This window comes from Liolophura sinensis, chromosome 11 (assembly GCF_032854445.1).
Source record: "Liolophura sinensis isolate JHLJ2023 chromosome 11, CUHK_Ljap_v2, whole genome shotgun sequence".
Classification (NCBI taxonomy): domain Eukaryota; kingdom Metazoa; phylum Mollusca; class Polyplacophora; order Chitonida; family Chitonidae; genus Liolophura; species Liolophura sinensis.
The window spans coordinates 11,118,696-11,405,255 of record NC_088305.1 but is presented as its reverse complement, the minus strand read 5'-3'; the positions used below and the strand labels follow the sequence as shown (position 1 = coordinate 11,405,255).

General features: G+C 38.1%; 13 protein-coding genes across 18 annotated transcripts in view; 8 read left to right on the top strand and 5 right to left on the bottom strand.

The window, feature by feature from the left end:
* Nucleotides 1-2,294: 2,294 nt before the first annotated feature.
* LOC135477494 (serine/threonine-protein kinase 17A-like) lies at nucleotides 2,295-57,121 on the top strand. Its single transcript, XM_064757613.1, is given in 8 exon segments — nucleotides 2,295-2,658; nucleotides 49,641-49,853; nucleotides 50,816-50,882; nucleotides 50,884-50,955; nucleotides 51,663-51,789; nucleotides 52,370-52,426; nucleotides 53,278-53,458; nucleotides 54,659-57,121. Coding segments are annotated over 8 exon segments (1,020 nt in total). The 5' UTR covers nucleotides 2,295-2,488; the 3' UTR covers nucleotides 54,792-57,121.
* An 8,417-nt stretch (nucleotides 57,122-65,538) lies between these two features.
* On the bottom strand, nucleotides 65,539-76,474 carry LOC135478003 (protein SPMIP7-like). Its single transcript, XM_064758253.1, has 9 exons — nucleotides 75,853-76,474; nucleotides 75,336-75,394; nucleotides 74,603-74,688; nucleotides 72,687-72,825; nucleotides 71,441-71,508; nucleotides 71,121-71,162; nucleotides 69,965-70,072; nucleotides 66,621-66,734; nucleotides 65,539-65,859 (listed from the first exon to the last, which is right to left on the bottom strand). The coding sequence occupies exons 1-9, from the start codon at nucleotides 76,403-76,405 to the stop codon at nucleotides 65,733-65,735; spliced, it is 1,296 nt and encodes a 431-aa protein (XP_064614323.1). The 5' UTR covers nucleotides 76,406-76,474; the 3' UTR covers nucleotides 65,539-65,732.
* A 363-nt stretch (nucleotides 76,475-76,837) lies between these two features.
* Nucleotides 76,838-99,744, top strand: LOC135478079 (protein C-mannosyl-transferase DPY19L1-like). The gene is made up of 22 exons (XM_064758350.1): nucleotides 76,838-77,003; nucleotides 78,565-78,589; nucleotides 79,036-79,123; nucleotides 81,758-81,895; nucleotides 82,516-82,636; nucleotides 83,646-83,739; nucleotides 84,916-84,973; nucleotides 85,711-85,802; nucleotides 87,173-87,245; nucleotides 88,449-88,553; nucleotides 89,167-89,253; nucleotides 89,993-90,049; nucleotides 90,605-90,685; nucleotides 91,564-91,665; nucleotides 92,462-92,533; nucleotides 92,820-92,911; nucleotides 94,154-94,178; nucleotides 94,685-94,804; nucleotides 96,532-96,706; nucleotides 97,832-97,931; nucleotides 98,165-98,290; nucleotides 98,759-99,744. The coding sequence occupies exons 1-22, from the start codon at nucleotides 76,838-76,840 to the stop codon at nucleotides 98,910-98,912; spliced, it is 2,151 nt and encodes a 716-aa protein (XP_064614420.1). The 3' UTR covers nucleotides 98,913-99,744.
* Nucleotides 99,745-109,542: 9,798 nt separating this feature from the next.
* Nucleotides 109,543-123,361, bottom strand: LOC135477504 (pituitary tumor-transforming gene 1 protein-interacting protein-like). 2 transcript variants are annotated; one of them, XM_064757628.1, is made up of 8 exons: nucleotides 122,898-123,361; nucleotides 121,412-121,461; nucleotides 120,637-120,745; nucleotides 119,798-119,912; nucleotides 118,004-118,069; nucleotides 112,874-112,920; nucleotides 111,821-111,835; nucleotides 109,543-110,032 (listed from the first exon to the last, which is right to left on the bottom strand). In XM_064757628.1, exons 1-8 carry the CDS (start codon nucleotides 123,049-123,051, stop codon nucleotides 109,986-109,988), a joined length of 603 nt encoding a protein of 200 aa, XP_064613698.1. In that variant the 5' UTR covers nucleotides 123,052-123,361; the 3' UTR covers nucleotides 109,543-109,985. The 2 variants fall into 2 exon arrangements, with proteins under 2 accessions (XP_064613698.1, XP_064613699.1); XM_064757629.1 differs by lacking the exon at nucleotides 111,821-111,835 and having other exon boundaries at nucleotides 122,898-123,357.
* Nucleotides 123,362-123,463: 102 nt separating this feature from the next.
* LOC135477499 (cytochrome P450 20A1-like) lies at nucleotides 123,464-149,902 on the top strand. The gene is made up of 11 exons (XM_064757620.1): nucleotides 123,464-123,609; nucleotides 127,932-127,996; nucleotides 136,119-136,288; nucleotides 137,026-137,171; nucleotides 137,940-138,110; nucleotides 139,318-139,396; nucleotides 140,750-140,932; nucleotides 141,654-141,774; nucleotides 144,662-144,773; nucleotides 145,633-145,697; nucleotides 147,234-149,902. Exons 1-11 carry the CDS (start codon nucleotides 123,529-123,531, stop codon nucleotides 147,481-147,483), a joined length of 1,443 nt encoding a protein of 480 aa, XP_064613690.1. The 5' UTR covers nucleotides 123,464-123,528; the 3' UTR covers nucleotides 147,484-149,902.
* Nucleotides 149,903-152,614: 2,712 nt separating this feature from the next.
* Nucleotides 152,615-158,612, bottom strand: LOC135478078 (cytochrome P450 20A1-like). Its single transcript, XM_064758349.1, is given in 8 exon segments — nucleotides 152,615-152,867; nucleotides 153,791-153,855; nucleotides 154,403-154,514; nucleotides 154,863-154,983; nucleotides 155,859-156,032; nucleotides 156,836-156,917; nucleotides 157,371-157,538; nucleotides 158,304-158,612. Coding segments are annotated over 8 exon segments (1,113 nt in total). The 5' UTR covers nucleotides 158,442-158,612.
* Nucleotides 158,613-163,539: 4,927 nt separating this feature from the next.
* LOC135477506 (cytochrome P450 20A1-like) lies at nucleotides 163,540-176,017 on the top strand. The gene is made up of 6 exons (XM_064757631.1): nucleotides 163,540-163,680; nucleotides 166,369-166,433; nucleotides 174,066-174,235; nucleotides 174,969-175,114; nucleotides 175,314-175,508; nucleotides 175,885-176,017. The coding sequence occupies exons 1-5, from the start codon at nucleotides 163,600-163,602 to the stop codon at nucleotides 175,323-175,325; spliced, it is 474 nt and encodes a 157-aa protein (XP_064613701.1). The 5' UTR covers nucleotides 163,540-163,599; the 3' UTR covers nucleotides 175,326-175,508; nucleotides 175,885-176,017.
* LOC135478077 (cytochrome P450 3A19-like) lies at nucleotides 175,691-187,626 on the top strand. Its single transcript, XM_064758348.1, has 8 exons — nucleotides 175,691-175,705; nucleotides 175,885-176,055; nucleotides 177,037-177,238; nucleotides 178,592-178,774; nucleotides 179,496-179,616; nucleotides 182,510-182,621; nucleotides 183,480-183,544; nucleotides 185,073-187,626. The coding sequence occupies exons 1-8, from the start codon at nucleotides 175,691-175,693 to the stop codon at nucleotides 185,320-185,322; spliced, it is 1,119 nt and encodes a 372-aa protein (XP_064614418.1). The 3' UTR covers nucleotides 185,323-187,626.
* Nucleotides 187,627-188,313: 687 nt separating this feature from the next.
* LOC135477442 (cytochrome P450 20A1-like) lies at nucleotides 188,314-201,399 on the bottom strand. Of its 4 annotated transcripts, XM_064757544.1 has the most exons (11): nucleotides 200,913-201,399; nucleotides 199,283-199,332; nucleotides 197,979-198,148; nucleotides 196,016-196,161; nucleotides 195,077-195,244; nucleotides 194,542-194,623; nucleotides 193,545-193,718; nucleotides 192,681-192,801; nucleotides 192,234-192,345; nucleotides 191,626-191,690; nucleotides 188,314-190,706 (listed from the first exon to the last, which is right to left on the bottom strand). In XM_064757544.1, exons 4-11 carry the CDS (start codon nucleotides 196,151-196,153, stop codon nucleotides 190,454-190,456), a joined length of 1,113 nt encoding a protein of 370 aa, XP_064613614.1. In that variant the 5' UTR covers nucleotides 196,154-196,161; nucleotides 197,979-198,148; nucleotides 199,283-199,332; nucleotides 200,913-201,399; the 3' UTR covers nucleotides 188,314-190,453. The 4 variants fall into 4 exon arrangements, with proteins under 4 accessions (XP_064613614.1, XP_064613617.1, XP_064613616.1 ...); XM_064757547.1 differs by lacking the exon at nucleotides 193,545-193,718; XM_064757546.1 differs by lacking the exons at nucleotides 197,979-198,148; nucleotides 199,283-199,332; nucleotides 200,913-201,399 and adding an exon at nucleotides 196,543-196,952.
* A 7,135-nt stretch (nucleotides 201,400-208,534) lies between these two features.
* LOC135477867 (cytochrome P450 20A1-like) lies at nucleotides 208,535-224,571 on the top strand. The gene is made up of 10 exons (XM_064758072.1): nucleotides 208,535-208,589; nucleotides 211,455-211,619; nucleotides 212,317-212,462; nucleotides 213,231-213,401; nucleotides 214,508-214,586; nucleotides 215,941-216,123; nucleotides 216,845-216,965; nucleotides 219,859-219,970; nucleotides 220,828-220,892; nucleotides 222,421-224,571. Exons 1-10 carry the CDS (start codon nucleotides 208,535-208,537, stop codon nucleotides 222,668-222,670), a joined length of 1,347 nt encoding a protein of 448 aa, XP_064614142.1. The 3' UTR covers nucleotides 222,671-224,571.
* Nucleotides 224,572-225,755: 1,184 nt separating this feature from the next.
* LOC135477559 (cytochrome P450 20A1-like) lies at nucleotides 225,756-238,487 on the bottom strand. 2 transcript variants are annotated; one of them, XM_064757701.1, is made up of 11 exons: nucleotides 238,322-238,487; nucleotides 236,555-236,604; nucleotides 235,248-235,417; nucleotides 233,287-233,432; nucleotides 232,347-232,514; nucleotides 231,809-231,890; nucleotides 230,822-230,995; nucleotides 229,958-230,078; nucleotides 229,500-229,611; nucleotides 228,893-228,957; nucleotides 225,756-227,963 (listed from the first exon to the last, which is right to left on the bottom strand). In XM_064757701.1, exons 1-11 carry the CDS (start codon nucleotides 238,391-238,393, stop codon nucleotides 227,711-227,713), a joined length of 1,413 nt encoding a protein of 470 aa, XP_064613771.1. In that variant the 5' UTR covers nucleotides 238,394-238,487; the 3' UTR covers nucleotides 225,756-227,710. The 2 variants fall into 2 exon arrangements, with proteins under 2 accessions (XP_064613771.1, XP_064613772.1); XM_064757702.1 differs by lacking the exon at nucleotides 230,822-230,995.
* A 2,686-nt stretch (nucleotides 238,488-241,173) lies between these two features.
* LOC135477533 (aladin-like) lies at nucleotides 241,174-260,274 on the top strand. Its single transcript, XM_064757673.1, has 15 exons — nucleotides 241,174-241,999; nucleotides 243,069-243,193; nucleotides 243,496-243,551; nucleotides 246,132-246,223; nucleotides 247,719-247,765; nucleotides 248,870-249,028; nucleotides 250,342-250,425; nucleotides 250,808-250,928; nucleotides 252,449-252,573; nucleotides 253,774-253,834; nucleotides 255,572-255,759; nucleotides 256,848-256,915; nucleotides 258,330-258,417; nucleotides 259,507-259,591; nucleotides 260,101-260,274. Exons 1-15 carry the CDS (start codon nucleotides 241,880-241,882, stop codon nucleotides 260,236-260,238), a joined length of 1,557 nt encoding a protein of 518 aa, XP_064613743.1. The 5' UTR covers nucleotides 241,174-241,879; the 3' UTR covers nucleotides 260,239-260,274.
* An 11,884-nt stretch (nucleotides 260,275-272,158) lies between these two features.
* LOC135477866 (calpain-2 catalytic subunit-like) overlaps nucleotides 272,159-286,560 on the top strand; it is a 19,017-nt gene continuing 4,615 nt past the window's right edge. Inside the window, 11 exon segments of the mRNA XM_064758071.1 lie at nucleotides 272,159-272,802; nucleotides 273,336-273,542; nucleotides 279,318-279,449; nucleotides 280,246-280,451; nucleotides 281,372-281,543; nucleotides 282,202-282,267; nucleotides 282,461-282,546; nucleotides 283,310-283,473; nucleotides 284,407-284,508; nucleotides 285,081-285,181; nucleotides 286,426-286,560. The exon segment at nucleotides 286,426-286,560 is cut by the window's right edge and continues 77 nt beyond it. Coding sequence (XP_064614141.1) covers nucleotides 272,221-272,802; nucleotides 273,336-273,542; nucleotides 279,318-279,449; nucleotides 280,246-280,451; nucleotides 281,372-281,543; nucleotides 282,202-282,267; nucleotides 282,461-282,546; nucleotides 283,310-283,473; nucleotides 284,407-284,508; nucleotides 285,081-285,181; nucleotides 286,426-286,560 — 1,953 coding nt within the window. The 5' untranslated portion in view covers nucleotides 272,159-272,220.

The following is a 286,560-nucleotide window of genomic DNA, read 5'->3' as shown; positions in this document are numbered from 1 at the left end:
GCAAGTTTAAGGGCCAGGTGGCCAGTAGTGCTGCAGGTCTCGATAGGAAATAAAAATAAATTCTTTAAGAGTCATTCAGAAGTTAACATAGTAACAGCACAGAGTACTCGCTGGACAATGATGTTAGAATGTACATGAAAACATAGCTGACCAATAAGTCAGAAATTGGTAGGCCTATCCATACTATACACACTCTGTGATGAAAACTAAGAGTAATGAAGAGAACATCATTAGAACAGGTTAAATGAGTTGTTATTGTTCGTGTATGTGTTGCAGTTTGTTTGAGAAGTGTGTTACATGTATTCTTTATATATGCATACATGTACTTACTTACCACTAAGAATACTTATTCTTACTATATGCATGTACAGGTATGAGCTTCAGTTTCTACAGAATTCTTTATGTAATACATATACCGTTTGTGTAACAGTATGTAAAGTGCAGTTGGTCTGGGCCCCGTTTCACAAAGCGCATGTTGTGTTACGTTCACGTAACTACCATGACGACGTAATACCTACAGTACTGGTTGCCATGGAAGATAGGTACATGTAAAGTTACGTGCGCTTTATGAAAAGTGCCACTGGTACATATGTACATGGATGTATCCACATTGTTTGGAATCTGTGACTACGACTTTTGTTTTTATTAGCCTGTTGGATTAGTCAGTGTGTTGATGGTGTATGTGTGTGTGACAGTCACTAACCTCGAGTCTTCACATTCATTCAACTGCTGATATTGACATATATTGTACGTGTAGTTGTAAACGGTGCATCACTACATTTTATATATCAGATGACCCAATGCGCAGATAGACTCACTGTCTATCAGGAAGTGTTCTGTACAGGTAAACTCATCTGGAGACCAAAGAATGCTTTAGGCTTGCATAACATGGAAGCCCTGCAAATCTAACTGATTACAATATCATTAAGTGAAGTCGGAATGTCCAGAGACACAGATTCTATCCCCCCGCCCCTTCCTCCTCACCCCTCTCTCTTGATCCAGATCTGCATGGATCATTATTTACAGGCATGAGATTTGTCCTCTTTTTGGAGGAATTCCTCTTTATTTATACAAAAATACATCAGAAAAATGTTCAGAATTTACTTCAGAAATGCTAAAAATGACAAAATTATTAGTGTGATCTGTAGTTTCCTTTCTCTCATCCCAGTGTCTGTCTCATCCCTGAATTTAAAGTGACACTTTATGGGCCTAAAGCTGAAACTATTTAATGACTCAACTTGCACGCTAGCCTGTCAACGGACTGCATTAATCCTTACCATTCATCAGTGAACCAGTCATATTTTGTGTCATTGATACCATGAAGACCAGAGATCGTGTATTTTCAGAGGCAGTAGAAGCTATAAAGTCTGCACGTTGTTCCTCAAATTGGTAGTAGGGTCAGTAGGTTCAGTTAGTAAATGTTAGTAAAAGTCAAAAATTTCACTTACAAGGAATGACCTGAAATTTTACCCACAACTAAGTTACTGATTGTTTTTGATTCCAAGAGTTCTGATTAATAGCAGAGCAAGTTGATGTTTGTTTGGAAGATAGGGTATCCTTCTGTTCCAAATGTAATAATTTCTGACAGTCTAAAAATGTACTTTTTAGGTGAAATTTTGGGCCTTTTACAGTATAATTTGCTTTTGCGAAGGGGCAAGCTGCTGTTCCATGCTGTGGTTAAACAGAAGTCCAACTGTGTAATTCAGGGGGAATTCATTCATCTATTCAGAATGTCTCTTCTTCTCTTCATTCTGTTTTGTAATTCATACTTTATTTAGTTTTAGTCCTTTTTTTATTCTTAGGGCTTAAAAGGAGTAGATTCTTTTGTTAGAGCCGTAGATCTGTGGTTGCTGCTGTACGTCTCCGTTCATCATAGACTTCGCGACTTTTAAATTTAGTCCGTTTTTACGGTGAGGTATTTAAAGATGTGACTGTGGTATTTTCAACTCATTATTTAGTGATGGCCACTGCAGGTATAGTGCTTAGAAAGGCCGCCAATTTACCTGAGGAATCCAGGCGTTCTTCATTAAGCCGTGTTAAGAAGATAGTTCAATGAAGTGTGAGAGAGCCTTTGTTCATGACTGTTAGCAAGACAATGAGGGAAGAGCTAACGGTTTGGACAGACCTTGTAGAAAGTGAGCTTTTTTGGTGAATGTCATTTATCCACTAACTGTGGTAAAGCTTACGCAGGTATATTTAGATCACCTTTGCATGCCTACCTGTCGTTACAGGCCGAAACACCTGCTCTATTATTAATCGACCCTTTTTCTGTTGTTTCAGAGCACTGTAGAGCTAGGACTCATTACCAACTCACACAACTGAGGGACCAAGTAGTTTTGCAGACACCCCATCATCCCAGACATGCCAATATTTTAGGATTATTATTTTTAATACTATTCATTGCCGAAAGTCTGCATCATTGACATGATGAGCTGTCATGGAATAATGTGAGATTGTAGAATATTTTGTGCGAAAAGAAAAAGTTTTCATGCGAGAACGAATAGCAGAAAGCTGCGAGAAAGGAAAGATGAATGGGGTGACAAAGCTCGGTACAGACACAGTGCATAAGAAGATGGGCAAGGAACTTTGTAGCCCTCTTAGTAACATTTACAACGAACCAATCACGAACAAGTACACAGTTCTGGAAGAAATCGGAAGGTAAGTTAGAATTTATTTCACCTTTTCTCAAAGAAAGAAATTTCTTCACAGGGTTATTAAGTATGGTGAATGCCTACGAAAAGCACAAGCATTTTTTTTTTTCAAATATATACTAGTTCGCATAAACAAATCGATTACATGTACCAGAGCAGTGATTTTTTATATACACATTTACGAGGAGCTTAGTGAGTCGTGCATGTAGTATTGTTGAATTCATCTAGATTTCAACCAGGTAGGAAAAGTCACGAAGGACGTGTACATGGTGCAGACTGCTTCACCGTATTCTATCAGACATTTATGAAGGGGATAGTACAACTACTGGTTGACCTGTATCAGTATAATGGCTCGGGCAGGTCAGCTTACTTGCCTTCGGTAAGACATCTCAGTGAAGCAGCACTAGATAAAAGAGCAGTGAAAATCCATCCTGCAACAAGGAGGCACATTACATGCATTGCATACAAGGATTCCTTCGTCATCATATGAATGAAAAATTGTTAAGTAAGACGTTAAAACCCAATCACTCACTCACTCATCAGACATTTACATTTATAAGGGCCTCATCAGATTTGGCTTTGTTCAAAGTACATACATTACTCTACCATTTCTTTGTTCTACATATAGATACTTTGCTATGGGGACAAACATAAAAATACCGAAATAATTTTATTGAGCAGAAAGGAATTTGTCGCATGCAGTGCCGTGCCTAGAAATATGTGCGTTACTTGTCGTGGTATTTCCACATGTGGTTGTCATCACTGCGAGTGCTTGAAAACCACAAATACTTTCAGGCGTGGAGTAATAATGTAACAGACATATGTTGTACCTGTAATCAACAGGGCTCACACCACAGGTGGCCAAATGACTTACTGAACATTAGGCCATTGTCAGCTAATTGTTCGTTTCGCATGACCCCTCTCGCATATATAATATTTCAGGCAAACTTATTCAGATACATGTACCTGTGAGTTTGGCATTTTAAAACCAATTTTTTATCATTTGGTTTTTCTTTTAAACTCACATTTTAACCCAGTTAATAATGGACACTCGGAATCACTATTTAATTTACAGAAGCAGGGTCATGATGATAAATAAGGTTAATTAACTAATGAGAATTAAGAATAAATTAATAGTGGCCTGAATACTAAGCATATTGGAAATAATGTAGTGTACACATGTGTGTAATTTAGCAAAAATGTGACTTTTGTTTTACTTCTGGAAATGAACCTGAACTCAGTAAATTATGTGATTGGTGTATTGAGTTCAGTACAGTGCACAATATGTCATTAAGCCGTCGTGTGGTTTGGTTAAGTTGTGTTTAGAGTTATGTAGCTATGTTGCCATGGTAACACGGTTAGAAAAATAAAAAGTTTTACTGTTGGTATAGTTTCTGTTATGGGACAACATTTGAGAAGTTAATAACCAGTTGCCCTGCTATGTGAATTAATGTCACTTTTACCAGATCATAGCGGGGTTTCCGTTTTAAATGACTTTGCTAAGTGCACTGTGATGTCAAATAGTGCAAGATATTTTTGGTGCGTTATTTTTCTATTGCCTTATGTTGACGCACAGTAAGATAATGGTACAGAAGCTGCAAAACTGATTGCAAGATTTTGATGCAACGATAAATTTTTTTAAAGGAAAAGACCTGTAAAGATCAACACAGGCATCATTTAATAGACCACCTAAAACAAGGTATAAATATACTTGCATTTATTTTTTTTGATTTTTGTGAAAGGGGTTTAAGGTGCTCAAACGTTTGACTTCTAAGGTATGCTTTATGGACCAAACTATCAGAGTTTAGGAGCGCTGATATCACAGGAAATTTTTCCAACTATAATCGCGACACTGAATGTTGGAATACGTCTTTTTTAGCCATGAATAACAGATTGCTGAAATAATGTTTTCAAAAATCCCTCCCTTCTGGTGAACATCCGATAAAAAAGGTGATGTGACCACAGAGTTCCTAGATACTGTCAGTATGGCTCATAAAGCCCACCATAGAATTCAGATATTTGAATGCCTTTCAACACTCTTCAAGAAAATCTAGAAAAGTAAATGTGAGTATTTTTATGCATATTTTCAGTTGTCTGTCCAATAAAACTTACTTGATATTTTAGCTTTCTTTTACTTTACTACCAGTTACTCAAGTGAGATTAAAAATCTCATTGACTTTTAATCATTGAGGTTTTCTCCTGTTAATAAAAGGCTCTGGAGTAGTCCCTGATGTAGAACAGAGAAGTGTACATTCATGTACAATGTACAACTGTATACAATTCAGAACATGATATCTAAGAATGATTCAGTGTAGCTGATTTTGCTAGTCAATACCATTTTTAAGTTTTTTGCCTAAATGATCTATAATTTCGCCCCTTAAAGTGCGTGTTTAGGGGCAAATAAATGTCACTAAATATTATTCTTGGTCATGAAACTTACACATTCCTAGCAGAATATCATCCCATGTTCCAAGCAAACCTTCAAAATACCTTTTTCTAAAGTCAATAGAACTCTGAGACTCGGGAAAAATGGGCAAGTTAGTCATGGACAAAAATTGATGGTCATTTAGGGTACACATGTTAATATACCACTGTATAAAAGTTTTGAAGGTCACAAGTACAGGATTTCGGGGGGGAATTTTCACACCTTGTTTTGACCACAGTTTCCTGCTCAGATCTGTACACATACAGGGCACCTGTCAACATAGTAGGTCTGCACTTACTGCGTATTTGTATGTACATGTACTTTAGACACTTGAAAAATTTATTCTGAAAATGTTTGTTTGCCTGTCCGTGGAATTCATGATCAAAAAAATTACTGTGTTTCTCCTAAAACCTGATTTGTAAAAATGCACCTTCAGTATGCAAATAAAGGCCTTAAAGTGATACTTTTGATAAAAACAGTTTTTCTGATAAGAAATCACTATTTCAACAAAAATTTGGCTCTAAAAATGCACTTTTACAAGCACAGAAAATGATACATCTGATGCCAACAGTTAAGTTTTTACAAGGAATTAATTTGGTATAACTCGGATTTTTATGAAAGTGATGATATTCACTGTGGAAATTTGCAAACATTCGTTTTGCAACAGTATTAAAAAATGATTGAAATGTAATTGTAGAAAATAGTGGTATCTGACTTACACACTTTTAAGCCACATAGACATGGTGCAAATTTTGTAACATAGATTCACAGAGACAAAAATTGCAGTTTACAAAATTAAACTGAAATTGTCATGTGAAAAGTACTTACTTATGTTCAGCATGTTGCACTGTGTGATCAGAGCTTTAATCATGTCACACCTGTGAACTAGTGACCAACACCAAAAGAAGGTGGGGGGAAAAAATCAGGTAATTAAGTACAACTGAACATATGTGCTGTTAAAAATATAGTAACGGAAAAAAAAAAGGTTAACATGAGCATGTTTGCAATGTAAATGTATATACATCTATACATACAAATGTACTCGTATATATAAATCTATGCATGTTTAGGTCTATTTTTTCAGCAAATACTGTAATTCTTCAGTCTTCTGACGTGTTTGTAAGGTGTTTATTCAAGCATATTCTGAAGGCATTTTTCTGTGTTGACTGATGAAATTGTACTTTTGGTGATGCCCTGAAACTGGCCAATCCAACCAGTGTAGTATTGTTACCCAAAAGCAAAATAAAACCAAAAGTTGCTCTTTCATATGTATATTATTATTATCACATATTATTTCATATGTGAAAAGTTTGAAGAATTAGGGTACGTGTACTTTCACCATTAAGATTTGCACTGTTAGAGGGCCAAAGTTTATTGCATTGTATTTAAAGCTGTACACCTGCATGATGATGACTTATACCGTATCGTTTACTGTGTACATTTTTTTTTTCTGGTCATTTTTACATGCAAAACACTTCACATTATGAGCAGATTCAAAACCAAAAAAAAAAATTCCTCTTGACACTTTTAAATAATGCCAATCTCATGACATAATTTAATGTCTCTGTCAAGAACTATGCACTCGTTAATGTTAATTAAACTGTGTGTAACCATGATTCATAGAAGACTGTCAGATTTAGTCAGGACTGATTGACGGACAGACACTCACCAGCAACTTACACAGCTTTCCACCCACCACAATGCTGGCCGCCTGTCGTATAAGTGAAATATTCTTGAGTACGGCGTAAAACACCAATCAAATAAATAAATAAATAAATAAACTTACACAGCTGCTTGTCATAGCTAAACAACATAATTGTTCAAATAGTGGTGTGGGTGGCGGGAGTTTTTACTTTATTAAGGAACTGACGTACAACATGGCAGAGCAAAGGGCTGAATCATATTTTTAATATCAGCAAATATTAGTCTACTTCACTGCGGTGATACTAAAAGCTTTGTATTAAATTTTCAAAAAAAATGTGGATGAATCCTTCATCTGAAGTTGAATATCTGTTCCTGTTTGCAAGAGATTAATCCACAGGTAATAGAAAATTTCTGTGTTACCATGCCAACTATGTGCTTAGAATTAACCAAAATGACCAATGTGGCCAATAAATTTTAAGGGCTATTTGCAACGCAGTTCTTGAACGAAGGTCACATTTGCATCACATAGGTCAGTTCATGTATGAGTTTGCAGGGTTTTGTTCACTTTTATTTTCCCATAGAAGTTTAATAGCAAAAGCAGATGTATACATGTATATATGTGTATTTCTCCCCAAACAAAGGATGGCTTCACAAGAAAAAAACCCCAGTTTTGTGCTTTTGTTTATGAGTGTTTAGTGAAGCGAGAAAATAAGTTCTGGTATTCAGAACTAACTACAGCACTTAAAAAAAGACAAAAGAAGGCTGCACAGCTTTTGGAGTGTCTGTGATACATGTAGCTGGAGAGATTTGTTTCAGCACATGTTTGATAAACTCATGGAAACAATCTTTTCAGGCTGTAGATTGTGTGGATTATGATACATGCAGCTGATGATACATGCAGCTGATGATACAAGCAGCTGATGATACATGCAGCTGATGATACACACAGCTGACGATACACGCAGCTGATGATACATGCAGCTGATGATACACGCAGCTGATGATACATGCAGCTGATGATACATGCAGCTGATAATGTTTGTTGCAGCCAGGCTTTTATTTTCATCATATTTTTACCAGGATCTAAATAGGTTCCTGTAGATTCACCCTGCAACATAAGTGAGAATTCTCCAGAATCTAGTCCAAATCGATAACCAAAGAGATGTTTTGTCAAGTGAGGGTTTTTAATGCATGTAATAGTAAACAGATTTGATTGCTTCTACGTTAATTGATGTGAAACTCTCAGATGCTGTTATCAGAAAGAGTTAAAGTAATTAGGAAGTGGAAATTGAGAACATTTAGTCATTTTTTTGAAATCGTTTTTGTGGACTATTCCAAGGAGATTCTCATACTTTTTGTTTAGGAGATTTCTGAAGAGAATCAGATTCCGGCTTGGTATTGAAATTAAGGATCTGTCAGCACATTGTTTGAACAAAAGATAAAGCCGTGAAGGGTGTATATGATGGCGTATGAGACCTTTTGGCTTTTTGTCTTCACGACACGAGCAGGTAAACACCTCCAGAAAGCGCCGTAAATTTCACTGCTACCTGGACTCTAGTTGTTATCAAGCTTTGATCTCTACTCCCAGGCAGTTGGACTTTGCTTTGTGTGGACAGCATACCCGTCATTAATACCATGTCATACCACTCATGATAAATCATCACAACACGTTTTTTTTTTATTTTGGGGAAATTTTTCTTTCTTCCTCATGTGAATAAAGTACTGGTAAGATTATGCACGTGATCTTCGGGTCTATATTTAATCTTCTCACCTTTTTGTCAGTCTGTACGTGTCTGCTGTATGTGTATTTATATCAGTGATCTTGTGCCCACAGTTTTAACGTTCTTTGAAACTTATGACCTGCTAGGTAGAGGTTAAAGATGTGGTTACAGAGTGAATCATGCTCGTGTTTGTGGAAATAATTTTTCGTCGGGATTTGTGTTGGCATTCTTTATGGCTAGAATAGACTGTTTAACAGGTTTTAGCGCACCAAACTTAAGTAGATTTATTTATTTATTTTGATTGGTCTTTTACGCCGTACTCAAGGATATTTCACTTATATGACGGCGTACAGCATTATGGTGGGAGGAAACTGGGCAGAGCCTGGAGAAAACCCATGACCATCTGCAGAACTTAAATAGATGTATGTATTATGTTATTTTCGGATGAGTAATACTGACTGTAAGAAAGTAAGTCATGATAAAGTACATAAATACATATGTACGTGTATCTCGTATTCATGGAGTACATAAATATGTATTTACATGTATCTCCTTTGCATGATAAAGTACACAAATACATATGGACATGTATCTCCTTTTCCAGCTCACCAAAAAACATAAAATAAAACGAAAAGAAATTCTGGCAATGTGTAAAACACAGGTTACATGTAGATAAGCAGCTGATACCCAATAAAATATAAATAGTACTCGCAAGCTCTGTCTAACTGAATATTAAAAAGACATACATGTACATGTGAGATGCATTTAGCTGTCTTTTACAGTGTACATGTACATGTGAGATGCATTTAGCTGTCTTTTACAGTGTACATGTACATACCGTATTTCACCCAAAATTTAGTTTGTTTGTTTGATTTGTTTGATTGGTTTTTTACGCCGTACTCAAGAATATTTCACTTATACGACGGCGGCCAGCATTATGGTGGGAGGAAACCGGGCAGACCATCCGCAGGTTGCTGAGAGACCTTCCCACTTACGACCGGAGAGGAAGCCAGCATGAGCTGGACTTGAACTCACAGCGACCGCATTGTTGAGAGACTCCTGGGTCATTACGCTGCGCTAGCGCGCTAACCAACCCAACCAACCCCAAAATTTAGCATTTTTTATGACACATTTTACTTGATGTGACTGATTTAACCACCTTAAAGGACCACACTTTTTTTTTTTTGTGAAATTTACTATCATAAAAACTTTCCAATGTGATGTCATCCAAAGTATTTTTTGTATGGTGTTGATGTGCTTCAAAAAGTGTATAGCTATATATGTACCAAACTTTGGTAAAGTACAGTAATTGACACTTTTAAAATTTACTCATGATCACACCGCTGAGCTACATGTTTAAACATCTGGCCAAGTTTAGAGGTAGTGTTTTAAAGGTTCACAATGTCCACCTACAGTGCATACATGTGGGGAAGATTGTTTTGCAGAATGAAATGATTTTCTTTTAGAGTTGTAAGTTTTAGAGTCTCTTTTCAATCTTACACACTAGGCTTGCATGAAGGACAATTACACTTTTATACAAGTCGTGGCGTTTATTGTGGATGGATAACCGGTTTTTCTTTATCCAGCGGTTCTAACCTATTTAACGTACTCGCCTGGCAGTTTTATACGCAGCTCAATTTCTTCTGGCTTTTTTTTTAAAGACAATTAAAGTTGGCTGAAGACTCATTATCATGGCTACTGATTACGTAATGGCCGGGGTACATGTATTTACTTGACACGTACAATTTACATGGATACAGTGGGTGTTTGTGTATGTTACAAATCACATAAAATATTTGCATAATTAACATACACATTTTGCCTGAATGTGAGAGTTTTAACGATCTTTAACGAACGAGAGGTGTTCTGTTTGCAAGATAGGGTGATATTTTATCGCATTTATTTTCCTCTAAAAGTGCACTTTTTGTGGGGAATTTTTAGGCCATTTTATACTGCATATCTCAGTGTGTCAACAATTCTGCTTTTTTGTCATGGTGTATATTTGGTGTTTTAATTTTCCTAAGAATACTAAAATTGTTCCCCTTTCAGGATTCTTTTCAATACGTGAAAAGTTGTAAATTTTGAGTGCAAGAAAACATACTACATTTACATGTCTGAAATGAAGATTGTTTTGTTTCATATTAAGTTGCATAGTTCTGTTAAAGTTGGCTTGTTCATTTTTGAAGAAAAAAAATTAACAGTTAAAAAGGAGTTGAGGTTAAGTGAGTTTTGGTGTATCTCTTAGAAAGTTATTCCTGCCTGGGTCGAGCTAGGTAAAGGCCTTGGGGGGATGGACTTGTTTGTCTCTCTCTATTTATACCAGTATAGCAGCCAGCAGTAGTTGGTGTCAGGATGGTATCACACCGTGTGTTATGGCCCCCAGACATGCTAGAGCAAGCCTTACCTGGACGAACAACGGACCATGCCACAAACACTGTCGTAGGCTTCCTTTGTGTTCTATTTATACGCAACAGCACAAGTGTGCGATCAGGGATTCTCATTAACAGATCAACAAAAAGCTATTTCTCTTCAATCCGCTTGTCAATCTAGTCAACATTCTTTAGCAGGCCAGGGTATGCTACGTGATTACATGTACATGTAACTCATTTATTAAGTTGTTGGACACATCTCTGTGTTTCCTGAACCCAGTAAAGTAATGTCTAGTAAACTGCAATCCTGGAACCAAGGGTATCCAGTAAACTGCAATCCTGGAACCAAGAGTATTCAATTACTACAATCCTGGAACCAAGAGTATCCAGTAAACTACAATCCTGGAACCAAGAGTATTCAATTACTGCAATCCTGGAATCAAGAGTATCCAGTAACTGCAATCCTGGAACCAAGAGTATCCAGTAACTGAGTATCCAGTAACTGCCATCCTGGAACCAAGAGTATCCAGTAACTGCCATCCTGGAACCAAGAGTATCCAGTAACTGCCATCCTGGAACCAAGAGTATCCAATAACTGCAATCCTGGAACCAAGAGTATCCAGTAACTGCCATCCTGGAACCAAGAGTATCCAGTAACTGCCATCCTGGAACCAAGAGTATCCAGTAACTGCCATCCTGGAACCAAGAGTATCCAGTAACTGCAATCCTGGAACCAAGAGTATCCAGTAACTGCAGTCCCCCAGATTAGCCAGTAACCCCTAGTCCGAAGCCCAAGAATATCCAGTATGCCCCAGTCCTGAGCCCCAGAATGTCTGGTACATCCCAGCCTGCACTTAGTACAAGTAAACTGCAATCATAAGTACTTCATGGAGTTCGGAAGAATATCGAGTATACCCCAAGGCATAGTATTGTCCAGTATGAAAGCCGGAATTCAGGAAACTAATGTCCAGTAGACCCCCATCCTGAGCCAAAGAATATCCAGTGAATCCTGAATCCCAGAGCCAGTAAAACACAAGGTCTGAATCCAGTACACTGTAAGGCCGTTTGGACCCAAACTTAGAGTAACTCGGAGTCAGATAAATCCCATTCCTGAATCTGAGATGTAATGTAATGCTCGGTACTAAAATTGATGACCTTGGCAAGCATCAGAATCCGGCGCAATTTTTTCTGGATTTTGTTTATATTAAAGCAGACATTGAAAAACATTGTAAGTGTTGTGTAGGGTTGGAAGTAATGAATGATAGGATCGGGTGTGTAATAGGCTGACTATCCCACTCAGTACACTGTTAAAAAAAAAAGGAAAAGAAAAAAAGAAAGTACATGCATATGTATGTGTCATTGTGATAAACACTACACATGCACATGTAGATCTAGCTATTTGAAAACTTTACACTGCATGTTTATGTGTATATGAATATATTCATGAATGAAAATTGTCATCATCTGCTCTATTGTGCTGTGCACTTGTCAGAAACTGTCATTTGTTTCCGACTCCACAGAGGTTACATTGGTCTGCCACTCCACGTGCACTCTATATGCATGCCTCTACTGTATACTTGCAGGCCCCTTCACTGCGGGGGTCCCACCTTAATTGGTGGACTGAATCTTTAATCCTGTTTTCTCCTGCTGGCTGTGACCTTGTCGTTAACATGTGGTCTGAGTCATCCTCAGGAATGTGCTGTCTTCATTCTCGCTCAATATTTCATCCTCCCTGGGCTTTGTTCTCTTTAATATCGCATCATAGCACAGCTGACAACACTGCCACCGCTGCTGTTGTCGTCGTTGTCTGGCTCGTGACTCGTGACTGCTCAGGTTAAGAGTGTGCACACACACAACCTGTTACACTAATAGCTGATGATATCACATGTTACTGGTACACCGGTTTGTGGTGTCATTTACACTGACATTGGTGTGTCAAAATAGCATGCATGCTCATATCTGCAGATTATGTGGTGTATAGTCAACTATATTTATGTATGCAAACAATCTCAGAACCAAGATACTCAGTAATTCAGTGAGTGTTTGTAGCATTGCCTTTGCTATAAATACATATATGACACCATTACATCAGCATGATGCCTTTATGAACAGTTGCAATTAAACGCGACTGAGATACTTGTTTAATTGTTATTTGACCTGGAACTCATTCACGGACTACAAATTTGAACTTTGATATGGAATTCATGCCTGGAATATTCACTGTCTGCCCGGCATCATTGAAAACTGATGACCGCTTCTCTCTTGTGTGTTACCGGCTTTATTTCTTATTTGTATAATTTCTTACATACCTTTGGCTTTGGGAGTTAGTGTTAAACGTTGTTTTGGAAATGGATCTTGCGATTATCGTCTTGGAACGCCTTTTGTGGACTACGAATGGTATATGAATGTCGGACTTGACCCTTATACCCTAATTCTTCAACTTTTTTAACTGCCTAAGCAACCAATGTCTTGAAATATTTTGAGAGAACTTATGGGGTGTACAGAACTGATTTGCACAGTTTTACGAAGCTTGCATCTTTAGTGACTCAATTGAATCATTTTGGCATCATTTTGGTACACATAAATTTCTCTGAAAAGAAGCACTTGCTTTAGTGGTTGAAACAGGTTAAAGATTTACCGGATCCTCAACTTTAGAGTTACTGTACTTATTTTGTCTGATTCGGAAAAGTCCTTTTTGACATGGAGAGATGTTTTTTAAGTTTTATTTACAGGGATTAGGGGATCCGGTGATATCCTACTGTGTTTCAAGACTTAAAGTAACATTTTATAATCTTTAATTGCCTTTATATATTGCTTTTTTTTTTTTTTTTCACTTTAAGTGCAAGTACGGAAAACACCTGCCATGCTCATGAGGGTAATATTCATACTTGACCTTTTGATCTCATCTGTACACTAATGTACCATGCATGTGTACAAGGCATCTTTGCATGGTACGTTTAATTATAAATATGTTGAAAGTATATGGAAAGATATCTAGTAATAAGGATCATATCTGATGACAATAGTGGACGAGTATCATGTGCCTCTCCCTGACCATTCAGCTCGTTGTTAGCATTGTCCATTGTGACCAAGACTTCAAGCTTCACTGGCTTTCCCATGCCTCCACCCCACCCCCCCACCCCCACCCCCACCTGACAACTGACGTTCAATTTGCAAAACACTCTTCAAGCCTGCTGGACTGACAAATTAACAGATTACGATTCTCTTCAACCGTTCTTCGCACAAAGCTTTTGGCTCTTACATGTACATGGCCTCTTGCTGCTTAAAAGGCTTTTGCACATATATGTACAGTATGCATACAGCTGAATTTGAACATATTTAGAGGCAAATAAATGTTAAGGATTTGCTTTTTATTGATCTGAGGCAATAGAATTCTATGAATCCAGAAAATAAGTAAGTTAGTCATGAAATGTATGGTTATATACCTCCTGAATGAAAGTATTGTCTGGTTGTTTGGCATGTTTTTCCAGTTTCCTGTAAGCTTGGCTGCCCTTTGCGTCTAATTTCCGTCTGATTGTTTCCGAAAACAATCATTTTCTTCCAAGACGATTGTAGCGTTTAACCAACTACTCAACTGCGGCTTCAAGTCAGAGAGCTCATCCTAGACTTGACAAGACTCTGGGACTGACAAGTTTTACCATGACTGCTATTTTGCCAGTACAACATGTAAAGGCACAAAAAAACAGAGATGAAATAATTAATCTATCTGAATATGAAGAGCTGTTCTCCTGGCCGGAGATATTGCGTGAAAATCATTCAGAAAGCGGCCTTAAAACCACAAGCAAGCAAACACTTATTTTGATCGTGTAAAGATGGAAGTGCATGTTGACAAAATTACATGATAACTTCTTGAAGTATCAGGTCAATGTACATGTACATAGTACTAGGGTTTATTGGTGTAATAGCCTTTGCTGGCAGTGCTATGTACCGTACTTCACCTAAAGTTTGATATGCTCAAAATGAACTTTCGGAGCACAGAAAAGGCCATAAAATGATACTTTTGATGCCAACACTAAAGATTTTTTTTCAAAAGAAATTAATCATCACTAAAATTTCCTAAGTGGCCCTATGAGATGGATGAAACAGTCGGAATCAACGAAAATGTGCCATTTGAAAAATGCTAAGGTTTAGGTAAAATATAGTACTTCTCATAAAGCCCTAGGTCATTACAAATGACCAGATACATGGACATGTTAATGTATAATTATATATGTAAAGAAATAACTTGTACACTTAAAATTATTGCTTGGCCACGACTCAAAGAATACTGTAGTGTTATGTGTATCTGTGTATGCTTGAGTCACGCCCTTCTACATTTGAACTGCATATAAAATCTTCGTTTCTGCTGATATATGTTCTGTACATCCAGTGGCTAAGCAGTCACACTGGGGTGTAATGTGTGTCTGTGTGCCATACAGGCAGGGTCAGTCTACATGGATGTCTGTGGGGCTGCAGTAGGGGTGTGAAGATAACTGCTATACAGTGAGCTGGTTTACTGACCTCCTGTAAATGTCAAAACTATATCTGGCCTAGGGTGGGGAGTAAACTGTGCCAGTGCTCATCCTCCCAGTACCCAATCTGGTTAGATGACTCCCCACTCCCCTGAATCATCCCTATTATCTCTGCATGTACCTGTATCTAAAGGATAAAAGTCAAGCAGTTTTAATTGCCACATTTGGCTTGATTCCGATTGATCCGTTCACCTTATACCTGGGCTGCTTAAGAATTTTTTTTTTTGTGAAGTTTGATTAATTTCTTATCAGAAAAACTTAAATGTTGGGATAAAAGTATTATTGTAGAGCCTTTATGTGCTTCTGAAAGTGCCTTTTTACATGCCATACTCCAGGTAGAATACAGTGCACGGCCAGACTGCTCATGCCAAAGAGGAACGGGTCATGTACATATAGTATGGCCTAATTTGCAGTAGTGGAGGAGAAAGAAAAATTAAGGGATGTCATTAAGAGAACTTAATGTCTTAAAATACAGGTGACAAATTTTGAAGTTACCTGAAGCCAAAGCTATAAAACAGTTCATCTGATATTATACAGATTTCCGTGGGTGGAGGAAAACAAAACCCCTGGTATAATACATGTATATTGATTTCTGCATGTGCTTGTAGTTAGGCAGCATCTGTGTTTTAAACTTCCCAAACTTCCTGACCAAGGTGACAGAAGTTACATTCCTGTGATCCTCCACAAAAGAACACTCCAGTTTATGGACCACAGGGTTATGGTAAACATTTAACCCTAATCAGTGTCAACTTTTTTAACACGGGCATTGTGGGGTATATGTCTTTTCTTACCACATTGTTCTCTTGTGGAGGGCTTTAAATGTTAATAGTCTTATTAGAGGGTGGTGAAGAGGTATGATAAGACTTAAAATTTTGCGGAAAAGAAAAGCGCATTTTTGGAGGCAGATATTAAATGTCATAAAATATTACTTTTAGTGCTGAACCTAACCAGTATTATACTACCCTCTGTGGACCCTCAAAACACCGTTCTAAGATCTATGCAACTCTCAGAATCGGGCTAAATGAGGACCTTAGTCATGAAAGGAAATTTTAGAACATTTACAGTACATGTACCTGTAGTTAATGTTACAAGTGCGACACGTTTTCCCAGGCTCTTCCAAAAAGCCAGCTTTTGATATGCAATTGAGTGGAAACGAGGTGTTGCAATTCTCAATGGTCTGTCGCCGATGGTTGCCCATGGATGTTGTCTTTAAACCGGCCATGGCCAGTGGAGAAATATAAAAACGGGCCGAGCCCAGTCTAGAGCCTAATTTGGACATCTAAATCAGAAACACTATAACCGTCATTTTTGGATGTGACGGCCGTGTATTATTTGCCTTATTGAAGAGAGTGCTTTGAGAGTTCGTCTCTAGTACTATCTTATGTGTGGTGCTCAGTCATGTGTATAACCTCTGTGCTTAGCTACTTTAATGTCTTAGATCTTTGGATCCGCTTTTGTAAGTCGATAACCTCTGTTTAGAGCTTACAGGACATATAGTCACACTGTAACCTCTTCACAATAGCTTAGCACCAAACAGTTAAGCGTGGATATTAGCTGGGGAAGTGTCTACCACTGAGAGGTTGTAATGTGTTATCCCTCTGTGTATTCACTGCCCTAAAATGCCCAGTAGCTGTGCTTAATGCATATCCTACTCTGCATTTATATTTGATCTTGGTAGCAATGAGTAGTTGATGGTGTGGTCTGGCATGAAGTTTACCAGAGACCACTTGCCATCCACCAGTGTAATAAATATGTGACACACATGGGAGAGTTAGCCAATATCTTGTCAACAGTTGGTGGTTTATTCCTGGCTCTAGGGTCTCCTTCACCCATAAAACTGGCTGCCATCGTTTATTAAAGTGAAAAATTATGGAGTATGATGTTAAACAACCAGCCATTCAAACAAAAAAATAATAATAATAATTTGACAGAATACATTTGCAAAGAGTGTAATAGCTACAAGTGGAGCTGTCCAGGCTCTTTGCTACTGTCATACAAAGCATGATATGAATAGAGTGAGGCAGCACTGTGAATAGGAAAGATGCGGGAACTACTTGTAAATTTGGTTGATAATTAGATAGAGTCAAGCCTAAAGTATTGTTCTTAATACAGAGAAATAATCCTTGATTCATTGTACGGTGTATGATTTAAAAAAAGAATACATGAAGAAACTGAAAAAGAAGCATTTCAAAATTACACGTAGTCTACAGCGGTATGTAGGTATCAGTCACATGTTTTGGGCGAGTCATCAAGAAAACGAACATAACAGCAACAAGTTTAAACATGATTAACTGCCACTGGCTGTTTGATCAAGATAGTTATTAAGTTAGCACAATCATCGTAATTAAAAGCGCTTGTTATCTTCAAGTTATTGTTTCTCTGACAAGGTTAGAACCTTTCTACATTTTCGCTGTAATGTAGGTGTGTTTTTATCTCCCTGAGCACTTTGCCTGTGCAGGTGAATAGCCTGCCCTTGTGGGCCACACTGTCCAGTTATGCTCTGTTGTCAACTTTGTATTGTTCTGTTCATGAAGTAGGACAACATGACCTACATACATGTATATAGATGAAATACATAGTTGAAATTCCAGAAAATTTTCCGCTCTAAGGCTGTAGTAGTTGTTCTAAAATTTTGTTTGTCTTGTCTTGTTTGTCTTTTCTGTTTGTTTATTTGTTTATTTGATGTAAAACACACCATAGAGCACTTCCCCTACAGTTATTTTTGTTTGTAGTGAATACTGTTGGCGCGAAATGAAGTGTAATTTTGTGCAGATGGTACTTTTTAATTGTTAAGGCTGCCAGTTAAATACTCTTAACATTTCACACCAGGACATTATAAATATTTAATATCATCTGGCAGAGAACAAAGTTTCATTCAGTATCAGTGGTTTTGGGTAGCGCAGCATTATTCATTTGTGTTTTTTTCCATTACTTTCTTCGCCACAATATGGCTGAAATATTGCCATTGTGGCATTAAGCTATAATCATTCATTCGTTCCATTACTTTCTAGATGTGAACATTGATACATACATAATTTGGGCCTTTACACATGTTTCATGCCATATCAGCGAGTTATTCGTGAATAATAAAGATCATAATGTCAAATTAACACCAATGTATCCGTTACATTGTCCTCAAGCCAAAGTTCGGTAACCTCCATTTTCACTTTGAGCCGGCCACACTAGGCATCGTCCGGAACAAGATATACTGGATATAAAACCTGCCTAATTATTGAAACCAATGAGATGTACATGTACACCATTTGAAGGACGATTGTCAAATTGTTTGGGAGTCTTAGCTTTAAGTTACATGTATGTGTGAAATGATGTATAATTGAATCTCTTATGAAAAAAGATGGTCTTAATGTTGGGAAATCTGTGTTACATTTGGGGTCACATTTGTGTTATTTGTGATGTTATGGCCTTTATTATTCCCACATAATCAGGTGATATTAATTCAGAATTACTTTTAGGTCACAGGACTCCTCTTTTTTGTGGCGTACAGTGTTGTACGTTAACAGATCTCAGAGCTACACTGATGACCTGTAGGTTGTTCATTAGGTCATTTACCTGTAAATTTGGATTGGATGTTGTACAGGTGTGTGTCATTGTTTCAACCATATAGTCATTAAGGTTGCCCTGAGGTTTTATCCAGGTACATGTACCTGCATGTAATTACTCTGTATGTGTTCTTGATACTTGAGGGCTGTGGACTTACAAAGGTCCTGAGATAAACAAGACAATGGTCAAATTTTTAAAAATGTACATTAGGGATAATTTAAGACTTGTTTACTGCTTTATTTTTTATAATATTACAAATTAATATATCAGAAGAATTTACATGTAAATAGTGTCTTTCTGTTTAATATGTGAGACTTGTACATTTATTTATTGTTTTTTTTTTTTTTGCTTGATTGTATCTTAAGGCCATACTCAAGAATTTTTCATTATAATACAAGTATGATGGTAGCTAGTTTTATGGGCGGTAGAACCACTAACCTTTGGCAAGCCACTGATGAACTTTCCCACATGTGATCACAGAAACATCTTTACTCATCATATGTGTACTATCACAGGCTTAATAAAATTGGTCGTGGGGACAGAAGCACCTCCTTATGGATTTTGTATCTGCTATGACCCACCCCAGTATGGTGCACAGAGCTTGGATACAATGCCCTGCTGTATGCAGGTTTGCAGAAGCATGTTGTGGGTGGGAAAACAAAGATAGGAGCTGCTGAGCCTCTGAATGAACTGCCTGGGAAAGAATGCTCAGCATGTCCGTCAGGAGAAGAAAAAAGATCAGGGGCAAAGGAAACATTTGCACAAGTTTCAAGGGCAGGGACAGATTTAGGGGAAGTCCAGAGTTGCTGTTTGACCTAGTTTCTGGATGCAGGATATGGCTGTCTATATGAGCATCTACACACAAGGGTAGATATACATGTATGGTGTAAAGGGCCTAGGTCCAAATACTAATTACTTTTGACGCTAAAACTTTTTTTCAGTATATCATCCTACCATCCAAGTAAATGTGAAAATACAGATTTTCTCAGATGGATATTACATAGTTCTTAGAACGAAACTAAATGAGCAACAAAGTCATGAGAGAAATTTTGAATCATTTACAGTGGCATAATTCTTCATCATTGTTGCAGATAAATTTTAAAGGCAATTTTAAATATAGTTTAATCAAAGAAACATGCATGTGTAACTGTAACCTATGTGTAAATAAAGGAAAGAAAAACATGTTGTGTGGATTTGTGAATTCCTAAGCTTTCTAAAAAAATCGAATATGTGGGTATTGAAGGGATAGTCTTCAAAGATTATGTTAAAGTTTATGGCATATGGTAGTATGAGAAAAGGCTAAGGGTTAGAGTTTACATGTATATACTCTTTTTACATGTAAATATATGTCTACAGGCAAGTCCGTTCAGTCATGTTATATTACACACTAGAAGCAGGGGTCTGTCATTAGCCTGTAGGGATAGGGCAGCGGAAAACCCCATATCCGTTATCACTGCTTACACATAAAGACCATCCGCATTGGTACAACTTTCAAGTGGCACATGTACACATGTATACAGAGTAGTGCATCCGCATTGGTGCAACTGTCAAGTGGCACATGTGTACATATATACAGTAGTACAGTAACCATGTACATTACATGTATGTAATTATGCATGTAGTTTATTCTCTATATGCACACATGTATTCAAGCACAAGATACTAGAATGCACATATGCAGGAACCCTTTCTGTCCAGCGCTTTCAGGTCCAAGCTGTCAAATCTTACTGTCAGTATTAAGTGAAAGTTCCCCCGTTCCTGACACTTTCTTTATAGATCAAGCGATGTGTTGTTGTAATGTACTATGTGTCATGTAAACAAAAGCTGGAAAAAAAAAAGATTTGGTCTGTCATAGAACAAATTAACCTTGGGTTGGGAAACTTTTGTCAAGAAAACATGCATGTACATTACATATACATTTTGGAGAAATGGCAAAACGATTCATCAACTTATGAAGCTAAAAATACTTATTGGTTTGAGTTATACATGTACATGTAATGTCCTGTCAAGGAAACTAGTAACTTCCTGGCAGAACTGGTCATGGTCTGTACGTGGACACTTACTAACAGTTGCATACATGTACACATTCTATTTGCATGATTTTGTTTGAGGTTTCAAGCTTCAGCCACCTGGTGGACACATGTCGTTGTTGTTTTATTTTCTCTGTGTGTATAAATTCTTGTCAAGTTTCTAAAGCCAGCAAACATTTTTGGCTTGGATAACTCAAATACTTACCCTTTTTAACCAGCTGGCATTGATTGTTTGGTTTGCAATTAAATGTGTAGCATTTCTTTATTTCTCTGTTGTTTTTTTTTTGTTTTTTTTTTTTGATAACAACATACATGTACACAAACTTTAACCCTAGAATAAAATGTATAATATTGTTGCTACATTTCTTGTCAGTTGAAGGAGTTTGAGCAATCTACAAGTGTAACTTTGATAAAAGATCATAAGTATCGCAATGTTTGTAAATTGTGCTGTATATTAATGCTGAGCTCAATTTTAATGCAAGCTCATCTCTCTGTTAAAACTGATTGATGCAGACGTGTGCATTTTACAGTTTCGTACGTGTACCCTCAAAAATGCATTATCCATCAATCCTGACAGAAAGGGATGTTGGTGACATGCATTCCAAAAACCTGCGTCTAATATCAGGGCAGTTTTAACTGCATCCTCACCGTGTGACATTAAGACATATAAAGTCTGTCTCTCCATAAACGACATTAGAGTGGCATTGAGAGGGCATTACCTCAGTATCAATCCTCCTGTCACCAATTATGTGGAAAATGCCTGCCTGCCTGCCCTCATATTATGGCCGTGTTCATATTATGGGCAACGTTTTTCTTTTTGTTTGTTTTTTTTGGTTGCAGTGGAAATCCTTTTCTTTTTTCTTTTGGCAATATGGCATGAGTGTGGAAAACCACATCTGCTGCTTCGCTGTTTTAGCTGTGAAGGAAATCATTGCACATAGTTTTGATGGCATGATATAATAGCTGCAGGGAAATAGTCACTTAAGCTAATGTCCAGTAATAATGCACAAATCTGCACCTGTCTGTTGCTTGCCACTGCTCGAGATTGGTCCAGTTACTGTGGCGAGCTCTGGGAGACAGGAGGGAAATGGCTCTAAAATGAAATCAGTGAGTCACTCTCCTTATGGTGTCAAAGATTTACCTGTTTTTGTGACAAGTAGCATGGATTTTATAACGTAAAGTACTGACAGACATCGTGTGAAACATTCCTAACAGGCCTGTAAACCATCAAATTGGCCAGGAGACTTGAATGCCATGGTTTAAATTTTACAGCTACATTTATGATTAATATGGGTAATTTGACTGACAGGGGTGCAATCATTTGAGATTTGCTTTGCTTTGCTTTTAGACTATTTTGTTTACACATATAACACTAGCTTAATGTCCCAAATTACTGCAAATTTCTGGACACCTTCAAAACAGATCTGTGATTCAAGAACATTTATTGGCACCTTGGCTTGATACTCTATAAAGTGCTGTAATTATAGGATTGTAAAGTGGTTTATTTCCTTGTGGAAAATTGTGCCATACTATGGAGGTACATTGTAAATACTTCGCTTCCCAAAGGTGTCAAGTGGCATCTCATGGTTGAATGGCGTAAAAGGTTCAGTACATGTAGTCTGTGTGTTGATGGTTAATTCTGTATTGTACACGCTGGTGGACATAGTAACAAATAGCAGTGATCTTGTACATGTACCATTGCTGCGTCTACTGTGATTCTTCAGCCTTTTCCTGTATTTGCCAGGTGTTTATTCAAGCATACTCTGAAGGCATAATTTTTTTTGCCGAGTGGTGAAATTGCACTTTTTGTGAAGCTCTGAAATTGGCCAATCCAACCTATGTACATGTAGTTCTGTCTCCAAAGTCACTTTAAAAATGTGTATGAATTGGACTTAAAGTTGCTCTTTCATATGCGGAAAGTTGGAGGAAATTCACCAGAATTAATGTACATTTGCATGGATAAGGTGCATTCCATGCCATGCCTTTCCTCCACACTTCCTGCACAATATAAAGGCCACCTGTAAGGCCTTTCAGATGTTGCCATGCTGTGGGGAATGCATGGTTAAAGTGGAGACGTGGAAGCTTTGCCATGATTAAGATGGTACAGTAGGCGTATAATAATGTTGGTGTCTATAACCCTGTCATTTCAGGTAAAGCACACCTTTGAATACACCTGTAGTTGATGAATCATGCCCTTCTGTGGGGGCTTAAGTGTGTCAAATTACATCGGACTTTGTAAACATCTTTGTCTATACAGAGATCAGATTTGAGTTTGTCAGAAAATAGTGGGTTAGACGGAACAAGTGTACATGGACCGATGAAGAAACAACTTACATAATGTTAAAGCCAGTCTCTGACGGGCAGTTTTATGGTGATGAGTTTAAAGATGATTTCCTCTGGTTATGAACTATTGCACTTACATGGTGCTATATTAAAGCCACATGAATAGCTTAAAGTATATTCTGACCTTAAAACCAAATTCAGTTTCATGGAATACGTTTATGCATTTGAAAATATACCCAAATTCCTCAACCTCTTGGCATATGAAAGATCAACTTTCAGTGCAATTTGCACGTATGCACATTTTTAATTTGATTTTGGAGACAGAACTATATTATATTACTATAAAAAGGCAAATTATTACTCTATGCTTTGTCATTTACATTTATGTGTTTGGTGTGGAGTACTACAGTAAGGTTGTAAGTTCATGTTGGGTTTGTTAATGAGTTTTTGTTAATGAGTTTTTGAATGAACTGGGTAGTCACTGGATCGGATGTCATTTGTGACATTTACTTGGTCAGGCTACTTAACTGCAGGCCTGCACTCCTTAGGCCAGGGTTCGGGGGCACAGCACTAATTGAATGTTAACAAATCTGTGGAGGGAAGCCTGGGTGTGAAGTCAGGGTAGACGTGCTTCTGGGGGTAAACAGTCACTCTGCAAAGTCAGGGTGTTGTTTATTCCACCTTTCTACTATTTACTACTCAACGTTTGTTTTAGCTGCTTCATGCATGTACAGAGTACATATATGTAAGTCAGTCAAATTTTGCATATCCTGTTTTTAACATCCATGCTTGGGTTTGGTGGGGGAGGGTTGGGTGTGGGGGACCATGTCTGTGAGTTACCCTATTCTGACAAAATCAACATAGGGGAGGTAGGGAAAACAAGAGAAACCTGGAAACTGGATGCATCCATTTTTGCAGATTTTGTAAATTTGCTGTTCTTGTTTATTTATTTTATTAATGTTTTTTGCGCGGTATATTTCAAGAATATTTCACTCATGTGACGGCAGTCAACGTTATGGTGTGAGGAAAACCCACGACCATCTACATGTTGCTGTCAGACCTTCCCACACACAGCCAGAGAGAAAGCCAGCAGGAGCAGAATTTGAACTCCCTCCGACTGCCTTGGTGTGAGGCTACCATGCTGGCATGCTAACCCCCTCTGCCCCAGAGGCCCCTCATTTCGTATTGTTATACATGTATCTACCCAAGACATACCTCATATGAGAATTTCTGATTTTGAACAGGTACATTGTACTTACTTGGCATGTTTTGGCAAATAAAACTTGGTTTATATCAAGTTTTTGCTCAGTCGGTTAGCGCGCTAGCGCAGCGTAATGACCCAGGAGCCTCTCACCAATGCGGTGGCTGTGAGTTCAAGTCCAGCTCATGCTGGCTTCCTCTCCGGCCGTAAGTGGGTAGGTCTCTGAGCAACCTGCGGATGGTCGTGGGTTTTCCCCGGGCTCTGCCCGGTTTCCACCCACCATAATGCTGGCCGCCGTCGTATCAGTGAAATATTCTTGAGTACGGCGTAAAACACCAATCAGATAAATAAATAAATATATCAAGTTTCAAAGGCAGCCATATACCTTGAAGTGCAAGTAAAATACAATTTACAACATGTTAGTGAATGGCCGTCCTTTGTTTCTGACCTTATCGTCACATGGACTTCAGCATATATTAATATTTGAACACCTGCAATTGCTCATGGCAACTGGGTTAATTACGACTTTGTACTGCAATTCTCTGATCTGAAAGTATTGGTCCAGTTGATGTGTCCAGTTGATTTATGACAATGGTGTGCAAATTGCTGGCTTAAACCCCATTACACTCTAATCCAGTTAACCCTTTGAGCTGCAGTTAAGGCCATGTTCCATTGATTGGGTATTCCTTGACCTGTACAAGTTGTGATTTGTTGATGTATTTTGTTTTATCGCATATGTATACCTTTTATGATTCGTACAGACGTTTCCCAGACACAACACAATCAAAAATACTTTACAAAAAATCAAAATTTACTTACATGTACATGTAAATGCTTAGAACTGCTTATGCCAGCCTTTCACAAAAAAACTGATACAACAGCTTGTTTACATGTACCGCAGTGGTTGATTTCAGATAACCATGAAAACATGCAATAAGATAACCATAATGTGTGTGGGAATTTAAAAGACACTTGAGTTGTATTTTTCGCATGGAAGTTTCCAGAAGGTCAGAATGTTTGGTCATTTACTCATTTTCAAGAACTGAATGTGAAAAAAAAAGATGACCTCAAATTGAGCTCATGTTATCAAGTTGACTTTGTATTGTGTAACTATTCATAATTTCAGAGACATGAATGATTATGTGATGTATTATATCCACCGTCGCGTTGTTTTACAATAATAGGAATGAAGAATACATTTCACATCTTGAAGTCAATCATGTTAGATGACTTCAATTTTTGTTGAAGTCATCACTTGGAAGAGCTCAAAATATTGAACCTTTTGACTCCTGGGTTTATGCCTGCACAGCTGACAAGAAACAAAAAGTCAGCTGAGTATGGGCTAAGGACTGTGACAATCACGGTAGGTTAACTGGCAAGGTTCTGCTATATTGCTAATTAAACTGAAGACATTTAAGTAGGACGCTCTACAGTCTCTGTCAACAAAGCCTGTTTACTTGTACTCCATGTCAACCCTCTACTAAGGCTGCTGATTGTCACAGGAAGCTATAAAACCAGAGGCCAGTTCAAAAGTTTGTCGGGCTCCTTGTACGCCTGTATGCTTGAGACGATCTTGATGGTCATAAACCGTCTGTATTTATGATTAGGCTAAGAGCCCTTTTGGCTCGATCCTTGATGGATAGATTTGAAGTTCAGTCAGGATATGATATGGTACAAGTACATGTACATGGTGTAAGTCTGCATGCATTGCACCCTTGCAAAAACCCTTTGCCTAAGGCTCTTCTGTTTCTTGCATAGAGTGTAAAGTTAAATACATCATTGCAGTTCTCAAATACATGTATATGCTGGCAGTTTTATCCCAGTCAAGAAAATGGTTTTGTTTTCAAGTGTCATCATTGCAGTTTGAAAATACGTGTGGGCATGCATGCAGTACAGGTAGAATGACAGTTAAATAACATGGTGCATGAAGGTAGAAAGTATGACTTGAGCTTTCTGGTAAATAACTTCTCACACCTGTGAATCATTGAGGGTAATACATTAGGAAAGACTGTTGACCTTTGTCCACTTTGATACTTCTTGTCATCCTGATTCCTGTCACTATTTCTTGTCAAGTGTAATGAGTGTGGTGTGGCTTGACCTGGACGTTGTGGATTAAGAAATCACCGCTCAGTGGACAGTCTGAGCTGAGGCTCACGTCTTAGGCTCTGACTGGGCAAGTGTCCATAGAGTCAAGAGCTGGGTGTCTGAATCTGGCCATTGTACAGGGCCTGACTTTCTAAATGGCTGTTCAATGAACCTTACCGATATGGAGTAAGGCCTAACTAAGTCTCCAGTAGACAGGCCCAGTCAAGAGCAGTCTGACCAACAGCAACCACTGTAACTCAGCAAATTGCTATTCAATCTACCATAGGAGACAGAGGATTTGAGCCAAGTGCCAGACAAATGACAGATGTGTGAAGTGCACATAATGGGGGCTGGTGTATTAGGCTATAGTGCCGGTGGCAGGCATGTCACAGACACGGTCAATTTGACAGAATCAGGATTGACAGAGCAGTTGCTCCTGACCATTGTCCACCACTTTAGGGAGATTAGTGTCTCACTGGACTGCTGTCACATTGGACGATACTGATTGACCTCTACAAGCCCTTCTGGAGACTTGTTGTAAACACAGGGTATTTTGTACCAGCGTGACTGAAGAATATGGACACACAGATTTAATCATGTGCATACCGGGAAAAAATGCATTCTGAAAAAGCTTAAATTTTAAGAACTGTGTTTCATTTTCATGTTTCAAAGTGTGTAACAAGGGAAAATCATGTATACTGGGCCAAAATACCATCCAGTAGAGGGTAAATTTTCAGAACAGTGTTTCATTTCCCCCTAAAGTGTGTAACAAGGGAAAACCATTGTATACAGGGCCAAAATGCCATTGAGTAGAGGGTAAATTTTCAGAACTGTGTTTTATTTCCCCCTAAAGTGTGTAACGAGGGAAAATCATGGATACAGGGCCAAAATGCCATCCAGTAGAGGGTAAATTTTCAGAACTGTGTTTCATTTCTCCCTAAAGTGTGTAACGAGGGAAAACCATGCATACAGGGCCAAAATGCCATCCAGTAGAGGGTAAATTTTCAGAACTGTGTTTCATTTCTCCCTAAAGTGTGTAACGAGGGAAAACCATGCATACAGGGCCAAAATGCCATCGAGTAGAGGGTAAATTTTCAGAACTGTGTTTCATTTCCCCCTAAAGTGTGTAACAAGGGAAAACCATGTATACTGGGCCAAAATACCATCCAGTAGAGGGTAAATTTTCAGAACTGTGTTTCATTTTCCCCTAAAGTGTGTAACGAGGGAAAACCATGCATACTGGGCCAAAATACCATCCAGTAGAGGGTAAATTTTCAGAACTGTGTTTCATTTCTCCCTTAAGTGTGTAACAAGGGAAAATCGTGGATACAGGGCAAAAATACAAACTGAAATAGGGTGAATTTGAAGAACTACGTGTTTATATCCACCTTAAAGTGTGTAATGGGGATAAATGTGCGTGTAAGGCAAAAATACAAACTGAAATAAGGTTAAGTCATTTCCTCCTAAATTTAAGAGTAACATTGATCAAGTTTCATGTATATGAATTTTATTTTTGGCACCCATACGTTAGCAGAGATACAAGTACATGTATTTATACTGTAACGGTGATATTCAAGCCCATTCTACTCCCACAGACTTCAAAAGAAACATTTGTCAGTATTGGAAGCAGACCTTGCTCACATTGAAGCAGAGTCAGATTGCACAGGCGCTCTTGTTGATGCAATTATGTGTAAGAAAATTCTGTAAAGGTCAGATGGGGCAATGAGGGGCAGGTGTGATGTCTGGGATAGTACATGATGCATTCTCCATTCTGATTGCACATGCTCAAACAGTGATTATTTTGTGTCGGGGGGTGGGGGAGGGGTATTATTAGTACGTACATGTACATGTATATGCAGATTTTACTAACCCCCCTTAGCATATGCAAGATAAATTAACTGGCTGTCACAGTGTGTGATGAAATATTTCTACTTCAGACGTCAAAATGTATTGGTTTGTTTGCTGGATTTTTAGCACTTCACATTGAAAAAAAATCAGCATTTATAGATCTGTGAAGACTAGGCTGTTGGACCACGTATTTTTTCACATTGTCAGTAACATATACATTCACATGGCAGGGCGATGTAGGAATCATGGTGTATGGATATGGGCAAGACCGGTGTTCACATTAGCGGAACTTGTGTATTGACTTCTAGGGTGCTTGATCCTCAGCTCTGGGTAGCAAGTGAGGTAAAGTAATAAACAGAAAGTACTGACTATACCCCAATTCCTCAACCTTCTCACATATATGTAAAAGCAGCTTTCAGCACAATTTAGGCACGTTTATATTTTGATTTTGGACTCAAAAACTACATTGGTTTTGTCAGTGTACGCGAAATAATGCCTTCAGAATATGCCGGAAAAAAACACCTTGCACGCAAACGAAAAGGTTGAACAATTACAGTACTAGTGGTGCAGCTGTAAAGTACAGGAAATACTTACAACTGCCACATATCCGTGATTGTATGGACAAAGGTATTGATATTCACACAAGTAGCATAAGTAAATGTGCATGGAATTAGCTTCCAATGACCACCATTCATGATACCTATTACAGGCTTTTCCACCATTAACATAAACGATATGTGTATTAAAAGTGAAATATCATACCCAGTGATTTGCATACAGAGATAAAATTCAAATGACGCTGGGTTTACATTGACCTGAAACATTTACATGTCGCAAGTTTAATCTAAATTTACATGTTTGGTATTTTATCTACTTTCTTAGTTCTTTGCTGGTTTGTGTTTTGGGAATTGGCCTTGCCATGGAATGTTCTCATTATTTGAAGGCTGGTATGCAAATGTCTGTTTCAGTGCACAGATTTTAAACTTTTTGGACATGTTGAAATATTTCTGCATATTCCATGTGGCCGATATTGTAAAATGAAAACTTCACTGTTCAAGGAAATATGATGGTATGAATTCATCCACCAATTATTTGGCGAGAAATATCTTGTGAGAAGTATGTACAGCTTCTTCAGTCAATGCTCCTTCATAAGATTAAACCAAAAACTGATTGCTTTTAAGTAGATCTCGCCAGCAGATGTACGTAATTTATTTATGTATTTATTTGATATCGGTGCTTTACGCCGTACTCAAGAATATTTCACTTATACAACGGCGGCCAGCATTATGGTGGGAGGAAATCGGGCAGAGCTCGGGGGGAAACCCACGACCATCCGCAGGTTGCTGACAGACCTTCCCACTTATGGCGGGAGAGGAAGCCAGCATGAGCTGGACTTGAACTCACAGTGACCGCATTGGTCAGATGTACATATTGTACAGTATCTATCTCCACAGAGCTCTATACAAATGCACTGTTCATTTCTTGGACTGTATCCAAAGGAACAATTAACCTAAAGAGAAGTACAAAGTGGGCAAACATGCCAGCAGATGTGTACATGGACTTATAATGACTTTTCCACACTTACACTTGTACATCTTGAGTGAGAAAAAACAGACGATGTTTTCACACCATCCTAATACCTTTTCACTCAAAGATAAAAGGCACCTTGGGCCAGCGTAAAAAATGTGTTTGTTGGATATTACCTGACCGACCCTCTGAAGTGGGCCATATTCTGAAGTTTTTATTTGGCTTTTGATAGGATTTTTTAAGCTTTCCTGTCAATATTACATGTAGTTTCTATAACAGACTTGTACATATACCTATCTTCAAAAGCCACCAGGAAAAAATCTGCATATACAACATTGTATATAACAGTTTATGTGCTTCTTTAATTGGTATTTTATGCCGTACTCAAGAATATTGTTTATGATTGTGGTCGTCTCTGTAGCAGCTTAACCACTGGCTTTGCCTTGAAACAGAATGAAATGGCTGGTTTTGGGTACACACATCTACATGTAGCACAGTGAGTTGAGCACGGATCTATATATCTGTAAATTAAAGCGCATGTAAAATGGCAGTGCAAGTGCCAGACATCCTGCGTTCGTGCATGTAGCGTCACATATCTTGTGCACTTGTCTCTGTTGGAAGGGAACCGGCCTTAGATTACTGCAGCCTTCAGTCAATTCAGCATTGATGTATCCAGCAGATTCTCAATTAAATTTCCTGAAATTGGATTTGAAGACCAGAACTTGCCGATGGATGCCCTCATCTTCCATGCTTGGCCGGCTGTTGGTATTGGTTTATTGGTCTGGTAACGAAGTCCTTAAGGGTCACTGTAATGGTGCCTGGTGCAAGGGCTGAGTGACACAGACTATATTCCTTCTGCTCCCAAAGGGCATCAGAATTAAGCTTCGACCAGCCTTTTCTCCAGGATTTGCCTCTTGGAAAAATGATACAGTATGTCCCGACGAGGTGGCCATTTGAGACGGGTTTAGTCACTAGCAAGCATGAGCAATCCAACAGGCACGAGGCGTCCCCAACACAATCAGCGCCATTGATGGATCTAATCTGACCCGGTTGTCAGTGAGGCTGCCGGTTGGGAATGTCTCTGTAGAAATTGTGTAAATAAATGTGACCGCTTTGTCAGAGTGACTGTTGTGTAATTTGTCAGACACAAGCAGGATTTGTTTAGTGTGCAGTATACATGTTAGTGAGATCATTGTACAACACAAGTTGAATTGGCATACAGCACAAGTTGGATTGGCATAAAACACAAGTCGGATTGGCATAAAACACAAGTCGGATTGGCATAAAACACAAGTTGGATTGGCATAAAACACAAGTCGGATTGGCATACAACACAAGTCAGATTGGCATAAAACACAAGTTGGAATGGCATGCAATACAAGTCAGATTGGCATAAAACACAAGTTGGATTGGTTCGTATATGCAGCACAAGGTGGGTTGATATGCAACACAAGGTGGGTTGATATGCAACACAAGGTGGTTTAGTGGCCATCACAAGTTGGTTTAGTGGGCAACACAAGTTAGATTGGGGCACAGCACATTTTACATGTATAGTTTGCCACACAAGTCCTATTAGTGCAGTGTACAACACAAGGAGCATGCGACATTTAACTGACACTTTTGACTCTCAAAAGTATTGCCTGCCACTATATATACATGTGTGTGTGAGTATATATATATATATATATAATACATATATAGATATACATTTACTGGAAAGAAGTTTATTATTCTGGTGTGGAGAATATGTATAAGAAAAAAACAGGGAAACCTTCTCAAATTTCAACATCGTTGTATTCCAACTGCAGTTTCAAACTTTCATTCTCATCAGGGATATATATATATATATATATAGACATGAAGTTGACTGCCAACCACAGGTACAGTATATATATTTATGTAACCTTTTGATCAGTAGTATTGGTATATTTTGACATTGGTCGATGTGTAGGTATTAATAGAAGTGTTGTTTACAATGTACCTGTACATATGTTTTAAAGGATTAGGATGTGTGTGTGAAATTTGAAAATACACGTGAAATTTGCCGAATGTCTGCTCAGTGATTCGTGATGTTTTCATGTGCACATGTGTGAAGTGGTCATTTCATCTGAGAACCTGTTAATAGGCAGTGTGAAAAAGCTATAAATAGCCGGTCAAAGCATTGTGAAGATTTATTAATTTCCGAGTCTGACCAAATGCCTCAGAATTTAATCAGCTACGTTGTATGGATGCACCCAGCCCAGTACTCCCCAGGGGTGACCTTAAGTGGGCAGCAGCCATAGCATGCAGACAGGCGTACATGTACGTGTAGTTTTATGACTGGACAGGTCTGGCTTAGGTGGGGTTTATTTGTCTAGAGATTAAGACTGATCTCTCTTGTGTCCATCTTTGTCACTGGTCAGTTCTGGTGTTTGACTTGCACTTCATACAATGTGCATTTACAGCAAGGTGCCTCTAGCTCTGACCCTTCGCTGTGCACGAAGATTCTTTTATGTATGACCAGTCATTCACCCAGTTGTCAGGTACATGTGGGAGTTCAAACCTAGATCTTGCCAATTTGTCTGTACTCATACGTATGTTCTGACTTGATTCTTGCACAGTGATCCAAATTTGGACAACTATAGGTGTAATTGGCCTGACATCAGAAATGTTGGTCAGTTGTATTGTCAAGTTGCAAAAGCACTCATAATTGTTTCTGCTTAACCTACAGAAACCCTTGTTATAATTCATATTTCTTGAAATGTTTTTCTCTGAATCTACGAAACAGACATTCATATACCAGCTGTCAACAAAATGGACATGGCCAATTCCCAAAACGACATTTAACAAAATACCACCAAAGAAACAGGCAGCATTTTTCAGTGATGTTGGAAAGATACAGGGAACGCTTTGGATGAATGAGTGAAACAAATATGGAGGAATCTTAATTGAACAAAGTAGGCTAAGCATTTTTTTTTGCAGTTTTGAGGAGAAAACCTAGCTGATACTGTACATGTAGCAAACTGTGGTATGAGTGTGAGAGTCTGATTAAATTCAATATTACAAGTACATGCAAGTTCATCACAGAGGGAGAAAGTGTGCTGGACAAATTGCTCAGAATACCAAGAATCTTTCTGGTTTATAGTTACACCAGTACCCAGTCCAGCATCATGATATGACTGTTTCCGTGACTATGCCACAAAGCCTGCCGGCACTTTAGCAGTGGAAATGGTACTTAAGGTGAATGGGGCTGGCACAAGTACTTCATTGGCCAGATATTTGTGTCTAATGCCAGTTCTGTGAACTCATTTCCTGGCTCCTCATTACCACTGTTTATTAAGGACTTGACTCAATGTAATCGCCATCTGTCCTCCTCAGAACAAACCATGTACACATTTTACACTGTACAGTGTTTCCGGTAGGCTTCGGTGGCAATGAAAGCAAGCTGTCTAGACTTATACATGTATATACCTTAATAGTACCTGCAACTACTGCCCTAATGATCAAGTTTGTGGGAATTGACCTCCGTGGTTCGGCTACATGTGAGCTCTACATGTACATTACATGTATGCATGTCCGGTGGTTTAGCCAGAAATGTGAACCGTTGTGTCCTTTTTAAGGTCATCCTGTTTCAGTTTTCTCTGTTGCACTTGTGCTGAAAAACAGAGAGTACAAATATCATAAATTTTCTGTTTCACATCTCCAGTTGGATACTTTTTACTTGGCTCCAGTCAGCACATTTTTTTCTGCTTTTTCGAAATAAACCTGACCATTATCATAGAAATGAAATATTCTTGAAATTCTTGTCAGGTAAAGAAATAAAGACAATACAATTCATAAATGCAGTATAATGTTAGCAGTCCCTAAACTCCCTAGTGAGTGATGTTTGAAGTTATATGTTTGAAATTATGTTTTATTACCACATGTTTTATTTGCACCTTAATGCTTGTAACTGGACCTACCCCAACTGTTTTGTTTGTGTGAAAGTACACAGTGCCACGTGGAGAAAGAGAACACACACATAAAACATTATTGTGTTTATGGAGATTTGAGTTTCAAATAGTGTCTGTTTTTTTTGTCCGATGTGGAATGCTCTCTGGTGGATTGTGTTTTCATAAATAATGGGTCTTCAATAAAAGAGTTTTGGAAAATGAATTCGGAGCTGATTAGTTTTTGGACACTGAAGGTTTGACACTGACACTGCTTTGTGAAACCAATCATCCAATCAAGGCGGCTTTGAAGAATGAGATACTTAATCTTTGTTTATTTCCCCTCGTAACCTAGAAACTGGGCATTTTTGTGAATATAGGTTTGTTTTATTACTGGAGCAGTGTCTGTAGATAATTAGCCGAAGACATTATTTTGATAAAATGCGGAGGGAAATGAGAAGCCGAGGTGTCTGCAGCAGATTTAGCGAGGCTAAACAAAAGAAAATGTATGTGTCTCATTTCTTTTTATCAGCAAGAGTTTGGTTTTGACCATTCCACTAGAAGACATCTGTTGACTTTATTAATAATGGATTGTTTATGACTCAAGGCTGAGAGCTAGCTAACTTTACAAGAGGAAATGTTTTTGTCATTTGTCAAGTAGAACCACATGCACATTCATTGTACCTTTTCATTCGTACTAAATATACATTTACTATATGTAGATGGCAAAGATGTTGGGGGTTTTTTTGTTGAATTTTTTTCTCACTCTTACTCATTTTTGACTAGAAACAAATCTTTCTACCGGAATTAAAGTACATTTTAACTTACAAGTCTCAAATCATCAGCTACATCTGGCCAGCCAGCCTTCACACACAAATATATTTGTGTCACAGTAGAAAGGGTAAGGTACATGTATTTTCCTGTATATAATTTTGTCGAAATTTTATGCACTGATGCATTTCTTTCTCTCTTTCTTACAATGCAGTTGAAAGATTTGGTTGTACTCTGTACATGTAGTGCATGTAAACTCACCATTTCTGCTGTTTATGGTCAATGGGCTTAATCAGTTTTATTTGCAACTCACACTGTGTGGGCACGACTTTCTTAAAGGCATTAAGAAAAACAAGAACATAAAAATATACATGTATATTTCTGGTTATTTTCTGTCAGTAATGAAGCTTGTACACCTTGGCACCAAAAAAGAATCTACCTGGCCAGTGCATCATTAGCACTGCCACATATTTACTTGCACTCACCTATTTCTAGACACTACTTCCGGTCAACATAATTTTTTTTAGACCTGAAGAGTTTGTGTCCAGTAGATATATGTATCGTTAATTATAGCTTGTCAGAAATAGAAAACGTACTCGCAGTACCTGGCACCTAAAGTAGCGTACATGTATATCTTAACGAATTAGCTTAGCTACGAATTAACCACAAGACAGCCAAAGTGATGCAGGTAAAGGGGATGAGTTCAGATATATGTATATCTATCAGATTCCAGATTTTCCATTGCTGATCTCATGTTAGAAATACTGGCAGGTTGTTCTGCCTAGACATACAGATGACTTGATGTGCATTTTCAAAAATATTTTCCCGGTGAACTGATGTCAAGTTCGTATAAATTCTTAAGAACATGAATATCCTCCCAGAAACTCTGTAAGCTGTTATTTTCTTTTTATTACAGACTGAGAACATAAGGAATAGAATCAAATGCTGTTTCGATAAAGTGTGCTATGTTATGTACATGCACAAGTATTACTTGTCTCCAATCATATGTAAAGTTAAAGTGTGCTATGTTAAATGCACAAGTATTATTTGTCTCCATTCATATATAAAGATAAAGTGTGCTATGTTATTTACGTGCACAAGTATTACTTGTCTCCATTCATATACATGTATAAAGATAAAGTGTGCTATGTTATGTACGTGCACAAGTATTACTTGTCTCCATTCATATATAAAGACAAAGTGTGCTATGTTATGTACGTGCACAAATATTACTTGTCTCCATTCATATATAAAGATAAAGTGTGCTATGTTATGTACGTGCACAAGTATTACTTGTCTCCATTCATATGTAAAGTTAAGATTGATGAACTACATGGAATTACTTTTCCTTGACAATGTGTGCTACTCAAGGGCTGTGTTTTAATTACAGTATTTTAATTACCTGAAATTGATACCAGGCATACTATTTTGTGGAATTTTATTGGCATTTAAAATTTCACATTTGTAATAGGATCCAAGCTAGATTTTTTTTTTAGTCAGTGTCAGAATGTACAACAAGCGTTCTAGACACACTAAATGTACATGTGTATTGAATAATTAGCCTATGAATTTATATGTAGTGCATATGTACTACAGCTTGCAAAATACATTTACTTGTGTAGCCACATAACCGGAAATACCATGTATCAATATACATCTAAAATACTTGTACATACAGTGCTTATTCCAGACCTCCCCCAGACTAGGGCTCTGTCATTAAAACTCTATAAATCATTTTAAAGCCTAGCCAATTTGGGATGGTATTTATGTGGGTTAGTGGCCAGGGTTAGAGGTTAATATGGCCTAGTTATTTCCTAACTTCATTGGCAAAAGAGCTCTTTATAATTCTGTCATTGGAGCCATGTTTCTCTGTTGGAGGGATAGGCTAGTAGGCTAGTGATTCGTCATCATAAACATACAGTATCTCCCTGTCATGACTGTGACTTGAAGTATTTGCAGGTATCACCTCTGTGAAGATATTCCGCTTCATTGAATCCTGGCACGATGTCAGCCTTTAATGACGGAATGATTATGGTTTAACGTCACTTAAGCAATATTACAGTAATACATGTACTGTGGCAAAAACGTGTGTAAACTAAGAGTTGTTTTTGATTACATGGTCTTTTGAAGCGATAATGAAATCACTGAAACACATAGAGAAATATAGATGGACCCTTTCAAAGCCAGCTAAGAAAAAATGCAAGCCTCAGATAGTTAGTTTTAAAAAAATAGTTCCATGAAATACTTTATTTCACTTAAAACTTATCATTTTTCAAACAGCACGTTTTGCTTGATTCTGATTGATTCAGTCACCTAACAAGGTCACTTTAAAGGTTTTTTTTATGAAGATTGATTTTTTTTGTGAACCCAAATTTTAAGAATTGGCATCAAAAACATCGTCGCAAGGCCTTTATGTACTTCTAAAAATGCATTTTTACATACCAAACTTTACATACCAGACTTTACATACCAAACTTTACATACCAAACTTTACATACCAGACTTTACATACCAAACTTTACATACCAGACTTTACATACCAAACTTTACATACCAAACTTTACATGCCAAACTTTACATACCAGATTTTACATGCCAAACTTTACATATCACACTTTACATGCCAAGCTTTACATACCAGACTTTACATATCACACTTTACATATCACACTTTACATGCCAAGCTTTTCATACCAAACTTTACATGCCAGACTTTATGCCAAACTTTACATATCACACTTTACATGCCAAACTTTACATACCAGACTTTACATGCCAAACTTTACATATGACACTTTACATACCAGACTTTACATGCTAAACTTTACATATGACACTTTACATACCAGACTTTACATGCTACACTTTACATATGACACTTTCCATGCCAAGCTTTACATACCAGACTTCACATACCAAACTTTACATGCCAAACTTCAGTTAAAGGCAGTACTTATCCTAAATGACCTAAAATGGGTTCATAACTAAGTTGCTTGTTTTTCCAGATTTTAGACATTCTGTTGATTTTAGAAAAGAGCTTTGTGAGTTGTTTGGAAGGTAAGATGATATCCTACTGTGAAAGTGTAAATTGTAGCAGCAGAATTAATATCTCATGACATTTATTTTCCTCCAAAAATGCTCTTTATCTGGTCGAATTTTTAGGACATGTACAAAGATGAAACCATGATGTCAAGATTTATCAACCAACTTTAGAAAATCACGTTATTATTAGTGTAACTATTATCAGTCGGAACAGAATGTTTATCCTCAGAATATGCTTTAATAAACACCAGATAAATGTATTACAAAGCCTAAGAATGGCGACAGATAAAAAAGATGTCCGTGACTAGCAGGATGAATGTTGGTAATAAATATATATATGTGCATTTATGATCTTGTCTTAGGCATGTTTGTCTTGTATGGTTTGTGTTGAGCCAGGTGTTAAAAAAAGATACAAGCAGCCTTTGATGTTGACTTAATTGGAAATATTTATCATCATACCAGTTGTGCACAGGTAGTCAGTTGGTGATATGTCACTCGTCCAGTGACATCCTGTTGTTGTCTGAGTTGAGTCAGTGAGTGGATTAATTTGCCAGATTTTAGTGTGATTACACCTGTGTTATCAGTCTGATCTCTTGTACACATATATCAGTGTGATTTACAGTCTACAATCTCTGTCCAGTTAACACCTGGCCTTCTGCTGGTACACATGTTAAACTGTCTCATGAATAAACATCAGGCCATGTAACTCACCACAGCATGAATATTAATGAAACCTTAACTCATTTCCTTTAAAGGGGTTGGGATATAGTCTTTAAAACAACACAGTTTTGGCTGAAATTATGGTGATTGATCTTTGTTATTCATGTTAAAAAGATATTGTTACTGGATGAATTATGTATTTGTAATTTTGTGCCTTGATCATTTTGAGGACACTGGGCCAGACTGCTACTCATGAATATTTAAAGAAATGTCATGTGATCTGACAGCAGATTCATGAATAGTTTACTATGAGGTTGATCTTTAAATGTGGGACCTGAACAACTAGGAACATGTCTTCTTTTTTTTTTTTATAATGGAATGATATCCTGTGTTTGAAGACCTCAAGTTATTGACCAGCTAATGACAAGTTATTGGTACCTGTGCTATGTTTAGGTCAACCATACTCACCATGTACATAAAGGCAAGCCTGCAAGATGTTTGATGTAGACTTCTTAATTTGTCTGTGATTGATGTCAAGTCAATTTTTTTATGTCATATACCCATAAGTTTGCTAATCCGAATAGGGTGAATAATAGGTTAGGATATAGCTGAACTAAATGTACGCAAATAAATAAGATCTAAATAAGACAATCACAGACAGTGCCTGCAAGCTTGAAGTCTTCATTATAAAAAAATGTACAGTTTGGATGAAGAAAAATGTGTTTATACCTCTTAATTTATGCAAGTTTCGTCTGTTGGTAATCAGTCTTTGTAGTCCTCCCAACGAGAACACTGAACAGGGTTTGTGATCTACTGGTACATTCACCTACATATATCTTCATGTAAACGTACATAAGTATAAAACTGTGCAGGTGATGTGAAGTATGGCAAACTATTTCAGACTAATTCAGATATGTTGAATTCATTTCCAGATATCTTAAATTCATTTCAAGATACCTTGAATTCATTTTCAGATATCTTAAATGCCAGCCTTTTGTTGATATGTGAACCATGTATTTCCATGTAAGTTAGATATTAAGAATTCAGACATGTAGCAGTTTGTCCCGTGATTTTATACCAGAGAAAAACATTTTACCAGGTTTGTACACAGTGTTGCTTAAGGATGCCATGCTCACCTTCAAACTGTAAGACTTGCACCTGCCTGTACACTTAACACAGGTATAGTGTTGAGAATAAAAATGGCTTTGAACACAGTCTGCATGCAATGCAAGTTACAAGCCAAATTGCCTACCACATACATTTACATGTGTATTGTCATTTTTTTGTTGTTATCATCGTATGAACATTGGTAAGTGGAGCTATCTGTGATAATTACAAGGTTAACAAGAGAGTTAGCGTAAATTCCCTGACTTATCACGCTGGTTTGGACCAAGTAGTATGCAATTACAGGCTACACTACTGCTGATTCAGAAGTGCTTAATAACAGGGTGAAGTAGTGAGCCAGTCCACAGTAATATTTATTTATTTATTTGATTGGTGTTTTACACCGTACTCAAGAATATTTTACTTATACGACAGCAGCCAGCATTATTGTTGGAGAAAAACGGGCAGAACTGTGAGGGAACCCAGGACCATCCACAGGTTGCTGACAGACCTTCCCACTTACTGCCGGAGAGGAAGCCATGAGTTTGAACTCACAGCGACCGCATTGGTTAGAGGCTTCTGGGTCATTATGCTGTCCTAGCGCACTAACCAACTGAGCCAGTCTGCTGTAATAAAATGCGACATTGAACCATGCAGCTACAGACATCCCCCCCCCCCTCCCCCCCCCACACACACACACAAACACACATCCTGTAGCTGTTTATAGTCCTGTATATAACATTAAACATTATCAGATGTTGACAGAAGTGTTTATTTATGGAAAGAATGGTCATGATTTTCTCTTCCCTAATCTTTGATTATATATGTACATATGGTACATTCACAGAGGACACAGTATTCAGTGTGTATATGTATATTATGTAGATATTACACCTGAAGTTTGCTATGTAAAATTGCACTTTCAGAGGCACATAAAGGCCTTTAAACGATACATGCATGTTTGATGCCAACACTTAAGCTCAACATAGCCATTAATATTTATTTATTTGATTGGTGTTTTACACGGTAATCAAGAATATCTCACTTACACAACAGCGGCCAGCATTGTGGTGGGAGGAAACCAGGCAGAACTTACCACCTACGTCCAGAGAGAAATGGCCAATAATAAAGTGCACTCTGTAATTTTTTTTGTCCCAAACCAGATTTAGTGACATGGATAATTTGCAACCAAACCTAAATTACAGATTCCATCATAAAATCAGTTATCAAAATGTCGGGTCATACAGTCATCTTTAAGAGCGCAAATGAAAATGATGATTCCAGATAGTCATCATTTCAGACTCACAAGTGATTGATTGTTTTGTTTTATTCATGTCCATGTTGTTTTGCAATTATATAAGCTTGAAATATCCAGCATTTTGATCCTTGGAAATTGAGTTGTCTTTGGCATTCATGACCCTTAAATGTGGGATTATTACCCTAACCTTATTAACAGCTCTCCTGTATTGCTTAGCTGTAAATTATGTTGTAATAAACAAGTAATAAACAGGTCATACATGTACTTCAATTGCTTTAACGGATGCTTGGTTATGTGATTAAATATGACCATTGAAATGCCTGAATTTCAAGAATACATGTTGACTACATGCGTACAGTATAGTTATTTATTTGATTGGTGTTTCACGCCATACTCAAGAATATTTCATTTATACGACGGCAGCCAGTATTATGGTGGGAGAGGAAGCCAGCATGAGTTGAACTTGAACTCACAGCGACTGCATTGATGAGAGGCTCCTGGGTCATTAGGCTGCCCCAGCGTGCTAACCAGCTAACTCACTTGAGGCCCCTGCATACAGTATATAGGCATATTTGGTAAATGCCGTAAAATTTTGGTCATGACATGCTAATTTTGCTGGTTTCTGGGAGTTCTGTTGACGTCAGAAAGGTGGTGTTTGAGCTTCGTTGGAAAGGTGGGAGAGTATCCTTGAGGGTATATGTAACTTTCAACACCATATTTTATGACATTTATTTGCCACTGAAAAAAAAAAAAACACTTTGGAGGGGGGGGAGCAATTTTAGGCCATTTACTGTAATACGTATACATGTAGTTCTCAGTTTATGAATTATAAACTGTACAATGCATGCATGTAAATAAAATAGAACAGTACATTGTACCTCTGACAAATGACAGTAAAATGTCTTCTTTTTTTTCTTTTTTTTTTCGGGTTTTCTTTTGAGAAAACATTGACACAATGTAACAAAAGAGGTTGATTTTTTAAAGGACCCAGAAGACCTTGGGTGTTATTTTATGTGAAATTCCCCACTGCATGACGAGTTTGTTTAACTAAGACACCTATTGTCTGGTAATAGTTTGAGGCCATTTTCATGTAATGTTATAAATAAATTTATCACCATGCAGCTAAAAAAAACGTGCATATAATAAAAATTCCTGTTTTATGTAAGGTACAATAATACAGTAGCATAAACATAATTTTTTGTTTTTTTATTTCCTTTTTACAGCATGACACAAAATAAATCTACCTGTGTTGTGATGCATGTCTTCAAGTATTACCTTTACACTGTAAATGTGAAACATGGTACCTTGAAAATTAGGTTTTAAGTCATGTTTAACCTGTGAGGTGCGCACCTCACAGGTGTCAAGGAGGACATTTCTGCTGGGTTGTATGTGCACCAGTACCAGTAGCTATGCATGTAACCCTACATGTACGACATCTGACTGAAATGATATGTTTGTTGTCTTCTGGTATGTTTGCTTACGCATTATGTGGGAGTGTGTTTTTGCAATACAGTAGAACTGGTTTTTGTCACTCCTTTCTGCCTTCTTAAGCAACAAACCAAAACTCTTGACCTGTTGTATAGATCTGTGTGTTTACAGTACTGTCTAAGATAGAGTAGACGTCTAGGCTGTGGCCAGAACACCCCCTCCCCACCCTTGTTCTGTTGGCAGATGTCTTAGCAGTGAGTCACCGGTGAGGACACCATGCCTTAATTCACACTCACCTGAATAAGGTTACTAAGGTGTCTCTTGGAGAAGTCTGCTTTTTGTGTGTGTTTTGTGTGCACTGGTACTGAGTTGTAGTCTGACCTAATTAAATACGCTCCAACAGTTGGGGTAGTAGCCATGCATTGTCTTCAAGGAGTTCGATGATAATGGGGATGAACCAAAAATAAGAAAGTTGTAGGATTAATCCGAAATTTAAAATTTAATTTTGTATCTTTTGTTTGTTATAGTGCTTGTTGACAAGACCGGAGAGAAATTTGCATTTCTGACGTGGGTTTACAAACTCTTGTGGGAAAAATATAGTATCATTCCTTATGGATAAATTGGTGGCTTGAAGATCTATATGTCGTTGAAAGGCCTCTGTGGCTTATGAGGTTAGCACGCCAGCACAGACCAATGGCCTAGGAGCCTACCACCAAAGCTGACGCTATGAGTTCAAGTCCAGCTCATACTGGCTTCCTCTCCAGCCATACATGGCAAGGTCTGCCTGCAACCTGCGGATGGTCGTGGGTTTCCCTCCTTCTCTGCTCGGTTTCCACCCACCATAATGTTGGCCTCCCTTGTATAAGTGAAATATTCTTGAGTACGGTGTAAAACACGAATCAAATTCAGACGAGCGTTTTGCCTTTAACTGTTAATGTTAATGTGACTGCCCTCACATGCCTAGTGTCTTATTGATGTGTGATTGTGACAGTCTTGACCTACATGTATATGGTGAAGGTAAAAAATTGGATAAATTGACTGTGTTCATTGTTCATAAGTTCTTTAAACATCATACATACTGTATACCCATTCTGACCAAGTAGAAGCACTCAGAAAATCCAATAATGTACATGTTGGAAGGAATGCTGCTAGAATATTGATAAAGATGACATCTCCATAACTGTATATTCTCAAAAAGCAGTATTGAGTTACAGTCCTGCAAAATGGCTATGTATGGCCTACCTTTACAGAGGGATGAAAAAGATCAAAGGTATGCTGATGTGTCTAATGGTAATATTATCGGTACAATTTTGTATGGCATGAGTCATACAGTCAGTAGATATGGGATGCTAAAATTCGTATTGAGCTATGGATTTCATGTATCAGTAAATATCTGTGGTTATCTGTGTCAATAGGGATTTGAAAGGAAAGTACACCTAGGATATATTTCATTGTACCGATGGTCGTATACATCCTAATTATTCTGCACCCGGTTTCTTTACCCCGTAATGCTGGTCACCGTCGTATAAGTGAAATATTCTCTAGTGCGGTGTTAAACACTTATCAAATATAAAAATCAAATCAAATAATTACTCTGCAATATTATCAGTGTATATAGGACTTTAGGACAGGTCTCAAAGGAAGGCTGGTATATTACCAGTGTTTGCCTGTACTGCATACTCTAATTATTCTCTATTAATCTAAAAGATTGTCAGTGTCTATATACATACACTGTATATAGAGCTTTATACCAGTTCACAAAGGAAGACAGATGTTATATAACCGTTGAAAGTATAAGCTGCTAATTCTACAACGTACATGGTGTTCAGTGGCTGTTACATGAGAACCTAAAGTGGAATTTATACTTCAATCTTCTTTAAATTCTTGTTATTTGATCCTGAACTTATAAATTTTACACTCCTTGAACTTCATTCTGTTTTTGAGATAGAGTAATTAAACCTCTTGCACATATATGTGTAGATTCAGTTTTCCTGGTTTACATTTACTATATATATATATACACCCAAGAAAGGTAGACATTGTTCTCAACCTTCCCATATACGGTACTTATACATGGAGATGTGGTTAAATGAAGTTTTAAATCTAAATGCAGTTTGCACGTAAAAGTGCAAAATGTAGGTTGGCCAACATCAGTAGCATGCAAAATCTAAGATGCATGTACATACGTTCAGAAAAGTGCAAGGTTTTTTATTCACAAATTAGTAGTTATGAAAGTAAACAACTGAATTGAACTTTCGTTGTTATAATGTTCAGTTAATTTACATAATATGGTCAGAGTACCCAAAGCCAAATGTCTACATTTATATTGCAAGCAGTGGGCAGGTTTTTACAGGCCATCCTTAAAAAAATTCTTTGTTAGGGGTAACCAAAACCTATCAGAAAAAGTGGGAACGGTCGGTAGGGAAATTTTTCTTCTTATTCAGGCTATTGAAAGAGATTGAGATTTTAAAGAAGTTAACATTAAGGGAATGATAAAATTGATCAAAAAAATTCATCAAAAGCCCAACTTGGACTACAGTCCATTTCTGGGTGGGTTAGCTGGGTTACCACCAGTGGACATATTTTCAAAGGTGACCCTACATTTTTAGGTGGACTTGTACACAGTGTGACATCATATGAAATATTTGCTCTAGAAATTATAATACGAAGAGACCAGACAGATGAATGGCTCAACATTGTGGCTCTATAATGGTATAATAGCCGCGGTGCACAAAGACTGGTTTGTCAATATATGCAGCCTGACGGGAGCTCATTGATGGAGTTTCCACAGGTTTCACGCCATTTGCCACTGTACATTTGGGATTACCCTATCTGATGACATCTCTATTCACACGGCCGGGGTCGGGGGCACAAGACGCCAACACAGGAGTGTACCACAATAAACCACCAGTTGTCGGCTGTTCTGGAGTATAGGGACTTGATAAATGGATTGAAACCATTTACATGTAAAGCTTTTATTTTGTGAGGATTGACAGTGTGCCAGGCATTTTAATTCTTTGTGAGTTTTGACAAGTGGTCTTTCCAGAAGCTCTCATAACAACAAGTGCGTCACTATTAATCACAACATTAAACAGTTATAGAGCACATGAGATAATCAAAGAACACATCAGGGAGTTCTAGATCATGTATGCAGTTATAGAACAGGTCTACAGTTAAAGAACATGTATACGATTATAGAACATGTATGCAGTTACAGAACATGTATGCAGTTATAGAACATGTACACAATTATAGAACATGGTCTACAGTTACAGAACATGTATACGATTATAGAACATGGTCTACAGTTATAGAACATGTATGCAGTTACAGAACATGTATGCAGTAACAGAACATGTATGCAGTTATAGAACATGTACACTGTTATAGAACATGTATGCAGTTACAGAACATGTCTACAGTTATAGGACGTATTATACAACAGGTGTACAGTTACGGAACACATTGGTCAGTTATAGAACACATACATGATCATACAACACATCAGAGTTAATGTAGAACACATTGATCAGTCATAGAACACATCATGTCAGTTATGGAACACATCAGTCAGTTATAGAACACATGAGTCATCGAACACAGGAGTCATTAAACACATTGTTCATGTAGGAGAGGAACTTGAACAATTATAGAACACCTCCAAGTGTTAATGACGATGTGATGTTGTGTTGCAGTGAAGTGCATGTGATGCATGTACTTATGCAGCATATTAAATTGTTATGGAAAACTGTTATATGTTTTATGTACATGCACATTTACTACTGTATCTAACATAACCATTGGAGTTATCTAAAAACAAGTAAATTTAAATTTAAAGCTCAAATTAGTCACTCCTTATCAAATAAGTGAATTGAAATGCAGGTACAGTTTTGCATACCTACCCAGTGTATACATACCTGTGGCATTTTGTGTGTGTGTGAATTTGAAGTATCTGCAGATATTGTTTCCAAATGCTAGTTGACTAAAGCATCAACCAATAACCAAAAAAGATGTGAACTGATGGAACAAACTTAAGGTTTACATGCACATTCTGTGCGACCAGGTCATTAGCCTAATGGGTAGAGTCGAGAACCCCAGGATCAAACCATTGTCAAGTCATATCAAAGATTTCAAAAATGGTACGTGTTGGTGACTCGCTTGGGGCTCAGCACTCTGAGGGCAGAACAAGGAAGCAGGACTGGTTGGCCCGGTGTCAGTATAATGTGACTGGGAGTGGTGTCATGTCTGGTGTCTTCTGTGTGATACTTCAGTGACGGCAACACTTTGGCGGCATGGACTCGTTCTGTCACAAGAAGGCACAGTATAATGAGTGTATGTACACACACTTAGTGACTCCTGACGTCATCATATGACTGAAAAATGGTTAATTACGACATAAAACTCCACAGACGGGCGTGGTTGACGCATTTGAACATGTTTATTAGATCATCTACATACTACGTAAAGCTTAGCCTACATGTATGACACATGATACCTCACATGAGAATGTAATTCCGTTTTCACAGGAAAAGAATTCATTTGTCATGATACACTGGGTAATTCAGAGCTGATATTCCAGACTTGTGTTCATGTGCATGTCAGTCAATCAGTTCAGGCTAGAACTTAATCAGCGGAGATTTTTTTTCACAGGTGTAGGGTTTCTGTGATTCACACACACTGAATAGCCCCTGTTGATACGTACATCTCCTGTGTTTCACCTTAAGTTTAGCATATTTTAAGTGACACGTTTTGCTTTATTCTGATTGTTTCATCCACATTGAAGGGCCATTTAAGAGTTGTAATTAATTTCCTATCAGTGTTTGCGTCAAAATATCATTTCGAGGTCTTTATGTGCTTCTGAAAGTGTATTTTGACACACCAAACTTCAGGTGAAATTTGTCGTGTCTTCTTGTACGGTATGTGGTAATAATGAAGCCCTGGTACATGCACATCACAATAACGAGGGTTGTAGTAGAACCACCTGGCCCGACAGGTAAACCTGGATTAAATTTAGCCCACTGCGTAACATGCGATCTCAATCATTAATACATGCACTTCATGAACTTGTCAACATCAAGGCTCTAATATCAAGTTCATTTTGCCGAGTTCTAATTAGATCGGATTAAATTTTTTTTTTAATTTTAATTTCAAACTGTGTTAACTTGTTCATCATTCTAACTACAGTAATGCCACCTCGGACATCACAGGTGAGAATTACTGCCACCTTTGTGACTGAGGCATTGGTCTCATGCACAATGCCCGCCTGTTAGTCAAGGCTCATTTTGGTCTCTGGGACATGAGTAACCTTTTGATTGTTAATAGACCTCCCATAATGAAGTCATGTTCAATCAGAAATGCCAAGGAAATTGGAATTATTAATGAGCAATAAAGGACATGGTACAATATCTTTTATAATGTAAGGCTGGAGTTTAGGCAAGTGCAATTTCCTGTTGTTATACTTATTCATATTCTGTTGGCTGTCCACACATCTTGGTGCATGTAGACTGTTCAGACTGGATGTTTATGTGCATGTATCAAAATTAATAACGGTACATTTCTGGGGTCTTGCGTTGCATGCTTTGTATAACATGCTAGAATTGTCCATATCCTGTCATTAGTACACACGGACATGTTTATATATATCTTACAAAACCAAGATCTCTTTATTGACACTTGTGTCTTGTTAAAGTCGGAAGGAACAGATGAATAGAATGAAGACTCCAGCATGTGTATACCCTGATTGTCCCTAAAATGTTGCACACAAAAGGGCATTTTTAGAAGCAAATAAATGTCACAATCTGTTATTTTTGGTGCTGAAACTTTTTCCTGTAGAATATCATCGCATGCAAGAAAAATGGGCAAGTTAGAGGAAAATTCCTGGTTATTTAAGTTTAGTACATATAAAAGTGTAAGTTTGAGCATGGAGCCTGTAGATGTGGCGTTAAAGTTTGAGCATAGAACCTGTAGATATGGCCTTAATGTTTGAGCATAGAACCTGAAGATGTGGCATTAAAGTTGGACCATAGAACCTGTAGATGTGGCATTAAAGTTGGACCATAGAACCTGTAGATGTGGCCTTAATGTTTGAGCATAGAACCTGTAGATGTGGCCTTAATGTTTGAGCATAGAACCTGTAGATGTGGCCTTAATATTTGAGCATAGAACCTGAAGATGTGGCCTTAATGTTTGAGCATAGAACCTGAAGATGTGGCATTAAAGTTTGAGCATAGGACCTGTAGATGTGGCATTAAAGTTTGAGCATAGAACCTGAAGATGTGGCATTAAAGTTTGAGCATAGAACCTGTAGATGTGCATTAAAGTTTGAGCATAGAACCTGAAGATGTGGCGTTAAAGTTTGAGCATAGGACCTGTAGATGTGGCATTAAAGTTTGAGCATAGAACCTGAAGATGTGGCATTAAAGTTTGAGCATAGGACCTGTAGATGAGGCATTAAAGTTTGAGTATAGAACCTGTAGATGTGGCATTAAAGTTTAAGCATGGAACCTGTAGATGAGGCGTTAAAGTTTGAGCATAGAACCTGTAGATGCACTTGTGTACCAGAACTTTTGATTCAGCTACAACCCCGTGTCAGAAAGTTTGCTAAGTAGTTGATGGAGCTAGGATGATGATTTTTGTCCGATTCTGCTTAGTTTCCTCTAGCCATAAACCATTAACAGGAGTAAATAAATAACAGAGATGGCAGCATAAATTAGTGTATAACGGAGTTACATGTATGTTTTTTTTTGCCTGGAACTGCAGTCAAATGTACATTAAAAGCTTATAAGTCATCTCTTATTCTGAAATTGAAAATCTGTAATTAATGTTATATAAACACAGATATTTATACACCGATCGTGTTCACTTCCTGTTGAGAAATTACTATTTGATGTTTGATTTTTACTGAAATTTTAATCTGTATTAACAGTTAAAATAATGTTGTGTCACACTATTGATCATTTTCAAAACCGGGAAGTAGGAAGTTCGTACATGAGTTGTTACAGTTTGATGTTTATGGTGCTGAGTTTGGACATTATCATGTAGTTAAAAAATCTGCTGCCATGGTTCTTCCTGATTTTTAATGATTTTGTTTTTTTGTTATTAATACTTAGTGTGAAAATCCATTTGTACTTCAGTCTCTAGTTTCATACCTACATGTATTAAATGTGGAGAGCAATACTTCAGAAATGACACAAAATGTTTTGTCAACAGGCATCTCTTGTCATTGTAGAAGTTTGTGAAAGGTTTCGTAGTTTTGTTTTTTTTATGAATAAATCCTTTTAATTATGGTTGCAGTGAAAGCCACAATCATTCATTTCAACTTTGTACTTAGTTTATTACATTTCAGTCATTGATGATGCATGTCATTTGTGTTTCTTCTACAAATACGTCTGCCCCTCCCCCACCCCCCCCCCCCCCATTGTATGAGTGAAAACTTCTTGAATGATGTTAGTTACACAACAATCACAGAAATGTGTGTGTATGAAATGGCGGATGTGAGTATGCGTGTACCTCACAAATTGAAACGTACGTTTTTGATGGTGTAAAGAGTTCCCATCATTAAACATCCCCTTCTACATTTCTTGTCTTTCCAGAGGTAAATTTGCTGTCGTACGGAAATGCTCACACAAAGAAACAGGTGGGACCGTGGCCGCCAAATTTATACGAAAACGACGCAAAGGGAAAAGTGCGCGAGACAACATTTTGCAGGAAGTGATGATGCTGGAGGTGGCGTTAAGCCACCCACGCTTGGTCGATTTGTTGGAGGTGTACGAGACACAGTCAGAGGTGGTCGTCGTAACAGAATAGTAAGTCACTCAATAATCCCTTATGGTAAAAAAATGACCTAAAGCTTCCTAGTGTGTGGTTTGGCCGTGCCCTTAAAGTCCAGGGATTTGTCAGGTACGTGAATCTAGTGAAGGTCTGTGGTTTCCTCCGGGCACTCTGGTTTCCTCCGGCACTCTGGTTTCCTCTGGGCACTCTAGTTTCCTTCGGACACTCTGTTTTTTTCCTCCACCCATAATCCTGACCACAATCTTATAAGTGAAAAATTTCTAAGTACCGCATTAAACACGAGATGAATAAATTATTAAATTAAACTTGTGTGTCATTTCATGAGGCCTTGACAACCCTTTATTACATTATTAAATACTAAAATAAAGTTCTTCGAGGATAAAAAGGTTTACCCATCTATAGAAGCGGGTTCTCATCCAACTATTATTGTGCACAGTATGGTTGGAAGCAAACATTAGGTGGAAGCAAAATGACTGTATAAGCAGTTGTAGATATTGCAGGAGGGTCATCATGTCTCACAACTATTACCTCCCTCATTCCTGGGTCGGGTCACACCTAAGACGGTAAAAGAGGAAGTTTTAGCTTCGAGTAGTAGTGACTTATTTTCAGACTAAATGCTCCCTCGACACACTATTTATGTTAGTCTGTAAACTGCATTTTAAAAAATGTTATGTCAGCTAGTTCATTTAAAAAAAAAAACAAAAACATTAAAGTTGGCCGTTCTGCCTATCTTGTCGACTGGGGAGCCGTGGCCTGGTGACGTCATGCCGGTAAGACCTGCCGGGATTATGTATTGACAAGCCCTGCAAAGCATTGCCGAATCCATAATGCTGGCTAAGGCTGCCGTTGTATAAGCGAAATATTCTTGAGAATGGCATAAAACACCAATCAAATAAATGAAATCAAGCCATTGATCCCAGTAATAAGCAGATCACGTCACATGCCACTTACGCTTCTCACGTTGTTGTTGTTTCAGTTGCTCTGGTGGTGAGCTGTTCTATGAGTGTGTCATTGAGGAGTCGTTTCAGGAGTCGGATGTTATAGGCCCTGGTTCGGCAGATAGTGGACGGCCTCATATACCTTCATGACAGAAACATCGTCCATCTAGACCTCAAGGTAAACTGCTTTCAGTTCACTATAGGGAGGGGGTCATGGTATTCAGTCAGTCTCTAGCAAACACCCAGAAGTACTGTAATTCTTGAACCTTTTCACATGTTTGCAAGTTGTTTATTCAAGCATATTCGGAAATCAGTATTAATTGTAGACTGATAATGTTATACTTTTTTTGTTAAGCCCTGAAATTGGGCAATCCAACTAATGTAGTTTTGTCTCCAGAATTAGTTTAAAAATGCGTATAAATTGCACTTAAATTAGCTCTGTCGTATGCAAAAAGGTTGAAGTATTAGGTTATAAAGTGACTGGGTGAGGTCTGGTGTCTTCGGCTTGATATTTAGTGGCGGCATGGACGTGCCTTGTCACAAAAGGACATATTACACATGTACACACAGCTAATGACTAGTGACTGAAAAATTAAGTATGCAGGAAAATGCCAAGAACATGTACACACACTTCAGGAAGTACAAGGTTGTGGGCACAATTCTGATTTTATGCTCAGAATTCCTGCTACTTTCCTACTAACAAAAATCAATAATGCTTTTCAAACTTGTTGTCCATAGCCCTCGTTTATGCTCTGAGTCATTTGCTTGGTCCTACATGTTACTAGTCAGACTAGTTAAAGCTCTAATTGGTTATATTCACATTACCATCATAACACAAGTTAACTTTTTGTATTAATGTTTGATCTCCTTCTGTTTGTTTTTCAGCCACAGAATATTTTATTGACAAAGCCGTTTCCTGAAGGGACTATAAAATTGTGTGACTTTGGCTTTGCTTGTTTGCTCAACTCGGGAGAAGAGATTCGGGAAATTCTGGGCACCCCAGATTATGTTGGTGAGTCAGGGTCAGTCAGAGGAAACTGGGAGGGTCTCAGAGGAAACAGGGAGGGGTCAGACAGTGTACTATGTTCCATTGTCTTGAAAATAAGTTATTTCAGAGTAATTTTGTGATTCGATGTTTTTCTTCATTAGAAATGAAAACTTATGAAGTGAAAACTCTTGGTTAAGTTTTTCTGTGTGAAAAACCTGAATGTTATATAGAATTCCTTTTGGCTAAACTCTTTGTGAAAGAAATATGCTCATTTTTTTACTTGTCCATGTGAATGACAAGTCAGCATGCCTTTCTAATATCCTAGTAAAAATGTGATTGCCGACAGGAGTTTAAGTGAAGACTAGTCTATTCTTAATTTCTTCACTTTTTGTCAATTCTACAGAAACATTTCCATCTTTGTTCATAAAATGTCTGTCTGAGATTTATGATCAAAGGGCAGATAATCCATAATTATCTCCCCTGATCTTTTGACCATCTGCTTTATATTATTTCAACTATCATGTAAAGCCTGTTTTAGTGTACGTGTAATGTCAGCAAAGGTGAAATCTCTCTTTACCTGTATATATGGATCTCTTTGTTTTAGCCCCTGAAGTGCTAAACTACGAACCTATTTCTCTGGCAACAGACATATGGTGAGTTTGTAAATATATTCCCTGGAAGAATTGAATTTCCTTTCAAAATTAGACAACTGTTCTCTTTGTCTCAGTTGTGTCTCATTGACTACAGACTGAACATATTTTAATACTTGATTTATGGAATATTTATAGCTCTTTCAGTATATATACTTTCCTTAAGAATTAATGTATTCAAAAAGGTTTCAGGTATGTTGTGTATGGGCGGTGTGAGAACGATACTGTAATTAAATGATTAATACTGTAATTAAATGATTAATACTGTGTAGAACAGCGCCAAAGAATCTGGGGTCACAAGCATGGGACGCATGCACATTTCAAAAATGCACCATGTTACAGATAAAAAGCATTTCCTTGGCATATAAAAATAAGTTTGTTGGCATTGTCTGCTCTGTTCTGGAACAAATAATATCCATATGGCTTTTCAAATTTTACATCATGTCATTTAACTTCTGTTTAGAACAGTGCAATCATTCAAATGTTTAAGGTTTGCAAACTATGAGGTGTAGAGAAATAATCTGCGCAGTTTGATGAAGCTTTCACCGATACAAACAAATCATTTTTGGTGACATTGTATGAATAAATTCCACTGAAAATAGTGCTGTGGTGATTGATAGGGTTGAGTGGTTACAGTAACGAATGGTGTTGACTTATCAGCAGTAATGATATTCATAGCGTAAGTTGATGGCAAAAAATCCTTACCAAAAATTATCCCCAACAGCAGTAACAAGATCAACAAATAACACCATCCTTGCAGAGCTCCTTATCACAGCCATAAAGGGGAAACGGTAAAAACCTAGATATGTAATTCATTCGCCTTATATCCGGTTCTACTCCAACCGTCTTGTGCTATTCTCAGGAGGCCTGGGTGTACTGACGTACGTGATGCTAACGGCATGTTCGCCGTTCACAGGCAAGTCACAGCAGGAAACCTTCATGAACATCACACTTTGGCAAACTGGACTTCCCTGAGGAACTGTTTGGTCAGACAAGTCTACAGGCCCAGATTTCATCAGGAGTCTCCTAGTTCAAGATCCAAAGTAAGTTAGACTGCAAAAGTCTCGGTTGTAAACTCTTTCGAACAAAATGGAATGGAATGTACTGGATTTGAACCCTAGACTGCCAGGAATCATTTACAATTATCCAAGTACTGAAGACAAGCATAGAACATAGGTGGCTTTGATCTTCGGCTCATAGCCAAGGACAAAAGACAACAAGAACACATTGTTGCAGAGCTGATGCCCTTTCCCAGGGTAAACTGCAGTGAATGATTTCATGCAGTCTAGCACGAAGCTCTTGTGTTATTTAGATAGGATGGTTTGTCAAATTTTTATTGTTTTTTTGGTGATAACATGAAAACAACGCGAGGTAGAGAAATAATTCTTGCAGATCTGATAGTGTGCTTGTTTAATGGTTTTAAGCAGTTTTAAAAATGGACTTACTTTTCAGACAAGTTCATTGGTGAGGTTTGGCCTTATTTTTACCCTCTGAGTAGGGTGACCCACCTAAAAACTATAAATGAAAGTTTATCTCGATAGGTTTAGTCACTTTGGAGAAGAGGATTTTTTTAGCTTATCAATAAAATTCAAAATGATGGCTAAATCCTGTGGCTGGTAAAACAACGAAAATCGTCAAAAGTTGTGTCATATGTTCCTCATCAAGACTGCGAAGTTTGTTTTTTTTGCCTTTGCCATTTTTTGCGATCTTGCAATTTTACGAGTTGACTAAGTATAATAATAATCATAATAATAGGAATTTGAACAAGAGGTGTCCAGCTAGGATACTAGCTTGGACTCCTAATTTTTCTGAAAATTACCAAGTACTGTATACATTGAATACTTTTCCAGTAGAAGCAGCTAAAGTTTAGAGGTTGAAAATGTCTTTTGTATTTGCAGTCTTTCCTAGCTGGAAGGACAGTGTAAATTCTTTTCATCCTTCCAGAAAAAAATAACTCACTTGTCAAATATTATGTATTGTGATTACATTAAATGATGTAAAATGTTGCACAAAAAACTACGTTTTTAGCAGTAAATGATTGTCATAAAATTTTACTTATGATGCTGAAATTTTTCCACTCGGATGTCATCCTGCCTTTATAACTCAGGCTTGAATCGCCTTTGCAAGATCAGTAGAACTCTAAGATTCAGGCAAAATGGACAACTTATTCATGAACAAAATTTACATAGAGTATTCATGGAATTTTACCTAAATTATTAAGTTTTTGCTTATTTGTCATTCAGGAAGCGCCTCACAGCGCGACAGTGCCTGGAACACCCATGGCTTAAGGGAGAGAACTCCGACAACAGGTGCCCCGGCGGAGACGTCAACGTGGCACGCTGGATGTCAAATGTGAGCTGGACCTCGGGGAATTGAGCTGTATAAACAGAGCGGGTCATGTTCACGTACAGCCAGTGCCCAATAAACGACATAAATGTAACGGGACTCTGGCGAATTTACCTCCCCCTTCTCTGCCGGCAGAGGAAGAACAAAACAGTGTAAAGTCACCATTGAATGCGGACATGGATCTTAAAACGCGCACGGTGAACGGCAGCCTCATTGTGGCGCCAACGCATAATACTGAAGGGGACAAAGAAAATCAGCCGTTGGCATTTTGTCGGGGAGCACTGCGGCTGACAAAGTGACAGAGAAACAAACGGCCAGCGCTAACGGAAGTGACCAGTGTGAACCGTCTATAGACCAGTGATGGCCCGTGTAACTGTGTAATCGTGTGTATAATAATACTAGTGTGTGTATAATAGAGAACATTCGCTCCAGCTGTGCTAGGCAGATCGAATCGGGTCAGATCAGCAATTACGCCAGTGGTAATTCCTGCTATTGGGAGAGTTGAACAGCATCTGTGTGTCTCACAGGCAAGCCTGTCAGAAGTATCAAACCCGAGGGTGTTTCACTTGCTCTCCCCTCCCTTCGTCATGAAAATGAAAGTGCCCGTAACCCTTTGACACTACATGCATGTGTTAAGTTATGCTTTGTGACCTGGGTTTAACCATTTCCTCTGCGAGGGGTGGTGGTGTGAAAAATTTCCAGTTTGCATACATATGATCACGTAGGTGCTCTAAAAAAAATCTTGATGTACGAGATGAATTTTATTTATTGACAAAAATTTTTTTTTTTTCTTTAAGAATTTGTTATTGTCCAAATATTACATGTTCATGTAGTAACAACAACAACAACGATGTCCGACGACAACAACGGTCACACAGTGTATTTAGGTGCTTTTCAGGGAGACATACTGCTGTGCAAACCATGATCATCTGCCGAAAACATCTCCCCGAAATGTCCACATTTTTAGCACAGAGAAGCATCATCAGGTAACATAATACGTGCATGTATGACATTATTTAAGTATTTTCCAAGTTTGTGTCTGAAGCAGTTATTGCTTATTTCGGAAACTCACCATCATTTCATGAGAGCTGTTTCTAGTATGAAGAATTAGATGGTGGTCTTGAAAGTTTAAAGAGAATTTTTGGTAAAATGCACATGTAACAGAAAAAAGGCATCTCAAGAACATTTAAATCATAAAAAAATGTATTTTTTATTAGTTCAGAGTACATTACATGTGTATGAAGTCATAAAAAATTCAGTGCTCATGATAAGAAAGCAGTAATTTATGGCAGACTTAGTATATATATATATATATATACATGCGCGATACTGACATCCTCATTCATTGCCTCATGAAAAGTATTTGACTTCATGAACTTAGTACTGCCATTTTAATGTAATTTATGACTCATCACAGTGAAAGTACTAGTTTTATTGAGAACAAATGAGAGGGCGTACATGTTTTGCTGTGTGATATCATACCCAAAAAGATCTGAATATTCGCCAGCAAAAGAGCATTTTTGGGAGGCCAATAAATGTCGTGAGACATTACTTCTGTGCTAAAATTTACATTTTCCAAATAGAATATCATCCTACCTTCCAGATACCTCGGAAAGCACCTTTCTTAGATACAACTCCCAGAATGTGGAAAAATGACCAACTTAGTCATAGGCGAATTTTTAGGGCATTTAGGGTAGATGGCGTGAAAGAATGAACTTGTACAGAGAGAAAAATGCAAGCATTACCAGGTGCAACACTGAAAAAGTAAATATCGGAAAATAATCTCCCAATTTTCTTTTTTGTTTTTTCCAAATTTGAATGTGCTAAATTGTGGTAATAAAATTTTAACTCTGCGATTTACCCATAGCATGTAGATGATAATTGTGTTGGAAGGAAAACTTCATCTCGAGACTTTCTCTACAAAATAAGTTTAGTAACGTTTGACGTGAAGAACCACAGTGCAAGAGATTTAAATAGAAAACTAGAAAAAATTTTGTGCGGCTGGATTTAAGTCTCTCTTAAGTCTCTCTTTAACCATATTTGAGAAGTTTTTAAGAAAAAAAATTTTCTTTGAAAGTAAGGATATTTCAGAGATATAGTTTTGAGTAGTCTGTCTGGTTATGCAGTATTTATTTCTGAGTTTTCTTTGTCTTTTATAATGATACTTACTAGTATATAAAGTATGAGTGCATTCTGTAAGGTGCGTGTGGATAAACATTGTTGGTTATGTTAAACTGAGTACTGTATCACTGTTTAAATGAAGATAGGCCTGAAATAGATTTTATTGACATTTTGTAATACAAATATACTACATGTTGTAGTTGAAGAGTTTAAAAATCATCGGAATATTATCTTTTATTTCGTAATTATAAAGTTTAGTGTAATTCAATCAGTATAGTGCCAGTGCAAATGTACAAATACGTGTATGTGAGAATTAACAGATATTTAAAGGCACCTATTTGTATAGTGTAGCATTTAAACTAAAAAAAAAACAACCGAAAAATACAAAAGCTTAGGTCACTTTCTCTTGAGATAGCCTCTATTATAAATGGTACAAGTATTCTGCAGTAATTTTCTGGTTTGAGCATCTTAAATTCCTGTTTATTCGAACAGAAAGATATTGGCCAGTTTTAGCTTACATGAGTTTAATATTAACTAAAGACCTGAACTAGAAATTCCAACAAATGATACACAGGATTTTGAAGTTTATGTCTTTTGAAGGCATAGTACTGACTCAAATATATATATATCTGTTCCTGCTGATGTGATAAATTTGAATTGGCAATAAAAGAGTCAAAAGTCTATGCTTAAAAGAGCAAAGCAAAACTTTTATACCAGTAGCTAGTTCATCGGCCTTTTCTTCATAATGCTCCAGGTGCATTCAGTTTCTCTGTTTTGAGTTTTCGGAGGGAGGCCACCCTATTTCTTCTAATTTTTGTGACATTGGGTCTGTTCATTTTAGCCAATATGTATGGAATATTAAGTTTCTTTTTTCTGACATGGTTAGACCATCTAATGAACAACATACCCATATCTATATTTTTCCTAAAGGCTGGGAAAAAATGTGATATTCTGCTTTCAGCAGCTCCCAAATGTTAGAAGAATTGGGATACCCGCATGTATGTCCTGCAGTTAAAAGTTCTGCTATGTTGATATAAAGGAGCACATTTCAGGTTTCAATTTTGAAATGGATCAGCACTTGAGATGATGTGAAAAGGTTGTCATTTTGTGGTACATAGAGATGCATTCTTCCATACGAATGTTGCGCCACGTCTGTAGTTTTTCGTGTACATTGTGGTAAACAAAGAGTGCCATATACACATCCTGCTGCATACGTTTTAGTAGCACTGACATTTGTACATGTATGTTTCTCATCCAACATTGTATAACTCTGCCAGCAACCTGCAGATGGTCGTGAGTTTTCCCCCGGGCTGTGCCCAGTTTCCTCCCACCATAATGCTGGCCACCATCGTTTGAGTGAAGTATTGTTGAGTACGGCGTAAAACACCAATCTAATAGATAAATAAATGTTAACTTTGCATTAGCATGTGTACACATACCTGACAGAGCATACCTGAATTTCACTGATGTTTTAGTCATGTCATACAGTCTTCATGTCCAGGTACATGTACAACTTCAATCATGCCAGTCCTGTAGTATTATCCTGCAGGGATGATACAGAGCGGAGTGTGTATTGTATGTATTCATTTGGTAATGTTTGGTAGCGTTCATGTGTCCATGTCATTGTTGTATTGTTTGAATACATCTTTCCATGTACTTTTAAGATAAACATTTGTAACTTAGATGAGAGGCCGAGATAGATCATCTTGCTGGAAAATAAATTGTTAACATCGCTTTACAATGTAGAGTACTCCAGGAACTCTAGCAAATGATGCAAGACGAAACATGATTGAAAACCAAACTATTGAATTGTGTATTGCCTTGCAATTCGCATAATTTTGATTGAGTTGCCATAGTACTAGGCCTACTTGTACGACGCTCTCTTAACGTTACGAGTACCTAACTATCATGGCAACCAGCAATGTAACGTTAAGTGGGCTTCGTACCGTAAGTGGGCCCTGTACTCTGAGAAGCTTGCAAACAATTACTGTGTAAATGTATCTCCTTGGAAATCACTAGAGTGTGTTTGCCTCACCAACCACTAGGTGGCACTGCTGTTCCAGATTGTACTCTCACTTTGGAGCACTGGTACTGGTGCCTCTGTCTAGCTGGTGAAGCTAAAGAGGCCATAAAGATCACTCAGGGGGCATGTAGTATCATGGCACCTTGTACAGCTAGATTGAGCTTTGACAAATACCTGGCCTCATGGATTTGTGGAGAAACAAATATTTCTTAACAAAAACAACCTGGTTTTCTAACCTTTCCTATAATCATGGGGTGTTTGGTTTTGTAATGAATTTTTTTTTTTTTTTTATACATGTATGTCCAACATAGACCAGTGTTTTATGTTCCATGCAAAAATATCACGGTTTTACGACCAGATTATTTTTCCATCCGTGTCATTTCGAGAAACGACCAATTCCCACCATTGTCCATGTCTAATGTCCATTCCATCAAGGACCATTTGTGGTAGAAAACCCAGTCACATGTCAGTGTGACAAGGGAGACCACTCTTTTTTCCTTTTACAATTATGAAGAAAAACTATTTTGTTTGTACCTTTTTGTCCCCTTGTGTTCTACCCATGAGGTCATACTTTACATGACACTTGTTTTAATATTACATGTGTGTGTAGTTTTATGTGGACATAAAACTGACTGGTTTAGAACTAACATATATTGCAGTAATGTACTTTGTTGCCAGTTTGATTTGTTTAAAGGTAATTCATACAGGAATTGTCAAAATTCGCGTTCTGAGTTTTGAAAAATAAACTACCTGTGTGTACTGTTTCCAGCAAAACAGATACTTTTGCTGATAGGGGAATGTCACTTTGTGGCATTCTACCAATAAGATCAATTGTTACTTGTCTGTTTTAGTCCTCCAAACATCAACCAATGAAATGTCCTGTGACAGAAGCTGGCAAGCTTGACCAATGAACTAGTACCTTTTCTTAAAATGTCATTTACAAGAAAAGTTATATGGACCAATAGAAACCCCTCATTCCTGACAGTTTTCCTCCCTTCCATATATAGTGTATTTCAAGTTTACAAAGTAGTGTTATTTTGTCTTTTATTATAGTGTCTGTGTTTGTTTACACTTTTCTTGTATGTTACATGTTTTCATTCTGCACAAACCTGTGTGTTATTTTAGTAAATACACAATTTACGTCTCTGTGCATATTGTACCATGAAGCAATGATTAGTTTTATCAGCATTAATATTCCAGTTTTCTATTTTAAGTGCCGTGACCCAAACTTTTAGTATTTTAAAACTATCGAGCACTGGAACTTATATCTGTGTTTGATAATACCTGCATGAAAATTTCATGACCCCTGTAATCAGTGTTTCACTTCAACTGATGAATTCATTACTGTTGGTGGTAGGAAGATGTCAGCTCAGTGTATAGTGTTTAGCAAAATTTCGCTCTTTTCAAACACGGCAAGCATCTGACTTGTCAGAAAGCATGTACAAGTACTTCTTGCAGAAAAAATAACTGTAAAAGTTTGAATCCTGGTTCCCATGGTAACCTGAGGTTGTGAAAGATGTTGTCTTCTGTGATGTTCATGTTGATATGTGTTTATAAATTAAGTGATAGAAGTAGGAAAGGACCGGTTTGTCTGATGTGTGTGAAATTTCAGAGCATCATTTTGTGTATCATTATGTGTAGTTTTTATAGACGTTTTCACATTTGATCAAGATCTGTAGAAAGCTATGGGAAACCTTGCCCAAAATCGAAAGGTAATGTATTGCAGTATCCCACAATACGCAATGTGTTTTTATATAAATATATATATATATATATATATATATATATATATATATATATATATATATATATTGATACATTGTAGATGTCTCCAGCTTGAGACCAGTACATAAAATGACCTAAAATTTAGACAGTGTAATGCATTTTGATCAGTTTGAGAGTTCCGTTGATCTAACAAAAGTGTTCGGAGGTTCGTTGGGAAAACAGGATGTTTTATCTTAATACAAGAAGACATTAATTTTCTTCACAAAAGTAATATTTACATACAGTTGCTTGCCTCTAAAAATGCACTCGTGGGGCGAAATTTTAGGCCATTTACCTAGTAAAACAGATAATTCCTGGTCGGGAACCATGGGACATGTGTCTGGTGTCATTGACACTCAACTTGGGACTGATCTGTCCTATATGTTCCGTTCTCATCTTCAACAACAACAACGTGACAGATGGTCTGGCAAGAGTGTATTCCAGTATATCAAAAACTGTCTATTAAAGCCAGGGAACACTGTATCTTTGGTGTTTCTGACTTTGGAACAATATATCATAAGGTTTTAATGAACTGGGACTAGATTAGCTACTGCAGAGTGACAGTGTTTGCTCATTTGCGATGTAAAGACAATACTTACTGTTGTGTAGGCAAATTGTTGTTACTTCTCCATACTGAAGTTTTACTGGACACAGGTATCAACCACAGTTTTATCCCTAATTTCAGCATGAGCTTAGCACCTGGATCGCTTTCCTGTCCAGTTTTGCTAAAGCATGTATCTACATGTGTGCGTGTGACGCGGGTAATTAGGAAAGAGATTTCATATGCGTATCTTTCTCAATATTGTTTGTCCAAGTAACTTACTCATAAATATGCGCATGCCAATGAGCTGCTGAGCTGTCAATCCTATGCTTGTGAGAAAATGTGATGGTTAGACTTCAAAAGAACTCTAAGACAGCTTTTGTGCTAAATCCATTTTCTCCTAACGATTTGGGCAGCAGGTGTTCCACAAGACAGTGGAATTATTTGTTAGAGTAATGACAGTAATAATTTTCTGAAACGTTAGCCAGGTGCTAAAGCTATTTGAACAAACGCGTTCTAAGATTTAGACTTGGTGGACAATCCCACAAAGCCATTTCTGACATAAGTGAACATTGGAAATACGACTTAAAAGCTCACTTTGAATCTCTAGAAAGTAAAATTTTGATCAATGTTATTTTGGGACTGATATATCAGAATTTCAGCTTCAAACACCATTAAATGAGCACAAATGAGATTTTAAGTTTCAGGTCACACTCAGAAATGACTTTGTGGCTTTGGGAAAAGCCAGATTGCGAAGTTCTCGCCAACTATGCATTAAATGTTTCGCTGAACTAAAGACGAATGTCTGCACAATTTATTTTCTTTATTTTTTTTAAACCGTTGTTTGAGTTTGCTCACATACAGTGTGTTTTCCGTGAGCTACCAATGAATTTTATGGTTGATGATAAAACAATGCTGTTTTGCTGCTTGCTATTTTGAGGTGCTACTTTTACTCTGGAGATCCTTCTCCTCATGCTGAAGTATATACACTGCTGTTTTGGTGTCTTTGGTTGACCGTATTGTTTTCGTGGAGTTGATAAGTGTTTTGAGTTTTTATTTCAGAACTTCATTGCAATTGTCATGTTTTACTTTTCGAAGAGTCTTTAAGACACTGATATCATCAATATTGATGTGACAATTCAAACAAAACAAAAAATGAATAAAAATTACTCAGTCATAACATATCTGCTGTAGGAGAAGTGAATTTGATTATCGTTTTATGTTTGTCATCTTTGTACTGACTTCGACGAAAATATATTGCCTCGTTATATATTGCCTGAAACAAGTCTCAGGTTGAAGAGTGATGTTCATGTAAGACTCACCACATGATAAACTCTTCTCTTGAGTTTTGGACAACGGTCAGTTTTGAACAACAACTTCATTCTGGACATTTTCCCTGTATTTCCTGTGTATGCATATTAGCTTTAATAAACATAATTTTTGCTGAACTTGATATTAAATTTTGGAATGGTTGAGAAAGGGTAAGCAAAATTGAGGGATGTGTTTTGCTTTGAAATTTTGAACACCTTATTCGCCTGATACAAAGTTGTCTATTATTATTTTTTTGGACAAAATTCTTAGCTGTACTGCCTGAATCAGTATGTATACGTTTGAGGTGTTATTTGTACATAGTGTGATATAAAATTACAGGTATTTGTAGATTTGTTTGTATATTTCAGTTTTGTTTGCTATTTCGTTTTTAATTTGGAATATTTTTTTTAATAATTTGCATATTGTGTAAAAAGTTTTCTTTTTTTTTTTTTTTTTTTTTTTCTTTTTTTTTTCAAATAATAGAGAAAAGAAGTGCAGATAGTTATGAAATAGCTTAATTTTTGACCTGGTAAATATTTTGAAGATAACATTATATTCTAGCTGTTAACATCATAATTTGGATTGGATCATTATTACGATAATCTTCTCCGACGTTTTTGGAAAGGAACCACAATGTTTGATTTCATGTACAGTAAGATGTGAGTATGGAGAAAAATATCAATAAAAAAGCTCGTCAAAAATCTGACATTGATTGGATTTTGTTTTGTTATCCTTAGCGCCAGTATAAACTATACCATGGACGGGATCATGAACAAGCAGTCAAGATGTCTATAATTCAACCTATAGGAAAATACTGTTCACTGGACCAAATGGACAGTTAGTGGCCTTACAGTAAGCACTTGAGTGGCCCTTCGTGCACCAGCCCCTTGTCTTCCAGCAGTGTGATTATGGTTTGCATCACACGTGGGAAAGTTTGTCAGTAACTTGCCTAATGTTGGTGGTTTACCCTGGGCATGGATCCTTCACCCATAAAACTGACTACAATGGTATAAATGAAGAACTCTTGAATATGGTATTATTCAGCATTCCAACAAAACAAAACAAATAAAAGGAAGATTTCATTTCCACTGCTTTGAAGGATAAGGAAAGTTTTTGGAACGTCAAAGTTTTAGGGCAACAAACATTTCAGCACAAAGGGTCTGCTTGCAAATCTACCCAGCATGGTATGAAAATATTACTGACAACAAAAATATAAATTCGCGTCAAATAAAAGATTCTGAAGGGGGGGATAACTCTAGATCTGGTCGGACTCAGGGGAGATAACCCTACATCACAGTTTTTTTCTTATGCTGTTATGAATGAAAGGAGCTCTGCCAGATCAATGAAAAAGAGGATTTCTGGATAGTCATTATGGTTTGAGCGGGGACTAACTTAAAGGCAACACTCTACCAAATATTTTTACGCATCCATGAAGTATCCTACACAGAGTTCAATATGAGTACCCTTTTAGTTCTGTTATATTGTATAATTGAGGTATCTCAATTCAAAGTGAGCAAAAACATCAGCATTGACAAAATCTAAAACACCACCAGGTTTATATCAGCTTTAAACAATCAGGTGCAAATTACTTCTAGAGCATTTTACATTCTTGCCATATGCACAGAAGAGAATGGGTTACTAGTGTGACCTCGTGTTTCCAGTTGCACTAAATTGGCGTTTGTAAGAAGCCCAAGTTAATTCATGGGATTACCAAGCATGTCAGAAAGAAAGGCTGTGGTTGCTAAGGTTTGTTTCCATCTTTCATGCTACATAGCTAAAAAAAATAGGCCGAGTTCCCCCAAAGAAATTCGTTTTGATGATCTCAAAATGAATTTTTGTCAGAATGAATTTTTTCAGAGTTACTTTGCTTATTTATTGTGCTAAGCTGTTAATTGTACAAAATGTGTCATTTGCTTTGTTCTTTTAGAGAAACCACAGCTACAGATTTCTCCAAAATAGTGATGTGCACTATGTAAGGTGTAACAAACGGTATCAGTGAACTGCAAAAGAGCAGTCACAAAACAAACTTCAAATAAATGAGAAACCTTACATGATTTATTAGCAAACAAGACAATGTACATGTATATACAATATAAAAAATCGATTTAAAAACAAACATAATACTTTTGTATGTATACAACAAATGGAATTCCCTGTCAATATAATACTGTTAGCTGGTAATAAAAAGAGGCCCATAAATTCATTAAAATATAATGAACTGCCCCAGTGCTGTGTACACTGTAAATCTATACAGCTGAGCACAAGTCCACTAATACTTTTGCATAATGATATAGGTGCCTGGTGCATAGAAATCCCTACAGTGCAATGTATATGCAATGTATATGCATACACACAAATATCAAAAAATATACATTCTTACTACAACGAATTTGCAAATCTCCACTAAATATCATCAGGGAAGCTAACTGAAGTCCAGTCAAAAATATCTTTGAAAACAATTATACAGTAAAAATTTTTTATGGTACATATACTATATCAAAGCATAAATACACAAAAACAAATTGCATGAAAAATTCTTAATTACCACTGTCTTAACAGGCAAGATCTCGTGTATGTTGTATAAACCACAGTACATGAAAAATATATATATATATATATATATAAATATATATCGAAATGCATAAAAGCCGTATGGATGTACTTAGCATAGCATAGTTACTTCATATGTGATCCATCCGTCACAATAATACTGCATGTCATTGCTACAACTTTGTGACTTAGTCTTATACATTTACATATAATAATCGCAATGCGCAAAATAATACTGCATGAATATGTACCTACTTACAAAATCACTTAACAACTGACAGGGCAAATCTCTTCATCTTCTGAATGCAGAATATAGGCAACATCATATAAAGATACCACTGTCAAAATTTGAAAAAGGGGGGAATAAGCCTAGATCTGGTCGGACTCAGGGGAGATAACCCTACATCACCGTCCATTGGAAATCTGTTCTAAATGCAAGAAGCTTTGTCAAATCAATGAAAAAAAAATCCCATTTCATTCAAATGCTGAAACCAGGTCTAAATCCATGTACATCTACCAAAATATTCTGTATATGATGTTCTATAAACAAATTGCACTTGAAAACACATTGATAAATAAGTATGTGTACTGATATAAAATTTGCTTTTTTGTCTGTTTTTGTTTATGAGAGGTTATTGTGGTGAGGATTTTAAGGCCTTATTCACTGGGCGGGAACTTCATCTGCGCTGATCTGGTTGAAGGGGTTATGAGGGGGAACTGTGGTGATCATCTTAGACATGACGGATTCGCGTTTGAACTCTGAGGAGTTGGGTTTCATCGGGAGAATCCTGCAGAAAGAAATAGGCATACGGTAACAATTATGTCCTGCCCAAATCCTCTGAGTAAATGCATATAAAACATTAGAATATATTATTTATCAGGCTTATATATTTGACTGATTTCTTTTTTTGTTACTTGATGCCATACTCTGTGTCTGGCCAGATCTGGAGTTTGAATGAGCTTTGTTACAGCTTAGCGATCTCCTTAGTTCACAGTTTGAAAACTAAGTGTTGGAGAAATTATCTATCTGTGTTATTGGCGCAGGGCTTTTTACAGCTTAAATATTTATTTATTTATTTGATTGGTGTTTTACGCCATACTCAAGAATATTTCTTATACGACGGCGACCAGCAATATGATGGGAGGAAACCAGGCAGAGCCCAGTGAAAACCCACAACCATACGCAGGTTGCTGACAGACCTTCCCATGTACGCCCGGCGAGGGAGCCAGCCTAAGCTGGACATGAACTCACAGAGATCCCTCCTGAGTCATTACGCTGCTTTAGCGCACTAACCAACTGCAGTTCAAATATGAAAAATTGGCAAAAGCATGAGCGAATATGGTACTGTATACGTTAAATATAACTATATCAACAAAGAATTTTGAACCTGCGGATGGTTGTGGGTTTCCCCCGGGCTCTGCCCTGTTTCCTCCCACGCATAAGTGAAATATTCTTGAGTACAGCGTAAAACACCAATCAAATAAATAAATAAACAAAGAATTTTGATGAGCAAAGAAGAAAGTTCATCTTAAACACAAAACAACCAACCTGTAGGTTTTTGCTGTTGTTGCCTCCGTCATCCCTGGAGAATATCCAGAGTTCATAGGGGCCCACTGACCACGGTAAAGGGTGCAGCCGGTGTAGCCTGGGATATCTGGTCGACTGAAAATAGCAAACATATCCGTGAATAAATGTACAATACATATAGGGGCCCACTGACCACGGTAAAGGGTACAGCCAGTGTAGCCTGGGATATCAGGTCGATTGAAAATAGCAAACATATCCGTGAATAAATGTACAATACATAGGGGCCCACTGACCACGGTAAAGGGTGCAGCCGGTGTAACCTGGGATATCTGGTCGACTGAAAATAGCAAACATATCCGTGAATAAATGTACAATACATAGGGGCCCATTGACCACGGTAAAGGGAACAGGCGGTGTAGCCTGGGATATCAGGTCGACTGAAAATAGCAAACATATCCGTGAATAAATGTACAATACATAGGGGCCCATTGACCACGGTAAAGGGTGCAGCCAGTGTAGCCTGGGATATCAGGTCGACTGAAAATAGCAAACATATCCGTGAATAAATGTACAATACATAGGGGCCCACTGACCACGGTAAAGGGTACAGCCGGTGTAGCCTGGGATATCAGGTCGACTGAAAATAGCAAACATATCCGTGAATAAATGTACAATACATAGGGGCCCACTGACCATGGTAAAGGGTACAGCCAGTGTAGCCTGGGATATCAGGTCGACTGAAAATAGCAAACATATCCGTGAATAAATGTACAATACATAGGGGCCCACTGACCACGGTAAAGGGTACAGCCAGTGTAGCCTGGGATATCAGGTCGACTGAAAATAGCAAACATATCCGTGAATAAATGCACAATACATAGGGGCCCACTGACCACGGTAAAGGGTACAGCCGGTGTAGCCTGGGATATCAGGTCGACTGAAAATAGCAAACATATCCGTGAATAAATGCACAATACATAGGGGCCCACTGACCACGGTAAAGGGTACAGCCGGTGTAGCCTGGGATATCAGGTCGACTGAAAATAGCAAACATATCCGTGAATAAATGTACAATACATAGGGGCCCACTGACCATGGTAAAGGGTACAGCCGGTATAGCCTGGGATATCAGGTCGATTGAAAATAGCAAACATATCCGTGAATAAATGTACAATATATAGGGGCCCACTGACCACGGTAAAGGGTACAGCCGGTGTAGCCTGGGATATCAGGTCGATTGAAAATAGCAAACATATCCGTGAATAAATGTACAATACATAGGGGCCCACTGACCATGGTAAAGGGTACAGTCGGTATAACCTGGGATATTAGGTCGACTGAAAATATCAAACATATCCGTGAATAAATGTACAATACATACAGGTATACGATATATTAAAATAATTCTTATCATTAGCAAAGTGAAAAAATGGTACGACACAAGTTTGTTTTATACAAGTTAAAAACAAATGTAATTGCTGTCTCACTATCCACAAAATTGTTCACATGAAGGACCCTTTTTGTTTTTACATCAAACATGCTTGAAATCACTGCTGGTATCTGAACTTATACTGAATTAAAAGAAAAAACCTCTAAAAATCAAGGTAGTCATCACTGAGTAGACCATTTAAAACTATGCATATACATACTTTCCTTTATTTTTTTTTAGATTTTTGTGAAAACAGTTAACGGCGTTCAAATATTTGACTTCTGTTGTGGGCTTTATGGACCATACTATCCGAGGTTAGGAACTCTGACGTCACAGGAAGTTTATCCAACTTTAAACATGACACTGAATGTTGGAATAACTCTTTTTACCCATGATTACTGAAATAATGTTCCCAAAAAAATTCCTTCCCTATGGTGAACATCACGAAAAAAAGGCGATGTGACATCAGAATTCCCAGATACCGTCAGTATGGCTTATAAAGCCCACCATAATTTTCAAATATTTTAATGCCTTTCAACATTCTCCAAAAAATTCTGAAAGAAATAAACGAAAGTATTTTTCCGCATAGTTTTTAGTTTTCTTAATGATGAACTTTACTTCATATTTTAGCTTTTTTTTGGCTTTAATTACATGAATGAAACATTCTAGTTATGAGACAACAATGAAGACAACTGATATGATAATTACATTTGTTTACGTCCACTGAAAGACTACCCTTCACAGAATCCTAACCCGCCATTAAACATGTTTTTAGATTTTTTTTCAACCCATTAAAAGTTTCGTGAAACTTTGTCTTGACACAGCTCCAGCACGTCTCCATTATCGAGGGCAAGGTTATGCCACGTTTACTTTAGCTTTCTATCGTCGAAGGTATTTTCCGTACAATGGCTTAAGCAGTAGCCTATGGCAGATAAAAGTAGTGGACTGCAGCGATGAAGGCCCAAGTTATAAACACCGTTTTCTAGGAAACTGGACATACTGGAAGAATTTTTCTTCCACTGCCTGAACTGTTGATACAGCAGACCTACTATATCATTTACAAGTAACTCCAGTGACCCTGTTTAAATAGCCTAGCTATGGTTGCATGGCCGGGGTATTTTCTGATTCAGGTCATAGCCTCCGGAGGGTCTATGCTCGTGATTTTGACCCCTATTAAAAGTTTACAAATTACAAATGGATTGTTGAACAACTAGATTCACGCTCAATTCTGGAAAAAAAATGGAAATAAATCTAAACACCTCCAAGGCTGATCTAAGCACTCAACTTTCTCTGGATTTTATCCTTCAATGTTATAGTTATCACGGACATCAGAGAAAGCACCTCGGTTTGAACACGGCGATTCAATAATTTTACTGTATTTTACAAAAGAAAACAGAATCCCTAATGAATTTTGCACTCACTCTGATATTTGTTTAGTGTTTAGAAACTAAACACTTGCTTGTAAATCAACTAATTTTACACCTGTGCTGGTCTGTAAATGATATACACCTATCCCACAACACTGCACAAAATGGCCCTTCAGCTTCAAATGACTAAATCATTGTAAACGATCTCAAACTGATGTCTTATGCAGTAGTTCTGTGTTATCATATGTCACTTCATGGAGTGAGTGGGTAAAGGTTACGCCACAGCTTAAGCCACGCAATTTGATAGCAATGTGTTTGATTGGATAAAATTCTTAACATGTCTACCTCAATTCACACCAGCCATTTGTGCAGTATTGCCATTTTGTTCTACATGTTAATCGTTGAAATCTCATCAAATAATAGAGTATGATACTTTTTAGAAAGCTTGACCATCCTGCTTTCGACTGAAATATGTTTTAGCCCGGTGCTGTCTTGTCCTTTAAATGGATGAGAATTAACTTGCAAAAATTAACTTGAACAATTAACTAGTTCAAGAGCTGTGTACGTACTGTCCAGTCTCCACATATCTGGGAATGTCCACTCGCTTGACCGTGTATGGCTCAAACCCTACCCCAGGATGATCAATCTCCTCCAAGTTGTCTCCCCCTGTGCAGCCACTGGAAGGTGAAGAAGAGCAATCATAAAAGGATTTGATGAGATATGTCTGCTTGACTGAAAACATGATTGCTTGCCTAATTGATGTGATTAGACATCTCTAAGTTATTCCATACTTTTGTATGTGATTTTACGAACAAAAAGCAAGACAGAAAATAATCTCTCATATTTATTACAAGAAAAGACATCAAATAATATAGCTTGAATTATTTCAGAAGAGGGGTAGGAACAGACCTGAATAGTCAATGATATTTTTTCTGACTTGTTTGCCAACTCTATAAATCCACTTTTGATCAAGAATTCTTACAAAGCCATGGGATGCGTCATGTTCCAGCAACTGGAAACACAATGTCATGTCTCTTGAACTACACGCACATGTGATTAAAAGGTAAAACAGGGGCCTCCGTGGCTCAGTTGGTTAGCGCGCTAGTGCAGCATAATGACCCAGAAGTCTCTCACCAATGCGGTCGCTGTGAGTTCAAGTCCAGCTCATGCTGGCTTCCTCTCCAGCCTTACGTGGCAAGGTCTGTGAGCAACTTGCGGATGGTCGTGGGTTTCCCCCACCATAATGCTGGCCACCGTCGTATAAGTGAAATATTCTTGAGTCAGGGTAAAACACCAATCAAAAAAAAAAACAAATCAAAACAAAAAAAAATTAAAAAAAGGTAAAACACACATTTGGGCCACGTGAGTTATAGAAATAACCAGCAACTGATTGGTTAAAACTGAAAGCATGCCTTCATTGTCTCCATGTGCACAATTATGTTTATTTTGAACTGCAATATCTTGGTTGTGCTACATTACAAAAGTATAAATGTATTATCCTTTTTAAATTTTCTGTGAGATATTTTATTAATGCATATATTCATTTGGTCTAGTGATGTTTTTTCTCATATTTTTGAGAGAATTTCCATCAACAAGTGATCCTGCAGTATCTAACTGTATTTTGTATTAAACAATTTTGTATTAAACAAAAATTTTGTTGCATAAATTTGATACAAGTTGCATAAACTTATTGGCAAAGTATCTCCATGCCAAAAACCTACTCACCTGTACAAGGGAATCTGTTGTTTTCTGGGACAAGGGCTACAACTACAAGAAAACAAACCAGTAAAACAATTAGACTTCAGTATACAAAATATACCTGCTAGAGAAATTTCATATATTATACACCTTCAATGTTTATATATCTTTTATTTTTTTATTTTTTTTCGACTGCGCCAAATATATTTCACATTGCACTTTGGCATTAGCAATGTGACATTCCCGAGGATCATTCGATAACAACTGAAGGCAACTGTGCATATTCTTGTGCTGTTCATATAAAAAATTTCTACAATCTTTACCGCTCGGAAATTTTGAGAACTCACAAAGTGACAGGTCTGTTGCCATAGTAAGTTTGCCTTCCTTGAAACCAGTCCCAACTTCTCCCAGTTGCCTAAAAAGAGAGCAGCAGCATAGTTTGACACAAGATGTAGTTTGTGCATTAGTTTAATTTAGGCCACATCAGTGAAAATTTCTGTTTTACTGGCAGAATGAATCTTTTTCCAGTGTGGCCGAGGAGGGTATAAAAATTAAAATCAAACTGAAAAATCATCTAATTTGTGGGAAATGTGGACTGTTTGCAGCAATTTATTCTGTTGCAGCACATTTATACCTGATCGGAAAGCCGTAAAAAAAATCCCCAGAAAAATCACAACAAAGATATTAAGATCTGGCAGAATAAGAAGATGAATTTTCCCATTTATTTTTATTTATATTTTATAATATATATATTTTTATTTATATTTATATTTATTTTTATTTATAACGATAGTTATGCTTGTAAAGTTTTATAGCTCTATTATTTTACTGAAAATATAAAATTAACCGACCAGTGATCACTGCTAAAACTGTGCCAGATGTACATAAAAGAGCCGCCCAGTTTAGAAACGAAAGAAACTGGCACCTTGTCAGAGAGCCTTTTTAACAAATCTCACAAGATGACACCATCAGGTTGAAATCCACAAAGCCATGTTTTTTAGGGAGAAAATTTTTCTCCCAAAGTTTCAAGAAAACAATGGGAAAAGACAGTAGAACGCATCGTTTTCATCTGTAACGTTGCAGTGCGTGTGTACTTGATATATGTTTTATGAGCACACATGCACCGATAATTGTGAAGTAATAAAGGAAATAACAAATGAGTTCACAGCTTTGGATCATCTTGATACAAGCAGGAAGGAGTTTTGCAAGTTCCGCATTTTCAAACCACCTGACACAATGCCACAATTCCGGCCAGCCTGCGGAGGAAATTTTTGAAAATTCCATTGCTAATCCATTGTTCTGGTGGCTTTGATAGCAAGCTGGTTTCACTGTGTGGCACTCTGATTTCCTCATAATATATACAGGTGCCATATTGTATCAGTGACAAAATTCAGGGATACTGAATCCTTTCTGATTGGCTGGTGTGAGATAAGTTGAGATAAGCTGAATCTTATATATGACATATTTATTCAAGCGTGACAAAAGTTGCAGGGTTTAACCCAGGAAATGCTATCTCCACTGCCAGCCAATCAGGGTGTATTCTGTATACATTTAAACCAAATAAAAAAAAAAGGCCAAATGAGGTAAGCTGACCTGCCAGTCCTGTGGCACGGCGTCATATTTCTTGGTAGAGAATCTGTGTGAGATCATGTCTGGCCTCTGCTCCAGGGTGCTTGCAGGCATCCACGTCTTAGCTTGTAACATCTCATCCCACGGTACTTCCCTGTACTGTCTGTAATATAAAAATATCATAACTCTGAATAAGTACACATATTAAAGTGAAAAAGAAAGCTAAAACTAAAAAATGAAGTAACCTAAATGACAATAAATTTTGTCCATGACAAAAGTTTCAGCACCAAAAATAAAATTTTGTGACAGTTATTTACCTCTAAAAATGCCAGTTTGTGGGTAAAATTTTATATCATGTAGGGTGAGGCTCATCAGAAAGGCATCATCTCTAACGTGTAAAAATACTTTCCTTTGATTTTTTGGGGATTTTTTTTACTGAAGTTAAATGCTTTCAAATGTTTGAATTCTATTTAGTGTTTCATGAACCGCATATTGTAATTCTTCAACCTTTTCGCACATTGGCAAGTTGTTTCTTCATGTATAGTCTAAAGGCATTATTCTGTGTAAACTGATAAAATTATGCTTTTTGTGAAGCACTGAAACTGGCCAGTCAAACCAATGTTGTTCTCCAAAATCAAATTAAAAATGTGCATAAATTGCACTGAACTTTGCTCTTTCATATTCCAAAAGGTTGAGGAATTAGGGTAGCTGGTATTCAGGGTTTCTGATGTCAAAATAGTTTTTAATGTAGGAATAGCTCTTAATACCAACAAGTAAAAAATACTTAAACACTGTTCTCAAACACTGTCTGAATATCAATGTGATGTCTGAGTACCTGGCAATTGGCAGTATAGTCCATACCTTACAATTTGAGAGAGTGAGTGAGTGCTTGGGGTTTAACGTCGTACTCAAAAATTTTTCAGTCCTATGACGACGAAGGAATCCTTAGAGTGGATGCAATGTGCCTCCTTGTTGCAGGACGGATTTCCACTGCTCTTTTATCTAGTCCTGCTTCACTGAGATGCCTTACCAAAGGCAAGTAAGTCAACCCGCCCAAGCCATTATACTGATACTGGTCAACCAGTCATTGCACTATCCCCTTCATGCTGAACGCCAAGTGAAGCGAGGAAGTTACAACTTCCTCTTTTAATGCCTTAGGTGTGACTGGACCCAGGATTGACCCTGGATCTACCGCTCTCAAACATCTTACAATATGACCATATTTGCATGTAACTCCATGAACAAAAAGCTAATCATACAAGTAAACATATCTTAAGAGACAATTATCAGTGGCCTCTCCTGATGTTCCCTTCATTTTAACTGATGCAATCTTTTGCTTTTCAGCAAACTGTTTTTGCTTTTACATGTACCAAAGAGACTGCCACCTGAATTAAACACTTCCATTAATTAAATTCTAGTCAGTGTCAGCACTCTTTCAGTATTGATCATAGGCAGTGGAACCAGGGAGTCAGAGGGAACTTTTTCTCTATGGAGCAATCATTTCACAAACACTGGCCCCTAAACAATCACCTAACTTGATGCTCAGCACCAACTGCCTTTCCAACCAAACCACCCTTCAGATTTGGAAATAGTTCCATCAAAAGAGCAGTAGATTAAAAATCTCAAAACACAACATGCCAAGTTACATTTGAACACGAGTATTCAAAACAAACGAGGATTTAGACACAAGTTAAAATTTGTACACACTGAATGCAATGATACATCTCTGCTGAGGCAAAGAAAAGACCCTCTATTTTAAACATGGTAGCTCCTTTTATTTTTCAAATTTGTTGGGGATATCGGCTTTACGATACATTAATTGACTGCTGGAGAAAACCACTGACCATTGGCAAGTAACTGCGGACTTTTTCGAAGTGTGACTTACAGTAGAATTTCACCTGCAAAACAAGCTGAACATGTATGTGACATGAAACACTTACCTCGAAGTAGATGTTGTGTACATGTAATTCAGGGAAAGTTGATCCCTATTCTCCTTGCTCTGTTCTACAACTGGCTTTGGGATTGTCTGGAAACAAAATTGTAGACCAAACTAATTAATGGTGCACTATTAACTTCTCCATGCTTTGTTTCATTCCAGAGTTACAATGTCATGCTATATTGCCATGTGTCACGACTTCATGACTTGTTGGGGTAATTATCGAAGGCATTTTGAAGATGATAAACCATCTGATTTATTTAAATATTTTAATAGCCTACAACCCTGCATATACAAATACTCAAAAAATATTTCAGGTTATGCGATGGTGGTTGGGACCCTGGAGTGCTAAGTTTAAAGAATTACACTTCACCCAGGTACCCAACAAACTTTCTGATCCAAGGCCATGTCTTACTGAAGAAATTAGGGTGCCTTCGTGGCTCAGTTGGTTAGCGTGCTAGGGCAGCGTAATGACTCAGGAGCCTCTCACCAATGCAGTCGCTATGAGTTCAAGTCCAGCTCATGCTGATGGCTTCCTCTCCGGCGGTACGTGGAAAGGTCAACCAGTAACCTGCAGATGACCGTAGGTATTACCTGGGTTCTGTGCGGTTTCCTCCCACCATAATGCTGGCTGCCGTGGTATAAGTGAAATATTCTTGAGTACGTCGTGAAACACTAACCAAATAAATAATTAAATACTGAACGAAGGACAAGAAATTTACTTAGATAATACTTACCAAAGTTCCTCTTAGCTTAGGTTTTTCTGGAAGCCGTGGGTCCTTTGCACTTGTCCACCCTGTAATACAAAGTAGTGATAGCTCAACATTAATATTTTACTCTCACCTCTGTTTTTCAGAATTTCTCGTCACAGTACTAAACTTGAATAAATGAAGGATTCAAAAATTGATACTTTACATCCTTAAAAACAGAACAGATTTTTAAACATATACATAAATATACACACAACATAAACCGTACATAAAAGTGGTAAAAAGATTTACTGGAATTTATCTTAACATGTATTATATTGCATATGTTTTTTTTTGTGGTTCATCTTAAATGCTATATGTCTTTTTCATTTCATGTTTTCCTTCACCTTATATAATGGCGTAATAATGGCGCATGTAAAAAAATTTTCATCCACATGATGAAATTCAATATGCAATGAATTATCATAAATGTGTATGCTGTTATTATTACACAGGGAAATACATCATTAAACAAACCACACCAACTGAAAATTACAACATTTACCCCCTAAATCGGCACGGAGTCTGGCATCAGGTATTTTCCTGCTGTTCCACAAAGTTGGCATCCCAGGTTCATATTGCAGACTTTTGTTGGTCTCTGTTGGTACGAGTGCACTGTGTGACCTAACCGAATGTATTTTAGAAGGTTCGGTAGAATTAGGTGTATTCTGTAACTGTACCAAAGATTTAATTTTAGAATGCCCAGTGTTACGGTCCACATCCCCGCCAGCACTCACAAAACCTGACACTGGGTCCACGATATTGTCATAGTCTCTGCATGGTACACTGGGTCTAAAATCTCCTTCTTCGTTCCAGCGTTTGAAGCCAGGATATTTACGAATGTCTTTCTGAAAAGAATCAAAGTCAAATCTTCCACTCAGCGTGGGGAATTTCATGAGTCTGAACCTCCTCTTATCTTCAATTTCCTTTGCTTTTTCTTCACTCAGTTTACACTGAGGGTCTGACCTCAAAAAGGCAGGTATTTCTGACTTTGGGCGATAATTGCGCCTCGTGTGACCCTCGTCCATCGATTTGCTGACAACGTCCATCCCCGTCATTTCGTCTGAATAATGCGTCAGTAGTTATTTTCTTCTCAATGTACGACGTACACCATGTACCATGTACTTTTAGAGTCAGAGAGCAAAGCGCTTGCATTCATATAGCACCCTGTTAAGAAAGCTACATGTAAACGATTTACTAGACTGTAGCACGTTGCCTCCTTAGCTGTCAACTACCTGGTTGTCCTGGGCAACGCGCGAGGCGTTCCAAATATAGAAATTTTCGGAACGGGCACCTGTCCATTTAAACGATCAACTTTTCATTTATTTCTCGAATGAAATAAACTAATCTTTTAATAGTGAATTACTTTGACACTTTTCGGGAAAACAAAGACATTAGAAGTAAATGATAAGGGTTTAAACAAATAATGTTGACAGGTACGGAAAATGTCGGAAAATACCGACTAACGAAAGAGATGGCTTTTCGTAAACATGGCGGCAAAGAGGAGGAACCAAAATCAAAACGTGGATACATCATCGAAATCTAACAATTCTGGAAGAAGTAGACTGACCCGACGAAATGGTGGGAGAGAGACAGAGAAAGACAATATAAAGCATGAAAGGAATCACTCTTATCTAGCTCTAGTTCTGGTTTTGGGTAAGTATCATGTTACAGAAAGATATAGATTTTTACCGGCGTTGTTGTTGTATCACACGTATTACATTCCAAGTAGGGATACGGTCCGGCTTCTAAATTTCTCACAGCAAATCTGATCATTTTTGCGTTATATTCCAAGAAATATGGGCAGATATTTTCCAAAGTTTTTAGTTAAATTAAATTGAAATTTTAATGATGTTTAAATTTTTATTTGTATCATCTGATGCCATGACGTCAAAATATAAGTATCTTGTTTCATGATGTTCCAATCCGAACTCAGCAGGATTACGTCATAATACACGTTTACTAAACTTAAATCTGTGTGTGAAGGCCTGCAGCGAAAACATTCAGTATAAAAACATTCAAATACACAAAAGTCATCATGTTATCCAAATATTAATAATAAGTAGACTATTGCACTGTGAAGGTTGAATAATTATGCCCAAAAATATTCTTCTTGTGAATGGTGGAAATGATAACCCATTTCATCCTCTATTTAATATGCAAATGAAGCATTCAGCAGCATCGGTTGTATTTGAAATGGCAGTTACGTGTCATTTATTAATAGCCCTGGAGACAAGACATTTAATTCTTTTAACCACAGGTAAAATTTCTTAACACAGTGTTCAGAGATTCTGCTGCCCTTAATGGTGGCTCAAGACAGTGAATACATACTGGGATAAATCCAAATAGCCAAGACAACGATCCCAGTAAGACTTTCCCTCCATTGCAGCAAACCTGATCGCACACCAGGCTGGATGTCCAATTGGTTAACTTCTATCCAAAATCATACTATCAAGTTTTAACACTAAGCAAGGTGAAGTTATTAGAGAGCTTCTGAAAATATTGCTGATGGGCACATTAACCTTTCAGAAAAAAATATTATCTTCTTTTATGCTGGGTAATGTAAAAGATATGGTTTTTAAAAACTTGTGCATTTATTCCCTGAGAATGAGCTGAACATTCCTTTTGATTTATTTATTTATTTGATTGGTGTTTATACAATGACAAATTCTCATGGTTTCAAGCATTGTCTGTCATGTACACTGAATCCTGTTTGGCCTGTAAAAATATGCTATCAGAACCACATAAAGGTCTTAAAATGATGTTTGGGTGCCTTCAGTTTTTGTGGCCCTATAAAGTGGACGAATCTGTCAAAATCAGGTGAAATGTGTCAGTTCAAAAATGCTGAATTTTAGGTGAAATACAGTAATTTAACATTTTAAATTATGCCAGTTTTGTTACTTTATCTTGTTTCTCTCAAGCCTAGCCTTATACAGGTAATATGTAGATTTTCCGATTCGCTCTATTTGTTGGGTGTTTGCCAGGTCTGATGTTTGCTTAAGACCCATGTGTTCCACTACGATAGTATCTTTATGTCCCAGTTCGTTCGCTCAGAAAGTTCGTTAGTATCTTGCCAAAAGTCTGTGGTTTACCACAAGCATTCCAGTCTCCTTCACTAATAAAACAGACGAACAGGGTATAAGTGAAAAATTCATGAGTATGGCACCAATGAAATAAAGTAAATGAGTGAATAAATCCAGCATTTCTTTGTTTTCAGCTGTTGTCTGTGGAGTCCTTCATAGGTATGTGCCTAACTGTACCATGTTATTCTCCTAAATTGACACACATGATTTATACCGCCCTGTTTCATATATTTTAACATTTAAAGGTTTCGCCAGTGATTTTTTATTGCTGAATGAAAATAGAACTACATGTGTTTCCACATTTTTGCATTCACAAAATAAACCATTTCGTTCATATTTTGGCCGCAGTGCAACATCTGTATTTTGATCAAAGATTCTAACACGAATTGTCCAATAAGTTACAATGCAACATATATTTAGAAATTTTTAAAAATTTTTCTCAGAGTTGATTTTATTCAAAATCCCTATTTTCATATTCATTAAGCAGAATAAAATAAAAAGGAGAAAATTCCCTACTGAACTACCATATTTTCCTGATAAACTGGGGTTATGCCCGGCAAAGAATTGTTAAAGGGTAGCTTTAAGCTTTGTAATTTTGATTTTAGGAACCACCTGAGTCACATGTTTGAGAGTGACCGTCACTTTTCACACCTGTCAACACTGGAGAGAGAACTGGCCTTCAGGACAGAGATGGTGAGTGTTACCATCGTGCTCCTGACCTGAGTGGATGATTTTCCTCCCACCATAATTCTGCTCGCCTGCGAATAAGTGAAATTTTTTTTTGAGTACGGCGTAAAACTCAGAAATAAATCTAAAGGGCCTTGACTGGCCCAGATACATGTAGTTATAACGCAGACTCATTACTGATTTCATCCTCTAGATCAGTGTGGTTGTTTGTTTGAACATCTTGGATAACAGCTTAAGTTATAAAGTTGCACGATCTGGGGATTTGCCAGCAAGTACCAGATAGAAAGAATCTCAAAACTTCAAAAAAGAGCAGTTAGACTAATATTAAATGCCCCTTATTTAACAACAACTTCCAAACTTTTCAAGCAACTCAACTGGCTCTGTATCCAAGACAAAGTTTCCCAGCAAACAGGAATCTGCATGTATAAGATACTAAACGGAAAGTGCCCAACATACCTGAATGCACTATTTAAACCTGTCAACTCTGCAACTACAAAACATCTCGGATCAACCACAAATGGTAATCTCCAAGTGCCATCCTCTTCCTTAAAGTGAGTCAAACAAAGCCTTTCATACAATGGTTCAAAACTATGGAACCCATTAGAAAGGGACTTAAAAGAGTCAAAATCTCCAAAAGCCTTCTGTGAAAAGTTTAATTTGACCATGCTTGAAAAACTAAATGTAAATCCTTAAAAACCCATTTTCAATTTATACACAGTTAATATCTTGATTGTAATCTGTCCTTTGCTGATTGTGTTCTTTTTGTATTGCTTTGTATAGCATAATAACTGAATGTATGGCTACTTTTGATACCGTTATGTGTGCAATTTGTTTGTCTGGTCACTGTTAATATTTATTTGAAGTTGTAAATGTCGTGTTTGTTTTGTCACCCTCTAATAGGGCCTCTGGGAAGAACAGTTTTTGTAACTGACAGAGTAAATGTTCAGTTTGAAGGACTTTTCATGTGGTTTGTCAGGTACCTGGCGAAAAGGTGTTTTTCTTAAGCCGTAAACTTGTCTTCGGTTATTCACATGTACAAATATTGAGTACAGTGATATTTATATCTGACGTCTTTATATTATTATGTATGATTATATCCTTCAAGGGGGCCTCCATGGCCAAGGGAGCCTCCCATCAATATGGTCGCTGTGAGTTCAAGTCCAGCTCATGCTGGCTTCCTCTCAAATTGTACATGGGAAGGTCTGCATGCAACCTGTGTATCGTCGTGGGTTTCCCCCAGGCTCTGCTTGGTTTCCTGACTATAATGCTGGCCACTTGTATAAGTAAAATATTCTTGAGTACAGCATAACACACCAATCAAATAACTATATCCTTCAAATTATGAAATAAAAATGACACAAACAGGTCTGGATTGTGGAATGATTTTACAGGTAAGTGCTGATGTTTCTCTCAGACATCAGTTGCTATACCTTATGCGTTGTGCAGCTCTCACTGCCATGTTATCAAGTAGACACCATTTTACAGAGAGCATTTGTTTGGCTTATGACTGGTGCCACTATGTTTGTGAAATTAATGGCCAATACTGTGGAGCTCTCCTCTGTTGGAGGGCTCAAACATGATAAGAATGACACAGCTAAAGTGTATTGTAAACATAGGCCTCTTGCTGCAGGCGATTTGTCTGACGGCCATGACCAGTAATCCGTCCAGTAGAAATGCAGTAGTGATGAGTAGGCTCCTATGATTCAAGTAGGTGGCCATTGATTGTTGTCATGGTAACTGTGCCAAGCAATACTCTATTGCAGGCAGCATGTTGCTCCTTGTCATTTGTATCACAGTCGTTGAGATATAGTTATGGGGAAAGAACTGTGAAGGCCGAAGGATAAAATTGGATTAATTTTAAGAATAAATATTCACACGAATGCACCAAAAGCGACAGTTATATATGTTACAAACATTGATCCATAACCTGTGTATTGTAACGGATGTGCAAGATTGACAGGAGTATGGGCAAGAAAAAATTAAAAACAAAATTAAAATGAAAAGAAATACTGATAAATAGTATGCACACCTGTTGACAAACATTAAGCTTCCTCCAAACAATGTAGAAAAAGAATTGCCCTTAGTAAATCAGAATTAAAAGGAACTTGAATGACTTGCTGGACAGTGATGTAAGAATCACCTGACATGTACTGTTTTGATTTTGAGTGAGTATGATATTCCATTAAACCCTCTCCACCCTTTTTTATAATATTTCAAACTTTTTTCATGTTTTCAAGGTGTATATTCAGGCATATTCTGAAGGCATTATTCTATGTGAACCACAATAAACCACATTTCATTCGGCACAGGACAAAGTAAAAGTACTACATGTGCTAACTTAATATGTTTGCATCTAAAATATTGTACTAGTAATCACTGGAAAGAACAGCCGTTTCACCAGTCAGAGTTTTGGGTTCAAATCCTGCTTCTGCAAATTTGGGTGAACTTTTAATGCTGCATGAGGTTATCTCCTTGTTGGTTTGGCATTAACAGCGGCCAGATAAAGGAAAGTGAACGAATAATATTTTTATATTTGCATTTCTGTTACTGTACAATTATGATAGAGCCCTCTTCATTTTCTGAAGAACTTTACAAAGTGATGAAAAAAAAAAGTCAACAAATAAAATTTTGTTTTTACAGGGCCTGTATTTCTCTTACTACAAGACGATGATCGAGTCATCATCGTTTTCGGAAGGACTTCACAAAGTTATGAATGACAACATCACGGAATACCCCCTGACGATTAACACTCTGAAGCGGTTCAACCTCTACCCGGAGGTAAGTCAAGCTGTAATCATCCCTGAGCCCCCTCACGTTTACACCTGTAATCAATTATGTTTAATTTATTTAGGAAAAATTAATAACAATTGCAGAGAAAGGCGAATTACTTGAATATGTATAGTAGACATGATACATGACATAGTTTATTGTAAATCTTCAACCTTTTCAACCACTGAAGCAGTTTTTTTCAGTGGAATTTAGGCATACAGTTATTATCAAAATGATGCTAAAATGATTTGTTTGTGTCACTAAACATGCAAGCTTTCAAAAATTGTAAATTATTTCTCTACATGTGGACTAGAATGATATTAGACTATGCCTCACAAAATATCACATTGTGCCTCACAAATTCAGTCAGTCCACTTTTTCATGTACTTAGGGAACATACCTGAGTATATTTTTCTCTGCATTCTTTGATTGTTACTTAAGGCTAAATTCAGGAATTTTCCCCTTGTGCATTACTGGTCCATTTTATGGGTGGGGAAACATTTGTTTTAACGGTAAGTTAAAATATATTACCATATAAGGCAAAAAAAGACCTGTATCGATTAGTGTGTCTCGAGGAAAAAGGCTGCATTGTACTGCGTACTAATGTTCTCATGTTTCTGTATTTATAGGTGGTGCTGGCAGCGGGTTATCGGTTTTACGAGGCTGCCAATGCATACTTTGGTAGGCGCACCAAGATTTGCTGGACAGTGAACAGGGGTGAGGGCTTGGAGCCAGTCCAGAGCTGTGAAGGTACTACATCTTTGGTTCCAAAATCATTCAGTTTTTTTTATTTCTTGAATTAAAGAATTTTTAGAAAACTGACAATTTGTTTGTTTAATTATTGTTTTACAGTTAAACGTTGAGTTAGACAGTTATTGTTTGCAGTCTAACCCGAAATCGCTGAACCTTGTTTCGTACAGAGCATAATCAGCATTCTCCGGATTTGACTCGGTAAGAAGCAAGGTTCAGCAGCGTCGTGTTACACAACAGATGCCAAGACAAAGGTGTTAAAGTCCATTCTACCCCCCAAAAATGAAGAAAATGTTGCAAAAACGGCATATTTCATGCTGCCATTTTTTCATCACTCGCTCTGCAGAGGTTTTAAAAAATGCATGTTAGACCAATCAGCAGCAAACTTAAGCAGGTAAGCAGTTGACCTAGATATTTGACAGATGTGTATGTATGGCATCCTGTCTTATTTTTGTTTAATGTAGAAATGTATAAGTTTTGTGCACATGTACTACCGACCTCATACCGCTGAGCTCAGAATGGAAGGTCATGAAAGAAATGTTTCCTTTCCACATCATGGCAACTGGTTTTAAAATATCAAGAATGTAAAAACAAGTGATGTCTATAAACTGTGAAAAATAACACTTTTGTCGCAAAGGGAAAATCTGATAGTTCACCTTTATAGGAATCAACAAAGCAAATCTAACACGTAAACAATCTAAAATTCTTTTATTTATAGAAATAAACAGCATGAAATTATTTTATTCAAGGAGGTTAAGTATCAGTTTGTGTTTGTGACACTTGTTTGAAAGGTCATTTTTAATTAATAGGTTTATTTACATGGGGCTCGCAGCTAACAGCGGGTTAGAATGTAACACATTAGAGGACTGTTTTCATTGGGCTATGTTATATTATTAACCGATGGATTTTAACGTTCAAAATGTGATCAGTTTTCATCTCAATTTATAGTTCAATGGTTTTGTTGAAAACTTAGGCTAATCAAATAATTTGGTGGTTGTTGTTATTCTAGGCCTTGGAGAGCCATCTTACTTCTACGTGGAATCCGTGTTCCTGCTCAACGGCTGTATGATGGCGATCTTCTTCCTCTTTGCTACTTACCTCAGGTGTGTATTCGTTAACCTTTAATGTATTGTAGGTATACCATTGAGCCAGAGTTGCAAAGTGATTGCATATAAAATCTGTTTGCATAAACAGAATATTGCAATTGAGGAGTAGGACTAGATCTGAGGATTGTTTCATTCTTCCAAGCTTAGCTTTCAGAAATTCAGCTCTTTTACTGCTCCATTCACAGACATGATTTTTTTCCGCTTTTTAGCGGAATTCCGCTTTTTCTTTGTTCAGTTTCGATTAATTTACCTGTTTTCCGCAGATTTTTCTAGCTTCCGGGCCTAGGCGGCCCCTGGACCCCGGCCTTTTTGGGCTATGATAGTAAATTTCAGCTATTTTCTTGGTTCACCACAATCATGTCTGCATTCACTAACCTGGATGTCTTTCATTTCAAGTGTGCTGTCCTCACAACTCTCAAGGTGTCAGCAATTGGCAATGTTTTCTGTTTTGCAAGTGATGTGATACAAAAAAAAATAATCTCAACTTTTTTCTTCGAGCATAAACGATGGCTTTAAATTATAGTTTTCCTATGGGCTTAATGGTCCATGCTGTAGTGATGTCAACGGCGATAACTGTCAACTCTGTTAAGGGAAAAAGCCCAAATTGGTCGGGCATTCCCAGTATGTTCATGGATGATGTCATTTCCAAATATTTCTGACCATTGACGGAAAATATACTTAAAATAGAGGGCTTATTAAGAAATATAAAGTATGCCTCGAAAATGCAAAAAAAAAAAAACCCCAAAAAACTGTTTGGGCATATCTGCCTTCATTTCCATTTAAATGTGTCCTTTGAAATATTGAAAACAGATTCATTATTTTGATGTTGAGTTTTAACCAGATTTGTGCCCACTAAAAGTCATTCTACTGTAATATTGAGTAATGTGTTGCTGAGAGAAGAGTTAAATCAGGCTTGCATTTTAGAACATATGTTTGCTTGCATTTTAGAACATATGTTTTGCTTGCATTTTAGAACATATGTTTGCCTGCATTTTAGAACATATGTTTCAAGCATTACATTTGTTTCTTTCCTCTGTATGAAGAGTTTCAAAATTTGAATATCACTGTCTCCGCAGTATTACTGGAATGTTTATAGGGAACATTTCACCCGAACTTCTGTCATGTTTTAAATGTTGCTGCTGGCAGTGAGCACACCTCCTCTCTTGTTTACAGTGGCTCTTTGTTTGGGGGCCTCCTTACTGTGGCGGCATTCTTTTACAACCATGGAGAGGTAGGTTTTGAAATGCTAAATCTCAAGGATTGGAGTCAACTTCAAAAAGTCATTTTTGGGGCACATTTCATCACTCAAAATTTTGATGTAAATCTTATATATCATTTCAGAACTTCAAATTGTGACAGGTTCATCCTAAAAAAAACTCCTTTTTTAGCATTTGGATGTAAAATTTCAGTCATGCTTCAAATTTTGACCGTAAGTCAATTTAATTCAGTTCATGGATTTATGTACTCAAGAGTTTCTTCGGCCATATGTGGGAAGGTCTGTGCATGGTCATGGGTTTCCACTGGCCTCTGCCTGGTTTCCTCCCACCATAATACTGGCTGCTGTCTTGTAACGGCGTAAAACACAAGTCAAATAAATAAATAAATTCTCAAGAATATAGCACTGAAATGACAAGTGCACCAACCGGATGACTTCAGTGCTTCTAAGTCGCAGCCTACATGTAGCATTTTGTGAAAGAAATACAGGTTCAGAATAGCAAATTGCTGACAAGACTAACCGCATTTATATTCTCGTTCTTATTCAGCACGGTGCTATGACCAAAGAACCTCCCACCCAATGCGGTTGCTGTGAGTTCAAGTCCAGCTCATGCTGGCTTCCTCTCCAGCCATGTATGAGAAGGTTTTGCAGCAACTTGCAGATGGTCATGGTCGTATGTATAAGTGAAATTTTCTTGAGTACATCGTAAAACACCAATGGAGTAAGTAAATGTATAAATGTTGTGATTTCAGTGTACAAGAGTTCAGTGGACGCCTCCTCTACGAGAGAGCTTTGCTTATCCTTTCTTCGTCGTGCAAATGTTCATTGTAACTTATATTATCAGGTAAGATTACATGAAATCCTTTTTAGATAGCTTTGAAAAAATTACCTCAGGGATAGATCCTACCTTAATTCTTCTAGTTTTTACGACAGATATTAGTACAGCTGAAGGCAAAGAATTACATTTCTCTCCTGTTTTTTTGGGGGGAAGGAAAATTAAAGATATGAATATGGTGTTCCTTTGATGGGCTAACCACGAGAAGAAAAAAATAGGAACTGAATATTCCGGCTACAATTACGTACATGTTGGCTCAAAAGAGGAGACCAGGTGTCCCAAAAATTAGAAGAATTACGGTATTCATTACCTTCATCGTGAAAGTTTTATCGTGTGTCTCTGGCGGCTTTCGTTTGTGTGTGTGAGTCTGTGCAGAACCTTATGGAAAAGGGTATACATATACATGGATTTGCAAACATTGCACCAATGCATAGCCATTACATTTCTAGGTGTAGATCTAGCTGTGAAACCCAAAATGTTGGCCTGGTCCTACACAACAGTGGTTTGGCTTTTAGTGACATGATATTGAATACCCAAAATGTTGATCTGGTCCTACACAACAGTGGTATGGCTTTTAGTGACGTGATATTCAATACCCAAAATGTTGATCTGGTCCTACACAACAGTGGTGTGGCTTTTAGTGACATGATATTCAAAATCCAAAATGTTGATCTGGTCCTACACAACAGTGGTTTGGCTTTTAGTGACATGATATTGAATACCCAAAATGTTGATCTGGTCCTACACAACAGTGGTTTGGCTTTTAGTGACATGATATTGAATACCCAAAATGTTGACCTGATCCTACACAACAGTGGTTTGGCTTTTAGTGACATGATATTGAATACCCAAAATGTTGATCTGGTCCTACACAACAGTGGTATGGCTTTTAGTGACGTGATATTCAAAATCCAAAATGTTGACCTGGTCGTACACAACAGTGGTGTGGCTTTTAGTGACATGATATTCAAAACCCAAAATGTTGACCTGATCCTACACAACAGTGGTTTGGCTTTTAGTAACATGATATTCAAAGCCTAAAATATTGATCTAATCCATGGGTCATACACGAACAGTAGAAAATGAAGCAAATGATGTCTAGCTATTTATGTGTATTTCTAGGTGAAAATCCTTTTTTATTTTTCATTTTAGCTGCTGCCATTCATAATCTTAGCCTTGTCGCACGCAAGTACACCAAACACTTTTTGGGGGGTTGGACAAGATTTTGGTAGTGTTATATCCCCGATAAAGTTATGCCCTATATCGAGGCGTCTTATAGTGAGACTATACTGTACTGTTAACTAGGGTGTTATTATTATGCTACCAATCCATTAATTAAATATGTAAATAAATGGCGTACCTTTGTAATCTGTGCGCAGGTGTAGAGAGCCTGGTTACAAGTCCAGTCTGTCCCTGGCCCTGGCTATCATCTGCTTCATGTTACCCTGGCAGGTGAGTTAACTAATTAAGGCTTGGACACAACTGCTTAAGTGCAATTTCCGAAGGTTCAGTTAGCAAAATCTGTTTTTGTTTGTATTGTGGATTCTTTGCTATCTGTGTATTCTTCATTAAAGGCAAAGAAAGCACTAAAATGAAGTATATATCAGATGAAAGACCATTAAACACTGTCCAGGAGAATAGATCTAATTATTTTTTTTGAAATTTTTCCAACCAAGTAAAATGGTTTTAAAACCATTTTGCTTGAAATAGTCTGTTTCAGAGGGTCCATTTGGCAAATGCATTCTCAGATCTTATATAAAATATAAGTACGTATATAAGACCTGATGTGACGTCAGTGGTGCCAATATGGTTAGAAATGGTCATTGTACAACCCAATTGTTTTTGTGGACAGTTTTTTTAAGTGCTTTCATCAGACATATACTTCAGGTTAGTGTTTTCATTGCCTTTAAGAAGAAGCCCAATGGGTATGATGAAAGTACACTTCGGCATCTTTCCTCTGGCCTGCACAGTGCCAGCATCAGCGATGCCCCTGAATGCTTCAGGTGACTTTTTGTACCAGCAGACATAACCAGGCAGTGTACCAGGCTTTTATGTGGTGACTCCCTGACTTTTGCATTGGGGAGCCTCTGTGGCTCAGTTGTTTAGTGCGCTAGCGCAGCTTAATGACCCAGGAGCTGCTCATCAGTGCGGTCACTGTGAGTTCAAGTCCAGCTCATGCTGGCCTCCCTCTCCGGCCGTACGTGGGTAGGACTGTCAGGAACCTGCGGATGGTCAAGGGTTTCCCCCGGGCTTTGCCTGGTTTCCTCCCACCATAATGCTGGCCGTCGTCGTATAAGTGAAATATTCTTGAGTATGGCATTAAACACCAATCAAATAAATAAATACTTTTTTCAGTGATATTGGAAATAGGATGGGAAAAAATTGACAAACTTTGCAGTAATGTCATGAAAACATGAAATTGGTTTTTTCATGCTTTTTCAAAACAACAATAACAACATTTCCAATAGCTACACATATTTTGTTTCATCTAATCCCATTTAAAATTGATCAACTCAGATTGGAATGGTTGGTTGAAATGCTAGCATAAAGAGAAAATCGTCTCACAACTTCAACTTTTCATTTGTTCCAAAACAGTGAACAGGGTTTGACCAAAGACCTGAATAAAAAGAATTTTTTTTTTTATCTTTTGCCCAGTTTGCACAGTTTGCTTTGCTCATCCAGACTCTGGCTGTGTTTGGAACGTATGTCATTGGATACCTGTCAGCAAAGAAAACACTGGTCATTCTGACAGGTCAACTGGTGAGTTTGTGCTGCCTTACTTGTTTCTCTCAGTCATGGCTTTCACCTGTGAGTGAGTGAGTTCAAAGCCACCCTGCGCCAAACTGCCTGAGCGGTGGGAAATACAATCGAGCATAAAAATGAAACAAATCATTAGAGACTCAAGAAGGTTAGCTTCTTTAGAAATTTATCTGTCCTTTTACAAATGATAAATCCTTTTTGATATGGTTTTTTGGGGTCATTTAGGTATGAATCTGTCCAACCTGAAAAACTAAGTAAAAGACCATGTTCATTACCTTAAAAAGTTATTGCATGTATACTATATGGTTGTATTATATATAGCACTTATAGGTTGGTTTACTCTAGAATAAAAGTTCACTCATTAGTAAACTAAATATCCACTAATTGTACATACTCACCTGTTAATCTTTCATTCGCCAGTTAGTCCTTTGCTCACCTGTTAATCCTTTGCTCACCTATTAATCCTTCTCACCTGTTAATACTTAGCTCACCTGTTAATCCTTTGCTCACCTATTAATCCTTCTCACCTGTTAATCCTTTGCTTACCTGGTAATCCTTCGCTCACATGTTAGTCCTTCTCACTTGTTAATCCTTTGCTCACCTTTTCATACAGATTGGTTTGGCTGTGAGTTTCATCCTCCTGTTCGGTAACGAGATGTTACTCACCTCATTCTATGCCTCCTGCCTTTTCACAGTTCTGGTAAGTCTGAATAACGAAAGTGAAAGCATAGATATATCAGTGGGTGTCGTATAAGCCAGCTGTCTGTCAACCTACCTACAAGATTCCCTTACAACTGCAACACACCTTTCTTTACAGGTACAGAATGTTTAGATTTTGGGACATGAGGCAAGTTTGTTTTAATCTGGCACCTATTGGGGCATCTGTGAGATGGTCCGTACCTAAATAGTCTTTCATTGATGAAACATAACACCACAAGCTCTTCATATTGACGTTCATATTAGTGCAAACAAAACACAGGTAAAACTGAGTTTACTAATTCATAATGTTAAACTCCATAAACAAGTTTATGGAGACGGAGTTAACACTTCATAGCCTTTGGTAACATCATGATTATGAGACGGTATGTTGGCATTGAGACTAAACTGCTGAGAAAATACTGTCATGGTCTGACCAAAATACTGTCATGGTCTGACCAAAATAATAATGAAAGTAATGTTAAAACGCTACATGTAGATACCAAACAGGTTAAGAAACAAGCAAGTTAGTGTTACCGTACCCATATCAGTGTTACGCCTATCATGTTCAAGGCTGTTGTCTAGATTAAAAGGGACTTTCAGAGTATTTAGAGTAGGATGCATATTGTTTGGTGCATTGACAATACTTATCTTGCTCCTGCATGAGTCTCACCAAGGCAACATTTCTGAACATATCTGCTTAGATAGAAATGCAGTGACAACTGCCCTGTGTTTGTTTACAGGCCATTGTTCTGCTGGAGCCAGTCATACACAGAGCAGGCTTCCGTCTCATCATTTGGGTAAGCTACAAACATGTCTTCTGGATTATTTCAAGATTTGTAAATCTAAATCTGAGATAAGTAGTGAAGAAATCAGTGGTCAACATTAACATGCTTGTATGTGTAATTTCATGCCTTTAGTATCTCGTGTGAAGGTTAATTCTGATTTTTGTGTGAAGAAACATGAGACTCGCATAAAGATAACAAAAAAATCCTGCCAATTTCCGGGCTGTGTATGTCATGTACATATACTGTAAATCTTCAACCTTTTCAACCACTAAAGCACTTTTTTCAGTGGAATTTATGCGGACAGTTATTATGAAAATGGCACCCAAAATGATTTGTGCATGTCTCTAAAGGTGCAGACTTCATAAAACTGTGCAGATTGTTTCTCTACACCCCATAGTTCACTTGGTTTCAACCATCACATGTGGTGATTTTTTTCATTCAACCAGTAATCCCAACAAACTTCACCACGATCATGAAAATGAAAAAGCTTGTAAAAGCATCATAAAGCACAAGTAAATAAAATATTCAAGAAAAACCATAACATCAAGTTTTTTATTTGTCTCACAGGTTGTTCAGGGAGTTCTATTGGTCGGTGGAACACTGGGTCTCAAATTCTCTCTCTCCAGGCTCCTTGGTGTGGCTGATGATGTAAGTACACCTCTCCAGATATGGAGGTAAGAATGGTCATCTATTCAAACTGTCTATATGTAAATGTACATGTATAAAAAGCATGAAGGATTATAATGTGGATTAAATAAAGACACACATATTATATTAATTCAACATAAACATTCCATCAGACTAAGATGATATTATATTGAATATGACAGAATGTTGTATTATAATAACAATTTGGTATCACTCCGACAAAAGACTTTCTATTAAAATTAACAGGGGCCTCTGTGGCTCAGTTGGTCAGCGCGCTAGCCCAGCGTAATGACCCAGGAGTCTGTCACCAATGTGGTCGCTGTGAGTTCAAGTCCAGCTCATGCTGGCTTCCTCTCCAGCTGTAAGTGGGAAGGTCTTCCAGCAACCTGCGGATGGTCGTGGGTTTCCCCTGGACTCTGCCCGGTTTCCTCCCACCATAATGTTAGCCGCTGTCGTATGAATGAAATATTCTTGAGTACAGCGTAAAACACCAACCAAATAAATAAATAACTTAAAGACACGTTACTGATTTGAGAATAGTATTCAAAAGGATTTTATGGAAAAAAAAGAAAAATGCCCCCTATAACTTAATCATCATAACTGTTTTAATATTTTGAGAACGATCCCTCCCTCCCAAAATTTCAGTCAAACTTTTGTTTTCATTATTGATTTTAGGACTAGTTCTTGGTGCAGCTGGGCAATTTGTTTGTGAATTATTCTGACTGCTGAAGACCTTTATGCAGTGTATATCTGACTTCTTCCAATGGCATTCCGTGAGTTTACTGAACAAATAGAAGTTGTGATCCATGTGTTACCCTGTGCTAGTGTATTTCTGCCCTGCCTCATTTTTATTTTGGGTGTTTTTGTCTCCCAAACAGGCTCATATTTCTGACATTTTCCGCAGCAAGTTTAGTAACTTCCAGAATTTCCACACCATGCTGTACACCTGTGCTGCTGAGTTTGACTTCATGGATCCTTCAGTAAGTAATACACGGATCCCTCAGTAAGTAACTCGCGGATCTGTCATGGAGTAAATGTGGATCCTTCAGTCAGTAACACATGGATCCATCAGTAGGTAATACGTGGATCATGGATGCTTCAATAAGTAATACACATATCCTTCAATATTAAGGTAATACACATATCCTTCAGCAAGTGATGCACAAATCCGTCCGTAAGTAATACACGGATCCTTCAGTAAGTAATTTATGGATCCTTCATTAAGTGACACACAGATCCTTCAGTAAGTAATACACTGATCCTTCAGTAAGTAATTTATGGATCCTTAAGTAAGTGACACACAGATCCTTTAGTACGTAATACCTGGATCCTTCGGTGAGTAACAGCTGATCCATCAGTAAAAATCCAGCAGTAAGTAATAGGCAAATCTGTCAGTCAATATACATGTAATACATGTATCCAGCAGTAAGTAATAGGCAAATCTGTCAGTCAATATACATGTAATACATGTATCCAGCAGTAAGTAATAGGCAAATCTGTCAGTCAATATACATGTAATACATGTATCCAGCAGTAAGTAATAGGCAAATCTGTCAGTCAATATACATGTAATACATGTATCCAGCAGTAATAGACAGATCTGTCAGTAAAAATACACCAAATACATGTATACAACTGTAAGTAAAAATTATGAGATGTATTATATGGATCTGTCAATTCAGCAGCAGTTGTTTTGATGCGGCAGTAAGTAATATTTTGTATACATCAGGAAGTACTTACAGGTAGATAAGAGAGTTAATGATTGTGTGTTTTCAGACCCTGGTAAAGCTCACCACAACCCTGCTTCTGCCTGCTGCTGTTGTGGTTGTTCTGACTGTTATGGTGAAGGTAAGCACACGTTCAGTGGAAAACCTTTTGCATTAACGAAGATAATATTTGTTTGATAAAAGAAGCCAGCATGCTTCTTTTCAAAATCATGCTTGTTTTTGTTGAAAATAAGCAAATTTCTTAAAATGGGAAATTTGGGAAAGTAGAATTTAGAATTTTTAGTTTACTTTTTGTAAACCTAGACCTGTTTAAACTTTTAGAAATGTCCCAATTGTATTTCAGTGCATCTACCAGCATCTGAAATCAGTATTTTAGCTGACATATTTTCCTTCTGCATTTTGTTTAGGTCCTCCTGCAGGAATACAGGCTTATGAAGCAAGGGGAGGAAACTGAGACTGTCAAACTCAATGGATCTGGGGACTGTCCAGATTACTCCTTGTGAGATAATTCAAAATCCATACACTTTTCTCTTGATGAAACTGTACTAGAGAATTTCGGTCTGCCAGCAACCTACGGATGGTTGTGGGTTCCCCCCGGGCTCTTCCCGGTTTCCTCCCACCATAATGCTGGCCACCGTCGTATAAGTGAAATATTCTTGAGTACGGTGTAAAACACCAATCAAATAAATAAATAAATAAATACAATATTGTATCTGTCGTAGTGGTTTAGCATGCTAGTGCAGCATAGTGACCCAGTAAATAAATAAATACTAGAGAATTTCTGTGTCCTTATTTCTCTATATCAAATTAATAAATTGTGGTGCATACCATAGGATTAAATATAAGTAGCACAATGACTTTGGGGTCTAGCTCCAATGAGATGGCTATGAATTCAACTCCAGCTCAGGCTGGCTTTCCTGAGATATGCATGACAGTAATGTGATGAAACTAGGATTCATGAATATTCATGAATATACTTGGAGCATGTATGCTGCACACCAAGGAGTCGTATTTTTACGATATGTGAATCCTGTTCTTTGAACCTCATAACTCGCAATTATCACTCGTGAACTTGAAAGTTATCTGCTGGATCAATTTTTGTGACCTTCACCTGGAGAAGTTTAGCAAAGATGGCAAACGAGGAACAGGCCAGTGAAAAGGATACTAAGATGCCGGCTAACAATTTATTAACCTTGGCATCGTCTGTCTAGGCATGTTCTCAATGTCGTTGTGGTAGAACAGCAGCCACATGCTACTCGCTGCCAGCAGGCCAGAAGCACGAACTGCCCACGTAGTCGCCAACTTGTTTCGTAGGCAAGGTGAAACTGTCTGAACAATTCTGCCTAGTTCCTTCGACCAAATTTCCAACCAGAATGGTGTTTTCGAGGGTAACCGAGTATTTCTGTGAAGGATCTCTTTCACATTTGTTTACATCGTGTGCATTAAATATGAAGAAATCCCTCCTAATTGGTTGATAGTGCTCTTGTCCATCTCACACAACAGCCAATCAGTGACAGTTCTGTATCCCTGTAACACATACTATATTACAGAATGTTGTATTATTACCACAAAATATGTCCTAGAAAACACAATTTGCACATATGTATGTGATCTGTCATACAAGACAACATTACTTTGTCATATTGGTCACAGCAGTGTTCCATAGATTTACACCTGTTTTTACCTGGATTAATTTCTGCACTACGCGGTTGTCTATAAAATTTCCCTTCATTCTTTCCAGAAATCATTCAAGACAGTATGCTGAGGTAAGAATCAGTTTTAAAAGAAAAGACAACACCATACCATATATATATGCCAACATTACGTTTAAAAAAACATCCCTTTCTATTTTTGTGATATTTTGCTTTACAGAGATATCGCAGTTCAAAGTAAGCAAAGTCATGTATATTGAGAACATTGAAGGTGCTGCCAAGTTATCAGGTTTAATCAATGAGGAGTGAGTTATTTCTATAGCCCAAGAAATAGCTGTTTCCTCTGACGTGACCCAGACCCTGTTGCGGACATTTTAATTTTTAACTTTTAACTTTTTTTAACTTTAACTTTTAATTTTTTATCAGTCTACACAGAATATTGCCTTCAGAATATGCTTGAATAAACACCTTGCAAAAGTACGAAAAGGTTGAGTTACAGTAAGTGAAATATTCTTGAGTGAGATATACAACACCAGTCAAATCAATAAAATGAACAAATCTTGCAGTACGTGTTGGAATTCATAATACCTGAGTTAAACGATGCATGGATGTTGTCACAGGTTGTCTACCATCTGCTGATGACTGTAGCCTTCACGGCCATGGCTCTGATCATTATGAGACTTAAGCTGTTCTGGACACCTCAGCTGACTTTGATCACATCTCTCCTCGCCTCTCCACAAGTAAGAAGATTTCCTCTGTATATTTAGCTCACCTGTACTTTGTGTCATTACGCCGAGCATTGGTACCCTGTAAGAGCTAAAGTAATGTTAAGGTAAATTTCAAGGGTGGTGTCTTGATGTAATGATGTATGTATTGAGCTCAGGTTTTCCATACATGTGAAGTACAATAACACAAGTGGGATTTTCATAGTTGATGTTCTGTGTGCGTAGCTCAGTTGGTTAGAAAGTTAGAGCAGCGTAATGACCCAGGAGTCTCTCACCAATGTGGTTGCTGTGAGTTGCTGTGAGTCCAGCTCATGCTGGCTTCCTCTCCGGCCGTAAGCGGGAAAGTCTGACAGCAACCTGCGGATCGTCATGGGTTTCCCCCAGATTCCTCCTACCGTAATGTTGGCCGCTGTCATAAGAGTGAAATATTCTTGAGTATGGCGTGAAACACATATCAAATAAATCAAATATTATGTGCATATTAATTATTGCAAATAACAAAATTCCTGACTTTGTTCTCTTTTGTTTAATAGAATCCATGTTAAGTAAATATTTAAGCACTTCATGAAGTCTTGCATTTGTGTCTCCTACAGTCAATCTCTTTCGTGACCTTGCTAGCAAATCTATTTTTTGCATCCCTGGCTACAGCAAAAGAGAATTTTTTTATCTGTCCATCTCTCAGTCAAAATTTGCCAGCGTTACAACAAAAGGGAAAGTTTAACTGTCGACATTGTAAAGTATCCTTAAGATCCTGCATATGGCATGTACATATCCTGCCTTGTAGCACTTGTTAGATCCTGTGTATTATCTGACGATTTCAACCAATGTCCCAAGTTATTACTGCAAAAACTGGTGTGTCAAGTTTATTCCATCATAACCTGGTATATGAAAGAGCAGCTTTCTCAACAATTAATGCACATTTTCAGTTTGATTTAGTGTCTGGCAGCATCCCGCACATCGTTATGGGTTTACCCTGGGCTCTGCTCAGTTTCCTCCTGCCATAATGCTTGCTGCTGTCAAATGTGAAAGATTCTTAAATATGGTATGAAACACCAATCAGGTAAATAAATTTGATTTTGGAGATAGAACTATATTGGTGGAATTGGCCAATTTCAGGGTTTCACAAAAGGTTGCACACAAAAGATTCCACACAAAATAATACCCTCAGAATATAATTGCATAAACGCCTTGCAAACAAGTGGAAATGTTGAAGAATTACACTTGTCTGATTTTGTTAAAATATTGTGTGCAGATTCACTTTGTTCAACCTTAGATTAACTTTTATCAGTCATCAGTCAAATCTGTACTTTGGTAGTGCAGTGTAATGACCCAGGAGCCTCTCATCAAAGCAGTCACTGTGAGTTCAAGCCTAGCTCATGCTGGCTTCCTCTCCAGTCGTACATGGGAAGGCCTTCGAGCAACCTGTGAATGATCATAGGTTCCCTTCGGGGCTCTGCCAGATTTCATGTTACCATAATGCTGGTCATCATCAAATAGTGAAATATTGAGTTCTGCATAAAAACATCACTCAGATAAATAAATCCTATGCATTTATACCAGTTTTTACTTGTTTGTTTGGTCTGCCAGCAACCTGCGGATGGTCATGGGTTTCCTCCAACCATAATGCTGGGCGCTGTTGTATATTCTTGAGTATATATGGAAATGTTGAAATACTCTTGAGTACTGCGTAAAACACCAATCAAATAAATAAATAAATCAAACTTGTGTGTTTGCGCCCTCAGGTGTTTGGCTGGGTAGGGGGACGAGAACGACACTTTGCCCTAGTGTCTCTGATCCTGGCGGGAATGTCTGTGCAGGGGGTGAACCACCTGAGTTACCAGTGGGGCATCTTGGGAGAGTTCAGTAACTACCCCATGGAGGAGATGGTGGAGTGGGTGAAAGCCAACACCCCGCAGAGTGAGTACTCTTATCTCAAAACTGCCTCTTACCCACACGGATAACATTTACAATATTGTATCGCTGTGAGTTCAAGTCCAGCTCATGCTGACTTCCTCTCCGGCAGTAAGTGGGAAGGTCTGCCAGCAGCCTGCGGATGGTGATGGGTTTCCCCCGGGCTGTGCCCGGTTTCAATCCACCATAATGCTGGCCGCCGTCGTATAAGTGAAATATTCTTGAGTACGGCGTAAAACACCAATCAAATAAATAAATAAATAAATACAATATTGTATCTGTCATAGTGGTTTAGCATGCTAGTGCAGCACAGTGACCCAGGAGACTGTGAGATAAGTCCACTTCTTGCAGGCTTCCTCTCTGGCGGCAAGTTCTGCCAGCAACCTGCAGATGGTGTGGGTTTCCTTCCGCTATAATGCTGGTCGCCGTCGTCTAAGTGAAATATTAGACTTAGATTTTACGATACTGCGTAAAACACTAATCAAATAAATGAGTCAATACTGTATGCACCTAAAGTTTAGCATTTTTCAAGTGGCTTGATTCAGATAGATTCATCCTACCACGTTGTAGGGCCACTTAATAGTTTTTTGTAAAGTTTGATTAATTTTTTTAATCAGAAATCACAAATATCGTTTTAAGGCTTTTATATGCCTGTGAAAGTAAATGTTTACATACCATCTTTTGGGTGATAGGCAGTGTCTGCGAAACTGCTGGCACAAGCAAGACATTTAACTGAGCTCCAACAAGCGAGTCATCCTGTGTTAAAGAAGACATCAGTGTTGCAATGCAAAACAAACAGTGTCTAATTAAGGAATAATGTTCGCGTCAGGGTAGTCTAACGGTAGTTTTACTTCAAATCGATGTGGAAGAGTTTATATTTTAGGTCGAAGGCGAAGCAAGGCGTTGTATGTTAGAATGTTCAACAGTGAAAATTCCATTTCATTTGAGTCAACAAAATTTTGCTGATTTTGCTGTTCTTTTCATGACAAAGGTATGACAATACTCATACATGAATATAGAACGCTGCATAATGTATGTTTACCAACTAGGAACACTTTTAAGCAACGATTGGAGAAATCAGGAAAATCTGTATTAAAAAACAAAGCTGTACAGATCATGTTTGTGTCACAGATGCTGTATTTGCTGGCCCCATGCCAACCATGGCAACCATCAAACTGTCAACCAATCGACCAATCGTAAACCACCCACATTACGAAGACGCCGGACTCCGGTAAGTTTCTATGAGTTAATGTTTGTTTTGCCACAGTATGAAAAATATGATTTCAACCAGCCTAAAGTTGTAATGGGTATCTATTTTTTATATTATTTTTTTAAATTTTCTTCCATTAAAGCAACTATTTCACACCATTTCTTCCTTCAGTTTTGAAGATTGCGCAAAGGGAGGCTAGCATGAAATGTCTGAATTTAATGGACCGTATAACATGAAGCTGTTTTATTTTACAGAGAGAGAACAAAGAAGGTGTACTCTATGTACAGCCGTAAGCCTGTAGAGGAAGTGAAGCAGAACCTTATAGACTTACAAGTGGACTATGCTATTCTGGAGGATTCGTGGTGCTTACGGAAAACCAGGTTAGGGTCTTGTTTCACAAACTGCATGCAGGGCTGCATGCACGTAGTTACCATGGCGACGTTATACCTACAGTACTGGTTACCATAGAAGTTACGTGGTTGCAGCGCTGCGTGCGCTTTGTGAAACGGGCCTCAGTTCATTAAGCTGCGTGAGAAAAAGACTTCATTTCACCCAAAAAAGAAAAAGTTTTAAGTAGTCTTCGTTCGGTTTATATTTTAGCGTGTGCAGACAGTTTTGGAGTAAGGAGATCAGGAATATTTGTAACTGTAAAAGAATGAAGTATTTAACTCCGATAAAGGTTACATTTTGCAGCTGTAACCAACTGCAAACAACCAGTTGAGTTAAGTCGCATCTTAAGCTCTCGTGTAAGCCAAGCTTTGTTTTTCATGTTGTGTTAATTTTTTTTAAATATATTGACATTACAAGGGTTAAATACATAAATGACTTAAGTGTGTTTTGTTTTTCAGACCAGGGTGTGGCATGCCTGAGATCTGGGACATAGAGGACAAGGTTAACAGAGGAGGCACGCCTACCTGCGTCCAGTTAAAAAAGGACCCAAAGCCACATTTTAGGAGAGTTTTCAAGAACAACGTTTATCAGATTTTACAAGTACTCAAATAAATATTACACATTTTTTTTATTTTTCAGGTTTTAACTTTCCATCATTTTTTTTTTTTTTTGAATTGCAAGCTTGCATTCCTTTCTGATCTGCTTATTGACCATTTGTACAATTCCATACTTGGATTCCATCTTAAGCAAGTGCTCAATTCTTGATTTTCAGGTTGTACTTGTATAAAAAAAAAACAAAAAAAAAACATCAGTATAATATTGTAGAGGACTAGTGTTTAGTACATTTACTGTTATCCCTCGTATTTACCTGAATGAATGAACAAATTATTATGAGATTTATTTGAAATACCCTAAATGACCTAAAAGTATGTCCAGGAAAGAGCGTTTTTGGAGGCAAATAATGAGATGGGATACTACCTCTGGTGCTAAAATTTACATTTTCCCAGTAGGATATCACCCTCCATTCCAGACACCTCTGAAAAGCGCCTTTCTAAAATAAATAGAACTCTCAGAATCTGGAAAAATGGGCAACTTTGTCATGGATGAAATTTTAGGTCATTGAGGGTAATATTATTCTTAACCTATTTCTCATTGCTGCAAACGTTTCAAATTACAAATAAATGAAAGTCAGCTTCAGGTCTAGTTGTTCAAAACTGTTTTAAGACTTATTACCAGGTTTAACTTTAAGCCGAGTCCTCAATTTTGTACTTGGCCCCAAAATAATTGCATAACAGTATTTTAAATATGAACTATATCTTCTGCTGTGATATGCTCTGACTTTGGACAGCTGCAATGGCTGCTGAATTTAGCTAAAATTGTAAGAATAAAATACGGCTTAATACTAGCATTAGTTAATACAGTTTTGAACAACTGGCTCCAGTCTTTTGAACATATATACTGTATTTGATCTAAAATTTTGTCTGTGTCTGTCACTCATTTTTTTTATGATGCTGAGAATTGTGTTGAATGTGTAAAAGTGTTTTGAAGGTTATATAGATTGTACATGTAGGACGATACCCTGCTGGAAAAAGATAAATTCCAGCACCCCAAATTTTCTAGTTTTATGATTTTTTGTGCCTGTAAATATCCACCGTATTGGATGAATTCTTTGGTGAAACACAGTATGCATATGCACGAACTAAGATTGTATGTCATTTTGTGCGTCCTTAAAATTTTTAAAAGCAAATGAAATACTAAAATGAATTTTACATCAGATTAAAGATCATTAAACGCTGTTCAATGTAGTAATGTAATGTAATGTAGTTCAATTTATTTTTGTAGTATTTTTCCAACCGAGTAAAATGGTTTAAAAACACTATATCAGGCAAAAAAGATCAGATAAAAAGATCAGGCAGTCTGTAATGACCCAAAGGGTATCACTGACGTCACAGGCATATTTATGACTTGAAATAGTTCATTTCAAAGTTCGTTCCGAAAATTCATTCATCAACCCATGTACGTACGCATTTTGAAAGGTGAATTCCAGCAGTCTGTATGTTAAGAAACCCGATATGACATCACTGGTCCCAACGAGGTTAGGAAAGGCCACTGAAGGATCCTAAGTTTCAAATGCATTTTACCATGTCGAAAAAAAATTCTAAGAAAAAAATTGAACTGTCTTTATGGACAGTGCTTACTAGGATTTCATCTGACATATAATTCCTGTTAGCGTTTTCTTTGCCTTTAAATAAAAAATAGGCAATGGAAATTGGAGGTTCTATTTTCTACTGCATACATGAAAACATGTAAAAATTGCAAAATGACTGTTGTAAACTAATTCCTGTTAGCGTTTTCTTTGCCTTTAAATAAAAAATAGGCAGTGGAAATTGGAGGTTCTACTTTCTACTGCAAACATGAATACGTGTAAAAATTGCAAAATGACTGTTGTAAACTAATGCCTTATGAATGTGTTGTTATGTGTGGGCTCGCCAGTCTCCACCTTTTATTAACTGCTGAATGCTACTGTTCGATTTGTCATTTTTGGAAATCTCTTATTTTTATCCACCACCATATCAGGTGCAAATGCCATGATATTTACAGAAGTTTATTAATTTTACAAGTATTCCCCACAACCAGGGATCACATTTTATTTGTGGAAAAATATGGGGCATTTAATAAAAAAAAAAAGAGCCAAATTATGGGTATCGTTGTTATCCTTTTTTTGGGGGGGGGGGTCACTTTTTCTCAGAGCTGCATAGAAAGTGACGAGAAAAAAATTATAGTTAAGCAAAAACATGAGAGTATAATCTAGTAATGCAGGTGACATTAGAAACTTCCTTGTGCGTGTATTTGTTGAAGCTATGGGAAAATTCAGCCACTTCTGGTTGGATGATGAAGAACTTTCTTCTCAGCCTTAGATATCCAATTCGAGAGTTAAAATGTGACATTTTTCTTTCTACCTGTTGTATGTAAAAGGTAATTTTTCATCCTCTTGTGCACATTTGTGAATACATCTATATCAGGGGATAAACATCTTGCTGCTTTCAAAGAAATACAAAACTCTGAAAAAAATGCTACTTTTGATTTTACTCAATTTTGAACCAAAAATATTCAGTAATTTCCTCAAATAGTTTCCTAAAATTAACCTGTCATGTTCGGCAGGTAACTTTTCTTTTCACCGGTTACTCGGAGAAAATTACCTGTCTGTATTATTTTGACCCCCACAAATGCGGATTCTTTTCTTTGTACGTTGATAGTGCCCTAATTCCTTAACCTTTTTTGATAATAATCAGTGCAAACTATGCATGTTTTAATTTGATTTTGGAGACAAAACTATGCTGGTTTGATTGGCCGAATTCAGGGCTTCACAAAAAGTATAATTTTATCAATCTGCAGAGAATAATGCTCTCAGAATTTGCTTGAATAAACACCTTGCAATCATGAGAGAAGGTTGAAATATTACAGTAAATAGGATAGTAGGAACAAACATTTTATTTCATGATCATATTATGCAAATTATTTTAACGGGAGATTAAATGGTGCAGAATACTTCTGCTGATGTTTTCCATCATTTTTAAAAATTTTGCTCTATTTTTTATTTCAGTAAAGAAACCTGATATTTTAATGGGTTTTACTTGTTGTGCATTATTGTATTGTTTTTGTTTGTGGAAAGTGTACATACATTATGCAGCTGTTTAAGACCATACTGGACTTGGAACAAATGAGACCGATTCAAAGAGGTGTGATTTGCAAAAAGATGTTCATGTATATACATATATTGATGTTACAGCATTTTCTCACAAGCAGAGGCAGTTTTATTTGATTGATTTAAATGACTGTTTTAAGATTCAGAAATAAAATGTTTTTTTTTTTGTTTTTTTTTGGAAAATGTTTTGAAAAAATGCAGTTTTAAATGTGAAGAGATTGTTTAAATATGGGTATTAAAAATACATTGTTAATTTTATTTCTTTTTCTTTGAGTATTCTATGTAAAAAAAAAAATTAATATGACGCGTTTCTCATAAAAAGCGTTTCCTGTTCATAGAATCGCGTGTTTTTTTGCACGCATTTGTAATTCAGATTGTGTTTTATTTTGAGTCAATTTTAACATGTATGTATGTATATATATTTGGCATGATGTTCACACATTTTATTTCCATTTATTCAGAATCCACGAGGAAAATAATCTCATTCTGTGTATTGAACAAAATTGTAGTTCGCTCTGTTAAAGCTGGTACTAATCACCTTATATTAGTCCCAGGTTGAAGACATAACTTACGTTTTGTAGGCCTGTTGTAGAAACTAAACTTTGGGTAGAGGCTATTTTCTTAGTTGATCAAAAAAGGTACAGGTTAATTGCATAGTTGATACGGGATTTTTTTTTTTAAATTGACTTCTTAATAATAATAATAATAATGTAGTCATAAACTTTTTAATATTGTAATGAATATAGTATTGTAGAAATATTTAATGCAGAATTTGTTGAAGTACCCTCATTCTTCAACCTCTGCAACCAATATTTGAAACATTATTAGAAAACTATAGTGTGTAGAGAAATAATTTGCACAGTTTTATGAAGGTTGCATCTATAATAACACAAACGGATCGTTTTTGTAGTAATTGGACATAAATTGCCCTGGAAGAATGTGCTTGAGTGGTTAAAATGTTGAAGATGTACAGTTACTGACTGCTGAACCAGTGCAGTGACCGAACTAGCATTGTGTTGACTACAGCAGGAGGTGAAATGACTGCAGTGTATTTTTGTATAGTGCAGTTGTTTCACTAATTTGTTATGCATAAGTCGTAATGCAAGTCTTTTGGGCTTAATTTACAAGTAGTGTTGTTGTGTTGTATGGAAGCGGTGTGGTCACATTTTCTCTCTATCAGGTTTTTATTATACCAGCAATTTAATTCCAAGTAAAATCTCTATACATACATCTTACAATTTGTACATGTAGATCTCTTCCACCGATTTTCATTCTTCACATCGCGCTGTTGTACTTGATCTGTTATTGGCAGAAGCTGTGACACTTAAGGATTTGTGAAATGGCACTGGTAAAGAGAACCACACTTTGTGTGCTCAACAACACCTGCTACACCCTCAAGGTGGGAGGTGCTTGTTTATGGTTTCTAGGTTTCACACCTAGAGGTGCTTATATATGCCAAGGTGGAGTCGTTTCACTCTGGTTGGGTGCAGTAGTGTATCATAGTCACATTTGTGTTTTTTGTTAACTTATCTGGTATTATGTTCTTCCCTATTTTGTCCTATATGTTGTAGGATATGACCGCTGAAAATATTTCGTCTAGGCAAATGATTTTACCCAGGTTTTTGTGGCATTGAATTTAAACTAAGCTGCAACACACTGCGGGTGTGTCAAGCATTACAGTACGTGTACCTTGTTGAATGTGTATATGTATATCTGTGTTCATGTTGGCATAATTCAGCTGTTATTGTTCTCTGTTGTCGCAATAATAAAGTTGTTACTATCGGGAAGTGTACGTTTGTTTTATCAGATTTCTGCTACTACCCTATAATTCTTCAACCTTTGCGCATATGAAAGATCCAACTTTCGATGCAATTCATACACACTTTTAATTTGATTTTGGATATAAAATTACATTGGTTGGATTGGCCAGTTTCAGGGCTTCGTAGAAAGTATAACTTTATCAGTCTACACAGAATAATGCCTTCAGAACATGTTTAAGATTATTCTGTGTAGATTGATAAAAATTTTACTTTCTACGAAGCCCTGAATCTGGTCAATCCAACCAATGTAGTTTTATCTCCAAAATCAAATTGAAAGTGTGTGAACTGCACCGAAAGTTGATCTTTCATATGCGCAAAGGTTGAAGAATAAACATCTTGATAACGTGCGAAAAGGTGGAAGCATTATAGTAGACTATCGTACTGGAATTGCGCTCAATATCTCTACCAGTGGGAGTCGCATATTCAAATTTATAGGCCCTTTCATTATTCCTGTTTTGACTGAGTGGTGGGTAATGACATGCTTGTTGTGGGAAAGCGGTATGTCTTGCAGTGATTAGCTGTGCTTGAATTTTTTCAGTCACTAAAACATCTAAGGAGCAGGTTCAAAACTGGCCTTGGACAGGGATTTTGTAGATTCCCCCTCTCTCACAGGTATTGGGATCTTGGTGACAATGAGTGGTCAACAATTACACTCGTATGGCTATTTGCACACTCTGGTCATTGAATGAACGAATGATTGAGGTTTAACGCCACAGCGGCAATATTTCAGCCATATTGTGGTGAGGTGGTCATTGAGTGAGTGCGAGTGCTTGGGGTTTAACGTCGTACTCAACAATTTTTCAGTCATATGACGAAGAAGGAATCCTTAGGGTGCATGCATGTGTAATGTGCCTCCTTGTTGCAGGACGGATTTCCACCGCTCTTTTATTTAGTGCTGCTTCACTGAGACGACTTACCGAAGGCAAGTAAGCCGCCCCGCCCGAGCCATTATACTGATACGGGTCAACCAGAGTCGTTGCACTATCCCCTTCATGCTGAACGCCAAACGAGGAAGTTACAACTTCCTCTTTTAAAGTCTTAGGTGCGACTCGATCAAGGATTGATCCTGGATCTACCGGTCCTGAAACGGACGCTCTACCAACTGTGCTATCCGGGCCGGTCGGTGGTCATTGAAGACCAGTTGTCCACTAATATGGTTTGCATATCTATGTCATCCTCTCAGTTTTCATATTCCTTAATATTTCATTAAACAACAATCAAATAAGATAAATAATGTATAGATGGTTATATCATTTGTCTGACATTGAGCGCATAACATCTTCTTGATGGCGCCTGTACTTTAAGGTCCGAGTTCAAATCCAGTTCTCGCTAGTTTGACTGTGGCGTTAAAGCTGGAGATTTGATTGTTACCTGGCAAAGGGTAATGGTTTTATCCAGGCTCTCCAGTTTCCGCCTCCCTTAAATCTAACTGCACAATTCAAATGGAATGAAATAGCTCACATCCTCTAACACAAACCAAAGGACCAAAAAAAAAAAATAAACAAAATAAAAACCCTGGTCTTGGTTGAACGTGGCCCTGTCAGACAGAAGGTAATTGAGTGAGTGAGTGCTTGAGGTTTAACGTCGTACTCAATTGAATTCCAAGTTCATTTTAACTACACGACCAGCACGATATGCATACCAGTGGTGGTCAGCTGGTCAAAAAAAATTTAACCAGACCTTACGGTCTTGATATGCAAAGTGGTGAAAAATGGACACAGGTATGATCACTGTATCATAAAGCACACTGTGTAATTGTATATCCCAGAATAGAGGAAACCATGCACTGCGAAATCCTGATACTCAATGTGAATTTTCATCAAGATGGCAAGACTGGTATGTGAACACAAGTCTATCTGATAATATGCAAATCTCATTCTAAAGTGTGACTTCAAATTACAAATTTCACATCAAAACCAGCTTGCAATTATTCTTCTTTCTCTTTCTTTTTAGATACCTGAAAAATTTACTACAGAGTTTTTCATTTAACAGTGGTCAGATCTAAAGGGGTGGGGGAAGAGGAGTGCGCAGAGTAAACCAACATCGTATGCTGGATACCTGGTTATTTGACTCGTGTTGAACACTGCACTAAGAACAGTTCACTTATGCATGTATGGCTGCAGTCAGGTTTATGGTTGGCAAAACACGCCAGGTGCGAACTCCTGCCTGCCCTTCAACTATACCTGACAGACTTTCTGACTCGAGTTTCAATCGAAACAGTGCAAGATGGGTTTGAACATGCGACTTTATTGTGCTCATGGTCCTCGAATAGCCAGCCCGAGCTTTAAAATTATGGGGCCGGTTTGTTCGAAAGCGGATTAAAATTAAGCCAGGCTTAAATCTTAACACCAGTCTCATCCTCATACAAAATACATGACACTTTAGTCTGGACTAAAGTTAATATCGGGCTTAAGACTTAATACACTTTTGAACAACTGGGCCTTGAGCCAGCGATTTACCTGATCCACCTTCATTGCAAGGACGATTAGACTAAGCGGATAAGAATAGTTCTTTATTAATGTTCTCCAGCAACAATCATAGATGTACAATATAATCAGTGGTAGAAATTATGTTACATACTGTACAATATTTATGCAAATTTGACAGAATCACAGATGCTGATTGGACAGTTTAAATGTTTTGGTTGCTTGGATAACAACTGCAACCTTAATCTCTGACCAGACCACAAAGGCCCCCAGATCTTACAAAATATGAAGTACAACACTTGCAAATTAGTCTTTTAAATTCTACTTGTGTGGGTAAGAAATGAGTTGACCATTTGTACAGGATACTGTGAATGACATTTGGCATGTTTTCAAGATAATCAATAATTTCAAACACTGGTCAACATCAAATTGCTGAAACCCATGAATAAAGCACAAGAGTTTAAAATTTTAAAATATGACAAACTAATTTTAACGACCAGAAATATAAGCTAGTCAAACAATGAAGACGGAATGTACATTTTAATTAATACACCACCATTAATCGCACAAAAACGGGTTCAGCGAAGTTGTGGGGGATTATCTGTACACAAGTAGGTGTGAAGGCTCCACAATATTACAATGTTGACATAGTTTGTTACATCGAAGAATATTCCACAAAATATATATATATATATACACTGATCAAGAAAAAGTGTAGCCAAATTTGCGTATCTCTGTCCCTGTTAGCAAAAATTAGCACTACAACTGTCAAACAATTCTCCACAGGAATAATGTATGTACAAACAAAATAAAAAAGGAAAAAAAGAAAGGAATATATCAGTGTTACAGTGGTAAAGTCTCATAAAATGGAGACTAGCTGGCCTAGTTTGTAGTCGAAGCTTGAATCTCTCTAGGCACATCCTAAATGAGGTGCAAGCTGTCGTCAAACAGATTATCTATAAAACCACGAAAGAGAATTTATCATGTTCATAAACATAATTAAAAAATATTTGACACTTGACAGTAAAGTTGTCTTAAATTGTAATGTACTGCCGCTTAGAACCTCATCAGCATTTGCTGAATTTTTTTTTTACTACAACTGTAACACCATATATTCAGATAAACTATTGTGAATGACCCAAACTTTCACTCCAAAAAGACGCTTTTTTTTTTTTAGAAACAAATTACTCTTGGTGCTGAAACATATATTTTCAAGGTGGTTATCTTACGTGTGCCTTCCAAACAAACATCAAAACACATTTTCGTCTTATTGATGTCTAGGCAGCATTTGATGTCAGACAGTGTCATGTGTGTCTTATCTGGAAATTTCTTAAGATTTTTGCTCAAAATGCTCAAAAAAAAAAAAAAACAACTGAAAAGAAACTGACTGAATATCAAGGCTGGGCAACAAATAATGTAGATATAATTATTTTGCTCTAAAGACTTCTCTGACAAGAAAAACAAATATATTTTTATCCCCTGCACAAGCAAAAGCTTTGAAGAATTGTTTTGTACAAGTGTTTATATGAACTAGTCCTACCGTAAGCACCGACCTCCAGTTATTACCAATGGTATTGTCTGTCTGTGACAAATGTACACATATATGGCTAATTAACAGTTAGCACAGCAAATACCAAAATATATCAAATCACAAAAAACAAAAAAATATTAGGTATAATATAAGAATATTTTACATCTGCTTTCCAACATCGGTCACCTTGAATCAAATTTAACGAACTATGCCGCTGTCTTCACCAAAATATGGGATTCATATACAATGCTTGGCCCGACATTTTTTGGCCAGAAAAAGAGCTATTAGAGTCCGTTTAGAATTCCATCTTTCAATATAAAGAGGCTTAATTTGAATCATGTTTAGAAGCATGATTTACTGTACAAGTTGAACGATTTACTCTGTGGGTCACACCTGGGTTTTGAACTCTGAGCTCCTCAGCCCAAACTTCATCACTATACCAACTGAGCTAAAGGGAAATCCCACTAACTACTGCTTGTATAAGCACTGGATAGCTGCTCCTGTTACAAACACATACATAAACATACTTATGAAACAGAGCCTAAAGTTAATGTTATGTCAATTTGTAGTCCTATAATAGAGGCAATATTCATCCATTAATTTTAGACCACTCCCAAATAGTTCTAGACATCAACACCACAAAACTGAATCTCAAATGAGACATTAGTTGACACAAATTAGTTTCACAAACAATGGTATTAAATATGTTGTTGTTCAGAAGTAGATTTTTGCAACAACCCCTCACATATCAAAGACAAATACTTAGCCAATCAGAGCTGATTCTGTATACAATTAACTCTTGCGTTAAGAGTCTTGTTTGACTCTTGTTTGCCAGTGCTGGACTCAGCCAGTTGCATCATGCATAAGACGTCTAGAGTAGCTGACACATGTGGCAAACAGTGGAAAACAATAAGGTTCAAAAGCCTTAAATTCTGTTCACTCACGCCATGCCAAACGGGTTCAATGTGCTCACGACATTTCTTATGAACTAGCTTAACGTCCCCCGTACGAGTGAGAAACAGGACATAATCAAAGCGTTTCGTTCAGAGAAATATTACATCAAACATATCTATATACATATATATATATATATATATATGCTCTGTCAATATATACAAAATATTCTTTACGTATACATACATGCAAACACATGACAACATTTGAGCCACAGGGACTCAAAATACCACACATGTATTGTTCTAACTCTCCGTTTTAATACAGGATGGTATAAACCCTCAACCAAACGTATAGTGATCTAAATACTTTTTCAGGATGTAAATCTCGTCACAAAATTGGCAACTCAGAAATTCAAAACTGAAGCAATTCTGGAGGCTGTGGTACGAGCAACTTTAACAAATGCTAAATTCTGAACATTTTTCTTGGACAGTTTCGATGATGAATGCAAGCCCGGGTTAAGCAGTAGGACAAGTGCAATCTCCTGCAACAACAACATAACAGTGTAACCTTTTTAATATTGTGAGCAGCTGAAGATAAATTTCTCAGTATACCCTGCACCAACTGGAAAACTATTTCCAGGCCTGTGAATGCAGTGCGCATGTTACTTAACTCTATTAATTAATTCCTACGACTGAATTTCATTGAGTGATCTTAATGCAAATCTGTGATATGTCAAGAATGTGTATGAAGATTCAATGAGTGTGTTCCACTCCTTCATCTGATCCCATGACTGAACTGCTATAGTCCATGACAAACTGTATTTATGTTATTTATTAAGTGCCCGCCCACACCCCACCCCTGCCTCCAGCCCTCTTAAATTAAGACTAGCATTCCACAATTTAAATCCAATCTACCCGGCCTGCACAAACCTCGCTTCAGGGAAGTCCCTCTTGAAATCATTATGAACTTGCACTGATTCAGTCTTCTGTAGTGACTTTAAGGAACATTTGAAAGAAACCCTACGTGGATATGGATGAAGATTACCCACACGAAGGGACACAACTCTATCCCAGCATGTTTGATTCCCCCAACATACATTTCACACAGAGCTAACAATATGAGCGACTGTATTTATCAATATCTCATTGTCCATAAAGCCCAATAAAGCGACAATATTAATGAAAAAAAAAATCAAAAACTTGACAAAAAAAAGAAAATTTCTTCAAGCGCAAGCCAACGACGTGACAGAACTGGATGCGGTAAAGATGATCACTGCTTCATGTCTGTCTCCTCGCTTCACACAGCTTACGCGTCGGCATCAAACCTGGAGTAGGGGTTATCCTTCACCAATCCTAAAAACAACAACAACAACAATATACAATTCACCACCACATGTATGAACACTGGTACTTAACACTTAAACTTGTGTTATTTGGGGAACCTCAAGAGCATATCATTGCTTTGCTTAATAACAGAAAGGTGTGCGTCTGAAAGGACTTGCTCTAATTCCTGGAGTTCTTCCCATATGAAAGTGCAACTTTCAGTGCAATTTATTCCCATTTATGATATGTTTTTGGTGACAAAACCACATTGTTTGGATTGATTAAATTTCAGGACTTCACAGAGAGTATAATTTTTATCATTCTACACGGAATAATGCCTGTAGAATATGACTGAAAAAGCATCTTGCAAACATGCGAAAAGGTTGAAGAATTACAGTAATATACATAAAATGAAAGAGGTGGGGGGGGGGGGGGGGGGGAAGAGCTACAACAGTTACACTTTTACAAGGTGTGAATCAATGTCTTATCATTAAATATCAAATCTTACTGTTTGGGTATTTTTGAAACCTGATATTGCTTTTCTCCTTCAGAACTCATTTTGGACATATACATCACAGTTTTCCTCTTTGAAAAATGATTATAATGTTTTCTACGGAGCTCACTTCCTTTTTTTTTTTTTTTTTTTGTTTATGTTGTGCACATAACCCAGTATATATAACACTATACCCAGTAAAGCCACTGGTTAAGTACTCTGAAAGCTACCTGCATGTGTTAAGCCATGGCGCAAACTGACAACAGAAAGGACAACTGGAACACTGCTAGCCCATATTGCTCTATTGAGAGAACACTATGCAGCCATGGGGCTCTTTCTGTAAGCAAGAAGAGGTCAGGGCCCACTTGCACGAAGCCCTCGTAACGTTAAGAGCCCATAACTACCAGCACTGTAGGCATTACGTCATCATAGTAGTTACGTGGTCATAACGTTAAGGGGGCTTTGTGCAGAGTGGGCTATGGGCTACATGTATTAAGTCACACGTCGTCATGGCAACTAGTACTGCTCCTTTTGAGGTAAACGTAGTTTGCGATTCCATGAATAACATTACATGCAGATGTTTTAGATGCGCAAACTTAGCCAGTGATGCAGAAAAGAGAGCATCTCCATGAAACCAGAACAAATGCCATCACAATAAACAGAAATAAAATGAATCGAAATGAAACTGTGCAAAAATACAATACTCTTCACAGCAAAATACTGTATTCCACAACAAAAAGTTCTGATACAAAACCCAACACTAGTAATACATAATATGATCACAGAATGACTACAAAAAAGTCTGTTGTCAAAAAAGTAAACTGTTAAACCACACAACTCTTACCAAATACAGTAAACGAACCAGCATTTTGCCCGAGAAAAAGAGGATTTTTGCCTTTCTAAGATCAATATTACTCTCAAAATCACACACACACACACACACATATATACACACACACACACACACATATATATACACACACACATACACACACACACACACATATACATACACACACACATACACACACACACAAAACTTGTATTGGTCATGGGCAAAATTTTGAGTAATTTCACCATACACACAAGTAACAATTTGAGAACTTGGTGTTGATAAAAGTTTATAGGATTCAGCTTTGCTGTGATGACAACACCTTACATCCTTGAACAAAAAGTAACGGTGGAAGCTGTGTTTTTAGATGCAGGTATAGCCACACCGTGAACTATGACCAGTGGTACAAGAAAAATACGTGGACAGTGAATAGCTAATCAACCAAAGTCTACTATAGTGTATACATCTAGATCCTTAGGACAGATAAACTTACCCTTGATCTCAATCCCTGGTGAGGTAAGAGGAAATATGGGTGAAAAAAACAAACAACAGAAACAATCAATTCCCTGGGGAGTTACGCATTCACTGTGACCAGCATTACATTCCTATATATGGGTCTATAGTGCTACAGGTATACCTGTGTCTGGTTCATAGACTTAGCAGAACTTAACAATCATCTTGTAAAGCACATTAACCGATGAGAACAGTTTTATAGATGTTACTTGAAATTTCGCACTTCTGTGAAAGGTTTACTGACACATCCAATTTGTTTTTATGGACCATAAAAATGAATAGAGGTAAAAAAAAGGTACATGACCAAATGAAATCAGGGACAAACTGTTCAAATACACATATTTGAGAAGCACAACATGCCTACAAATGTACATGTAGCTTTGAATATTTGAGTTGCGAGACGGAATGTCCAGTCAGGTACGGACGCTGCAATCCACCTGTGCCCTCTGCGCAAGCAACGTGAACATTCTTAACCCCCCAACAGTCAATGGCCTCTCTCCTTTGGTCAGGTAATCTTTTTATCATTCAAATTCATATTTTTAACAATCCAAGTGTCAATCAATGACAGTGCCCTTTTTTACTTAACCTATCAACAAGGAGCTCACAATGGTGACTGTGTGTTTTAGGATGACAGCCATGCTGTGAAACCATGATATCACTGGGTGGGAGAGCCTGGGATAATAATTAGCTGAGGTCAAAGGTCAAGATCAGACAACAGGAGAAATTGGATGATGGCATCACAGTTTGGGGTTCGTAACAAAACAAAGGAATTCAGTCCATGTAGCAATGTTATTAGTAATACACCCCTACATGTAGGTTTTCATGTCAGCTTGCACCAAGACCCATAATTGAGTGAATGGCCCAGGTTAACAAATAGAGGCCAAAAATTTGACAGCAAAAACAGACAGAACAACTGAATTATTGAGCTGCTTACTCACAGTTAACAATCACAATTGTTACTAAAACTAAACTGCACAAAAAAGCCGAAATCCTGGCTTTTTTTGGAAGTTTATTAAAAACATGCAATTCTTACCGTATTTCCTTCTGATTTCATCAGTCTTGGCTTTCCTCTCTGAACGTCTGTTGAATGGGAAAAAAAAAACATCAAGTGTTTAAAAACTGCATGCACCACATCTGTTCACAACTGTTACTTTTTGTTAATGTTAATAATATTTTTTTGGACATTTTTATAGTTTTATTTATTTTATTAAAATGTGGTGGAAACAGGAATTGATGTGGGAACTCACAAATCACGAAAGTGTGACACGCATCAAATTGGTGAGATGCAATTTTCGTGCGAACTTCATGTATCACTACATCAACCATTTCTTGCCACAATGGCCTCTAAAACCATGACAGCAGAGTTATCTTGAAAATTCCCTGTTGGAGGTTGAGGATGAACCCGGGTCTCGGGTGACCTGGCAATTAAAAGGCACTTCAACCAAGCAGCCATGACTCATTTCTCGTTCAAAAATTGTGCATTTAGTGTTGGTAGTATATTTGTGCATATTTGCAAGGTACATTGAACAACATACTCATATCTTTAATTTTCCCAAAAGCTGGGAAAGAAATATAATATTCTGCTTTCAGCACTACTAATATCTGTCTCAAAAAATCAGAAAAATGAGGGTAATTCTTTGAAATGAATGGTAATAATGTTAGTTGTCAAAACACAGAATTTCATATCTTCCTACATGTAATGCCATAACTTTTCAAAGACTTAAAATCCTCTTTAAAATCCTGTAGTGCCACTGATGAGATCAACATAATACACGAGTCGTGACTTCATTGTGACTCAATACTTTGGCATTTTATTTAGCCACCATCAGAACTCTCCAGATCATGGCTAAATAAAATGCTGTTTACACGAGCAGTGTAACTCCGAAAAAAGACTTTTTGTGACTCAATACTTTGGCATTTTATTTAGCCACCATCAGAACTCTCCAGATCATGGCTAAATAAAATGCTGTTTACACGAGTAGTGTAACTCTGAAAAAAGACTTCATTGTGACTCAATACTTTGGCATTTTATTTAGCCACCATCAGAACTCTCCAGATCATGGCTAAATAAAATGCTGTTTACACGAGTAGTGTAACTCTGAAAAAAGACTTCATTGTGACTCAATACTTTGGCATTTTATTTAGCCACCATCAGAACTCTCCTGATCATGGCTAAATAAAATGCTGTTTACACGAGTAGTGTAACTCCGAAAAAAGACTTCATTGTGAATCAATACTTTGGCATTTTATTTAGCCACCATCAGAACTCTCCTGATCATGGCTAAATAAAATGCTGTTTACACGAGTAGTGTAACTCCGAAAAAAGACTTCATTGTGACTCAATACTTTGGCATTTTATTTAGCCACCATCAGAACTCTCCAGATCATGGCTAAATAAAACGCCGTTTACATAAGTAGTGTAACTCCGAAAAAAGACTTCATTGTGAATCAATACTTTGGCATTTTATTTAGCCACCATCAGAACTCTCCAGATCATGGCTAAATAAAATGCTGTTTACACGAGTAGTGTAACTCCGAAAAAAGACTTCATTGTGACTCAATACTTTGGCATTTTATTTAGCCACCATCAGAACTCTCCAGATCATGGCTAAATAAAACGCCGTTTACATAAGTAGTGTAACTCCGAAAAAAGACTTCATTGTGACTCAATACTTTGGCATTTTATTTAGCCACCATCAGAACTCTCCTGATCATGGCTAAATAAAACGCCGTTTTCATAAGTAGTGTAACTCCGAAAAAAGACTTCATTGTGAATCAATACTTTGGCATTTTATTTAGCCACCATCAGAACTCTCCAGGTCATGGCTAAATAAAACGCCGTTTACATAAGTAGTGTAACTCTGAAAAAAGACTTCATTGTGACTCAATACTTTGGCATTTTATTTAGCCACCATCAGAACTCTCCTGATCATGGCTAAATAAAACGCCGTTTACATAAGTAGTGTAACTCCGAAAAAAGACTTCATTGTGACTCAATCCTTTGGCATTTTATTTAGCCACCATCAGAACTCTCCTGATCATGGCTAAATAAAACGCCGTTTACATAAGTAGTGTAACTCCGAAAAAAGACTTCATTGTGACTCAATACTTTGGCATTTTATTTAGCCACCATCAGAACTCTCCAGATCATGGCTAAATAAAACGCCGTTTACATAAGTAGTGTAACTCCGAAAAAATACTTCATTGTGACTCAATACTTTGGCATTTTATTTAGCCACCATCAGAACTCTCCTGATCATGGCTAAATAAAACGCTGTTTACATAAGTAGTGTAACTCCGAAAAAAGACTTCATTGTGACTCAATACTTTGGCATTTTATTTAGCCACCATCAGAACTCTCCAGATCATGGCTAAATAAAACGCCGTTTACATAAGTAGTGTAACTCCGAAAAAAGACTTCATTGTGACTCAATACTTTGGCATTTTATTTAGCCACCATCAGAACTCTCCTGATCATGGCTAAATAAAACGCCGTTTACATAAGTAGTGTAACTCCAAAAAAAGACTTCATTGTGAATCAATACTTTGGCATTTTATTTAGCCATCATCAGAACTCTCCAGATCATGGCTAAATAAAATGCTGTTTACACGAGTAGTGTAACTCCGAAAAAAGACTTCATTGTGACTCAATACTTTGGCATTTTATTTAGCCACCATCAGAACTCTCCTGATCATGGCTAAATAAAACGCCGTTTACATAAGTAGTGTAACTCCGAAAAAAGACTTCATTGTGAATCAATACTTTGGCATTTTATTTAGCCACCATCAGAACTCTCCAGATCATGGCTAAATAAAATGCTGTTTACACGAGTAGTGTAACTCCGAAAAAAGACTTCATTGTGACTCAATACTTTGGCATTTTATTTAGCCACCATCAGAACTCTCCAGATCATGGCTAAATAAAATGCTGTTTACACGAGTAGTGTAACTCTGAAAAAAGACTTCATTGTGAATCAATACTTTGGCATTTTATTTAGCCACCATCAGAACTCTCCAGATCATGGCTAAATAAAACGCCGTTTACATAAGTAGTGTAACTCCGAAAAAAGACTTCATTGTGACTCAATACTTTGGCATTTTATTTAGCCACCATCAGAACTCTCCAGATCATGGCTAAATAAAACACCGTTTACACGAGTAGTGTAACTCCGAAAAAGACTTCATTGTGAATCAATACTTTGGCATTTTATTTGGCCACCATCAGAACTCTCCAGGTCATGGCTAAATAAAATGCTGTTTACACGAGTAGTGTAACTCCGAAAAAAGACTTCATTGTGACTCAATACTTTGGCATTTTATTTAGCCACCATCAGAACTCTCCAGGTCATGGCTAAATAAAATGCTGTTTACACGAGTAGTGTAACTCTGAACAAAGACTTCATTGTGACTCAATACTTTGGCATTTTATTTAGCCACCATCAGAACTCTCCAGATCATGGCTAAATAAAATGCCGTTTACACGAGTAGTGTAACTCTGAAAAAAGACTTCATTATGACTCAATACTTTGGCATTTTATTTAGCCACCATCAGAACTCTCCAGATCATGGCTAAATAAAACACCGTTTACAAGAGTAGTGTAACTCCGAAAAAAGACTTCATTGTGACTCAATACTTTGGCATTTTATTTAGCCACCATCAGAACTCTCCAGATCATGGCTAAATAAAATGCTGTTTACACGAGTAGTGTAACTCTGAAAAAAGACTTCATTGTGACTCAATACTTTGGCATTTTATTTAGCCATCATCAGAACTCTCCTGATCATGGCTAAAAAAAATGCTGTTTACATGAGTAGTGTAACTCCGAAAAAAGACTTCATTGTGAATCAATACTTTGGCATTTTATTTAGCCACCATCAGAACTCTCCAGATCATGGCTAAATAAAATGCTGTTTACACGAGTAGTGTAACTCCGAAAAAAGACTTCATCGTGACTCAATACTTTGGCATTTTATTTAGCCACCATCAGAACTCTCATAATCATGGCTAAATAAAATGCTGTTTACACGAGTAGTGTAACTCTGAAAAAAGACTTCATTGTGACTCAATACTTTGGCATTTTATTTAGCCACCATCAGAACTCTCCTGATCATGGCTAAATAAAACGCTGTTTACACGAGTAGTGTAACTCTGAAAAAAGACTTCATTGTGACTCAATACTTTGGCATTTTATTTAGCCACCATCAGAACTCTCCTGATCATGGCTAAATAAAATGCTGTTTACACGAGTAGTGTAACTCTGAAAAAAGACTTCATTGTGAATCAATACTTTGGCATTTTATTTAGCCACCATCAGAACTCTCCAGATCATGGCTAAATAAAATGCTGTTTACAGGAGTAGTGTAACTCTGAACAAAGACTTCATTGTGAATCAATACTTTGGCATTTTATTTAGCCACCATCAGAACTCTCCTGATCATGGCTAAATAAAACGCCGTTTACACGAGTAGTGTAACTCCGAAAAAAGACTTCATTGTGACTCAATACTTTGGCATTTTATTTAGCCACCATCAGAACTCTCCAGATCATGGCTAAATAAAACGCCGTTTACATAAGTAGTGTAACTCCGAAAAAAGACTTCATTGTGACTCAATACTTTGGCATTTTATTTAGCCACCATCAGAACTCTCATAATCATGGCTAAATAAAATGCTGTTTACACGAGTAGTGTAACTCTGAAAAAAGACTTCATTGTGACTCAATACTTTGGCATTTTATTTAGCCACCATCAGAACTCTCCTGATCATGGCTAAATAAAACGCCGTTTACTCGAGTAGTGTAACTCCAAAACTCCATTGTGACTCAATATTTTGGCATTTTATTTAGCCATCATTTTTTCGGCGTTACACTACTAGTGTATTACATTAAACTTTAACGCAAGTAACTTCTTGCTTTACTGCTGTTTTTCACTTGATTTCTTGTTTCCAAGAATAACATTTAAGAAGATTGGTGCAGGCAGCAGGAGAATTTTCATTATTTTGGGAATATTTTGTGTAGCCTCATTTTTTGTTACAATTTCTGGCCCAAAAAAATGAAGTAATGAATTCTGTTACACACAGTAAAATAACATGCAGGAGATGACAGGAAACAAGAAATCAAATGTGAAGCACAAAGTTTTACAACAAATTCTGTGTCTTATCCTACCTTTCCTCAGACTTGCGCTTCCTCTCTTCCTTCTGTCTCTCATACTTAGCCTCATCAGCCATAAACCTGCAGACAACATATCGTGATTACAGGTGTGACAGTTTGCATCCACTCACATTACACTGGTAAGATCTAAAGAGATCACTATTACATTAGCTGCAAACCGGTATCAATGATTGGCCAGGTTACTGAAATCTGTAGAAGACCTCTTAATAGTCAAAAAAAAAAAAAAAGTTGTAAGAAATCAAAGACTCTACATGTATAATCTGACCTGATTGATTAACTATACAGAATAAATCTGTGTACCGTCATTCTAGTTACTACTATAGTAGTGTTATGCCTTAAAATTTTGCCCTTTTACTATTGGTGATGAAAATTACAGTTTTCCATGTACACAAGCCCTGTTCACAAATCTCAAAACACGTTTTTAAGATCAACAGATCTCCCAGAATCAAGTGAAATGTGCAACTTAGTCATGGGTGAAATTTTAGGTCACTAAAAACTTTGGAAATTTACTTACTCTCTCAGGTAGTAAGAGACATTAATATCACTTCAATTTTTCACCTAATTCTGCATGTGCCATGTTACTAAGGGGGTGTGTAAATTGCAGCTATTTAAGCATTCGCATGAACAGTTAGAATAAAACCCTAACTGAAGTACTTGTAATTCTTCAACCTTTTCGCATGTCTGCAAGCTGTATATTCAAGCATAATCTGAAGACATTATTCTGTATTAACTGATAAAATTATACTTTTTGTGAAACCCTGAAACTGGCCAATCCGACTAATGTCATTTTGTCTCCAAAATCAAATCGAAAATGTGCATAAATTGCACTGACAGTTGCTCTTTCATATGAACAAAAGTTGAGGAATTAGGATATACTGACAGGGGGCTGGATTTTCACCCATTACTGGTTTTACTCTCTATGCTGTATGTCTATCACTCTGACGTTGCTGCTCTGGTTTAACTCTCTATGCTGTACTTCTATCACACGGACGTCGCTGCTGGGGTTTTACTCTCTATGCTGAATGTCTATCTACCTGTCATCACTGGTCTGGTTTTACTCTCTATGCTATACGTCTATCTGTCGTCACTGGTCTGGCTTTACTTGCTATGCTGTACGTCTGTCTACCTGTCGTCACTGGTCTGGCTTTACTTGCTATGCTGTACGTCTATCTACCTGTTGTGACTGGTCTGGCTTTACTTGCTATGCTGTACGTCTGTCTACCTGTCGTCACTGGTCTGGCTTTACTTGCCATGCTGTACATCTATCTACCTGACGTCGCTGCTGTGGTTTTACTCTCTATGCTGTACGTCTATCTACCTGTCGTCACTGGTCTGGCTTTACTCTCTATGCTGTACGTCTAGCTACCTGTCATCACTGGTCTGGCTTTATTTGCTACGCTGTACGTTTATCTACCTGTCATCACTGGTCTGGTTTTACTTGCTACGCTGTACGTTTATCTACCTGTCGTCACTGGTCTGGCTTTACTTGCTATCCTGTACGTCTATCTACCTGTCGTCACTGGCCTGGCTTTACTTGCTATGCTGTACGTCTATCTACCTGTCGTCACTGGTCTGGCTTTACTTGCTATGCTGTATGTCTATCTACCTGTCGTCGCTGGTCTGGCTTTACTTGCTACGCTGTACGTCTATCTACCTGTCGTCACAAGTCTGGTTTAACTCGCTATGCTGTACGTCTATCTACCTGTCGTCACTTGTCTGGCTTTACTTGCTATGCTATAGTGTTTTATACTACATTGTTTGTAAGCTCTCTTTCACTTTGCGCCTGACCTTTTCTTGCCCTTTCCGCTCCGGCAGCAGCAGCAGTAGATACAGCAGGATGTGATCAGCAGGATGATGACTCCTCCAACACACGACATTGCAATGATCAGGATCTTGAAGTTCACTGAAAACAACACAGAGAAACACTGACATCATAAAGTAACACAACAGTCTTTACCTATTTGAATGGTGTCTTGCGCCGTAATCAAGAATATGAAACCCGAGACAGTCTGCAGATTGGTGGCTGACCTTCCCATGTGCCACCAGAGAGGACGCCACCATGAGCTGCATGAGAAGTGACAGCAACCGCAGTGATGACAGGCTCCTGGGTATTGTATAGACACAAGGCCACATAGGCTTCTAACACAGAAGCAGATCTATGGGAGGCATTATTGTTGTTCTTGCTGTTCTGTCTGATAGGGATGGTGTCTTCTAGTCAGAGTAGCAAATTTCTGAAATGAGCATGCAGCTCGCAGCTTGTGACAGAATATCACCATAAACCTTTTGTACAGTCCTATTTGCTGGTTTTCTAGAAAACTTCAAATCTTGGCGATTTGAATAACTGTCACATGTGTCTATGATTACGGTATCTGACCTAAAAATTTGCTCCAAAAAGTTCACTTTTGCAGAAAACAAAGCTCATAACTGGCTACTTTTTGATGCTGAAATTTACACTTTTCCAGCACTAATTAATCCTGCATGTGCCATTCAAATTTTTGTAACATCAATATAGTTCTCTGAGTCAGATAAAGTGACACTAGTAGCTTCATCATGGATTCAATTTTAACACAGTATCTTTCCCCGACCTAACTGCACCATATTTGAACAGAGTTTACAAGTACATGTACCTGAGCAGATACCCCAGCGGGCTTGGTCCAGTGGGCAGTCCGATTCTCGGGGTAGAATGTGACCTACAGGGTACTGCTTACACGAGTTGTCCTGGAAGCACCAGAGGCACTGTCGAGGAAAAAAAAGTCAGGTGTCACAAAGTGTGTCATCTGGTGGAACATTTCCTCAACTTCCCCTCATGCTTACACAAAGTGTTAGAAACTGGAATTATCTTTCCTTGCAACCAGCAAAATTAAGAAGTAAATACCCTAGAACCCGTCAAGTGCAAGACACTGGCTATCATGGCCATTTTATTTATTTATTTATATGATTGGTGTTTTACACCGTACTCAAGAATATTTCACTTATACGATGTTGTCCAACATTATGGTGGGAGGAAACCCAAGACCATCTGCAGGCTGCTGACAGACCTCCCCATACACGGCCGGAGAAGAAGGCAGCATGAGCTGAACTTGAAAATACTGCGACCGCATCATGGCCATCTTAAGTTAATCTCAATATCGAAATAAACCTCATGCATACACACAGCGAAGATGAATGACTGGAACTTTCATTTAAAGAGGGAAACCCAGTCAAAAAGTACAATTGCTCTTCTCACAGACTTTCTGTAAAACACATGAACAAATAAATAGAGTACATAAACAGAAGTCAATAATACATAGCTGTGTACATCAGCTAAAAATTTTTTAAAAAATACACACAAACATGTCAAATGCACTATAACTGATGGGGGCAATAACTGTTCAACTAGCGGGACACTATAATGATACTTACATGCGCAAACTTCAAACAATCTGCACAAGACTTGTTATTCTGCATACATTCTGTGGACAAGCAGAAAAAATACACTAACATGTAGTAAGTGATAAAGTTGTACAGACTTTAGCTGGGAAAGAAAACTCTGGACAACACTCAATCAGTCTGTCATTCCACTTCTGGATATCACACAACTTGTCTGCTCAAAAATCACTGAAAGGTGTGACTTATTAAACATAAGCATTTCACTGAATGGTATGCGGCCACTTTTTCTGTCATTTCAACTTCTGATCTGTGTCTGTTGCCAAAACCCCCTCCTATCTGGCCAATTCCCATGCATGCCATGGTTGTGACCTGTTATGCTATTCACCTTTTTGTGATGTCTGTTTCACCACGTGAAACTTCCATGAACAGGGAGGTTTCTGAGAAACATTTAATGCCACTTGAAAAAGTCAGATTTGTGAACATAGATTTTATTCTACTAGGATTGAAAATTGTTGATTTGATGAGAAACTGCCCATGAGGTTCCACTTCACTCCTATTCAAAACAATCGTTTGGACAGGAACTTGGTTACTGTTTACAGGATCTGCAAATGTTAACACAAAATGATCATTGGAATCCATTAATTTAATCCAATCGAACTAAAAAAAAACACTCCAAAAATAAATTTGTCTTGATATTCATACACATATTTAAGAAATGTTTATCTGTAAGGTAAATGTAACTCAGCGTTTCAAAAGGTAATGTGTGCACATTCACCTACTATCCATTATCCACCTATATATTGAACCAAGATGTACTGGGAGGGGCGGGGGGGTACATTGAGCGAGGATGCCAAATTCTGGCTAACACACTGTTTCCTGATTAATTTAAAACCACAAGACAGTGAGTTAATAATTTCATACGTGAAGGTAGTGAATTAACATCAAAGCATTCAAGATTCATGAGCGGCAAGGATTGATTTACTTATTTGATTGGTATTTTATTCCGTACTCAAGAATACTTTACTTATACGATGGGGACCAGCCCTGTGGTGGGAGGAAACCGGGCAGAGACTAAAACTCTGCAGGTCTATGGCAGACCTTCCCACATACCAGCATAATAGAAGTGGGAGTTCTGGCAATGTTTTTTAGGACATAAGGATGGACTCAAGTCAGTCAAAATTTTAATGTGTCACGCTGAGTTCATCCAGATGGACTCCATGTACAGTGAGGGGATAATTTTCACAATCATAGCAAAGAGCCTTGTACCCAGCTTTCTTAGTGGCTGGCATGAACATCTACAAGACAGTTGACAAAAGGATAAAAAAGGTGAGATTTTAAGTCAGCACGTTCTGTACTGTAGTGTGGTCAACACACCGCCAGTTACTGACTTGAAGTTATTAAGCATTACACAGCGTCGGAATCCTACAATAAAATCAACTACATATAATACGTAAGTCACATTTTCACAAAATATTGTCTTTGTGTATAAAACCACAATCGTAGGTATGACAAAGTTTACCTTCCTGCGGACTCAACGTCGTTGTTGGAACGGAACTACTACCACCTGACGTTGGGGGAGTTGTTGAAGTTGTTGTAGTTGTATCATTTTGACCTAAACCACTTTCGGCTGTTATCAGCAACAAGAAACACCCCACTACTACTCCAAGCATCATGGCCTACGGATTTCAGATATCTTTCCACTAAAACTGAACACAGTTAATCACAAAACACAAGAAAAACGCTACGGCAATCACAAATGAACAGCACTCTCTTTCCGCTTGCGCACTCTTTCGTCTTCCGTCTCATCCACCGAATGACAGCGACGGCTTTGTGATTACGGCGGTCACAAGAAAAAGTTCCAAATTATACTGCGTTCCTTGAAGAGACTATTTCATGTAAGACATTTATGGGAATACGATGCTGCACACACACGTTTTGTAAATTCCTGACGAATCAAAATCACGTTTGTTAAGCAATTTATGATCAAGCCGTTCGTTGGTGTTGACAGAACCGCTTCACGGCGTATAGATATGTCATGTGATGCTGGTTCAGAGGTCAGCTAGATCACATGCCCGTGCAGCGAGGCGTGTCAACTGTTTACCATCTACTAACAGACACAGCGGACGGAGACACATGCAGTGGTCAAAACCATGGAGCCACTTCTTCTCCTTGCCATCTGCTTTGTGGTCGCAATGGCAGTGGTGATTTCTTTGGTGAAAAGCAGATCTAATGTAAGATGTCAATGAAGTTGACGAATGTTGAAAGACGCCTACGTCCATGTTTTTCTTCTTTTTCCCAAGTTTTATTTTCAATTTAAACTTTAATTACCACTCGTCGTACCGGTACCGTATTTAATATAATAATTAATAACATCATAACGTGTGGATATAATGTGTATAGAAGGTGTATGATGTCACATACCTATGTGCAAACAAATTATCAGGAAATAAACTTGGAGGGTTTTTTTTTCTCTCCCACCCCAATGTACCTCGTTTTTTTCCCCGTTCCCACCCCCAATATGCACCTCGTTTTTTTTTCTCTCCCACCCCTATGTAACTCGTTTTTTTTCTCCCTATTGCACCTCATTAAATTTGAGCAATCTGCACTGCATACTTCCTGTTTGTCACATTTATTTTTCTATTTTTGTATTTTCCTCAGATAATCTGTACCAAATGTGGAATTTATGCTGATCATATATCATCTGTTTGTGTAATTAAGTTCATTATAATTAAGTTATAATTACAGTTCATTACGGTAACTAATTTATTGATGCCAGCAAGCAGTTCTGCATGTGCAGTCCTCCTCTAGGCCTATGCTCTTGTACCAGTAATATCCATACCACATATATCTGTGCACAACATAGGCCTATGATTTGCATTACTATCACACTCTGTACTTTCTCCTCAGACAACATATGTACCTGATCCTTTCATTTTTGCCTACTTTTTATATTATGTGTAAATCATCTATGCCAATTCCCATATGTATGCTGAAGTGACTATGGGTATCTGTTTCATATCTGTAAAATTCAGTAACCATCAGTCATCATCTCATCTGTATGCTTCATCAACCATCTACATGAAATCTGTATGCTTCATTAACCATCTACATGTGTATGCTTCAGGAACCATCTGTATTACATCTGTATACTTCCATTTTCATTTACATCACATCTGTATGCTTCCATAACCATCTACATGACACATGTATGCTTCAGTAACCATCTACAAGACATCTGTATGCTTCAGTAACCATCTACATCACATATGTAGGATTCAGTAGCCATCTACATCACATCTGTATGCTTCAATAACCATCTACAACACATCTGTATGCTTCAGTAACCATCTGCATCACATCTGTATGCTTCAGTGACCATTTACATCACATATGTATGCTTCAGTAACCATATACATAACTCCTGTATGCTTCAGCAACCATCTGTGTCACATGTATTTCGTGGATGATGTTAACCAACAGTTAAGTAAATAAATAAATATTATACAATATTGCGTTATTTTCATTGGTTAACAATGGAGGCAGGAAACTCTTCAGTTAAAGCCAACCACACGTGACTGCATAGAAGTTAAACTCTGCAAAATTGTCTTTGTAGAGAACTCCATCAAATGTGACTTCAGTCCAAGTACCTGGACTTCATCCAGCTAAAGGGAATGGCGAGTACGTTTTTTTACTGTCCTGTGCTGAAACAGGCGCAAACCTCACATCCTTTTCAAGTAGTTTACCTCCCTCAACCCCCAGAGAACCTTCCCTTCATTTGTACAAAGGATCAACACATTAGCCTGGAGAGTTTGTGGCTCAGTTGTTTAGTGCACTAGCACAGCCTAATGACCCAGCAGCCTCTCACCAATGCGGTCGAGTGAGTTCAAGTCCAGCTCATGCTGGTTTCGTCTCCGGCTGTACATAGAAAGGTCTCTCATTAACCCACGGATGGTCATGGGTTTCCCCGGGCTCTGCGTGGTTTCCTCCCACCATAATGCTGGCCGCCTTCTTATCAGAGAAATATTCTTGAGTACGGCGTAAAACACACATCTAATAAATAAACAAATAAATCAACACAGTTTGATGATTAAAATTACTGTATTAATTTGTACCTAAAATGTCATCATTAAGATACTTATTTTTTTATTCTGAGAGTGCTGTTTATCTTAGAATTTATTTGAAAGGTAGAATGGAAGTTTCAGCTCCAAAAGCAATATTTTACAACATTTACTTGCCAGTAAAAATGCACCTTTTTGGGTGAATGTTTAGGGCAAATACAGAAGTTTAAATATGAGCTGAATGGTAAGTGAATCTGTAATATACATGTAAGAATTGTTTGGCATACCTGTACCAATTTAACTGGTGAATTCCTGGAATTCTTAAAAGAAAAGTTTGACCAAATGCGTATATGCATAGACAAAGTATCCCTCAGGAAGTTAAAAAAAGTCAATACTTGACCAACTGTATATAATTATGCATAGATATCCCATAGGAAGTTTAAAAGTCAACACTTCAACAACTGTATATAATAATGCAGAGACAAAGTATCTCTCAGGAAGTTTAAAAGTCAACACTTGACCAACCGTACATAATAATACAGAGATAAAGTATCCCACAGGAAGTTTAAAAGTCAACACTTGACCAACTGTATATAATAATGCATAGACAAAGTATCCCTCAGGAAGTTTAAAAATGAGCTAAATGGTAAGTGACTCTGTAATATACATGTAAGAATTGTTTGGCATACCTGTACCCATTTTACTGGTGAATTCCTGGAATTCTTGAAAGAAAAGTTTGACCAAATGCATATATGCATAGACAAAGTATCCCTCGGGAAGTTAAAAAAGTCAAAACTTGACCAACTGTATAATAATGCATAGATAAAGTATCCCACAGGACGTTTAAAAGTCAACACTTTGCCAAGTGTATATAATAATACATAGACAAAGTATCTCTCATGAAGTTTAAAAGTCAACACTTCGCCAACTGTATATAATAATGCATAGACAAAGTATCCCTCAGGAAGTTTAAAAATGAGCTGAATGGCAAGTAAATCTGTAATATACATCTAAGAATTGTTTGGCATACCTGTACCCATTTTACTGGTGAATTCCTGGAATTCTTGAAAGAAAAGTTTGACCAAATCCATATATGCATAGACAAAGTATCCCTCAGGAAGTTAAAAAAGTCAACACTTGACCAACTGTATAATAATGCATAGATAAAGTATCCCACAGGAAGTTTAAAAGTCAACACTTTGCCAAATGTATATAATAATACATAGACAAAGTATCTCTCAGGAAGTTTAAAAGTCAACACTTCGCCAAATGTATATAATAATGCAGAGAAAAAGAATCGCGCAGGAAGTTTAAAAGTCAACACTTGACCAACTGTATATAATAATGCAGAGACAAAGTATCCCACAGGAAGTTTAAAAGTCAATATTTCATCAACTGTATATAATAATGCAGAGATAACCATCTACATCACATCTGTATGTTTCAGTAACCATCTACATCACATATGTAGGCTTCATTACCATCTACATGACATCTGTATGCTTCAGTAACCATGTACATCACATGTGTATGCTTCACTAACCATCTACATGACATCTGTATGCTTCAGTAACCATCTACATCACATCTATGCTTCAGTAACCATTTACATCACATCTGTATGGTTCAGTAACCATCTACATCCCACATGTATGCTTCAGTAACCATCTGCATCACATGTGTATACTTCAGTATGCATCTACATCACATCTGTATGTTTCAATAACCAAGTACATCACATCTGTATGCTTCAGTTACCATTTACATCACATCTGTATGCTTCAGTAACCATGTACATCACATATGTATGCTTCATTAGCCATCTACATCACGTGTATGCTTCAGTAACCATTCACATCATATATGTATACTACAGTGTATACTACAGTGTATATCACAGCTGTATGCTGCATTAAGCATCTACATCAGATCTGTTTGCTTTAGTAACCATATGTATCACGTCTGTATGCTTCAGTGACCATCTACATTACATCTGTATGCTTCAGTAACTATGTACATCACATGTTTATGCTTCAGTGACCATCTACATTACATCTGTATGCTTCAGTAACTATGTACATCACATGTTTATGCTTCAGTAACCATTTACATCACATCTGTATGCTTCAGTAACTATGTACATCACATGTGTATGCTTCAGTAACCATCTGCATCACATATGTATGCTTCAGTAACCATCTATATCACATCCGTATGCTTCAGTAACCATTTACATCACATCTGTATGCTTCAGTAACCATCTACATCACATATGTATGCTTCAGTAACCATATACATAACTCCTGTATGCTTCAGTAACCATCTGTGTCACATGTATTTCGTGGATGATGTTAACCAACAGTTAAGTAAATAAATAAATATTATACAATATTGCGTTATTTTCATTGGTTAACAATGGAGGCAGGAAACTCTTCAGTTAAAGCCAACCACACGTGACTGCATAGAAGTTAAACTCTGCATAATTGTCTTTGTAGAGAACTCCATCAAATGTGACTTCAGTCCAAGTACCTGGACTTCATCCAGCTAAAGGGAATGGCGAGTACGTTTTTTTACTGTCCTGTGCTGAAACAGGCGCAAACCTCACATCCTTTTCAAGTAGTTTACCTCCCTCAACCCCCAGAGAACCTTCCCTTCATTTGTACAAAGGATCAACACATTAGCCTGGAGAGTTTGTGGCTCAGTTGTTTAGTGCACTAGCACAGCCTAATGACCCAGCAGCCTCTCACCAATGCGGTCGAGTGAGTTCAAGTCCAGCTCATGCTGGTTTCGTCTCCGGCTGTACATAGAAAGGTCTCTCATTAACCCACGGATGGTCATGGGTTTCCCCGGGCTCTGCGTGGTTTCCTCCCACCATAATGCTGGCCGCCTTCTTATCAGAGAAATATTCTTGAGTACGGCGTAAAACACACATCTAATAAATAAACAAATAAATCAACACAGTTTGATGATTAAAATTACTGTATTAATTTGTACCTAAAATGTCATCATTAAGATACTTATTTTTTTATTCTGAGAGTGCTGTTTATCTTAGAATTTATTTGAAAGGTAGAATGGAAGTTTCAGCTCCAAAAGCAATATTTTACAACATTTACTTGCCAGTAAAAATGCACCTTTTTGGGTGAATGTTTAGAGCAAATACAGAAGTTTAAATATGAGCTGAATGGTAAGTGAATCTGTAATATACATGTAAGAATTGTTTGGCATACCTGTACCAATTTTACTGGTGAATTCCTGGAATTCTTAAAAGAAAAGTTTGACCAAATGCGTATATGCATAGACAAAGTATCCCTCAGGAAGTTAAAAAAAGTCAATACTTGACCAACTGTATATAATTATGCATAGATATCCCATAGGAAGTTTAAAAGTCAACACTTCAACAACTGTATATAATAATGCAGAGACAAAGTATCTCTCAGGAAGTTTAAAAGTCAACACTTGACCAACCGTACATAATAATACAGAGATAAAGTATCCCACAGGAAGTTTAAAAGTCAACACTTGACCAACTGTATATAATAATGCAGAGACAAAGTATCGCGCAGGAAGTTTAAAAGTCAACGCATCACCAACTGTATATAATAATACAGAGATAAAGTATCCCTCAGGAAGTTTAAAAATGAGCTGAATGGTAAGTGAATCTGTAATATACATGTAAGAATTGTTTGGCATACCTGTACCCATTTTACTGGTGAATTCCTGGAAACTTAAAAGAAAAGTTTGACCAAATGCGTATATGCATAGACAAAGTATCCCTCAGGAAGTTAAAAAAAGTCAATACTTGACCAACTGTATATAATTATGCATAGATATCCCATAGGAAGGTTAAAAGTCAACACTTCAACAACTGTATATAATAATGCATAGACAAAGTATCCCTCAGGAAGTTTAAAAATGAGCTAAATGGTAAGTGAATCTGTAATATACATGTAAGAATTGTTTGGCATACCTGTACCCATTTTACTGGTGAATTCCTGGAATTCTTGAAAGAAAAGTTTGACCAAATGCATATATGCATAGACAAAGTATCCCTCAGGAAGTTAAAAAAGTCAAAACTTGACCAACTGTATAATAATGCATAGATAAAGTATCCCTCAGGAAGTTTAAAAGTCAACACTTTGCCAAGTGTATATAATAATACATAGACAAAGTATCTCTCATGAAGTTTAAAAGTCAACACTTCGCCAACTGTATATAATAATGCATAGACAAAGTATCCCTCAGGAAGTTTAAAAATGAGCTGAATGGCAAGTAAATCTGTAATATACATCTAAGAATTGTTTGGCATACCTGTACCCATTTTACTGGTGAATTCCTGGAATTCTTGAAAGAAAAGTTTGACCAAATCCATATATGCATAGACAAAGTATCCCTCAGGAAGTTAAAAAAGTCAACACTTGACCAACTGTATAATAATGCATAGATAAAGTATCCCACAGGAAGTTTAAAAGTCAACACTTTGCCAAATGTATATAATAATACATAGACAAAGTATCTCTCAGGAAGTTTAAAAGTCAACACTTCGCCAAATGTATATAATAATGCAGAGAAAAAGAATCGCGCAGGAAGTTTAAAAGTCAACACTTGACCAACTGTATATAATAATGCAGAGAAAAAGTATCCCACAGGAAGTTTAAAAATGAGCTGAATGGTAAGTGAATCTGTAATATACATGTAAGAATTATTTGGCATACCTGTACCCATTTTACTGGTGAATTCCTAGGATTCTTAAAAGAAAAGTTTGACCAAATGCGTATATGCATAGACAAAGTATCCCTCAGGAAGTTGAAAAAAGTCAATACTTGACCAACTGTATATAATAATGCAGAGATAAAGTATCCCACAGGAAGTTTAAAAGTCAACGCTTCAACAACTGTATATAATAATGCAGAGACAAAGTATCTCTCAGGAAGTTTAAAAGTCAACACTTGACCAACCGTACATAATAATACAGCGATAAAGTATCCCATAGGAAGTTTAAAAGTCAACACTTGACCAACTGTATATAATAATGCAGAGACAAAGTATCGCGCAGGAAGTTTAAAAGTCAACGCATCACCAACTGTATATAATAATACAGAGATAAAGTATCCCTCAGGAAGTTTAAAAATGAGCTGAATGGTAAGTGAATCTGTAATATACATGTAAGAATTGTTTGGCATACCTGTACCCATTTTACTGGTGAATTCCTGGAAACTTAAAAGAAAAGTTTGACCAAATGCGTATATGCATAGACAAAGTATCCCTCAGGAAGTTAAAAAAGTCAACACTTGACCAGCTGTATATAATAATGCAGAGATAAAGTATCCCACAGGAAGTTTAAAAGTCAACACTTGACCAACTGTATATAATAATACAGAGATAGAGTATCCCACAGGAAGTTTAAAAGTCAACACTTCGCCAACTGTATATAATAATGCATAGACAAAGTATCCCTCAGGAAGTTTAAAAATGAGCTGAATGGTAAGTGAATCTGTAATATACGTGTAAGAATTGTTTGGCATACCTGTACCCATTTTACTGGTGAATTCCTGGAATTCTTGAAAGAAAAGTTTGACCAAATGCGTATATGCATAGACAAAGTATATCTCAGAAAGTTAAAAAAGTCAACACTTCACCAAATGTATATAATAATGCAGAAAAAAATAATCGTGCAGGAAGTTTAAAAGTAAACACTTGACCAACTGTGTATAATAATGCAGAGACAAAGTATCCCACAGGAAGTTTAAAAGTCAACACTTGACCAACTGTATATAATAATACAGAGACAAAGTATCCCACAGGAAGTTTAAAAGTCAACACTTGACCAACTGTATATAATAATACAGAGATAAAGTATCCCACAGGAAGTTTAAAAGTCAACACTTGACCAACTGTGTATAATAATGCAGAGACAAAGTATCCCACAGGAAGTTTAAAAATAAACACTTGACCAACTGTGTATAATAATGCAGAGACAAACTTTCCCACAGGAAGTTTAAAAGTCAACACTTCACCAAATGTATATAATAATGCAGAGAAAAAGTATAGCACAGGAAGTTTAAAAGTAAACACTTGACCAACTGTATATAATAATGCAGAGAAAAAGTATCGTGCAGGAAGTTTAAAAGTAAACACTTGACCAACTGTGTATAATAATGCAGAGACAAAGTATCCCACAGGAAGTTTAAAAGTCAACACTTCACCAACTGTATATAATAATGCAGAGACAAAGTATCCCACAGGTAGATTAAAAGTAAACACTTGACCAACTGTATATAATAATGCAGAGAAAAAGTATCGTGCAGGAAGTTTAAAAGTAAACACTTGACCAACTGTATATAATAATGCAGAGATAAAGTATCCCTCAGGAAGTTAAAAAAGTCAACACTTGACCAACTGTATATAATAATGCAGAGATAAAGCATCCCTCAATAAGTATAAAAATCAACACTTGACCACATGTATATAATAATGCAGAGATAAAGTATCGTGCAGGAAGTTTAAAAGTCAACACTTTACCAACTGTATATAATAATACAGAGATAGAGTATCCCACAGGAAGTTTAAAAGTCAACACTTCAACAACTGTATATAATAATGCAGAGATAAAGTATCCCACAGGAAGTTTAAAAACGAGCTGAATGGTAAGTGAATCTGTAATATACATGTAAGAATTGTTTGGCATACCTGTACCCATTTTACTGGTGAATTCCTGGAATTCTTGAAAGAAAAGTTTGACCAAATGCGTATATGCATAAACAAAGTATCCCTCAGGAAGTTAAAAAAGTCAACACTTCACCAAATGTATATAATAATGCAGAGATAAAGTATCCCACAGGAAGTTTAAAAGTCAACACTTGACCAACTGTATATAATAATGCAGAGAAAAAGTATCGTGCAGGAAGTTTAAAAGTCAACACTTTACCAACTGTATATAATAATACAGAGATAGAGTATCCCACAGGAAGTTTAAAAGTCAACACTTCGCCAACTGTATATAATAATGCATAGACGAAGTATCCCTCAGGAAGTTTAAAAATGAGCTGAATGGTAAGTGAATCTGTAATATACATGTAAGAATTGTTTGGCATACCTGTACCCATTTTACTGGTGAATTCCTGGAATTCTTAAACGAAAAGTTTGACCAAATGCGTATATGCATAAACAAAGTATCCCTCAGGAAGTTTAAAAACGAGCTGAATGGTAAGTGAATCTGTAATATACATGTAAGAATTGTTTGGCATACCTGTACCCATTTTACTGGTGAATTCCTGGAATTCTTAAAAGAAAAGTTTGACCAAATGCGTATATGCATAAACAAAGTATCCCTCAGGAAGTTAAAAAAGTCAACACTTGACCAACTGTATATAAAAATGCAGAGATAAAGTATCCCACAGGAAGTTTAAAAGTCAACACTTGACCAACTGTATATAATAATACCGAGATAGAGTATCCCACAAGAAGTTTAAAAGTCAACACTTTACCAACTGTATATAATAATACAGAGATAGAGTAACCCACAGGAAGTTTAAAAGTCAACACTTCGCCAACTGTATATAATAATGCATGGACAAAGTATCCCTCAGGAAGTTTAAAAATGAGCTGAATGGTAAGTGAATCTGTAATATACATGTAAGAATTGTTTGGCATACCTGTACCCATTTTACTGGTGAATTCCTGGAATTCTTAAAAGAAAAGTTTGACCAAATGCGTATATGCATAAACAAAGTATCCCAGAGGAAGTTAAAAAAGTCAACACTTCACCAAATGTATATAATAATGCAGAGATAAAGTATCCCACAGTAAGTTTAATAGTCAACACTTTAACTGTATATAATAATGCAGAGATAAAGCATCCCTCAATAAGTTTAAAAGTCAACACTTGACCAACTGTATATAATAATACAGAGATAAAGTATCCCACAGAAAGTTTAAAAGTCAACGCTTCACCAACTGTATATAATTATGCATAGAAAAAGAATCCCACAGGAGGTTTAAAAGTCAACACTTCACCAACTGTATATAATTATGCATAGACAAAGTATCCCACAGGAAGTTTAAAAGTCAACACTTCACCAAATGTATATAATAATGCAGAGATAAAGCATCCCTCAATAAGTTTAAAAGTCAACACTTGACCAACTGTATATAATAATGCAGAGATAAAGCATCCCTCAATAAGTTTAAAAGTCAACACTTGACCAACTGTATATAATAATGCAGATAAAGTATCCCTCAATGAGTTTAAAAGTCAACACTTAACCAAATGTATATATGCATAGATAAAGTATCCCTCAGGAAGTTTAAAAGTCAACACTTGACCAAAAGTATATAATAATACAGAGATGAAGTATTGCTAAATAAGTTTAAAAGTCAACACTTCACCAACTGTATATAATAATGCAGCGATAAAGTATCCCACAGGAAGTTTAAAAGTCAACACTTCGCCAACTGTATATAATAATGCATAGACAAAGTATCCCACAGGAATTTTAAAAGTCAACGCTTCACCAACTGTATATAATTATGCATAGAAAAAGTATCCCACAGGAGGTTTAAAAGTCAACACTTCACCAACTGTATATAATAATGCAGAGATAAAGCATCCCTCCATAAGTTTAAAAGTCAACACTTGACCAACTGTATATAATAATACAGAGATAAAGTATCCCACAGGAAGTTTAAAAGTCAACGCTTCACCAACTGTATATAATTATACATAGACAAAGTATCCCACAGGAAGTTTAAAAGTCAACACTTGACCAACTGTATATAATAATACAGAGATAAAGTATCCCACAGGAAGTTTAAAAGTCAACACTTCACCAACTGCATAAAATTATGCATAGACAAAGTATCCCACAGGAAGTTTAAAAGTCAACACTTCAACAACTGTATATAATAATGCAGAGACAAAGTATCGCGCAGGAAGTTTAAAAGTCAACACTTCACCAACTGTATATAATAATGCAGAGATAAAGCATCCCTCAATAAGTTTAAAAGTCAACACTTCACCAACTGTTTATAATAATGCAGAGATAAAGCATCCCTCAATAAGTTTAAAAGTCAACACTTGACCAACTGTATATAATAATGCAGATAAAGTATCCCTCAATGAGTTTAAAAGTCAACACTTAAACAAATGTATATATGCATAGATAACGTATCCCTCAGGAAGTTTAAAAGTCAACACTTGACCAAAAGTATATAACAATACAGAGATGAAGTATTGCTCAATAATTTTAAAAGTCAACACTTCACCAACTGTATATAATAATGCAGCGATAAAGTATCCCACAGGAAGTTTAAAAGTCAACACTTCGCCAACTGTATATAATAATGCATAGACAAAGTATCCCACAGGAAGTTTAAAAGTCAACACTTCGCCAAATGTATATAATAATGCAGAGAAAAGTATCGCGCAGGAAGTTTAAAAATCAACGCTTTACCAACTGTATATAATTATGCATAGACAACGTATCCCACAGGAAGTTTAAAAGTCAACACTTCACCAACTGTTTATAATAATGCAGAGATAAAGCATCCCTCAATAAGTTTAAAAGTCAACACTTGACCAACTGTTTATAATAATGCAGGGATAAAGTATCCGTCAGGAAGTTTAAAAGTCAACACTTGACCAAAAGTATATAATAATACAGAGATGAAGTATTGCTCAATAAGTTTAAAAGTCAACACTTCACCAACTGTATATAATAATGCAGCGATAAAGTATCCCACAGGAAGTTTAAAAGTCAACACTTGACCAACTGTATATAATAATGCAGAGACAAAGTATCCCACAGAAAGTTTAAAAGTCAACACTGTATATATGCATAGACAAAGTATCCCACAGGAAGTTTGAAAAGAGATCTTCTGACCAAATGTGTAAAGCAGTGATAAAGAAAGTTTCAAAGTAAACACTTAACCAAATGTATACATGAATAGAAAAGGTATTCCACAGGAAGGTTAAAAAGAACAACTTTTTATTTTTTTGATGTTGCACAACTGAGATATAGCTGTTCAAAATAAGTAATCAAAATTGCACCCATTCAGGCAATAAAAAGTATCATCGTGTTATGAGTTTTATCAAGTCAGGCGTGAGTTATTTGATCTGTAACAACCCAAGAGCATGTCTATTTCTGCATACCTCACCTGAACAATGTTTTTGCTTTTCAACCATTTGTACATGTGTGACGCAACGCCATATTTCTGGTTGTTCTATATTGGCACATTCTGTGGAATCGTATAAACTTTCCTATGTAAAAGCTGATTTATAGGTTTACATCTACCAAGCTACGTCAGAAGAAAAATGGCTGCGGCCATTTTGGTCTTCCCACCGCTCTTCCTAATGACTATTTGTTGTCTTTTCTTTTAATTTGGTGGTCAGATTTGACTTGCTTGATCAAGGCGCATGTAATAGCTGTATTTCTTGCGATGAATTGCGTTCAAAACACCATTTATATGTGTTGCTCGTCAGAGGGCTGTTTCTGTTTATCATCGCCAAGACTTCAGTCATGAAAACTTGATATAAAAAATTACAGTTTCATAAATTTTACTTTTAATTTTTTGGAGCAACAACGTTGCCATATTTACTACATTTATTGGTGCCTACAAGAGTGCAACTTAATACTGGCAATCTAAACACATAGCCTGCATCGTTATATACACATCTATATTTGCAGTCAGGGCAATTTGGTGGACGTTGCCACTGCGGGCAGTTTGCACCAGTTTCTGATGGTGTTACACAAACAATATGGACCAATCGCTGGATTCTGGTGGGGCAAGCAGCACGTCGTCAGTGTAGCATCACCCACCATCTTCAAGAATCTGGTCCAAGTCTTTGGCAGACCACGTAAGTATATTTTGTGTAACAGTTTTGACAGACCGCATAATTATTTAGAGTGTAACAGTTTTGACAAACCACATAACATAAGTGTTTAGGGTGTAACAGTTTTGACAAACCACATAACATAAGTGTTTAGGGTGTAACAGTTTTGACAAACCACATAACATAAGTGTTTAGGGTGTAACAGTTTTGACAGACCGCAAATGTATTTTTTCACCATAAGAAAAGCAAAACATAATTGAAGAAAGAAATGAAACAGGAAACTAGTGTAACATGTGGCTGGTTTCCCTTTATAACCCATTGGTGTTGTACTATATGATTGATCAAATGAATAAAAATGAACGATTATGCCTGCATGAAACCATGGCTAAATTGGCAATTGTTCAGCCTAAACCCTAATGTGGTGATCGACCAAATGATGTTTCATCTATGTCAGGGCTTTGGATTACGCCTTTCCATGATGGTAGAGGGTGTGCCCAAAATATGAAGCGCCCAAATTAACTGTTTGAAAAGCCTGATATTTTTCATTTCAATCAATTGTAGGAACCAAAGATATTCCTGTCTTCTACCAAACTTACAAGTTAATGACACGGTCAACCTATTAATTGACCTCCAAATGAGTAAAAATGTGCCTTAAAGATTAATGCATGCCTAAATTAAGACCCCTTAATTTAAACATTAAAAAAATGTTTGCCCAAATTATTATAATGTAAATTGTTGCCCTATATGTTGGTCATCTGCAGCGGAGCTGTTTAAGTTGTTTGAACCACTGATCACGGCAGACAGTATCCAGTTCGCTAACTACGAAGAGGGGAGAAGACGACGTCGTGTCTACGATAAGGCATTCAGTCACGCAGCCATTAGCCAGTATTACAGCTCATTCCAGAAGGTAATATAGGTGCATGGGCAACTTTCATTGGACACCATCTGGTTAAGCATACATGAAATGGAACTTTAAAAACGAAGATTGTGGTTTTAATGGATATGAAAAAAGTTATGCCAAAAAATGAAAAAAAAATTTTTAAGGCATGTTTGTATCATAATAACCCTTTTATTTCATGCATATTGTTGTGATTTCTTGCTTACAGTTGCATCTTTGAAAGTGACATCATCGATGAACTTACTCTGAACTCGTGACCAGCTTAACCTCCCACTTCCCTCTCCTGCCTGGAATGCACTCTCTCCCCCACCCCAGAGTTGTGTTGACAGCAATCACTTTTGACGGCTGACCACTTAATTAGGACACATCCTAAAAGGAACTTGAGAAACAACCAAACATTTAAGTAAAAGTTTTGATTAAACAATATTCCAAAAAAGTTCCTTCGTTTAAGCAAGAAGATATTCAACAAAAATCTGGACGGATCACTGCTACATGTATTAATGGTCATTCGCAGGAAGGTCTTCCAGCAACTTGTCTGTGGTCATGGGTTTACCCCAGGCTTTGTCTGGTTTCCTCCCTCCATAATGCTGGCTGCCATTGTATAAGTGAAATATTCTTGAGTACGGCATAAAATTCCAATCAAAAATATTATTAAATGAATGATTGATGATTAAAAACAATTCAAAAACTATTTGTTTGCTATAAAGATTTGTGGCTATGAGTTCCCTTGTTTGTGGATTTTACCCTTTTTCCGTTGTTTCTTGATTCTCCAACCAGGTGGCTGAGGAGGTATCCTTGAAGTGGGATGCGTCCAGTAACACTGATGACCAAATTCCACTTCAGAAGCACATGATAGACCTGGCAATCAAAGCCATTGCCCTGACGGCTTTTGGAGAATGCTTTAAAGACAGTGAAAACATTAACCGTCTACAGAATAGCTATGACCTGGTATGTACTGTCACAACTTTAATCATGGCCTCTATATTAGGTTTTCTCCCAGCATTTTTATGGCCGCCATTGGGTAAGTCAAATATTCTTGAGTACGGCGTAAAGCACCAATCAATTGAAAATGAAAATGAAACTTGGTTCATATGTTAATAAAGATAGGTCTATAGCGATAAAGTCGGCACTTCAAGCTGTTTGGTTGATCTTTTTTTTCTTTCTTTTTTTTTTGATCGAAATTACAACTGCCTTGATATAATTTGAACTTTTGTTCTGTTTTCTGCGATGATGGTGAAGTCAGGTTTGCACAGTTTGCATGGGATTAAAAAAAACACGATACATGTTTGTTAAGCAAACAGCTATTTGTCTTCATTTAAAGATCATGTACTTGCTGGTTGTTCATTAGGCTAGTACGTGTATATCAAAGCATCACTATTTATTTTGTAGCGGCAGCCTGTGAAAATTTAGTCGCAAGTTTAAACTGTGTGCCTAATATGGTGAGCTACTGGTGCTGCCTGAACCATCTGTTCTTCACATCTGTGATTTCTTTGTATATTTCCCTCTCAGTATACCTTTGTTCCTATTTGTGCTCCGTTGTTCAGTTTCTGTTCTTTGGAGAAACATTTCTGTTCCTTTCTATGTAATTGTATTCCTTTGTTCACAGTTGTGTTTATTTTCATTATAAACATTACGCATCTATTCCCATTTGTGCACTATCCTATTCCTTTGTTCACAGCTGTATTTATTTGTTCAAATTACTGTTACTTTTGTCACATTTGATGTTCCTTTCTTCTCTTTTGCTGTTACGTTGTTCACATTGCTGTCCCATTGTTTACATGTCTGTTCTATTGCCCACAGTTGCTGTTCTATTGTTCATATTCCTCTTCCTTGGTTTACATTGATGTTTTTCCCCCTCATGATTCTTTGTTCACACTGCTGTTCATTTCCTATACTTCTTATTAAATATAATGCTGTCCCTTTTCCCCATTGTTGTTCACTTGTTCACATTGCTGTTCTTTAGTTCACGGTTGCTGTTGCATTGTTCATATTCCTGTTCGTTTGTCCAGATTTCTGTTCCTTTGTTTACAGTGCTGTTTCATTGTCCACACCCCTGTTCCTTTGTCCACATTTCTGTTTTATGACCAACAATCCCATGTCTCTGTCCACAATCCCATTCCTTGGTTCACAATCCTTTCACCGTATTACCTAACAGGTTTGGGAGGTGATGGAGGTGTCTCTTACAGTGGGTTTCCCTGAGCCAGGAACTGACAGGTACAAAAGGTTTCAGACAGGTAAGCATTTCAAAGATATGGTAAATTCCCTAAAATTTCTCCCACAACTAAGTTGCACCTGGGATTAACATGGACGTCTATTCTTATCCCAGGTTGCACGTCTTGCCGGATTTTGAGAGTTCTGCTGATCTTTATTAAAGGTGTTATAAGGTTTGTTTGGAATGCAGGATGCTATTTTGCTGGAAAAAATGAATATTTACTGAAATATAATGGTTCCTAAAAATGTACTCTTTGGTGGAAGTTTAGGTTATTTCCAGTATATACAGGTATGAATATTTTCTAATGTATTTGTAGAATTTTTATTGAACCTCTGACCCATTTTTCTTGACAGTTTCTTTCCTTGCCATGTGGGAATGTGAAAAAAGAAATTTTTTTCTATAATGAAACTTGTATAGTATTTTATTTCCTGCAGTAAAACTTCTTCAGTCTTTATTATTTCTATTGAAAATTCTACGCTATAATTATTCTACATGATTGTAGACAAGGAAATATAAGGTCAACACAGTTGCTGACAGGGAAATCTACAGTATAGAGGTATTTTGAAAGAGAAATTTAGAGTGTGCAGAATACTTGACAGGTTAACTTACAATGTAAAGAAGAGAAATGTACAATGCACAGAATTGTTGACAGGGAAATCTACAGTGTACAGAATTATTGACAAGGAAATCTACAATGCATAGAATTGTTGACAGGGAAATCAATAATGTACAGATTTGTTGACAGGGAAATATACAAAGTGTGGAATTGTTGACTAGGATCTACAGTGTACTGAATTGTTGACAGAAAAATCTTCACTGTACAGAATTTTTGACAGGGAAATATACAATGTGCGGAATTGTTGACAGGGAAATTCACAATGTACAGATTTGTTAACAGGGAAATATAGAATTGTTGACAGGGATCTAAAATTTACTGAATTGTTGACAGAGAAATCTTCAGTGTACAGAATTGTTGACAGGGATCTAAAATGTACTGAATTGTTGACAGAGAAATCTTCAGTGTACAGAATTGTTGACAGGGATCTAAAATGTACTGAATTGTTGACAGAGAAATCTTCAATGTACAGAATTGTAGACAGGGAAATATACAATGTGTAGAATTGTTGACAGGGAAATCTACAATGTGAGAACTTGTTAAAAGAGAAATATACAATGTTTAGAATTGTTGACAGGGATCTAAAATATACTGAATTGTTGACAGAGAAATCTTCAATATACAGAATTGTTTACAGGGAAATCTTCAGTGTCCTGAATTGTTGACAGGGAAATCTATATGGTACTGTATTGTTGATAAAGAAATCAACAATGTACAGATTTGTTGACAGGGATATACAATGTAGACAATTGTTGACAGGGAAATCTACAATATACAGAATTGTTGAGGAGGTAATTCAGCATAAGCAGTTGGAGAGGGCAAGGGATGACAAGGTTCTGTTCATAGACTACCTCATGTCCCTGGACTCGCCCATCAACCTGGATCGTGTCTTTGCCGACGGCCTCAGCTATATGATTGGTGGGTTCCACACCACAGGAAACAGTAAGTACAGTCTCTCATTCAGTCAGAAATTACCTGCATTGTAGGTATGCACTAATATGCTACAGGTGTGTAACAGGGTTACTGGCTTGTTTGGTGGGAAAAAGTGTGAAATTTAAATCCCAGATCTTAATTATTATTATTGAAGTAAGGCGGCATTAATTGTATTCTGTGTTTTATGGGCAAGTCAACCTGTATGAACTCTCAGCCAATCAGATGTTATATGTGCATAATTTTGTTACTGGCTTGTTTTGTGAGAGAAATAAAAAGTGTGAAAATTCAAATTCCACGTGTCCTGTGATGTTTCAGAACTTCTGTACTATCTTCTTAGGAGATTGAGATTGTGTGAGAATATGCAGACAGTGTTTATTTGAGTTATCCCCCTTTATTTGAGTTATCCCCCTTTATTTGAGTTATCCCCCCTTATTTGAATTATCTCCCTTCATTGGGATGTTCCACTTTTATTTCCCTGTTGTTGTCTCCAGCTATTACTGGGCCAGTTTTAATGATACTCACATTGAGAGTACTGTATAAAGACTTGCTGGGGGTTACCCTTCTTGGATTAAATTCGATCTAACCTTTTACTTGATTTCGCAAAATTGAGTGCAAATCACCCATGTAATTAAAATTTTCTTTCGTCAAAGTAAGCATTAACTTGCCGAAAAGTTTTGTAGAATTGCAGTATAAAACTGTAATGCATGTTTAACCCTGTTCTCTCTCAAAGTGCTGACTTGGGCTCTGTACTTCCTGGCCTGTGACCAAGATGCTCAGGAAAAGCTGGCCACAGAAATACAGACTGTGCTGGGTGGAGATAATGTTAACCCTACAAACATCAACAATCTGACGTGAGTATGCCACATCTGTGCATGATAACTGAGAGGGCATGATTACTGGGAGTGCATGATAACTAAGATTGATTTATTTATCTGATTGGTGTTTTTACGCCGTACTCAAGAATATTTCACTTATACGACGGCGGCCAGGAAACCGGGTAGAGCACGGGGGAAACCCACGACCATCCGCAGGTTGCTGGCAGACCTTCCCACTTCCGGCCAGAGAGCAAGCCAGCATGAGCTGGACTTGAACTCACAGCGACTGCATTGGTGAGAGGCTCCTGGGTCATTATGCTGCGCTAGCGCACTAACCGACTGAGCCACGGAGGTCCCGATAACTAAGAGAGCATGATGACTTAGAGTGCATGAAAACTGAGAATGCATCGTAACTGAGAGGGTGTGATAACCGAGAGGGTGTGGTAATGGAGACGATTACTGAGAGAGCATGATAACTGAGAGGGCACGATTACTGAGAGTGCATGATAACTGATCATGCATGATAACTTGGAGTGCATGATAACTGAGAGCGCATGATAATTGAGATTGTATGGTAACTAAGACTACATGATAACTGAGAGGGCACGAGAGCTGAGAGGGTATGATAACCGAGCGCATTGTAACTGAGAGCACATGATAACTGAGAAGGCATGATAACTGAGAGGGAATGATCACTGAGAGGGTATGATAACTGAGAGGGCGTGATAACTGACAGGGTGTTTCTTCCTCAGTCTGTGTACACTGGGTGTACCCTGCTCAGTCTGTGTACACTGAATGTGCCTTCCTCAGTCTGTGTACACTGGGTGTGTCTTCCTCAGTTGGAGTGCGCTGGATGCGTCTTCCTCAGTCTGTGTACACTGGATGTGCCTTACTCAGTCTGTGTACACTGGATGTGCCTTCCTCAGTCTGTGTACACTGGGTGTGTCTTCCTCAGTTGGAGTGCACTGGATGTGTCTTCCTCAGTCTGTGTACACTGGATTTGCCTTCCTCAGTCTGTGTACACTGGGTTTGCCTTCCTCAGTCTTAGTGCACTGGGTGTGCCTTTCTCAGTCTGTGTACACTGGGTTTGCCTTCCTCAGTCTGTGTACTCTGGGTTTGCCTTCCTCAGTCTGTGTACACTGGATGTGCCTTCCTCAGTCTGTGTACACTGCATGTCTTCCTTAGTGTGTGTGCACTGGGTGTGCCTTACTCAGTCTGAGTGCGCTGGGTGTGCCTTCCTCAGTCTGTGTACTCTGGGTTTGCCTTCCTCAGTCTGTGTACTCTGGGTTTGCCTTCCTCAGTCTGTGTACTCTGGGTTTGCCTTCCTCAGTGTGTGTACACTGGCTTTGCCTTCCTCAGTCTGTGTACACTGGGTTTGCCTTCCTCAGTCTGAGTGCACTGGGTGTGCCTTAGTCTGAGTGCGCTGGGTGTGCCTTCCTCAGTGTGTGTACACTGGGTGTGTTTTCCTCAGTGTGTGTACACTGGGTGTGCTTTCATCAGTCTGTGTACACTGGGTGTGTCTTCATCAGTCTGTGTACACTGGGTGTGTCTTCTTTAGTCTTTGTACACTGGGTTTGTCTTCCTCAGTCTGTGTACACTGGGTGTGACTTCCTCAGTCTGTGTACACTGGGTGTGCCTTCCTCAGTCGGAGTGCGCTGGATGTGTCTTCCTCAGTCTGTGTGCACTGGGTGTGCCTTCTTCATTCTGAGTACACTGGATGTGTCTTCCTCAGTTCGTGTACACTGGGTGTACCTTCCTCAGTCTGAGAGCACTGGATGTGCCTTCCTTAGTCTTAGTGCACTGGATGTGTCTTCCTCAGTCTGTGTACACTGGGTGTGCCTTCCTCAGTCTGAGTGCACTGGATGTGCCTTCCTCAGTCTTAGTGCACTGGGTGTGCCTTTCTCTGTCTATGTACACTGGGTGTGCTTTCATCTGTGTACACTGGGTGTGCCTTCCTCAGTCTGAGTGCACTGCATGTCTTCCTTAGTGTGAGTGCACTGGGTGTGCCTTCCTCAGTGTGTGTACACTGGGTGTGTTTTTCTCAGTCTTAGTGCACTGGGTGTGCCCTCCTCAGTCTGTGTACGCTGAATATGACTTCCTCATGGGGAAGTTTTTTAAAGATTTTGAACAAAATCCAATATAATCGCTAAGTCACATGACCTGCACTACTAAAAACGTTCAAATTTTTTGCTCCCAACTTAGGCAGTATGCTGATGAGTGAGTGAACCTGTGCTTGGGGTTTAACATCATACTCAACAATTTTTCAGTCATATGACGATGAAGGAATCCTTAGGGTGCATGTATGTGTAATGTGCCTCCTTGTTGCAGGACGGATTTCCACCGCTCTTTTATTTAGTGCTGCTTCACTGAGACGACTTACCGAAGGTAAGTAAGGCGCCCCGTCCAAGGGATTATACTGATATGGGTCAACCAGTCGTTGCACTATCCCCTTCATGCTGAACGCCAAGCGAGGATGTTCCAACTTCCTCTTTTTAAAGTCTTAGGTGTGACTCGATCAAGGATTGATCCTGGATCTACCGGTCCCGAAGCGGACGCTATACCAACTGTGCTATCCGGGCTGGTAGTATGCTGATGAAGTTTCATCGAAACTCAAATGGTATTCATTTTATAATCGTTTATGTCAAGGAAGAATGAAGAATGATTAGGATTTAATGGCGTATTCCAGTGAGAACAAGTTGAAAACATGAGACTGTAAATGGCATTCGATGTGGTAATGAGAACATTGAAAATAAAACAGAAGTGGATGTCTAGGAAGAATAATGTGAGCAATTTCAATAGGGTTCCTAGCACAAAGAGCTGGGCACCCTAATTCCAGCAATTAATTAAACATTGATGTCTTTAACAAGGCATTTAGTTACAATTTACCTTGTGCGATATTTAACCACCCAATTTACCTTTCCAGATACCTTCGCCAAGTTCAAGAGGAGACACTGAGGTGCTCAGTTCTGGCTCCCTGGGCTGCTAAGTTCCTTGATGATGACGTGGAGCTGGGGGGATACCTCATACAGAAAAGGGTGAGCACCTGTTGTGATTGGATCTTTGATGTGTGTATTTCTGTCTCAAGTTAGATTGGACAGAAACTTTGAATAGGACAACATCAGAATTAAACAAAGTCCAATATAATGGACAGCCTCTTACTCAAGGGAAAAGAAATGGCTGTGGTTTAAACAAAATCCAAGCAGGTTCACCAATTTTCAGCTTTTTTTTTTTTTGCATACCTTAATTCTTCAACCTTTCCGCATATTTGCAAGGTGTTTATTTAAGAATATTCTGAGGGCATCGTTTTGTGTAGCCTGATAAAATTATACTTTACGAGAAGCCCTGAACGTGGCCAATGCATCCAATGTAGTTTTGTCTCCAAAATCATATTAAAAATGATTATAAACTGCACTTACAAGTTGTTCTTTCACATGCAAAATGGTTGAGGAATTATGAAACATGTTAGCCTTACCTTGGTTTTTTTTTGCCTAAAGTTACAGCTGTTGTGCCCTTATCCACAGTCTGTAGAACACGAGGTGCATGTCAGGTATATTAGAATACCAGTATGCATTAATATGTTTTTTGTACGCAGGATTCAGAAATGCACTCGCTTAGCGATATTGTCATAATGTCGTCAATTTATTAAGAACATTGCCTTAATGTTCGATATTTTTTTTCTTCGTTTTTACCAGCATTTATACATTTGTTACAATTTTCTTTGTGTTTATTAAAGTGTTATGCTTTGAGCAGTCTTGTCTGAGCTGCTGAACTGAGTGTTTCCTGACACTCCACGTAATGTTTTAATGAAAAAAGGAGGTGGGCGGGGTGGGGGAGGGGGAACATGTGTTTTATGAACATCTAGTTTTGACTCATTTCTGTATCGCCTGTTTACAGACCCCAATAATAACTGCCCTGGGAGTCATGTTACAAGATGAGAAGTACTGGCCAGACCCTACAAGGTGAGGTTTGATTTAGGTTAAAATGCCTGTATCAGTACTGTAGCATCTTAGCAATATGCAGTGTGAATCTCAGGTAAAGATGACTAGGGTAAAGAAGACTAGGGTTTGATTTATTTGTTGGTTTGATTGCTGTTTCATGCTGTATACAAGAATACATCGCTTATACGACAGCGGCGGGCATTATGGTTGGAGGAAACTGAGCAGAGCCTGGAGGAAACCCGTAACCATCCGCAGGTTGCTGTCAAACCTTGCCATGTATGACCGGAGAGGAAGTCAACATGAGCTGGACTTGAACTCACAGCCACTACATTAGTCAGAGGCTCATGGGTCATTGTGCCGCACTTGCACGCTAACCACCTCGGCCATGGTTTGAAGACTGTTGTTACTTTCAGCTTTCAAGATTTCAATAGGGAGCCTTGCAGCGCGACGCTTGTATTCAAGATTTCAATAGGGAGCCTTGCAGCGTGACACCTGATTTATTGGCCCTGCAGCATGACGCCTGATTAACAGGCCATGCAGCGTGAACCCTGATTTATGTGCCTTGCAGCATGCTCCCACTGCTTCAAATCTCTTGAGTTCTGTTCAGTTTCTTCAACATACAAAGTAACATGTGTACCTCCATTTTGCTGGTGCAGAATTATCTTAATTGGTTTAATTGTTGTTTAAGACCATAATGGAGACTTTTTCACTCATGAAAGAAAAAAAAAAAAAGTTTTTGGGGTGAAAGAAATAGAGACGCACAGGGTAAACCACCGACATCTGACAACTTTTTGATCAAACTTTCCACGCATGTGACATACAGACTTGTGCGTCATAGTGCTGGAAGACAAATGGTCTACAACAAATGTTAGGCAGCTCACAGTGCCCTGTGAGCATTGCTGATGGATTATTGTCCCCCAGGTCCCCCATAAATATTAAAGGCCAAGAGCACACTAGCATGAAGTACGTCAGATGAAAGATCATTAAATATTGTTATTATAATAATTAGTTGGATTTATTTTTTTAGATTATTTTTTGACGGTAAAAAGTAAAATGCATTTTAAAACTTTTCTGACATATTGGGACCAGTGATGTCATTTCAGCTTTTTGACACATGACACACCAAAATTGCTGCATTTCATCATTCAGAATGCATCTTCATTTAGAGCTATGAATGCATTTAACAAATGGGCCTTGAAACAAACTATTTCAAGCCAAAAATATTGATGTGACGTCACTGATACCCTCCGGGTCCCAACAAACCACAATAGAATAGTCGGTTAGATAAATCCTAAAAAAATAACTCAAACTATTTTTTTGGACAGTGATTAATGATGTTTCATCTGATAAGTACTTTATTTTAGTGTTTTCTTTGCCTCTAAGGTCGAGAGAATCTACAACTTCCCTGTCCAAAGCCGGGTTTGAACCTGCACCTTAAGTTGTTTGTCATAGCATTTGAAAAGTTAACAGCTCAGACCATTTGACTATGGCCAGTGCCGTAATGTTACAATTAGTATGGCATAAGAAATGAATACTGGTGCTAAATTTTCCTGTCAGATTTGATCCGGAGAGATTCAGCGCAGAAAACATGAAGAAGCGGCAAGGTCATGTGTTTTCTCCGTTTGGTCTGGCGGGGAAGAGGATTTGCCCCGGTTACAGATTTGCTTACGTGGAGACTGCCGTTGTCCTGGCAACGCTAGTTGGGAGGTTCCGCTTCAAGCTGGTTGAAGATCAGGACATAAAGCCTGTCTTTGGACTTGTGACTCATGTCAGTGAGGAGGTGTGGATTAAAGTTGCTAAGCGATGAGGTGGCAATGATTGACAGCTGAACTTGATACAGGTATATATCCATGTATCTGACTTGAAAAAAGTACTATATATTCTGTTTAAAAGATAAATGAAACAATAAAAATGGTGATGGTAAATGTTGAGTGTGTGAACTAATAATAAAGAAAAGAAAAAGTTTACTTATTTACGGGGAATATTAATTAGAATGCTTGTTGATACATATTTTCTGTCAGAATTATTTTTATAAGTGATGCAAATCAGGCGACTATCACAGGTCTACAATTATATACATGTATACACTGCTGAAACCTGTCTCCACAATCTGATTTCTTGTATTGGTTTATCGAATTCTAACTAGAAGAACATTATTTTATACAAGCATAAAGCAAAATTATGTTTCACGAACCCTTTAAGTCATAAGTTTGTCCTGTTGGGTAACCAGCTGAAAACAGAGCAAACTGTGTTTTAAAAGCTGGATTCACAGGCCATGATTTGTTCATATTTACAAATCATAATAGTTTTCTTCTGGTTTTAATTTGACAATTCAGCCAATACAGCAAGTCAGACAGCTTAACTGTTTTATACATGTTGCTTAAAAGTGTAAATATAATAAAGTAATCAAGTATTTTCTTAGAGGTTTGGGGAAAGGCCGTGATTTACAGACTATTTTCTAAATGTTAATATTTGTCCACTTTGTATTAACATGTTTTTGAATCATAATTGTCAACTTCAAATCGTCCATTCATTTAACACAGGGCCTTCATGCACACTGACATGAACTTTGTGCAAGATATAGCAGCTGTCGCAAATATGCCTTGGTTTCTGTTTCCACGTCCTCGTAAATGTTCAATCATTATAAGTTGATTTATAATTACTAAGCAGGTCAGACAAAAATTTCTCTGGCCGCTTAGGTTTGTTTCTACCCTTAACCTTTCAGGTTAGGTTATTTGCAATCTTTTCTTTCAAAGTCAAATCACTTATGTACATGTGCGCAGTCTATGCAGGTGAAAAACAAACGCAAATGAGTTAATGTCTTGAACAGCTGAGTTTCATTCTTGGTAAAGTCAATTTTTATGAAAAACAAGTTTACGATAAATAAAAACTAATTAAATTCTGTTTGTGAAATAATGTTTTGAAAAACTGTGTACATTCTTACACAGAAAGTTCTGTTTCCATAAAATGGTGATATATTTTCTGCTTTTACACATTTTATGAAGTGCTAATTCCTTACATGAAATGATTTATGAAACTGTCAGTTTGTAACAAATAGTGCTTCCTTTTTTTTAAACACCACAGAAAAATGCCTTATTTTGAGCCAATATAATTGAGAATAGTTTCAGAGGATAATTCGTGACATAAAATAAAATTTTGTCAAACTGTGTCAGTTTGTAACATTTTGTGCCATAATAAACATTATGATAATATAATTATAATATACATTATACCTGATGACAGATTGTGCCAATTCCGTTCATGTTTGGCAGTTTCTGACGACATCATCGTAGTTATTTTTGTACCACAGAAAAATGCTGTATTTATGTTACTTTACAGTCCAAAAAATGATTTCACACAAAAATGAAAAATTTCGTTCCAGTATAGATTTGATCAAGTGCTAATTCCACATGTGAAACCATATTTTGTGAAACTGTGTGAGTTCGTAAAAAATGGGGCTACTTTTTTTTTGTACCAGATAAATGTTTATGTTTACCTCACTTATTTTCGAGTGCTAATTATAATTCCCGACAATATTACCGATCATTACACTTTTTATTAAGTATATACGTGGATGTACTTAAAAGTAGGGCAGATGGTTTTTAAGTAGAAAATAATATTACGTGAACCTGTGGTCATGTGGATGTATACTCCAGAATATAGATGTGTTATGTGTAACAGCGAAGTTTTAACATATGCAATTAATAAAATGTTAGTATACAAAGCTTGCAGTTTATTAACCAAGATGTTGTGAAGCTCTCAACAAAGCTACACGAACTTCTGACAACGTAAGAGTCCCTAGAGTGCATGTACATGTGATGTGCCTCCTTGTTGCAGGACAGATTTCCACCGCTCTTGTACCTAATGCTGCTTCACTGAGACGACTTACCAAACACAAGTAAGCCACCCGCCCAAGCCATTATACTCATACTGGTCAACCAGTCGTTGCAATTTCCTGTCTTAAGGTCTTAGGTGTGACCCTACCCAGGATTGACCCTGGATCTACCGCCCCCAAAGCGAATGCTCTACCATCAGGGCCGGTCTTCAGAAATAGAGCGAATCTTCTGATGCTGTTGAAGAAGAATAATGCAAAATAATGAACATATATTTGAAGTACTGTACTGATTGCTCAAACATAAAACACATGTATGTGTAGTTTCTCACGCGACTCAGGACGGTTTTGCTACAACAGCTTGGCATATCAGAAATACATACATTACATGATAACAGTCAACACAGTTGGTTATATGTTGGTTTGTTTTGTGTTTAAAAGAACAGCACGTCGATTCCGAAAATGGCCTTCAGGATTTTTTGCTTGCTGACATGTAGTTAATTGTTGTTCACCGCCATAAGCACTTGCATGATGTCAGGGGCCCTCCGTGGCTCAGTTGGTTAGGGCACTAGTGCAGTGTAATGAGTCTCTCACCAATGCGGTCGCTATGAGTTCAAGTCCAGCTCATGCTGGCTTTCTCTCCGACCCTAAGTGAGAAGCTTTGCCAGCAACCTGCAGATGGTTGTGAGTTACACCTAGGCTCCGCCCGGTTTCCTCTCAACATAATGCTGGCCGCCGTCGTATGAGTGAAATATTCTTGAGTACGGCGTAAAACACCAATCAAATAAATAAATAAATATATGATGTCAATCCATTTTTGTTTCACGTGGAGGAAACCTGCCTGAGATAAACCACCAACCTTTGGCAAATTACTGGCAATTTTCCCTTATGTGACAGGCAGATATACACGTCCTCGTGAAATGACCACCAATCTGTCACCGACAACTCGACAACAGTGAGAACAGAAGTGACCATGTCTAGGTTTGAACCCACACCTGATGTGTCCTTGTGATTGAAAAGCTATCGACTTTAAAAGCCACTCAGCCACTGAGTCTCCCCCGCCAACAAGAGCATGCAGCAGTTAAAAAGGCCTTAAATCTGAATGCAGCAAAAAATGACAAAAATGACCTGTTGAAATGAACAGATATATTTAATGTGATGTAACAATTTGTTAATCCCTTCCTCCCCCCCCCCCACTCCAAACAAAAAGCACACAGCATCAATAGTCCATGTCTGAGAAAAGCAGAGAACATAAATAAATGTGTAAAAAAAAACATCATGTTTTACAATTTCAGGAGTGTGTAAAACAAAGACCGTGTTTTACAATTTCCAGAGACATATGTTTCGACCAACAACATCAGAAATTTATAAAATAGGATTGGTCCCAAAATGTGAGCAAAATCAGGGTCTAACCACAGCATGACATTCACGAAAGGCCTTAGAGAGAGATTGGCAAGTTATCAGATACACTTCTGTCCACATATCTAGGGCTCATACAGCCACAAGGTTTGAAAATTCCAAGGCTTTCCATTCGATTATTACTAAAATTCCAGAATGTTTTTCGATTAAATTCAATGCCATGATCAGCTACTTTCAGAAATTCTCTCCAAATGTATGCTGGTGCGTTTTACACAAGAACTACATTGGCATTTCTGAAACAACTTCACTAAAAACACACAACAAATTTCTTGTACTGGGTATATTTGAATTTTATATTCTATATCAGCATAGATCAAGAAATTTTGAGCCCTTTTACTTTTAAGAATCACTACTAGCTACTACAGCAGCCTTCAAATTTCCCTGATCTTCCAGGATCAAACCATTAAAATCTTAAATTCACTGTCTTCTAGATTTTCCCTCATATTCCAGGTATTTTCTGATATTCCAGGATTTGGCAGATATTCCAGGTATTCTCTGATATTCCAGGATTTAGCGGATATTCCAGGATTTGGCTGATGTTTCAGGTATTCTCTGATATTCCAGGATTTAGCTGATATTCCAGGTATTCTCTGATATTCCAGGATTTAGCTGATACTCCAGGTATTCCCCTGATATTTCAGGTTTTCCCTGATTTGAGTGCACCTTAAATATCATTCCTATCATCATGAAGTCCACATAGAGAAGCAAGATTTTGTAAAACATGAACTGTATCCTAGTGTTACTTTGAAACAAATTTTGTGTCATATTGCATGTATCCATTCTGTGTAGACAAAAAACAAAACATGATCTTTTACTTTGAACAAAACTTAAATTCACTCTATCTGTGTAATCTAAATGTACATGTGAAATTTAACAGATTTCTTTATCATTAAATATAAAAACAAGCATAAAAAAGCACCATTTTGCATCTGTGAAAGCAAACGAAAATTATTCACGATCCTGCAATAGAACAGCCAGATAAAGACAGACTATGTGTATTTATACAGTCACAGAGATGAGATCTTATAACAGACAAAAAAGAATTTGCTACACTTTGTAAGATTGTCACTTTCACCCCAACACCCAGAGCTAATAAACCATCAACATCCTTGATCATTTAGAACAACTGTTTTCTTCTTTCGAAAGAGAACATAACTCCACTTTAATTAAACTAAAAACATCTATCTATACAACTGTATGTTCAAAAGCCATCAGTGAATATTAAAAATTAAAACATACAGCCATAACATAGTCTCTCAAAAAAAACATAAAAAATCCTCAGATAACAAAACCATTCTGCTGATGTTCCAGAAGTCTAGACTTCAAAAACGCTTTAGTCTGTAAAGGATTTATATTTCGGTTCTATGGTCCTTGAGTGCTGGGACAGTGAAAAATAGCAACTTGCCGAGCAGAGATAGCAACCCTTTACCTTTATTCCTTCACCAATGTCACATCTTTTGACATCTGACCTGGTTAACAATTTCTTGTAACAATTTTACCACCATCTTCATTCAACATTTTTGATGTTGACTGATGTGTTTGTAACTAGGCTTTCATTGGTAATTCTTCAATGCTAACCTTAATTGACCTTGAACCTTCCTTTTTGACCTTGAACCCCATTTTACTCATCCATCATAGAATGTAAGTAAAGACGTGTCATGCTGAGTATGACAGGGATACTTTACAGTCACTTTCGTTTCTCTACCGTGATCCAGATTTCGTCCCCTGGGTGAGTGACGATTCAGTACACAGGATTGATGACTAGCCCCTCCACCATCTTGACCTTGTGTTGACGCAGCAAGGTCACCAGTACAGACGTTGCCTCCAAGTACGCCAACTGAGCACCGGGGCACGTACGCTTTCCGGCAAACCCGAATGGGGAAAATGCCAACAGAGTACGGGACTTAGTGTTCTCAGAACTGAAGCGGTCTGGGTCAAACCTATAGATACAATAAGTTAAAAAAAACAAAGTCTTACTGCCACTGTACATGGCAACATTACTTTGAGCTTTTCACAGTCGACTTTGGCAAAAATTATTAGCTACAGCTTGAAAAGGTTTGAGAAAATACATGTACCTTCAGCCTCCATTGTTCTTGCCAAGGCTACATGTTAATCTGAAAAACCACGTGTGAAGCTTGTTCAATAACAATTGTTAAATCCAAGGTCAGTTTTCTCCACCCGTAAAATTAACCCGCATAATTAATACATGTACAACATAAAACAACAAGAAGCCTCCGTGGCTCAGTTGGTTAGCGTGCTAGCGCAGCGTAATAGCTCAGGAGGCTCACACCAATGCGGTCGCTTTGAGTTCAAGCTTCTTCTCTAACAACAAGTTGGAACGTATTCCAGCAACCTGCGGATGGTCATGGGTTTCCTCCACGCTCCGCCCGGTTTACTCCCACCATAATGCTGATCACCATTGTATAAGTGAAATATTCTTAAGTACGGCATAAAACACCAATCAAATAAATAAACAGATAAACATAAAACAACAATGAAATTGAGGGAAAAAAAAAACAATACTGTGCAATTCACTGAAATAATACCATGTCAAAATCACACTAGCAAGAGTTGGTGTCTTTAAAAGGCAATACACAAGTTTACATTTTCGCCTTTCACAGTGAAGTAGGTCACTCTCTGTAAAGAAAACAACACTCAGCATGCTGAAAAGAGCTGGAATTAGCTCAGTCAACACCCACATAACCAAACCTTGCTCACTGAATGGCCAGGTACCACCATGTTGGCTTAATTTACATTCCAGATGTGAAATCTTGAAGGCAGAAACCCAACGACCATTAAAAAATCAGCTTTGCCATTTACAGCTAATAAAAGCGTACTTGACCCAGGCAGGGACACTACTTACTTGTTAGGCTCTGCCCACCATGTGTCTCCCTGGAGCACCACCCCTAGGGCATGGATCACTGGGGTCTTGGGAAGAGAGAAGGAAAATCAAGTGTTGGCTTAAAATTTACTGAAACATAGTAAATGGCCTAAATTATGTCCGTGAAAAAGTTACTCATTTTTTACATGATTCTGACAGTTCTTTTCAGGTTTGCTTAGAAGTGTAAACAAGAGTGGCTGTTCTAATTCCCGGCCGATGCAGCAGTAGCAAATGGTGATTACATACAATGAACAGTAACCAGGGACAGGCTCGCCGTTACACACTCCTGTGCATCATGGCTAGAACCCCTACTGGCAAAAGTGAGTGGGTCTGGACTGAATGTCTTGAAAATTCCCCCAATTCCCCACACTCCTCGCATCCAGCAGCCTACATTACCCCTCAGACCTCGCCTTTCTCGTGCAACTGCTCTTCACGCGCAACGACCTTTCTTTCCCCAGCCCCGCAAACTCATACCACGCCCAAGTGTTAACTGCTTTCCCTAGAACATGGGAGATCACCCATCCAGCCCTAAGCTGGAGATAAAACCAGGCATTTTCCGATTATAGCATAATAATGACACTGAGGTGTACTTACATTTTTAGGAATCTTATGCCCTTCCAGCTCTGTATCAAAATCCTGCACCCTGGCTGACCAAGGGGAAAGTGCAGAGCACCTGAGCGTCTCATCCAACACCTGCCGCAGGTATCTAAAACATCAAACAAAATATCCAAAAGAAACTCGTAACCAGATTAAAGGAGCAACTGATCATTTGGCTAAAGTCTCACTCTCCCTACAGCTGATTGGCCCAAAAATTGTTGAGTCTACAATCCACAAATGATTTTCAAATGTTATTTCTATACTCTCTTCAAATGCTGAAAAAAAATTTATTCTACCTGTAAAACAACAAATACAATTGGTGTGGCCTAAATTGTGACTGATTTGCTTGATGGCCTACTACTTCGAAACCTGATTGAAAAAGCAAACCAAATTTAACCTTTGTGCCAATGCCTGCCCCGATGTGTCCACTCAACTTACACGCTCTAGCGTTTCTCACCTGAGCTTGTCTACATTGTTTTCATTCACTTCTGACTCTCCCAAAGCTGTCGATATTTCCTTCACAAGCTTCTGCTGAACGTCTGGGTGCGTGGCCAGGAAGTAGAGCGCCCAACTGAGCACTAGAGAGCAAAACAGAATTTTGTGCCAGAGAGCAAATTTGGTTGATGTCAGAAAATTTTTATCATTATGTTGGTCTTACACTTGGTGGTTTTCAGTATAAAAAGTGTTATCATTATTTGGGTTTTACACTTTGGGCTTCAGTATAAACAGCATTATCATTATTAGGGTTTTACACTTAGGTGTTTCAGTATAAACAGTTTTATCATTATTTGGGTTTTACACTTATGGGTTTCAGTATAAACAGTTTTATCATTATTTGGGTTTTACACTTAGGGCTTCAGTATAAACAGCATCATAATTATTAGGGTTTTACACTTAGGTGTTTCAGTATGAACAGTTTTATCATTATTTGGGTTTTACACTTATGGGTTTCAGTATAAACAGCATTGTCATTATTTGGGTTTTACACTTAGGGCTTCAGTATAAACAGCATTATCATTATTAGGGTTTTACACTTAGGTGTTTCAGTATGAAAAGTTTTATCATTATTTGGGTTTTACACTTATGGGTTTCAGTATAAACAGCATTGTCATTATTTGGGTTTTACACTTAGGGCTTCAGTATAAACAGCATTATCATTATTAGGGTTTTACACTTAGGTGTTTCAGTATGAACAGTTTTATCATTATTTGGGTTTTACACCTATGGACAGCATTAACAACTGATTGTAAACTCAATTGTAAGGTTTACAAATGACTGTAGTTACAATCCCTCTGTGCAAGTGACATTTACTTCTCTTGAGATTTTAAGTTTCTAGTTGTTGCACAGATACTAGTGTTAAAGACTGGCCAAGAGAGAATGACAAACTGAAACTAACATCCTTCACTTTCACTGAAAACATAGGTATATTCGTACCACCAGATATTATACATACTGAAGGCCATCTTGTGAACTCCCCAAACTATAAATGTCAGCAGATCTTCTACTTGTGTGTCCTCTGAGATCCCCGCCAGCGTTACCATGTCAACAAACATCAGGTCGTTGCCACGGGGACGTGACCTCTGTTTCTGAAGGACATCCTTGAGAGTGTCATGGAGGGCAGATTTTGCTGAAAAGTTTCAATAATTACAGTCTGATTTATTTACATTTATAATAAAATAATTTTGTTTCACATGATGCAAAATATTTTATCACTTCTGTGTTTGTGAGTGGAAGAATTCTGAAAGCAGACCTGGCTGTGTATGACGATTGAAAACTCGCTCTCACCTTGTTTCCGTCTACAGGTCAAAGTTTGGCGAGTTGTGTTAATCTTCATAAAATATTTTTTATTTATTTGATTGGTGGTTTAAGCCGTACTCAAGAACATTTCACTTATACGACAGTGGCCAGCATTATGGTGGGAGGAAACCGGGGGAAACCACCATAAAATAGGTCATTTCCATGTCAGTGAGAGCAATGGAGCAGAGTGACTTTCCCCTGCCAGTGGGTAAACACTCAAGCCTATCTTCTCTCACGCCGTATTGGCCAGATCTGCTATCTGAAAAGCTTTCAGTTTACTACTGTTCGAATTTCATTTTAATCTCCTTCACAGTTCGATTATCCAGCTCACATGTGGAGTCAAGAATGTTGTTGCATTGGATCACAAGACATACACCATCCAATAATATTTCATCTATCGTTTTTCCTTGTCTCCACGGCATTTTGACCCTTTCATTGCTTCTCTGACAACTGGGTAACCGAGCTGTTTTAACGGAAAATGTGCCTATGTTTATCCGTCGCTAGAATGAACTGATGCAGGGTGAAGTATTGTCACTCTAATTGTGAGCGTAATAGCAACTCGGAATTCAAAGCAAAATTACCAACAAATGACAGAAAATCAGAAAATACGACGGGGTTATTTGCTAATTTTACCTTGACTGAACCTCTTGAACTGTTGACTGCCCTCTTCTGGGAAGCTCTCAGCAAGCAAAGACTCCTCTGTGATGGACCAGCACTGAAACAGAAATTAACAGAGAACAAGTTCACATAAAGCATTTGGGTCTACACACGGTGATTGAGGGAAAAGTGCTCTGTTTTACAAATGGAGAATAAGTGGGAACTCTGTTCAGTCCAATTTAAATATCTCTCACAATTTCTGGTAACCAATCATATTTTAGTTTACTTTGAAATGTACATTCATATTTCACCTTTACTGGAAAATAAACATGTACACCACAATGTTAATATACACAAAAGCAACAGGAAGAGACGTGTCTGTTAAGTGCGTTGATCTACAGAGAGGGTATAAGGGGGGATAACTCAGAAGTCAAACCAGATCAAAATGAAGCAGAATAAGGGGGGATAACTCAAAAGTCAAACAAAATCAACATGGATGAGAGTAAAGCTGGGAATAATGCAGAATTGAAAGCAAAATCAAAAGTTTCAAACTGTTTGATATGTTACATACCACATCAAAATTCTTCCTGAATTCCAGAAGTTTCTTGTCGTCTTTGAAGTAGTCTCCGACCAGCGTCCACATGAGGATCTTGAAGGAGAGTGCCAACATGTGCCGAGTCAGCGGGATGTGCTGCTCATCTGACATTGTCGACCATTTGGTGGACAAGTCTGCGGAAACCTAAACATAATGCAAACATAATACCTAGATGCTCCTTGAAGCGTTTACTAAAGCAAATACACCCTCCCAATTCGGCAGTTATGGGGGATAATGACAAACATCCCAACATATATTCAGACCTGATCACGTTTTAACCCTCAAAACCAAAAGAAAAATTACTCAAAATCGTGGAACATATATAAGCATATAAAAACTGAATGGACATTAAACAGTCATAAATTAATGATTTTTTTTTTTTTTCAATAAATAAAACCACCAGCAGGTCTAGCACAAATTTTGTCTTTGTTTTAAAGGACAAATTTTTTCACATACTGCCCAGGAAAAAATAAATTCAAATTTTAGAAAGTACCCGTAACAAATACTAATAAAATGTTTAAAAAAAAAAAAAGGAAAGAAAACACACACACAAATAGCAAAAGATTTTAATACTGCGTATGAATAGCTTTACAGACATCCTAGAATCAATGTCTTATCTCCTCAACACATATTTCCTTATTCACTTAATTGTTCAAGAATTTACTTCATACACACATAGGTAGTCAGTTTTACATGTGAAGCAACCTGGAAGACCAGGTTTAAACCATCGACCTTTGACAAGTTACTGACAAGAACATTTCCGTGTCTGACATGCGCTACATATGGGACTGTAAACAGGACAGGATTGAGGTCGCATCTCGCAGACCACAAAAAAAAAACCCCAAAAAACTGAAAGATAAACTTTTTACGTTAAAACATTGCCAGTAGACATAAAAAAATGCCCAATACCTTGTGGAAAATGGCATAGCTGTTCTTGAAGGCGCTTCTTGTAAAGACTTTGTCGTACTTGGTCCGTCGTGTTTGGCCATCTGCCTTGTTTGTGAAGGGGATACTACTTGATCCAAACAGGGGCCGAAACAATCTCATTAGCTCCACTGAAAAACAATAACTAACAGTCTTATTAGCTCCATTACATGAAAAGCAGTAACATCTCGTAATTTTGTACACTGATTTTACGGAAATTGCCAAAGACAAAATAGATTTTAGACTAACAATATTTTTTATATTTAAAATGTTGATTATGTAAATAAAACCTACTGCTATTCGATGTGAATATACATATATGTAACTTTTCAAACTACAGAAAACTAATTAGAGTGAGTGAGTGCTTGGGGTTTAACGTCGTACTCAACAATTTTTCAGTCATATGACGACGGAGGAATCCTTAGGGTGCATGTACGTGTAAAGTAGGCAAATATTGACCTCCAAACCAACAAACATAGAATGATTGACACTGCCATACACATTATTCTCTAATTATATAGTGATAAAATCTGAACATTAAATCAGCAAGAAAAGCCAAAATTATTACACTGTCACAGCTATGACTGTTTATCACATGTGTAAGGATTGCAGCAGTGATTGCATATGTTATGGGGTTGTAAATCATTGTGAAACACCATCTTAATGAGAATCTCTTCGATTCACCTTGATGGCCTGTCTTGTTCTTGTCCTTTCTTACACTCCTCATCTACTTGTTTCGACATGAACTTGTACAGAAATAAATGGAGAAGCCACAAAAACGCTTTCACCCAATTTCCATCGATCTATCTGTGTTTCGTTTAGCCTCGTACTTTGTTCACATTGTGATGGTAAAAAACGCTTTGGGGAGTTAGTGCACAATTTAAGCACAGAGGTCTTTGATATGCAAATCTTGAAGTACTTTTGGAAATCCATGTACTATGGAAAGCATCTGCAACCCTGCGAATAGCTAAGCAAAATTTTTAGCTATGAGGTGAAAGATTTCCCTGGTTTTTCAAGTGCAAATCGCTACCGATGATTGTGTACTATGGGTGGCCACTGCAACCCTATGATTGGCCAACAACTTTAACCAAACTGGACACCGCCACCACTGACGGCCTGATCCCCCTCTCACTATACCTCTCCTTATTTTGCAAGGTGAGCTAAAAATGATGACAGTTTGCTGCTAATTATGACTATCCCCAAATAGTGCCAAGTTAAAAGATAGGCAAGTAGCCCTACCATACTGTAAAGTGGCAACGTCATTTTGTAGAGGAATTGTCAGTTAGGGAAAACTTGAAAACCAGGAAATGCGCTGCAGTAGATCTGTTGTTTTGATGTGTTTGTATATGAAATGTGATGACAATATTGAAGCTTGAATGATTCTAAACAAGTGACATCTAATACATTGCAGTTAACATCGCTGCATACTTCATTTAGCGAACTCTTCTTAATCCACCATGTCAGGATCCGTCCAATTTGCTACTATTTAAGCATTTAGACAAACAGTTTAGAATAAAACTCTGTTGGATATTGAAAACAGCGCCCACTTTCACCAAATTTTTGCAGAGTTTCCTCCCCTTTACGAAAAAAGGTTCCAAGAAATCTGATTTTCCATGTTTTGTGAAAGGGGTCCCCGGTTGTATTTCGCCTGTGGCATTGTCGTTACTGCTCTGGTTTTACTCTCTATGTTATGGTGTTTTACATTTATGTCTCACCTGGTCTGTCGAAGACGGCCTGCTGTTCCTTGAAGAGTTTGGGGCTGGCTACACTGACCACCAGCTTCTGTCCTATCCAGAAGGAAGCGATGGAGCCATACTGACCGTGGAGGTCAACAAGGAACTCCTGCAAACTGCCCGCTCGCTCGATATGCGGAACATTTCCCGTTCTAAAACATGTCAGAATAGATTTATTCATTTGATTGGTGTTTTATGCTGTACTCAAGAATATTTCACTTATACTATGGCAGCCAGTATTATGGCGGGAGGAAAAAGGGGAGAGTCCGAGGGAAACCCACGACCATCAGCAAGTTACTGCCAGACCTTCCCAGTCACGGCCGTAGACGAAGCCAGCATGAGCTGGACTTGAACTCGCAGCAATTGCATTGGTGGGAGGCTCCTGGGCCATTGGGCTGTGCTAATCCCCTCAGCTGCAGAGGCCTCATGGCATAACAGAACCAAATGGTTAGAGCGTCTGCCTCATAGTCAGGACACCCAGGATGAAACCTGGGTCGGGTTATATGAAAAAGACTACATATGGTACTTGTTGCTGCCTTGCTTGGCGCTCAGCACTGAGTGGTTAGAGAAAGGAAACAGGACTAGTTGGCCTGGTGTCAGTATAACAGGACTAACTGGGGTGTCATGTCAATTCAAACAGTGTTTCACCCAAGCAAGCAATAAAACCAAAACCTAATTTTTTCATCCTTCATAATTCTGCAAAATGGCTTCTTTCCTTACTATTGATAGCAGTTTAATCCTAACATTCACATTTCTGATACATTTGCAAAAAAATACTGACATCATTCCAAAAAGTTTCTTTATATATTCCTTCACTTCAGAACTTAGATTAAACAAACTGAGGTCATGTAAGTACACAGTCTTCACCATATTGTGCTACAGGGGTCAAAATGTTTGGACATTCACTCCTTTTTATTTTTATTTTCAATTTATTTATTCAATTGGAGTGATACGTCGTACTCAAAAATATTTCACCTATGGCAGCCAGCATATCATGAAATATTCATGTTTTTATCCATGTAAACCATTGTTTCCTGAATTTATCCACTATTATGTTATTTCATAATGTCTATAAATGGAATTTAATATATTTCACAGCATTAAATCATACTGAATCATCTCATGGTTTGTCAATTTCATCACTCTGTGGGGATTGAAATATCAATTGATTTCAAAACGGTACTGTTTCGCCCTGTACTTGATTTCAATCTGGTGGCACAGGGCAAAAGCTTGTTGCACCGGTAAAGTATGTCATCAGGACATTCAGTCTCACATACTCACTCTTGATTAGAGGCCTCTAATCCAGGTACTGTGGTAGTTTTTCTTGATGTCTGGAAGATAAAGCACAAATGAATGATAATAATTTGTGAGCCTACGGAATATAAAGTGCATAGGATACAGCCCCCGCCTGGTTTTTACATAACCATCTGGAATTTTTGATGGCACCTCCTTAAAACATAACTCAATTTTTTGGTAACTATCATTGTAAATCACGTTGCTTTACTGTTGTCCCCATTTGAACATTAATAAGCTAAATTAGCCTCACAAGTTTACACAGGTTTGGACGTGACAGGTTGGGGGCTCTCGCAAAACATAATGCAAATAAAGAGGGTCTCACACGAAGCAAGTTTCGGCTAGTGAGCCAGAGCAAGTCATTTGTGAGTATATTGTGATGTATATATTCATTTGGTGTGAGAATGCTCACAGTTGGTTTAAGTCCATAGCTGCCAGTTGTCTCCAATCTCCAGCGGACGAAAAGTTTTGGGTAGGGCCAAAACATCTGTGACCGCAGGTAGTACTTACTAGCTGAAACTTGATTCGTGTGAGACTCCCTTAAACGGTGTGGGTTTACAGTATTTGTTGAATATACAACATGCATAGTAGGGCCTGGCGGCTCAATGGCGCTGCTAGCTGCTACTGTAAAGTGTGGTCTTTTAGCAGCGTTAGCTTGCAGCAATCTCAACATTTAATATTTCGTCTAAACCTGCCTGAACTTGTGAGACTGCTGATGTGCTGAGTCGGGTTAATTATACATAGGACGGAAAACTAATTGGGTCAGGAGACTTATAGCTTATGTCTTGATATTCATACACATATTTAAGAAATGTTTATCTGTAAATGTAACTCAGCGTTTGAAAAGGTAATGTGTGCATTCACCTACTATCCATTATCCACCTATATATTGAACCAAGATGTACTGGAAGGGGAAGGGGGGGTACATTGAGCGAGGTTGCCAAATTCTGGCTAACACACTGTTTCCTGATTAATGTAAAACCACAAGATAGTGAGTTAATAATTTCATACGCTAAGGTAGTGAATTAACATCAAAGTATTCAAGATTCGTGAGCGGCAAGGATTGATTTACTTATTTGATTGGTATTTTATTCCGTACTCAAGAATACTTCACTTATACGACGGGGACCAGCCCTGTGGTGGGAGGAAACCGGGCAGAGACTAAAACTCCGCAGGTCTATGGCAGACCTTCCCACATACCAGCATAATGGAAGTGGGAGTTTGAATTCTGTGCAATGTTTTTTAGGACATAAGGATGGACTCAAGTCAGTCAAAATTTTAATGTGTCACGCTGAGTTCATCCAGATGGACTCCATGTACAGTGAGGGGATAATTTTCACAATCATAGCAAAGAGCCTTGTACCCAGCTTTCTTAGTGGCTGGCATGAACATCTACAAGACAGTTGACAAAAGGATAAAAATAGATGAGATTTTAAGTCAGCACGTTCTGTACTGTAGTGTGGTCAACACACCGCCAGTTACTGACTTGAAGTTATTAAGCATTACACAGCGTCGGAATCCTACAATAAAATCAACTGCATATAATACGTAAGTCACATTTTCACAAAATATTGTTTTTGTGTATAAAACCACAATCGTAGGTATGACAAAGTTTACCTTCCTGCGGACTCAACGTCGTTGTTGGAACGGAACTACTACCACCTGACGTTGGGGGAGTTGTTGAAGTTGTTGTAGTTGTATCATTTTGACCTAAACCACTTTCGGCTGTTATCAGCAACAAGAAACACCCCACTACTACTCCAAGCATCATGGCCTACGGATTTCAGATATCTTTCCACTAAAACTGAACACAGTGAGGCCCTAATCACAAAACACAAGAAAAACGCTACGGCAATCACAAATGAACAGCACTCTCTTTCCGCTTGCGCACTCTTTCGTCTTCCGTCTCATCCACCGAATGACAGCGACGGCTTTGTGATTACGGCGGTCACAAGAAAAAGTTCCAAATTATACTGCGTTCCTTGAAGAGACTATTTCATGGAAGACATTTATGGGAATACGATGCTGCACACACACGTTTTGTAAATTCCTGACGAATCAAAATCACGTTTGTTAAGCAATTTATGATCAAGCCGTTCGTTGGTGTTGACAGAACCGCTTCACGGAGTATAGATATGTCATGTGATGCTGGTTCAGAGGTCAGCTAGATCACATGCCCGTGCAGCGAGGCGTGTCAACTGTTTACCATCTACTAATAGACACAGCGGACGGAGACACATGCAGTGGTCAAAACCATGGAGCCACTTCTTCTCCTTGCCATCTGCTTTGTGGTCGCAATGGCAGTGGTGATTTCTTTGGTGAAAAGCAGATCTAATGTAAGATGTCAATGAAGTTGACGAATGTTGAAAGACGCCTACGTCCATGTTTTTCTTCTTTTTCCCAAGTTTTATTTTCAATTTAAACTTTAATTACCACTCGTCGTACCGGTACCGTATTTAATATAATAATTAATAACATCATAACGTGTGGATATAATGTGTATAGAAGGTGTATGATGTCACATACCTATGTGCAAACAAATTATCAGGAAATAAACTTGGAGGGTTTTTTTTTCTCTCCCACCCCAATGTACCTCGTTTTTTTCCACGTTCCCACCCCCAATATGCACCTCGTTTTTTTTTCTCTCCCACCCCAATGTACCTCGTTTTTTTTTCTCTCCCACCCCAATGTAACTCGTTTTTTTTCTCCCTATTGCACCTCATTAAATTTGAGCAATCTGCACTGCATACTTCCTGTTTGTCACATTTATTTTTCTATTTTTGTATTTTCCTCAGATAATCTGTACCAAATGTGGAATTTATGCTGATCATATATCATCTGTTTGTGTAATTAAGTTCATTATAATTAAGTTATAATTACAGTTCATTACGGTAACTAATTTATTGATGCCAGCAAGCAGTTCTGCATGTGCAGTCCTCCTCTAGGCCTATGCTCTTGTACCAGTAATATCCATACCACATATATCTGTGCACAACATAGGCCTATGATTTGCATTACTATCACACTCTGTACTTTCTCCTCAGACAACATATGTACCTGATCCTTTCATTTTTGCCTACTTTTTATATTATGTGTAAATCATCTATGCCAATTCCCATATGTATGCTGAAGTGACTATGGGTATCTGTTTCATATCTGTAAAATTCAGTAACCATCAGTCATCATCTCATCTGTATGCTTCATCAACCATCTACATGAAATCTGTATGCTTCATTAACCATCTACATGTGTATGCTTCAGGAACCATCTGTATTACATCTGTATACTTCCATTTTCATTTACATCACATCTGTATGCTTCCATAACCATCTACATGACACATGTATGCTTCAGTAACCATCTACAAGACATCTGTATGCTTCAGTAACCATCTACATCACATATGTAGGATTCAGTAGCCATCTACATCACATCTGTATGCTTCAATAACCATCTACAACACATCTGTATGCTTCAGTAACCATCTGCATCACATCTGTATGCTTCAGTGACCATTTACATCACATCTGTATGCTTCAGTAACCATTTACATCACATGTGTATGCTTCAGTAACCATCTACATCCCACATGTATGCTTCAGTAGCCATCTACAAGACATCTGTATATACTTCATTAACCATCTACATGACACCTGTATGCTTCATTAACCATCTGCATCACATCTGTATGCTTCAGTGACCATTTACATCACATATGTATGCTTCAGTGACCATTTACCTCACATATGTATGCTTCAGTAACCATCTACATCCCACATGTATGCTTCAGTAGCCATCTACAAGACATCTGTATACTTCAGTAACCATCTAAATCACATCTGTTTGCTTTAGTTATCATTTACATCACATCTGTATGCTTCAGGAACCATCTGCATTACATCTGTATACTTCCATAACCATCTACATCACATCTCTATGCTTCAGTAACCATCTACATCACATCTGTATGTTTCAGTAACCATCTACATCACATATGTAGGCTTCATTACCATCTACATGACATCTGTATGCTTCAGTAAACATCTGCATCACATCTGTATGCTTCACTAACCATCTACATGACATCTGTATGCTTCAGTAACCATCTACATCACATCTATGCTTCAGTAACCATTTACATCACATCTGTATGCTTCAGTAACCATCTACATCCCACATGTATGCTTCAGTAACCATCTGCATCACATGTGTATACTTCAGTATGCATCTACAACACATCTGAATGTTTCAATAACCAAGTACATCACATCTGTATGCTTCAGTTACCATTTACATCACATCTGAATGCTACAGTAACCATGTACATCACATATGTATGCTTCATTAGCCATCTACATCACGTGTATGCTTCAGTAACCATTCACATCATATATGTATACTACAGTGTATACTACAGTGTATATCACAGCTGTATGCTGCATTAAGCATCTACATCACATCTGTTTGCTTTAGTAACCATATGTATCACGTCTGTATGCTTCAGTGACCATCTACATTACATCTGTATGCTTCAGTAACTATGTACATCACATGTTTATGCTTCAGTGACCATCTACATTACATCTGTATGCTTCAGTAACTATGTACATCACATGTTTATGCTTCAGTAACCATTTACATCACATCTGTATGCTTCAGTAACTATGTACATCACATGTGTATGCTTCAGTAACCATCTGCATCACATATGTATGCTTCAGTAACCATCTATATCACATCCGTATGCTTCAGTAACCATTTACATCACATCTGTATGCTTCAGTAACCATCTACATCACATATGTATGCTTCAGTAACCATATACATAACTCCTGTATGCTTCAGTAACCATCTGTGTCGCATGTATTTCGTGGATGATGTTAACCAACAGTTAAGTAAATAAATAAATATTATACAATATTGCGTTATTTTCATTGGTTAACAATGGAGGCAGGAAACTCTTCAGTTAAAGCCAACCACACGTGACTGCATAGAAGTTAAACTCTGCAAAATTGTCTTTGTAGAGAACTCCATCAAATGTGACTTCAGTCCAAGTACCTGGACTTCATCCAGCTAAAGGGAATGGCGAGTACGTTTTTTTACTGTCCTGTGCTGAAACAGGCGCAAACCTCACATCCTTTTCAAGTAGTTTACCTCCCTCAACCCCCAGAGAACCTTCCCTTCATTTGTACAAAGGATCAACACATTAGCCTGGAGAGTTTGTGGCTCAGTTGTTTAGTGCACTAGCACAGCCTAATGACCCAGCAGCCTCTCACCAATGCGGTCGAGTGAGTTCAAGTCCAGCTCATGCTGGTTTCGTCTCCGGCTGTACATAGAAAGGTCTCTCATTAACCCACGGATGGCCATGGGTTTCCCCGGGCTCTGCCTGGTTTCCTCCCACCATAATGCTGGCCGCCTTCTTATCAGAGAAATATTCTTGAGTACGGCGTAAAACACACATCTAACAAATAAACAAATAAATCAACACAGTTTGATGATTAAAATTACTGTATTAATTTGTACCTAAAATGTCATCATTAAGATACTTATTTTTTTTATTCTGAGAGTGCTGTTTATCTTAGAATTTATTTGAAAGGTAGAATGGAAGTTTCAGCTCCAAAAGCAATATTTTACAACATTTACTTGCCAGTAAAAATGCACCTTTTTGGGTGAATGTTTAGGGCAAATACAGAAGTTTAAACATCTTATTTAAGCTCACTTACCATGAGCTGAATGGTAAGTGAATCTGTAATATACATGTAAGAATTGTTTGGCATACCTGTACCCATTTTACTGGTGAATTCCTGGAGTTCTTGAAAGAAAAGTTTGACCAAATGCATATATGCATAGACAAAGTATCCCTCAGGAAGTTAAAAAAGTCAACACTTGACCAACTGTATAATAATGCATAGATAAAGTATCCCACAGGAAGTTTAAAAGTCAACACTTTGCCAAGTGTATATAATAATACATAGACAAAGTATCTCTCATGAAGTTTAAAAGTCAACACTTCACCAACTGTATATAATAATGCATAGACAAAGTATCCCTCAGGAAGTTTAAAAATGAGCTGAATGGTAAGTGAATCTGTAATATACATGTAAGAATTGTTTGGCATACCTGTACCAATTTTACTGGTGAATTCCTGGAATTCTGAAAAGAAAAGTTTGACCAAATGCGTATATGCATAGACAAAGTATCCCTCAGGAAGTTAAAAAAAGTCAATACTTGACCAACTGTATATAATTATGCATAGATATCCCATAGGAAGTTTAAAAGTCAACACTTTGCCAAATGTATATAATAATACATAGACAAAGTATCTCTCAGGAAGTTTAAAAGTCAACACTTCGCCAAATGTATATAATAATGCAGAGAAAAAGAATCGCGCAGGAAGTTTAAAAGTCAACACTTGACCAACTGTATATAATAATGCAGAGACAAAGTATCCCACAGGAAGTTTAAAAGTCAATACTTCATCAACTGTATATAATAATGCAGAGATAAAGCATCTATCAATAAGTATAAAAATCAACACTTGACCACATGTATATAATAATGCAGAGATAAAGTATCCCACAGGAAGTTTAAAAGTCAACACTTCAACAACTGTATATAATAATGCAGAGATAAAGTATCCCACAGGAAGTTTAAAAGTCAACACTTGACCAACTGTATATAATAATGCAGAGATAAAGTATCCCACAGGAAGTTTAAAAATGAGCTGAATGGTAAGTGAATCTGTAATATACATGTAAGAATTGTTTGGCATACCTCTACCCATTTTACTGGTGAATTCCTGGAATTCTTAAAACAAAAGTTTGACCAAATGCGTATATACATAGACAAAGTATCCCTCAGGAAGTTGAAAAAAGTCAATACTTGACCAACTGTATATAATTATGCAGAGATAAAGTATCCCACAGGAAGTTTAAGAGTCAACGCTTCAACAACTGTATATAATAATGCAGAGACAAAGTATCTCTCAGGAAGTTTAAAAGTCAACACTTGACCAACCGTACATAATAATACAGCGATAAAGTATCCCACATGAAGTTTGAAAGTCAACACTTGACCAACTGTATATAATAATGCAGAGACAAAGTATCGCGCAGGAAGTTTAAAAGTCAACGCATCACGAACTGTATATAATAATACAGAGATAAAGTATCCCTAAGGAAGTTTAAAAATGAGCTGAATGGTAAGTGAATCTGTAATATACATGTAAGAATTGTTTGGCATACCTGTACCCATTTTACTGGTGAATTCCTGGAAACTTAAAAGAAAAGTTTGACCAAATGCGTATATGCATAGACAAAGTATCCCTCAGGAAGATAAAAAAGTCAACACTTGACCAACTGTATATAATAATGCAGAGATAAAGTATCCCACAGGAAGTTTAAAAGTCAACACTTGACCAACTGTATATAATAATACAGAGATAGAGTATCCCACAGGAAGTTTAAAAGTCAACACTTCGCCAACTGTATATAATAATGCATAGACAAAGTATCCCTCAGGAAGTTTAAAAATGAGCTGAATGGTAAGTGAATCTGTAATATACATGTAAGAATTGTTTGGCATACCTGTACCCATTTTACTGGTGAATTCCTGGAATTCTTGAAAGAAAAGTTTGACCAAATGCGTATATGCATAGACAAAGTATCTCTCAGGAAGTTAAAAAAGTCAACACTTGACCAAATGTATATAATAATGCAGAGAAAAAGAATCGTGCAGGAAGTTTAAAAGTAAACACTTGACCAACTGTGTATAATAATGCAGAGACAAAGTATCGCACAGGAAGTTTAAAAGTCAACACTTGACCAACTGTATATAATAATGCAGAGACAAAGTATCCCACAGGAAGTTTAAAAGTCAACACTTGACCAACTGTATATAATAATACAGAGATAAAGTATCCCACAGGAAGTTTATAAGTCAACACTTCGCCAAATGTATATAATAATGCAGAGAAAAAGTATCGTGCAGGAAGTTTAAAAGTAAACACTTGACCAACTGTGTATAATAATGCAGAGACAAAGTATCCCACAGGAAGTTTAAAAGTAAACACTTGACAAACTGTGTATAATAATGCAGAGACAAACTTTCCCACAGGAAGTTTAAAAGTCAACACTTCGCCAAATGTATATAATAATGCAGAGAAAAAGTATAGCACAGGAAGTTTAAAAGTAAACACTTGACCAACTGTATATAAAAATGCAGAGAAAAAGTATCGTGCAGGAAGTTTAAAAGTAAACACTTGACCAACTGTGTATAATAATGCAGAGACAAAGTATCCCACAGGAAGTTTAAAAGTCAACACTTCACCAACTGTATATAATAATGCAGAGACAAAGTATCGCACAGGAAGATTAAAAGTAAACACTTGACCAACTGTATATAATAATGCAGAGAAAAAGTATCGTGCAGGAAGTTCAAAAGTAAACACTTGACCAACTGTGTATAATAATGCAGAGACAAAGTATCCCACAGGAAGTTTAAAAGTCAACACTTGACCAACTGTATATAATAATGCAGAGACAAAGTATCCCACAGGAAGTTTAAAAGTCAACACTTGACCAACTGTATATAATAATACAGAGATAAAGTATCCCACAGGAAGTTTAAAAGTCAACACTTCGCCAAATGTATATAGTAATGCAGAGAAAAAGTATCATACAGGAAGTTTAAAAGTCAACACTTGACCAACTGTATATAATAATGCAGAGAAAAAGTATCGTGCAGGAAGTTTTAAAGTAAACACTTGACCAACTGTGTATAATAATGCAGAGACAAAGTATCCCACAGGAAGTTTAAAAGTAAACACTTGACCAACTGTGTATAATAATGCAGAGACAAAGTATCCCACAGGAAGTTTAAAAGTCAACACTTGACCAACTGTATATAATAATGCATAGATAAAGTATCTCACAGGAAGTTTAAAAGTCAACACTTCGCCAAATGTATATAATAATGCAGAGAAAAAGTATAGCACAGAAAGTTTAAAAGTCAACACTTGACCAACTGTATATAATAATGCAGAGACAAAGTATCCCACAGGAAGTTTAAAAGTCAACGGTTCACCAACTGTATATAATAATACAGAGATAAAGTATCCCTCAGGAAGTTTAAAAATGAGCTGAATGGTAAGTGAATCTGTAATATACATGTAAGAATTGTTTGGCATACCTGTACCCATTTTACCGGTGAAATCCTGGAATTCTTAAAAGAAAAGTTTGACCAAATGGGTATATGCATAGACAAAGTATCCCTCAGGAAGTTTAAAAATGAGCTGAATGGTAAGTGAATCTGTAATTACATGTAAGAATTGTTTGGCATACCTGTACCCATTTTACTGGTGAATTCCTGGAATTCTTGAAAGAAAAGTTTGACCAAATGCGTATATGCATAGACAAAGTAACTCTCAGGAAGTTAAAAAAGTCAACACTTGACCAAATGTATATAATAATGCAGAGAAAAAGAATCGCGCAGGAAGTTTAAAAGTCAACACTTTGCCAAATGTATATAATAATACATAGACAAAGTATCCCACAGGAAGTTTAAAAGTCAACACTTGACCAGTTGTATATAATAATGCAGAGATAAAGTATCCGTCAATAAGTATAAAAATCAACACTTGACCAACTGTATATAATAATACAGAGATAAAGTATCCCTCAGGAAGTTTAAAAACGAGCTGAATGGTAAGTGAATCTGTAATATACATGTAAGAATTGTTTGGCATACCTGTACCCATTTTACTGGTGAATTCCTGGAATTCTTAAAAGAAAAGTTTGACCAAATGCGTATATGCATAAACAAAGTATCCCACAGGAAGTTAAAAAAGTCAACACTTCATCAAATGTATATAATAATGCAGAGATAAAGTATCCCACAGGAAGTTTAAAAGTCAACACTTGACCAACTGTATATAATAATACCGAGATAGAGTATCCCACAGGAAGTTTAAAAGTCAACACTTCGCCAAATGTATAAAATAATGCAGAGACAAAGTATCCCACAGGAAGTTTAAAAGTCAACACTTTACCAACTGTATCTAGTAATACAGAGATAGAGTATCCCACAGGAAGTTTAAAAGTCAACACTTGACCAACTGCATATAATAATACAGAGATAGCGTATCCCACAGGAAGTTTAAAAGTCAACACTTCGCCAAATGTATATAATAATGCAGAGATAAAGTATCCCACAGTAAGTTTAATAGTCAACACTTCATCTGTATATAATAATGCAGAGATAAAGCATCCCTCAATAAGTTTAAAAGTCAACACTTCGCCAACTGTATATAATAATACAGAGATAAAGTATCCCACAGGAAGTTTAAAAGTCAACGCTTCACCAACTGTATATAATTATGCATAGAAAAAGTATCCCACAGGAGGTTTAAAAGTCAACACTTCACCAACTGTATATAATAATGCAGAGATAAAGCATCCCTCAATAAGTTTAAAAGTCAACACTTGACCAACTGTATATAATAATACAGAGATAAAGTATCCCACAGGAAGTTTAAAAGTCAACGCTTCACCAACTGTATACAATTATGCATAGACAAAGTATCCCACAGGAAGTTTAAAAGTCAACACTTGACCAACTGTATATAATAATACAGAGATAAAGTATCCCACAGGAAGTTTAAAAGTCAACACTTCACCAACTGCATAAATTTATGCATAGACAAAGTATCCCACAGGAAGTTTAAAAGTCAACACTTCAACAACTGTATATAATAGTGCAGAGACAAAGTATCGCGCAGGAAGTTTAAAAGTCAACACTTCACCAACTGTATATAATAATGCAGAGATAAAGCATCCCTCAATAAGTTTAAAAGTCAACACTTCACCAACTGTATATAATAATACAGAGATGAAGTATCCCACAGGAAGTTTAAAAGTCAACGCTTTACCAACTGTATATAATTATGCATAGACAAAGTATCCCACAGGAAGTTTAAAAGTCAACACTTCACGAACTGTTTATAATAATGCAGAGATAAAGCATCCCTCAGTAAGTTTAAAAGTCAACACTTGACCAACTGTTTATAATAATGCAGAGATAAAGCATCCCTCAATAAGTTTAAAAGTCAACACTTGACCAACTGTATATAATAATGCAGATAAAGTATCCCTCAATGAGTTTAAAAGTCAACACTTAACCAAATGTATATATGGCATAGATAAAGTATCCCTCAGGAAGTTTAAAAGTCAACACTTGACCAAAAGTATATAATAATACAGAGATGAAGTATTGCTCAATAAGTTTAAAAGTCAACACTTCAACAACTGTATATAATAATGCAGCGATAAAGTATCCCACAGGAAGTTTAAAAGTCAACACTTCGCCAAATGTATATAATAATGCATAGACAAAGTATCCCACAGGAAGTTTAAAAGTCAGCACTTTGCCAAATGTATATAATAATGCAGAGAAAAGTATCGCGCAGGAAGTTTAAAAATCAACGCTTCACCAACTGTATATAATTATGCATAGACAAAGTATCCCACAGGAAGTTTAAAAGTCAACACTTCACCAACTGTTTATAATAATGCAGAGATAAAGCATCCCTCAATAAGTTTAAAAGTCAACACTTGACCAACTGTTTATAATAATGCAGAGATAAAGTATCCCTCAGGAAGTTTAAAAGTCAACACTTGACCAAAAGTATATAATAATACAGAGATGAAGTATTGCTCAATAAGTTTAAAAGTCAACACTTCACCAACTGTATATAATAATGCAGCGATAAAGTATCCCACAGGAAGTTTAAAAGTCAACACTTGACCAACTGTATATAATAATGCAGAGACAAAGTATCCCACAGAAAGTTTAAAAGTCAACACTGTATATATGCATAGACAAAGTATCCCACAGGAAGTTTGAAAAGAGATCTTCTGACCAAATGTGTAAAGCAGAGATAAAGAAAGTTTCAAAGTAAACACTTAACCAAATGTATACATGAATAGAAAAGGTATTCCACAGGAAGGTTAAAAAGAACAACTTTTTATTTTTTTGATGTTGCACAACTGAGATATAGCTGTTCAAAATAAGTAATCAAAATTGCACCCATTCAGGCAATAAAAAGTATCATCGTGTTATGAGTTTTATCAAGTCAGGCGTGAGTTATTTGATCTGTAACAACCCAAGAGCATGTCTATTTCTGCATACCTCACCTGAACAATGTTTTTGCTTTTCAACCATTTGTACATGTGTGACGCAACGCCATATTTCTGGTTGTTCTATATTGGCACATTCTGTGGAATCGTATAAACTTTCCTATGTAAAAGCTGATTTATAGGTTTACATCTACCAAGCTACGTCAGAAGAAAAATGGCCGCGGCCATTTTGGTCTTCCCACCGCTCTTCCTAATGACTATTTGTTGTCTTTTCTTTTAATTTGGTGGTCAGATTTGACTTGCTTGATCAAGGCGCATGTAATAGCTGTATTTCTTGCGATGATTTGCGTTCAAAATACCATTTATATGTGTTGCTCGTCAGAGGGCTGTTTCTGTTTATCATCGCCAAGACTTCAGTCATGAAAACTTGATATAAAAAATTACAGTTTCATAAATTTTACTTTTAATTTTTTGGAGCAACAACGTTGCCATATTTACTACATTTATTGGTGCCTACAAGAGTGCAACTTAATACTGGCAATCTAAACACATAGCCTGCATCGTTATATACACATCTATATTTGCAGTCAGGGCAATTTGGTGGACGTTGCCACTGCGGGCAGTTTGCACCAGTTTCTGATGGTGTTACACAAACAATATGGACCAATCGCTGGATTCTGGTGGGGCAAGCAGCACGTCGTCAGTGTAGCATCACCCACCATCTTCAAGAATCTGGTCCAAGTCTTTGGCAGACCACGTAAGTATTTTTTGTGTAACAGTTTTGACAGACCGCATAATTATTTAGAGTGTAACAGTTTTGACAAACCACATAACATAAGTGTTTAGGGTGTAACAGTTTTGACAAACCACATAACATAAGTGTTTAGGGTGTAACAGTTTTGACAAACCACATAACATAAGTGTTTAGGGTGTAACAGTTTTGACAGACCGCAAATGTATTTTTTCACCATAAGAAAAGCAAAAAATAATTGAAGAAAGAAATGAAACAGGAAACTAGTGTAACATGTGGCTGGTTTCCCTTTATAACCCATTGGTGTTGTACTATATGATTGATCAAATGAATAAAAATGAACGATTATGCCTGCATGAAACCATGGCTAAATTGGCAATTGTTCAGCCTAAGCCCTAATGTGGTGATCGACCAAATGATGTTTCATCTATGTCAGGGCTTTGGATTACGCCTTTCCATGATGGTAGAGGGTGTGCCCAAAATATGAAGCGCCCAAATTAACTGTTTGAAAAGCCTGATATTTTTCATTTCAATCAATTGTAGGAACCAAAGATATTCCTGTCTTCTACCTAACTTACAAGTTAGGCCTAATGACATGGTCAACCTATTAATTGACCTCCAAATGAGTAAAAGTGTGCCTTAAAGATTAATGCATGCCTAAATTAAGACCCCTATTAAAAAAATGTTTGCCCAAATTATTATAATGTAAATTGTTGCCCTATATGTTGGTCATCTGCAGCGGAGCTGTTTAAGTTGCTTGAACCACTGATCACGGCAGACAGTATCCAGTTCGCTAACTACGAAGAGGGGAGAAGACGACGTCGTGTCCACGATAAGGCATTCAGTCACGCAGCCATTAGCCAGTATTACAGCTCATTCCAGAAGGTAATATAGGTGCATGGGCAACTTTCATTGTACACCATCTGGTTAAGCATACATGAAATGGAACTTTAAAAACGAAGATTGTGGTTTTAATGGATATGAAGAAAGTTACGCCAAAAAAATGAAAAAAAAAATTTAAGGCATGTTTGTATCATAATAACCCTTTTATTTCATGCATATTGTTGTGATTTCTTGCTTACAGTTGCATCTTTGAAAGTGACATCATCGATGAACTTACTCTGAACTCGTGACCAGCTTAACCTCCCACTTCCCTCTCCTGCCTGGAATGCACTCTCTCCCCCACCCCAGAGTTGTGCTGACAGCAATCACTTTTGACGGCTTACCACTTAATTAGGACACATCCTAAAAGGAACTTGAGAAACAACCAAACATTTAAGTAAAAGTTTTGATTAAACAATATTCCAAAAAAACTTCCTTCGTTTAAGCAAGAAGATATTCAACATAAAAACTGGACGGATCACTGCTACATGTATTAATGGTCATTCGCAGGAAGGTCTTCCAGCAACTTGCCTGTGGTCATGGTTTACCCCAGGCTTTGTCTGGTTTCCTCCCTCCATAATGCTGGTTGCCATTGTATAAGTGAAATATTCTTGAGTACGGCATAAAATTCCAATCAAAAATATTATTAAATGAATGATTGATGATTAAAAACAATTCAAAAAACTATTTGTTTGCTATAAAGATTTGTGGCTATGAGTTCCCTTGTTTGTGGATTTTACCCTTTTTCCGTTGTTTCTTGATTCTCCAACCAGGTGGCTGAGGAGGTATCCTTGAAGTGGGCTGCGTCCAGTAACACTGATGACCAAATTCCACTTCAGAAGCACATGATAGACCTGGCAATCAAAGCCATTGCCCTGACGGCTTTTGGAGAATGCTTTGAAGACAGTGAAAACATTAACCGTCTACAGAATAGCTATGACCTGGTATGTACTGTCACAACTTTAATCATGGCCTCTATATTAGGTTTTCTCCCAGCATTTTTATGGCCGCCATTGTGTAAGTCAAATATTCTTGAGTACGGCGTAAAGCACCAATCAATTGAAAATGAAAATGAAACTTGGTTCATATGTTAATAAAGATAGGTCTATAGCGATAAAGTCGGCACTTCAAGCTGTTTGTTTGATCTTTTTTTTTCTTTCTTTTTCTTTGATCGAAATTACAACTGCCTTGATATAATTTGAACTTTTGTTCTGTTTTCTGCGATGATGGTCAAGTCAGGTTTGCACAGTTTGCATGGGATTAAAAAAAAACACGATACATGTTTGTTAAGCAAACAGCTATTTGTCTTCATTTAAAGACCATGTACTTGCTGGTTGTTCATTAGGCTAGTACGTGTATATCAAAGCATCACTATTTATTTTGTAGCGGCAGCCTGTGAAAATTTACCTTTGTTCCTATTTGTGCTCCGTTGTTCAGTTTCTGTTCTTTGGAGAAACATTTCTGTTCCTTTCTATGTAATTGTATTCCTTTGTTCACAGTTGTGTTTATTTTCATTATAAACATTACGCATCTATTCCATTTGTGCACTATCCTATTCCTAGGTGTTCTCAGCTGTATTTATTTGTTCAGATTACTGTTACTTTTGTCACATTTGATGTTCCTTTCTTCTCTTTTGCTGTTACGTTGTTCACATTGCTGTCCCATTATTTACATGTCTGTTCTATTGCCCACAGTTGCTGTTCTATTGTTCATATTCCTCTTCCTTGGTTTACATTGATGTTTTTTCCCCTCATGATCCTTTGTTCACACTGCTGCTCATTTCCTATACTTCTTATTAAATATAATGCTGTCCCTTTTCCCCATTGTTGTTCATTTGTTCACATTGCTGTTCTTTAGTTCACGGTTGCTGTTGCATTGTTCATATTCCTGTTCGTTTGTCCAGATTTCTGTTCCTTTGTTTACAGTGCTGTTTCATTGTCCACACCCCTGTTCCTTTGTCCACATTTCTGTTTTATGACCCACAATCCCATGTCTCTGTCCACAATCCCATTCCTTGGTTCACAATCCTTTCACCGTATTACCTAACAGGTTTGGGAGGTGATAGAGGAGTCTCTTACAGTGGTTTCCCTGAGCCAGGAACTGACAGGTACAAAAGGTTTCAGACAGGTAAGCATTTCAAAGATATGGTAAATTCCCTAAAATTTCTCCCACAACTAAGTTGCACCTGGGATTAACATGGACGTCTATTCTTATCCAGGTTGCACGTCTTGCCGGATTTTGAGAGTTCTGCTGATCTTTATTAAAGGTGTTATAAGGTTTGTTTGGAATGCAGGATGCTATTTTGCTGGAAAAAATTAATATTTACTGAAATATAATGGTTCTAAAAATGTACTCTTTGGTGGAAGTTTAGGTTATTTCCAGTATATACAGGTATGAATATTTTCTAATGTATTTGTAGAATTTTTATTGAACCTCTGACCCATTTTTCTTGACAGTTTCTTTCCTTGCCATGTGGGAATGTGAAAAAAAGAAATTTTTTTCTATAATGAAACTTGTATAGTATTTTATTTCCTGCAGTAAAAACTTCTTCAGTCTTTATTATTTCTATTGAAAATTCTACGCTATAATTATTCTACATGATTGTAGACAAGGAAATATAAGGTCAACACAGTTGCTGACAGGGAAATCTACAGTATAGAGGTATTTTGAAAGAGAAATTTAGAGTGTGCAGAATACTTGACAGGTTAACTTACAATGTAAAGAAGAGAAATGTACAATGCACAGAATTGTTGACAGGGAAATCTACAGTGTACAGAATTATTGACAAGGAAATCTACAATGCATAGAATTGTTGACAGGGAAATCAATAATGTACAGATTTGTTGACAGGGAAATATACAAAGTGTGGAATTGTTGACTAGGATCTACAGTGTACTGAATTGTTGACAGAAAAATCTTCACTGTACAGAATTGTTGACAGGGAAATATACGATGTGCGGAATTGTTGACAGGGAAATTCACAATGTACAGATTTGTTAACAGGGAAATATAGAATTGTTGACAGGGATCTAAAATTTACTGAATTGTTGACAGAGAAATCTTCAGTGTACAGAATTGTTGACAGGGATCTAAAATGTACTGAATTGTTGACAGAGAAATCTTCAGTGTACAGAATTGTTGACAGGGATCTAAAATGTACTGAATTGTTGACAGAGAAATCTTCAATGTACAGAATTGTAGACAGGGAAATATACAATGTGTAGAATTGTTGACAGGGAAATCTACAATGTGAGAACTTGTTAAAAGAGAAATATACAATGTGTAGAATTGTTGACAGGGAACTAAAATGTACTGAATTGTTAACAGAGAAATCTTCAATATACAGAATTGTTTACAGGGAAATCTTCAGTGTCCTGAATTGTTGACAGGGAAATCTATATGGTACTGTATTGTTGATAAAGAAATCAACAATGTACAGATTTGTTGACAGGGATATACAATGTAGACAATTGTTGACAGGGAAATCTACAATATACAGAATTGTTGAGGAGGTAATTCAGCATAAGCAGTTGGAGAGGGCAAGGGATGACAAGGTTCTGTTCATAGACTACCTCATGTCCCTGGACTCGCCCATCAACCTGGATCGTGTCTTTGCCGACGGCCTCAGCTATATGATTGGTGGGTTCCACACCACAGGAAACAGTAAGTAGAGTCTCTCATTCAGTCAGAAATTACCTGCATTGTAGGTATGCACTAATATGCTACAGGTGTGTAACAGGGTTACTGGCTTGTTTGGTGGGAAAAAGTGTGAAATTTAAATCCCAGATCTTAATTATTATTATTGAAGTAAGGCAGCATTAATTTTATTCTGTGTTTTATGGGCAAGTCAACCTGTATGAACTCTCAGCCAATCAGATGTTACATGTGGATAATTTTGTTACTGGCTTGTTTTGTGAGAGAAATAAAAAGTGTGAAAATTCAAATTCCACGTGTCCTGTGATGTTTCAGAACTTCTGTACTATCCTCTTAGGAGATTGAGATTGTGTGAGAATATGCAGACAGTGTTTATTTGAGTTATCCCCCTTTATTTGAGTTATCCCCCTTTATTTGAGTTATCCCCCCTTATTTGAATTATCTCCCTTCATTGGGATGTTCCACTTTTATTTCCCTGTTGTTGTCTCTAGCTATTACTGGGCCAGTTTTAATGATACTTACATTGCGTGTACTGTATAAAGACTTGCTGGGGGTTACCCTTTTTGGATTAAATTCGATCTAACCTTTTACTTGATTTCGCAAAATTGAGTGCAAATCACCCATGTAATTAAAATTTTCTTTCGTCAAAGTAAGCATTAACTTGCCGAAAAGTTTTGTAGAATTGCAGTATAAAACTGTAATGCATGTTTAACCCTGTTCTCTCTCAAAGTGCTGACTTGGGCTCTGTACTTCCTGGCCTGTGACCAAGATGCTCAGGAAAAGCTGGCCACAGAAATACAGACTGTGCTGGGTGGAGATAATGTTAACCCTACAAACATCAACAATCTGACGTGAGTATGCTACATCTGTGCATGATAACTGAGAGGGCATGATTACTGGGAGTGCATGATAACTAAGATTGATTTATTTATCTGATTGGTGTTTTTACGCCGTACTCAAGAATATTTCACTTATAAGACGGCGGCCAGGAAACCGGGTAGAGCACGGGGGAAACCCACGACCATCCGCAGGTTGCTGGCAGACCTTCCCACTTACGGCCAGAGAGGAAGCCAGCATGAGCTGGACTTGAACTCACAGCGACCGCATTGGTGTGAGGCTCCTGGGTCATTACGCTGCGCTAGCGCACTAACCGACTGAGCCACGAAGGTCCCGATAACTAAGAGAGCATGATGACTTAGAGTGCATGAAAACTGAGAGTACATGACAACTGAGAATGCATAATAACTGAGAATGCATCGTAACTGAGAGGGTGTGATAACCGAGAGGGTGTGGTAATGGAGACGATTACTGAGAGAGCATGATAACTGAGAGGGCACGATTACTGAGAGTGCATGATAACTGATCATGCATGATAACTTGGAGTGCATGATAACTGAGAGCCCATGATAATTGAGATTGTATGGTAACTAAGACTACATGATAACTGAGAGGGCACGAGAACTGAGAGGGTATGATAACCGAGCGCATTGTAACTGAGAGCACATGATAACTGAGAAGGCATGATAACTGAGAGGGAATGATTACTGAGAGGGTATGATAACTGAGAGGGCGTGATAACTGACAAGGTGTTTCTTCCTCAGTCTGTGTACACTGGGTGTACCCTGCTCAGTCTGTGTACACTGAATGTGCCTTCCTCAGTCTGTGTACACTGAATGTGCCTTCCTCAGTCTGTGTACACTGGGTGTGTCTTCCTCAGTTGGAGTGCGCTGGATGCGTCTTCCTCAGTCTGTGTACACTGGATGTGCCTTACTCAGTCTGTGTACACTGGATGTGCCTTCCTCAGTCTGTGTACACTGGGTGTGTCTTCCTCAGTTGGAGTGCGCTGGATGTGTCTTCCTCAGTCTGTGTACACTGGATTTGCCTTCCTCAGTCTGTGTACACTGGGTTTGCCTTCCTCAGTCTTAGTGCACTGGGTGTGCCTTTCTCAGTCTGTGTACACTGGGTTTGCCTTCCTCAGTCTGTGTACTCTGGGTTTGCCTTCCTCAGTCTGTGTACACTGGATGTGCCTTCCTCAGTCTGTGTACACTGCATGTCTTCCTTAGTGTGAGTGCACTGGGTGTGCCTTACTCAGTCTGAGTGCGCTGGGTGTGCCTTCCTCAGTCTGTGTACTCTGGGTTTGCCTTCCTCAGTCTGTGTACTCTGGGTTTGCCTTCCTCAGTCTGTGTACTCTGGGTTTGCCTTCCTCAGTCTGTGTACACTGGATGTGCCTTACTCAGTCTGTGTACTCTGGGTTTGTCTTCCTCAGTCTGTGTACTCTGGGTTTGCCTTCCTCAGTCTGTGTACACTGGATGTGCCTTCCTCAGTGTGTGTACACTGGCTTTGCCTTCCTCAGTCTGTGTACACTGGGTTTGCCTTCCTCAGTCTGAGTGCACTGGGTGTGCCTTACTCAGTCTGAGTGCGCTGGGTGTGCCTTCCTCAGTGTGTGTACACTGGGTGTGTTTTCCTCAGTGTGTGTACACTGGGTGTGCTTTCATCAGTCTGTGTACACTGGGTGTGTCTTCATCAGTCTGTGTACACTGGGTGTGTCTTCTTTAGTCTTTGTACACTGGGTTTGTCTTCCTCAGTCTGTGTACACTGGGTGTGACTTCCTCAGTCTGTGTACACTGGGTGTGCCTTCCTCAGTTGGAGTGCGCTGGATGTGTCTTCCTCAGTCTGTGTGCACTGGGTGTGCCTTCTTCATTCTGAGTACACTGGATGTGTCTTCCTCAGTTCGTGTACACTGGGTGTACCTTCCTCAGTCTGAGAGCACTGGATATGCCTTCCTTAGTCTTAGTGCACTGGATGTGTCTTCCTCAGTCTGTGTACACTGGGTGTGCCTTCCTCAGTCTGAGTGCACTGGATGTGCCTTCCTCAGTCTTAGTGCACTGGGTGTGCCTTTCTCTGTCTATGTACACTGGGTGTGCTTTCATCTGTGTACACTGGGTGTGCCTTCCTCAGTCTGAGTGCACTGCATGTCTTCCTTAGTGTGAGTGCACTGGGTGTGCCTTCCTCAGTGTGTGTACACTGGGTGTGTTTTTCTCAGTCTGTGTACACTGGGTGTGCCCTCCTCAGTCTGTGTACGCTGAATATGACTTCCTCATGGGGAAGTTTTTTAAAGGTTTTGAACAAAATCCAATATAATCGCTAAGTCACATGACCTGCACTACTAAAAACGTTCAAATTTTTTGCTCCCAACTTACCGAAGGTAAGTAAGGCGCTCCGTCCAAGGGATTATACTGATATGGGTCAGCCAGTCCTTGCACTATCCCCTTCATGCTGAACGCCAAGCGAGGATGTTCCAACTTCCTCTTTTTAAAGTCTTAGGTGTGACTCGATCAAGGATTGATCCTGGATCTACCGGTCCCGAAGCGGACGCTATACCAACTGTGCTATCCGGGCTGGTAGTAGGCTGATGAAGTTTCATCGAAACTCAAATGGTATTCATTTTATAATCGTTGATGTCAAGGAAGAATGAATGAATGATTAGGATTTAATGGCGTATTCCAGTGAGAACAAGTTGAAAACATGAGACTGTAAATGGCATTCGATGTGGTAATGAGAACATTGAAAATAAAACAGAAGTGGATGTCTAGGAAGAATAATGTGAGCAACTTCAATAGGGTTCCTAGCACAAAGAGCTGGGCACCCTAATTCCAGCAATTAATTAAACATTGATGTCTTTAACAAGGCATTTAGTTACAATTTACCTCGTGCGATATTTAACCACCCAATTTACCTTTTCAGATACCTTCGCCAAGTTCAAGAGGAGACACTGAGGTGCTCAGTTGTGGCTTCCTGGGCTGCTAAGTTCCTTGATGATGACGTGGAGCTGGGGGGATACCTCATACAGAAAAGGGTGAGCACCTGTTGTGATTGGATCTTTGATGTGTGTATTTCTGTCTCAAGTTAGATTGGACAGAAACTTTGAATAGGACAACATCAGAATTAAACAAAGTCCAATATAATGGACAGCCTCTTACTCAAGGGAAAAGAAATGGCTGTGGTTTAAAACAAAATCCAAGCAGGTTCACCAATTTTCAGCTTTTTTTTTTTCCATACCTTAATTCTTCAACCTTTCCGCATATTTGCAAGGTGTTTATTTCAGAATATTCTGAGGGCATCGTTTTGTGTAGCCTGATAAAATTATACTTTACGAGAAGCCCTGAACGTGGCCAATGCATCCAATGTAGTTTTGTCTCCAAAATCATATTAAAAATGATCATAAACTGCACTTAAAAGTTGTTCTTTCACATGCAAAATGGTTGAGGAATTATGAAACATGTTAACCTTACCTTGGTTTTTTTTTGCCTAAAGTTACAGCTGTTGTGCCCTTATCCACAGTCTGTAGAACACGAGGTGCATGTCAGGTATATATGAATACCAGTATGCATTAATATGTTTTTTGTACACAGGATTCAGAAATGCACTCGCTTAGCGATATTGTCATAATGTCGTCAATTTATTAAGAACATTGCCTTAATGTTCGATATTTTTTTTCTTCGTTTTTACCAGCATTTATACATTTGTTACAATTTTCTTTGTGTTTATTAAAGTGTTATGCTTTGAGCAGTCTTGTCTGAGCTGCTGAACTGAGTGTTTCCGGACACTCCACGTAATGTTTTAATAAAAAAAGGAGGTGGGCGGGGTGGGGGAGGGGGAACATGTGTTTTATGAACATCTAGTTTTGACTCATTTCTGTATCGCCTGTTTACAGACCCCAATAATAACTGCCCTGGGAGTCATGTTACAAGATGAGAAGTACTGGCCAGACCCTACAAGGTGAGGTTTGATTTAGGTTAAAATGCCTGTATCAGTACTGTAGCATCTTAGCAATATGCAGTGTGAATCTCAGGTAAAGATGACTAGGGTAAAGAAGACTAGGGTTTGATTTATTTGTTGGTTTGATTGCTGTTTCATGCTGTATACAAGAATACATCGCTTATACGACGGCATTATGGTTGGAGGAAACTGAGCAGAGCCTGGAGGAAACCCATAACCATCCGCAGGTTGCTGTCAAACCTTGCCATGTATGACCGGAGAGGAAGTCAACATGAGCTGGACTTGAACTCACAGCCACTACATAGGCTCAGAGGCTCATGGGCCATTGTGCCGCACTTGCACGCTAACCACCTCGGCCATGGTTTGAAGACTGTTGTTACTTTCAGCTTTCAAGATTTCAATAGGGAGCCTTGCAGCGCGACGCTTGTATTCAAGATTTCAATAGGGAGCCTTGCAGCGTGACACCTGATTTATTGGCCCTGCAGCATGACGCCTGATTAACAGGCCATGCAGCGTGAACCCTGATTTATGTGCCTTGCAGCATGCTCCCACTGCTTCAAATCTGTTGAGTTCTGTTCAGTTTCTTCAAAATACAAAGTAACATGTATACCTCCATTTTGCTGGTGCAGAATTATCTTAATTGGTTTAATTGTTGTTTAAGACCATATTGGAGACTTTTTCACTCATGAAAGAAAAAAAAAAAGTTTTTGGGGTGAAAGAAATAGAGACGCACAGGGTAAACCACCGACATCTGACAACTTTTTGATCAAACTTTCCACGCATGTGACATACAGACTTGTGCGTCATAGTGCTGGAAGACAAATGGTCTACAACAAATGTTAGGCAGCACACAGTGCCCGGTGAGCATTGCTGATGGATTATTGTCCCCCAGGTCCCCCATAAATATTAAAGGCCAAGAGCACACTAGCATGAAGTACGTCAGATGAAAGATTATTAAATATTGTTATTATAATAATTAGTTGGATTTATTTTTTTAGATTATTTTTTGACGGTAAAAAGTAAAATGCATTTTAAAACTTTTCTGACATATTGGGACCAGTGATGTCATTTCAGCTTTTTGACACATGACACACCAAAATTGCTGCATTTCATCATTCAGAATGCATCTTCATTTAGAGCTATGAATGCATTTAACAAATGGGCCTTGAAACAAACTATTTCAAGCCAAAAATATTGATGTGACGTCACTGATACCCTCCGGGTCCCAACAAACCACAATAGAATAGTCGGTTAGATAAATCCTAAAAAAGTAACTCAAACTATTTTTCTGGACAGTGATTAATGATGTTTCATCTGATAAGTACTTTATTTTAGTGTTTTCTTTGCCTTTAAGGTCGAGAGAATCTACAACTTCCCTGTCCAAAGCCGGGTTTGAACCTGCACCTTAAGTTGTTTGTCATAGCATTTGAAAAGTTAACAGCTCAGACCATTTGACTATGGCCAGTACCGTAATGTTACAAATAGTATGGCATAAGAAATGAAAACTGGTGCTAAATTTTCCTGTCAGATTTGATCCGGAGAGATTCAGCGCAGAAAACATGAAGAAGCGGCAAGGTCATGTGTTTTCTCCGTTTGGTCTGGCGGGGAAGAGGATTTGCCCCGGTTACAGATTTGCTTACGTGGAGACCGCCGTTGTCCTGGCAACGCTAGTTGGGAGGTTCTGCTTCAAGCTGGTTGAAGATCAGAACATAAAGCCTGTCTTTGGACCTGTGACTCATGTCAGTGAGGAGGTGTGGATTAAAGTTGCTAAGCGATGAGGTGGCAATGATTGACAGCTGAACTTGATACAGGTATATATTCATGTATCTGACTTGAAAAAAGTACTATATATTCTGTTTAAAAGATAAATGAAAGAATAAAAATGGTGATGGTAAATGTTGAGTGTGTAAACTAATAATACAGAAAAGAAAAAGTTTACTTATTTAGGGGGAATATTAATTAGAATGCTTGTTGATACATATTTTCTGTCAGAATTATTTCTATAAGTGATGCAAAAATCAGGCGACTATCACAGGTCTACAATTATATACGTGTATACACTGCCGAAACCTGTCTCCACAATCTGATTTCTTGTATTGGTTTATCGAATTCTAACTGGAAGAACATTATTTTATACAAGCATAAAGCAAAATTATGCTTCACGAACCCTTTAAGTCATAAGTTCAAATTTGTCCTATTGGGTAACCAGCTGAAAACAGAACAAACTGTGTTTTAAAAGCTGGATTCACAGGCCATGATTTGTTCATATTTACAAATCATAATAGTTTTCTTCTGGTTTTAATTTGACAATTCAGCCAATACAGCAAGTCAGACAGCTTAACTGTTTTATACATGCGGCTTAAAAGTGTAAATATAATAAAGTAATCAAGTATTTTCTGAGAGGTTTGGGGAAAGGCCGCAATTTACAGACTATTTTCTAAATGTTAATTATTGTCCACTTTGTATTAACATGTTTTTGAATCATAATTGTCAACTTCAAATGGTCCATTCATTTAACACAGGGCCTTCATGCACACTGACATGAACTTTGAATATAGCAGCTGTCGCAAAGATGCTTTGGTTTCTGTCTCGTATAAATAATGTCTTGAACGGCTGAGTTTCATTCTTGGTAAAATTAGTTTTTATGAAAAACAAGTTTACGATAAATAAAAAGTAATTAAATTCTGTTTGTGAAATAATGTTTTGAAAAACTGTGTACGTTCTTACACAGAAAGTTGTTTCCATAAAATGGTGATATATTTTCTGCTTTTATACATTTTATGAAGTGCCAATTCCTTACATGAAATGATTTATGAAACTGTCAGTTTGTAACAAATAGTGCTTCCTTTTTTTTAAACACCACAGAAAAATGCCTTATTTTGAGCCAATATAACCGAGAATAGTTTCAGAGAATAATTCGTTACATGAAATAAAATTTTGTCAAACTGTGTCAGTTTGTAACATTTTGTGCCATAATAAACATTATGATAATATAATTATAATATACATTATACCTGATGACAGATTGTGCCAATTCCGTTCATGTTATTTTTGTACCACAGAAAAATGCTGTATTTATGTTACTTTACAGTCCCAAAAACGATTTCACACAAAAATGAAAAATTTCGTTCCAGTATAGATTTGATCAAGTGCTAATTCCACATGTGAAACCATATTTTGGGAAACTGTGTGAGCTCGTAAAAAATGGGGCTACTTTTTTTTTGTACCACAGACAAATGTTTATGTTTACCTCACTTATTATCGAGTGCTAATTATAATTGCCGACAATATTACCGATCATTACACTTTTTATTAAGTATATACGTGGATGTACTTAAAAGTAAGGCAGATGGTTTTTAAGTAGAAAATAATATTATGTGGATGTATACTCCAGAATATAGATGTGTTATATGTAGCAGCAAAGTTTTAACATATGCAATTAATAAAATGTTAGCATATAAAGCTCACAGTTTATTAACCAAGATGTTGTGAAGCTCTCAATAAAGCTACGTGTTGTGAAGCTCTCAATAAAGCTACATGAACTTCAGGAAATCTGACAACGAAGGAGTCCCAAGAGTGCATGTACGTGTAATGTGCCTCCTTGTTCTTATTGTACCTGATGCTGCTTCACTGAGACGACTTACCAAAGTGAAAGTAAGCCGCCTCGCCCAAGCCATTATACTGATACTTGTCAACCAGTCGTTGCACTACCCTCTTAATGCTCAACGCCAAGCGAGGAAGTGCAACTTCCTGTCTTAAGGTCTTAAGTGTGGCCCTACCCAGGATTGACCCTGGATCTACCGCCCCCAAAGCGAATGCTCTACCATCAGGGCCGGTCTTCAGAAATAGAGCGAATCTTCTGATGCTGTTGAAGAAGAATAATGCAAAATAATGAACATATATTTGAAGTACTGTACTGATTGCTCAAACATAAAACACACGTATGTGTAGTTTCTCACGCGACTCAGGACGGTTTTGCTACAACAGCTTGGCATTTCAGAAATACATACAGTACATGATAACAGTCAACACAGTTGGTTACATGTTGGTTTGTTTTTTGTTTAAAAGAACAGCACGTCGATTCTGAAAATGGCCTTCAGGATTTTTTGCTTGCTGACATGTAGTTGATTGTTGTTCGCCGCCATAAGCACTTGCATGATGTCAGGGGCCCTCCGTGGCTCAGTTGGTTAGGGCACTAGCGCAGCGTAATGAGTCTCTCACCAATGCGGTCGCTATGAGTTCAAGTCCAGCTCATGCTGGCTTCCTCTCCGTCCGTACGTGAGAAGGTCTGCCAGCAACCTGCAGATGGTTGTGAGTTACACCCAGGTTCTGCCCGGTTTCCTCACCATAATGCTGGCCGCCGTCATATGAGTGAAATATTCTTGAGTACAGCGTAAAACACCAATCAAATAAATAAATAAATATATGATGTCAATCCATTTTTGTTTCACATGTGGAGGAAACCTGCCTGAGATAAACCACCAACCTTGGGCAAATTACTGGCAATTTTCCCTTATGTGACATGTCACCAATCTGTCACCAACAACTCGACAACAGTGAGAACAGAAGTGACCATGTCTAGGTTTGAACCCACACCTGATGTGTCCTTGTGATTGAAAAGCTATCAGCTTTAAAAGCCGCTCAGCCACTGAGTCTCCCCCGCCAACAAGACCATGCAGCGGTTAAAAAGGCCTTAAATCTGAATGCAGCAAAAAATGACAAAAATGACCTGTTGAAATGAACAGATATATTTAATGTGATGTAACAATTTGTTAATCCCTTCCTCCCCCCCCCCCCCAAAATGAAAACAAAAAGCACATTTATGAATAAATAATAAGTATATTAATATTACTGTTCAAAACTAGTAATGAGCCCAAAAAAAATATGATCGGATTATCAAGATGAACCATAATGCAAATATGTATATTTATATCCGTGTAAATACGTCAGGTGCACACAGCATCAACAGTCCATGTCTGTGAACGCTCGTAAGAAAAGCAGAGAACATAAATAAATGTGTAAAAAAAAAACATCATGTTTTACAATTTCAGGAGTGTGTAAAAACAAAAACCGTGTTTTACAATTTCTAGAGAGACATATGTTTCGACCAACAACATCAGAAATTTATAAAATAGGATTGGTCCCAAAATGTGAGCAAAATCAGGCTCTAACCACAGCATGACATTCACGATAGGCCTTAGAGAGAGATTGGCAAGTTATCAGATACACTTCTGTCCACATATCTAGGGCTCATACAGCCACAAGGTTTGAAAATTCCAAGGTTTTCCATTCGATTATTACTAAAATTCCAGAATGTTTTTCGATTAAATTCAATGCCATGATCAGCTACTTTCAGAAATTCTCTCCAAATGTATGCTGGTGCGTTTTACACAAGTACTACATTGGCATTTCTGAAACAACTTCACTAAAAACACACAACAAATTTCTTGTACTGGGTATATTTGAATTTTATGTTCTATATCAGCATAGATCAAGAAATTTTGAGCCCTTTTACTTTTAAGAATCACTACTAGCTACTACAGCAGACTTCAAACTTCCCTGATTTTCCAGGATCAAACCATTACAATCTTAAATTCACTGTCTTCTAGATTTTCCCTCATATTCCAGGTATTTTCTGATATTCCAGGATTTGGCTGATATTCCAGGTATTCTCTGATATTCCAGGATTTAGCTGATATTCCAGGATTTAGCTGATATTCTAGGTATTCTCTGATATTCCAGGATTTAGCTACTATTCCAGGTATTCTCTGATATTCCAGGATTTAGCTGATACTCCAGGTATTCCCCTGATATTTCAGGTTTTCCCTGATTTGAGTGCACCTTAAATATCATTCCTATCATCATGAAGTCGACATAGAGAAGCAAGATTTTGTAAAACATGAACTGTATCCTAGTGTTACTTTGAAACAAATTTTGTGTCATATGTATCCATTCTCAGTAGACAAAAAACAAAACATGATCTTTTACTTTGAACAAAACTTAAATTCACTCTATCTGTGTAATGTAAATGTACACGTGAAATTTAACAGATTTCTTTATCATTAAATATAAAAACAAGCATAAAAAAGCACCATTTTGCATCTGTGAAAGCAAACGAAAATTATTCACGATCCTGCAATAGAACAGCCAGATAAAGACAGGCTTTGTGTATTTATAGTCACAGAGATGAGATCTTATAACAGACAAAACAGAATTTGCTACACTTTGTAAGATTGTCACTTTCACCCCAACACCCAGAGCTAATAAACCATCAACATCCTTGATCATTTACAACAACTGTTTTCTTCTTTCGAAAGAGAACTGCACTTTAATTAAACAAAAAACATCTATCTATACAACTGTATGTTCAAAAGCCATCAGTGAATGTTAAAAATTAAAACATACAGCCATAACAGAGTCTCTCCAATAAAACATAAAAAATCCTCCGATAACAAAACCATTCTGCTGATGTTCAAGTCTAGTCTTCAAAAACGCTTTAGTCTGTAAAGGATTTATATTTCTGTTCTATGGTCCTTGAGTGCTGGGACAGTGAAAAATAGCAACTTACAGAGCAGAGATAGCAACCCTTTACCTTTATTCCTTCACCAATGTCTTACCAAGACAACCAACACATGTCCTCATGAACTCTTTTGGTAACAAATGTCCGAACACATCTGACTTTTGACATCTGACCTGGTTAACAATTTCTTGTAACAATTTTACCACCATCTTCATTCAACATTTTTGATGTTGACTGATGTGTTTGTAACTAGGCTTTCATTGGTAATTCTTCAATGCTAACCTTAATTGACCTTGAACCTTCCTTTTTGACCTTGAACCCCATTTTACTCATCCATAATAGAATGTAAGTAAAGACGTCATGCTGAGTATGACAGGGATACTTTACAGTCACTTTCGTTTCTCTACCGTGATCCAGATTTCGTCCCCTGGGTGAGTGACGATTCCGTACACAGGATTGATGACTAGCCCCTCCACCATCTTGACCTTGTGTTGACGCAGTAAGGTCACCAGTACAGACGTTGCCTCCAAGTAAGCCAACTGAGCACCAGGGCACGTACGCTTTCCGGCAAACCCGAATGGGGAAAATGCCAACAGAGGACGGGACTTAGTGTTCTCAGAACTGAAGCGGTCTGGGTCAAACCTATAGATAGAATAAGTTAAAAAAAACAATCCAAATATACTGCCACTGTACATGGCAACTTTGAGCTTTTCAAAGCCATCAACTCTGGCATAAATTGAAAGCTACAGCTTGAAAAGTTTTGAGAAAATACATGTACATTCAGCCTCCATTGTTCTTGCCAAGGCTACATGTAAATGTGAAAAGCCACGTGTCAAGCTTGTTCAGTAATGTCTGTTAAAGGAGAAGAAAACTTAAAAACATGACACTATAGGCTGAAAAAAGCACATTTTTTTTCTATCTGGTGGTGCCTGCTACATAAGGCTTCAGGACTAGTTCTTAGGCAAAATGGAGACGCCCACAGCAGCTTTTAGTGCTGAATTTATTTATAATTTATCAACTACATATTAGAATTTAGAATTTTTTATGGCATGCTCCTGCAAGGAAATGCATACTCTTTTCAATGGTATTTGAATGATATTTAAATTTCCTTCTCCTTGAAGTCAAAGGTCAGTTTTCTCCACCCATAAAACTGACCACTGTTGCATAATTAATACATGTACAACATAAAACAACAATGAAATAAAGGAAAGAAACCAATTCTGTGCAATTCACTAAAATTATATCATGTCAAAATCACACTAGCAAGAGTTGGTGTCTTTAAAAGGCAATACATAAGTTTACATTTTCGCCTTTCACAGTGAAGTAGGTCACTCTCTGTAAAGAAAACAACACTCAGCTTGCTGAAAAGAGCTGGAATTAGCTCAGTCAACACCCACATAACCAAACCTTGCTCACTGAATGGCCAGGTAGCACCATGTTGGCTTAATTTACATTCCAAATGTGAAATCTTGAAGGCAGAAACCCAACGACCATTAAAAAATCAGCTTTGCCATATACAGCTAATAAAAGCGTACTTGACCCAGGCAGGGACACTACTTACTTGTTAGGCTCTGCCCACCATGTGTCTCCCTGGAGCACCACCCCTAGGGCATGGATCACTGGGGTCTTGGGAAGAGAGAAGGAAAATCAAGTGTTGGCTTAAAATTTACCGAAACATAGTAAATGGCCTAAATTATGTCCGTGAAAAAGTTACTCATTTTTTACACGATTCTGACAGTTCTTTTCAGGTTTGCTTAGAAGTATAAACAAGAGTGGCTGTTTTAATTCCCGGCCCATTCGGCGGTAGCAAATGGTGATTACAAACAATGAACAGTAACCAGGGACTGGCTCGCTGTTACACACTCCTGTGCATCATGGCTAGAACCCCTACTGGCAAAAGTGAGTGAGTCTGGACTGAATGTCTTGAAAATTCCCCTAATTCCCCCCACACTCCTCGCATCCAGCAGCCTACATTACCCCTCAGACCTCGCCTTTCTCGTGCAACTGCTCTTCACGCGCAACGACCTTTCTTTCCCCAGCCCCGCAAACTCATACCACGCCCTAACTGCTTTCCCTAGAACATGGGAGATCACCCATCCAGCCCTAAGCTGGAGATAAAACCAGGCATTTTCCGATTATAGCACAATAATGATACTGAGGTGTACTTACATTTTTAGGAATCTTATGCCCTTCCAGCTCTGTATCAAAATCCTGCACCCTGGCTGACCAAGGGGAAAGTGCAGAGCACCTGAGCGTCTCATCCAACACCTGCCGCAGGTATCTAAAACATCAAACAAAATATTAAAAAGAAATTCATCACCAGATTAAAGGAGCAACTGATCACTTGGCTAAAGTCTCACTCTCCCTTCAGCTGATTGGCCCAAAAATTGTTGAGTCTACAATCCACAAATGATTTTCAAATGTTATTTCTATACTCTCTTCAAATGCTGAAAAAAAATTTATTCTACCTGTAAAACAACAAATACAATTGGTGTGGCCTAAATGGTGACTGATTTACTACTTCGAAACCCGATTGAAAAAGCAAGCAAATTTAACCTTTGTGCCAATGCCTGCCCCGATGTGTCCACTCAACTTACACGCTCTAGCGTTTCTCACCTGAGCTTGTCTACATTGTTTTCATTCACTTCTGACTCTCCCAAAGCTGTTGATATTTCCTTCACAAGCTTCTGCTGAATGTCTGGGTGCGTGGCCAGGAAGTAGAGCGCCCAACTGAGCACTAGAGAGCAAAACAGAATTTTGTGCCAGAGAGCAAATTTGATTGATGTCAGAAAATTTTTATCATTATTTTGGTCTTACACTTGGTGGTTTTCAGTATAAAAAGTGTTATCATTATTTGGGTTTTACACTTAGGGCTTCAGTATAAACAGCATTACCATTATTAGGGTTTTACACTTAGGTGTTTCAGTACAAACAGTTTTATCATTATTTGGGTTTTACACCTATGGGTTTCAGTATAAACAGTTTTATCATTATTTGGGTTTTACACTTAGGGCTTCAGTATAAACAGCATTATCATTATTAGGGTTTTACACTTAGGTGTTTCAGTATGAAAAGTTTTATCATTATTTGGGTTTTACACTTTTGGGTTTCAGTATAAACAGCATTATCATTATTTGGGTTTTACACTTAGGGCTTCAGTATAAACAGCATTATCATTATTAGGGTTTTACACTTAGGTGTTTCAGTATGAACAGTTTTATCATTATTTGGGTTTTACACTTATGGACAGCATTAACAACTGATTGTAAACTCAATTGTAAGGTTTACAAATGACTGTAGTTACAATCCCTCTGTGCAAGTGAGCCCAGGACATTTACTTCTCTTGAGATTTTAAGTTTCTAGTTGTTGCACAGATACTAGTGTTAAAGACTGGCCAAGAGAGAATGACAAACTGAAACTAACATCCTTCACTTTCACTGAAAACATAGGTATATTCGTACCACCAGATATTATACATACTGAAGGCCGTCTTGTGAACTCCCCAAACTATAAATGTCAGCAGATCTTCTACTTGTGTGTCCTCTGAGATCCCCGCCAGAGTTACCATGTCAACAAACATCAGGTCGTTGCCACGGGGACGTGACCTCTGTTTCTGAAGGACATCCTTGAGAGTGTCATGGAGGGCAGATTTTGCTGAAAAGTTTCAATAATTACAGTCTGATTTATTTACATTTATAATAAAATGATTTCGTTTCACATGATGCAAAATATTTTATCACTTCGGTGTTTGTCAGTGGAAGAATTCTGAAAGCAGACCTGGCTGTGTATGACGACTGAAAACTCGCTCTCACCTTGTTTCCGTCTACAGGTCAAAGTTTGGCGAGTTGTGTTAATCTTCATAAAATATTTTTTATTTATTTGATTGGTGGTTTAAGCCGTACTCAAGAACATTTCACTTATACGACTGTGGCCAGCATTATGGTGGGAGGAAATCGGGGGAAACCACCATAAAATAAGTCATTTCCATGTCAGTGAGAGCAATGGAGCAGAGTGACTTTCCCCTGCCTGTGGGTAAACACTCAAGCCTATCTTCTCTCACGCCGTATTGGCCAGATCTGCTATCTGAAAAGCTTTCAGTTTACTACTGTTCAAATTTCATTTTAATCTCCTTCACAGTTCGATTATCCAACTCACATGTGGAGTCAAGAATGTTGTTGTATTGGATCACAAGACATACACCATCCAATAATATTTCATCTATCGTTTTTCCTTGTCTCCATGGCATTTCGACCCTTTCATTGCTTCTCTGACAACTGGGTAACCGAGCTGTTTTAACGGAAAATGTGCCTATGTTTATCCGTCGCTAGAATGAACTGATGCAGGGTGAAGAATTGTCACTCTTATTGTGAGCGTAATAGCAACTCGGAATTCAAAGCAAAATTACCAACAAATGACGGAAAATTTCACTGCAAAGACAGAAAATCAGAAAATACAAGGGGTTATTTGCTAATTTTACCTTGACTGAACCTCTTGAACTGTTGACTGCCCTCTTCTGGGAAGCTCTCAGCAAGCAAAGACTCCTCTGTGATGGACCAGCACTGAAACAGAAATTAACAGAGAACAAGTTCATATAAAGCAATTGGGTCTACACACGATGATTGAGGGAAAAGTGCTCTGTTTTACAAATGGAGAATAAGTGGGAACTCTGTTCAGTCCAATTTAAATATCTCTCATAATTTCTGGTGACCAATCATATTTTAGTTTACTTTGAAATGTACATTCATATTTCACCTTTACTGGAAAATAAACATGTGCACCACAATGTTAATATACACAAAAGCAACAGGAAGAGACATGTCTGTTAAGTGCGTTGATCTACAGAGAGGGTATAAGGGGGGATAACTCAGAAGTCAAACCAGATCAAAATGAAGCAGAATAAGGGGGGATAACTCAAAAGTCAAACAAAATCAACATGGATGAGAGTAAAGCTGGGAATAATGCAGAATTGAAAGCAAAATCAAAAGTTTCAAACTGTTTGATATGTTACATACCACATCAAAATTCTTCCTGAATTCCAGAAGTTTCTTGTCGTCTTTGAAGTAGTCTCCGACCAGCGTCCACATGAGGATCTTGAAGGAGAGTGCCAACATGTGCTGAGTTAGCGGGATGTGCTGCTCGTCTGGCATTGTCGACCATTTGGTGGACAAGTCTGCGGAAACCTAAACATAATGCAAACATAATACCTAGATTCCTTGAAGCGTTTACTAAAGCAAATACACCCTTCCAATTCGGCAGTTATGGGTGATAATGACAAACATCCCAACATATATTCAGACCTGATCATGTTTTAACCCTCAAAACCAAAAGAAAAATTACCCGAGTCCAAAATCGTGGAACATACATAAGCATATAAAAACTGACTGGACATTAAACAGTCATAAATTAATGATTTTTTTTTTCAATAAATAAAACTACCAGCAGGTCTAGTACAAATTTTGTCTTTGTTTTAAAGGAAAAATTTTTTCACATACTTCCCAGGAAAAAAGAAAAATTCAAATTTTAAGAAGTACCCGTAACAAATACTAATAAAATGTTTAAAAAAAAAAAAAAAAGGAAAGAAAACACACACACAAAGAGCAAAAGATTTTAATACTGCGTATGAATATCTTTACAGACATCCTAGAATCAATGTCTTATCTCCTCAACACATACTTCCTTATTCACTTGATTGTTTAAGAATTTACTTCATACACACATAGGTAGTCAGTTTTACATGTGAAGCAACCTAGAAGACCAGGTTTAAACCATCGACCTTTGACAAGTTACTGACAAGAACATTTCCTTGTCTGACATGCGCTACATATGGGACTGTAAACAGGACAGGATTGAGGTCGCATCTCGCAGACCACAAAAAAAAAAACAAAAAAAAACTGAAAGATAAACTTTTTACGTTAAAACATTGCCAGTAGACATAAAAAAATGCCCAATACCTTGTGGAAAATGGCATAGCTGTTCTTGAAGGCGCTTCTTGTAAAGACTTTGTCGTACTTGGTCCGTCGTGTTCGGCCATCTGCCTTGTTTGTGAAGGGGATACTACTTGATCCAAACAGGGGCCGAAACAATCTCATTAGCTCCACTGAAAAACAATAACTAACAGTCTTATTAGCTCCGTTACATGAAAAGCAGTAACATCTCGTAATTTTGTACACTGATTTTACGGAAATTGCCAAAGACAAAATAGATTTTAGGCCAACAATATTTTTTATATTTAAAATGTTGATTATGTAAATAAAACCTACTGTTATTCGATTTGAATATACATATATGTAACTTTTCAAAATACAGAAAACTAATTAGAGTGAGTGAGTGCTTGGGGTTTAACGTCATACTCAACAATTTTTCAGTCATATGACGACGAAGGAATCCTTAGGGTGCATGTACATGTAATGTGCCTCTTTGTTGCAAGACGGATTTCCACCGCTCTTTTATTTAGTGCTGCTTCACTGAGACGACTTACCGAAGGCAAGTAAGCCGCCCCGCTCGAGCCATTATACTGATACGGGTCAACCAGTCATTGCACTATCCCCTTCATGCTGAACGCCAAGTGAGGAAGTTACAACTCCCTCTTTTAAAGTCTTAGGTGTGACTCGATCAAGGATTGATCCTGGATCTACCAGTCCTGAAGCGGACGCTCTACCAACTGTGCTATCCGGGCTGGTTAAAAAAAAACTAATTAGAAGGAGTAGATTAATCTTCTGAAATCTTCTTCGGCGGGTTTGGGTGACAACTATTTAAACAAGGCATTCGGAGAATACTGGTGGATCGCCTGATTGAGTAGCTTGTAAAATAGCATACTGTTCAAGTCATGTGACACATTCAAATATTGACCTCCAAACCAACAAACGTAGAATTATTGATACTGTCATACACATTATTCTCTAATTATATAGTGATAAAATCTGAACATTAAATCAGCAAGAAAAGCCAGAATTATTACACTGTCACAGCTATGACTGTTTATCACATGTGTAAGGATTGCAGAGCAGTGATTGCATATGTTATGGGGTTGTATATCATCGAGATGGTGAGACGCTTTGGGGAGATAGTGCACAATTTAAGCACAGAGGTCTTTGATATGCAAATCTTGAAGTACTTTTGGAAATCCATGTACTATGGAAGGCAACTGCAACCCTGCGAATAGCTAAGCAAAATTTTTAGCTATGAAGTGAAAGATTTCCCTGGTTTTTCAAGTGCAAACCGCTACCGATGATTGTGTACTATGGGTGGCCACTGCAACCCTATGATTGGCCAACAACTTTAACCAAACTGGACACCGCGTCCACCACTGACAGCATCTGATCCCTGCTCTCACTATACCTCTCCTTATTTTGTAAGGTGAGCTAAAAATGATGACAGTTTGCTGCTAGTTATGACTATCCCCAAATAGTGCCAAGTTAAAAGATAGGCAAGTAGCCCTACCATGCTGTAAAGTGGCAACGTCATTTTGTAGAGGAATGTCAGTCAGGGAAAACTTGAAAACCAGGAAATGCGCTGCAATAGATCTTTTGGTTTGATGTGTTTGTATATTAAATGTGATGACAATACTCAAGCTTGAATGATTCTAAACCCGTGACATCTAATACATTGCAGTTAACATCGCTGCATACTTCATTTAGCGAACTTTTCTTAATCCACCATGTCAGGATCCGTCCAATTTGCTACTATTTAAGCATTTAGACAAACAGTTTAGAATAAAACTCTGTTGGATATTGACAACAGGGCCCACTTTCACAAAATTTTTGCAGAGTTTCCTCCCCTTTACGAAAAAGGTTCCAAGAAATCTGACTTTCCATTTTTCGTGAAAGGGGTCCCTGGTTGTATTTCGCCTGTGGCATTGTCGTTACTGCTCTGGTTTTACTCTCTGTGTTATGGTGTTTTACATTTATGTCTCACCTGGCCTGTCGAAGACTGCCTGCTGTTCCTTGAAGAGTTTGGGGCTGGCTACACTGACCACCAGCTTCTGTCCTATCCAGAAGGAAGCGATGGAGCCATACTGACCGTGGAGGTCAACAAGGAACTCCTGTAAACTGCCGGCTCGCTCGATATCCGGAACATTTCCCGTTCTAAAAACATGTCAGAATAGATTTATTCATTTGATTCGTGTTTTATGCTGTACTCAAGAATATTTCACTCATACTATGGCAGCCAGTATTATGGCGAGAGGAAAAAGGGGAGAGTCCGAGGGAAACCCACGACCATCTGCAAGTTACTGCCAGACCTTCCCAGTTACGGCCGGAGACGAAGCCAGCATGAGCTGGGCTTGAACTCACAGCAATTGCATTTGTGGGAGGCTCCTGGGTCACTACGCCGTGCTAATCCCCTCAGCTGCAGAGGCCTCATGGCATAACAGAGCCAAATGGTTAGAGCGTCTGCCTCATAGTCAGGACACCCAGGATGAAACCTGGGTCGGGTTATATGAAAAAGACTACATATGGTACTTGTTGCTGCCTTGCTTGGCGCTCAACACTGGTTGGTTAGAGAAAGGAAACAGGACTAGTTTGCCTGGTGTTAGTATAATAGGACTAATTGAGGTGTCATGTCAATTCAAACAGTGTTTCACCCAAGCAAGCAATAAAACCAAAATCTAATTTTTTCATCCTTCATAATTCTGCAAAATGGCTTCTTTCCTTACTATTGATAGCAGTTTAATCCTAACATTCACATTTCTGATACATTTGCAAAAAAAAAAAAAACTTACATCATTCCAAAAAGTTTCTTTATATATTCCTTCACTTCAGAACTTAGATTAAACAAACTGAGGTCATGTAAGTACACAGTCTTCACCATATTGTGCTACAGGGGTCAAAATGTTTGGACATTCACTCCATTTTATTTTTATTTTCAATTTATTTATTCAATTGGAGTGATACGTCGTACTCAAAAATATTTCACCTATGGCAGCCAGCATATCATGAAATATTCATGTTTTTACCCATGTAAACCATTGTTTCCTGAATTTATCCACTATTATGTTATTTCATAATGTCTATAAATGGAATTTAATATATTTCACAGCATTAAATCATACTGAATCATCTCATGGTTTGTCAATTTCATCACTCTGTGGGGATTGAAATATCAATTGATTTCAAAACGGTACTGTTTCGCCCTGTACTTGATTTCAATTTGGTGGCACAGGGCAAAGCTTGTTGCACCGTGACAGTATGTCATCAGGACATTCAGTCTCACATACTCACTCTTGATTAGAGGCCTCTAATCCAGGTACTGTGGTAGTTTTTCTTGATGTCTGGAAGATAAAGCACAAATGAATGATAATAATTTGTGAACCTACGGAATATAAAGTGCATAGGATACAGCCCCCGCCTGGTTTTTACATAACCATCTGGAATTTTTGATGGCACCTCCTTAAAACATAACTCAATTTTTTGGTAACTATCATTGTAAATCACGTTGCTTTACTGTTGTCCCCATTTGAACATTAATAAGCTAAATTAGCCTCACAAGTTTACACAGGTTTGGACGTGACAGGTTGGGGGCTCTCGCAAAACATAATGCAAATAAAGAGGGTCTCACACGAAGCAAGTTTCGGCTAGTGAGCCAGAGCAAGTCATTTGTGAGCATATTGTGATGTATATATTCATTTGGTGTGAGAATGCTCACAGTTGGTTTAAGTCCATAGCTGCCAGTTGTCTCCAATCTCCAGCGGACGCAAATGTTTTGGGTAGGGCCAAAACATCTGTGACCGCAGGTAGTACTTACTAGCTGAAACTTGATTCGTGTGAGACTCCCTTAAACGGTGTGGGTTTACGGTATTTGTTGAATATACAACATGCATAGTAGGGTCTGGCGGCTCAATGGCGCTGCTAGCTGCTACTGTAAAGTGTGGTCTTTTAGCAGCGTTAGCTTGCAGCAATCTCAACATTTAATATTTCGTCTAAACCTGCCTGAACTTGTGAGACTGCTGATGTGCTGAGTCGGGTTAATTATACATAGGACAGAAAACTAATTGGGTCAGGAGACTTATAGCTTATGTCTTGATATTCATACACATATTTAAGAAATGTTTATCTGTAAATGTAACTCAGCGTTTGAAAAGGTAATGTGTGCATTCACCTACTATCCATTATCCACCTATATATTGAACCAAGATGTACTGGAAGGGGAAGGGGGGGTACATTGAGCGAGGATGCCAAATTCTGGCTAACACACTGTTTCCTGATTAATGTAAAACCACAAGACAGTGAGTTAATAATTTCATACGCGAAGGTAGTGAATTAACATCAAAGTATTCAAGATTCATGAGCGGCAAGGATTGATTTACTTATTTGATTGGTATTTTATTCCGTACTCAAGAATACTTCACTTATACGACGGGGACCAGCCCTGTGGTGGGAGGAAACCGGGCAGAGACTAAAACTCCGCAGGTCTATGGCAGACCTTCCCACATACCAGCATAATGGAAGTGGGAGTTTGAATTCTGTGCAATGTTTTTTAGGACATAAGGATGGACTCAAGTCAGTCAAAATTTTAATGTGTCACGCTGAGTTCATCCAGATGGACTCCATGTACAGTGAGGGGATAATTTTCACAATCATAGCAAAGAGCCTTGTACCCAGCTTTCTTAGTGGCTGGCATGAACATCTACAGGACAGTTGACAAAAGGATAAAAATAGATGAGATTTTAAGTCAGCACGTTCTGTACTGTAGTGTGGTCAACACACCGCCAGTTACTGACTTGAAGTTATTAAGCATTACACAGCGTCGGAATCCTACAATAAAATCAACTGCATATAATACGTAAGTCACATTTTCACAAAATATTGTTTTTGTGTATAAAACCACAATCGTAGGTATGACAAAGTTTACCTTCCTGCGGACTCAACGTCGTTGTTGGAACGGAACTACTACCACCTGACGTTGGGGGAGTTGTTGAAGTTGTTGTAGTTGTATCATTTTGACCTAAACCACTTTCGGCTGTTATCAGCAACAAGAAACACCCCACTACTACTCCAAGCATCATGGCCTACGGATTTCAGATATCTTTCCACTAAAACTGAACACAGTTAATCACAAAACACAAGAAAAACGCTACGGCAATCACAAATGAACAGCACTCTCTTTCCGCTTGCGCACTCTTTCGTCTTCCGTCTCATCCACCGAATGACAGCGACGGCTTTGTGATTACGGCGGTCACAAGAAAAAGTTCCAAATTATACTGCGTTCCTTGAAGAGACTATTTCATGTAAGACATTTATGGGAATACGATGCTGCACACACACGTTTTGTAAATTCCTGACGAATCAAAATCACGTTTGTTAAGCAATTTATGATCAAGCCGTTCGTTGGTGTTGACAGAACCGCTTCATGGAGTATAGATATGTCATGTGATGCTGGTTCAGAGGTCAGCTAGATCACATGCCCGTGCAGCGAGGCGTGTCAACTGTTTACCATCTACTAACAGACACAGCGGACGGAGACACATGCAGTGGTCAAAACCATGGAGCCACTTCTTCTCCTTGCCATCTGCTTTGTGGTGGCAATGGCAGTGGTGATTTCTTTGGTGAAAAGCAGATCTAATGTAAGATGTCAATGAAGTTGACGAATGTTGAAAGACGCCTACGTCCATGTTTTTCTTCTTTTTCCCAAGTTTTATTTTCAATTTAAACTTTAATTACCACTCGTCGTACCGGTACCGTATTTAATATAATAATTAATAACACCATAACGTGTGGATATAATGTGTATAGAAGGTGTATGATGTCACATACCTATGTGCAAACAAATTATCAGGAAATAAACTTGGAGGGTTTTTTTTTTCTCTCCCACCCCAATGTACCTCGTTTTTTCCCCCGTTCCCACCCCCAATATGCACCTCGTTTTTTTTTTCTCTCCCACCCCAATGTACCTCGTTTTTTTTTCTCTCCCACCCCAATGTAACTCGTTTTTTCTTTCTCCCTATTGCACCTTATTAAATTTGAGCAATCTGCACTGCATACTTCCTGTTTGTCACATTTATTTTTCTATTTTTGTATTTTCCTCAGATAATCTGTACCAAATGTGGAATTTATGCTGATCATATATCATCTGTTTGTGCAATTAAGTTCATTATAATTAAGTTATAATTACAGTTCATTACGGTAACTAATTTATTGATGCCAGCAAGCAGTTCTGCATGTGCAGTCCTCCTCTAGGCCTATACTCTTGTACCAGTAATATCCATACCACATATATCTGTGCACAACATAGGCCTATGATTTGCATTACTATCACACTCTGTACTTTCTCCTCAGACAACATATGTACCTGATCCTTTCATTTTTGCCTACTTTTTATATTATGTGTAAATCATCTATGCCAATTCCCATATGTATGCTGAAGTGACTATGGGTATCTGTTTCATATCTGTAAAATTCAGTAACCATCAGTCATCATCTCATCTGTATGCTTCATCAACCATCTACATGAAATCTGTATGCTTCATTAACCATCTACATGTGTATGCTTCAGGAACCATCTGTATTACATCTGTATACTTCCATTTTCATTTACATCACATCTGTATGCTTCCATAACCATCTACATGACACATGTATGCTTCAGTAACCATCTACAAGACATCTGTATGCTTCAGTAACCATCTACATCACATATGTAGGATTCAGTAGCCATCTACATCACATCTGTATGCTTCAATAACCATTTACAACACATCTGTATGCTTCAGTAACCATCTGCATCACATCTGTATGCTTCAGTGACCATTTACATCACATCTGTATGCTTCAGTAACCATTTACATCACATGTGTATGCTTCAGTAACCATCTACATCCCACATGTATGCTTCAGTAGCCATCTACAAGACATCTGTATATACTTCATTAACCATCTACATGACACCTGTATGCTTCATTAACCATCTGCATCACATCTGTATGCTTCAGTGACCATTTACATCACATCTGTATGCTTCAGTGACCATTTACCTCACATATGTATGCTTCAGTAACCATCTACATCCCACATGTATGCTTCAGTAGCCATCTACAAGACATCTGTATACTTCAGTAACCATCTAAATCACATCTGTTTGCTTTAGTTATCATTTACATCACATCTGTATGCTTCAGGAACCATCTGCATTACATCTGTATACTTCCATAACCATCTACATCACATCTCTATGCTTCAGTAACCATCTACATCACATCTGTATGTTTCAGTAACCATCTACATCACATATGTAGGCTTCATTACCATCTACATGACATCTGTATGCTTCAGTAAACATCTGCATCACATCTGTATGCTTCACTAACCATCTACATGACATCTGTATGCTTCAGTAACCATCTACATCACATCTATGCTTCAGTAACCATTTACATCACATCTGTATGCTTCAGTAACCATCTACATCCCACATGTATGCTTCAGTAACCATCTGCATCACATGTGTATACTTCAGTATGCATCTACAACACATCTGAATGTTTCAATAACCAAGTACATCACATCTGTATGCTTCAGTTACCATTTACATCACATCTGAATGCTACAGTAACCATGTACATCACATATGTATGCTTCATTAGCCATCTACATCACGTGTATGCTTCAGTAACCATTCACATCATATATGTATACTACAGTGTATACTACAGTGTATATCACAGCTGTATGCTGCATTAAGCATCTACATCACATCTGTTTTGCTTTAGTAACCATATGTATCACGTCTGTATGCTTCAGTGACCATCTACATTACATCTGTATGCTTCAGTAACTATGTACATCACATGTTTATGCTTCAGTGACCATCTACATTACATCTGTATGCTTCAGTAACTATGTACATCACATGTTTATGCTTCAGTAACCATTTACATCACATCTGTATGCTTCAGTAACTATGTACATCACATGTGTATGCTTCAGTAACCCATCTGCATCACATATGTATGCTTCAGTAACCATCTATATCACATCCCGTATGCTTCAGTAACCATTTACATCACATCTGTATGCTTCAGTAACCATCTACATCACATATGTATGCTTCAGTAACCATATACATAACTCCTGTATGCTTCAGTAACCATCTGTGTCGCATGTATTTCGTGGATGATGTTAACCAACAGTTAAGTAAATAAATAAATATTATACAATATTGCGTTATTTTCATTGGTTAACAATGGAGGCAGGAAACTCTTCAGTTAAAGCCAACCACACGTGACTGCATAGAAGTTAAACTCTGCAAAATTGTCTTTGTAGAGAACTCCATCAAATGTGACTTCAGTCCAAGTACCTGGACTTCATCCAGCTAAAGGAATGGCGAGTACGTTTTTTTTACTGTCCTGTGCTGAAACAGGCGCAAACCTCACATCCTTTTCAAGTAGTTTACCTCCCTCAACCCCAGAGAACCTTCCCTTCATTTGTACAAAGGATCAACACATTAGCCTGGAGAGTTTGTGGCTCAGTTGTTTAGTGCACTAGCACAGCCTAATGACCCAGCAGCCTCTCACCAATGCGGTCGAGTGAGTTCAAGTCCAGCTCATGCTGGTTTCGTCTCCGGCTGTACATAGAAAGGTCTCTCATTAACCCACGGATGGCCATGGGTTTCCCCGGGCTCTGCCTGGTTTCCTCCCACCATAATGCTGGCCGCCTTCTTATCAGAGAAATATTCTTGAGTACGGCGTAAAACACACATCTAACAAATAAACAAATAAATCAACACAGTTTGATGATTAAAATTACTGTATTAATTTGTACCTAAAATGTCATCATTAAGATACTTATTTTTTTTATTCTGAGAGTGCTGTTTATCTTAGAATTTATTTGAAAGGTAGAATGGAAGTTTCAGCTCCAAAAGCAATATTTTACAACATTTACTTGCCAGTAAAAAATGCACCTTTTTGGGTGAATGTTTAGGGCAAATACAGAAGTTTAAACATCTTATTTAAGCTCACTTACCATGAGCTGAATGGTAAGTGAATCTGTAATATACATGTAAGAATTGTTTGGCATACCTGTACCCATTTTACTGGTGAATTCCTGCAGTTCTTGAAAGAAAAGTTTGACCAAATGCATATATGCATAGACAAAGTATCCCTCAGGAAGTTAAAAAAGTCAACACTTGACCAACTGTATAATAATGCATAGATAAAGTATCCCACAGGAAGTTTAAAAGTCAACACTTTGCCAAGTGTATATAATAATACATAGACAAAGTATCACTCATGAAGTTTAAAAGTCAACACTTCACCAACTGTATATAATAATGCATAGACAAAGTATCCCTCAGGAAGTTTAAAAATGAGCTGAATGGTAAGTGAATCTGTAATATACATGTAAGAATTGTTTGGCATACCTGTACCAATTTTACTGGTGAATTCCTGGAATTCTGAAAAGAAAAGTTTGACCAAATGCGTATATGCATAGACAAAGTATCCCTCAGGAAGTTAAAAAAAGTCAATACTTGACCAACTGTATATAATTATGCATAGATATCCCATAGGAAGTTTAAAAGTCAACACTTTGCCAAATGTATATAATAATACATAGACAAAGTATCTCTCAGGAAGTTTAAAAGTCAACACTTCGCCAAATGTATATAATAATGCAGAGAAAAAGAATCGCGCAGGAAGTTTAAAAGTCAACACTTGACCAACTGTATATAATAATGCAGAGACAAAGTATCCCACAGGAAGTTTAAAAGTCAATACTTCATCAACTGTATATAATAATGCAGAGATAAAGCATCTATCAATAAGTATAAAAATCAACACTTGACCACATGTATATAATAATGCAGAGATAAAGTATCCCACAGGAAGTTTAAAAGTCAACACTTCAACAACTGTATATAATAATGCAGAGATAAAGTATCCCACAGGAAATTTAAAAGTCAACACTTGACCAACTGTATATAATAATGCAGAGATAAAGTATCCCACAGGAAGTTTAAAAATGAGCTGAATGGTAAGTGAATCTGTAATATACATGTAAGAATTGTTTGGCATACCTGTACCCATTTTACTGGTGAATTCCTGGAATTCTTAAAACAAAAGTTTGACCAAATGCGTATATGCATAGACAAAGTATCCCTCAGGAAGTTGAAAAAAGTCAATACTTGACCAACTGTATATAATTATGCAGAGATAAAGTATCCCACAGGAAGTTTAAAAGTCAACGCTTCAACAACTGTATATAATAATGCAGAGACAAAGTATCTCTCAGGAAGTTTAAAAGTCAACACTTGACCAACCGTACATAATAATACAGCGATAAAGTATCCCACATGAAGTTTGAAAGTCAACACTTGACCAACTGTATATAATAATGCAGAGACAAAGTATCGCGCAGGAAGTTTAAAAGTCAACGCATCACGAACTGTATATAATAATACAGAGATAAAGTATCCCTGAGGAAGTTTAAAAATGAGCTGAATGGTAAGTGAATCTGTAATATACATGTAAGAATTGTTTGGCATACCTGTACCCATTTTACTGGTGAATTCCTGGAAACTTAAAAGAAAAGTTTGACCAAATGCGTATATGCATAGACAAAGTATCCCTCAGGAAGTTAAAAAAGTCAACACTTGACCAACTGTATATAATAATGCAGAGATAAAGTATCCCACAGGAAGTTCAAAAGTCAACACTTGACCAACTGTATATAATAATACAGACATAGAGTATCCCACAGGAAGTTTAAAAGTCAACACTTCGCCAACTGTATATAATAATGCATAGACAAAGTATCCCTCAGGAAGTTTAAAAATGAGCTGAATGGTAAGTGAATCTGTAATATACATGTAAGAATTGTTTGGCATACCTGTACCCATTTTACTGGTGAATTCCTGGAATTCTTGAAAGAAAAGTTTGACCAAATGCGTATATGCATAGACAAAGTATCTCTCAGGAAGTTAAAAAAGTCAACACTTGACCAAATGTATATAATAATGCAGAGAAAAAGAATCGTGCAGGAAGTTGAAAAGTAAACACTTGACCAACTGTGTATAATAATGCAGAGACAAAGTATCGCACAGGAAGTTTAAAAGTCAACACTTGACCAACTTAATAATGCAGAGACAAAGTATCCCACAGGAAGTTTAAAAGTCAACACTTGACCAACTGTATATAATAATACAGAGATAAAGTATCCCACAGGAAGTTTATAAGTCAACACTTCGCCAAATGTATATAATAATGCAGAGAAAAAGTATCGTGCAGGAAGTTTAAAAGTAAACACTTGACCAACTGTGTATAATAATGCAGAGACAAAGTATCCCACAGGAAGTTTAAAAGTAAACACTTGACAAACTGTGTATAATAATGCAGAGACAAACTTTCCCACAGAAAGTTTAAAAGTCAACACTTCGCCAAATGTATATAATAATGCAGAGAAAAAGTATAGCACAGGAAGTTTAAAAGTAAACACTTGACCAACTGTATATAAAAATGCAGAGAAAAAGTATCGTGCAGGAAGTTTAAAAGTAAACACTTGACCAACTGTGTATAATAATGCAGAGACAAAGTATCCCACAGGAAGTTTAAAAGTCAACACTTCACCAACTGTATATAATAATGCAGAGACAAAGTATCGCACAGGAAGATTAAAAGTAAACACTTGACCAACTGTATATAATAATGCAGAGAAAAAGTATCGTGCAGGAAGTTCAAAAGTAAACACTTGACCAACTGTGTATAATAATGCAGAGACAAAGTATCCCACAGGAAGTTTAAAAGTCAACACTTGACCAACTGTATATAATAATGCAGAGACAAAGTATCCCACAGGAAGTTTAAAAGTCAACACTTGACCAACTGTATATAATAATACAGAGATAAAGTATCCCACAGGAAGTTTAAAAGTCAACACTTCGCCAAATGTATATAGTAATGCAGAGAAAAAGTATCATGCAGGAAGTTTAAAAGTCAACACTTGACCAACTGTATATAATAATGCAGAGAAAAAGTATCGTGCAGGAAGTTTAAAAGTAAACACTTGACCAACTGTGTATAATAATGCAGAGACAAAGTATCCCACAGGAAGTTTAAAAGTAAACACTTGACCAACTGTGTATAATAATGCAGAGACAAAGTATCCCACAGGAAGTTTAAAAGTCAACACTTGACCAACTGTATATAATAATGCATAGATAAAGTATCTCACAGGAAGTTTAAAAGTCAACACTTCGCCAAATGTATATAATAATGCAGAGAAAAAGTATAGCACAGAAAGTTTAAAAGTCAACACTTGACCAACTGTATATAATAATGCAGAGACAAAGTATCCCACAGGAAGTTTAAAAGTCAACGGTTCACCAACTGTATATAATAATACAGAGATAAAGTATCCCTCAGGAAGTTTAAAAATGAGCTGAATGGTAAGTGAATCTGTAATATACATGTAAGAATTGTTTGGCATACCTGTACCCATTTTACCGGTGAAATCCTGGAATTCTTAAAAGAAAAGTTTGACCAAATGGGTATATGCATAGACAAAGTATCCCTCAGGAAGTTTAAAAATGAGCTGAATGGTAAGTGAATCTGTAATTACATGTAAGAATTGTTTGGCATACCTGTACCCATTTTACTGGTGAATTCCTGGAATTCTTGAAAGAAAAGTTTGACCAAATGCGTGTATGCATAGACAAAGTAACTCTCAGGAAGTTAAAAAAGTCAACACTTGACCAAATGTATATAATAATGCAGAGAAAAAGAATCGCGCAGGAAGTTTAAAAGTCAACACTTTGCCAAATGTATATAATAATACATAGACAAAGTATCCCACAGGAAGTTTAAAAGTCAACACTTGACCAATTGTATATAATAATGCAGAGATAAAGTATCCGTCAATAAGTATAAAAATCAACACTTGACCAACTGTATATAATAATACAGAGATAAAGTATCCCTCAGGAAGTTTAAAAACGAGCTGAATGGTAAGTGAATCTGTAATATACATGTAAGAATTGTTTGGCATACCTGTACCCATTTTACTGGTGAATTCCTGGAATTCTTAAAAGAAAAGTTTGACCAAATGCGTATATGCATAAACAAAGTATCCCACAGGAAGTTAAAAAAGTCAACACTTCATCAAATGTATATAATAATGCAGAGATAAAGTATCCCACAGGAAGTTTAAAAGTCAACACTTGACCAACTGTATATAATAATACCGAGATAGAGTATCCCACAGGAAGTTTAAAAGTCAACACTTCGCCAAATGTATAAAATAATGCAGAGACAAAGTATCCCACAGGAAGTTTAAAAGTCAACACTTTACCAACTGTATCTAGTAATACAGAGATAGAGTATCCCACAGGAAGTTTAAAAGTCAACACTTGACCAACTGTATATAATAATACAGAGATAGCGTATCCCACAGGAAGTTTAAAAGTCAACACTTCGCCAAATGTATATAATAATGCAGAGATAAAGTATCCCACAGTAAGTTTAATAGTCAACACTTCATCTGTATATAATAATGCAGAGATAAAGCATCCCTCAATAAGTTTAAAAGTCAACACTTCGCCAACTGTATATAATAATACAGAGATAAAGTATCCCACAGGAAGTTTAAAAGTCAACGCTTCACCAACTGTATAGAATTATGCATAGAAAAAGTATCCCACAGGAGGTTTAAAAGTCAACACTTCACCAACTGTATATAATAATGCAGAGATAAAGCATCCCTCAATAAGTTTAAAAGTCAACACTTGACCAACTGTATATAATAATACAGAGATAAAGTATCCCACAGGAAGTTTAAAAGTCAACGCTTCACCAACTGTATACAATTATGCATAGACAAAGTATCCCACAGGAAGTTTAAAAGTCAACACTTGACCAACTGTATATAATAATACAGAGATAAAGTATCCCACAGGAAGTTTAAAAGTCAACACTTCACCAACTGCATAAATTTATGCATAGACAAAGTATCCCACAGGAAGTTTAAAAGTCAACACTTCAACAACTGTATATAATAGTGCAGAGACAAAGTATCGCGCAGGAAGTTTAAAAGTCAACACTTCACCAACTGTATATAATAATGCAGAGATAAAGCATCCCTCAATAAGTTTAAAAGTCAACACTTCACCAACTGTATATAATAATACAGAGATAAAGTATCCCACAGGAAGTTTAAAAATCAACGCTTCACCAACTGTATATAATTATGCATAGACAAAGTATCCCACAGGAAGTTTAAAAGTCAACACTTCACCAACTGTTTATAATAATGCAGAGATAAAGCATCCCTCAATAAGTTTAAAAGTCAACACTTGACCAACTGTTTATAATAATGCAGAGATAAAGTATCCCTCAGGAAGTTTAAAAGTCAACACTTGACCAAAAGTATATAATAATACAGAGATGAAGTATTGCTCAATAAGTTTAAAAGTCAACACTTCACCAACTGTATATAATAATGCAGCGATAAAGTATCCCACAGGAAGTTTAAAAGTCAACACTTGACCAACTGTATATAATAATGCAGAGACAAAGTATCCCACAGAAAGTTTAAAAGTCAACACTGTATATATGCATAGACAAAGTATCCCACAGGAAGTTTGAAAAGAGATCTTCTGACCAAATGTGTAAAGCAGAGATAAAGAAAGTTTCAAAGTAAACACTTAACCAAATGTATACATGAATAGAAAAGGTATTCCACAGGAAGGTTAAAAAGAACAACTTTTTATTTTTTTGATGTTGCACAACTGAGATATAGCTGTTCAAAATAAGTAATCAAAATTGCACCCATTCAGGCAATAAAAAGTATCATCGTGTTATGAGTTTTATCAAGTCAGGCGTGAGTTATTTGATCTGTAACAACCCAAGAGCATGTCTATTTCTGCATACCTCACCTGAACAATGTTTTTGCTTTTCAACCATTTGTACATGTGTGACGCAACGCCATATTTCTGGTTGTTCTATATTGGCACATTCTGTGGAATCGTATAAACTTTCCTATGTAAAAGCTGATTTATAGGTTTACATCTACCAAGCTACGTCAGAAGAAAAATGGCCGCGGCCATTTTGGTCTTCCCACCGCTCTTCCTAATGACTATTTGTTGTCTTTTCTTTTAATTTGGTGGTCAGATTTGACTTGCTTGATCAAGGCGCATGTAATAGCTGTATTTCTTGCGATGATTTGCGTTCAAAATACCATTTATATGTGTTGCTCGTCAGAGGGCTGTTTCTGTTTATCATCGCCAAGACTTCAGTCATGAAAACTTGATATAAAAAATTACAGTTTCATAAATTTTACTTTTAATTTTTTGGAGCAACAACGTTGCCATATTTACTACATTTATTGGTGCCTACAAGAGTGCAACTTAATACTGGCAATCTAAACACATAGCCTGCATCGTTATATACACATCTATATTTGCAGTCAGGGCAATTTGGTGGACGTTGCCACTGCGGGCAGTTTGCACCAGTTTCTGATGGTGTTACACAAACAATATGGACCAATCGCTGGATTCTGGTGGGGCAAGCAGCACGTCGTCAGTGTAGCATCACCCACCATCTTCAGAATCTGGTCCAAGTCTTTGGCAGACCACGTAAGTATTTTTTGTGTAACAGTTTTGACAGACCGCATAACATAAGTGTTTAGGGTGTAACAGTTTTGACAAACCACATAACATAAGTGTTTAGGGTGTAACAGTTTTGACAAACCACATAACATAAGTGTTTAGGGTGTAACAGTTTTGACAGACCGCAAATGTATTTTTTCACCATAAGAAAAGCAAAAAATAATTGAAGAAAGAAATGAAACAGGAAACTAGTGTAACATGTGGCTGGTTTCCCTTTATAACCCATTGGTGTTGTACTATATGATTGATCAAATGAATAAAAATGAACGATTATGCCTGCATGAAACCATGGCTAAATTGGCAATTATTCAGCCTAAGCCCTAATGTGGTGATCGACCAAATGATGTTTCATCTATGTCAGGGCTTTGGATTACGCCTTTCCATGATGGTAGAGGGTGTGCCCAAAATATGAAGCGCCCAAATTAACTGTTTGAAAAGCCTGATATTTTTCATTTCAATCAATTGTAGGAACCAAAGATATTCCTGTCTTCTACCTAACTTACAAGTTAGGCCTAATGACATGGTCAACCTATTAATTGACCTCCAAATGAGTAAAAGTGTGCCTTAAAGATTAATGCATGCCTAAATTAAGACCCCTATTAAAAAAATGTTTGCCCAAATTATTATAATGTAAATTGTTGCCCTATATGTTGGTCATCTGCAGCGGAGCTGTTTAAGTTGCTTGAACCACTGATCACGGCAGATAGTATCCAGTTCGCTAACTATGAAGAGGGGAGAAGACGACGTCGTGTCTACGATAAGGCATTCAGTCACGCAGCCATTAGCCAGTATTACAGCTCATTCCAGAAGGTAATATAGGTGCATGGGCAACTTTCATTGGACACCATCTGGTTAAGCATACATGAAATGGAACTTTAAAAACGAAGATTGTGGTTTTAATGGATATGAAGAAAGTTACGCCAAAAAATGAAAAAAAAATTTAAGGCATGTTTGTATCATAATAACCCTTTTATTTCATGCATATTGTTGTGATTTCTTGCTTACAGTTGCATCTTTGAAAGTGACATCATCGATGAACTTACTCTGAACTCGTGACCAGCTTAACCTCCCACTTCCCTCTCCTGCCTGGAATGCACTCTCTCCCCCACCCCAGAGTTGTGCTGACAGCAATCACTTTTGACGGCTTACCACTTAATTAGGACACATCCTAAAAGGAACTTGAGAAACAACCAAACATTTAAGTAAAAGTTTTGATTAAACAATATTCCAAAAAAACTTCCTTCGTTTAAGCAAGAAGATATTCAACATAAAAACTGGACGGATCACTGCTACATGTATTAATGGTCATTCGCAGGAAGGTCTTCCAGCAACTTGCCTGTGGTCATGGGTTTACCCCAGGCTTTGTCTGGTTTCCTCCCTCCATAATGCTGGTTGCCATTGTATAAGTGAAATATTCTTGAGTACGGCATAAAATTCCAATCAAAAATATTATTAAATGAATGATTGATGATTAAAAACAATTCAAAAACTATTTGTTTGCTATAAAGATTTGTGGCTATGAGTTCCCTTGTTTGTGGATTTTACCCTTTTTCCGTTGTTTCTTGATTCTCCAACCAGGTGGCTGAGGAGGTATCCTTGAAGTGGGCTGCGTCCAGTAACACTGATGACCAAATTCCACTTCAGAAGCACATGATAGACCTGGCAATCAAAGCCATTGCCCTGACGGCTTTTGGAGAATGCTTTGAAGACAGTGAAAACATTAACCGTCTACAGAATAGCTATGACCTGGTATGTACTGTCACAACTTTAATCATGGCCTCTATATTAGGTTTTCTCCCAGCATTTTTATGGCCGCCATTGTGTAAGTCAAATATTCTTGAGTACGGCGTAAAGCACCAATCAATTGAAAATGAAAATGAAACTTGGTTCATATGTTAATAAAGATAGGTCTATAGCGATAAAGTCGGCACTTCAAGCTGTTTGGTTGATCTTTTTTTTCTTTCTTTTTCTTTTGATCGAAATTACAACTGCCTTGATATAATTTGAACTTTTGTTCTGTTTTCTGCGATGATGGTCAAGTCAGGTTTGCACAGTTTGCATGGGATTAAAAAAAAACACGATACATGTTTGTTAAGCAAACAGCTATTTGTCTTCATTTAAAGACCATGTACTTGCTGGTTGTTCATTAGGCTAGTACGTGTATATCAAAGCATCACTATTTATTTTGTAGCGGCAGCCTGTGAAAATTTACCTTTGTTCCTGTTTGTGCTCCGTTGTTCAGTTTCTGTTCTTTGGAGAAACATTTCTGTTCCTTTCTATGTAATTGTATTCCTTTGTTCACAGTTGTGTTTATTTTCATTATAAACATTACGCATCTATTCCCATTTGTGCACTATCCTATTCCTAGGTGTTCTCAGCTGTATTTATTTGTTCAGATTACTGTTACTTTTGTCACATTTGATGTTCCTTTCTTCTCTTTTGCTGTTACGTTGTTCACATTGCTGTCCCATTATTTACATGTCTGTTCTATTGCCCACAGTTGCTGTTCTATTGTTCATATTCCTCTTCCTTGGTTTACATTGATGTTTTTTCCCCTCATGATCCTTTGTTCACACTGCTGCTCATTTCCTATACTTCTTATTAAATATAATGCTGTCCCTTTTCCCCATTGTTGTTCATTTGTTCACATTGCTGTTCTTTAGTTCACGGTTGCTGTTGCATTGTTCATATTCCTGTTCGTTTGTCCAGATTTCTGTTCCTTTGTTTACAGTGCTGTTTCATTGTCCACACCCCTGTTCCTTTGTCCACATTTCTGTTTTATGACCCACAATCCCATGTCTCTGTCCACAATCCCATTCCTTGGTTCACAATCCTTTCACCGTATTACCTAACAGGTTTGGGAGGTGATAGAGGAGTCTCTTACAGTGGGTTTCCCTGAGCCAGGAACTGACAGGTACAAAAGGTTTCAGACAGGTAAGCATTTCAAAGATATGGTAAATTCCCTAAAATTTCTCCCACAACTAAGTTGCACCTGGGATTAACATGGACGTCTATTCTTATCCCAGGTTGCACGTCTTGCCGGATTTTGAGAGTTCTGCTGATCTTTATTAAAGGTGTTATAAGGTTTGTTTGGAATGCAGGATGCTATTTTGCTGGAAAAAATGAATATTTACTGAAATATAATGGTTCCTAAAAATGTACTCTTTGGTGGAAGTTTAGGTTATTTCCAGTATATACAGGTATGAATATTTTCTAATGTATTTGTAGAATTTTTATTGAACCTCTGACCCATTTTTCTTGACAGTTTCTTTCCTTGCCATGTGGGAATGTGAAAAAAAGAAATTTTTTTCTATAATGAAACTTGTATAGTATTTTATTTCCTGCAGTAAAACTTCTTCAGTCTTTATTATTTCTATTGAAAATTCTACGCTATAATTATTCTACATGATTGTAGACAAGGAAATATAAGGTCAACACAGTTGCTGACAGGGAAATCTACAGTATAGAGGTATTTTGAAAGAGAAATTTAGAGTGTGCAGAATACTTGACAGGTTAACTTACAATGTAAAGAAGAGAAATGTACAATGCACAGAATTGTTGACAGGGAAATCTACAGTGTACAGAATTATTGACAAGGAAATCTACAATGCATAGAATTGTTGACAGGGAAATCAATAATGTACAGATTTGTTGACAGGGAAATATACAAAGTGTGGAATTGTTGACTAGGATCTACAGTGTACTGAATTGTTGACAGAAAAATCTTCACTGTACAGAATTGTTGACAGGGAAATATACGATGTGCGGAATTGTTGACAGGGAAATTCACAATGTACAGATTTGTTAACAGGGAAATATAGAATTGTTGACAGGGATCTAAAATTTACTGAATTGTTGACAGAGAAATCTTCAGTGTACAGAATTGTTGACAGGGATCTAAAATGTACTGAATTGTTGACAGAGAAATCTTCAGTGTACAGAATTGTTGACAGGGATCTAAAATGTACTGAATTGTTGACAGAGAAATCTTCAATGTACAGAATTGTAGACAGGGAAATATACAATGTGTAGAATTGTTGACAGGGAAATCTACAATGTGAGAACTTGTTAAAAGAGAAATATACAATGTGTAGAATTGTTGACAGGGAACTAAAATGTACTGAATTGTTAACAGAGAAATCTTCAATATACAGAATTGTTTACAGGGAAATCTTCAGTGTCCTGAATTGTTGACAGGGAAATCTATATGGTACTGTATTGTTGATAAAGAAATCAACAATGTACAGATTTGTTGACAGGGATATACAATGTAGACAATTGTTGACAGGGAAATCTACAATATACAGAATTGTTGAGGAGGTAATTCAGCATAAGCAGTTGGAGAGGGCAAGGGATGACAAGGTTCTGTTCATAGACTACCTCATGTCCCTGGACTCGCCCATCAACCTGGATCGTGTCTTTGCCGACGGCCTCAGCTATATGATTGGTGGGTTCCACACCACAGGAAACAGTAAGTAGAGTCTCTCATTCAGTCAGAAATTACCTGCATTGTAGGTATGCACTAATATGCTACAGGTGTGTAACAGGGTTACTGGCTTGTTTGGTGGGAAAAAGTGTGAAATTTAAATCCCAGATCTTAATTATTATTATTGAAGTAAGGCAGCATTAATTTTATTCTGTGTTTTATGGGCAAGTCAACCTGTATGAACTCTCAGCCAATCAGATGTTACATGTGCATAATTTTGTTACTGGCTTGTTTTGTGAGAGAAATAAAAAGTGTGAAAATTCAAATTCCACGTGTCCTGTGATGTTTCAGAACTTCTGTACTATCCTCTTAGGAGATTGAGATTGTGTGAGAATATGCAGACAGTGTTTATTTGAGTTATCCCCCTTTATTTGAGTTATCCCCCTTTATTTGAGTTATCCCCCCTTATTTGAATTATCTCCCTTCATTGGGATGTTCCACTTTTATTTCCCTGTTGTTGTCTCTAGCTATTACTGGGCCAGTTTTAATGATACTTACATTGCGTGTACTGTATAAAGACTTGCTGGGGGTTACCCTTTTTGGATTAAATTCGATCTAACCTTTTACTTGATTTCGCAAAATTGAGTGCAAATCACCCATGTAATTAAAATTTTCTTTCGTCAAAGTAAGCATTAACTTGCCGAAAAGTTTTGTAGAATTGCAGTATAAAACTGTAATGCATGTTTAACCCTGTTCTCTCTCAAAGTGCTGACTTGGGCTCTGTACTTCCTGGCCTGTGACCAAGATGCTCAGGAAAAGCTGGCCACAGAAATACAGACTGTGCTGGGTGGAGATAATGTTAACCCTACAAACATCAACAATCTGACGTGAGTATGCTACATCTGTGCATGATAACTGAGAGGGCATGATTACTGGGAGTGCATGATAACTAAGATTGATTTATTTATCTGATTGGTGTTTTTACGCCGTACTCAAGAATATTTCACTTATACGACGGCGGCCAGGAAACCGGGTAGAGCACGGGGGAAACCCACGACCATCCGCAGGTTGCTGGCAGACCTTCCCACTTACGGCCAGAGAGGAAGCCAGCATGAGCTGGACTTGAACTCACAGCGACCGCATTGGTGAGAGGCTCCTGGGTCATTACGCTGCGCTAGCGCACTAACCGACTGAGCCACGAAGGTCCCGATAACTAAGAGAGCATGATGACTTAGAGTGCATGAAAACTGAGAGTACATGACAACTGAGAATGCATAATAACTGAGAATGCATCGTAACTGAGAGGGTGTGATAACAGAGAGGGTGTGGTAATGGAGACGATTACTGAGAGAGCATGATAACTGAGAGGGCACGATTACTGAGAGTGCATGATAACTGATCATGCATGATAACTTGGAGTGCATGATAACTGAGAGCCCATGATAATTGAGATTGTATGGTAACTAAGACTACATGATAACTGAGAGGGCACGAGAACTGAGAGGGTATGATAACCGAGCGCATTGTAACTGAGAGCACATGATAACTGAGAAGGCATGATAACTGAGAGGGAATGATTACTGAGAGGGTATGATAACTGAGAGGGCGTGATAACTGACAAGGTGTTTCTTCCTCAGTCTGTGTACACTGGGTGTACCCTGCTCAGTCTGTGTACACTGAATGTGCCTTCCTCAGTCTGTGTACACTGAATGTGCCTTCCTCAGTCTGTGTACACTGGGTGTGTCTTCCTCAGTTGGAGTGCGCTGGATGCGTCTTCCTCAGTCTGTGTACACTGGATGTGCCTTACTCAGTCTGTGTACACTGGATGTGCCTTCCTCAGTCTGTGTACACTGGGTGTGTCTTCCTCAGTTGGAGTGCGCTGGATGTGTCTTCCTCAGTCTGTGTACACTGGATTTGCCTTCCTCAGTCTGTGTACACTGGGTTTGCCTTCCTCAGTCTTAGTGCACTGGGTGTGCCTTTCTCAGTCTGTGTACACTGGGTTTGCCTTCCTCAGTCTGTGTACTCTGGGTTTGCCTTCCTCAGTCTGTGTACACTGGATGTGCCTTCCTCAGTCTGTGTACACTGCATGTCTTCCTTAGTGTGAGTGCACTGGGTGTGCCTTACTCAGTCTGAGTGCGCTGGGTGTGCCTTCCTCAGTCTGTGTACTCTGGGTTTGCCTTCCTCAGTCTGTGTACTCTGGGTTTGCCTTCCTCAGTCTGTGTACTCTGGGTTTGCCTTCCTCAGTCTGTGTACACTGGATGTGCCTTACTCAGTCTGTGTACTCTGGGTTTGTCTTCCTCAGTCTGTGTACTCTGGGTTTGCCTTCCTCAGTCTGTGTACACTGGATGTGCCTTCCTCAGTGTGTGTACACTGGCTTTGCCTTCCTCAGTCTGTGTACACTGGGTTTGCCTTCCTCAGTCTGAGTGCACTGGGTGTGCCTTACTCAGTCTGAGTGCGCTGGGTGTGCCTTCCTCAGTGTGTGTACACTGGGTGTGTTTTCCTCAGTGTGTGTACACTGGGTGTGCTTTCATCAGTCTGTGTACACTGGGTGTGTCTTCATCAGTCTGTGTACACTGGGTGTGTCTTCTTTAGTCTTTGTACACTGGGTTTGTCTTCCTCAGTCTGTGTACACTGGGTGTGACTTCCTCAGTCTGTGTACACTGGGTGTGCCTTCCTCAGTTGGAGTGCGCTGGATGTGTCTTCCTCAGTCTGTGTGCACTGGGTGTGCCTTCTTCATTCTGAGTACACTGGATGTGTCTTCCTCAGTTCGTGTACACTGGGTGTACCTTCCTCAGTCTGAGAGCACTGGATATGCCTTCCTTAGTCTTAGTGCACTGGATGTGTCTTCCTCAGTCTGTGTACACTGGGTGTGCCTTCCTCAGTCTGAGTGCACTGGATGTGCCTTCCTCAGTCTTAGTGCACTGGGTGTGCCTTTCTCTGTCTATGTACACTGGGTGTGCTTTCATCTGTGTACACTGGGTGTGCCTTCCTCAGTCTGAGTGCACTGCATGTCTTCCTTAGTGTGAGTGCACTGGGTGTGCCTTCCTCAGTGTGTGTACACTGGGTGTGTTTTTCTCAGTCTGTGTACACTGGGTGTGCCCTCCTCAGTCTGTGTACGCTGAATATGACTTCCTCATGGGGAAGTTTTTTAAAGGTTTTGAACAAAATCCAATATAATCGCTAAGTCACATGACCTGCACTACTAAAAACGTTCAAATTTTTTGCTCCCAACTTACCGAAGGTAAGTAAGGCGCTCCGTCCAAGGGATTATACTGATATGGGTCAACCAGTCGTTGCACTATCCCCTTCATGCTGAACGCCAAGCGAGGATGTTCCAACTTCCTCTTTTTAAAGTCTTAGGTGTGACTCGATCAAGGATTGATCCTGGATCTACCGGTCCCGAAGCGGACGCTATACCAACTGTGCTATCCGGGCTGGTAGTATGCTGATGAAGTTTCATCGAAACTCAAATGGTATTCATTTTATAATCGTTGATGTCAAGGAAGAATGAATGAATGATTAGGATTTAATGGCGTATTCCAGTGAGAACAAGTTGAAAACATGAGACTGTAAATGGCATTCGATGTGGTAATGAGAACATTGAAAATAAAACAGAAGTGGATGTCTAGGAAGAATAATGTGAGCAACTTCAATAGGGTTCCTAGCACAAAGAGCTGGGCACCCTAATTCCAGCAATTAATTAAACATTGATGTCTTTAACAAGGCATTTAGTTACAATTTACCTCGTGCGATATTTAACCACCCAATTTACCTTTTCAGATACCTTCGCCAAGTTCAAGAGGAGACACTGAGGTGCTCAGTTGTGGCTTCCTGGGCTGCTAAGTTCCTTGATGATGACGTGGAGCTGGGGGGATACCTCATACAGAAAAGGGTGAGCACCTGTTGTGATTGGATCTTTGATGTGTGTATTTCTGTCTCAAGTTAGATTGGACAGAAACTTTGAATAGGACAACATCAGAATTAAACAAAGTCCAATATAATGGACAGCCTCTTACTCAAGGGAAAAGAAATGGCTGTGGTTTAAACAAAATCCAAGCAGGTTCACCAATTTTCAGCTTTTTTTTTTTCCATACCTTAATTCTTCAACCTTTCCGCATATTTGCAAGGTGTTTATTTCAGAATATTCTGAGGGCATCGTTTTGTGTAGCCTGATAAAATTATACTTTACGAGAAGCCCTGAACGTGGCCAATGCATCCAATGTAGTTTTGTCTCCAAAATCATATTAAAAATGATCATAAACTGCACTTAAAAGTTGTTCTTTCACATGCAAAATGGTTGAGGAATTATGAAACATGTTAACCTTACCTTGGTTTTTTTTTGCCTAAAGTTACAGCTGTTGTGCCCTTATCCACAGTCTGTAGAACACGAGGTGCATGTCAGGTATATATGAATACCAGTATGCATTAATATGTTTTTTGTACACAGGATTCAGAAATGCACTCGCTTAGCGATATTGTCATAATGTCGTCAATTTATTAAGAACATTGCCTTAATGTTCGATATTTTTTTTCTTCGTTTTTGCCAGCATTTATACATTTGTTACAATTTTCTTTGTGTTTATTAAAGTGTTATGCTTTGAGCAGTCTTGTCTGAGCTGCTGAACTGAGTGTTTCCGGACACTCCACGTAATGTTTTAATAAAAAAAGGAGGTGGGCGGGGTGGGGGAGGGGGAACATGTGTTTTATGAACATCTAGTTTTGACTCATTTCTGTATCGCCTGTTTACAGACCCCAATAATAACTGCCCTGGGAGTCATGTTACAAGATGAGAAGTACTGGCCAGACCCTACAAGGTGAGGTTTGATTTAGGTTAAAATGCCTGTATCAGTACTGTAGCATCTTAGCAATATGCAGTGTGAATCTCAGGTAAAGATGACTAGGGTAAAGAAGACTAGGGTTTGATTTATTTGTTGGTTTGATTGCTGTTTCATGCTGTATACAAGAATACATCGCTTATACGACGGCATTATGGTTGGAGGAAACTGAGCAGAGCCTGGAGGAAACCCGTAACCATCCGCAGGTTGCTGTCAAACCTTGCCATGTATGACCGGAGAGGAAGTCAACATGAGCTGGACTTGAACTCACAGCCACTACATAGGCTCAGAGGCTCATGGGCCATTGTGCCGCACTTGCACACTAACCACCTCGGCCATGGTTTGAAGACTGTTGTTACTTTCAGCTTTCAAGATTTCAATAGGGAGCCTTGCAGCGCGACGCTTGTATTCAAGATTTCAATAGGGAGCCTTGCAGCGTGACACCTGATTTATTGGCCCTGCAGCATGACGCCTGATTAACAGGCCATGCAGCGTGAACCCTGATTTATGTGCCTTGCAGCATGCTCCCACTGCTTCAAATCTCTTGAGTTCTGTTCAGTTTCTTCAAAATACAAAGTAACATGTATACCTCCATTTTGCTGGTGCAGAATTATCTTAATTGGTTTAATTGTTGTTTAAGACCATATTGGAGACTTTTTCACTCATGAAAGAAAAAAAAAAAGTTTTTGGGGTGAAAGAAATAGAGACGCACAGGGTAAACCACCGACATCTGACAACTTTTTGATCAAACTTTCCACGCATGTGACATACAGACTTGTGCGTCATAGTGCTGGAAGACAAATGGTCTACAACAAATGTTAGGCAGCACACAGTGCCCGGTGAGCATTGCTGATGGATTATTGTCCCCCAGGTCCCCCATAAATATTAAAGGCCAAGAGCACACTAGCATGAAGTACGTCAGATGAAAGATCATTAAATATTGTTATTATAATAATTAGTTGGATTTATTTTTTTAGATTATTTTTTGACGGTAAAAAGTAAAATGCATTTTAAAACTTTTCTGACATATTGGGACCAGTGATGTCATTTCAGCTTTTTGACACATGACACACCAAAATTGCTGCATTTCATCATTCAGAATGCATCTTCATTTAGAGCTATGAATGCATTTAACAAATGGGCCTTGAAACAAACTATTTCAAGCCAAAAATATTGATGTGACGTCACTGATACCCTCCGGGTCCCAACAAACCACAATAGAATAGTCGGTTAGATAAATCCTAAAAAAGTAACTCAAACTATTTTTCTGGACAGTGATTAATGATGTTTCATCTGATAAGTACTTTATTTTAGTGTTTTCTTTGCCTTTAAGGTCGAGAGAATCTACAACTTCCCTGTCCAAAGCCGGGTTTGAACCTGCACCTTAAGTTGTTTGTCATAGCATTTGAAAAGTTAACAGCTCAGACCATTTGACTATGGCCAGTACCGTAATGTTACAAATAGTATGGCATAAGAAATGAAAACTGGTGCTAAATTTTCCTGTCAGATTTGATCCGGAGAGATTCAGCGCAGAAAACATGAAGAAGCGGCAAGGTCATGTGTTTTCTCCGTTTGGTCTGGCGGGGAAGAGGATTTGCCCCGGTTACAGATTTGCTTACGTGGAGACCGCCGTTGTCCTGGCAACGCTAGTTGGGAGGTTCTGCTTCAAGCTGGTTGAAGATCAGAACATAAAGCCTGTCTTTGGACCTGTGACTCATGTCAGTGAGGAGGTGTGGATTAAAGTTGCTAAGCGATGAGGTGGCAATGATTGACAGCTGAACTTGATACAGGTATATATTCATGTATCTGACTTGAAAAAAGTACTATATATTCTGTTTAAAAGATAAATGAAAGAATAAAAATGGTGATGGTAAATGTTGAGTGTGTAAACTAATAATACAGAAAAGAAAAAGTTTACTTATTTAGGGGGAATATTAATTAGAATGCTTGTTGATACATATTTTCTGTCAGAATTATTTCTATAAGTGATGCAAAAATCAGGCGACTATCACAGGTCTACAATTATATACGTGTATACACTGCCGAAACCTGTCTCCACAATCTGATTTCTTGTATTGGTTTATCGAATTCTAACTGGAAGAACATTATTTTATACAAGCATAAAGCAAAATTATGCTTCACGAACCCTTTAAGTCATAAGTTCAAATTTGTCCTATTGGGTAACCAGCTGAAAACAGAACAAACTGTGCTTTAAAAGCTGGATTCACAGGCCATGATTTGTTCATATTTACAAATCATAATAGTTTTCTTCTGGTTTTAATTTGACAATTCAGCCAATACAGCAAGTCAGACAGCTTAACTGTTTTATACATGCTGCTTAAAAGTGTAAATATAATAAAGTAATCAAGTATTTTCTGAGAGGTTTGGGGAAAGGCCGCAATTTACAGACTATTTTCTAAATGTTAATTATTGTCCACTTTGTATTAACATGTTTTTGAATCATAATTGTCAACTTCAAATGGTCCATTCATTTAACACAGGGCCTTCATGCACACTGACATGAACTTTGAATATAGCAGCTGTCGCAAAGATGCTTTGGTTTCTGTCTCGTATAAATAATGTCTTGAACGGCTGAGTTTCATTCTTGGTAAAATTAGTTTTTATGAAAAACAAGTTTACGATAAATAAAAAGTAATTAAATTCTGTTTGTGAAATAATGTTTTGAAAAACTGTGTACGTTCTTACACAGAAAGTTGTTTCCATAAAATGGTGATATATTTTCTGCTTTTATACATTTTATGAAGTGCCAATTCCTTACATGAAATGATTTATGAAACTGTCAGTTTGTAACAAATAGTGCTTCCTTTTTTTTAAACACCACAGAAAAATGCCTTATTTTGAGCCAATATAACCGAGAATAGTTTCAGAGAATAATTCGTTACATGAAATAAAATTCTGTCAAACTGTGTCAGTTTGTAACATTTTGTGCCATAATAAACATTATGATAATATAATTATAATATACATTATACCTGATGACAGATTGTGCCAATTCCGTTCATGTTTGGCAGTTTCTGACGACATCATCGTAGTTATTTTTGTACCACAGAAAAATGCTGTATTTATGTTACTTTACAGTCCCAAAAACGATTTCACACAAAAATGAAAAATTTCGTTCCAGTATAGATTTGATCAAGTGCTAATTCCACATGTGAAACCATATTTTGGGAAACTGTGTGAGCTCGTAAAAAATGGGGCTACTTTTTTTTTGTACCACAGACAAATGTTTATGTTTACCTCACTTATTACCGAGTGCTAATTATAATTCCCGACAATATTACCGATCATTACACTTTTTATTAAGTATATACGTGGATGTACTTAAAAGTAAGGCAGATGGTTTTTAAGTAGAAAATAATATTATGTGGATGTATACTCCAGAATATAGATGTGTTATGTGTAGCAGCAAAGTTTTAACATATGCAATTAATAAAATGTTAGCATATAAAGCTCACAGTTTATTAACCAAGATGTTGTGAAGCTCTCAATAAAGCTACGTGTTGTGAAGCTCTCAATAAAGCTACACGAACTTCAGGAAATCTGACAACGAAGGAGTCCCAAGAGTGCATGTACGTGTAATGTGCCTCCTTGTTCTAATTGTATCTGATGCTGCTTCACTGAGACGACTTACCAAAATGAAAGTAAGCCGCCTCGCCCAAGCCATTATACTGATACTTGTCAACCAGTCGTTGCACTACCCTCTTAATGCTCAACGCCAAGCGAGGAAGTGCAACTTCCTGTCTTAAGGTCTTAAGTGTGGCCCTACCCAGGATTGATCCTGGATCTACCGCCCCCAAAGCGAATGCTCTACCATCAGGGCCGGTCTTCAGAAATAGAGCGAATCTTCTGATGCTGTTGAAGAAGAATAATGCAAAATAATGAACATATATTTGAAGTACTGTACTGATTGCTCAAACATAAAACACACATATGTGTAGTTTCTCACGCGACTCAGGACGGTTTTGCTACAACAGCTTGGCATTTCAGAAATACATACAGTACATGATAACAGTCAACACAGTTGGTTACATGTTGGTTTGTTTGTGTTTAAAAGAACAGCACGTCGATTCCGAAAATGGCCTTCAGGATTTTTTGCTTGCTGACATGTAGTTGATTGTTGTTCACCACTATAAGCACTTGCATGATGTCAGGGGCCCTCCGTGGCTCAGTTGGTTAGGGCACTAGCGCAGTGTAATGAGTCTCTCACCAATGCGGTCGCTATGAGTTCAAGTCCAGCTCATGCTGGCCTCCTCTCCGGCCGTACGTGAGAAGGTCTTCCAGCAACCTGCAGATGGTTGTGAGTTACACCCAGGTTCTGCCCGGTTTCCTCACCATAATGCTGGCCGCCGTCATATGAGTGAAATATTCTTGAGTACAGCGTAAAACACCAATCAAATAAATAAATAAATATATGATGTCAATCCATTTTTGTTTCACATGTGGAGGAAACCTGCCTGAGATAAACCACCAACCTTTGGCAAATTACTGGCAATTTTCCCTTATGTGACAGGCAGATATACACGTCCTCATGAAATGACCACCAATCTGTCACCAACAACTCAACAACAGTGAGAACAGAAGTGACCATGTCTAGGTTTGAACCCACACCTGATGTGTCCTTGTGATTGAAAAGCTATCGACTTTAAAAGCCACTCAGCCACTGAGTCTCCCCCGCCAACAAGAGCATGCAGCAGTTAAAAAGGCCTTAAATCTGAATGCAGCAAAAAATGACAAAAATGACCTGTTGAAATGAACAGATATATTTAATGTGATGTAACAATTTGTTAATCCCTTCCTCCCCTCCCCCCCCCCCCCACTCCAAACAAAAAGCACACAGCATCAATAGTCCATGTCTGAGAAAAGCAGAGAACATAAATAAATGTGTAAAAAAAAATATCATGTTTTACAATTTCAGGAGTGTGTAAAACAAAGACCGTGTTTTACAATTTCCAGAGACATATGTTTCGACCAACAACATCAGAAATTTATAAAATAGGATTGGTCCCAAAATGTGAGCAAAATCAGGGTCTAACCACAGCATGACATTCACGAAAGGCCTTAGAGAGAGATTGGCAAGTTATCAGATACACTTCTGTCCACATATCTAGGGCTCATACAGCCACAAGGTTTGAAAATTCCAAGGTTTTCCATTCGATTATTATTAAAATTCCAGAATGTTTTTCGATTAAATTCAATGCCATGATCAGCTACTTTCAGAAATTCTCTCCAAATGTATGCTGGTGCGTTTTACACAAGTACTACATTGGCATTTCCGAAACAACTTCACTAAAAACACAAAACAAATTTCTTGTACTGGGTATATTCGAATTTTATATTCTATATCAGCATAGATCAAGAAATTTTGATCCCTTTTACTTTTAAGAATCACTACTAGCTACCACAGCAGACTTCAAATTTCCCTGATTTTCCAGGATCAAACCATTAAAATCTTAAATTCACTGTCTTCTAGATTTTCCCTCATATTCCAGGTATTTTCTGATATTCCAGGATTTGGCTGATATTCCAGGTATTCTCTGATATTCCAGGATTTAGCTGATATTCCAGGATTTAGCTGATATTCTAGGTATTCTCTGATATTCCAGGATTTAGCTACTACTCCAGGTATTTCCCTGATATTCCAGGATTTAGCTGATACTCCAGGTATTCCCCTGATATTTCAGGTTTTCCCTGATTTGAGTGCACCTTGAATATCATTCCTATCATCATAAAGTCCACATAGAGAAGCAAGATTTTGTAAAACATGAACTGTATCCTAGTGTTACTTTGAAACAAATTTTGTGTCATATTGCATGTATCCATTCTGTGTAGACAGAAAACAAAACATGATCTTTTACTTTGAACAAAACTTAAATTCACTCTATCTGTGTAATGTAAATGTACACGTGAAATTTAACAGATTTCTTTATCATTAAATATAAAAACAAGCATAAAAAAGCACCATTTTGCATCTGTGAAAGCAAACGAAAATTATTCACGATCCTGCAATAGAACAGCCAGATAAAGACAGACTATGTGTATTTATAGTCACAGAGATGAGATCTTATAACAGACAAAACAGAATTTGCTACACTTTGTAAGATTGTCACTTTCACCCCAACACCCAGAGCTAATAAACCATCAACATCCTTGATCATTTAGAACAACTGTTTTCTTCTTTCGAAAGAGAACTGCACTTTAATTAAACAAAAAACATCTATCTATACAACTGTATGTTCAAAAGCCATCAGTGAATGTTAAAAATTAAAACATACAGCCATAACAGAGTCTCTCCAATAAAACATAAAAAATCCTCCGATAACAAAACCATTCTGCTGATGTTCAAGTCTAGTCTTCAAAAACGCTTTAGTCTGTAAAGGATTTATATTTCCGTTCTATGGTCCTTGAGTGCTGGGACAGTGAAAAATAGCAACTTACAGAGCAGAGATAGCAACCCTTTACCTTTATTCCTTCAGCAATGTCTTACCAAGACAACGAACACATGTCCTCATGAAATCTTTTGGTAACAAATGTCCGAACACATCTGACTTTTGACATCTGACCTGGTTAACAATTTCTTGTAACAATTTTACCACCATCTTCATTCAACATTTTTGATGTTGACTGATGTGTTTGTAACTAGGCTTTCATTGGTAATTCTTCAATGCTAACCTTAATTGACCTTGAACCTTCCTTTTTGACCTTGAACCCCATTTTACTCATCCATAATAGAATGTAAGTAAAGACGTCATGCTGAGTATGACAGGGATACTTTACAGTCACTTTCGTTTCTCTACCGTGATCCAGATTTCGTCCCCTGGGTGAGTGACGATTCCGTACACAGGATTGATGACTAGCCCCTCCACCATCTTGACCTTGTGTTGACGCAGTAAGGTCACCAGTACAGACGTTGCCTCCAAGTAAGCCAATTGAGCACCAGGGCACGTACGCTTTCCGGCAAACCCGAATGGGGAAAATGCCAACAGAGGACGGGACTTAGTGTTCTCAGAACTGAAGCGGTCTGGGTCAAACCTATAGATAGAATAAGTTAAAAAATACAATCCAAATATACAAAGTCTTACTGCCACTGTACATGGCAACTTTGAGCTTTTCAAAGCCATCAACTCTGGCATAAATTGAAAGCTACAGCTTGAAAAGTTTTGAGAAAATACATGTACATTCAGCCTCCATTGTTCTTGCCAAGGCCACATGTAAATGTGAAAAGCCACATGTCAAGCTTGTTCAGTAATGTCTGTTAAAGGAGAAGAAAACTTAAAAACATGACACTATAGGCTGAAAAAAGCACATTTTTTTTCTATCTGGTGGTGCCTGCTACATAAGGCTTCAGGACTAGTTCTTAGGCAAAATGGAGACGCCCACAGCAGCTTTTAGTGCTGAATTTATTTATAATTTATCAACTACATATTAGAATTTAGAATTTTTTATGGCATGCTCCTGCAAGGAAATGCATACTCTTTTCAATGGTATTTGAATGATATTTAAATTTCCTTCTCCTTGAAGTCAAAGGTCAGTTTTCTCCACCCATAAAACTGACCACTGTTGCATAATTAATACATGTACAACATAAAACAAGAATGAAATAAAGGAAAGAAACCAATTCTGTGCAATTCACTAAAATTATATCATGTCAAAATCACACTAGCAAGAGTTGGTGTCTTTAAAAGGCAATACACAAGTTTACATTTTCGCCTTTCACAGTGAAGTAGGTCATTCTCTTTAAAGAAAACAACACTCAGCATGCTGAAAAGAGCTGGAATTAGCTCAGTCAACACCCACATAACCAAACCTTGCTCACTGAATGGCCAGGTAGCACCATGTTGGCTTAATTTACATTCCAAATGTGAAATCTTGAAGGCAGAAACCCAACGACCATTAAAAAATCAGCTTTGCCATATACAGCTAATAAAAGCGTACTTGACCCAGGCAGGGACACTACTTACTTGTTAGGCTCTGCCCACCATGTGTCTCCCTGGAGCACCACCCCTAGGGCATGGATCACTGGGGTCTTGGGAAGAGAGAAGGAAAATCAAGTGTTGGCTTAAAATTTACCGAAACATAGTAAATGGCCTAAATTATGTCCATGAAAAAGTTACTCATTTTTTACACGATTCTGACAGTTCTTTTCAGGTTTGCTTAGAAGTATAACAAGAGTGGCTGTTTTAATTCCCGGCCCATTCGGCGGTAGCAAATGGTGATTACATACAATGAACAGTAACCAGGGACTGGCTCGCTGTTACACACTCCTGTGCATCATGGCTAGAACCCCTACTGGCAAAAGTGAGTGAGTCTGGACTGAATGTCTTGAAAATTCCCCTAATTCCCCCCACACTCCTCGCATCCAGCAGCCTACATTACCCCTCAGACCTCGCCTTTCTCGTGCAACTGCTCTTCACGCGCAACGACCTTTCTTTCCCCAGCCCCGCAAACTCATACCACGCCCTAACTGCTTTCCCTAGAACATGGGAGATCACCCATCCAGCCCTAAGCTGGAGATAAAACCAGGCATTTTCCGATTATAGCATAATAATGACACTGAGGTGTACTTACATTTTTAGGAATCTTATGCCCTTCCAGCTCTGTATCAAAATCCTGCACCCTGGCTGACCAAGGGGAAAGTGCAGAGCACCTGAGCGTCTCATCCAACACCTGCCGCAGGTATCTAAAACATCAAACAAAATATTAAAAAGAAATTCATCACCAGATTAAAGGAGCAACTGATCACTTGGCTAAAGTCTCACTCTCCCTTCAGCTGATTGGCCCAAAAATTGTTGAGTCTACAATCCACAAATGATTTTCAAATGTTATTTCTATACTCTCTTCAAATGCTGAAAAAAAATTTATTCTACCTGTAAAACAACAAATACAATTGGTGTGGCCTAAATGGTGACTGATTTGCTTGATGGCCTACTACTTCGAAACCCGATTAAAAAGGAAGCAAATTTAACCTTTGTGCCAATGCCTGCCCCGATGTGTCCACTCAACTTACACGCTCTAGCGTTTCTCACCTGAGCTTGTCTACATTGTTTTCATTCACTTCTGACTCTCCCAAAGCTGTTGATATTTCCTTCACAAGCTTCTGCTGAACGTCTGGGTGCGTGGCCAGGAAGTAGAGCGCCCAACTGAGCACTAGAGAGCAAAACAGAATTTTGTGCCAGAGAGCAAATTTGATTGATGTCAGAAAATTTTTATCATTATTTTGGTCTTACACTTGGTGGTTTTCATGATAAAAAGTGTTATCATTATTTGGGTTTTACACTTAGGGCTTCAGTATAAACAGCATTACCATTATTAGGGTTTTACACTTAGGTGTTTCAGTATAAACAGTTTTATCATTATTTGGGTTTTACACTTATGGGTTTCAGTATAAACAGTTTTATCATTATTTGGGTCTTACACTTAGGGCTTCAGTATAAACAGCATTATCATTATTTGGGTTTTACACTTAGGTGTTTCAGTATGAAAAGTTTTATCATTATTTGGGTTTTACACTTATGGGTTTCAGTATAAACAGCATTATCATTATTTGGGTTTTACACTTAGGGCTTCAGTATAAACAGCATTATCATTATTAGGGTTTTACACTTAGGTGTTTCAGTATGAACAGTTTTATCATTATTTGGGTTTTACACTTATGGACAGCATTAACAACTTATTGTAAACTCAATTGTAAGGTTTACAAATGACTGTAGTTACAATCCCTCTGTGCAAATGAGCCCAGGACATTTACTTCTCTTGAGATTTTAAGTTTCTAGTTGTTGCACAGATACTAGTGTTAAAGACTGGCCAAGAGAGAATGACAAACTGAAACTAACATCCTCCACTTTCACTGAAAACATAGGTATATTCGTACCACCAGATATTATACATACTGAAGGCCGTCTTGTGAACTCCCCAAACTATAAATGTCAGCAGATCTTCTACTTGTGTGTCCTCTGAGATCCCCGCCAGCGTCACCATGTCAACAAACATCAGGTCGTTGCCACGGGGACGTGACCTCTGTTTCTGAAGGACATCCTTGAGAGTGTCATGGAGGGCAGATTTTGCTGAAAAGTTTCAATAATTACAGTCTGATTTATTTACATTTATAATAAAATGATTTCGTTTCACATGATGCAAAATATTTTATCACTTCGGTGTTTGTCAGTGGAAGAATTCTGAAAGCAGACCTGGCTGTGTATGACGACTGAAAACTCGCTCTCACCTTGTTTCCGTCTACAGGTCAAAGTTTGGCGAGTTGTGTTAATCTTCATAAAATATTTTTTATTTATTTGATTGGTGGTTTAAGCCGTACTCAAGAACATTTCACTTATACGACAGTGGCCAGCATTATGGTGGGAGGAAATCGGGGGAAACCACCATAAAATAAGTCATTTCCATGTCAGTGAGAGCAATGGAGCAGAGTGACTTTCCCCTGCCTGTGGGTAAACACTCAAGCCTATCTTCTCTCACGCCGTATTGGCCAGATCTGCTATCTGAAAAGCTTTCAGTTTACTACTGTTCAAATTTCATTTTAATCTCCTTCACAGTTTGATTATCCAACTCACATGTGGAGTCAAGAATGTTGTTGCATTGGATCACAAGACATACACCATAATATAATTCATCTATCTATTTCATCTATCGTTTTTCCTTGTGTCCATGGCATTTTGACCCTTTCATTGCTTCTCTGACAACTGGGTAACCGAGCTGTTTTAACGGAAAATGTGCCTATGTTTATCCGTCGCTAGAATGAACTGATGCAGGGTGAAGTATTGTCACTCTAATTGTGAGCGTAATAGCAACTCGGAATTCAAAGCAAAATTACCAACAAATGACAGAAAATCAGAAAATATGACGGGGTTATTTGCTAATTTTACCTTGACTGAACCTCTTGAACTGTTGACTGCCCTCTTCTGGGAAGCTCTCAGCAAGCAAAGACTCCTCTGTGATGGACCAGCACTGAAACAGAAATTAACAGAGAACAAGTTCACAAGTTAAAGCAATTGGGTCTACACACGATGATTGAGGGAAAAGTGCTCTGTTTTACAAATGGAGAATAAGTGGGAACTCTGTTCAGTCCAATTTAAATATCTCTCACAATTTCTGGTAACCAATCATATTTTAGTTTACTTTGAAATGTACATTCATATTTCACCTTTACTGGAAAATAAACATGTACACCACAATGTTAATATACACAAAAGCAACAGGAAGAGACGTGTCTGTTAAGTGCGTTGATCTACAGAGAGGGTATAAGGGGGGATAACTCAGAAGTCAAACCAGATCAAAATGAAGCAGAATAAGGGGGGATAACTCAAAAGTCAAACAAAATCAACATGGATGAGAGTAAAGCTGGGAATAATGCAGAATTGAAAGCAAAATCAGAAGTTTCAAACTGTTTGATATGTTACATACCACATCAAAATTCTTCCTGAATTCCAGAAGTTTCTTGTCGTCTTTGAAGTAGTCTCCGACCAGCGTCCACATGAGGATCTTGAAGGAGAGTGCCAACATGTGCTGAGTCAGCGGGATGTGCTGCTCATCTGGCATTGTCGACCATTTGGTGGACAAGTCTGCGGAAACCTAAACATAATGCAAACATAATACATAGATGCTCCTTGAAGCGTTTACTAAAGCAAATACACCCTTCCAATTTGGCAGTTATGGGTGATAATGACAAACATCCCAACATATATTCAGACCTGATCATGTTTTAACCCTCAAAACGAAAAGAAAAATTACCCGAGTCCAAAATCGTGGAACATACATAAGCATATAAAAACTGACTGGACATTAAACAGTCATAAATTAATGATTTTTTTTTTCAATAAATAAAACTACCAGCAGGTCTAGCACAAATTTTGTCTTTGTTTTAAAGGAAAAATTTTTTCACATACTTCCCAGGAAAAAAGAAAAATTCAAATTTTAAAAAGTACCCGTAACAAATACTAATAAAATGTTTAAAAAAAAAAAAAAGGAAAGAAAACACACACACAAAGAGCAAAAGATTTTAATACTGCGTATGAATATCTTTACAAACATCCTAGAATCAATGTCTTATCTCCTCAACACATACTTCCTTATTCACTTGATTGTTTAAGAATTTACTTCATACACACATGGGTAGTCAGTTTTACATGTGAAGCAACCTAGAAGACCAGGTTTAAACCATCGACCTTTGACAAGTTACTGACAAGAACATTTCCGTGTCTGACATGCGCTACACATGGGACTGTAAACAGGACAGGATTGAGGTCGCATCTCGCAGACCACAAAAAAAAAAACAAAAAAAAACTGAAAGATAAACTTTTTACGTTAAAACATTGCCAGTAGACATAAAAAAAATGCCCAATACCTTGTGGAAAATGGCATAGCTGTTCTTGAAGGCGCTTCTTGTAAAGACTTTGTCGTACTTGGTCCGTCGTGTTCGGCCATCTGCCTTGTTTGTGAAGGGGATACTACTTGATCCAAACAGGGGCCGAAACAATCTCATTAGCTCCACTGAAAAACAATAACTAACAGTCTTATTAGCTCCATTACATGAAAAGCAGTAACCTCTCGTAAGTTTGTACACTGATTTTACGGAAATTGCCAAAGACAAAATAGATTTTAGGCTAACAATATTTTTTATATTTAAAATGTTGATTATGTAAATAAAACCTACTGCTATTCGATGTGAATATACATATATGTAACTTTTCAAAATACAGAAAACTAATTAGAGTGAGTGAGTGGGGTTTAACGTCGTACTCAACAATTTTTCAGTCATATGACGATGAAGGAATCCTTAGGGCACATGTACGTGTAATGTGCCTTCTTGCTGCAGGACGGATTTCCACCGCTCTTTATTTAGTGCTGCTTCACTGAGACGACTTACTGTAGGCAAGTAAGTTGCCCCGCCCGAGCCATTATACTGATACGGGTCAACCAGTCATTGCACTATCCCCTTCGTGCTCAACGCCAAGCGAGGAAGTTACAACTCCCTCTTTTAAAGTCTTAGGTGTGACTCGATCAAGGATTGATCCTGGATCTACCGGTCCTGAAGCGGACGCTCTACCAACTGTGCTATCCGGGCCAGTTAAAAAAGACTAATTAGAAGGAGTAGATTAACCTTCTGAAATCTTCTTCGGCGGGTTTGGGTGACAACTATTTAAACAAGGCATTCAGAGAATACTGGTGGATCGCCTGATTGAGTAGTATGTAAAAAGCATACTGTTCAAGTCATGTGACACATTCAAATATTGACCTCCAAACTAACAAACATAGAATGATTGACACTGTCATACCCATTATTCTCTAATTATATAGTGATAAAATCTGAACATTAAATCAGCAAGAAAAGCCAAAATTATTACACTGTCACAGCTATGACTGTTTATCACATGTGTAAGGATTGCAGAGCTGTGATTGCATATGTTATGGAGTTGTAAATCATCGAGATGGTGAGACGCTTTGGGGAGTTAGTGCACAATTTAAGCACCGAGGTCTTTGATATGCAAATCGCTAAGTACTTTTGGAAATCCATGTACTATGGAAGGCAACTGCAACCCTGCGAATAGCTAAGCAAAATTTTTAGCTATGAGGTGACAGATTTCCCTGGTTTTTCAAGTGCAAATCGCTACCGATGATTGTGTACTATGGGTGGCAACTGCAACCCTATGATTGGCCAACAACTTTAACCAAACTGGACACCGCCACCGCTGACAGCCTCTGATCCCCCTCTCACTATACCTCTCCTTATTTTGTAAGGTGAGCTAAAAATGATGACAGTTTGCTGCTAATTATGACTATCCCCAAATAGTGACATGTTAAAAGATAGGCAAGTAGCCCTACCATGCTGTAAAGTGGCAATGTCATTTTGTAGAGGAATGTCAGTCAGTGAAAACTTAAAAAACCAGGAAATGCGCTGCAGTAGATCTTTTGTTTTGATGTGTTTGTATATTAAACGTGATGACAATACGGAAGCTTGAATGATTCTAAACACATCAAAACATGACATCTAATACATTGCAGTTAACATCGCTGCATACTTCATTTAGCGAACTCTTCTTAATCCACCATGTCAGGATCCGTCCAATTTGCTACTATTTAAGCATTTAGACAAACAGTTTAGAATAAAACTCTGTTGGATATTGACAACAGGGCCCACTTTCACAAAATTTTTACAGAGTTTCTTCCCCTTTACGAAAAAGGTTCCAAGAAATCTGACTTTCCATTTTTCGTGAAAGGGGTCCCTGGTTGTATTTCGCCTGTGGCATTGTCGTTACTGCTCTGGTTTTACTCTCTATGTTATGGGGTTTTACATTTATGTCTCACCTGGTCTGTCGAAGACGGCCTGCTGTTCCTTGAAGAGTTTGGGGCTGGCTACACTGACCACCAGCTTCTGTCCTATCCAGAAGGAAGCGATGGAGCCATACTGACCATGGAGGTCAACAAGGAACTCCTGTAAACTGCCGGCTCGCTCGATATCCGGAACATTTCCCGTTCTAAAACATGTCAGAATAAATTTATTCATTTGATTGGTGTTTAATGCTGTACTCAAGAATATTTCACTTATACTATGGCAGCCAGTATTATGGCGAGAGGAAAAAGGGGAGAGTCCGAGGGAAACCCACGACCATCTGCAAGTTACTGCCAGACCTTCCCAGTTACGGCCGGAGACGAAGCCAGCATGAGCTGGACGTGAACTCACAGCAATTGCATTTGTGGGAGGCTCCTGGGTCACTACGCCGTGCTAATCCCCTCAGCTGCAGAGGCCTCATGGCATAACAGAGCCAAATGGTTAGAGCGTCTGCCTCATAGTCAGGACACCCAGGATGAAACCTGGGTCAGGTCATATGAAAAAGACTACATAAGGTACTTGTTGCTGCCTTGCTTGGCGCTCAGCACTGAGTGGTTAGAGAAAGGAAACAGGACTAGTTGGCCTGGTGTCAGTATAACAGGACTAACTGGGGTGTCATGTCAATTCAAACAGTGTTTCACCCAAGCAAGCAAATAAAACCAAAATCTAATTTTTTCATCCTTCATAATTCTGCAAAAAGGCTTCTTTCCTTACTATTGATAGCAGTTTAATCCTAACATTCACATTTCTGATACATTTGCAAAAAAAAAAAAACCTACTTACATCATTCCAAAAAGTTTCTTTATATATTCCTTCACTTCAGAATTTAGATTAAACAAACTGAGGTCATGTAAGTACACAGTCTTCACCATATTGTGCTACAGGGGTCAAAATGTTTGGACATTCACTCCTTTTTATTTTTATTTTCAATTTATTTATTCAATTGGAGTGATACGTCGTACTCAAAAATATTTCACCTATGGCAGCCAGCATATCATGAAATATTCATGTTTTTATCCATGTAAACCATTGTTTCCTGAATTTATCCACTATTATGTTATTTCATAATGTCTATAAATGGAATTTAATATATTTCACAGCATTAAATCATACTGAATCATCTCATGGTTTGTCAATTTCATCACTCTGTGGGGATTGAAATATCAATTGATTTCAAAACGGTACTGTTTCGCCCTGTACTTGATTTCAATTTGGTGGCACAGGGCAAAGCTTGTTGCACCGTGACAGTATGTCATCAGGACATTCAGTCTCACACACTCACTCTTGATTAGAGGCCTCTAATCCAGGTACTGTGGTAGTTTTTCTTGATGTCTGGAAGATAAAGCGCAAATGAATGATAATAATTTGTGTACCTACAGAATATAAAATGTATAGGATACAGCCCCCACCTGGTTTTTACATAACCATCTGGAATTTTTGGTGGCACCTCCTTAAAACATAACTCAATTTTTTCATTGTACTATCATTGTAAATCACGTTGCTTTACTGTTGTCCCCATTTGAACATTAATAAGCTCAATTAGCCTCACAAGTTTACGCAGGTTTGGACGTGACAGGTTGGGGGTTCTCGCAAAACATAATGCAAACGAAGAGGGTCTCACACGAAGCAAGTTTCGGCTAGTGAGCCAGAGCAAGTCATTTGTGAGCATATTGTGATGTATATATTCATTTGGTGTAAGAATGCTCACAGTTGGTTTAAGTCAGTAGCTGCCAGTTGTCTCCAATCTGTTTTGGGTAGGGCCAAAACATCTGTGACCGCAGGTAGTACTTATTAGCTGAAACTTGATTCGTGTGAGACTCGCTTAAACGATGTCGTTTTACAGCATTTGGTGAATATACAACATGCATAGTAGGGTCTGGCGGCTCAATGGCGCTGCTAGCTGCTACTGTAAAATGTGCTCTTTTAGCAGTGTTAGCTTGCAACAATCTCAACATTTAATATTTCGTCTAAACCTGCCTGAGCTTGTGAGACTGCTGATGTGCTGAGTCGGGTTAATTATACATAGGACAGGAAACTAATTGGGTCAGGAGACTTATAGCTGCAATCGTTTTACATGTATGTTATGTTGACTTCTGATCTATGCTACTGGGGATAAAACTTTCCAAATGATCAGTCATTTTCATAACACTCTTGGTTGAAGTAACATACCATACAAGAGTCAACACAACGATACTCATGTTTAACTAGTCTCTAGAATTAATATGAGTGAATGATTAATTCTTTACAAACTTTAGGGCAACATTTCCGTCATACCATGGCCACCATTATGAGAAATCACATATTTATAACATTTATCACATATTTCAAGATATGCAAGCGCACCCATCAATAATCAAATAATAATTTCACACTTATCTCTGATTTGAGTGGCACTGCCACAATTGTTACACTGCAAAAGACACTATGAAACATGTCATAGTCTCTGAAAGAAAGATATTTTGTGCTCTATCTCTTCAAATAAGAAGTGACACCTTTGTCCACAACTGTCACTAGTAGACAAATCCTACCAACAAGCCCACATTTTTTATCCTAAACTCTTCTGCACATCCGTCACAAAAAGTACTCTTTCAGTCTTGTACCCTGCCTCCTATGCAGAGTAGTATAGGTGTCGGATGACAAGGTAGCAGACTAGAAAGTGCTTTTCTCAGTTTGTCAGTTCTGCATAGATGTGTGTACACGGGCAAAAGAGTTGTGGCGTATAAATAAATGCAAAATGTGAGCTTGTCAGTGGCACTTTTCTTAGTGGTAAATACTCAAATACCACTCCAGTGACAACTGTTGACTTGAAGACATTACACACAAAATACATGTACCCATCTTCGGGTGTGACACAATGCATCTCTTGCTGGGTTTCTCGAAATGGCGTTTACATGTTGTGCAGTTTATCACCTGGTAATAATTGATTCATAGTTGATAACTTGTGTATATAAGAATGATATCAGATTAAAGATTAGATGTTGGTCTCTAGTACATGTACATCAATTGATGATGTAAATGAATGCCATTCAACTTCATGTTATCGACTTACTGGATACAGGTAAATAACAGCAATAATAAGGGTCACCACGAAAGTGACAGCAAAGATGACAAAGTCCAACATCTTGCAGTATATGGATAGGGACGAAAAGCTGACAAACTAGCCCAAAACAACGATATTTTAGATCACTCCATAAGCCGCCTCTCTTCGTCTGCCACGAGTTCAAAGCAATCTGTAAACACAACCGCATTTCACAAACTGCGCATGTTCATAGGAACACAGTTCCGCGTAATATTTCCATGTTGTGTGAAGTATGTGAAGTTTAGCCTTTAAGTATCAAGTACGGTAAAATTATAATGTAACTTGTTCAAACAAAGGTAAATCATGAAAGAAATTAATATTTATTCTTATATTTAAAAACTTGCAAGGTATTCCTACTCTGCTTCCGGTATCAACTTTGACAGTTGGCGAGACTTTAACGTCGGTGGGTTGGAAGTGAGCTGCAATGTTTTATCATTTATTTGTCCCTCAGAGTTTTCTAATCAGGCGTTTCAGACAAAAACTGATTAAACAGAACTCTGAAAACTTTGCGTCCCACCACGTGCTAAATGGCTTCATGTGGATTAAGGAAAGTGTTGCCTGAATTTCTTCAACAACGAAATTAATGCCGATGTTGTTGTTGTAAATAAGTTAACCGGACATGCAATGTTTGGCTGTTGACTTCAAATTGTGTTTTGAAAGCCTTAGTCCTTGATCAGACCCTTAATGTTTAATTTGTGCTAGCTTATTTGCTAAATTCTAATTGCATGAACAGTTGCAATGACTAGGTTGATGCTTTTGTTAGTCAGTGAGCACCTTCTTTAGCCAAGGATCACGGCTGTGATCTTTCATTGTGGGGTTAGGCATAGATCACAGCCGAGGAGTCTAAAGCTTAAAATATTGGTATTTATAAACAGCCTATTGCAGAGAAACTCTGCGTCATAAAAATCCTTGCAAAATGAACCAATACTCCAATAAATTATGTTCACCAAGACATTGTCTGTTCCTGTGCCAGTTTTTTCCACAGCCTTAATGAGCAGTAAGTCCAAGATAATTCATAGTTGTGACTCATGCTCACATACCGTGTCGACATCGTGACCTAGTAAATCGGGTTGCTCCTCCCTGTGCACACGTGGTTGACTTCTCACGACGTCACTATGTTTTGATCAGCTGGCTGTCAGTTTTGATAGAAATCCATTTGACTGCAGAGACACGAATTTGGAATTGACTGAGGGCTATGGAGCAGAATGATGGACCCCACAGTTTGTGCGAACTGTCAAATTAAGTTTGCAGTGAAAAAGAGGGGTTATCTTTGGAATCAATTTCACGGAAAGGTCAATCGCTGCTGTGCATGCACGCCTCGCTTACCCAGATTTTAAACACGTGGTAGTGCGCGGCAACCTGCTAAATATGAGTCTGTTTTTGACTTTGGCTAAAATTTACAGGAAAATGGTGATATGAAGGCAAATAGCGATTATGGCAAAATGTGAGTAAATATTTCAGCATTTAGAATTGCGGTGCTTTATGTATACTGAGGATGAATCTATCGGAGTTGAACGAGGAGGAACTCTTTGTAAGCATTACACCTTAATCGGGTCCACGTAGCTCTCGGCCTAAGAGTGGCCAGCGGTCCTACAGTATATATTAGTGACCATTAGACTGAGGTCTTTCCGCTACACCTCTAACTTATCCAATGCACCTGGTCTAGCCCCACGTGCATCTGAGGTCAGCTGCCAAAGGCTCTACCTGTATCTGATCTTTTTCTTCGTTGTCGCTAATTATGTAATACCTTTCAGCCAGGTAATCACTCTCAAGCCCATGCTGTAGTTTATTTCTCTCAAAAAACATCGCTAGTACCATTCAGAATTGAATTATCTTGGGTAACGTGCTGCAACAACAATGTCAATCTTATCTGATCTTGTTTTACGATTTAATCTGAAAGCACTCCTGGGTTATAACATACAGTCCCGATCACGGTTAGAAAAATAATTTGCTATACCATAACCCATTTTCTCAGAAAGTTACTTGTTTAAAAATAAAAAGCTATTTTTTTTTTCATAGTTAGATCCAACATAGAGGTACTCACGTTCTGTGAGAAGCAAAACATTTTTGTTTTTTCAAATACAGCCAAATACAGCAGCACGTTTCCATGAGGCTACGAGAGCCTCACTTTTGTATCCTCGACTTTCCAACTATGAGTTGACAGGTGGCCAGTGCACCGAAAAAGAGGAGGTGTAGCAAAGTTTGACCCAAAGTTTTGGTTACAGAATGTGAATTTAAAGTGAAATGAATGGTTAGTTAATTGCTAAATGCACTATTCTACATCTGCAGACTATTGGTTTTTAATTTTTAACATCCTACCTTCTCAAGAGTCCATTGCCACTTCTCAAGCAAATTGCCACACATCTGCGCACTCCAACTTGATGGAGCCGATCTCAATGAGGTCCACGCTCATGGCACCCAAATGTACTTGCACTAAAAATACAAGCTCTTTTTTATGCATTTTTGGATTGAATTAAGAAGGTTGAAGTTGTTCTTGCAGACAACAATCGAAATGTACAGTTTTCTTGAGTAATTTTCATTTAATTTTCATTACCATAACTCATTTGTATATCAAATCCAGACGTAGGTTACGTTACACTTCAAAATGGCTGTCGATGGCGAGGCACTTCGTACACCAGAAGTTCTAGCAGTCAGTGTGACCACCACACAGCGATTTAATTAGTTTCATAGGTGAGGATGGTAAATTAAGAGGACAGTATTAGAGATTCCACCATAAAATTACATATAAATGAGTAGGAAGGTGAGTTAGATGGCCATAAGTGGGGAGGAGATGTGAGTTTGAAATCTGTGCCATGTTTCTGAGAGGTGTGGATGGACTCAGCATTACGATGCATGTCAGAATTTTAAAATATGGATTACCTTTTCAGATGTTCATTCTGAAAAGCTGATCCCTCAATAAATTGATGTCACTGTACCACGTAACAGCAACCAGAGTTTAAAATCTCCCCTTATTGCTGCCTCGCTTTGCACTTATCACATAGAGTTAATTGTAAGAAAACAGGACTGTTTGGCCTGCTGTCCCCAACCTAACCACAGTATAATGTGGTTGTGTAGGGTGTCATGCCTGGTGTCTTTGACATGATGCCTCAGTGGCAGCAGCACTTTCCACAATAAGACACAGTATATGCACATAACCCAATGATGACCTCATAAGATAGGAAAATTGTTATTACAAATGTTAAAACCCAAACATACTTATATACTTGGGTAATGTTCGCAGTTTACCCAACTGACCATCATCATTACTCTGTGTAGGTGAAAAATTTTGAGCATGCTATTGAACAGTAGTCAAATAAAATGAATAACTACAACTCTGAATGAGACATTAAGGACGGCAGGCATGCTAAATTCACTGACATTAAAAGGATGCAAATAATAATCCTAACAAAAAATAATTATGGGTTAAACTTTGTGTACACGAAACTTGATCCATATTCTTATGTCATGTGTACAGCATTAAGCATTTGTGTTTATAGATTGAGGTATTTGATTGAAATCCAATGAGCCATGGCTGCCAGCATCTGGGCCAGTTTTTCTAACTACCCGAGAGACGATCAAGTGACAGTGTGTGAACGAAATGGTAACCTAATTACAGTAGATAGCAGCCAGGCAGCAGAAAAACTAAAGGTATGTCAGTACACTGAATTTATATGGCAAATGCTTCAGTTTTCAAGAGTTACTTTATATTTGTTTAGTGGAGACCAATTTTATTTTGTGTTTTGGGGGCAAGCTGACACTAAGAAATGTAAATATGTCTTCAGAAGGAAAAAATTGCTGTGGAAGTCCACCTTTGCCATAACTTTGACGCAAGTTATAGTTTTATGTTTTTTTATACCATGCTCCAACATTGTAAGAAGATTTTTTCTGCCTTTGAAACAATTTACATTGGTATGGCCTTAGTCTGATTTAAAGTGCTGCAAAATTCATTCTGTTTGGTGTAGCTTAAGTTTCATTTTCAAATTGATCTTTTTTTTTTTTTTTAAATATATGTGACTGGAAACCTTTTCATCAGAGATATATTACTGATGTACAATAGTTAAATAGTACTGGTAACATTCTTAATGTAAGTGTCTTAGTGGAATTGTCAGGTAAACAATTAATGTGAGGAAAATGTATTTTACTCTCCAATATTTTACATGTCATCAAACACGAAGTTTACTTACAGGCCATGATGCAGTTTTACAATTACAGCTGTGTCTACTAAGCGTGTTAGGCTGATTCTTTCTCTCAGACGCAATATAGCCATTTCAAAACTTGAATGAGGTGTGGCTTGAAATAATCCGAACACCTATGTCACGTGGGATTTGAAATGGTCTGAAAATGCGTCAGTGCCTTGGATATGGATTGATATGCTGACCTCATTGTTAGAGCTAATAGAAAGACATTAAATTGTACTTCTTGCTTTCTCGCTTGTCACTCAGCAGTGAGAGGTTAGAGCAAGGAAACAGGACTCGTTGGCCTGGTCTCCGTATAATGTGACTGTTTGGGGTGTCATGTCTGGTGTTTACTTCAGTGGCGGTGTCATTTTGGCCGCATGGACTCGCCCTGCTACATTGTACATGTATGCCTAATAACTCCCTGCCGTCATATGGCAGCAAATTGTTACATACCTGTATGACGTTTCAAACATTCATTCATTCTGGTTAATAAACACATGCGGTTGAATTAGTCTTAGTGTGGTGGTGATATGTTTCAGCTACACGGATACCCAGATATCAAGCTAACCAAGGAGATCCCTAAATCCTGTACTGTCAGGGAGAGTGCTAAGTCTGCATTCCTACCCCACGAGCAGACCGTTTGGAAACGAGCCTTACATGCATGGTTTGTAAGATTTATGAAATTTTTGAATTATGGTAGTGAACAGCCTGCATGCACCAAAACATATTGGATATAACGTTATATCATTCATGTGTCTGGGCTCCATTAAAGACTAAAGAAGATCATTTTTCCATAAAAATCTTACTCTGACTGAGTATTAATGCTTGTATTTACCAAAAAATCCTTTTCCGTCTGTCTTTTTTTGTTTCGGATTTAATATCACAAAAATAAATCCACATGAGGGCCACTGCTCCTTAGATATGAAGTTAGAAAAGCTGATTTTGTACATGTGTTTTTGCCTTCAGGTATGACCAAGGTGTGACGGGGGCTATGGAAGAAGTGGCAAATAGTAGGACAGAAGGTAATCTTTATCACATTGACTACACATGGCACAGTGTAGTGTGCACTTGAGACTCGGCCTTGGATTAAATCCTGAGATGGCTGATGTCATAAATTTTAAAGCCAAAATTTTAAGTCATTGTGTTTCACCTTCATATTTTCTCCTATTTCCTTATCTCTCCCATGATACACTTGGAAGTATAGGTCTGAGACATCCCTATGGCTAAACCTATAACGCAAATGGAAATAGTCACTTTTTATTAGGGGTCCATTGTTCTCTGCCTATTGTTCTTGCTCAGATTATTTTTTTTTTCTCTGAAAACTGTGTTTTTTTACGTTTTGTGAGAAAACTGCATGTCACAGCTGTTAACTTTCTACACATTTTCATTACCAAATCACTTGGGCTGCCTGCTGGAGTATATAACTTTACCCACCTGTGACCCACTTTTCGGCCATATTGGAGCAGTATGGAAATCTTAAAAAAACTCCAGAACTGCTGATCCGGTTGCATTGAAAATTGATGATATGCAAGTTCAAGACAGGGGGTATCAAGATTGAAAAATTTATGCAAATAGGTGGAGAAATGAGGAAGCTTGCTATTGGTCGTTTTGGTCATGTAATGACCTGTTGATGAATTTTGAAAAAACAAGACAGCAATTAGATGTAATTTGGCCTGCTGAGGACAACCTTGGTTTTAGTTTTTCACTACGATGTATAGTTTTTCTTTAAATTGCAATTATAGCTCATTTCGGTGTCATTTTTCAAATGCCACTTGACCAGACACCGTAATAACTGTGAAGCTGGAAGATGGTCAGTACATAGATCAACCACAGATCTTCATTTTTGACTGATAGGACCGCACAGCTACGACTAATAGGTTTGCAATTAAAATGCGTTTAAAAAGTTGTTGTTTTCATTCATAGTCAGCTCGTAAAATTGCAATATCGCCAAAACCACTTAAGGTAGATAAAAACAAACTTGGCATATTCAGTAACGAACATATGTAGCAGATTTTGACGATTTATGCTGTTTGGCCAGTCATGTGATTTAGCAGCCATTTTGAATTTTATTGATAAGCTTAAACCATATTTGCTGTAAATCAGGTAATAATCTTTGGATGAAAGTACGTATATTGTACAAAATTTTTGTTTGGTATGCAAGTTGTGCTGTAACTGACCAATGAAATTAGCTTAGCAGTAGGTGTAGTCTAAAAACTGCTCAAAATGATTAAATAAAGACACTGTCTAGTAGTGGTTGACGTCAGGATTACAAATCTGTAAGAATAATTTTGTACTTGGTATGGTTTTATTTATTTGATTGGTACTTGGTTTTGTTTTATTTATTTATTTATTTATTTGATTGGTGCTTTACACCGTACTCAAGACTATTTCACTTATACGACGGCAGCCAGCATTATGGTTGGAGGAAACTGGGCAGAGCCCAGGGGAAACACACTTCCATCCACAGGTTGCTGGCAGACCTTCCTACTAACGTCCGGAGAGGGTATGGTTTTAAGGCTATGATGAAAACACCGTCAGAAACATGAAGTATGTCATAAACCCTCCAGCATACTTACATACGAAAATTGACAAAACCTCCCATTCAGATAACACAGGAGTTTTGTGCTAGACTGCATGAAAACCGTTCACTGTAGGGTGCTGGCTTGTATTCTAATTCTGTCTGGCAACAGGAGTAGTAGATCAAAGGGACAATCACTCTATACATGCGACCCAGCACTGCTATTTGAGAGCAGTGTGTTTTTTTTTTCTTTTCACTGTCTTTCACCATGGCCCCAGTGAACATTGCCCCTAGCACTCTTTAAAAAAAAAAAATTTAAATCTGAAGTGTGCTCTTCTGTTTAAACAACATACTAATGTGTCATTTCCAGATTAAGATTTCATGTAAATTTTGTTTTCATAGTTAAAACTGCCAAAAATTGAGTTTTTCAGTTTTGCATACTTTACCACTTCATTTTAATACAGATGTCTTTTCTATACTAGCTCTGTAAATTTTGTTTAAGAGCATGCTTACTTGCATCTTTGTTCTTTGCCAGCCGTTCTAGTTTTACTGGATTTCTTAGTTGCCACTTCCTTTTCTTTATCAGCACTGTTTTGTTGACTATAATATTGAATTGTACTACTTAGTGGTAATATTCTGTTCGTCATCAGTTCTGTCTTGTTGACTATGTTAAATGCTTAGTGCTAATATTCTGTTCTTCGTCAGTTCTGTCTTGTTGACTGTTAAATACTTAGTGGTAATATTCTGTTCGTCATCAGTTCTGTCTTGTTGACTATGTTAAATACTTAGTGGTAATATTCTGTTCTTCGTCAGTTCTGTCTTGTTGACTGTTAAATACTTAGTGGTAATATTCTGTTCGTCATCAGTTCTGTCTTGTTGACTATGTTAAATACTTAGTGGTAATATTCTGTTCTTCGTCAGTTCTGTCTTGTTGACTGTTAAATACTTAGTGGTACTATTCTGTTCTTCATCAGTTCTGTTTTGTTGACTATGTTAAATACTTAGTGGTAATATTCTGTTCTTCATCATTTCTGCCTTGTTGACTATGTTAAATACTTAGTTGTAATAATATGTTGTTCTCCAGCTCCCCAGTGGACCGTGACTGTAGCTGGGAAGGCCCTAGCATGTGTGCGCTGGGCAAACTCCTTACATGGCTCTCTTTTTCCACACTTGTCCGTGAGTAACCTCTGTTAATAATACTTTCCGAATACATGAAACACTTGATGTTATTTTTCTTAGAACAGAGTGTGTGAGATGGCTTAACTTTATACAGAAGGAAGAAAGTGCTTCTTGGCTTTCTTGCTTGGAGGGTAGAAATGGCTTTAAACTGCTTTTCCTAAGGCCCCAGAGGACATTCTGCAGTTAAATACCTTGCCGAGGTGATGGCTGTCAAAAGAACTTTGTTGAGGGCAGAGCCCAAATCGGGGGTGAATTTCTCCCAACCGTTGAGGGAAAATATGTATACAAGAAAGTGGCAAATTTTGAAGTTGGGGACTGCTATAAATCTTACATGGGGGTACTAAGACCGTTCTTATGGTATCATAATTACGTGTGTCGCCCATAACGTCAGTCGAACGCGGAACTTACCTTGATAGACTTCCTTAACTTCCATCGAACCATCTTGTCTTCTGCTTGACAACAAAGACGCTGGTGGAAATGACATTTAGGTGCCGAACTGATGACGTAGACCGCACGTTTTCTATAAATAGCCCCGTTTTGTTGGGTTTACACTTGCCTGTGTGTCGGGCGTAACTTCGGACAGAAAGCGAAGTACATTATTTTTAATTGTTTTCTCAAAACCAACGGAAAGCAAGACCATTCTTGACTGATCACATTAAAAACATCAACAAACAAGGCACAGTGACTTCAAAACTTTCAAGTAACTTTTATTTCTTTCTCAAAATGGAACATTTAAAGATTTATGTAGCAGAAGATGGACAATGTTCGTGCAACCAACAAATAATTGGAAGTGATATTTTCCAAGGGAACACAAGATAATCGTGTTTTATTTGCTAATCAACCAGAAAAACGCGATTTCATTTGCTATGGAATGTATAAAAGATCAAGGCAAGGCATTCGTGGCAATGAAAAAACGGAGGTCGAAAAGACATTGTCAGTGCATGTCATATTTCGTCGCGGAGAATAACCTAAGAAACCAATTTCTTGCTCAAAGTATTTATCTGGAGAACCCACAGTGTTGTAATTGTGAATTTTATTCAAATACAATATGCTAATTACAATTATACTTTGGAATAAAACATACAACATTGGTGGATAAAAATACTGAAAATGACCTTGCAAAAAAGTACACCTCTGTGTATAACCACCCGTATAGAATGGAGGAGCTATTAAATGGATACAGAATCGATGCTGATTGGCTAACGGTGGAGATAGAGTTCTGTGGGTTAAACCTAGTAGCCTTGGTTCCGTGTGAGTATATGTACCATAACCAGAGTCATAGCCAGGACTTGCCTATCTCTTACATCAGCGAATCAGTGTAGATTTTGTATCCTTTTAAGAAATGTAAAATACATGAGACCTTATTCCACAAAATTTAAAATTTCAAGATGGTATGCACTTTCCACCCTCATTTCAAATTTTAATACGTTTGTCTTTCTTTGCTAGGCATTCCCAATTGTTTTTTTTGTAAATTTACATTGTTTATTTGCAGCTCTCCAATGAGGACATGATCTTCAAGTTCTCCAGAATTCGGCAGTGGTAAGTACCTTCACAAGACAGGACTGTAAACAATCCTTACAGCACATGGGCCTCTCTCTAGGTTGGCTTTACATCACTGCCACCAGCAGTATTTTGTACAGAAATCTTGAACGCCAACATAAGGGTAAAAGCTCGTGAAGTGCCGTCAGAAGTAGTATTAATACTTAATACACATGCCTTTTCATCTAAAGTACACAGAACATGATCTCAACAGACACTCAGGTATGAAAATATCCCCTGACGACTTTCAGCCACCAGGTAAATTTTTTCACACATCAGGTAAATCGTAAATTAAATTGGCACCTGTGGAAAGAATTAAAAAAGTGGCTCAATATTTATCTATGGCTATTTAAGATTTACTTCAGGAGCGGATTCCACAAGACCAGTTTTGACTTAAGTTATATTGAAATATAATTTTAAAGCCCTATAAATTAAAATTTTGACCACCTCTTAAATGTTAGCTTAAGACAGATGGGTCAAAATTTCAACTTCCATTACCGAAAACTAAACACTGTTAGAATGCTTTAAATTTTGATTTAAATCTTTTTGGAATCTGCCCCTGATGAATCATGTTAGAGTTGTCTAACACAATCTTCTTGAACGTACCTGTGCTTGTTTCTATTGTCGACGAATCTCCCTTCATCCTATATGCAGCTATGCAGGGTAGCAAATTGATGTCAGACCGCTGTCATGCAATATAAATTACAGGAAGCAGTTTTTAAATAAAACAGCCTGTTTTTTCTGAATTTTATAGTTTACGTATTTGACCCAGAAGATGCCCCTGCATGATGTGGTGTCATAAAGGCTGGGTCAAAATGGTGCAAAGCCAGATAGTAGTAGTAAAACTTGGTAGGTAATAATTTATTTATGTTTTTCCGAATATTTCTACCCCAGACAAGTTTATGGACGAAGGCTGATTACAGGCCCTCATAAGGCTAAGCCTAAACAAGCCTATGTACATGTGCGTCAGACAGGCCCCAGAGGTCAGGCTTGTGTAGGGGTGTAAAGTGAGCGCAGAGAGCAACTTGCGCACTGTAAGGAGTACGGAATGATAAGGGAATGGGTGTGTATCTTAATACACAGGACTTAAATGTCTAATCACAGGTACTCCAGTCCTGTACGTGCCTTTTCCTGGCACCCACACATCACCAAGCTGGCCGTTGCCTTACATGATGACTCCATTGTTGTCCACTCTGCCACCAGCGAGATCGTCCCCACCCTCAAGTGCAAGCTGCAGAAAAACGTTGCAGACTTGGCCTGGCAGTAAGTAGAATTTGATTTGATTTGATTGGTGTTTTACTGCACTACAGAGTCCTTCACCTATATTTACCGCAATCAGGTTTATGTGCCCAGGACACTGAAGTGCCCAAAGTAAACCGCCAGTGTTTGTTGTGCACCGAACTTAGAGCCACAGCCAGAGTAGAAATTGAAAGGGCAATTCATATAAATGTTGTATTACATTGTTTTTTAACGTATATCTTTCTTATATGTGACGAGAACTATACCAGTTGAGAAAGGTGAAAAGGTGAATAATCAGTTTTTAGGGATAAAGCTTACTTTATCTGATTCAAGCACTAACTTATTCAAACTATTCAAATCATACAGGGGCCTCCGTGGCTCAGTTGGTTAGCACGCTAGCGCAGCGTAATGACCCAGGAGTCTCTCAGCAATGCGGTCGATGTGAGTTCAAGTCCAGCTCATGCTGGATTTCTCTCCGACCGTATGTGGGAAGGTCTGTCAGCAACCTGCGAGTACGGCGTAAAACACATCTGAGGAAAAAAGGGTTTATGATGTATAATTCTATCTTATTATGAGTAAAAGGGCTGCCAGCAACCTTCAGATGGTCGTGGGTTTCTGCCAGTCTCTGCCCGGTTTCCTCCCACCATAATGCTGGTCGCCATCACATAAGTGAAATATTCTTGAGTACGGCATAAAACACCAATCAAATAAATAAATAAATATTATGGGTACAATGTAGGATTGATGTGTGCATTTCTTAGGCAGTTTCTTTCTATTTTGGCAGATATGACATGAAAATATTCCTGATGTTACATTCAGACAGGCATACAAAGTACAGGAATATTTTATATATCCCCCCTCCCCCCCACACATTGGAGTCTGCATCCAGTAAAAGTAATGTTAGATAAAATGTTTTATGGTGGTTTCTTTGAAACTAGTGCGTGTATTGACTTCAGGTTTTTCATACATGTAGAGCAGTTACACGAGGTGGATGTTCCATCGTTGATTCACTGTGTGCTTGTTAAATACTGTAAATTACAAAACTCATGACTGAGTGGAGTAGAATCAATGTTTAACACAAAGTTAGGGGTGGTATCTTAAAAAGAAGACACCATATTGCTGGCCGCTGTGGTATAAGTGAAATATACATAAAAAGTAAATCCTGTTTTGACCTCAGGTTTTGCACACATGTAGAGCACAATAACATGAGATGCTTGTTCCTTCATTCATACGCTTATTTTCTTATGATATTTCAAAATTTGCAAAAGTGTTATGCAGCTAATCAATTATGATTAATTTTCCAAGAATTTAGAATTGTACTTTTGATTTTTCTTTAGACCACTGTCGTCGTCAGTCCTAGCCGTGGCCTGTCAGTGTTGTATACTCATCTGGCATGTGGAACCCACGTCACTGGCTACACGGTGAGTTTGCCTAAAGCTTCAAACACAGGGTTTGAATGATCACACTTCTTTTAATTAATTATTTAATTATGTTTCTTCACCTGTACTTTTCTTTATAGGGGATGAACATCAAACATTTTTCTTAAAGTTTAAAACTGCAGGCAAAAATGTTAAATTTTAAGACTGGTTTTGATGTGCAGAAGTTTGGCCTAAACCTGTTCACAAATAGTTTGCTAAAAATCACCCCACATATGAGACATGTGGTTTTAAAAAATTTTTTGTTTGTCACTCATAAAAATGACAAACCAAGGACAAATGGAAAATCAACAATTTCAACAATCTAAAACTGAAAAAACTACTTCTGTAAAAAATTTTTTTTTTTCTTTTTTTACGATTGTTGCAGCCCATCAGCCAGCACAGTTCAGGTGCTACAGTACAACGGTCACGGCCCCGTCACACGTGTAGCCTGGAGCCCTGATGGCAGAATCCTACTGTCAGCCTCCCCTGTTGACACGGCCATGATGGTGAGTTCTACAGTTGCCACGGTTACTTTGCTTTACAGCTTGTGAAAAGGATTATCTTCGACAGGGCAATTTTTTTGTCAGATTTTGCCCGATTTCAAACAGCTCTGGTAACTGTCTCAAGGGAATGCGTGGGAATTCAGTTTTACATTTCTATATCGGGGCCGCATTTACAACAAATTTGAAAGTTCTGATCCCAAACTTCACAGGTGACATTGTAACCCTGCTTAAACACATTTTATGAACTGCAACTCAAATAGATGGTTCCTGAAAGCTTCTCAGTCTGTGAATGAAGAAAATTTGTATAAAAACTTAAATTTTTGTGGGTAAACTGTCATATGATTTTTTAATTTACCTGTTAGAGTAAATACACCTTGACTAGTTTGGGAGCCCAAACGTTTTCCAGAAGTAAAATGACTCTAGATATGGCCCCGTAGTGGTTCTTAAGTTCTTTATATTTATCTGAAGCCGTGTATTGTATTGCACCTGTAGTTTAATATATATATATATATATATATATATATATATATATATATATATATATATATATATATATATAAACATAATATATATATATATATTTTTGACAATAGTTGTAGGGCCACTTAAGAGTTTTTTGTGAAGTTTGATTAATTTTTCATCAAAGAAACTTAAGCGTTGGCGTCAAGACTATCATTTTAAAGCCTTTATATGCTTCTGAAAGTGCTTTTCTTCGCGGGCCAAAGTTTAACTGAAGTACTGTGAGAAAATGCAAACTGTTTCAGAAATACTTACAAATACTTTGCAAAATAAGCTGTGTTTGAAAGCTGAGTTGTGAAAAGGTGGAGAAGATATATGTGACTGGCCCCGATGGCATAGTTGGTAGATCTTGGATCAATCCTGGGTGGAGTCACACCTAAGACCTTGAAAGAGGAAGTTGTAACTTCCTCGCTTGGCGTTCAGCATGAAGGGGATAGTGCAACTACTGGTTGACCCTTGTCAGTATAATGGCTCGGGCGGGGCGTCTTACTTGCCTTCGGTAAGCTGTCTCAGTGAAGCAGCACTAGATAAAAGAGCGGTGGAAATCCGTCCTGCAAGAAGGAGGCATATTGCATGCACTCTAAGGATTCCTTCATTGTCATATGACTGAAAAAATTGTTAGGTACATCGTTACACCCCAAGCACTCACTCACTCACTCACTCAGATACATTTGTTTCAAGACTATTCATATCACGTTAAGTCATTAACTCACGTCATTAAATCAAATATTTTTACATTTCCAGAAGAGGTGACAAATATATGTCACCTTTATATCTGAATGGCTGCATCAACACATTTTGAAATATAAGTGAAAAATTCTTAAAAAAGGTGTTAAACAGCTGTCAGTCAATCTGTTCATGAAATTATCTTTTCTGGAAATTGGCATGGATATTTTATGATAGTAAGAGCGAATATGTTTTTTTATAATTGAGTCACATGTAGACACCAAATTAGAGCACAAAGCTTTACCCACATATTAACCAATCAGTCAATTGATCTGCAGGCGTGGGACGTTCCTATGGAGACGTGTATCCCCTTGCGGCGTGTAGGTGGGGGTGGAGTGACGCTCCTGGAGTGGTCACCGGACGGTAGTGCTGTGTTTGCTGCCACACCATCTGCAGTCTTCAGGTGAGAACATGTCAGCTTTTTTGCATCTTTGTTCCATACTCCATTTCATCACTGGCCTTGCATGTGGAATTTAGATTCCCTGTCTCTCTCTGTTCACATGGGCATTGGTGATGACAAGTAGTGAATTACATTTAAGCCGTCTTGTACTCTATGACGACCAGTTGTCTTCCACCATACATGCAAGTCTGTAAATCTTTTGTCAGGAATTTGCCTAAAGTATCTGGTTTACCCTTGGCACTACAACTGACATCAAAATAAGTGAAGAATTCTAGAGTATGGTGTTAAAAAAACGATAAGTTAGTCAATCAATCCAGGTTATCCCTATATTAATAAGGTGATCCTATGACGTGGCAATGTGTTGCTTGCAGCTTGTGTTTTTGTATTTTTTGTTTTTTTTTGTTTTTATTTTTGCTTCTTAATATACTGTTATTCTTCAACCTTTTTGCATGTTTGCCTAGTGTTTATTTGAACATATTCTTAGAGCATTACTGTGTGTGTAGACAGATAAAATTGTACTGAACTAAAATTGTGTGAACACCTGAAACTGATCAACCCAACACGTGTAGTTCTATATAGGGAAACAAATGAAGTAGGTACCTAAATCTCACTGAAAGTTGCGTGTTCATATGCGAAAAGGTTGAGAAAGTAGTTTACGTAAGTATAACAAAATGTAAACAAACGTATGAGAATATATTATAAATATCCCTACAGTGCATGCAATGTGCCTCCCTGTTGCAGGACGGATTTCCAATGCGCTTTTATCTAGTGCTGCTTCACTGAGACGCCTTACCGAAGGCAAGTAAGCCGCCTCGCCCGAGCCATAATACTGATACGGGTCAACCAGTCGTACTACCCTGTTCATGCCCCTGTGTCTGAAGAGTGCCCCTTTGTATACATGTGGGTGTGACACTCATCATTCTGTAGGTCCTAGATTAAATCTTGTATTGTGTTAGTCCTGTGTTAGTCCTGCATTAGGTTCTAATTAAATCTCTTACTGTATTAGTCTGGTGTTAGTCTTGCAATTAGTCATGTGTTAATCCTGAGTTGGTCCTGCTTTAGTCCTGCGTTAGTCCTGCTTTATTCCTGCATTAGTCCTGCTTTAGTCCTGTGTTTTCAGTCATTCCCTTCTGTACCTATGTTTTAGTGATGGTCTCATTTACATGTATTCCATGTATGTTTGGATGTTTGCCTGTATCACAGGGTTTGGGAGACAGGCACCTGGAGCTGTGAGAAGTGGACTGGAATGGCCGGCAGGTGTCAGGTAAGCATGAAACTCCTCCCACCTATAGCAGGGAGGTGTCAGGTAAGCATGAAACTCCACTCAGCTATAGCAGGCAGGTGTCAGGTAAGCATGAAACTCCACTCACCTATAGCAGGCAGGTGTCAGGTAAGCATGAAACTCCTCCCACCTATAGCAGGCAGGTGTCAGGTAAGCATGAAACTCCACTCACCTATAGCAGGCAGGTGTCAAGTAAGCATGAAACTCCGTTCACCCATAGCAGGCGGGTGTCAGGTAAGCATGAAACTCCACTCACCTATAGCAGGCAGGTGTCAGCTAAGCATGAAACTCCACTCACCCATAGCAGGCAGGTGTCAGGTAAGCATGAAACTCCACTCACCTATAGCAGGCAGTTGTCAGCTAAGCATGAAACTCCTCCCACCTATAGCAGGCAAGTGTCAGCTAAGCATGAAACTCCACTCACCCATAGCAGGCAGGTGTCAGGTGAGCATGAAACTCCACTCATCTATAGCAGGCAGGTGTCAGGTGAGCATGAAACTCCTCCCACCTATAGCAGGCAGGTGTCAGGTAAGCATGAAACTCCACTCAGCTATAGCAGGCAGGTGTCAGGTAAGCATGAAACTCCACTCACCTATAGCAGGCAGGTGTCAGCTAAGCATGAAACTCCATTCACCCATAGCAGGCGGGTGTCAGGTAAGCATGAAACTCCACTCACCTATAGCAGGCAGGTGTCAGCTAAGCATGAAACTCCACTCACCCATAGCAGGCAGGTGTCAGGTAAGCATGAAACTCCACTCACCTATAGCAGGCAGGTGTCAGCTAAGCATGAAACTCCTCCCACCTATAGCAGGCAAGTGTCAGGTACGCATGAAACTCCTCCCACCTATAGCAGGGAGGTGTCAGGTAAGCATGAAACTCCACTCAGCTATAGCAGGCAGGTGTCAGGTAAGCATGAAACTCCACTCACCTATAGCAGGCAGGTGTCAGCTAAGCATGAAACTCCACTCACCCGTAGCAGGCGGGTGTCAGGTAAGCATGAAACTCCTCACAAGTATAACAGGCAGGTGTCAGGTAAGAATGAAACTCCACTCACCCATAGCAGGCAGGTGTCAGGTAAGCATGAAACTCTTCCCACGTATAACAGGCAGGTGTGAGGTGAGCATGTAACTCCTCCCACCTATAGCAGGCAGGTGTCAGGTAAGCATGAAACTCCACTCACCTATAGCAGGCGGGTGTCAGGTAAGCATGAAACTCCTCCCACCTATAACAGGCAGGTGTCGGCTAAGCATGAAACGCCTCCCACCTATAACTGGCAGGTGTCAGGTACGCATGAAACTCCACCCTCTTATAGCAGGTAGGTGTCAAGTAAGCATGAAACTCCACCCACCCTGTTCATAGCAGCATTTGTGAAAACATAAAGCAGTCAGTGGCACTTATAAGGCTGTTTACGCAGACAGTCTTACCAGTGGATGAAAACCAACATGTTACCCAAGCTTGTACGTCGCACGTGGGAAAGTTCATCCGTAATTTGCCAAAGGTTGGTGGTCTTTGCTGGATACTCTAGTTTCCTCTGTCTGTCACCATGTAAGCAGAAAATTCTTGAGTGTGGCGGCAATCAGTCAGTGAATTGTACATTTGATGTGAATATTGGTGAAGTCTATGTGCCCTTGTTTTTATACGTGGGTGAGGGAGGGGGCCTTTTTGGTAGATTGTGTTGGTTAGTTCGTCATAGTGGCTTTACTTTTGACAATTTTCCAGGCGGCCTGCTGGAATAAAGACGGATCCGTTTTGCTATTGGCAACAGAGAATGAACCATTCATATACTCTGTTACATTCACCAAGGATCAGGATGTTATGCTGGCTGGGAGTGATGTATCCAGGCCTGCAGTCCTCTCTCTGGATTTGTCAGAGACTGTCCTCACTAACCCGGACGGTGAGGAGATTAGGTAAATACACATGAAGTGCCAGTATGTGATGTTCTTGGGCAGTTGCTTTCTCTTTTTGACAAATTGTAAACAAACATTTTTGTGGGCGTTTACTTACATGTGAGAAAGTTCATCAGTAACTTACCAAAGATTGTTGGCTTCCCCTGCGCGGACTCTCGTTTTCCCCACCTGTAAAACTGACTGCCATTGTGTACAGAAATGGAAAATTCTTGAGAAAGGTGATAAACAACAGTGAAATAAATATGTAAACATCTGCAGTAGCATTCCTCTAGTTCACCACAAACACACCTGGAACAGGCTCCTAGTTTACTGCAACAATTCAGATAACCTTTATTGGTTACAGGTGTAGAATTGCTTCTGTAGACTGCAAATATGATGACTGGACAACTGGAATGTTATTAAAAGTGTTTACACTCTTAATTCTACCCGCAAAAGCTATAGTGTAAAACTGAGGACTGGATCTGTGTAATGCATTACTGTTTGTAGAGTTGGAGGGTTAATTCATGACATGTATAGAGTGAAACAATAAATAAAATGATGACTGGATCTGTGTAATGCATTACTGTTTGTAGAGTTGGAGGGTTAATTCATGACATGTATAGAGTGAAACAATAAATAAAATGATGACTGGATCTGTGTAATGCATTACTGTTTGTAGAGTTGGAGGGTTAATTCATGACATGTATAGAGTGAAACAATAAATAAAATGATGACTGGATCTGTGTAATGCATTACTGTTTGTAGAGTTGGAGGGTTAATTCATGACATGCATAGAGTGAAGCAATAAATAAAATGATGACTGGATCTGTGTAATGCATTACTGTTTGTAGAGTTGGAGGGTTAATTCATGACATGTATAGAGTGAAACAATAAATAAAATGATGACTGGATCTGTGTAATGCATTACTGTTTGTAGAGTTGGAGGGTTAATTCATGACATGTATAGAGTGAAACAATAAATAAAATGATGACTGGATCTGTGTAATGCATTACTGTTTGTAGAGTTGGAGGGTTAATTCATGACATGTATAGAGTGAAACAATAAATAAAATGATGACTGGATCTGTGTAATGCATTACTGTTTGTAGAGTTGGAGGATTAATTCATGACATGGTCTGGGACCCCACGGGAGAGAGGCTGGCCCTCATATTTCAGGGTGAGTCTTTGGTTTACCATACTTTTTCTAAGACGAGCCGGAATTTGGCGACCTCTTGATTTCCTTAGAAACAGAAGAAAAATGTTGGCCCAAAATGTTATAGCATAGGAAAATGCCTATTTTTGAATGGCTGAGATCAAAAGCTTATTCATTGGATTTCTGTGGAGGTTACATGATGTTTTCTTGTTGTACAACCAGGGTTTACTGGCCGCTGATGGAGTGGCGAAAATGGGGTTTTATGCTTCAGCATGGGTGACCAGTTCGTTTTCGCTCGCGAAATGTCAATCATGTGATTTCCAACTTATGGATGGGTCTAGGTGGTTAGCAATGACCAGCTCATGCTGGTTTCCTCTGTGGTCATACATGGGAAGGTCCTCTAGCAACCTGTGGATGGTCATGGGTTTCACCCAGACTCTGCTCTGGTTTCCTCCCACCATAATGCTGGTGGTCGTCATGTAAGTGAAATATTCTTGAGTACAGTGTACAATGCCAATAAAACAAATAAATCCAACTTATGGGCTGTAGTACAATATTAGACCTCATATGTAACAATATAACTTGTTACCTATCACAACCTTCATGGCAAATTATTGTAAAAAAATTAAAGTTGTCCTTTGTGAATAATTTTCAATATTTTATATTCCAGCCCATGATAAAATTAAGAAATAATGATTCTCGGTTTAGTCATTGTTGTTGGTTTTGTACAATAAATGGGGAATAATCAATTGATTACTGATTGAAACTTTCATTGAAAGGTCACTTGTCTTTCCCCACTGTGGGATAATTTATCAGTTACTTGCCAGAGATCCTATGGTTAACTCAGCGAACTACAGTTTCATCCATTGACTGCCTTATAAGTGAAAAATTCCTTGGTTTGGCAGGGCACATATCTACATGTACTAACCAGGTGCAGTTTCTATTCCAGCCTTAGACATCAGAATTTGTAGATTTCCCTGCTCTCACTGTTGACTGGGGCGTTCGTGACAATAGTCAACAGCAATCGTAGGGCTGTTTGGACAGTCTTTGGTTCATTCAGTCAAGACCACTTGAGTTCAGCCAGTATAGTGATCATTCCTCTACATCATAAGTCAAGACCACTTGAGTTCAACCAGTATAGTGGGCATTCCTCTTCATCATAAGTCAAGACCACTTGAGTTCAACCAGTATAGTGGGCATTCCTCTACATCATAAGTCAAGACCACTTGAGTTCAACCAGTATAGTGGGCATTCCTCTACATCATAGTCAAGACCACTTGAGTTCAACCATTAGAGTGGGCATTCCTCTACATCATAAGTCAAGACCACTTGAGTTCAACCAGTATAGTGGGCATTCCTCTTCATCATAAGTTGCCACAGGTCAGTGGTTTTAAATACAGTAACAATTGAGGTACATGTGGATAACTGGTTGTTACAGGTGACACAGAACCAACAGAGGATGAAGTCAGAAGAGTTGTTGCCCTTTTCAGAACCAAAACATCGCCAGTGCTTGAATTTCTGCCATGGTATGGTAACACAAATTTAAGTGTACTTCAGTATAAAAGCTTGCACCCCGTATTATCCTATGTTTCCATGAAAGCTGAATTGAGCTGTGTTAATTTGGGTTTGTCTGTCTGCCATTTTATCAAATCTGTGCAGTAATTGCTTAAATATTGTCTGATTGTTATGCAGTTTGTGTGCAGATATATTGCATGGAATATATCAGATCAAGTTTGATCTGTGTATAACAAGGTTTGTGAGGTTGGTTATTGGTTCATGTGCAATAACTCTTTCAAATATTATTGGATTGTGGGTTTCCCCCGGGTCTGGCCTGGTTTCCTGGCCACCATTGTTAAAGTGATATATTCACTTTACGGCGTAAAAAAAAATCACCCAAAAAATGAAATAAATTATGTGATTGTGTAAAGCTTTATGTGTAGATTCATATTGTGCCCCCTCTGTTCAGGTTCAAAGACCAGGCTACTCGATGCATAAATTTTAAATATTTAAGATGAAATAGAAATTCTCTGAGTATGTTCGTTTAAAGTAAAGGACTGTTAAGCTTCCCTCTTTGAATCCAACTCTTGCTGTTTTGGCTGTGACTTTCCTCAGAAGCTTTGTTACCGGTATGTTCCTGTACATTGGTGGTAGTTTCCATTTTAGACAGCTTGGTTTTCTACATGCATTAAATGAAATGACATTAAACATTAATGAAATGCTTTTACATGTGCCTGTTGTTGTTGTTGTTTTTTTTTTTTCTAGCAGAATTGGACAGTGGAGCAAAAAATGTGAACCATAACATTTTCTTTGAAAGCACTGTAAAAAGCTGAATTTGTGGATGTTAGGATTAGATTTATGCCAGACTCCAGTCTTTTGTGAGTGGGTGCCTTGGAAGTTTCCTCTGGGCTCTGCCTGGTTTCCTTCCACCATATCGCTGGCTGCTGTCTTATAAGTGAAATATTCTTGAGTACAGCATAAAAAAACAATCAAATAAATAGAAAATAAATTTGTGGCTGGTCTGAGAAAGTTTCAAGTCAACACATAAAGGAGTTGAAAATTTATGTGTTTTCCATCTATAATTTCCTTGTTTGATTCTATGTGTCTTGTCCTCACAGTGGGTTTGTTGTTGGCGGGCCCAGGGAGGTCCCCCTGCATATCGCATTCCAGCCTGTCTTCAGAGAAGGTGCACTGCTGTCTGTGGTAAGTATACACGTCTGTCCGTTGGCCTGTCCTTCCGCCTCGCCTTGCCCAGCTCGCTTTCTGTCTTAGTTATTGTGGTGAAATCAATATGGATTAAACTTGCATTTGGAAATACTGAAAATTTCTGAAGGAAATATGTACCTGGTTGACTTTTATTCAGCTACAAGGATTACTAAAAGTAAGTTTCACTTGAAATTTAATTGATGATCACAAGCATTAAAGGATTTTGTTTAAAACTTTATATGAAGAGTAATTCATACAGTATCATGTTCTTGGTTCTCTGTCATGTTGAAAGCAACTTTTTGTTATCTAAGAACAACAGTGGCATTCTCTCACTGATGAAAGCAACAGGCAAATACTGTAGGTCAGAAGTGAAAAACATTGTTTTTGTAGTCATGATGGCATGAAACAGATAATTTATTTTCCTCACTATACCGTGAAATTGTACAAGGGTAATGTGTGTAGGAAAGTGGCTGCAAGAACTCAATTATATTCTCTTGGTCTTGCAGATTTGGTCCAGTGGCAGGATTGGCTACATTCCATTGTATTTTGTGGCAACGGCAAAAGTTGAGCAGGAGCGGTTTCCTCAGCAGATTCCAGTCAATGGACAAGCTGAGACATTCCTGTATTCTGAGCAAAGGGATTGAGCCAGGATCACGAGCTGGCTTCTTTAATATCATGAGCAGAGATTGAGCTGGGATAGCAACGAGTACCTTCTGGATGTTCCACTGACAAATTTCAGCAGTTTGAGCATGTAAAAGATGTGGAACGAATATTGACCTTCTCCTTCTCATTCTGAAACTTTTGTTATGTTCTGAGCAATGAATGTGAAGGTGGTGGTGTGGTGTAAGTTACAGAAAAACTGTTTGGGAGTAGTGCTGCGGTGGGAAAAACAAAACAGTGGATGTCTGCAAGTTTGACTTTGTTTTCTGCACAGATTGGTACTGGAGAAAAAAAGGAAAACTGTTAACATGTAGTCTGTTTCAGAAATTATGTCACCAAATTTGGATTTCAATTGTGAATATAGACCTTAATGGGGAAAAACACAATGTGTTGCTGTCGGGTATTTACATTGATGAATGTCTGAAAAGTATGCTTTATTTTGAGCGGAGATCTATATTGGAGAAAGAAAGAATGCAGTCCTGTCAGTTCATACACAGTGGTTGTCCACAAATTGTCCTTTGAACTAGAGGTTCGGATGGGACAAATTCTGTCTATCCAATATTAAACGGAATGGATGCCTGCAAAGTGAGCTTTGTTCTGTTCAGCTATTAACAGAATGGACACCTCCAAATTTAACTTCGTTTTGAGTAGAGATCGAGAAAGGAGAACGGAATGCTTTACTATCAGTTACAGAATGGATGCCACTTTCGTTTTCAGTAGAGCTTCGAGCCTTTACTTCCTTTCCGTGGTGCTAAAACTTGGAGCGGAATGTGTGGATTGTGATTTAATTGACTGAACTGTTCCGCAATGTAAATCAGATTCCTTTTATTAACAGTGACTGATCTAATGGTCTATTTTTGCAAAGCACTATTTATTTAAATCGCGGAAAAAGTGTAAAAAGGATAAAAAAAACATACATTCAAATAAGATGCAAGATTCATCAAACCAGTCATCATGTAAACCCGTTTGTATAAAACATTGGCCTCGTCAACCTCCGTTTTATTTTGTTTTTGTTTTCAGTGACTCTGTCCGGTATCCTTCCACCATAATGCTGACCGCCGTCCTGTAAGGGAAATATGCTTGAGTACGGTGTAAAACACCAATCAAATAAATAAATGAAGTCGTATGGCCATGAGTGACCTGGGCCAGCTCTCTACGACCAGTTGAGTTGATGCGCGTCATGCTGTCGTGTATACCGAGGTTTATGCTTAAGACCTTCACAGTCGGCAGTATCGAGAATTTGTTCACTCGTGGCTCAACAATACAGAACATGATGCCGTATTGATGGTGTATTAAACGCGGCGTTCTAGTGACGCGTGACTATAAATCAGTCGGCAATGGACCCAGTCGAATACATGGAGACACCGTTGTAGGGCAAAGGCTAGCGACTCCCAACAGTTCGTCTACCACAACCCGCTGTTTCAAAACCTTTATCAGCAAGTAGCTAAACCACTTGTGCAGTCAAGGAGTGAAAATCCGGACGTCTTTTCCGTTTGGCTTCTTTGGGGGATATTATAAGGCTCGTCCCTCGTAATTAAAGGGCGTTTTTGACGAGATCTGGTCCATATGGTGTAAATCTGTGCCATTTTCAGGCCATGTATGTAACTTTACAGTATCCTACGTTGTGTTACTGCAGTCGCAAGCCACACCTGGCCATGGAACAGTCTCGAAATTATCTGTAAAAAAAATAGCAATTGTTTTCTGCTGTCTGTGCTGAGAAACCTCAGATGCCCGCAGTGAATGTACCCTTGTGACGTCACAAGGTCGAGTGGCTCGATCGTAGCGGAGTGGATTTTCTGATGTTCGATGACCAAATTCTGCCGTTTTTCTTCCGTTTTCGACGTTTTACTGGATCGGAATGGATTCAGGGGACATCAAACTATGTCTGCAGTTTGGAAGGCTCAGCGTTGGGATATACTTTAAACTGATGGGAAAATTGAACTGTAAAATAAAACAAACCGTTAGATTTGATAAATTTCTTGTTCGACGACCAGTAACATTCCACTGCATACAATATGATAACTGGAATAGCAATGCCGTGAATGGTTTCAAGTTCGAGAAATCCACTCTGCAAATGAAGCGTTGTTAATGAGTACGAGAGAAAGGTTAACAGTGACTGACAGCGGTATTTGAGAGGATAACTACTCGAGGATTCAAACAAGCGCTGGGTGTCTTGATACAGGCGGGAAGGAGAACTCGGCCCAAAATACACCTCCCGAACCAAACAATGATCTTCCATGTAAGCGGACTGTATAAACATCTCCCAGACCAAATCAACACTGCAAATAGACACCTCCCAAACCAAATGATGTTCCTTATATATTCCTTGGATTTATTTATTTGATTGGTGTTTTACGCCGTACTCAAGAATATTTCACTTATACGACGGCGGCCAGCATTGTGGTGGAAGGAAACCGGACAGAGCCCGGGGGAAACCCACAACCATCCCCAGGTTGCTGACAGACCTTCCCACGTACAACCGGAGAGAAGCCAGCATGAGCTGAACTGAGAGCGACCGCATTGGTGAGAGGCTCCTGGGTCATTACGCTGCGCTAGCGCGCTAACCAACTGAGCCACGGAGGCCCCGATATTCCTTGTAAGCGGACAGTATAAACATCTCCATTACCAAATGAACACCGCCAACACCGCTAAAATACATCTCCCAAACCAAACGATGATCTTCCATGTAAGCGGACCGTATATACATCTTCCAGTGTATCTCCGAAGATGAATAAATGTCTGCCAACAAGCATTTCACAAAGAGAATAAATATCGGTAAACAACTGTGACGTTAAACAAGTACTGATATCTACGGTAGTGGTTTAGACTTGTATATTTAAAGTTGTCCCCCTTTTTTTTTTTTTTGTTTACACGTGAGAAATAATCGCAGAAATGTACTTTGTTCACCAATTTATGGCAATATACTGTATAATTACCTGGAAATAATGCAGATAATTATCGTTACAGTTGTGAACAATTGTGATCGTTTGCTTGTAAGGGCATTCTCTATGATACAAGTCTAGTCCGGTTATTTTTCCCTGAGCTTAGTTTTGCTAACAGCCGCTCCCGGCGGTGTTCTTCTTCTGTAACAACGCCGATTTCGAGACTTCGGATTAAAGTAATGTAATCTTATTTACAGGTACGTAAAATACCATAGGATGTTATGATCATGGTTACAAATGTTGAAGAAACAACTCAGTGTAATATCGGGTTGTTTCTCAGTCAGAGACAAGTAGATGTTAATAGTAAATAGTGATATCATGTGAACAACCTTCGTTGTACCTAGGAAAGCGGGACTGATGCGCTTCTGCTGTTCTATAACAAACAGATTTGAAGTATTTAGTTGTATGAAAAGGAAGGAAATGTAACCGATAATAGGTTTCTTGGGAGTACACACCAGTGTCGGAGAGAACTTTGCTGGAGTAGTTTTTATAACTAGCCTTAAATTAGCTCCACATATGTAAACCATAACGAGATATCACAGGTTCTAGGCGTAGTTCATCATTAGTGAGGGAACGCCGGTCCACACATTTTGGAGAAATTATGAATATTACTGCAAGGACTAACAATATATTGTTTGAAGTTTCCAGTTAATTGCAATGTTAAAACTGTTCAGTTAGTAATGTCAGATAATTTGTGTTAGGCGTATGTGCAAATAGGCCTACTCGGTAATGCAATAATGCTTAGTATGTGTATTTCTGATATGTCTTTTCAAGTAGTATGGTATACAAGGTTCTAACTCAATTAAAAAATGACAAAAACAGTTATTGTCAGAGATTGATTGATTGATTGATTGGTGTTTTACGCCGTACTCAAGAATATTTCACTCATACGACGGCGGCCAGCATTATGGTGGGCGGAAACCGGGCAGATCCCGGGGGAAACCGGGCAGAGCCCGGGGGAAACCCACGACCATCCGCAGGTTGCTGCAAGACCTTCCCACATACGGCCGGAGAGGAAGCCAGCATGAGCTGGACTTGAACTCACATCGACCGCATTGGTGAGCGACTCCTGGGTCATTACGCTGCGCTAGCGCGCTAACCAACTGAGCCACGGAGGCCCCTATTGTCAGAGAGGTTTTATTCATAAAGACTTCTAATGTTGACTTGTGTACGCCTAAGTTACATAGCAAGCGCCAAAAGCTGTATTACCGTAAAATACAGAAAAAGATCATTTGTTATTGTTGCCAAGAGTTGTCAAGAGATATGATGCAAGGTTAACTGTGACAAGATAATAGAAAAGTGTTGATACGCATCTCAGCATTGTTCTCCAAAGAGTGTACATTACCATAAATGTCTTAATAGTTTGTTAGTTTTTATCTGATAAATTGAACAGCCCCGTTCAGCGGTGTGCTTCTTATTCTGTAATAACGCCAATTTAGAGAATTCGGATTAAAGTAATGTAATCCTATTTACAGGTGTTGAGTACATTGCTTCACCCACCTCTTGATTCGATGCTGAATATCCATATCTCAGCCAGGGGTGAGTGACACAAGCATCACCTCCCAAAGTGATTAAATGTTCGCCAACAAGCCTCTCCCAAATGGTCACAAAATACTAGTAACACTTCGGTAGGCCTACATTGTGATGCTGTATATGGTCATGTTATCGCAGTGGAGCGCTGGCGAAAAGTGGGATGGGATATTAGAATGGAGGTACAGGCAGATTTTCCTCTCACAACACGTGGCGGTACTGTGAATGAGGACTTCTACACGCGTCACAAGTGTTTTGTTGCTCTACGCACCTTCCGGTAATTTATTACATGCAGACGGCTTGTGGCATGTTGATTTCACAGCGTTCATCCAAATCTAGGGAACGGCGGTCTCTGTTAGCCTACTTGACACACGACTCAGTGAAGTTCACCACTCGGCCTATCGATTGTCCAAGGATTGTCTGGGATCACATTTCCCAGTCGTTAGGCGCTAGGTTTAGCAAAAAAAAAAAAAAAAAAACTTCGCCCAAGGATGGCCTCAAACGAAGATGAGAGCGTGCTGTATTTGGAATCGGATGCAGTTGCCATGGCAGTTGTCACGGCGTTCGTCACAAAAATTACCCATCAAATACGTCTCCACGGCCTTATATTTTCGTCTGTCAATTTATGGCAAGTACAACGTCGAGCCCAAGATTCCTTGTTGAGGCTCAAGGCGATCCACTGTACTGACGGCCTCGACAAGGGCAAGTATAAATGACGTTGGTTTGGGGCCGAACATTTTTGCCAAACCTAACGTCAGAGAAATCTCGGACTAGCCCGTAGTAAGAGTGATCAAATGTGTCTGGTTCGAAGTGCTGACCCATTTGAGGACGGCCGCATTTATCCAGTAATGGGGGGTTTTACGAAGAGCTTATCAGTGACCAATCATATGCACTTATACAAAAGTGGGTGGGATTTAACGTTCTTATCTTGAAATTTGCCCGTGTCAAGTTTTCAGCGCACTTTGTCTCCAGCTTGAGTTTAATTTAATTTAATTTAATTCTTTATTTGTTTACTGAGGATATCCCACAACCCATGGGTCACTAGGGGGTCTCCTCAAACTTATATACATCATACATTTATATAATCAAAACTTGATAGTGAAGAATAAAATATTTACAATATTTACAATACACATAGGCATCCAATACTGCACACACTCATATACTTCATTAAGTACCGATTATATAACAGATTTAAGAATGGGTTTCAGTCTTAGCACTTTGTACCTTAAAAGGAGCTTGTTTGAACTACTTGGTGAGTACGATGGATAAATCTTCGAGTATCTTGAATGAATTTGTGCACAGAACAGAATATGGTTTTATTGTCTTCAAGAGATAGGTCATTTGATCCAAAAAGTAAAATATTTGAGATATGTTTTGAGCAATGCGGAAGGAAAATAGATAAGTGAGCATTTGGAGAAATCGTTTTAGTAAACCTGTCGAACATGTGCTTCCTTTGAGTGGCATATGCGGGACATTCAATAAGAAAATGATGAGAATTTTCACATTTGTAATTACATTTATGACAAGACTGGTCATCTGAAAGGCCATTGGTAAATAAGTCTGCGTGAAGAGCGCTCAGTCCCATCCGCATCCTACAATGCAGTATCGAGGAAAATGTTACAAAAGAATCGTACAGTACGGAAATAGTAATGCTGTCAACAAAACTAGGTTTAAGATAGGATTTAAGCTTTTCTAGAGAGTCGTGACGAAAGTGGAGAGGTATTGAATTCCAATCTTTAATTGTTTGGGGAATAAATGACGACATGTACAACTGGATACGACCTTTGGGAAGACGGATGTTGTGCTTATTTCGTAGATTGTATGTACTGACGACAGCTTCATTTCCGCATGGTAGTAATTTTTTCAAATAAGGAGGCGATAGCCCATTTATAATTTTATGGAAAAGAAGAATTCTGTGGGATCTACGTCTCACATAAAGCGGTTCCCATCTTAGTTCATTTAATAATTTACTATACGATGTCCGACGTAGGCCCCCAGAACAGAGAAGAGCAGCTCTTCGCTGAATTGTTTCAAGTTTTTGAGACAACACTATACCGCAATTGTCAAACAGGATGTCACCATATTCGATGGTAGATCTTATTTGACTGAAGTATAGAGTTTTCAAACATTTTCGGGTAAGGCATTTCTTACATCGGTTGAGAATACTCAGTTTTTTGTTACATTTATTAACTAGGTTTCTAATGTGTTCGTCCCATTTCCCATTGTGTTGTAAAAAGATCCCAAGGTGTTTGTGGGACTGAACGCTCTTCACCTCCGTGCCATTAAGATACAGTTTGGGATAGGAAGGATTTCCCTTTAATGATACAAGTAAATAAACTGTCTTAAGAGCATTGAATGTGACACACCATTGATTTGCCCACGATGCTAACTTGCTAAGATCACGATTCAGTCTAGTTTCTGAGACTGGTAAATCTTTAATTTCTTCTAACAAGGATGTGTCGTCAGCAAATATATTTATGTCACATTCAGTATTAGTATTTATATCATTTATGAAGATAAGAAACAACAAAGGACCAAGTACAGAGCCCTGGGGAACTCCTGAGTACGTAGGATTCGAGCTAGATTCTTTACCGTTGAGGCAAACAGAGATTGATCGATCAGATAAGTAATCATTTATCCACGCCAGTAACATTCCTCCAATACCCATCTGCCTCAACTTAAATAGTAAACTTGAGTACAGTAAAGGAACGCAGTGCTGACCTAATCCACTGTACGGAATTGTCAGCTCTCCATACCCAGTGAGTGCGGGATAGAATCGTGAATATGGCCTATTACTTATTGAGCGTGACGTCGCCAAGCTTAGGCACGTTCTCGTTGTACACCTTGATTGGCGAAATATCATCAGATCTAGTAATGCCTCAGTGAAATTTAAGAATATAGCGAATATAGCACCATGAAGGGGGATAAAGGCCTACGTCAACATTTCTACGGTTACACGACTTGTCACTGTGGGAGAATTGTCAGCCCCACTTCCTCCAGGTTCCCCTATATGCACAGTGGGTGTCTTTGTAGGTCTGCAACATAATCCAGATGGCGCGATATATGTTAAGACATTAGGAAGTACTACTGAAATGGTAAGGTTTGGCAAGAAAATTGAAAATCCTAAAGGAAGAAGTATAGGCCTGTTGTAATCGATCTATGTTTTTTGAAAAGATCTTGTATACAAGCTGAGAAATTTCTCCCGTAAATTTATTTATTTATTTTTGGTGTTTTACGAAATACTCAAAAATATTTCACTTATACGACGACGGCCAGTATTGTGATGGGAGGGAAACGCAGTCCAGAATAGGTCGAATATATCAATAGTATAGTAAACCAGAATAAAACTTACAACCTGCCGGAATGCTTAAAATGATCTTGAATGAAGCCAAGATGGCGTTATAGCTGGAAAGATACATAGCATTGTCCGGAGGAAACCGGGCATCGTTTTGGGGAAACACAACCAGCGTTTCTCGTCATAACTTACGTGCTTTTTTACTCCATAGCCCTTTAGGCCTTTCGCGGGCCTAGAACATAGCACTTTTGTTGGGAATCGATCGGGATGTACGAGATGGCCGAAGGGCATTGAGAGTTATCCGCCCTTGAGTTGTGGTGTGTTGTGCTTGTTGCTAGCGCACGTGGTCTTGTTTACACTGGAGTCAGCATCGGCTTGTTACGCTTGATCACCGCGGTGAATGACTGCCTCAAATGAAAAAAAAACGACTTTTAGCTGCCTACTTTTCTTTTTTTACGAATCGGAAATGTCATTAGCTGCGTGTTTCTCTCCCATGTTCTATAGATAAATTACCCAATTAAAAGCGTGTTCTTGTGTTTCAATAGTCAGTTCACATTTATAGTCACCGCGATACGTTTGGTGATTCCGCCGAGGTGGACACACGCGTACTTGTATCCGACGGCTTTTAAAACATGACGCTTTTGTTGGCATTAAGAGTCAGTAATTTATTCCATCGATACTTACATGTTTCGAGGCATGACAACGGAACAATAACGTTTAAATCTCTGGATATAAGGTGTGTGAATTAACCAAAGCCTAGTGAAGGTAAGCTGTGAATGGCAAGTATTATACCGGTACGCAGGTATATCACGCAAAACAGACTGGGCTGGCTGAGATTCGCCGCGATTTGGCCGACTGCGGGAATTGGGTCTATACATGTACCTTCAGACGTGATACCCCTTTATACAGTCAATACAGCCTGTCGTGAAATTCTACGTCATCACTTGGAGGGTCGGGATTTACCTTGCGTAACTGATTAACAGTGTGACCACCGTGTAAGACCTGGTTAGCGCAGGGGGGGTAAGCCTATTTGCCCAATATGTTCCAAGGCGTCACTGGCAGTGTTATGTTCTGTCTGATAGGAAATCGATTGGTCGCACAGGTGTGATAAGGGTTCCGTATTTTACACGGCCCGTGTTGATGGTGAGAGGATAGAGTCCATTTTTACTGCTGTACCCGCCGGGACCCGGCCGACTATAGCAACAGAGACACTGTTTTGGTTTATACCCTTCACTACTAAACCAGATGGCGTCGGGTTCGCGGTGAAGCCCATTGTCTTAACAGACGACGTTAACCATAGGGGGTCTACTTGTGATCATCCAACCACAGCATATAAGGCAACATTACAGGTAAAACATAGATGACTAGAAAAGGTTCAGTTTGAAAACTATCAAGTGGCCGTGATTTGTAAATTAACCTCTGTGAGTGAAATCTTTTATTTATTTACTTACTTATTTATTTATTTGATTGTCGCTTAACGCCATCCTCAAGAATTGGTCACCTACACGATGACAGTCAGTTTTCTGGGTGGAGGAAACCGGAATGCCTAGGTTAAACCACGGATTTTAATGACAGCCATGGCACAAATGTGAAGTGCAGATATATTGAGGAAAGAAGACACATGACTGGCCTTCAAAGAACGTTAGACTAAGCAAACACATGATTGGCCTTCAACGAACGTTAGACTAAGCAGACAACCACATAAGCGTCACCGTCGACGAACACTGAGAGCATGGTAATACACGAATTCCTTATCCAAATCTGGCCGTCTAAACAGGTGTGCGTTTACCAGTCGTCAACCATGATAGACGTTCCTGTTCAATGATAGCGACATCAATTTCCAAATCAACGTTCATCACCATCTATGGAAATATGTAAAGTAAAGAATTAGGATGGAGCCAGGTAAAGAGTGGCAATCAATGGTTTTCAAAGGGGTAGGAAATGAGTTTCGGGGCGTGAGTTTAATAGGAATCCAAATCGTCTACCATGCTATTTGTTACGTTATCGTTGATCAAAAACTATGTATTTCAGTTGCTCTTTTATGGAAAACCTCTATGCAAAGCGGAGATTTTAGTCAACATGATGCGTAGAGAACCCCTTTACCCAGTGTTATGCCGAACTGGACGCCTCAGGGTTCGTGTAAGTGGTGAAATCCGACCTGTTCTCAGTTTACCTCAGCCAGAGTTTAAGTTGCTGCTATGTAAGCATTTAGATAAACCGTATGCCGCTAAAAACCAGTTGTCTTTCGTCCATATAGTGTGTAATCAAGACTAATAAAACACTTTTGGCCGCATCTTCACATATCGAACCGCCTAGTTGATTTATTGATTTGAAAGTTTCGTATGTCATGGAATTTTTTTTTTATTACAGCACAGTTTATGTAAGTTACATGTAATTACTATATGGCTCATTAAGTTAGCCCATGCTCGCACTTGATTGATCCGTACTCACGTGATCGCTATAGATAGGCTGTCTATTTATAACTGTACATGTCTTCCGCGCATATTAACTGCGGCAGAAGGTAGTCGTAACTTGCGCCTGACGTAACTTCCATGACAACATGGAAGATATACAAATATATATATATATATATATATATATATATATATATATATATATATATATATATATATATATATATATATATATATATATATATATATATATATATATAATGAAGATATACACGTGTACGTCTGCACTCAAGATAAATGTTCTTAACGCTACTTGGATCCGTTTTGCAAAGCTGTCGCAACATGGCGTTAAGCCAATGCACGATGGTGATATCATAAACAGTTTTATAAACTGGCCTGTTTCACTCATACAAACTAATTACAACAAGTGTTTTTTAAATATAATCTCAGAAGAGAACAAGCATTCTCGAAGTATTCTTTTCGCAATAAATGTTCTCTACAGATTTGAACCATGAGAATATAATATACGGCTGTCAAAGTTTACACAACGAAGCCAAAATGGTCGTTTATATTATCGAAATCGACGGAACGGCCCAAAACTTGAAGTTGATAGGTAACTTGCTTTGGTAATGTCATGTACATACCGATTTGGAAAAACGTCCGGGGAAGAGAAAAGATGATGGCTGTTAACAGGCCAAAACAGCGTAGAAAAACAGCGGAGACTTCATCTATTATTGTCATATTGAAGCGACGTACAAATCTTATTGATAAAAGTGCAGAGAATTGTCAAACCTCAAAAGAGACAAAACCGGACATAGTTCTATCAAAGATGAAGGAATCTCAAATTTAGTTATCGTGAAGCCGTATATCAAGTTTCATTTGTGTATATACGATGAACCTTTAGCAGAAACGGGTCAAAAACGTCCAAATTGTGTCGAATGGGGAAGGAACTGTCCAAATTAATGATCATAGCAAAACTTTATTAGACGTAAATGACGGAATTACTTAAAATGCACATGTTTGTGAAAACATTGTGGACGTGAATTAATAAATCTAATCAATTGAAGCCAACGTCACAGCATTCTGCTTAGGCTAGAGTTACTTTCGCCTCGGATCTGTTTGAGAGCAGAAGTCAAGCTGCTACCTAAATGAAAGCGCGAAATTGACGCATAGATTGAGGAAGAACTTCGTTTATTGACGAATTCATTTTGAGAAATGAGATTTCCATAATGCTTTCAGAGAAAAAAATAGAAGTTGTTATCCATATCACTTCGTTATGATGTCCGCTTCACATTCTAAATGCCACTGAATTCTTTAAGTTTTGAAACGAGTAACAACATTCTTTGTGGAAAGTGATGGGGACAGCCATCGTGTGGATGGCTTATATCTTCATTGGCTCGATATGTCTAAAGCTAATGACAATCGAATCATATGGGTTTTTGGAGTATATACTCTAAACAGGAAGCAACTGACTTGAGACATCTTCCGGAAGATCAAAAGCTGGAGCAATATGGTTGGCCAAAAATTAGACATGAACCGAGAAATGTGTCTCAACCGTCTTCACCTAACTCTGGTATCTACAAAGGGTTATCCACCACACACTCAAAAAAAAAAAGAAAAAAAAAACACTGTTGTGGCTTCATTACTGGTAATATGAAGAAGCGGTTTTTCAAAACATTTTGATCTATCGCTTAATAGTAGGTTTTTCTTTAGAACACATATCACTTATTTTGCATTTTCTTCTGGTACTTAAAGGCAATATAGTCCAAAAAGGCCGAAAAGATGGGGTGTGGGTCATCAACTACCGGCTCTCCACCACCAAGAGAGGCCACTCTGCCTAGTCCAGGTGAAGACAATCATGACGACAACTCCAAGATGCGATCTCGTGAGAACACGCTGAGCACTGACGAGAAGAGGCACCAAGAAGAGGTGGACCGACGTCTGAGGGAACTTCAAGATCAGAGGGAAGAGCAACAGAAGGATAGAAAAGAACATGAGCAGAAAATACAGAAACGTGTGGAAGAGGAAAAGAAGGAGAGGGAAGAGGAGATGAAGATCAAAGGCGAGGTAAAAGAGGAGAATAACGATGATGATAAAAAGGAAGAGAAAAACGACGACGGAAAGGAAAGGGATGAGGAAAAAGGGAAACAGAAAGAGGAGGAAAAACAAAAACAGGAAGATGAGGAAAAAGGAAAACAAAAAGAGGAGGAAAAACGAAAAGAAGAAGAAGAAAAAAAGAGGAAACAGGAAGAGGAGGAAAAACGAAATGAAGAAGAAAAGAGGAAACAGGAAGAGGAGGAAAAACGAAAAGAGGAAGAAGAAAGGAGGAAGGCATCAGAGACAGAACAACAGAAAGAAGATGAGGTATTTCGTTGTAGAGTTTGATTTAGCTTACGTGATCTATATTCCCTTCTTCGTTACAGGAAAAATCCTTAAATTTTGTTTTAATGAAATAACCATTGTAAATATGAATGTAATTCCAAGTACATGAGACCGAACGAAATCAAACTATTGGAACACACTTCTTCTAATTCCATTGGCGCTTCGCGCCGTATTCTAGAATATTTCACTTATAAGACGGTGGGCAGCGTCATGGTAGGAAAGAAATCCAGCAGAGCCCGAGGGAAGCCCACGACCATCCGCAGGTTGCTGCCAGACCTTTGCACTCCATGTCAGTGTATCTCAAGTGTAGTACTTTGTAGCATTTCGTTTATAATGGATCCAATGTCCTGTTTCTTGAATAACCGGCTGATATACTTGTTATACCAGCTAGTTTCCTCTCCATTTCTTATATATATACAAGTGAACACAACGAACTGTTACACTACATCCATTATGTACATGAATACCTGTACACACCTGTTATAATCTGCCATCAAATCTCTTTACACCGCCAGCCTGACAGTTCCGATCGAGACGGTTTGGCATACCGCGGAGTGCCGTGTGGTTTACAGGTGCACAACGCGGACCTTCGTGAAGACGGCAAGCCCAGTCAACCAGTGGCCAAGCCTGAGGTCAAGGGCGATTTGTATACAGATGATGAGTTCACGCTTGGCGACGCTCTCGGAAAACTTGCCACAGGACTGGACTGGAAGAGACCACAGGTAAGAATTCCATTAATTTGTGAAGGTATCATAGAAATGGGAACTGTCACATGGTCTTCGTTGATACGGCATGCTTTATTAATTATATGTCAAGCTCTCCCCACCCCACCACCAATTCGTAATCAACGAATGGTACACAACTTCAACGTTTCTCAACAATAGGACACAGCTTCAATATGTCTCAACAAATGGGGGACAGCTTCAGTTTGTCTCAACAAACAGGACACAGCTTCAATTTGTCTCAACAAATGGGACACAGCTTCAATTTGTCTCAACAAAAGGACACAGCTTCAATTTACCTCAACAAATGGGACACAACTTCAATGTTTCTTAACAAATGGGACACAACTTCAGTGTTTCTCAACAAATGGGACACAACTTCGAAACGCCCTCCATCCACCCCACCCCACCCCCCCTCCCCAGTTTCCACACTTTTTTCACGATGTCACGTTTACTCTTTACATAAAATGTCTTGGGACCAACTTTGAATGCCTGTTTACTAGTACGTGTAACGCAATCTAGGGCCTAATGTGCTTGGCTAGACATTAAAAAAAGATTTTGCAGCTTGTCACTTTCACGGCTCTACATTTTCTAAAAATCTCGTATATGGCAATCTAGAGTCGCGGAGCCTATATGCTGCCCCTGGACCTGCGCCTAATGTGCTGTGATACCTCCACATCCTCACACACACTTTTAATTTCCTTCTTACGCCACTGTAAACAACTGTTGGGAAATTAATGACAAAATAGCCGGTGTGTGACGTAAACACTTGCATTCCATATTGGCGGAAGACATGTGTGGGGGTTTCAACGAACGTAAGTTTGCGCAAACGGCCAAACTGGCTCGGGTTAATAAACTTTTTCATGTGAGCTTCGAAACGTTGTCATTATGTATGCCACTTCAACCATTTGGCTCGTATTAAACTTAAGTGAAACGCCATTTCATGACAGTTTTATTATGCCGGTATAGACATTGTTTCTAACCGAGCCGGGAACAGCCAGCTTTGTGTACTGTTGGGATCGAGGAAACTTGTTCGTTAAGCAGCCACTCTGCATGGTTCCACGGCAATTTTGTATTGCCTTTAATTTACATAAATGCAAAATAGATAACCGTTAAGGGTCAGTGATGTTGAAAGGTATGCGCCCTTCGTCTCTGACGCAAACAAATCGGAAAGGACGCAGTAGATTCACAACCGTGACCTGAGGACACAGGCTAAGGCTACATATTGTGAACAACAAATCCAAATTGAAATAATACAAATAAACAAACTGAACCTTAATTAAAAATATGTATAATCTACTGACCGGCAGGATCCCATCTATCTACATAGATGTAGCCTATTATTTTGTTTCACTATTATTGAAAGTTGTTGTCTTACAAAAGTTTCTTTCCTTCAACACCGATACTTTCCGTTTGACTCGTACATTGTCTGGAAATTTTCAGTTGATTTTAGATGTCACTGGCAAAATACGCACTAAGTGAAACAATGAAAAAAAAAACATTTTTTTTCTTTGGATCTTTGTGGATATTTACCACGTAGTTTTGGAGCCCAAAATACACAACAAACGCCCAGGCAAACTGCAATACGTAAGAGAATATTAAGACAACAACTTGCCCTTATTGGGCATCTATCAGGCGCAGAAGAGATCTCGTGTTAATAGTTTCGGTCATCCAAAATCCAAATAATTATTAAAATTACTAAATCAAACAGAAGTTTAACTCCAAAGAAAATTTTTTGTTCTGGACCCACCCATTTAGCAACCTCTGAGTCCCGGGGACTCACTTCATTGAAAGCCTATCAGCATCACTGAAGGGTTGTATCTAAAAAGTGGGGGGTGCATTACCAATGGTTCCCTGCTCTCATTGCTTGTGTGGCCTGGCAATAAATAATGATTTTGTGTATCACACCAAAAAGGGAATTGAAATGGTTAGAGGCATTGGACATGGTCTTAAAAAAAGCCTGGGCATTTCGAAATTGAGAGCAACTGTAAATATAGCTAATATTTAGGCTAATGAGACAGTGTAATTCTATCTCATCCTGTTCTTGATCTCTATTCCATTAAGTATACTTTCATCGCCACACGATGTTACCCGTGGTAAATCATGTGTTAGAGGTCAAGTGTTTATCTCATCTCAGAATGCTTTATATGACTGCCCAGTGACCATAAAAACATGCTATAGCCTATCCTTCAGAATACCATGCATAATGCGGTCACTTTGAAACGAAGAGCAATGGAAATAGTAGAATAGTGCAAATGAGTGTAAGACTCAATAAATCCTACTTAAGCACAGGACAAAGCTGCAAGCAGACTTTAATGGTCGAGGCTTGCCTGGTAGAAGAGTCTCTCGAAGGGCAACTCTTGGAGAAGGGTGTGTGTGTCTCTCGAAGGGCAACACTCGGAGAAGGGTGTGTGTGTCTTTATCATCCATTAAATTTTATAGGTTTCCATTCATTGTATATAACTTAACAAACAGATATAACGTTCTAAGAAGCAGTCGTAAACTTCGCCTGTCGCAATTTCCACCACAAAACATACAGTGAAGAGATACGCCGCCGTGGTAAATGTGTTTGAGACAGCGTTTCGACAGCTTTGTAGAACGGGCCCTCGAGATTAATTCTACAGAACATGCGCACACCAGTCCAGTTTCATTTGTCACAAGTGTAAAAAGAGACAGAAGACGGTGTCAGGAAGGGGGCGTGGTTTTGCCCAAGAAGTTAAGATACTTACTTTTCCCACTCGAGGATGTGGTTTCGAATGCTTAAGACTTGCTCTCGAGATCACTGTTCGTGAACGAAATTTTCACTCCCCATTTCTCCGAGACTGGAACAAGAAAGGTGCGTGAAGAACGGCGTTGAAATAAAGAACCCTCTGCACCCATTGCACATTAACATTCGTATCAGCTGACACGAGAACACTGCATTCGGGTTACACACTTAAGTGGATTCGAGTATAGCCACTGATTTCGAATACAGATATTGGGTGTTAGTTCAGTTGCAGCCTGGGAGAGGGAATCTTTGGGATTTTCCCAACATCACTGTTCGCGACTATAATTAGTCTCGCGTGGGGGCGATTAAGTAGTCTTACATGAAGCTCCTTGGAATCACCTGCCTTCCACCAATATGATATATATTTTGAATGAATGAATGCTTGGGGCCTAACGTCCTACATACCAATTTTTCAGTCCTATGACGACGAGGAGTCATATATTGTGTCTTCTTGTGACAGGGCGAGTGCATGTCGCCAAAGTGCTGCCGCCATTGAAGTAACATGCCGAAGACTCCAGACATGACACACACCCCAACCCGGTCACATTATACTGACACGGGGCCAATCAAGCCTGTTTCCTTACTCTAACCTCTAGGTGCTGAGAGTATCATTTTTAAAATCATTGGTATTACTCGACCAGGATTTGACCTCTGGTCTCCCGACTTCAAGACGGACGCTCTAATCATTTTGCCACGGAATCGGTCGATATACATTTTGAGCTCGCTCCACTGATGCAAATCTGTCATACGTAGGAAAGTTCGTCATTATCTTGCCAAACGCCGGTGGTTTACTTCGGGCATTCGGGTTTCTTCCAACCTGTCATAAAGCCCGTCATCATACAGGTAAAAACGGTTTGAGTATGGCGTTAAACACCATTCAGATAATGGGAAAAGGCAGTGTATATAATAACAGTTTCATCTGTACACAATTGTTTGTATACATAATTATTTAGATGTAAAACAATGCAAGGGCCAGAATATAAGAATTACGTAGTTGGTGACTAAACTAAATGGAAAACATAAATCTCTGAAAGTATCACATCAGTCCTGACATTTACCTAAAGCATTTTAAGCAGGGAAGATTGCCCTAAGGTAGGGCACATGTATATGACGTACGTAAAACCGGAATATGTCATAATGTCGACATTTCCGGGAATCGTTCTTTGTGATGTCACGAACAAGATGTCCAAATGCCAAGTGTCCACTCTTTATCTGTTAGGAGTGACTAAGCACAACAAGGAAAAGTTATCATGATCCATGCCGCCAGAAGACGCTGCCATTTATCTGGTTCTCGCAGGATGAGTCAACCAAAATTAAGTTTGCTCCAGGTAGCTGATACTTTAAACTGCCTCATTCGATTGTCGCCCTTTAGCTTATCACACTTTAACATGTGTTTTCAGCCTAAGGTTAACCCAAGGACATGGAGCCTGTTCAACAAACCAAGTTTAGACAAAGTTTATTGAAACTATTAATTGGAAACATATGTAAATGCCGTTGTAACGACTTCAGCATAACGATTAACAGCATTATCGTTAGTAGGGATTGTACTCCTTGGATATAATTCTGGTTTCTGATGATTGAAATTGACTGCGCCCATTCCGGGGTTTCGAACGAGCAACGTAAGAGTCGGGCACCAAATCCCCAGCAATATACGTCAACTGTCTTGACCACTCGACCAACAGCCCCCCCCCCCCCCCACACACACACACACAATCATACTGCTACTTAATATCCACTTTCTTAAAAAGAGCTGCCAATCTAATAACTTACGATTGCTTTGAGGGGCCGTTGACAATATAAGATCATGTAGAATAAGGCCTTAAAACACAGGGGTAGATTTACAATGAAAATGACACTTTTTTTGTATCTCAGTATTGAAGCCATGCGTCTGTCTTTATATTGTTGAAAGTTTTTCTTTACGCTTCTATTCTGAGTTACGATTGAGACAAAAAGTTGGCATGAATCTGGTGCTAGGCTACAAAAGGTTACGTGATCCCGAAGCCAGGAAAAACTGACGTGTTTGCGTTAACAGCAAATACAACATGACAGTCCCGCACGAAAGCCCAAGGCTACACTTGATTGATTTGTTATTACAGCCTCATTGCTTAATGAACCGTTGACGGTGCTGCCACAATGGTAAATATGTAGTCGATATGAAGACAAACTACACTTCAGTCATTAGCACTTAGGACCTGTAAATATATCCACTCACCCTGAATCGAGAGTCTTTCATAATGCAATTGATTACTGGTCATTTTGCCAAGAATCAAGAAGTAATAGAAAAATAGGCCTTTGACAGTCTTCGATTCATAAAATACCAAATGTACACTTTCGATTGAATGACCCCGTTGCATTCCAAGTCGTGGTCAGGGTTACGAAATAACGAATCCTGTCATTGGCCTGCTCTCCTCCCTCCCATCACAACCCCAACCCAACCCCAGCAACCCACCAACATAGTGAAGTTCCAAACGTAAAGTGTCGTTGGTTATTGGGGGCAACTGAGTTGATACATTATTATCTCTTTGTCCTATTGTCCTATTGTCCACAGTCCTATTGCTGGGTACTTCAGTAAGTGAAAATCAATATTGGTTTGGTGTTAGACGTGGTACTCAAGGGCCTTAATCTTATATGACAGCGGTAATGTTTATATCGATGTGCAAAAAGACATCCGCATTTCGAAAAGAATCATTGTCATTGATCCAATCTGCGAGCAATTTTGTGGTCATTTAAAACGAAATATATATATATATATATATATATATATATATATATATATATATATATATATATATATATATATATATATATATATATATATATATATATATATATATATGTTTGTACCAAATTTGAGTATGAACATCTTTAATGCAGTCGAACCCCTCTCTAAGTCGCAAAATACCAGTGTCGTCACTACCCTGAAAACAACATGAAATTCAGATTTTACCCCCCATGTTTTATGTCACAATTTCCCTTCCCCCTTCAACTACCATCTTTCCATTTGATAGGAATTCGCGGAGAGCCCAGTGCTGTTTTCTGAGGGTACGACCCGGTTTGACATAGGACAGGGGTCAGCGGGCACCTGCTGGTTTTTGTCCTTAGTGGCCTCCATCTCCGAGAGAAAGGACTTAATGAACCAGGTAGGAAGCTGTACCGTATCTCACGTGCAAATACGTCCACAAAACCTGGAACTAGTTCAAATCTGGTTCGGTTTTGTGTGATTTTGATTTGGAATTAACTGGAGTGGGTTGTGCTGTATCATGGGTTTGGATGGCTGGTACGGCCTTTCCGAGCGATTTGTAAAGTTTTTCCGTGGTGATCATGCAATTTTATAAATACATGTTTCATTCTTGTATAATACAAACATGACGGAAAGAAACAGATGTGTTTTACTTTAATGTATTACTTTATTAAAATTCATGTATGATAAGATTTCACGATTTTTATTTCTTTAATTCTATTATATAATTCTATTTACATACAGCGGCTACCTGTCCATTACATTGTAGTACATTGCAGATCTACTGCACTTGTCTTTTTATCGTACTTACAGTGCTTTCCTCTGTAGACACAAAAAATACTTGAAACCGAACACAACAACTGAACACAAATGTATTGCCCCAACACAAACAGGTGTAAAATGTATGTGAAATACACATCGTGGTGTTACAAGAAAATAAAGCACAAACTTGTGTTGAACCAAAATTATGTAAGTTATGCATTACAACAAAAACTTGTGTATTTTGAAACAAGTATTGTGCATCATATTATATCTTGTGTATTCAATTCTTTCAAAACAAGACCTTGTGTTAATTCGACCCAACAAAGAGTTGTTCAAATATGACACAAGACTTTTAGTGGGAAGAACACAAGTTTGTGCTCACAGAACACAGGTGGTTTTTGTGTGTGTTAAAATACAGCCTCTGTCCTCGTCAGATATTCTGCTTTGACTCGTACCCTGTTCCCGGTTCCGAAGATTACCGGGGGATGTTCCACTGTCGGTTTTGGCGGTTCGGTAACTGGGAGGACGTGTACACGGACGACAAGTTACCTGTGATTTACGATACTCAGCTCTGGGGTGCCAAGTCAGCAACGAACCCTAACGAGATGTGGGTGGCGCTGTTAGAGAAAGCATTTGCCAAGTAAGACTTAATTGCTTGAATATTTATTTATTTATTTATTTATTTATTTGATGGGTGTTTTACGCCGTACTCAAGAATATTTCGTAGAGCCCGGCGGAAACCCACTACCCTCCGCAGGTTGCTGACAGATTTTCCCACTTACCGCCTGAGAAGAAGCCATCATGAGCTGGGCTTGAACTCACAGCGACCGCATCGGGGAATTGCTTGAACAGAAAAGGCATATAGAGAGTGAAATTAGCGACGACAATGTGATAATTGGCAAATAGTCACACTGGTGAAATACGGTCTCTCGTCAACTATACTCAGTTAGGGTTTATTCTAAGTGCTCATGTAACTACTTAAATTGTGGCAAATTACCTGCAGTTTATTAGACGTCATTGGTCAAGAATTGCTCAAAATGCTGAGTTGCCATCACTTTTAATAAACAATAACTTGAAAACAAGGCAAAGAGAGCATGCCATGATTAGTCCACCACCATTGCAACAAACCACATATAATTCAGAGATTTAAGCCATTTGTTTTCCATAAACTGAGTTTCCATGTCACTTTTATGTGTTACTATTGGAAGCCCTATCAACCATGTAATTATGGCAGATTTTCTCATTATGGGTGAGACAGATGTACGCAGAAAAGAGTTGAAGCAATTAAAGCCTTTTCCCCATTTCCTGGCCCCCTCCCCCTCCCGAAATCCGGAGCACCGTCAAATGTAAGATATAAAAATGTGTGAGTTTTCAGTGAACTCTTTTTGTCAAATCTTAAGTTGAATTCTTATTCCCCCCGAGCCGGGAGTTAGGTATAAGAAGAGGTTTGGAGATATGATATGGCGCTTCACGTTCACAAACATTTCAAAATGGATGCATTTACCTGTACTATGAAGATGTTATACACCAATGGCTTATACGCTAAGTTTGCTTGCCCAGATTCCATGGGTCATACCTGGACGTGTATGGGGGCCAGACCGTGGATGCTTTCCTCACCCTGACGGGTGGGGTCGGGGAGAGAGTTACCCTGGAGTCCGCTGACCCCCAGAAACTCTTCAGACGGCTTACAAACGCCATACAGTCACGTGCAATGATCACGTGCACAGTCCCGGTAAGTCTGTGTTGTGCATTTTCTGTTTTTCGTTGATTCATTTCCGTGCATATTATTTTAGTTGGGTAAGTTATGCCCCCGTTATAGGATTGCAGGTCGCTTCTTGTTATTGGAGGATTTGTTCATCTACGCATACCTGTAATATTTGTTGAACGCTTTGCTGTGCCACATCTGGGACAAGACTATGGCCAAGTTCCCGATGGAGAGATGTCCCTTGTTTTCCTCTATTCTGAATTTGCTGTGAGTTCAGTTTATTTATTTTTTTGACTGATGCCACGCTGAAGAATGTTTCAGTTATACGATGGCGGCCATCATTATGGTGGGTGGAAACCAGACAGAGCCACGACTATCTGAGGTTGCTGTCAGGTCTCCCCAAATACGACTGGAGCAGAAGCCAGCTGAGCGCCGTGAGTTCAAGTCCATCATATCTTCTTCTCCGGTCGTACCTGGGAAGGCCAGCTAGCAACTTGCTGGTGGGCGTGGGTTTCCACCAGGGCACATTGACCTCAGTCTAGGACATTGTGTAGTGCAATGACTTCTGTCGTACACATTGTATTGTGCACTGATTTCTGTCGTACAGACACTGTACAGTATAATGGCATTGTTGTAAGATATTATTAGACATATGTTCAGCTTTACTTTGTCATTGTTTCAACAGGCAGAGAAGAATGGCGTGCACGGTTTGGTCGGAGCGCATGCGTATTCCTTAACGGGAACAGCCACAGTGAGTAATCTACTAGGTTGAGTACTTGCAAATTGGTGAATTGAATTCTTATCTGGAGTTATCTTTATGCAGTCCTTGTATTTTGCGTCAATAGACTATGTTGGTCGCCAATATCCTCGTTAAGTAGTTTAGTATATACATTTAATTCGTATTTTGTTTTATTTGAGTCTTTCATATTTTGCCAAACTTTCAGGTGACGTACAAGGGAAAACAGGTGCCTTTAGTTAGAATACGAAATCCTTGGGGGAAAGTGGAATGGACGGGTCCGTGGAGCGACGGGTGAGTGACGTCATAAAGCTCATAATACACTTTGGTAAATGACGCAACTTCCGGTGACAACTGGCGGAAAGCTGCTTGTCTGGCATTATTGTAGCGAAATCGGGTTTAACATGCTACATCTTTGTTTCACTAACTCTAACTTCGGGACTTGATCATTATGTAATTTAAAATTGTTTTTTCATCCATTGATTAAAAAAAATAATAATTTAGCTTTAACATAACCTTGAAAAGCTCCGGAGACTAAGCCACATCTAGTGATAGTTTAAAGAAATGTATTTCTCTAAACAATGACTTCAGACAAGGCATTTTCAAGAAAAACTGTTGATTTTTCTCGGCGTCATAATAGACATTCAGACAGCCTACCAGCCGTCAACCTAAATGCATGTTCCAAGTCAATAATCGTAAGTCCAATTCCCTAAACCACGCTTAACACAAACCATTAAAAAACTAAGAAGGTATATAAAATACAAAATACGAAATTAGGGCGAAATCATGAACAGAGAAGCCGTCAACAGTTTCCATTAATGTTGGAAAGACACAAGAAATGTTCTAGGCGAAACGGTGCAATCAGTATTCAAATCGTGTACCATGCTAGTATATAAGTTGTCGATAATAAATTATACATCTCAGTTACTGACAAATATCAAATCGTGTACATTTGGAATATTGTCTTGTATCGTGTGTGGACAGACTATATATTGCACCCCAATTCATTCATAGATATGTAAAGTTCACTCTCTATCATACGCAATCATGCTTCCAGGAGCAGAGAACTGGCGGAAGTGCCGAAAGGTTCCATATCCACGGAGAATAAAGATGACGGAGAGTTCTGGATGTCGCTGGACGATTTCTTTGTCTACTTCTCCCAGGCTTCGATATGTTCCATCACACCCGACTTTGACATGGACGGACGGAAGGATGGTTTAGGTAAGGGAGTGCAATTTCTTGGAGATTGACGTAAGAAACATGTTCTTCAAGGTTTGGCTTTGAATTTTAACTGATACTGAAGAAAGATTAAACAGAATGCATTTAACTTCAATCCGAGTAGTCATACTCTGGTTCCCATACGGGCTACTCTGGTTCCCTGGCGTATTCTTTGTGTCTTGAATGCGATAGCTGAATCTATTAGCGCCACCTGACGTCAAGGGGAGGGAACTAGCCGGATGTACGGCCATGATTTATCAGTATCAGGGATCACTAGTAGCTTGTGAAGTGCGGTACAATAAGTCTATCTGGGTTCTGTTCAGTCCACTCTTTTCTACACTCTTTTCTACTCTTTACTACGTACACCTAACCGCAATCATGTAAGTCAGATGTTCTTGATTGATTGATTAAGTGGTGTTTAACTGCGTGCTCAAGAATTTTTCACCTGTATGACGGCGGTTAGGTTTATGAATGGAAGAAACCGGAGTGCCCTGAGTGAATCACCGACCGTGACCTGCTGACTTAAAGCCGCAGCCAAAAACACAGAGAGAAGTGGATTCGCATTATATTCTTTAGTCGCATCTAAAAGACAACTCTGATAAATGATAAATATATAGGTCTATGTGTACACATCTTTTCCGTTCACCTCTGGAACTTGACAGTTGATGATTGTTGTCTGCCTGTCTAGTGACGTCTAATAAATTGCAATTAGCATCTCCGCATTAATTTTACCTAATTCTGCTCAAGCCATGGTCCTGATTGGCGTGTAATTTGCTACTATTTAAGCACTTACGTGAACAGTCGAAAAAAAAAACCCTAACTGCACAAGGTTAATTGACAAAACGCTTTATTAGGTGTAACCATTAGCCAATTATCTCACTGTCGTCACTGCTTTGGTTTTACTCTCTGTGCTGTAAATACTGTATACTGTTTCAGGTTATATCACGGAACTGCTGGGAGAGTGGAAAGGTGCATCCGCAGCCGGGTTCCAGAACCTCATGGCGAACCCAAGGTTCTTGATAACCGTTCCACAAAATGGTAATTCTATACGCTATACGAATTACAACCTGTGCGGTCGTAACAGTAAAGGCCAACTGAAAATATGGATACATGGGGGGACATTTTCCAGTGCTATGGCAACTCGGGTCCAAGCTGACTTGGACATTGCTCTCTTACAGTCACCATACAATGCGAGCTCGACATATGAATGGGATGTCATGCCTAGAATAGCGACTGATCCACTTCTTTCAAGAAAATATGGTAGACTAAAAAGTGGCAAACTTCAGTGTGATTGTGGTTATAAAGTTATTCGTTATTGGTCTGTTCTCTTCGGAAATGCAGACAATTTACAATCTGACCTACCTTGAAATAGGTCACTGTAGGAAATTCGGAAATATAATGTCAGTATCAGAGGGCTAAGTCAGGCGTCATTTGGACATTCAGACTCCACCGTAATGTGACCGGAATAATGTTGAAAGCAATGTTCCAGGCCAAGGAAACGACATAAACAAACAAACCTAACAGTCAGTTCGTCAATCTCATTCTCAAGAAGAAAAAAAAAGATATATTTCACCTATAACCTCTGTTCTTGCTGGTCTTTCCACCTCCAGGTGCTCAAGAGAACGGCTTAGTTCCCCTGGTGGTCCAAATCATACAGCATATGGAACGCCGGAAGGACGACAAGCTGTCAATCCGATGTGACTTGTTCCAGGTTTGCGATAGTTGGCTTTTGAGTGGAGGTGATCGAGATTTGTCGCTTCCCATGTATAACTTCTTTTATGAAATTATAGTGTCCATATTTAAGACATGTCGCATGTATTGCGTAAAAAGGATCATGTCCTTTACTTTTCAGCGTATAGCAATCCGAAAGCAATCATGAAAGGTGATGCATGCATTAATTTGTTTGTTGGTTATAGTTTTGGGAAAGGGAATAATTCTTTTATCGATTTGTTAATTTATAAGAAGATGATAATTCACATTTATATCACAGATCGAGTAAATTGTTTGGTGTTCGGTACTTATGGCACAGGTGATAACTGAGTTTGTGAAGTCTCCTTAACTCGGAGTTAATGGAGGTATAAGCGTCCTTGTGTTAATATTAGTAACAAAAATTTGCAAAGCAGAAACATTCATACCAACGATACCCCCCATAGCAAGAAATTTTCGACAATATAGGAAGCATTCATTGCTGCAATGTGGTCATTTCGAACATATAGTCATTCTAAGCGCATTTATTGTTGTACGGGGGCCTCCGGGGCTCAGTTGGTTAGCGCGCTAGTGAAGCGTAATGACGGCATGAGCCTCTCACCAATGTGGTCGCTATAAGTTCTGCTCATGCTGACTTCTTCTCCGTACGTGGGAAGGTCTGTCAGCAACCTGCGGAGGGTCGTGGGTTTCCTCCGGGCTTTGCCCGGTTTCCTCCAACCACAATACTGGCGGCCGTCGCATAAGTGAAATATTTTTGAGTACGGCGTAAAACACCAATCAAATAAATAAATAAATATTGTTGTACGCAAAAGGCAGCTAATCTATTATTGATGATTTTATTTACTATTAACAATGAAGAAACAACTTCATGGTTTTACAAAAAGCGTGTCAATAAACAACAAAGTTGTCTCCAATTGCTTGTCACAATTGCGTACCATGTAGTTTACCATGTTAATAAATAAAATGGTCACGTGGTTGCGAAACACGGAATGATGTCATCATGAAGATTGCCAAAAACAACAAGTTAAGTCGCCAGAGACCAAGTTGCTTGATATTGTAATTTAAGAGTTGAAGATGTGAATTGTAATTTTCATTTATATTCTAGAATTTGAACAAATTCTTCCAAATTTCCAAGTAATTAAAATCCAACGACTGTTTCTCTTTTTCATGCGTATTACCAGACTAACTGTAGACCATAAAATGCACAGTGAACACACTGGCTCTATTTTGCCCTCTTCTTCCCTCTAGGTCCTAGGTTGCTCCAGCTCTAAGGGCAGACCAAGTTACGTGTACGAGAAGATGGGAGAAAGCGACAACACGTACTTCACTGACAGACAGCACAGCTTCCGCTTCAGCGTGCCACCCGGACAGTACATGATTGTA

Bases quoted from the DNA above. Each gene is read 5' to 3' on its own strand.
- LOC135477499 (XM_064757620.1), top strand. From the start codon at position 123,529: ATGGAGCCACTTCTTCTCCTTGCCATCTGCTTTGTGGTCGCAATGGCA. The intron at 136,289-137,025 runs GTAAGTATATTT...GGTCATCTGCAG, and splicing joins CCAAGTCTTTGGCAGACCAC to CGGAGCTGTTTAAGTTGTTT. The intron at 144,774-145,632 runs GTGAGCACCTGT...GCCTGTTTACAG, and splicing joins GATACCTCATACAGAAAAGG to ACCCCAATAATAACTGCCCT.
- LOC135477504 (XM_064757628.1), bottom strand. From the start codon at position 123,051: ATGATGCTTGGAGTAGTAGTGGGGTGTTTCTTGTTGCTGATAACAGCC. The intron at 119,913-120,636 runs GTACATGTACTT...TGTTGTTTTCAG, and splicing joins CCGCTGGGGTATCTGCTCAG to TGAACTTCAAGATCCTGATC. The intron at 112,921-118,003 runs GTAGGATAAGAC...CCCATTCAACAG, and splicing joins AAGCGCAAGTCTGAGGAAAG to ACGTTCAGAGAGGAAAGCCA.
- LOC135477533 (XM_064757673.1), top strand. From the start codon at position 241,880: ATGGCTGCCAGCATCTGGGCCAGTTTTTCTAACTACCCGAGAGACGAT. The intron at 246,224-247,718 runs GTGAGTAACCTC...GTTTATTTGCAG, and splicing joins CTCTTTTTCCACACTTGTCC to CTCTCCAATGAGGACATGAT. The intron at 252,574-253,773 runs GTGAGAACATGT...CCTGTATCACAG, and splicing joins ACACCATCTGCAGTCTTCAG to GGTTTGGGAGACAGGCACCT.
- LOC135477442 (XM_064757544.1), bottom strand. From the start codon at position 196,153: ATGAGATTGTTTCGGCCCCTGTTTGGATCAAGTAGTATCCCCTTCACA. The intron at 194,624-195,076 runs GTATGTAACATA...TTTCTGTTTCAG, and splicing joins TCAGGAAGAATTTTGATGTG to TGCTGGTCCATCACAGAGGA. The intron at 191,691-192,233 runs GTAAGTACACCT...TCTCTTCCCAAG, and splicing joins GGCATAAGATTCCTAAAAAT to ACCCCAGTGATCCATGCCCT.
- LOC135478077 (XM_064758348.1), top strand. The intron at 179,617-182,509 runs GTGAGTATGCTA...TTACCTTTTCAG, and splicing joins ACAAACATCAACAATCTGAC to ATACCTTCGCCAAGTTCAAG. The intron at 182,622-183,479 runs GTGAGCACCTGT...GCCTGTTTACAG, and splicing joins GATACCTCATACAGAAAAGG to ACCCCAATAATAACTGCCCT.
- LOC135477867 (XM_064758072.1), top strand. From the start codon at position 208,535: ATGGGTATATGCATAGACAAAGTATCCCTCAGGAAGTTTAAAAATGAG. The intron at 211,620-212,316 runs GTAAGTATTTTT...GGTCATCTGCAG, and splicing joins CCAAGTCTTTGGCAGACCAC to CGGAGCTGTTTAAGTTGCTT. The intron at 213,402-214,507 runs GTATGTACTGTC...ATTACCTAACAG, and splicing joins TACAGAATAGCTATGACCTG to GTTTGGGAGGTGATAGAGGA.
- LOC135477559 (XM_064757701.1), bottom strand. From the start codon at position 238,393: ATGTTGGACTTTGTCATCTTTGCTGTCACTTTCGTGGTGACCCTTATT. The intron at 236,605-238,321 runs GTAAGTCGATAA...TTTATCTTCCAG, and splicing joins CTGTTATTTACCTGTATCCA to ACATCAAGAAAAACTACCAC. The intron at 227,964-228,892 runs GTAAGTAGTGTC...TTCTATCTATAG, and splicing joins TGGTGGGCAGAGCCTAACAA to GTTTGACCCAGACCGCTTCA.
- LOC135478003 (XM_064758253.1), bottom strand. From the start codon at position 76,405: ATGACGGGGATGGACGTTGTCAGCAAATCGATGGACGAGGGTCACACG. The intron at 75,395-75,852 runs GTAAATGTTGTA...TTTGTATTACAG, and splicing joins ACTCCGTGCCGATTTAGGGG to GGTGGACAAGTGCAAAGGAC. The intron at 71,163-71,440 runs GTGAGTTCTCAA...GTTTTCTTGTAG, and splicing joins GGCAACAGACCTGTCACTTT to TTGTAGCCCTTGTCCCAGAA.
- LOC135477506 (XM_064757631.1), top strand. From the start codon at position 163,600: ATGGAGCCACTTCTTCTCCTTGCCATCTGCTTTGTGGTCGCAATGGCA. The intron at 163,681-166,368 runs GTAAGATGTCAA...TTGTCTTTGTAG, and splicing joins TGGTGAAAAGCAGATCTAAT to AGAACTCCATCAAATGTGAC. The intron at 174,236-174,968 runs GTAAGTATTTTT...GGTCATCTGCAG, and splicing joins CCAAGTCTTTGGCAGACCAC to CGGAGCTGTTTAAGTTGCTT.
- LOC135478079 (XM_064758350.1), top strand. From the start codon at position 76,838: ATGGCGGCAAAGAGGAGGAACCAAAATCAAAACGTGGATACATCATCG. The intron at 81,896-82,515 runs GTAAGTCAAGCT...CTGTATTTATAG, and splicing joins GGTTCAACCTCTACCCGGAG to GTGGTGCTGGCAGCGGGTTA. The intron at 87,246-88,448 runs GTGAGTTAACTA...TCTTTTGCCCAG, and splicing joins GCTTCATGTTACCCTGGCAG to TTTGCACAGTTTGCTTTGCT.